Source organism: Apteryx rowi, unplaced genomic scaffold (assembly GCF_003343035.1).
Source record: "Apteryx rowi isolate R43461 unplaced genomic scaffold, aptRow1 scaffold_87, whole genome shotgun sequence".
In the NCBI taxonomy this organism is placed as follows: domain Eukaryota; kingdom Metazoa; phylum Chordata; class Aves; order Apterygiformes; family Apterygidae; genus Apteryx; species Apteryx rowi.
Window position 1 is genome coordinate 1,140,951 of NW_020451171.1, and position 288,358 is coordinate 1,429,308.

General features: G+C 38.1%; 2 protein-coding genes across 2 annotated transcripts; both read right to left on the reverse strand.

The window, feature by feature from the left end:
• Positions 1 to 15,688: 15,688 nt before the first annotated feature.
• Positions 15,689 to 196,688, reverse strand: RIT2 (Ras like without CAAX 2). The gene is made up of 5 exons (XM_026090665.1): positions 196,435 to 196,688; positions 139,476 to 139,532; positions 118,741 to 118,814; positions 98,323 to 98,514; positions 15,689 to 15,916 (listed from the first exon to the last, which is right to left on the reverse strand). Exons 1-5 carry the CDS (start codon positions 196,535 to 196,537, stop codon positions 15,689 to 15,691), a joined length of 654 nt encoding a protein of 217 aa, XP_025946450.1. The 5' UTR covers positions 196,538 to 196,688.
• Positions 196,689 to 267,101: 70,413 nt separating this feature from the next.
• On the reverse strand, positions 267,102 to 276,189 carry SYT4 (synaptotagmin 4). Its single transcript, XM_026090664.1, has 4 exons — positions 276,156 to 276,189; positions 272,507 to 273,321; positions 270,862 to 270,982; positions 267,102 to 267,747 (listed from the first exon to the last, which is right to left on the reverse strand). The coding sequence occupies exons 1-4, from the start codon at positions 276,187 to 276,189 to the stop codon at positions 267,440 to 267,442; spliced, it is 1,278 nt and encodes a 425-aa protein (XP_025946449.1). The 3' UTR covers positions 267,102 to 267,439.
• Positions 276,190 to 288,358: the final 12,169 nt, after the last annotated feature.

Sequence of the window (288,358 nt, forward strand, 5' to 3'; positions counted from 1 at the left end):
TTTACCTGAAATTATCATAGTAATGAAAGTCCCAGTTTCTCAGCTGAGGGAAGAAGTATAGCGTTTATGCCCAGCAAGATTTAAGCCTTTGTATTATGTTGGGTTTTTTCTCAGCATGTTTAGAAGATCACAAAAACCAGAATCACCTTGGCAACATTATTTCTACTGTTCCAGTGAGATAATGGTTTTATGTAACTGTTAGCACTGGTCAGTCTCTTAATTGCAGCAGAGACCTAATAAAAATGAAGCAAATTTTTATAGCAAACAGCAGCATACTTCTGAGGAATTACTAATCTTCATCTGCAGATCTAACTGTTTATACTGTTTTGTTTAGAAGGATGCTCATCCAGATAACGCATTTTTAAACTTTGACAGAAACCATGTAATAGAAACAAAACACTGCAAATCAAGGCATGAGAAACAGAGGGTAACAATACCCCACTTCTAACACGAAATTGAGGRGATGTGCGTGCATCTAAATTCATACACCAAAATCTCTGCCCGACTTCTTAGTTGCAGGAGAGTCCAAAAACGTCTAATTTGTAGTAAAGTTCATAGCTGTGTTAATTCAGTACATGCCCAGACTTCTAAGATGCCAAATGTCAGAGGCCATTTCAGATGCATAAATTCGGGTCTATGGATGGATGAACTCTCTGTCTTCCAGCCTGAGAATCCTGAATTCATTCGTGCAGTATGATACTGTTTCCACAGCAGAGGTGGAGAAGGCTTGTTTTCTGGTTAGCTGCTTACAGAAAGAAGTAAGAAAATGCTTTTGAAGTCTGCAGGCTGACAGGAGCCCAGAACTGAGGTTGAGAGGCCGCTATTTGGACTAATTATAATGTGCACTAATTATTTAGAGTATTGAGTAAAGAATGATCTTCACCTAGTGTCCTAATCTGCTTTTCTGGCTACCTTTAAAGAGAAAATAAGCTCTTCTAGATACCTAAGTAGAGAGGAATGCACCAGTCTGAGAGGTGTCTAACTGAGATTTTCAAGTAGTACCAGATCGTGAAATAAACAGGATCTCATCCACTACCCTTGAACATTGATTTCTGTTGGCTAACTCAATTATTTATCAGTGCTGGACTGTAAATCCTGTTGTTCATCTCCCAAAGCTCCTTCTACTTTGCATAAAGAATTTAGAAGCCCACTTTGGACATCTCATTTAGGAGACTGGGAGTAAAACCTTGTCATATGAGATCTGGTTTGTTCCAAATAATGCCTTCAACCTTTGGTTATATGTACCCCTTTTGCTGTTGTTTTATTACTTTATTTTTTGTTAGATAGCTGCTATTTTTCCCACAACAAGAAAATTCAGAATAGACGTTTTTTGCTACAGCCTCTTTTGTGGATTCACCTCCTTTGTCCTCTTGAGCTTTCTTCCTTCATTTCTATAACTGGGCACTGAGAAATAACACGTAATTGAGCCTAACAAGGTAATCCTTTTCCTCTGAGTTCACAAAGTCAGTGTGCATACACACTGGTGACAACTGCCACAGCACTGCAAGGTTCCCATGGAGTTTATGCCTGGTCAATTAACAATGCTGAGGACTTATCTGACGCGTGTGGGTGTGCATGTGTGCTTTTTTCTAAGTTATTCATTTCCATCACCTCATAGTACTTGTAGAAACTGTGCGCCCACACATGCGTGGCCTCTTTTTTTTTTTTAGCTAGGATGCCTGAGTTACAGCAGAAAGAAGAAGAATGAAGAAGAAAGGACTGAAGCATATTTTCTGTAACAAATTTCCTTTCTGTGATAAAACTAAAATATTTTGTGAAATGGTATCTCATTTGGTTGTAAAATTTAAATTAAAAAGCCATATTGTAATTTAGGTTCTCATATTCATTAGCAAAACTACAGATGCCATCAAGCAATGCAGAAATATATTAATGTGCATTTTGGAAAAAAAAAAAAAACAACTATCATCTGCTGTAAGTAGGAGGCTCCTAAAGATATTTTCAAGCAGCAACAAACAGAATTTCTATGCATATTCTCTTTCTCATAGTGTTTATCAAAATATCTTGTGCTCTTGGAGAAAAGATAGCGGGATATGTTGGCCTTCATCTGATTCAGTAGAGAAGTGCATCTGTCTTTCTGTGATTAGCAGGAGTTCCCATGAATTTTAGGTTAGCATTCTCATTATAACTAACTCAACTCATCTTGTCAAAAAATTTAACAGAAAAATTTCATTACTGCTGGATCCATTCGACTGCCCCCATACAGAGTGATGCCCCCCCATACAGAGACTGTTTTGAACAGAAGCTATGAATTGGAAAAAACAAACAAAAAAACAAACAAAAAACAAAAAACACATTTTGACCCTCTTCAGCTTTATCACTTCCTTTTTCCTTCAATATATGAAGCTGAAAATGCAACTGCCCCAGTGGAAGATCCGTTATAAACTCAGTCAGTTACACTCCAGATATCATAGTTGAAGAATAGTGTGTGATAATAGCTGTGCTGTCCTCCTGGACAATTTATAAAAATGTAAGATATGTAATATTACCAATGGAAAAGAACCAGCTTCATAATTAGCTTCCACATTTCTCTTGCATTTCAGATTGTCGTTTTACTATACTTTGAGCCAAATTTCTAACAAGCCTAATTAAAGCAGATAATTATTTGTAGAAAAAAAATACAGTTCCTTCTTCTTTGTTAATGTTTTAGCACATTTGCCAAGCACAGAATTGCTTAGGGCCTGAGGCTGCGTTTCTGAGAAGGTTGGAGTTAATCAAGTTAAAACTGCTGTAGACCTGCCCTCCTCCTTGTCCTGCCAGATTTTGGGTGTTAAACAGGCAGAAAATTCATCATTTTGCTGTCGTCGTTTTGCTGGGTGACATTTCTGCTCCGCAGGCTCAGCTGTTGTGGTTCACCGAGGGGGTCACTGAACATTGGTTCTGGCACGAAGCAGGAGGCAGCACCGTTGCCTTAAGCCCTACCTGGTCATGTAGGAGCACGGGGAACGTGACTGCCAGAGAGAAAGACTGTCAGGACAAAGCCCTTATATTAATATGTAGGCAGGTTCTTCTCCTACTTCCTAGAGATCATCTCAGATTAAAAAAATAAAGAAATAGGAAAGAGAAAACAAAGGAAAGGAAAAAAATAAAAGTTTTTTTTTTCCCAAAACTTTTAAGTTCTGATGGTTTTTTTTTAAGTTTGTCATGAAAACTCCCCTCAAGGAAACAAAAAAACAATTCTTCAGTGTTTAMTAAATAAGAGTTGAACTGAAAACAAGCAAAACACAGAAAACATGCCTTTTAATAATCATAATCGTTATTTACTGTCAAGAAGTTACAGATTTGTAGTTATTGTATTCATTTTATGTATCAGTAAGCTGAGATGTATGTATTTTTTATATAAAATTTATTCTCTTGAATTCCTGTACTACAGATATCCCAAATAATGCATACTACAGCTATGTTTAAACAGAGGAAAGCCTCAGTGAATATGGTATAGCCAGAGAAAGCCTCCAGGAAAAGAATTTACTGCTCTTAAAAAATAATTTAAAAACCCTCTCCTTTTTCACCAAGGATTCCCTAGTTGAAATGGTTTTCAACTCATCAAGAGTTGATTAAACCTGAATATTCTAGGTTAATTTCTATTTTCCCAAAGAAGTCTAGATTTTTTTGAAAAAATCTTTTTGCTGTGTTCTGAGACTTTCATGTTTTTTATATATATATATATATATATATATATATATATAAAATATATATTATCAGGAGGAGGAGTTCCCATTAAGGTGGCCTTATTGGGCTGTGGGCTTGTCCTCTATGAAAAGTGATCAATCCAATGAATTTCCTGATCATTTTATAACTGACCTTGAAAAAGCACTAGAAAATATGTTTCAGGGAAGGTTTTGGAAACATCCCTACACTGTAGATTGTATGACCTGAACAGGTGATGTCTCATTTTCAATTTCTGTGTTCAGATGAGGAAAATAGGACTAATGTAAAGTAAATGTAACTGGAAAAAGCCTGTAAAGTTACCTAGAGCTGATGTGGAACAGGACAAGCTTCTTTAAAGTTCAAACTCCGTTCAAGCAAATGAGTAATTGTTTTAAACATAAGCATTTTTCTCCATTGATTTTTTTTTTTTTTTAATGAGCTTGCTCAATGGATTGGTTCTTTTAGGCTCAGTAGCACTCATTTTCACTGTAAACCCAAAGGTTGCTCATATTTCTTTCTCATGGCCCATAGAAGCTGAATTTCTGTCACATCTCAGAACAGCTGCCACAATTCTCTGGAACTTGTTTTTATATTTACAAGGCAACAAAACACACATAAACATCTTTGACATAGTCTAGTGTTGAAAATATGCCAGTAATAATCTTGCTGGCTGCACTGGTCCTGCTCTACTTTTCTGTATCACACACACTACTCAGAATTGTTTCAAGCAGCTGCCGAGACAAATGTGGAACAGTTTAGCTCCCCTCGTGGCAGGATATTGCAGACTTTTCATTAGTGATTACTTGTGTTGCAGAAGAGCATGAGAAGCAGTGTGTCCCAGAGTCCCAGAGTCCCAGAGTCTTTATAGCAGAATTTGGGGGTGTAAAGTTTAACTGCAGCTGAGAAGAATTTTTCAKAGAAAATTAGTAGTCATCTTAAGATAGCAGTCATCTTAAGGCACCAAATTTTCACTACAAAACATCAGTGTTTGGAATTCTGCTTTTGCATACTCCTACAGGAATCAGTATCTTGACTCAGTCAAACACCAGCATGCTCCAATAGCAACTGAAGCATTTGCTACTTTACAAAATAGGTCCAGCAGATACAGAACAAGATCTAGGGCAGTTTGCATTCACAGCGTAGGAAGCCTACACCAAAATTTCCCAGAAAGCCCTTCCCAACGCTCTGAGCATACCTGACATGCACAGGGTACTACAGTCAGTCGCAGGAGGTTGTGGCTATGCCTATAGCAGTAAGTTAAAGAGGGCCAAGACATGTGCCCAAGCTTGGTGCAGAGTTACCTATATAGTGGTATGTATATGTGCATATATAGTGAGGTGTGTATATATATSAGCATATTTGTAAAATGTATATATCTAATATATCTCAGAGTACTGAGGGWGGTACCTCGCTCTGTTTTCATTCAGGCCAAACACGACTTGCCACAGTCAATATCTTGGCACATCTTGGACATTGCTACAGGCCAGGAATCATTCCCAATAGGTCATTTGCAGTGAGACATCTTTTTATGAAGGGATGGGTGAAAGGTAAGTTTTATGGCTGTCAGTCATGTTGTGACATTTCTCCTCGAGGACGAGGACGAGGGATGTCCCTTGAGCGCTTAGGTTCTAATAGCGTGCTTCACTGGCGCAGCACTTGCTCTGACTGGCAGCGACGTGGATTCACAGTCCTGGCTCAGCCCAAGGTGTTCAAACCACAATATCAACATCCCCTAAGAGTCCCTTAACCCCTGGACAGATGAGTGGGATAAGTGTGTCTCTCACAACAGACTCTTTCTCTTTGGTCTTTTATACTGGGGGACTCCCAGCCAGTGAATCCCATTCTTAGGTGCTTTTCTCTTCATATTCGGTACATAGGAAATTTATGTTTAAACTCTAAGCTGTGAATTCATCCTGAATCAGACTGTTAACTCTTCAGGGCACTCATGTTCAACACAGCCTGTTAAATCCCTTTCTGAATCTGGACCTGTGTTACTAGGTAACACAAATTCAGTGTCAGTCCGTGGAACAGCTGTATACTGCCATCCTCAAACTCACACTTCCAGAATGACAGAACATCTGATGAGAAAATAGTGTTTACAGTAATAGTCAAATTCTCATTTTGCTTTTGCARTTGAAACAAATGAGAGTAAGCCTTCTTTTAAAGTTTTGTTTTGTTTCCCAAATTCTCATGAATAGCCAGCACCTCTTTAAAAGAAAAAAAAAACTTCCCTACTTCAAATATGCAATTGTTCAGCCAAAACTGAAGAARCTTGCCCTGGATACACAATTCAAAAAACCCAATTCCAAAACAAGGGGCATGGTTAGGTTAGTCAAGAAACTCTAGTGACATTTKAGATGACCCAGGGCTTCCTGCAGGGCTTCCAGCTGCAGCTACAGAAGGGCAAGGGTGTCTCATGTTGTGTCATATCCCTGACACGTGGATGCTGCAAATGCCTTAAGATCTCTCAAATGGCAATAAAAGCCTATTTTTAGGCAGTAGAATCAAGCCCTAACAGTCTGAACACTGCTTTCTATAGATATTGTCCAAAGAAAGGCTGAGAATTTGCCTTAATGACACTGATAAAACRTCCTTTCTATCATTGGAAAAGAAAGAAAATCGTTCCTGATCCTCCAGGTTTCTGAAGAAGGTCTTATGCAGCATAGCCTGGAGTTACCTTCTTATCTGAAAGAGGTAAAACAGTCTGGCAGATTCTTCTCAAATGGTGGAAGTAATTCCCTAAGAATTCACRAAAGAAGAAACATTGCCTCTACCTTGAAATTTTGGAGTCCTAGCCAGTGGATGTTGTGGATGTAAAAGTTTACAGACCCAAAGGAAGAGTTCCACTACAAGTTCATGAAAGAGAAATCCATTGAAGAGTGTTGAATTCACAGAAAGAACTTCTGACTCAGGAAGTTTCTAGTGACTGGTGTCTGAGAGAGCGTATATATTCATAATACATTTTAATCCTCTTTCCYAGCATTCTGCTTTGGCCTCAGTTGTAAGCAGGATRTCTGGTTGGCCACAGTATAGCAGATGGTATGTTCTTCTATATTGTAAATCTGTAATTAAAATAAAGCAATGCAAAATATACCAAAACAAGACTCTGCTGAGAGTGTTTCCTTCTGCAAGAAGAAGGAAACTCGGTGTATGTGCTAGTCATGTTACCTAAGTCATTACAAGTGATTACACTGAGAAATGTAACCAAAAAACCACCACAAAGAACAAATTGTCAGTTGAACAGAATAAAGTAGATTCTTATCCCTTTCTACTTACAGTTTTCTAAAGATAAATTCAATTTGTTTCTGGGTAGATAATACTCATACTCCTTTCAAGTCCAGTCAATGTTTTGTAATCAGCAGCGCAGCAACCCCCTGTAGAAATGTGAAAGCTGGAGAGAGAAATGATCTATTAAGCCAGGATATTTCTTAGTAGGACATGAAAAAGTGCTTTATCTTGTCTAAATATAGATGACCTAAATGTAAAGGCCTTTACCAGTTCCCTTGGAAGTCTTCTCTGCCATCAAATATGTCTCACCCATTGGAGGTTAGCCAAATATTGAACCTGTATTTAATTCTGATTTCTTTCGGTTATTACTGATTAATGTGTCTCCCCAAAGCCTTCCTAGCAGCCTTCTCTTTCTCTCTCTCTTTCTCTCTCTCTTCATATGGCCTACTTTTATTACATAGATTGGAATTTCTGACTAATACAAGTCATATAAGCACTTCACCAAGTACTGATAGCCTGCTCATACTTACTGTAAATTATTACAAGCCCAAACACCACCCCTTGCACAAATTTAGTACTTCTTTTATGTAAATATGGCCACATAAAAGTTATGCATCTAATTTAAGATAATTTTCTTAGCTTTCTCTGTCATCATTGTAGTGAAAATGAGAGTGTTCTAGGGTGTATGTTTAGGAAAACAGTAACTGAAAGAGGCCRAGTGAGTGAGGCAAACAGAAAAGACAAACTGTAGGTGTTAGCTGTAATGCTATCAAGAATACAGTCTCTCTTTATTTTTTTCTCCCACGGCACACAGGTGTGGACGAGAAAAATGCTTTTGTTTTTTTCACCCTTGTTTTCCTTCAGATACAGGCTACAAGGTAGATGGCGACAAATGAAATTCTGGGGCTTGAAAACAGTGTGTGTGCGTATGATTATGTGCATCTCTGAGATTATTTAGTATATATGTGTATTTTCTAACAACAAAGCAGTCAGATAGTGCCTGCCCTGCTTTATAAGACGAAAACAATATGTATACCTCCAAAGATGTAAAAAGCATTTTCTTTAAAACTCCAGCATTTTGACATTTTTTGCAGAAAAAAACTGTCARGAAGACCTGTCATTCTCCTGCTGTTTGATCAGCACGGCTGAGGAATGGTTTAGGAAGCTACATCTGCCTCTCAGATGTATTTTCCAGAAATGATTGTGTGAGTGTTCCTGCTCACATYCCTCCCTAGGAGGGAAGGCCTAAAGGCAAACTGCAGATCATAACCTGTCTCCTAGGGATGGATGAAACCAGGGGAATTTCTYGTCCAGGCTCCATTTCTGTTTGCTTCTGCCTCTAAAGTGAGACACACTGCTAGCCATGGGCCCAACAGCAGGCTTGCTAAGGCAGAGCCTGCAGCTTAACAGTCAGTATCAGCACAGCTTTATTGGTGAAGCATATGGCAATGAATGAGTATCAGGCTGCAGTTTATGTATGGTATCTGGAAGATGTTGCTCAGGGAGGACAGTATGCATTAATGTCAGGCTGAAGATCATCACAGACATTAATGGATCAGTGAAATTATTGACACTGATATACTTCCTTAGTATACTGAGAGTTTTTAACAGTGGTCTTCAGATCTATTCTTGATTCACAGTATCTGACATGAGGTGAACAGTCTGCAAACCGGCCAGAACGGCTTACCCATTAAAAATGAAGACCYTTTTGCATCACAMTGTGTCTTTTCCTTTCCTGTTCATTTGAATCACTGTGATTGYTGATAAGGACTTTTATCAGTCAGTGGCAAGTGGATTGAAAAGTCTCTATCAGGTGAAAGAACTGATGTGGTACTGACTGTTCTCAAATTTCTCAGCAGTCCCTGGAGGTCTGTCCTGGCTCAGATGTTTTATCATGGCAATATTTTACAGCTTCTATAAGTTAAGTCTTTCTGAAGTTTAYTGTTGGCAGGTATAGCATATTCTCCTAGGCTTTGTGGTTTCATCTATTTTTCTTCTCATCTTTCATCCACATCATGATAATCAACTCYGCACAGGTCGAAGAACTCTTCAAAGTACTCCTTTGAACATCTGCCTCCTTAAAGACATCCCTGCTGTATTCTCTGATAACTTGGATCTCATCCAGTTTTGCTAGATAAAGACTTAGGAGTATTTGGTGAACTCCTTATTAACTAAACAGGAGAGCAAAAACCAGGTTCCTACATTTTTCATTAACATCTGGTCTGAGAACAGTGGGAGGGAAAAAGCCAGCAGCGAATGTTCTGCATGCACTGGTTGCAAACTGGTAGCTGCTCTCCCAGATGAAGCCACATATTTGAAGTACCATTTAAAATCTTCAGCAGGGAGTTATCATTCCATCATTTATGTTAGTTATGAGGCATATAAATGAGGTTTTGCTACTCTCCTTCCAAAATACAGAGCTGAGCATCCCACTTTTTCACCAACTGTTCAATTGAAACCAGCTGCTTTCGGTTTCTAAAGCATACATAGCACTGGGAGTCGGCAGACACCACAGAGAGATTTGTTCTCATAAGTATCCAAAGACACTTCAGTGAAGGGACAACTTATTCCATAGTCAGATTCTCATTAGAAACCTGATGTATTTTCCAGTGAAGGAAATGCAAACTTTCCATTGACTTCACTGAGTTTTGGTATTGTTTCTTCCTGCTTAATTTCCCATTATGTGCCCTGTTCTCCATCATTTTGTTACTAAAATGTGTTCCCAAACTAACTGGCATCTTCACTGCAGTAGTAATTTCTCTGACCTTTTCCCTTCACTTTACAGATCAACCAAATTTCATCATCCTGAGGATGAGGCAAAGTTTTCAGGGACAGAAACCTCAGTTTCTGCTATATGATTGAAGGATATTCATCACCATGAGAGTGAATGTGTAATTCTTTTCTGGAGATGGATGTGAATCAACTGTAAGATTTTCCATTGCCTTCAGAAGAGCTGCCCACTTACACTGGCTGAGTACCTTAAGTGTTCAAGCTTACTCATTCAATGTCCTAGAAAAAGGCATCTGTGATTAGTCAGCAGTGTCTAGAATTGGAGGCAAAGACAGTCTGCAGGAACCCTCAGCTTCTTATTCAGAAAGCTGAGTGACTTTGCAAAACTTTATCATAAAAGATATTGTGTGTGACATCTGTGTGATATTGCTCATTCTGCTTAGTAAGTACATTAAATTAATGGAAAGTTTATGACAGAGGAGAAGATGCAGTGTTCTTAGTATGCCAAAAGCACCCGAGACCATCGTTTACACTGCTGTGAGTTATGCAGTAGAACAACTGAAATAAAAGGGAAAAGGGTGAGTCTATCTGGATGGAACTTAAGAGAGAGGGGTCAGCCTTGGTGTTTTGGGGTTGCAGAGAAACTAATGGAAGAAACACCGAAAGACTGTCCAGGAATCTTAACCAGGGTGGAATGCTGAAGGGGACCAAATAAAGTCTTCACACAACCATAACTTAAAAAAACAGTCTTGAATCTACTAGGCATTCCCTACCACCTCCGTCCTTAATAACTCTTTCCAGGACAAGGAATCCAAATTATCTTCTTTGCAGAATGCAGTGAAGCAGAGAAATATAAGACTTTTGTTCACTGAATTTAATAGACCTGAAATAGAGTGCCTTTATCTTCTATTAATTATAATTAAAATATACAGGTAAAACAATATTGTTTTCTTTTATACAAAAGTAGTTAAAGTAATGAATTAATTATTAATACAAAAGACCTGCTTTGCTTTACCCTCCTAATATTGTTCTTTACTTGGAATATTGTTCCAACTGCAACCATGAAAAATAATGCTTCTTTTGAGCTTGGTCATGCAGTTGTTGAAACAGTTGTAAGGCTAAAAGCACTGTGAAAAATATGATGCATGACAAAGTGCTAGAATGGGAAAATCTCATTGTCACATTAATTATCTATTGACAGAAGATATACAGTAGGTGATGCAATGGCTTTGGATGTTCTTGTCTTTATTACCTCTTGGGGGAAGAGTTCAGATCATGAAATGAGTTTGGTGCTCTCAAGTGGACATTTGTCCTCATCACAAAACAACCTCATAATTCAGAGCGATGTAACAAAATTGGAGAGCTCAAATTGAGGAGGCTTAGAACTAGGAGCATCAGGGAGTTATAAATCAGCCTAGAGGTTCAGGGCAATGCCTCTTGGGGTGACTTTCACAGCATCTGTGAGACAATGCCATCCCCATTACAAATCACTTTACCAAGCAGACATCCTAAGGAGTTCCACATCTGAAGGGACAGATCACGTTAGAAACTGTGCTAAATGAGAGATTGATCAGAACCAGTCTAAGATTCTGCTTTGTTCAAATGCTGTCTAATCTTATGAGAACAGAGATTTTAATACTGAATTAAAGCCACATTCTGCAATTTTGCTTTTCCTCTGCTAATTTATAGGGATGTTTCACAGAGTCATGAACAAAGAGTAGTGTGGATGATGCACAGTTGTATACAAATAAGAGTCCCTTAGGGGGAATGTCTAAATATGGCTATATTTGATTGCGTTATATCAGCATAATTGTCTATGACAGACATCCATCTCTCAACTGCTAGTACAAATTCAGGCAAAAAATGGTGAATTCCTATGTCAGACTGTAAATTTTGAATGGCTTATATGAAATGAATTGGTGGTCTTTAGTTTGATTTTTAACAGATTGGGGTCATCCTCTTAGCATCACCTGTTGAGGCGGTTGCAGCAAGTGCCTTTGTTTGCTGTCTCTACGAGCCAAGAAGGCCCACTGTCAGCTGTTTTGCTTACAATGATATCACAGCCTGATTCACAGAGATTGTAAAATTCTTTATTTTCAATTTGGGAGAAGGTGTTGGCAGAGTCATAGAGTGTTATCCATCACTGTGGGACACTAAATTCTGTAGAGGGCCATCTTTTGATTCTTGTCTGTGTTCTGTCTGCCAAGATCCAAGGAAGGGTGAAATGTCTAAGAAAGGATCAGAGTGAGAGCTATATAGAAACATGTGACAAACATCAGGCAAATTCCCTCTTTGAGTTCTAGCTATGCATTTTTACAACTCATTCTCCAAATAGAAATTTTTTCATGTAAATAAATGATTTATGATCATTTGTAAAGACATCAGACTGTTATAGACCATAGTTCATGAACTAACAATGCAAGGGAACATGGAAAGTTTCTGTGCTTAAGGTCTAGGACCTATATGTAGAACATGTGAAAAAGGAAAACTTAAATACTGTGAATATTCCACCTTGAGTTACAGCTTTCCCCAATTGCTTCACAGCCAGATACAACGTGTGAGCTGCCAAAACTGAGAAGAAGGGTAATTAACTGCCATATATTATGTATTTGCAAAAGACACCATGGATATATTTGCAAAGAGGTATTATTTTGTTTTATTTATTAGTTGGCTTTAATTATACTCACAGAAGAAGCTGAATTATAGCCCAACTGCAACACAGTCAGACAGTGGAGTAAGTTATAGCTGCCACCTTCATGGTATTGTAGGCAACATAGCAAAGTGAAATGATCTGCCTCCTTCTTGAAATTTTCCAGACATGATTAGGAAAGACGGGGGACTAGTCAGAGATGGAAAAGTCTTTAGACACAGAGCTGCTGATTTTTAATTCTGTCAGCTAGGTTCGACAGCTAAATACAACCTTCTCCTGTGATGGAATCATAATGATTAATTAGGTAAAGCAGCTGCACCAAGCCTCTTTTTCAGGTATGACTTATGTTATCCTCACTGACTATAACCTCCATAAGCTCTGCTCAATTAACTGAGGTTAAGTATTATAGATTATTGAGGAATTGCGTGATGGTAAATCAGAATGACATTGCCATTTTAAAAATAAAGGATGGTAGGTGTTTCAGAGACAAGATTCAGTGCCAAGCAATCTATAGCATCATTCTCTACTCTGCCACAGATATGAGGTAGACAAATCATTAATGATGAGATTTATCACACCTGAACTTAGCCATCAAAAAATTAGGACTGAAACCAAGCTGCTCATTAATTAGCAACATATAGTCATTGAAAAGAGGCAGCCATTTCAGGGGGTGATTCATCCCATGCTAAGATAGTACCCGATCTAGATGAGACAAATCACCAACCAGAGGAACCCCTTTCTCCTTATTGACCAAAGAGGGGCTCTTAATGGCTAGATGTCATACTTAGGCTTCATATGACTGAAATGGAGTGAGATAAATCCAGGCCTTTCTGCCCTATACCTATTCAGATGCCTGAAAATCCTGACTGAAGCTCAGTGATGTAGAAGTGCCTCAGAAGGTCTGATGCCTCATTCTTTTTGAAGTGCCTAACCTACTACCAAATACCTGGCACGTATGGGCTAGCTGTGGAGATAGCCAGAACCTGGAGACTTAGTGGGCACAGTACACCTAAAAGTCTGACTGCTATTTTAAACGTACCAAGGGATGTACCTGAGCACAGGAACTTCAACACCTATACTGTTAAATTGCTAAGATGATCCCTAGCATGGTTTTAGACTATATCAGCTAGCACTTTCCTAAACAGTTCCTGAGCATGGTGCAGAACTTGACATACTCCAAGGACCATTTGCAACAGGTAGCTTGTCTGTGGTAATCCTGTTCTGCAGAGTAAGAAAGYTTAATAGTGTGGAGAGGTGTTGCTCTGTGCTAGATGACTTTAATGTCAGGTAACAGTCCAAGGCATGTTTAATTTATTAATTCACGTAAGACATAATTTTGGACTCTATCTACACTCTCTTTTGCAACTTTTCCTGCATTGCAAACTGACCAGAAGCAAGGTACCCCTAAAACTACAAAGCACAGGGTTGATATAATAAGCTGCTCAGTAGTGCAGGTGAAATGACATACTAGTTAAAACTAAATGGTTTTCAGCTGGCTTAAAGTTTAGGCATCTGCCTGAAAAAAGACCAATGAGCATCCCTCAAGGTTTCTCAAGCTACTTATTTCTATGGTCTCTTATGCATGGAGTGACACCTGCATTCCCCTCTATTCGGTGTGCAGTATTGGGATAGTCACAGATGTTTCCTCTTCTTATTTACTGTCTCGTAGCTGCCATCTGTTCAGTGCAGCCTCCTGTTGTCTCTGCACTGATACTTACCTCRTAAACTCTTTGGGCAAGCACATCTCTTTGTCTGTAGGAAACTTGACCTAAAATTTATGTGGCAATACAGGTAAAATAATAATAGTAATTATAATAGTATAAATACTCTTCAGCTGTTGGAGGCAGCAAACAAAAAAATCACCAAAAATCCTTATTTGTGTTTGTATTCCTCAGAAATAATCTTTCCAAAGTAGAAATACAGCCACATATGATTTAACCATATACAGGAATGTAGTAGTTTTGATGGAAAATTTTTGACAAATCAAAAAATTTCAGTGAAGTTTTTTTGAGAGGAAGAGGGGTAAATGSAGAACAAAATACCAGATTGTAATGAGCTGGAATTCCTCACAAAACTGTACCTTTTTTATACTTGACAAAACAAAATATATTGGCTTCCTCCCACCCCCAGCTCTCCAAAATATAATTCATTGTTCAAATCCTACAAAATACCTAGAAGAAAAGTGAAAAAAAAGAAGAAAATTTAGTAGGGAACATATATATTTCTCTAATGAAGCCAGTTTTAACCTCAGGAGAAACACAAATGACACTGATTGCTAGTACAGTTTCATGGAAGTCATGATCTTTATTCTTTGACACAATGTGTGCATGTTTTAATTGTAAAATTTATAAATAAAGTCAATATTAAAAGGAGAAGTCTGTTAAAAAAAAAAAGTCAATGAGGCTATATTCTACTTCATGCCATCTTTAAAAAGGAATTTTTAAAGACCTGTCCAACTGATTGATAAAATGATTCACTTGGATGGTCAAGGACTGTGAAAGAAATGGTTTCTGGCCTGATGCAATTCAGTAGTAAGTAGAGGGCTGGTTGCTACATCGCAGATGTTATTACATGGTGGGACAGAGCTGCACTGTTCTAGCGGGAGCTCTGGGAGGTATCAGATGGACAACGCCTTTGTGCACTCCTTAGTGGGCAGTGGGAATGTGGCCGATGTCCGTAGGATAATGCACCTCCGTAGCTCGCCAGTTCTGATAAGTAATAAGCTGAGGAGACAGAGCCATAGCCCTGCACCCTTCCGGACAGCTAGCAATGCTTGACTTGTGCTGTCCTTGCCAAGCCTTCATGCTAAAGGAAAGCAGACAATGAGGATGAGCCTCTACAGGATCAAAATTGGGAGCCCCTGGTGTTCCCTCTGAGCCCAGTTCTCACGTGCGCACACACACACACACATACATATATATAACAGCTGAGCACAGTCTAACCCTAAATCTACATATGAATGCAAAGCTGAAAGTCAAATTCTAAAGTCCTTAAATTGTCAAAATTTCCAGTGAAATCAATAGTATTCATTCCTGGGATGGTGAAATGATCCATGCATGACAGAGAGGAGGCAATAAGTGCATCCCTTATTCTAGAGCTGGTGAAAGCTGCTTCTGCCCTGGATGCTGGCTTAACTCCTAGCATTTGAAGACCAGCCAGGGACTACAGGGAAAACACAATATTTTCTCCACTCAGATATGGAGAGAAGGGATGAGAGGGTATGCTAAGTAACTTTATAATACAGAGGAGCGACAGGGCAACCATGAATTGGGCCTTCAAGGAGCTATTTCTGCATGAGGGCTGACGGAAAAGAACTCCAGGACCTGGTCTGGAAGATGCTGTCAATGCTGCCTTTTTGAACTGTTGCAGGTTACTATGGTCAGCTCCTGAGGGGTGGCTCACAGGAAAATGCCATCAAGTTGTACTTTCCCTTTTCTTCTTCAGCGACCCTTTCAGTTTCCGCCATAGACTATCCTTCCTCTTCATCTTCTTCTCCGCCATGGGCAGTGAGGACTCTTTCCTTCGGATTTCCCTCACTAGTCCATGGAAGACATCATCAATGTAGAAGCGGAGGGCAGCTGAAGTCTCAAAAAAGGAGCAGGAGTATTCTCTGGCTAAACTCATTCCTTCTTCAGTCGAGACCTGCAAGGGAAAAAAGGTCCATAAATATCAGCTAATGCTTGAACCAACAGGGCACCATTACAGCATGTGTAATTTGACTTTCTGGCTACCACTGGAGTGCCACTCTTGGGGCATGTCACCAGCCTTTAATTTAACAGGCAGATATTCTAACAATACCACATAGACAAGATCCATGAGCGAAAAGATCAGTCTGAATCCAAGAGATGCTTGAAAGACGTACACTGACAGTATTCATGCATTCGACTGTATCTCTCTAATTCTGATGCACTGAATTTTCCAAGCATTTCCTTTCCTTAGTGCAGTAATGATATGAGGTTTGGAAATGCTAATACCTTTATTGTATAGATTGGAACTGATGGCCAAAAAGACTTCAGTAGAATTATGGTCCTGGAAAAGCCCTATTTACCATTCACCTAATCCTGTAAGCAACTTGACTCTTTAAACATAGCAACTTTCATGCCTKTAAGATTTTTCGGGTACATGAATTTCCGAGTAGGCTTTGAAGTGTTTTGGTCTTGACAGGCCTGTAATCCTATCGCTTAGCTCATGCCTGAGCTGCGCAAAGATCCAAAATCTACTTGTTTTTCAGCTCATCTTTCTTAAGTGGCCTAATGTACTCACTATTCTCAGAGAACATCCAGGAAATGTTTCCTTGTTTTCTGAGGAAATTTAAAGGAAGGAATTACTATGAATCTAGAGGGAACTGAGGCAGCTCTCTTTAATTTGCCTAGATTTTGAAACAGGTATGTTATTCCTAAAGTTTCCTCATTTGCTACCTCTTGGTGGTTGATCCATCAGTCTGCTAACCCTAAGAAGGGTGCTCAGTATGCTGATTACCGTGTGGCTTAAATAGAGTTTAGATGCTTATCCTAAAGAGTAATGATTGCCTCCCACTTCAGGGATTTTTTGCACATCAGAASCTCACYCAATAAGAAGTAGCAAGTCTACAGMAAAACACTGAGTGAACCCTATAAGCGTCGAAATTTCAGGCTAGCTTCCCAGCCAGTAGAATATGCTTTCTTCTTCATATTTGAATATAAAACTCTACGGATGAAATGTAAGATGTGTATTCAAATTCAAAGTTGGAAATTCCAGCCTTTGTTTTTATTAGTATTTGAATGTCATGATTATTCAAGTAACATTCAAACCATATGGATAATAAGATGAAAAAGCTGCGTGAGGTCCCTGTCAAGAGCAACCTAAATCTTMGGTTGTGAGAAGTCTCAGTTGATACTGCCTACTGCAAAACTAATCTTGCTCTTATTCCTAGCTTCATGCAGTCAGTGTGCCATTTAAATTTATTAGAGATATAAACCCTAATGTTTCAAGATATAAACAAACTCTGTCGTGCCTACCATGAGGAAGAAAATGTTCACTATGATCAGATTATGACCTCACATTATTGTATTTTTTGTGTCTACCTGTAAAGCCAGACACAGTGGGAAACAGGTTTTTGGATGAAGCAGAACATCAGTCTGTTCCAGCCTGGAAATACGTCCGCACCTGCTATGTACCTACATAACACAGACCACAGAATTTCGCCCCAGCACCTTTGCACTGAGTCACAAACTTTGCAACATTAGTAGGATCATTCCTCTACGTTACAGCTTTAATCTTAATTTAATTAAGAATATTGTAAGGGTAAGCACTGAGGTTGTATGCCAACCTGAATAATACTCACTGACACAATGAAAGATTGTTATCGTTTTCCAACTGCTATAATTGCCAACCTTTAGCAAAAGGAGATGGGTAGCAATATGGTCCTTGTTTTTCTCTGGGCAGCTGTGTAAGCAAAATGTGTGATTCAATATGTCTATTGGGTACCACTGAGAAATTGATTGCCCGGATAGAAGACTATTTTAGTCTATTCTGGACTTTTTAATCATTTTTTCCTGTTGCTATACCTTGTTTTAGCTGAAGGAGGATTTTTTGTTTTATTTTATTTTGTTAAAGATACTGCAGTTCTGAGCAAACCATTATGCAGAGCTGCAGTTTCAGTGAAGATTTTATACATTCATTACCTAAAAGAAAAAAAAATCCACATAAATTGAAGCATCCTTATATTAAAAGGATGGTAAGGTTGCAAATACAATCAGAGTGCAAGCACAGCACTACTCAGATATCAGAAATTGCCGTTCCCTTTGCTCCGTGGTTTTCCAGTCTTTGTCCCTCTATTCCTCTTTCTTGTCTTTTCAAGGATCAAAATTACATTTTCTCCCACCTGCAAGGAAGAACAATTGCAGGGAAAACATGCTAAGCTCCATAATGAAAGACAGCTACTAAAAGCTGWAAGACCTGCAGCATTCTCAGGAGAAATAAGTAGTGCAGAAAAACTTGTTCCCATCCTCTATGAGGCTGGTGTCAAAGGCTTCTAACTTAGCCAAATTTGGCTGGCTTTCTATAAAGGTGTTTCCAGATTTTCCTGCCAAACTATGGAGTCAACATGAAAGTCATTAATATAAATAGTTAATTCACAAAGCAAAGTAATTCAGCATGAGGAGGACRCCTGACACAAACAATTTCAGGCCATTTAGTCAAAGTTTTTTAGCTTCAAGGCTGAAAACAGGCTTTTCTGAAGTGCAATGCTGTCGTAATTATAGCTAGTGCTTCCAGCACCACTGAAGATGCAGGTGTAGTCATTTAATCTGTTTGCTGAAGAAACTGTAAGTATAGAGACCTGTCTAGAGGAAAAATACACATTTTGCTTTCAGTTTGTAATTTGGCCAAGAAGCTAGATGCTTATGGAATTAGAAACATGGGATAAAGCCCTTGATGAGGTCACTGACGTTCCACATAATTCTAGGGATTTATGTTGTTCTCATCTTATTGCCAGAAGAGAAACTCTATCATAGAAATCCAGCCCAGATCTGCACAGCTCAGACACTTGTTGACAAACTGCAGCTTCCACAGAAAGATATGATCTGTCAGCGTGACACGGACAGAGAGGTCAGGGAGTGAGGTCATTCTATTGAATATATATCTGGGAAGTATAGCTTTATATATCATCTTTAGTGTAACCCCCTGTGATTGAATCTGGCATTGTTTCCCCAAGTATAATTCTGGTTATATTGATTCCAATTTAGCTCATTCYTTCACTGGTAAACCTTAAAAAGAGAATGAAGGAGGAAGGCTGGGGTAGTGAAGATGATGAAAGATGAAGAGTAAAGGGATGGCACAAGCTTTTTGTGTCTGWTGCAACCTTCGTTTGAAAACTGCAGGAGCCTATGGGGCTTTGGATCAGGCCTTATAGAAGCARAGCTTTGAAGAACGCCATGTAACTGAAGAGCAAGATCCCCTGAAGGACAYGTCAGTGAAGTGGGCAGTGGAGCCTCATGAGCAGGACTTGCGAGCCCTGGAGGAACAGTCTTCTCACATCGTTTTTGCAAAGTGTATGGTTCTGAGAGTCCAGTTTGGTGTGTGYGAATTGAGAGGGAAGGTACACCAGTTATAGCATTTGAACTGCGCATAGCACATAGGAACATAGGCTGAATTTATTTTTTTTTCATCTCTGGATAGTTCAGAGCAGCGAGAATGCAGCTTTGGAATGAAGCAAAACTTCATAAAGAYGGGAAGTATTCACTGGCTGCAAACAGCATTTTACAGCATTAAGATTCTGTTTGTGGCTTTTGCAAACCTCCCTTGGAAAATTACAAGTGAGATTAACTGCAAYGCTGACAGCCTGTGAAAGCAGTGATGGATGAGCTGCCATCTTTAAGACAGCCAGCTCCCCRCTAAGGTCAGCTCCTGCACAACCAAAAGGACAGCGCAAAGCCACAGGGGTTGGATACTGGGTGGGTAGGCACTGGCAATCACTGGCCCCCATATGCAGAACATAAAAATATCTGGACCTGAGAAGAGAAGCACAAGCAACTACACAGATCAATAGTCTMTCTGTGCCCTTGGACTGTCATTAGCTGGAAAATCTCCATCAGGATCAGCCTATTTTCTGTTTAGCTTTGTCTCTCCTTTGGTCAAGGCAGCAGCAGAAGCATCTTAAAGTAGATTTCATTCAGAGAGCCTGTATTAGCAGAATCAGCAGAATCACCTTGGGTGAGCCAGTGCTGGTCATCATGCAGGAAAGCGATGCTTTTCCATGTGTGCATCTCACCCTGCAACACTGGGAATGAGTGCTGTCTGCCTGACATGGCTTTTGCAGCTGTCCACCAGTGATGAGGAGCTCCAGGTCGCCATGGAGAGGTCTAGAGACTGCAGGTGGAGTACTAATGGTYGCAAGGATTCACCTCCATATTAGTTACATAGAGTTCTGTCCTGGCAGCCCTCATTTGCTTTGCGATGGACACAGAGTGGTAATTTAAGACCTAAAAGCTTCTTTCTGAGAATGGTTGCTCTGGGAGACATAGGGTCTTGCTCACAAATCAGAGACAGGACGGGATACAAGTCACTCAACACAGTGCTCGTCTAATCTCATTGAGGCTAATAGGAGGAATTCCAGTGGATTTTGATCAAGTGCTGCATAGACAGTATTTCTGATGGGCAATAATTTATATGAGCTGTAAAAGATTTAGGAACTTTTTATAAACATAGGGAGGGAAGTAACCTCAACAGGCCCCATTTGTACCATAGCAACTAAAAGGGGAGTACGAGAAGCCATGAGTACTCTGAATGATGTTTAAGAAAGATCCCTGTCCCCTCCCTTCACCTCTGGATGTCGGAGCCATATGAGAATTGTTCTGTATCCCAGCAGGCCCCCATTCTGGAAAACAAGCAGCTGAATAGCAGGTTATGTATCAGAGACAGGCAGAAATTCCAGAAGAATCCATACAAAAGTCCATGTCCATTCCCATCACAATGCATTTCTTTAGCATATTGGAACAAACATAATAAGCTTTTTGGTATAGAAGCTCAAAACTGGTAACAGGCCACAGGAAAAGAGCTCGAGAGATCAAAGGTATTGACAATATCCTGGGTCTGCAATAAGAGAAAATTTGCAAGGGAGAAAGAGAAAAATAATCTGATAGTTCTAGAAAGTGAACCTCACCCTGTACTATGAAAGGGAGCAAAAATTGGGTACTGCCTCTCTGACACGCATGACAATTTGTTATTAATTTCAGCTCTGAGTTTATGCCTAAGGCACCCCCACCTAGCACCTGCAAGGTTTCTCAGTACTGGTGAGCAACAATCAGGATTGATCAATTTTTACTAGTCTTAGTTCCTCACTGTCTAAGGCACCAGGAAAATATAGGTGGTCCCTGACCTACCCAGTGATCTGAACGGGGAAAAGCTCTGTAGTTTGATAGGTAGGAYTGGGTCTAGTGGAGCTTGAGCTGAACTTTCCTATGTTGCCACTTTCCTTTCCTCGAGTCAAGCACTTTGACTGTAGGTATTTGATTCCTGTTTTAAGAAACATTCAGCCCAATCCACTAACCCCAAAGCACATCTATTATACCTGTGTCATTTCTGACAGTTGTTTATTTTTTCCTCAAACAAGTGTTGCRTCAACAGACATGGTGGCAGAGACTTTGTACAGGCTGGTTTAGGGGTCTTTCCAAGTGTGAAATACTATTGTTCAGGTCAAAGCTGAAATACTTGGATATTCCAGCAGTAGCTGGGGTTTGAAAACCTGAGTAGAACCAGATAGAAAAGAAAAATCAATCTTTCTGTCTTCTCAAGACAAGCAGCACTGTTGTTATTTGTTCACATAATATTTGTCATGGAATATTTTCTGAAAAAGGAAAAAATGCTCCAAGCCCTTTTGCCCTTCTGCTCTTTTTTTCAGATATTTACATTTATAAACTGTCTATCATATCCTTGCCACTGAACAATGACATTCCTGAAAGTAGGGGAAAAAAAAGATCAAGTGGAAATCAATTCAGGCTGAACGAAATGTTGAAGATTAGGCTTTGTGAGTAACCAGTATTTCCTCTTTGTGGCCAAACATTCAATATGACTATGTTTCAGATCTAAAAAATGCATATTACTAAAGTAAAACAAAAATACTGGGGATTGGTTAAATACTCCAGTTTTCATTCCCTCAACCCAAGCATTCTATTTTGTGTCAGGATTTTTAATTTCATTTCAAAGTGAATTATTGTTTGAAAATATTATGTTGAAACTTCTTCTGCAAATGTAAAAATTAAGCATTTTAACCTTTACATATGATCAAATTCACAAATGTATAAACTGCAATTGCCAATTTCTTTTGGSCAAAGTTCCACTAGAATTCACAACTAGTTTTACCTGACAAAAAAACAGCATCTTTCCCTCAACAAAACACGTGCACATCATTTTTTCTCAGTCCTTGGGGAAGTAGACACCTCTTTTCAACAGTCTGAGCAGTAAATGAGTAACCTGCTGCAGAAATGTGAGAGGAGAATTTCATGTCAACACCATTACTCTTAAATCCATTTGGAAGTCTTCAGAAATAATTAGTTGAGCAAACCTCACTCTGACTTCATGGCAGGCAATGCTGCATGCTCAGCTTTGCTGATTTTCTAGATTACAAGGCTAGATGAGATAAAAGCTGCCATACAATTAATCATTATTGTGAGTGTATTGCAATTAGTCCAGTTCCTCCTCCTCCCTCCCCAGAGTTACATGAAAGATGGTGTCTCATAAGACTGCCCATGTTTGCCTTCCTACCTTGCCACTCTGTGATCCTTTTTACTGATTTCACACTTCAGAATTATTAGTGGTCAGAACGGGATATAGCACGAATGACCATTAACCACTGGATCCCCAGGTGAAGTGGAAGTTTGAGGGTAGGGAGGACTAGCAGACTGAACCAAGGAGAAGATGTGGTCTTGCTGTGTGAACTTATGCCCTGACGGACATCCAGATGGCATCCAAGTGGCACAGGGCMCAACACCGATGCGTCTCATGCCCTCAGCTGTTCTAACCTCTGGCAGTGCTTCTGCTCAGATATTCCTTCCCTTCTCTTTCTTTAACTGGCCTCTGCATATGAACAGGAATGAATCCATCTGGAAAACTCAGCTTTAGTAGTGCAGAAAATAATAGGATTGTCTGGGAGTTCTGCAATATGCTTTGGGACTTATTTTTAGGAGATGGAGGATGGAGAGTGTGGATTGTAAAACTAGTTTGCACATTTTTTTAAGGAAAACTGTATAATAGTCTCAACAAAAATTAAATTTCTAGTCAAAACCAGAGAGACTCATCTATCACAAATTATCTGCATCCCACCTGGTTAGTCACTAAGTTGGGACATGAAACACTAAGTTTAGACTTCCTGTTCTGAACCAGGAATAACCATAGTTTCATTTGATCCAAATGAACTGCAAATTGCTGAGGGCTGGGAAAATAATCTGATGAAACATCAGTGATCGTTTGTTCTTATACTTTTCCTTATTGGCCACTGTTAGATCAGACTGACATTTTTTCTGACCTGTTATGGTCATTGTTAATGTTCTTATATAAAGACTTTAAGCTACTATTAGCTATTTCATTATATGAATCTCTCTCACACTTTGTCGTAAAAAAATTTTCTAGATCCTATGTTGATTCTCACTTGCGTTATTTCTTGAAATTGTTAATGTATGTTTTGGGATGGAGATTCTTTTATGGCCCAGCACAAATGATGCATAAATGGAAGGTAGATTTCTGCCTACAAGAAATCCATTCCCTCCCTTTTGGCCTGTTTTTCCACATTTTGGATCCACAAAGTCATTGTAATGTGGGAGTTCTGCCTACAGGTAATTTAGTTCTTGCTTTGTTGCAACATTCTTGCTAATGTTCTTTTGAGTAAAGAGAAAAATTCTCCATGTGGTTACCTAGACAGGCATGAAACAAGCAAAACACATGAAGCTCCCAGGTCTAGTGTTTGCACCTTCTAATAATGTTACTTCCTTATTTCACAGATTTAATGTTAAATAATTAGAACAGCCTCTTATTGCATGTAAATATCACTAATGAGTCAGGGTGCTACTGCAGGTTAGGCTCTAAAGTTGTTCTTCTCTACTACAGACTGTATTCTTTTGGCTTTATCTTGTGAAAGGCAAGATTGATGAGTGAGATGAGATAACTTTATACCAGGAAATGTTTCTAGAAATGGCCTGAGGACACGACTGAATTGGATACTCAAAGCCACATGATCTTGCATCAGTCAGACATTGCTCTGGGTCTAATTTGAAGAGAATCTCTGAGTGTTAAATCTTTAGCATCAGTCTTCAAGATGAACAAGTAAGGGTCAATTGCTCAAAGCAGTTTTTCAAAGATCTGACAATTTTCTAAATTGTCCATCATCTTTAAAGGTACTCTGATTGCAACGCTCAGCAGAAGATAGAGATGGTCATAAGATGGTTGCAAAAAGAGGACATTTCTACATCAGTTCAGGTTGTGAACATTCACAAGAGAAGACCTGTGCTTTCTGTAGGGAAAAAAAATCAAGGAATTAACTGTGGTTTTAAGTTCACAAGAGAGGAAAATTGTTTCAAATTTTTCTCATCAACAAAGAATTTCTTAATTATCATCTGCTAAGAACAGATGGTTATCAAAAGATTTTCACGTAAAGGAAGCTGCAAATGTTGCTTATTTAGACTTTTCAGGCTTTTTTTTAAGTAAATGCTAAGTTAGAAGTGTTGAACTCTTACTTATTATAACACTGAAAGTGATGTCTACTGCTTTGGGGGCACAAAGTATAGCCAGCTCCCAATATTTTTATCTGCCTATAGACTACATAGGCCATTTTCATTTATGTGTTAGATATTCAGGTTTCACTAGTCACTTGAATTCAGCTCTTGATTATGATGGAGATGCTAAGCAGACTGAGTACTGAATAAATCTCTATAAAAACATAATTTCCTATAAAAATCGCTCTGTCATTATATTAGTACTACTCTGAAGACAGGATAAGTACTGCCTCCAGCAGCAACGTTTTGTTCAGAGCGCTCCAATGACAAGGCAAGGTAAGAAAACAGAGCAGAAGCCAATGAGGAAGGCAGGGCAGGGTGCTGGTTGTAGCACGCTGTTTTCAGCATTGTCTACTGAAGATCGGGGAATGTGGCTCTCAAAACTCGAAGGAGATGAGAGCAAAGTCTGGAGAGCCAAACAGAAAATGAGGGAAAGGCAGAGGCAGCTGTATCTCTATTTGGGTGTGTTTGTGCATACAATCACAAAGGAGAAATGTAAATGAAAAAGAAACAAACAAAGAAAAATATTAGTGATTCACACCCTTGAATTTGTATAATCTTTTGAACTAACATATCCAAACCGTGTGCTCAGTTAAATGTGTCATTTTAAGACATATTATTAGACGAGTGGAACTACCTAAGTGCCGAAAGTTCCCTTTATGCTTAAATATCTTGTTGAATGTGGTTTCCAACACTGGACTAAAAGGGTCACAGAGATATCTGTTCCAAATGCAGCAGATAGCGTTGTGTGTCCTGACACCACATATTGCTTCGCACTGTGTGGAGTGCAATACACATATATTCTGGTGTACAGTTTTCATGTCTAAACATACTCCCAGCCACAGCTTCCAAGCAGACAGAGAACATTATGCTAAGTTCCTGGCAATGAAAAGAAATTCACAACAAATCTCTCCCTTCCCCCTCCACCTCCATGCAATTCTCATCTGTTGTGATTTGGGGATTCTGTCTAGTCTGCTGAAGTGGGTCTTCTACAGAAAGGAGACAGGAAAGGAATTTATAATGGATTTACAGAGATTTGGACTGCAATGGAATAACCTTTTCTTTTTTTTTTTTTAGAAGTCATTTGCTGAAGTCAGAAAGCATTGCAAATGTATGAGGTATCAAACTGCCATCATGCACTAGTTCCAGAGCAATGTTTCATCTTTCCACCGACTACTTGGGTTGCTTTTCAAAGTGAAAGTTGCTCAGTGCAATGATAGGAGGAGGTTGTTTCAGGAAACAAGTTTTGTTGTTGTTGTTGTTGTCTTTTCCTGAAATGTGTAATTTAATTTTGAGGTTTCAGTAATTTTGGAGTTTATTGGGAAGGCTTGTCAGACCATCTTATTAAGGAGAACACTTGTACAGTATCTTTATTAAACTAATGGAATTGATCTTCCCCCTGTCAGTATCAGTACAGGCAGAATATTACACTTTTGCAGAATATGAATTGACTGGAGAAAATTCATGTGCTGCTACTTAGTTCCTTTTTTATATGCTGAAAAGAGAGCTCATGGGTGAGCAAAGCGTCTTTTGTTGGTCACAGGAACACTGAAAAAGTGTCTCATGACACAGGAACCTTAAAATGGACATGACAGCTGCATAAAGAGCATCTACTTAGCTCCACTCATGGTCCCAGGAAGATGTGATCTGCCAGCATGGAAGATGCATAATAAAATACTGAGTCTGAAGAACTGCATATGAAGTGGACAACAATGAGAAATCAATGTGCTGAAGGAAGAAAATAATTAAAAAATCTTAAATGGCCAGTGGGTAGGAAGAGCTGTAAGAATGCGTTTAACTAATTAGACATAACAAGCACTCATACTGGCTGCTAACCCAACTCAAATTACCTCACTTTTACTGCAGGCTAAGAACATGCACTTGGACAGTTACCGTGGTAACTTGTTCATTTATCCGTGGTTAGCTTGTCCTATTGGCAAGCTCCCCATTCAGCAGGCAGGGTTTTTGGATATCCCTTCTGTATTTGCTGCCTCTGTGCTTCGATTTGTATTTGGAAGTCCAAACACTTCTAAGCGTGTGTGTGTGTGGCAGCTGGCAGAATCTTAACTTTGTTGAATACTTTCTTGAGTACATCCCCAAGATATCTGAGAGACTTTACCCGTCTAGGATTAATCGGCTTTTTTTCCCCAGAATCTTAATTTTGGACTAAGAAACCTAAAGGGTCAGCTGGGCTGCTAGCCCAAGTAGTTCATGTTTATTGCCACAGAGAAAAGGAAACAGTGGAGGGACAAGAAGAGAGAATAGAAAAGCGAAGATGGAAGGACAGTGCTGGGGAGGAAGCACAGATTACACCTGTATTACGCTAGCTTGGGAGTATAATGAGAAATAGACTCTTAAAAACCAGAATGGCAGAAAGTCCATGCTAGAAGTGTCTGTTTAACCTCAATCCACGATGCATCCATCCAGTTATGCACATATTTTTATGTATATCTATGTATAAAAGACACTCTATTAATACACCCTGGGAGCCCTAATCACAGTCACAGCTGATGAACTCATATTCTTATCCAGCGTAACAGGCTTTTTATTCCTCCGCTGACAGAGATGTAGCACAATTTACCTAGAGGCGTGTGTGAACATGCATATACACGCACACATGCTTTCGCTTACAAATGCTGCTGGGATCAGCCCAAGCCTCTCCAATAAACCTGGCAGAAAAGGTTGGCCTTACAGTGAAATTTGGCTGTGGATGCTGACAGAACACTGCTCTAAAAAGTCCCTTTGATATCAGGCGGCATTCAGCATCAGCTCCTCTGCGGATTACAGCTGTTTTCTGACATTTATTTATTTCCTGTGTTTTAGTCAGCTGGCTAGTTCAAACCTGAAGTCTGGCCAGACTCTGGAGAAGGCATTGAAAAGCACTGAAAAGAGAGCGCGTGTACTGCAGACGCCGCAAGCCAGAGTGCCCTCCTGCCTCTTCTGGGGACTTTGCAGAAAATCCGAGAGGAAAAGCGATGGGTCATAACGTGGAGTACAGCAAGCCAGGTAAACTGCTGCTTCTCTTTCCTCCCAGACAGAAAAGATGGAAAATAAAGGACAGAAAACACGTAACAATTTACGATTAATACACAAATAATACTAAAGGGGAAATAACTGACACGTAAATTATTCTGGGAGTGGGGGAGAAAGAAAGATAAAGCTTTTCAGGAGTGACCTAGTCTGGCTGATGAACATTAACAATATCTAATCACTGATAGTCAGGGCAGCTGCTAGGTAAATGTAGAACTGTTAGAGATCACCATGCACGCCTGGATGAGCATAATTATGGTTCAGACTACAGGCAGAGTGAAAATGTAACATCTTTACTCAACCATATAGGTATAACAGCACAACACAGGCACYCAATATGTCATTTGACTTCACTGAGGAAGTTCGCTTACAGTTTCCTAATGGCTATTTTTTCAAAATACGTAAATAAGTCTAGGTTTAGGGGAATAAAATCRCTGGCACTCAAGCAACAGCTGGTAAAAAAACAGTAACTGCTTGAAGCCTTAACAGTTGCTGTCACTAGCAATGCAGGACATGGTATCGCCCCATTATTTTTTTACYCTTAGAAATAAAATGGGTGTTACTAAATGCCATGAAATGTTTAGAAAGTGCCAATTGCCTGTGGTAAAGTTTTGTTATACTCGATGTAAGGAATACTCATAAGAGGACAGGTATGATATCTGTGAGTCAAGCCCAGAGAGAAAATAATGTGAATCCCATTTCACACAGAAGAGACAGTTACTGTGGTTAACACCGCATATACTGTTAAAAAAAAAATTCTGTAGAGAAATCAGAGAATCATAGTATAATTTGGTTGGAAGAGACCTCTAGATGTCATCCAGTCTAAACTCCTGCTCAAAGCAGGTCCAGCTAGACCAGATTGCTCAGAGCCTCGACCAGTCATGTTCAGTCATGTTTTGGACATCTCCCAAGGATGGAAATCCCACAGCCTCTCTCAGCCGCTGTTCCAGTGTTTGACCACCCTCATGGTGAAATGTTCCTCGTATGAAATCAGATTTTCCTGTGTTGCAGCTTATATCTTTTGTGTCTCACCCCTTCATTGTGCATCTCAGACGAATCTGGCTCTGTCTTCACTCTGCCTATTAGGTGGTTGAAGACAGCAAGATCCCCTTTCTTCTGATTGAAAAACCCCAGCTTTTTCAATCCCTCCTTGTATGTTTTGTGCTCCAGCTCTCAGACCAACTTGGTAGACTTCTGCTGTCTACTGGAGATTCACTCCAGTACGTCAAGGTATTTCTTGTACTTGGGAGCCCTACACAGACAGAGTACCCCAGATGTGGTCTCACAAGTGCTGAATAAAAGGGAAGGATCACTTCCCTGGACCTGCTGGCTACACTCTTACTAACACAGTCTGGGTGCAGTTGGCCTTCTTCACTGCAAGGGCGCATTGCTGGCACATGGTCAACTTGTCTACCCTGGTCCTTTTCTGCAAAGCTGCTTTCTCTCCAGTAGTGCCCTACTGGTACTGTTGCATGAAGTTATCTTTCCTAGGTGCAGATTTATTATTTACTTTTGTTAAACTTCATGATGTTCCTGGTAGAACATTTCTCCAGCCAAACAATGTCCCCTGGGTGTATACACTACCTTCCAGTGTACCAACCACACTGCTCAGTTTGGTACCATTCATGAACTTGATGAGGGTACTGTCTGCCCCACCGAGCAGGTTGTTAATAAAGATATTAACAATGTTGCCTCAGTATCAACCCTGGGGAAATGCTACTAGTAATTTGCTGCCAGTTGCAGTCTATGCTGCTCACTGCAACCTTCTGAGCCTGGTGGCCCACCTTGTAGTCCACCTATCCAAACCACATCTCATCTGTTTGTTTGGCTAGAAGGATCCTATGAGAGACCATGTTGAAAACCCTGTTACGGTAAAGTGTATCCACTTCGCTCCACTCATCCACGGAGTTTGTCATCTCCTCAGAGGAGGCAATCAGTTTGGTCAGGCATGATATGCCCTTGCTAGCTTTTTCCAGGCACCTCCTTGTCCTTCGTGTGCCTGCATGTGGCTTCCAGGAGGATTTGCTTAATAAATATATCAACTATGTTTGCAGGGAAACTGGGACTGAAAACATATATGGACATAATTGTTTTAGTTTTAAACTAGCTAGCTCAAGTATTGGTATTTAAAAATACAGAGATGATCATAGACTGTACAGTGCTATCCAGGAACTTGAGTGTGTACCCACTCTCTGAGCCCCCTGCCACCTCAGCCTCACTGAAGCTGTCATTCAAGGYTGCTCAAGGAATAGTTACATGCAGATGTAATAGCTGAGTTGAGATAAACATAACAAGAGATTGCCCTATCCCATCTACATAAAGACAAAAATTACCAGTGGGAATGGAAGTTTTTGATAGTTATAGATTTTGGGTAACAATTTAAATTTTCCACCTGGTGGATTTCTGCTTTGTTTTTTTCTTTTGTTATTAATCTTTTATTTTTTAATAGATTGATTAGATACTTCCAATCTTTTTTCTTGTCCCAATTGATATTTTATTAAAAAAACAAAAAACAAAACCAAGGTAGACCACATGTTTTCAAGGAGGGCAAAACATAACCTCATGGCCCGAGACAACAAAAAAGACAGTAGAAGTATTCAATTCTCTTGCCATATGGGCAAGGTTAAACAAATAAGCCAAAATTACTGCGGTAAATAGAAACATTCCTATTACGTCTCAGTTCAGGCTCTAAAGAAACAGTTTGGTAACAAGCAGTCATCCATCTCTGAACAGGTGGTATGTCTGAGTATACAAAATAAAAAATAAAGACGGAGGGAGTCAGTGAAGGAAGGGAACAGCTTAGACCACAGATGGCTTAAAATGATCCAAAAGCATATTTGTTTTTAATCCAGAATGACAGTACCTTTCATAGGCAGCTCTGGACACAGAAACCTATGTATGAAAAAGGTGGTTTGCTATTGCTTTCCTACGTAGATTTGACATTTACAGCAATGGTTTCATTTCTTTGATGTCTCTAGTGAAAGATAAACTGTTTTGATCTATATCCAGTATTCAATATTGCTTTCATTCTGGAACATATGCTGAACTTTGCACTCCGTAATCTGATGGTGGGGCACACTGCAGGCTGCAGAAAAGCTGTACCTACGGGATGAGTAAATACCTTAAATGAAAATTACGCTATAGCTCATCCACACTAGGATTTAACAGTTTTCAATTTCTTTAGTCTTCTAGGGATTAAGTGTCTGATGTTGCCTCACTTTCTGTTCTGTTACTAGTGTTCTGTGCATTCGTAAGTCATGTAGTCCTGTGAAATCAATAGGGTTGCTCACAGACAATACAAACGTTTAACTTTGCCCGTCAGTTGTAATAGTTTTCTTGTCTTATGTAATGATCTCTGCCCTTTCAACTTGCTTGGGAACAACCAAACCAGAAGTGAGCTGAGCTGGGCGTTAGCAGGTTGAGTGCATTAACAGGAGAATATGAGGCACACGTCACAGCGACATTCCCTCTGCTTAAGCGTCCCGGCTCTTCGCATGCGCAAATGAATAGGTTTGAAGAGTTGCAACTAGAATGGCATGCAGCCACACTTAAAACATTAACTTTGTGCAATTTATCACTATTTTTGTTCCCCAGCGCAAAGAGTCAAGTGAAATATGCCAAATATGGCATCTCCTTCTACCTCCTTCTCTCCCTCTTTGCTAATTAAAAGTTCAGATGTTATAGAAGTTTATTCCAAAGCCTAAAAAAAATCCGAAGACAAAACAAAGTACAAGATGAATAAAAATAAAGAAGAAAAATTAATTACTGAAGATAACAACCTCAGGATTTTAGAGGTAATCCTATTCATAGAACTTGATTCATTTTTTTGACTGATTAGGACTGGTGGTCATGGACTTATGAAAAACTGTATTTAGAATTTTATTTTAACACTCATTAATATAATCCAGAAAACAATGAAGATGCAATACTTTATCTGTCAAATCAACTGATATAACTGAAAAAAAACATGGAAAAGCTTTAAGCTATACAGTCTGTTCTTCGGATCTAAATCGGAAGCTGCAAATTTCAAGTTAAGTTGATTAGGAGCAATTGCTTTGATTTTAACTTAATGAAATTAATTATTCACACACTCTAGAGAAATAGATACCCTAGCACCTGTGGAGGATGTTCACAAGAATGACACAGATCTTTAAGAGATCCTTGTCATCATTTCAGTACTTCAGTTTTTCTGGCAAACATATTAGGTAGCTCCATTCAAAAACAGAAGAGATGAGAAGCTTGTGCCCCACTTCATTCCTACTAAAAGTTTGTCCTGGAACCTCTGCACTGTGACAACTGGGAACCATCTCCTAACTTCCAGAAAAAATGTCATCTTTGTCAGTTAATACCCATTTGACGTTACCCTCTCACTATTCTTTATGTTAAATCAGTCTTCCCCACAATTCTTTATATCCCTTTGCCTCTTATCGATATATATACAGTGCTTTTATCACTTTGCTTTCATTTACCTAGGCTAAAGAAAAGAAGCTCTTATTAATCTCCTGTGGTAGGACTATCCTGACACACATTATCAGCACCTCTTCCAATCTGAGTTTGTCATCGTCATGCATAAGTAACCACAACTAATCTTAGTTGAGATTTCACCTGTATCTTTTATAATGCCTTTGATGCTTCCACGTCTCTCTTGCATATATCACTCCAAATACCTCTTGAAATGACATTTCCTTGGGGAAAACTGCACTAACTCCATGGTTTATAATCACCCTGTAAGTGGTGGATATATTCAAGACTTTCCTTCCTGCCTTCCAGCTGATGTGTTACAGCAAACAGTCTTGCTGTTAGTCCTTAAGGGCATGGCCTTGCACTTTTTACAATTACATTTAATTCCACTTCAATCACTCCTCTGGGTCATGCAGCTTTTCCTCTACAATAATCCTGTCTCTTCTGGATAGAAAATGCTCCCACTTTGTGTTATCAGCAAATTTTGTTAGTACACTCCTGCATTTTTATGCGTAGGTCATTAATGAAGATGGTAAAGATCAGCAAACAGAAGGGTAATATGTAAAATTTGTTAGGGGGTAGATCCAGTTCCAACTAGTGAGGTCCGAATCAAACTCTTCCTTTCTGAAGTGTTATTTAAATTTARGCATGTGTGTGTGTGGATGTGTGTGCAATCCAGCTGTCACAATTTTTTTGCCAGTAAATCACACATCTCTGTTGGCCCATCTCAGCTAACCCATCTGTTATGGTTATACAGAATACAGTGGAAAAAAAGGCTGATTTATGAAACGCTGGATGATTGTTCCTATTTTTATTAATGTGCGATTATGACTTCACGAGCACAATGAATTGAAAGCAGTCCGGTGGCGCTCCGTTCTGTTTGAAAATACCGAGTTGACAGACACTAAACGCTCCATGGAAATGAGCCATGAAGCTGTGCTTCTCCAGGCACCCCACTCGGCGAATGGTCTTTTGTGCAGCTCCTAGCACGATGGGGGGGCCCCGGTTCATGRCCTGYGCTGGGAGGTGGCRCAGTTATAATTCTAATAATCCAGCRCCTTGAGGTTTCTATATGAATTAGCTGCACAGACTTGCTTCTAAGTGCCATTTTTTGGAGACGGGGAGAGAGCAGATGGGGATTTGTACAGGCCAAACTGTTGGAAGCCAGAGATAAGGAGGAAAAAAAAGCAAAAAAGCAAAAAAAAAAAAAAAGAAAAAAAGCAAAAAAAAAAAAAAGCTGTGAAAGACAACCCTTTCGTTTGTTTGCTTTGCATTGCCACCTGCCAACCTCAGACCTTCTGATCTCCTCTCAGTGAACCGTAGAGGCAGCAGTTGGAAAGATCAGATATACGCTCGGGGCAAGCTGTCAGAAACTACTTTGTCACATTCCCCAACACTAAAACACGCAAAAATAAAATCTGTGTTTAAAACTGTAACTGTCCCATATATAGGAGAACTACTCTTCTAACACAGAAAAAGCACTGAACACAGCTCCTGCCCTGACTTTTTTTTTTTTTAACATCAGTAAAATATTAGCATTTATTTTTTATCTCCCTTAAGCATCTGTACCTTGTTTGCTTGCCTGTGGCAACACAGTTGTAATGTTATTCTCAAGAGAGTATGCTGAATTCCATTATACAACAGGTGAAATAAGAAACGGCTGAACAAAACAACACATAAATCCAACAGTTATTATTTAAGTCATTTAAGGATATTATTTGTCTATGTTATGTCACAGTATCAGCCTTAATTGGGCCACTACTAGGCTTTATTTTGCTTTTTTTAAGAGATGASACACATGAATGGTAAAACATTTTTTTAAGTTAAAAAGAACTTAAAAAGAACTGTATATTTAAGGATGCACAGGATGTGACGGAAAAGACAACAAGAATTTGTGAGTAAATTTGTAACTCTTTTATTCTATAATACTTCTGTATACCACATCTAAAAAGCTATATACTGTGTCTCCTTTTTAGCTCACAGCTTTCTGCCGATATCAAATAAGTGTTATATCAACATGCTCTATGGTATAGTCTCATAATATGTGCCAACCCTAAAGGTAAGTATAAAAGCATATTTGGATAATGAGGAATAGACTGGAGGAAATAAAATATTTTCCATCCGTATTGTCGCCTTTGCTATAATTAATAACCTTACCCCACAGAAAAGCATAGTATAACATCATACCCGTTCACTGGTAGAATTAAGCATGGAACCCCCATTTCTTCTGGAGCATTTTCTTGTTATTCAAAGCTAGTTTCACACAGGTGACACACAGGAATAAGCTTGGCATCCCGTCTGAGACTGTACCGTGAAACCATCGCACATATTGACAGACTTTGGCAGACGCGGCAGTTTTTGCTGGAAAGAAGCTAGGCATTACACTAAGGCCGGGACTGGACTGCACTGGCAAGGCTATATATGCTGGGGAGTTTGCACAGCAGTTCTCCAAACTGCTCCTGATTACAGATGTTTCAGCGAGTTTCACTACTTCCATGAGGCCTAAATTTACTCATATCTTTTGAAAGGTAAATTTTAAAAGGATTAAGTAATTACTAGGCAATATAATCTGTTTGGCGCTCCTCGCTATATGATGCTTTTCCACGATGCTCAGAGATTCATAAATGTACCGACTGACCAGTCTGCCTAACAGAGTCTCAGTAATATAATTTCTTTCATTTTGTGCTAGAAACTAGCATGTTGTATAGATAATTATCAAGTCTAGCCATCCGTCAGAATAATATGGCTTGTGAATAATGTAGCTTAACTCAGCTCTGTGAGGACCACAACGTCCACTCACTATTAAAGTAAAATTTAACATACATTTTGAGCGTGTATCTTCCTTTTCCTTTTCTCTCCATGTCTTGTTGATACTTTCAAAACTGACTATCTATTTGGGGTATAGACATTGTTTGGCGTATGACTGGAGAATCACTGACAGATCCTAATTTTCAAAAGTCAGGTTCTATATTTTTTTCTGAATAGCAGATGCTTTTTAAAATATTCCACAAAAGAATCACCCCAAATCTACCGCTTTTTTCTTTCATTTACTCATCAGTGACTTTGCTCTACTCCCTCTGGAACTGCATTATTGACCTGTAAGAGTTAGAGCCAGGCCAATAAGAAGTGCTTTTGAAAATCAAGCCACATATCACACATATATCATCATCAGAGTCACTTTGAAATCAATGACAGTCATCAGTCACCCAAAGAAAACCTAATCAACCAAACAAAGGTTAAAAAGACTCTCACTCATATCTGGCCAGTTCCATGTGGGGTCATGCATGTTCCAAAAAATTAAAAATAATAGAGGTAATTAGGTAACAGTAGTATCTCAAGTCTTTTACCAGAAAAGATTTCATCTTTACTGTATTTTCTTTTTATTTTGTGCTGTCTCTGTGGTGCATTCTACTGTAGAGTGTTTTGATCTGCCTAGTTCCCCCCACCCCATCTTTTCAGATATACAGAGGTTTGGAGCACAAGAAAAGAAAAAAGAGTATATTGAAGAAATGGATTTGTATTTCCAAGGTAAAGTAGATCGTCTTTGGAGCTGGTGAGTTCTGCTAACGCAGACAAGTCACCCCCTATCTCCCGTTGTAATTGTGCTTATCAGATAGAGCAGTCATCAAAAGGTGTTTTATGTACCATTGTGCTTATATAAAGCAAGCTCCTCCTTTGTCACTGGACGCAATCCGCAATCATCCATTTTATATAACTAGTCTGAGTAAGTTCCTTCACAATCTGTAGATCTGCTTTTTCAGACTTGCAGATATCTCTATTAAAGCAAAAGCCTCTCTCTCCCACAAAGGCAAATGTGGTGAATTTTAACCTCTGTCCCTGTGCTTGCAGCAATAACTAATAGTACCAAGAAGTAGCTCTTTCTATTGCCACACCTTCCGCAGTTTTGGACTCTTTAAGCCTCAGATTGCACCTATTTATTTATAATGGCTACCTCTATTCAGAGATGAAGAAACAAAGGTACCAGTAGGCATATAATCTACGTTGGCATTTTTCTCACTACCACAGTCTTGAATGTGCTCATAATATATAGAACACACTTTTGGGTAGAAGAGTTAATTGCATTTTATAGATTTACAGATTTTAAGGGACAATTAACTCAACTAATCTGACCTCCTTCAGAGTAATATAGACTACAGTGTTTCATTTGGTTTCTCCTCTGCTTGTCTCAGTACTTCGTATTAAAAGGCATCAACAAAGGAAAGTATCCAATTTTGGTGGGAAGGCAAACGAGCGGGAGAAGCTGTGCTTCTGTGGCAGCAGGTTGCAGTGGTGAAGCACTGCTGGAAATGCTGAGCCTCCTTTCTAATATGAATGTGCTTTAACTATAATTGAATGTAGCTCCCAGCCGTTGCTGCTTGTATCTGTGCTGGATACAGTAAACATTAGTACTGCTGTTGCCCCCATCTCTGTTCCCCCTGGGGTATTTAAGCTCTGCAATCAAGTCACCTCTCAACCTTCTTTTTAATAAGGCAAACAGATTGAGCTCTTTAAGTCTCTCATAGTAATGTGTGTCCTGCAGGCCTCAGCTCTGGGATGATATATATTTTATGAGATGAAAAAAAATTCAGTTTTTTGACCCTTTCTAGTTCAATAGCAGGATGATACAAAAGCTGTTCTAGGAGTCAAAAAACAGGGAGTTAATAGTATTGGAAAACTGGAATTGAAGACAACTGGATCCTAAAACAAAACAGAATTTGAAAATGGGTGGATTTTTTATTACAGTAGTGTCTAGAGACTCTAGCCAATGTTGGGCTAGATTTGATACTCCATATTCAGACACAGCCTGGAAATTGGTGGACTCAGGCTACAGAGGCCAAAGAAAAGAGAGGTGACCTGGAAAAAGACACAAAGAGGTGAAGTGTCTTGCTTAACTCACAGAAGATGTCTAAAAGAGAGCTGAGAATAAATTGTAGCTTTCCTGACTCCTTGTGGATTACATTGCCTCTTCCACTTCCCTTTTACTTTAAATTAATTTATGAATGTGTACTAGGAACACTGGTGCCTGAGATCTACTTCTTGTGCACCAAAACTTCTCAGGGAGCATGCTAACTATCAAACAGCACAGACACTTATGGACTTGGTGCCTGAGTCCGTTTTTTGGCCGTAGCCATAAATGTCAGAAGAGATCTTGGCCTGATCTCCCCGCCATTAGTTTATCCATGACAAGCTGTCCCTGGCAAAGTGGTGCCACCCAAACTTCGCTCCAAATGGAGATACCTATGATACAGACCTACTCACTCTAGGATCTCCCTATAGTTAGTAGACACAGCGTTAAACCACCCTGCAGAGGTGCCTTCCCTGATTGTGACGGGGCCGAGAAACAGAATGCTGCCCAGCCCCAATTATGTAATTACGAGTGAAATGAATTAGTGTCTAAGTGTGACGTGTGCTGTGGAACAGCTTGGCTTGTTATGGAAGATATTTGGGTTGATTTTCTTTAGTTTGTCACTATCCTTGTTGCTCAGTACTGCTGTCAGGGAACAGAGGACAAAGGAGAGCTCGAGGCTCTGGGATGGTAAGTGGTGATGTTCAAACTGGCTTGACATCCATGTACAGGTTCACTGCAGGTTTCTCAGAGCAATTCCTAAAAGATCTCTGCCTTCCCCCCACTCTCCTGAGAGACCTACCACTACTATTATTATTACTATTATTATAATTACTATTACTGTTATTATTATTACTAATTTACTGTAGTTAAAAGCAGGGAGGCAGTAAAAATGAGGTATGTCCCACCATTCCCTGTTCAGTTCTGTGGACTTAGAAGTAGATACTTCTGTGGACTTTGTTCGGCAAAACAGAGTGCAAAGGCACTTAAAAGACACAGCCTCGCTTCACGTCTACAGCGTTTTCCCTCACTCCTCTGGTACACTATATCAGCTGTTTCCCCTGCTTGATATGGCCTTCTTACAACGTACTTCTGTCTTATACTCACCCTCTCATGTAAAAGCAGGTGCTGAAGGCTTAAGGATGTACATTTTACAAGTATACTGGATTTGATGGCTGCTCTAAGAGATCCATTTAACATATGAGACTGAGCAACTCTAGTAAAAACCAATATCCAATAAAGCTGATAGAATTATTATTTGTTGCACTTTTATTATGGGAAAATGCTTCACAATGTGCGATATACCCTGATTCATATCCTGTCATTTATCAAGAGACATCTTGTTATTATACCTTGTTAACCAGAGAAGAAACCCTTTTTTCAACATTATGAGGAGTAAAACATGATAAATAATAATGGGAGAAATAACTGTCAAGCAATTTACAGATGATATGTTGTGAAAATACAGCACCTTGACGGTTCCTCCTAGGAAGACATATACTGCAGTGATACCGTGATTCAGGAGGTGCTTTGCTTGTTGCAGATAAAATGAATGTGGATGGACAAACACCAGCTTAAAGCTCAAGTTCAAGTTGAATGAGTTTAATGTCAAACTTGGCATTAAAATGCTGTGCTAGGTATCCAAGACAAGGCAGACAAAGAGATGACTCAGGAGGTAGCTATGGTAGCATTGCGCTGGATGGAGCTGGATGGATGTAACGTAAATATTTCTGAATTCCTCCCTAATATGCAGAAGCTGCTCCAGCCTGCCCTCAGATCCCAATGCCTTCTCAGTGATGCTTACCCAGTCCCTCAGGGTTTGCACAGTGTTTGGAAAGCAATATTAAAGCTGTTTTCTTCAGCATCAGAAAAAAAGGATTTGCTTGTCCCCACATTACAGGAATTTTAAACTGTTCATCCCTACTTTTACATTACATTAATTTCTCTAAGACATACAGTGACCGAGAGTGAGAACCTTATTCTGGAAACCTAACCAAATTATCCAACATTTTTTATTAGGTAAATAATGAGAAATAGTGAAGAAAAGCATTAGAATAAATGAAACATATGAGGAATGTCAAGGTAGATGTAGATTCAGGCTCTGCTTTAGATTATCTGGAAAATTATACAGGTATTGGAAGTCTTAAAGAGGTTATTTAAATATAACCTCTGACATATTCTAAGAATTCTGCAAACCTGTCTTTATTAAAAATGCAATCTGCTGGCATTTTTCAAACATGCATGCATACACACACGTACTTCTATAAGCATTTCTCTTTTGTTTTGGGGAGGGAGGGGAGAGAAAGGGAGAAAAAATGGAAAGCAAGGTAATGAAAAGCTGTGAAAAATTAACTAAACAGAAAGCAGTTTGGAGTTTACGGAAATGTTGGAGGTTCTGGTTTGTATCTTTTGATTGGTTCTACCTTATCCAAAATGGATATGAAATATAGCTTTTCTTCTATCCTGTAGAACGGTAATTTTCAAACCAGACTGAAGATAACCTGAGTTCCCAAAGCACTTCCAGTCCTCCCTTCCAAGCCTGACAATTCACCCTTGCAAGAAAATAGTGTCCCCCAAAAGGGCAATAGTAAAATTAGAATCTTACTAGAGACTTGGGACCAGTCTGGGATGTAATACTATTGCCCCAATTCTCTTATTTGCAGGATAACAGTGAACTAATAAAATACTATCCATATTGTCTTCCAGACTGCAATACAGCGGAAGGGAGAGAAACTCAGCATGAGTATCACCATAGACTTGTTTGAATGTAAGATTTCACATAGCTTTGACTACTTGTAATTTAATATGTTGAGTAAAAAATATCTAGATAGTAATGAATGAAACAAACAAAACCCCCTCTTCCACCTTACGAATACTCAACCTCATATTTAAGTGTTTTAAATTTAATTGGTGCAACATTGTTACATTACATTGTTTTCCTTTTTCTTTCTTTCTTTCTGAAGATTTTTCTGAAGATCTCATTTCCATATTTCCATCTTACATATGAGAGGTTTTTTGTCTGCTTTAGAGTTGGCCACAGAATGAACCTCAGATCTGTATTTTTTGAGGTAAGGAACATTCAGCTAGGGACCCAAAATTGAGAACATTCTTGATTCAGAATACAAATTGAATACAAAGGTCTGATTTCATCCCATGAAATTTAAGCACTTAACTATCTCAATGCCATAATCATCTCTTGATCCCTGTACAGTTAACAAAGAGGTAACAGTCAGCACACCTAAGATCTGAGTTGCTCTTTGGAGGACCAAAGCTTCCTCTTTAGTGCTGAGGAAGTCACAATGACTTCATCCTAAACTACCTATGGTATTTCAATTATCTAAAAAATTGGATGACCAGATCTAGGCTGAAGACAGAGGACTTCTCATTTTTATTTGTATCTTTATGAACACACATGAATATAGCCATGGTCACGAGACTATACTGTGAAATTTGGACCCATATGTTATTCATCCTTTGGATTGTTATTGTTAATCCCAAATATCAGACAGTACATACTGACACTGTTCTATGGACTTTGGGAAATAAATGATGATGGATTTAAAGTGGTTCCAGATGAGTTTCTTAACCTTCATTTGTATGAAAACATCACCTTCTAAGGTTTGTCTCTAATTCTGTTACAACATTGCTGAAAACCTTGTGAGTAGGTATTTGCATTTCATTTACAAGTGATATATTCAGCAGTAAGAAATAGAAATTTTGAGTCACCAAGAAAAATTGCATGATCTAAATAAAAATATCTTCTTCTAGATCAGAGATAAGTGGCTATAAATTTTTAAGGTCATTATCTCAGAAAGGGAATTTTTAGGTTTCCAGTCTGATTTCTGGATTAGGATATTTAAACTAAATGAGGAAACCTTTGCATTGACGTCTGATTTGAGTTTTATATAATAGTAATTTGTTTTTCAGTCTAATCAGATGGAAAAGGAAGGGAGGGGAAGATGAAAGCTCTTTAAAAGGATACAGCTAGGGAGATTCTATACTCTGTAATATTTTTAATGTCTTTATATCTAATCAGTCAAGAAATTTATATCATAACCTACGTAGCCATATGACTTTCTTTGCCTTTACAGCTCCAGTCCTTCCCTTTCATTTATTGCTATCACTCGCTATACTTCATCTAACACCTACTCTATAGGAAAAAGAAGACAGAATATATCTATGTGAAAAATCTAACATATTTGTAGGGGCTAACTAAGTAATGGGAGAAATTAAAATAATACATGTAACAGTCTTGACCTGGATCAGAATATACTAGACTGGAAGCTTATTACAAATGTCCTTTCTTCTCCATTTTACTGGGGAATTTACTAAATGAAACAAGCATTAAACTTGATTCGAGCTTCCAGATCTGTTCTCCTGATGACTGTGGGATGTGACAAACTTTTATGGTGCCTCTGTTCTACATCTGTACAATAGGAATAATATGTCTTTCTTGTCCATTTGTGGCTACATTCCATCTATAAGTCTGTTCATATTTATGCTTGTACCACACTCGTGTATAACTTTGGTGTATATCAGAACTGATATTAATTTTCAAGTTCTTCAAGATATGGGCTGTGTTGTAGTAAAAGCATGTATAGTACCTAAACTTGATTGAGTTTCCACATAGTTATTAGAATAAAGATTTGGCATGGGTTTTATATAAGAATATAATAATATTTTTTTATCCCATCATCTCTGCAATATCATTCTAAACTAAAGTAGACTGGAATTACAGTATCATCTGGAGTGATGAAGGAAGATTATCAAGGTTGTTCTCTCAAAAAAATGCACTGACCATTGGAAAATTACCTTTCTCCTACCTTTATCTCCATCTGAACTTATTATTTATATATCTGAATCTGAACAAGTTCCACTTAAGCATGGGCCAAAGCATTTTGGCTGTGAGGATGGTCAAATACTGGAAGAGGTTGCACAGAGAAGTTGTGAAGTCTCCTTCCTTGGAGATATTCAAAACTGGACTGGACGTGGCCCTGAACAACCTGCTCTAGTTGACCCTGCTTTGAAAAGAGGGGTTGGACTTGACGATCTCCAGAGGTCCCTTCCAACCTCAACTGTTCTGTTTTTCAGTGATTCTATGATTCAGCAATTGTATGAATAAAATAAAATTACATTTTATTAAATTAGCCACACATTCAGAAAATAATATATTTTCTAGTAGTTCATTATACTACTCTGTTTAGAAAAACAAATTCAACATACCTAAAATAGCAAGTTGTCTTGAAGGTAATTTCCCAAAGGACAAACTCCTACAGAACATCTTTATTCCAGCTGAGAAAAACTTGCTTCAACTATATTTGGACATACAGAACTTAAGTGGTTTATCAACAGTGGCAGAATGAGCAACGAGATTCAAGACTCCTAGACTACAGTGCTTCTCATATTCTGAGTTTTTTTTTGTTTGGGGTTGGGTTTTTTTTTTCCCACCATGTAAATCTGCTTTGAATCTGAACACAAAAGGGAAGCATATACAGAACTAGAGGCAAGTGGGCTTACACAGTACATATTTCGATAAAGAGAGCCCTTCAGGTCTCAAGGTAGACTTGAAAACAAACTCCCAGAGGACAAGGATCATAAAGAACATCATATTAAAGCGCTGCATCAGAAATTTACAGTCTCTGGTATTATTCATAATCTGTGTAGAATGTAAAATTAGGAGTGGGCCACTTGCAAAGAAGAGAATTAATTTAGTGTGAACAAAGAGATGGATGTTTTGGGGTTCACAACATAAGACGAAATCTCCCATTAATCTTGTTAATTTATTGCAGTAGTAAGTATCATGCATCTCAGTTCATTTCTACAGAGATTATTGGGATGTATGTCTTTGACTTACTCTGTTTAATTTGCCTGTATAAAACAAAGCAATGGTTCAGATATAAACAGCAAGTAAAACACGGCAGTGGTCCAAATATAGAAATTACATGAGGTAACAAGAGCTGAAGAACTATATCCTGATTTTCAGCAACATACATGCAACATCTCAGAGTAAATCCTGGTGACATCAACTCAGGTAACAGGACAAGACACAAAACTTTGTCCCTCAAATTAAAGATTTCCATTTCAAAGATCTTGTGTGAATATGATTATTGACAATGTGTAACACAACAGTGAAGAGGAACGTCCCGTTTCACAGTTTGAGTTTTCTACCTGTGCAAGGCACTATACACACAAAGTGAATGGATGGCCCCTGCCCCTGAGAACTCACACTTTAAGTGATACCAAATAGAATGAAATAGAAAAATGAAGAAAGGAAATTAAGAAAATGCTGTACTAAGTGTAAACAAGACGCTGACATTTTCGAAGATCTACTGCATAAGCTTCCTTGTTCTTTTTATTGTTATCATTGAGTGGAAAAATACTGAGATGAACACAGAAAGTTTATTAAATAAGAATATCTTCTATGTTATTGCTTTTCTCTTAGATAATCCATTTCCCTGTGTGCTTTGTGCAAATAATGGCACCATTTATCCTACCCAGGTCAATTTTGAAGCCTATTTTCTCTTATGTATCACTTTTGAGCTCCCTCTCTAAATCTCTCTTTACCCTTTATTTTACATAAATGAGGGATTTACATTAGCTCAGAACTCAGCAGCACTGTTCACTAGTAACACAACTTTTCTCATCATTCATTTTTCATGAAGCAAAGTAAAAGTGCCAGGATATTACAAAAACGGTTTCAAACTTCAATTTTTCAAATTACCAATGTTTAATATTTTAAATATTTATAAAGTACCTGGTACTGTATGAGCTATATATAGGGGAAAAAAAATCAACTAACACAACTAACAGTCTGTCAACTATGTTTAGAACCATATGAAGAAAATATATAGTTAAATAAATTAGAAGAACGTTTTCCCCTTTTATAAAAATGTCAATACGTATTTTGGTCAATAAAACATGCATTCAAAGAGGAAAATATTTAGTTGTTGAACTATATTTTTTGCTTATGAATTCCCTCCTACTATATTTTCTGTTCACCTGAGAGTTTTACACTGTTGGTATCACTGGTCAATTTGGCACTATGGTGGCACTGGAGGTTGTATATTCATGGGGGAGATGCCCATGGTATTTTCACCTTTATTGTGCCTGAGATATGAAGCTTGCTGATGGAGGGTACAAACGTAAATGATCTGGTTCTGAATGTGAATTTCAAGTCTCAAGGTGCATTTGCACTTCTTTTTGTTGCTAGTTCAGTGATCACTGCAGTTTCATGCAGGGAAAATACAGCCCCAGTGACTTCTTATCAAAGTTAATAGCGCTTACTGCCCTTCTATCACCATGTCTCTCGCATTTCTTTTATTTTTACTGCTGCTCTTTTTATTCTTCTGCATGTTTCAAACTTTTCTTTACCTGCATCCACTCCTGAGCTTTATAGCCCTTCTTTCTCTTATATTCTATCCCATTCTTTCCACTCTGTGAGACCCCTAATTCCTTTTTCTAATGTTTTCTACTTACTGCTGACTACCACCAGTCACATTATTCAGTGCAATGTAAGTGTTTGATGCATGCAGCCCTTCTCCTGCTTTTCTGTTTGTAAACCCACCCTGAGCAGAGCCATCATTTCTCATTGCTCACCAGCAATCTGGAGCCATCAATTTGCAAGGTAAGGTTTGTTCCTGAATTGTTCACCTCAGCAATTACTTACTTTGAATTCAGGGAATGTAAATCCTAATTCACAGGGAAGAAAACTGAGTTCCAGAAGGAGAAGTTTTGGGGCCTTTGAGCTAGGATTCTGGTTCTGAGGTCTTTTTGTGGGGTTGAGGGAACTTAAGTTTTTGCTGTTGCTGTTTGTGTTTCTCCTCATTCAAAGCAGTTTGGCCGAACCATTATTTTTAACCCTGAATCTTGGTAAAGACAAGGTACAGGTCATTTTATTTTTCAGCAGTGTCAGGAGAGTTAGCAGTACATGTTTTTATGAGGTTTCCATTGACTAGCTGTGAGAAAATAAAAATTCCTATTTCATTAGGATTTAATATTTTTAAAACTTTTTTTTCTTTTTGACATGAAAAGCACACCCATCATTAACAATTGAACACCTCAAAGCCACAGGAATGTATCAACCTGCAACTCAAAGCACCATCTAATGTGAGCAGCTCACGTAACAGAAACAATCTAAAATTATGGCCACATTGCTGTTAAGTAATTGGATGTCAAGAAAAATCTGTTTAGGGAACATGTAGATATGGTGAAGAAAAAACTACTTCCGATTAACAACATCAGCTTTCCTCTGTTTTCTCTCCATTTTCATAGGACACATTGTGAGAGAAAAGGACATACTAAAATAAACAAACAAATGAGTAAATTAATAAATAATCTGTCAAAAAATGGAATCTTACCAAAATAACTAAAAAAGCCTTTAAATTTGATCCTAGTAAAACAGTATTATTTTGTTGCATGACTAGCAATGCTCACCTTAAGCAGCTGAAGTCAGGAGGCTGCTGCATACCCAGAGCATGCCCAGTTATTTGCCCTATAAAATGTAAACTCCTGTCTAATGGCTTAAAATAAGTTTTGTTATTGTGACAAATTTTGAGTCATTTGTGGTGGGATTCTTCTCATTGCATGTTAACCTCTCTAATGGGGATCTCTACATCAGAAGTAGTCTTACAAGACTCCCTCTCTACTAAGAGACACAAATACGCATTTCTAGGATGTGTCTAGGTCAATAAAAGGATGTGTAGCACTGCTCCCTTCTCGCCAGTAAACTACTTCAGAAATTCACCCCAGCCTTCTGTCCCTTGAAGGTACATGGTACGTGATTTGTGATGCTTTGCCATATGGAAATTTTGATACGTAGCCCAATGAATCAGGACTATTGATCATACCTATTACAAGCAGAGGTAAATCATCACCCCGCTTCTCCTTTCTGCATCTTTGTTTGTATACTGCCAGTCCCTTATGCATTGCATTGCTCTCAGAATTCAAGTTTATATGCTTCTTTAGGTACTCCAATATTTTTTTCAGAAATGTTTTTTCCAGACTATTTTCCCCTCAAGTCCTCTTTTGCAGCTAGGTCTTCCATAGCTTTGCATTTAGATGCAAATTCATGATGCTTGAATAAGGCTGTTTTCCAAATAGCCTAGATGGAAACAACAAAAAAACCCCAAAAAACCCAAAACCTATTCTCAGCATTATTCACTATTCCACCAAACTTTCACTTTGGAATTGAAGTTCAAATGTTTAAGTTTAGGTTGTAGGTTCAAGCTGCTCCTCAGCTTCAGGGGTTCATGTCTACATCTCTTACAAGCCCTGATCACCATACCATAGGCAGTCCAAGAGGACAAGTGTACTGTGCCTCCATTTGAGCACTCCTCAGCAACAAAAAAATGCCAGACAGAAGTAGGTAGCAAGTATGCATCTAAATTTGCATGTTCAGGATCCAAAGGGGAATTTTTGGTTTTTGACACCATCCTGAAGATTATATTAAATCAGACAAAAATGAAACAGAAATAATCCTATAGGAATGGATCCCTGGTGTAAGTCTGCTGAATTTCACAAAGAAGAGGACCTCCTTGGTATGGGATCCCAGAAGAAATTCCCCTCTCCTCACTTGCACCTTTACTTCCACTAAGCAAAATTCCCTTTGGTATACAGGAGAGATATACTTCCATATGAACCCTGCAGTTAAAACAAATATATTGTTGCATAGATTTGGATGAGACTAAGCAGAAGTGAGGTTAATTTTCTGCTCTATATCAAACCTAAAATACTCTGTGTGGGTGGTAAATAAAAATAAGAAATATTTTTCATGTGTATCTACATATACATATTTAAGTATTTAGTAGAACAATCAGATGTGTCTTGACAGAAAAAAAAAAAGATTTTAGTTTTACAATACTATCAGGCTTCTCTGATGAACTTCTAATGTAATCTAGGAAAGACATGTTCATTAGAGTCTCATTACTTGGCTGGGTAATTGCTGTTCGTATCAGAAACACAAATCACGAGAAAGGCTTATTAAAACAACCTATTAAAAATCTCAGACAGACAGACTGCTCTACAGTATCTGTCACTAAGTCATGTAAATAGTACCAAGGAAATTACAAAATTGGAAAGCCTTGTTAAGGTTATTTTGTCTTTCTGCTTGTAAGAACAGGAATTTTTTTTTCCACTGTTGTCTGTTTATGAATACCTTATCATGTCTAGTGTGCACTGATTCAAAAATAGAATATCTATCATTTCCTATGGCAGATAATTTCATATACGAATAGATTTTAATGCTAGGAACTTTATTCTTGCTATTCAGGCTCTCTTTTCCTCAGTTTCATCCTCCCACTTATTAACCCTTTTTATCTTTACCTATCTGTATGCTTTAAGCTGATCATCACCACAGCTAATCATTACAATCAGCTGCCCGTGCACCTACCAAAACAATTCTCCTTCCTTATCCTCCTAGGTACATGGATAACAACCATAGGTCTGATTCAGCAAAGCAGATAAACACTGACTTAATATTAAGGAGATAGATACTTTCAACTGCCCCTCATCATCAAAGTACTAAAGCAAGTGCTATATGTCAGCTCACTCAGTAATCATATAATGCAGTTGTCCATCCCACCCAGCGTTCCTGCCCGCTGCCCATCCTGCACCCTGATGTTTTCGTGGCACTTGCGAAATCCAGAGAACATGGGAGAGACTTTTCTCCTCTTTTTCCTTTATAGAAATGGTCTAGTGTACAATGGCAACATTTCTAAGGAATGTAATGAATTTGTGGTCAAACTTATAAATACACCACTGTTGACAGCATTTTAATGTTTCATCAGTCACATACCGAGATTGTGTGGAAGGGCACATTTGCTAAATACTTGATGAAGGTCACCAAGACAAAGGCAGCGTTACATTTCCAGGAATGTTAAAATTAATAAGAGAAAGTTGTAGGGTTTTTTTTCTTCTGTTTCCTAAAAGTTCCTATGGCGTACCCTAGGGAATGTATACAAAGACAGCTGTACAGAACTCAGTTCATGCTATTACTTTAGGAAGGAACACATTATTATTTTAATTTCTGGACATTTTAATGCAATTTAAAACCACTGAGATAATATATACTCTTTGCAATTTCAGGATAAAAGGTTTACATGGCATTATGTTTATTGTAAGTCTAGAGGCAGAATTTTATTAACGCACTGTTACTGTCCTGATGAAAAAGATATATATAATAAAAATAAAGATATATATAATTTTCTTTATAATCTAAAATTAACCTTTTTCTTCTATCAAACAAAATACTTTTCTGTTATTTAAATATCAGACCTTTTCATTTGCTAATAGCATTCAATATTTGTACATAAATCATTTTAATAATAACTATAACAGATTATAATCCCATCAGTAAAATCAACAGTGAGACTGATTTCAGTTACTGCAGAATAAGGCTAAGAACCTCAACATGTGACCAAGAAAACAAATTAAAAGATACAAATTGATATCCTTAAGTTATTGCTTATATTTCTGTATCTCTGTAGCTTTATGTTCCCCTTTCCCAGTCTCTGACCACCTGTTATGTATGATTTTATGTATATAATCCAAAGAATTTTACAAAGAACATGCTTATGTAAAAACTGACCACTAATAAAATGCTTGTTTCTCATATATTCATTTTTGTATATAACTATATATAATATCACATCACTTTTTCCATGCAATTTTAATTGTGCCCATCTATCTGCTCAATCTTATTATAGAAATCAGAAATACTTTCTTAGCTAGATCTTCCAGATTCTTACTAATTATACTGGACTTTATATTAATAATGCCTGTACTGTTGTACAATCAGTCTTCCTGTAGTATTACCTCCTTACCGCATGTGGGGATGCATAGAAAGAGGCTCTCTAGCTAGTGGAGAGGAAGAGAAGAAAGATAATCTCCTCCGTCATCTCTAATCCTTTGATCTTCTCTCCCTTAGTCCATGCAAAGCAAAGGGAGAGGCTTCTGCCAATGATTTTTATCTTGCATGAAGAAAAAAACCCACCCAGGAAAATTTCATTCCGTTCATTTTGATCCCTCTGTCTGCCCTCATTCAACAGCGAGCGAGCTAAGAAGGGGACGGTGCCTGGCAGATTCACCAGCACCCTTGACAGACATGTACTTCTGCTTTTGAGGAGAGTCCAGATTGGTCTCAAGGGTTAAGGAAAATATGGGCCAAGTCATGGGGAAGTCTGGCTGTAGGAGGGAGACATAGTTCTCCTGGAGAAACCTCTCTATTGATGAGAAAATACAAATCTAGCAGTGAACTTTTCTTCCTCAGTTCCAAGCTCAGACAAGGATCTAAGCACTGACAAGCCAGGTCCACTCCTAATAAGGAAAGGCACTTGAAAGGTATCACCGCCAAAGATATCCAAAATATTAGGAAGGATGAATGCTCTGTGGCACGCCATGGATCTGCCTTGGGTAGCTTATGAAGGAAGTTCATCTGAATTGCTCTGTATCTGTACCTGGATGTAGAGTTAAAAAAAAGCTATCTGCAAATTGTTGTTCAGTAGATAGACATTAAATTTCACCACAAATGGTATTTTGAAAAAATTATTTGACTAACTTGAGCAGTTACTGTATATAGTGCCCATGGTTGAAATTAAAAAGAGACAAATTGAAATGAAAAGCTGACTCGTAGCCAAAGCTGAAGGGATGCTGCTGATACCATCTGCTAGTACAGCCCACAGGAACCAGGAAACCACAGAATTAGCTTTATGTGAGGAATTAAGTTTCATCTGCTTTTTAGGGAAGATTAACATGAGCCTCTTGTCCAATTGCAACATTAGCACCCATTTAACTTTTCTTCAGATTTTGTCTAGGTGTGATTTTAGATCGCTAGTGAAAAGTATAAATGCTTTATTTGAATGACACAAGCTTTGCTGGTTTGAAAAATGGGGTGGAATCATAGTCATAACTGGTTTTCTTGTGCATTTTCCAGATGTACTACTGATGATCCAGTCCTAGGATACCAAGAAATATATATAAATATATATGTATATATTTTTGCAGACCTAAATGCTGCTCTTTCTCTAGCTAGAAGAGCATCCTTACATGGAGAGACGCCTTGAGTATTTTGAAGTTTGTTACTTTTGAGAATGAAGGAGTGGAAAGTTTTGAGTTTTTTTTGTCCTAACCCAAATTTTCTATTTAGATATTTGATTCACTGATAAATTAAAACATTGAAAAGAGGAATTTAAAAATTACTTGATAGACTATAGTGAAATAAGAACTAAAAACCAAAACACTTTCGATAACTCTTGCTTTCTGCTATATGAGAAAATGTCACAACTCTGAGCATCGGGGGTTCAGATGTGGCACAGGGCGCCTGCTGCAGATGGAATAACAGCATTCTGGGAGGGGACAGAAAACAACCTCAAATATTCTTGGAGCCTAGCAGAACATTAATATAAAGAGGATGCGATATAAATAAAACAAAGATAGCTCTAGCCATATCTGTGAAATGAGTGGGAGAAGTGATTAGAAGAGAATTTTTCACTAGAGTTATTATCGAAGATGTAAAATTAACCATGCTTGGGCAGAATACTTCCGACTAAATACCTGATGTCGAGCCTGAACCCTAAATCAGCTGGTCTTCTTTCTCGATGCAATGAGAATTTTTCCTGAGGAAGACCAAGGTTACTTCCATTTCACCTTAGGCACTGCAATGAATTTAGGACAACATGAAATCTACAGTTGTTTGTTTCTCTTCACTGACTCTAAGGGAAGCGTGGGAAGACTCAAAGGAGTATATAAATATATATGTGTATATAGTGACTCTAGGCATTTAAGTCAAAGGCTCAGTGATCTCCTAAGCCAGTGGAAAGAGTGAGGCTCCTCCAGAAGGTCAGTCAGAGAAGCGGAGTGCAGCAATCTGAATCACGTTCTGCAAGGGCAGGTGATTCAGAGACGATTTGGAGACAGTAAGGAGATGACTGGTCTAGGCCGGAGCCTGAGTGAGGGGCAAAGTCGGCTGCTGTTCTTGGCCTTAACGCTACGGAAAAGCTTCTGCACAGTTTGACTCCAGAGATGTGCAGGGTACAGAGAGAGAGTTATAACATTCAACACTGAGTTTTATGTTTTTCTAACTGTGTTAATATCATGCAGTTACCAAAAAAAGTAACTGCCACAAGGTAAAGTGAGAGCTAGGCTTTTTATACCAGTCATTGCCAGACGCCGGCTTCTCAGCTAAATGTGATTTCCTGCTAGTCCCACAGCTGATTTTGCTAACTGCAATACCGGTATAGATGCTCTTTCCTTACAGGGAGAGGACCTAAGGCTCATTTTGTTATTCCGTTTCTCTTTTGTTTGCTTTTATCTAAAAAATTTAAATCCTTAAACCTAACCTTATTTCTCAGCGTACTGGTGAAATAGGTGTGTGTGTGCGCGTGCGTGTGCATATGGGTATATGAAGGGTTTCAAAAATCACATTTCAGGGGGTTTTCCATCAGGAAGTGTCCTGAGCCTTCATGGAATATGGAATGAAAAAGCCACATTCCCTCTGTGGTGCTCATCTCTCTTGACCTGGATGTAGAAACCCTAGTAGTGTTGGTATGGGAGAAAATAGTTTTCAGTGAAGAACGTAATTATTATTTGTAGAATCACTTTCTGCTTATCTGATAAATTTGCACATAGAAATCCCATCAGGAGTTAATACATTTTTACACAAGGGCTCTATTCCCTGTGCTCTAAATTTAGAGCAAACTAGGACAGGTACTGAAGGAGAATAGTTTCTCTAAAGGAAATGAGGACTGAAAGAAAGGGTTATGTCAAGCATGGGATAAATTCAGGGCTCCAGCCAGTCAGTTGCCAAATTTTGTAGGCTATGAATTAACCAGCCCAGCAGAGCTCTTTCTGCTTATTCTCAGTGTGAACGGATCTGTAGCAATAAGAAGCCGGCTCCTGATTTCCATGCTCTATGAGAACGACTACATTTCTAGCAGCCACTAACCCCATGATCCATCCCTACCAAAAACCTGCACTGCCAGTGATTTTGTTCTCACTGCCCAGCATCAGGTCAAGATTTTGTTCTTATCCATGAAGCAGTTTTACTCACTATATGACCTTTAGGATTAGGATCTTTGTGTTCTTTTACAGACAATAGGTTGCCTTCAACTTATTTATTAATAGAATTTACATCACAATGACTAAGACTCCTGCTGAAACAAACTCTTTGTATTCTAAATTATTTCTGATGCATCCAGTTTCTGGGCTTCCATTAAACAAGAAATGACTCTTGTAAATGAAACTATTTACCATGCCAATTACTAACATTATGATATCTTATTTCAGATTATGTTAATCAGAGAAAATGTAACCTTGAGTGGTATTCTCTGGGCTGGAAATCTAATTGTAATGGTAGCCAGAAAATTCTTATTTCTTTTCCTTTTGAACCTATTCTAGAAGCTGCATAAAATCATATAACAATCTAAGCATTAAGCAGGGAGATAATAACTGACATTTCAGATCTACTAATACATAGTTATAAATCAGATAATTTTATATCTCAGCAGATTTATTAATCTGAAAAATCCATTTGAAGCAGTGGGATTTTAATAATGATATTCATATTAAATTACATTCTGAGGCTAACCTCTTCCTAACACTACTTTAAATCTTTTTTTCTTTTTTTTTTAATAAGTGGGAAAGCTACACAAAGAAAAAATTTGAAAAAAAACAAATCCCTAAGAACATCACATAACTCCAATGTTGCCATTTTTATGAATAGGGTACACCCTTGTTTCACCATGCTGTCTGTGCTATTTTAGGTGCAGGAAATATTTGGAACGGATACTTCCCATCACACTGTGCAAATGCCAGGCATGAAATATTGGTTCAATTTAAGCCAGTGGGACTCTTTTCACTGACTTCAATGGGGCTAGGATTTCTCCCCATGAATTTACAGTATCTTCTTGTTTTGACTTCATACATAGCCACGAGCAAGGGGTGATGTATGAGTAGCATCTAGCCAGGAGTAGCCCTAGGAAGTACCATAACACATCTAAATCATAACATCTTTCCTATTTCTTCTCTGCTTTCAGGGGCTGTAATTTTCTGCTCATCTACAACAACACTAAATTGCTTTACCCTTCCTACACAGCCTTTTAGCCACTCAAATTCTCTACATTGAACAGGGGAGTTATAGACCAGTTTGGAACTTGTTCCCTGCCTATTCCTCATATGTGTTTTTTTGCTCTCTGGGAAAGGGATAAGTGAGCTCTACTTCCTTTACACTAAAAAGAAATAAAAGAAATTCCTACTGTTTCTCAGTGAATGTCATAACGGGACACATCGCCTGATCAGAGTCTCCTCCCACAAGATTAGAAACATGATCCTTTACCATCAAACAAAGACTATGTTTCACGTAAAAGTAAAAATATTTTGTTGTTTATTTTTTGCCAAAACTTTTTAATCTTTCATGCAGTCCCTTTTTTTTCTTTTTTTTCTTTTCTCCAGAAATTTTTTATAGGAATAGGGAAATAATATGAGATAAGAGCATTTCTAATCAAACTTTGGGTTTAAGTGATTATACTACATTTTGTATTTCATATTTTCTGTAAAAAAATATTGCTGAAATCAGTCAGACTGACAGCCCTAGAACCGAAGCTATAGGATCAGTAAAATACTGAGACTGGTCTTAAAGTTTTCTTGTATTTTCTCTCCTATGTGTTTCTTGACAAATGTTCAGTGTATAGATACTGATATCAAGCAGCTATTTGCCTAAGTAATAGTCATGTAGAACTTGGTAAAAAAATATATATATGAAGAATGAAAAATCTTCAAGCCAAATGAAGAATTGGGCCAAAATATTCAAGAAGCATTCTTCCACATGTGGATCTCTTCCTCCTACTGTCAAACGATTTTCAAAATCTAAGGAAACAATGCGTTCTTAACAGCCTAATTATCCTGATGTCATTTCCTACAGAAAAGCAAACAAACAAAACTAACCTTTCATCGATTTAGAAAATGTCACCAAGACTGAAAGGCCAGTAGTCTTTTAGGTACCCTTACCTTTGTGGATCTGTATGTGACTCTTGTTTCTAAAGCAAATTAATGAAAATACTTCATATGATAGGAACCTGCTTCAAAAGAGAGTAGGAATTCTTATTCTCCTAGAGGATTTTTTCTCCCTGATAGACTGTCAAAGCTGAAAAATTACCAGCTTCAGAATACCAGGATTCTAATTTAGTATCTGCATCTAAGCTGGGTCATAAGGATCAATAATATCTAATGCAGCTCACAAACACATGACAATGTTTGTCTCATTTTAATCCTTTGCTTCTGAAACCTTTCCAACCTCGATGACTCCTACAGAAGGTGACAGTGGGTAATGCTTACTCTACATTCACGTGTTCTGTTCAATATTGTGTTGTAACAGCCAAAGCCATACTGAAGAGAAATATTTTATTCAGGGCTGAAGGGAGGTAGCTTATTTTAATGGCATATTTATTGAGCACATTGGTCTGAAGAGCAAAGGCATAATTTGAAGCCAATGCTGCAGTTATTCAAGTTACATCCAATAGGGAAGAACTAGTTAGAAAAGCAGCAGATTGTGAAGACCGACACAGTACTTCAAACACCAGGGAAGTCTCAAAGTTATTGTACTAAAAACAGACCTAGCATTCCTCAGGCTGTTTTTGATGGCACTGTCTTATTACATGTTCTGATATGTAGAATTACATTGATAATAAAGCCCTCCACTGTTTTCTAATGGCATGTGAATAGCTAAGAAGGAATAAACTACTTCTTCCACTGTGTCTGTTGTTCCCTGGGTCTTATGGAAATGCTCCTTTCATTGTGGATGAGTGAGAGATGGGCATCTCTGTGTGAATTAAGCACTTAACATGATCAGATTTTTAAAAAAAATTCTGTAAGCTTGTCCATGCTTTTTTAGGTATTTTAAAATACCTAATACTCTTTGAAAAATCTCCCTTCTGGAAGCCTGCATCTTGTTGTATGACAATTTTTTATAGATGGTGCTTAAGCATTTAGGTCACTTCAGTGTTCTTGCAAATATCAATCATGGCTACCAAAGCAACCATGGTCCAGTAATATAATTCACAGCTGAGCCACTGGAATATAGCCCCGGGCTTCATAACAATGACCACATCATTATAAATGCCATTTGACAGCTATCTTACAAATTGGAACATGCTCTTTTCATAATACTTACCAAATCTTCCCTAGGTTCTGTCTCCTCCCCTACCTGAATGGGAGTAAATTTATGAGCTGAATTTTTTTGTACCATAAAATAAAGTTACAATAAGGGATGCTGAAAGACAAAAAAAAGAGAAAAAGTTCTCAAAAAAATCCACTTTGTACATTGGGGTGTTGCCATTTCTTTGCGTCTAGTGAAACACTAAGGCCTGATGGATATGTTTAATACTTTGTCCACTTAGATACGCACCTCTGTATTGAACAGCAGCTAGCTGATGCCATAGTGGATGCAGTGCATCTGAAAAAACAGTCTTGACATGTTTGACATAAATTAGTCATATAAAAGGCATCATTGCTAAACTGTCTGAACATAAAACAAAGTTCACTTAATATTGCTGAATGAGCTGGTCAGGCAAGAGTCCTCTAGCTGTCCTTATTCCATCAGTAAATGCAAGTAGAAAAAGAATTATGGGGAGAGACCAGGCAAAATTTAATATGCTTTTCAGCTGAGCAGAACTTAGGGGACCCAGTATAGGGTTTGACCCTTCGTTTTTGAAGGTCCTCAAAATCAATGGTCATTTTGGCCATGGAGTTATCAGATTCTTCATTGCTTAACTACATCAAACTCATAGTTAAGGCTGAATAGATATTTTTCCTAAGTAAAATCTAGGGTTTGGGGAGCATGGTCAAGATAATCTGGTAGAAAATCATAAAATGAACAAGACTCCATTTGAAAATTGCAGTTGAAGACAAAGTGAAAGGGTCAGAGCAGCTGAATCAGTTCAGTTGAAAAAAAGGGGGTTAAGTGAATATTTTGAAACTACATCACAAATCAGATAATGTCTCTCAACTCTAGCCACCTGGAATTTAGGAACCAATGCTCAACTGGTTGTCAACTGGTTCCTTTTATACTCAAGAGAGAGACAGACACTCCTTGGTCATGCACACCACCTACGCTGATTTTCTACTTTTGCATGCGTTGAATTGCTCTCTGATGGTGTTTATCTCCGTTGATTAAGAAAGGGCCCACAAAAACAAATTAGTTTAGAAACTTATTTTCAGACTTTGTTAGTGAAATGGGATGAATCCCACCCCAAGCATTTTAAAATTACTTTCTTAATATGACAAAAGTGCAAAACAATTTACTAATGAAGGACAATGCAGTGAGACTGATAAATCACTCTGGAAATTTGTGGAGTTAGCCAGCGTCATGGGCTGATCTTTTCAAAGCCACTTAGAGAGCTGAGACACATTCCACTTTGTAGCTCAGTCTAATGCCAAGTTCCTAACTGCTGACCTTAGCCACATCTGCTGATTCTCAGCTCCTTTCAAAAATTGTTACAGCCAGGATGTCAGCTGACATCATATGGAAACACAACAACTGGAAAACATTTTCAGTGTGATAAAATCTGGCTTATTTTATAGATGACATTTCCTTCTACTGAGTAGCTCTCTGACACCATGCACTTACTTATTCCTCTCTTCCCTATTTCTACTTTCCTTTTACTTAAGTTTCTAAAGTTTCTGCCTTTTTTTTTTTTCAGGAATAATATTATCACTTTCATTAGAGCTCATCAAGTGCTGAAACTAAAGTAGCAGCATCTTACTATTACGCAAAATGTAAAGGTCTGATTCTACCACACCACAATGAACAATATTACTTCTGGCCCATGCATTTGACATCAGGAATTGTTTTATTATCTGAAAAATATCCCATAGGCATGTTTGATTTGTTTTTGCAGAAGATTGTTATGTAACAACAGACAAGGCATATTCAGATAGCTAATGAAAAGAGTCATACACTAATTTTGTTCTTTTTTGAAATAACAAGGCACAAATCAACTCTGGTCTGGAAACGATGCAGCTGTGGGCAAAGTTTCAAGTTAATGTGCTCTCTCTAGAGGAATTTGGTTTTACTTTACCAGCTAAAATCGTCTGTCTGTATCTAGATCTGTAGCTATCATCTCAGGGGATCAGAAATGTGGCCCTTCATGCATAACTGTATCATGGTACAACTGTATCTTAAGATACATGAAGAGGGCAAATTGAATGGTACAGTTTTATTTAGGGCTACAATGGTTGAGCTATATGAACCCCTGCGCTAGCAAACAATTTAAAAAAATGAATCATGATTTGTTTTGCTTTGTTTTGTACATAGTACCAGCAATCAATACCTGAAGTGGTTTTCATCGCTTTTATAAGAGACATTTTGGCCTTCTCAAGAAACGCATTCTCATATGATTTGTCATGTCCAAAAGATTCACAAAAGGCATGACATGGCCTTAAAGGACAAATTAGGAAGAACTCAGTTTGACTGACAAGATGAAAGCAGCTTTTGTCTGCCTGACCCATGTCAACTACAGACAATGAGCCAATGTAAAGGTCAGTGTGAACAACAGCCATTGGGAATTTAAGATTTCCAAAGCTGAAGTAGTAATGCCAGTAGCTCTGAAGTCTGCAAAGCCTGAAACAAAGAAGTACTTTCTGAAACTCATTCTACAGATAGCAAAAACTCTAATGTCTAATATGTTTGAACACACTTTTTGCAGACTTTGCATCTCTACTGATGCATCTCTACTTTGCATTTTTACTTTGCATCTCAAACTTTTCTGCAAGACTTTGCATCTCTAATTGCCTCTTAGATCAAAGAAAATTTACTAACAAAATTATTTGCTTCATTTTCCTCTATATGCCAGAGGATTATACATATATATTAATATCTTATACAATGGATAATTTTAAATGTGTGCCTCCTAATTTGTAGACGTGGATTCTATGTTCCCACAAACACATTCAAACTGCTTAGTCTTTCATTGCATTACCAATAGGATTGCTATGAATTGCCTGGAGAAGTTGATAGTTAGCATCCCATTTGTTTCAGAATTTATGTGAACATATTCATAGCTTAGTGTTAGACAAAAAGCAATCCAGAGAAGAAAAAAGTATAATACATTTTATGCAAAAAAGCATTGTGGGGGGATTCAAGGAGTTTTGGGAGACTTTTCAGATATCTATGTGCCATAAGGTGTGAAACCAATAAAAGCTTCCTGTATTTATGTGGGCATGAAAATTGACTTAAACACAAAAGCATTTAAAAAAGCAAAATGTTAGATAATAAGCATTGCTGCCAACAGTGTGTTTTTCCTCCAAAATTGTCTGCTTGAATGTAACCCAGGTTTGTTGCAATTTGATGACTGAATCAACTTTATTACAGCTCATTATTACTTCTGTGGCTATGGCATCCCCAAGACAACCTAAATGAGCATCAGACCCCTATTGTGCTAAGTTCTGTTGAAGTGCATTGGAAGATATGACCTCTGCCTGGAAGAATTCAAGATTCAATTCAAGACATAACAAAAGCATGACAAACAATAGCCCCATCTCACAGTTTCACCTCTACTTCTTTGCTTGCAGAGAACAGTAATTCATTGTGGACCTACACTTCAATAGTAAATTAATACTCCCACTCTGTGCTGGCTCAGCTACTGTGACTGCAAAATCAGAATTAAACTTCTGACCAATGTTTTCAAATGTACTTCCATCCTACTCACACTCAAGTAGCTGCTACAAGAAGGTAAATTCATTACGCATTCCAGAGAGGAGTTCCAATCTGAGTTACAGTCTACCAGCGTCCCAAAGGGAAAAGAATAAAAACAGTCTTTCTGAGGATGTTGCATTTCTTATACTAATTATTTCCACTTTAGATTTTACCCACAAAAATGTACATCATATTCTTGCAGACTAGCACATAGTAACAACAGAAATAAATATTCTTTAGACAACTGATAAATCTGAAGGTTCTTCGCAGCTTGTAAACAACTTAAATATTGCATGGCATATAAAAAGGCACAAAAAGGAAATCAATTCCAAAACTGAAAATGAGAAAAACAAAATCCCAATAAACTAAATTAACAAAAATCAAGAAGGGCAAGTTTGTACCAGTGACCTTCACTGACCTCCATTAGAGGGTAATTACTACACAATCAATAGTCCTTACGCATAACTACGGACACAAATGGTCAATGGGAAGTGATAAAAGAACAGTGATCAATAAACATTACAGTCTGGTATATAATTGTCCAAGAAGTGGAGGGAAAACATACTACTTTTGACTTCTTTGAAAGCCCATATGTTAATAAGGATTCACCAAAGTTTGGGATTTGAGCAATTTCCATTATATACTAGATCATCATTCCTTTTAAAATCCTTCCTGAGCAATTAAGTGAGTTAAATGACCTGGTTACAACACAGTTGCTTCATGATTAGGTTCAGCGTAGCTCCATTTTGTTGGTATAGGGATAGCAATGTTCCCGAATAACCCCTATAAATCCTGCAGGGTACTGTTGAAAATAAACATGCCCCATTTAGCTGTTTGAGGTCAGAATCAGATCCAAGTATTGTTTCTTTGCCAGGACAACAGACAGGCAAGACCCTAAGCTTCAACACTTTTGCTGAGTTACTGGACCTTCTGTTGGTGATGGACACAAAATTTTACAGGCCTAAACCAAAGTGTACTGAAATATCTGATGGAGGGGAGGAAGCAATTCGTATACTGAGTCCAAGTGATCTTGAATCAGGCCCTTGATGAAGGTCCAAAGTAAAAAATAATTTATAATCTTTCTCTGATCACTACCAGAAAATCAATCATGAGCAGTTCTTAAGATTTGTATCTTATATTTCAGCAAATGTTTCTGATTTTTAATTTTTCAGTCTAATGTAGTATTAACATTCATCACCAGGAGACAGCAGCCAGTCAACTGTATAATATAAAACACATGTTTACTGCAGCTTCATACATATACACTCCTCCTTCTGCAGTCAGAGAGTACTATTAAAATTATCCCTGGGACATAGTTTCTACAGACAGCACATGAATTTTTATACAGGAAATGTTTAACTATTCCTTGTGATCCTAGCCAGGAACGCCCAACAGTGTAGTCAATTAGAATCAAAAATATAAAAATGAAAATATGTAAAAGAACTATGATTTCAGTAATTTAAAATTGGATTAGGAAGTCCCTCCCCACAAACAGAAAGACAATAAGCTTACCATTCTAGAAATATGGTCCTCCATCTGATAGTTATTCCTAAGACCAGTTCATGTACACCGTCTTGAAAGGAGTTTAGATGATTTCAAATCAGATACACTGCTTTAAATCAAGAGAACGTGCAACTTCCTGACTCCCTCAAAAACTCGTTTTTAGAAGAATTTGTACCTATTCTAACATTACTGCTAATATTACCACAAATACTCATACAAATCAAATTCTAATTCTGTTCCTAATACTGCTTTTAGATCTCATCCCTTGGATGCCCAGAGCATATTACCCTGATTATTTAGTGATGCCAGTCCGTAGCCACATTACATATTCTTTGTTGAAGTTGGTGAGTGTTGGCCTACAAGCGTGGTTCCAAGAACTTCATCAGGATTAGTTGCATGAGTAGGTGCTATGGAATAAGGACTATAGTGTTCCAACATCGAACGAAACAAAACAAAGTTACTTTCCTTCTCCCATCTTTTTCTGTCCATTTTTCACTAAATGGTAAGATTGGTCAGCGTGGATAAATTTGGATTTTAGAACGTGACTGTACCTGTGATGGCTGTTCCCCCACCCTTCTGCCCTCCCATGATTAATTTGCTATTACAAATAGTCAGGTTACATCTGGACATGAAGCTCAGAATGTCACCAGCCTCTGAATCATTTTACCCTGGGGTACTGATATCGTCTGCTCCACCATTACCCACATTATCTAAATTGCTTGAACATGTTTATGCACAGTTAATGGATTGTATTGTAAGGAATAATGTTTTGACTAGACATAAATCTAGTTTTAGACCTTCTCATTCCATGATAAATGTGTTAATAGCCTTTACATATGATTTGTTTATATCTCCACACACTGGCAGGCAGTATTGTAGGAGACTGATAATATCTTTATAACATTAGATTTAGATGATTGCGGCTTTTGATTAAAATACATTAAACTTTCTGCACATGCTATTCACTTGTTTGGGATTGATTAAAGAGATTATGATGCTCTTTCTTGTGTGGGGCTGCCTGTCTAATTACTGGTCCTTCTCCTTGCACCAACCATTTTATCATACTGATTGACTACACTTTATGGACCTCAGTTCTGTGACTTTTACTTAATAAAGTAGAACTTACTCCTGCAAAGCCAGATAAAAACTAGCAACGGTCTGTATGAAAGTAACATACACATTTTATGTCTTTCAAGTAGCCCATGAAAGGACCTGTGACTCTTTAAGAAGTACTCCTCTTTGCTCTCTACTTACCCCAAAGGTAAACAGTCCTTCTAGTGCCTGCAAGATTTCCCCAGCACATTAACACAGTTCTGCCAATGGAGAGGACCTCTCCATTCTTCAGGTAAACCACTTACAGAGTAACAGGGACATATCTGCATGAGCCATAACAGTTGGCCTCAGGGCCAGAGAACAGGCCACAGGCCATTTTTTCCCCTGATATAGCTATGTTCTTTACCTTTCACTGTGGAAGCTTCTGCTTCCAGCACTGAAGCCCTCTGTCCATTCCCTGGCATTAGATTAAAGCCTGGGCTCCGCTGTCCTATGTATCTTTCCTTCACTCTGCACTTCACATGTACACTTCACATGGTGGAGCAGAAGCCCTGATCTCTTGCAGTTTCTCTGAGAGACAAGGAGCAGATGCATGTCTAATTTGCCGACTCGCAAAGCTGTGTTAAGATGATGTTACCTATCCTCTCTCACACGTTGGCAGATGCTATAAAAATAGCAAAGTTCCAGATGTTTGCTGAGGAGCCAAGGCGGCTTTGAGCTTCTTTGCTGGCACTAGCTAGTGTAGTGTGCTTCCATTACACTTCTGGCTGTGCAGCTTTACAGGGCCTTCATTTGTATTGGGACTGCATTCCTCCCTTCTGTCCTGTGGCTTGGTTATTAGCAACATATAATAGATATTTATGACTTATTTGTATTTTAAGTTGATAGACTTAATATAATGGCTGATATTATCACTACTACCAGAGAGAAGAGGTTATCTGTAATATGGTAATTATCTGTAATGTGTGAGGTGCTCCTTGAACATTCATAACGCAAAGTCAAATCTCCCTTCCTCACTCCCCCAAAATTCAATATAATAGGCCTTGCTGTAGATGAATGATAGGGGGAGAAACAATATATACAGACTGTTAAAATGTACTATCTGCTTTCTGCTGCCCCTCTTTCACAGTTATTGTAATTGGATAATATTCTGGGAAGTATTCTGATGGTAGGAGAAAAGTAGAAGGTGATGGTCCTCCTGACATATGATCTTATCAGAAAATCATCAAATGCCAACACATTTCTCCCCAGCAGTAATACCCCCTGTCCTTGTTAACATTTTCAACACAGAGGCAAAGGACCAAATACCTTGCAGAGAAACAACATCCTGGAGGTCAGAACTGAAGCAAGGTGAGAGCAATTACTTTTACAATGCAAATGTTCTGAGTATGCTAAGCACTTCTGCAACTACAGCTTGGAGCATTAGCTTATCTTCCTTTAATTTCACAAGACTTCTGCACAGGGACAACATTGTTTGATCATAATGTGCACTTAAATATGATTGAGCTTTGTTTCTTCTGTTGAAAAGAGCCATCTCCGACTTTCTATGCAAAGAAATATTTCAGTGAATTCATGTGTACCACCTTCCCTGCTCAGGAGCAGTCAGTCAGTCAAGGAACACTATATTGAAAGAGGTTAAATGTCCTCAGCACACTGTCATAATTCACCAAATATATCTGGCAATAAAATCCCGTGATAACTCACTTTTCATGACAAACCTTGTAATGAGAAGTGAAAATGGGACAAATTCATCTATTCACTTGACATAGATTGTAACCAGAAAGAGGAAAACTAGCCCAGAATTAACCCATTCTTGTAATGATCACACAGCTGAAAAATGATGTTTCTCCTTGGCTATATTCTTAAGTGGTGGTTCTCAACTTTATTTACCTCCTTTCCTCTAACATACGTCTCTGGCAGCCTGACTAGGGAGCAATAATTATAGATGAATAAAAGCAAAGAAACATTTGATAGCTATCTCATGCCTATTTCTACAGAAGAGTAGAGCAATCCAGACCTCCAGTGAATTTAGCTGGATAACTGAACCACTACTATCTAATAGCTACTCCCCTGTTTTAGAAATCTGACTTGTTTTTCTTTTATAATTTTTAACTTCTTAATCCCAGATATGCTCAACTGCCACAAGCAGATAACTCCTCTCCCTTTTCTGGAAACACTATAGGTACAGAACACATGATCACACTTCATGATAAACTGCAAAGTAATAAGAAAATAAAGGGAATTAATTAGTCCCATCACCAAAAAGGTGGTGCCACAATCCAAGAGTCTATACCCAGATTCCAAGTTTAATAGAGTTTTACTCCTTGAGTAGATGGTGGGACTAATAAAAGTGGGGAATCAATGGACGAGTAAGGCAAATTCTCTGTATATTTGCAAAAAGCAAAGTAAGGTACTGTTGAAATAAGGCCAATTCTGAAAACTCTGCTCTACTGAGTACCCATGAGGGATCTGAAATGACTAAAGGGATTTATGCACCTGGATCCTTGTAAATTAGAGGCCTAAATACCTTAGACATCTCAGAGGAATAGAGTAGAGTAGTAGAAGAATAGAGTAGAATAGTAGAATAGAGAATAGAGTAGAATAGTAGTAGAATAGCTTATCACCAAAATAAGGGGGTGGAGGGATGGCTCAACTATATAAAATAATGTGAAAGCAGATAGGTTTAAAATATTAAGATCACGGCATCACTGACACATTCTGAAAAACTACATCGTGTAGAATCAAAGTGACCTCTGCCCATCTTGTCACACCACATCAGCCTGTTTTTTGTTACGATGTCTGTTGACAGCACGTTACGTGATGAAGCATGACATAATATGGAGGACAATATGAAATGAAAAGGTAACCTTTTGTGACATGCATTGCATTAAAACACCAATAAAACAAGTAACCGATAACATTTCGATCTTCTTGGAGGATTAGAATGAAAGCCTCTCGTTCTTCTCTGGAAAAGTTTGTTTACGGATTTGAATTAAAATGACCTTTCGAGTAAAAAGACTAGTATCCTATTATTTTGAATGAAAGTTAGATCCTCTTACATTGAGGATGATTTTCCTTCACAATATATGTCATTCTGTTCTGTTGTATGGTGTCAGTAGCAACATCTATTCCCCTGCTAGCCCCTTTTCAGAAGGGAATAGAAGTGATTTCGTATCTAGTGTGATATGCATAAGAAATTTCCGAAGTAAAACCAGAGTAAAAAGACTTCCACTCTCCAGAGACTTGGAGTTCTCACAGGAACAAAGCAATCCCCTCTCCCCTTCACTGTTGAGTTTAACAGGAGTGTCCTTAGCTGGGAAAGAGTATGGACATAGGAAAATAAAAGAGGAAAGGAAGATGGTAGAGGGAGTAAGACAGAATAAAGGACAGGAAGAAAATGACAAAGTGGGAATAAGGAGAAAAAAAAAGAGACCAAAATTTGCTAATGAGAATGATGAAGGATGATGAAGGGATATATAATGGAGATTTTGGAAACCATGGAGAAATAAGCTTGGAAATAGACAATTTGAAGGAAAGAAGATATACATCTGAAATGAAAGCACTGATGTGAAAAAGGAAGCTGGAAAAAGAGGAGGAATTAGAAAGACTGGAATATTCAAAAGAGAAAAGAACTCTTAGGGTATGCAGCCTCGAGGGAGGCCCTCTGCTAATATTTCAGCTATTACTTACACTTCATCACATCTCTGTAACAGAAAGTAATACATTATTTTTAATTTCTGTGTTTCTTGACTCTGAAACAGAACACTGAGATGGAGTAATCGGGAATGCGATTTTACATTTCTTACTACATCTTTTTTGACAAAGTCTACCAGAAACTGCTTTGTTTTTTTCTTCATAGAGCATTTCTTCCAGATAGATGCAGCTAACTACCTGGTATTTATAACCTTACGCTTCATACATTATTATTTAGCTTATCAACTAGACTATATATTTGTCATGTTTTCTCTTTCTGAGAAACTTAGAATGCACATTTTTTCATACTTCTTAACTTGCCCTAAAAAGGTATGCATCAACATTCCTGGAAAGGTGGATCCTTTGCTGAGGCAATGATACTGCTTCTGGGATCCAAACCATCTTTGTATTTCTTGTTTGCACAATCAAGCTTATCTCATGTTAGTGCTGTTAGTGCTTTGGCACTATTTGAGCCATATGATAGAGATTTATAAAAATATGGATTGCAGGAACAAGATGAATGGAGAATGATTTTTCACTTTCCTAATATGAGAACTAGAATAAAAATGAAATTGTCAAGTTCAAAAGACAAACAAACAGAAAACAACAAAAAAAACCCAAGATACTTATTTTCATAAGTTACAATTCTGTGGCAGAACTGAAGCTCAAATGTTAAAAAGTTTACATTAGCCTAAAAAGAGATTGAGTACATTTCTAGAAGAAAAATTCATGAAAGACTAGCAAATAAATAAAAAACCCCCTCCACCTCTGGCTCAAGAAGCTTTTGGGCCAGCAAATGCTGGGGGCTTGGTGAGTATCCTGAAAAAAGGGTCACTATTTATTTTCCTTACCTCCTTTTGGGCACTGTTGGAGGCAGAAGGCTGGATGAGCATGGTCTGCCTCAAAGGCTACATTACCGCGACTTGGTAGCGGGGAGGAGTGCCCTTTCTCTGTGGCTAACATTGCTTAGGATGCAGGAAAGACACATCCCTTCCTTGCAATGCAAAAACAGCCGTCTTAGGTCCTAGGAGTTAGCTCCCGAGCTGGAAACAGTCTGGCTGTATCATCAAGATTTTGAGCAGCGTCTAATTAAGCAAGACAGATCGCTACTTTGAACAGTGCCTTCCAGAAGCAACTAAACCACTTCTGGCCTCCAAATTATCTCTGTATTTCTCATTTCCACAATTTTGCTTATTTTATGTTAGCTCTGGGATCTCTGTATTACACCGTGTAGAGATATATACAGTATCCTTGTTACGACAATTTTTTTTTGAATTTTTCTACCACTGCTTAAAAAAAGACATTAAATGAAGAAGGAATTCATTTAAAAGTACATATCTCTATATTTTAAATTATATGTACACTTAACATTATTTTGTATATATTCCTCTTCAGACAACTTTCCAAGCTGTATTAACTAAAAGAAGCAATCATACATCTAAAACATTTTTCATCTGTTCATTCCTATTTACACTATCAATCAAACTACTTATCAAATCAAGAATAGATCCCTTTTATGTCAACAAAATTGATGTTATGCTTTTTTAAATAGACAATAGATTCTTTGAAAATTGTTTTCTTTTAAGGTTCAATTTTAGGTGATAGATTAATTTATCTGATATTTTTTCTTCTCCTGTTTTGAAAGTCTTCTTTTTATTAATTAATTAGTATTTATTTATTTATTAAAATGAAATAGGTAGGCATGAGCTAAAAGTCATCCTTCCTCCCATTTTAGGAATTAGCTGCCATTTGGAAATATATTCACTTACACTTCATGGATTCTTTAATTCATAGTAAAGGGAGGAAAGACATGCTGTTAAATTATAATGAACTTGGCACTGTCATTTGACAAGCTATAACTGTAATTTTATAATTATATTTTTGTTTTGTAAAGCAATCTTCTCTAGATGCACAAAAAGTGATGGTAAAAAGTATAAGTATCAGCCACTAAAAAAAATATATGATCAAGAAGTAGAGCACACTTTTGCTGAGGCTCTTGCTTAGAGCAAGGCTCCTTTATTTTTCATTTCAAAGCAAAACCATGTGGACTATTATAACCTTTCACTTTGAAGAAAAAAGAAATTGTTCCCAGTAGGAGAAGAAGAAAGAACATATTTATTCTCTATGAGTTCTATGCCTCCACCTTCAGCAATTTTTAAAAGGTATCCTGTGTTCTTTGGTAGATCTTCCCTCTTCCTTCCCCCAAGAAGTCTGTTTTTGCAGTTGTGCAAGTAAAGAATCGGTAGCTCTTTCTTAGTGCGCACAGATCCATTCAGATGGCTGAGAAGTTCCTAATTATGTTTTTACAAAATAAACTGAATTAAAAGCATCTAGAAGGAAACAAAGCCACGGTGAATGACAGAACTGGAAAAGAGCCAGTCAATCCAACATGTATTAGTGAAACAGCATTGCAATAGTATCTACTGGCCCCAACCCAAGCACAGGGTTTTTATTACCCTAGGCCCTTAGCATGCACGTAATATGCTAAGCTATGTAAGCTTTTTCAGTCCTTATTAAGTTGTTTTCTTGTGGTGAAATAAAGAATTATTATATGTACTTCTTTCTTAAGTTGTGAGAGAAGGGATATAGCAAGAATACTGCCCTTTGTTTTTCTTTCTCTTCTTTTCCTCCATATTACAATAATGAAGCAAAATCATTCCTGGCATCAACCTGAAAAAAGACAGGATTGATGGGGTAGGGATATACAGGCCTTGTGAGCATAGAGATTTTTGAAAACATAATTTAGTTCTGAGGCTCCCGTTCTGCACCATTAAGAATCGGTGCTTGGGTGGCATTATCTAATCAATGTCCCTCTCCAGATCGTAATTAGTGTTATAACTGAAGGAAGCAAACTCAAGTCATCATAAAACTCAATCATCCAAGCTCTCATTTTTGTAAAGCCACAAAATAGATGGTTCTATTTTTCTTCCACATAAAGATTTAAGATGAAACTTTGGTAAGAGACTTTAGGCACTGTCAGCAGCTCATTTTAATCTTTTAAAAGAGCCATTTATTTTTGTACTTTTAAAAAATTAAGTGACGGTGAAAGTTTTCAGACGGACAAGCCTGAAGAATGAAATACTAGCAGCTGGTTCTCCTCTCTCTGGAATTGTCCTTAGTCGGTAGTAGCCCCACTGAAGTCAGTGCAAAGACTCCCAAGTCATTCGGAGGAAAGAACCAGGCCCTTCGTTTTTTGCATCGGTATAACACAACCAGCGACTTTTTGCTCTTGCTTTCTCAGGTCACTGGTTTTCTCTTTCTGCTGAGGTAGTGACGGGCTTTCACAACTTTGCTGTTTACCAACCTCTTCATTTACGAGTTCCTGGCCTTTTAGATTCTCTGAGGACAAGTAGACTTTCAAGGATGATTTCTATAAGGCAAAGGACTCTCCATTAAAGTTTTAATGGTACCATCATCCCATTTCATATTGGTTAATAAAGCATTGTCAAATTCTTTTCTGCAGGATTATAGATTTGCATTAACTCAAAGTGTCCTATTCTAATTTTGTTAATTGTCCCTTCCTCCGTGCAAATTCTTTTTAATGATTTGGTATACATTTTCCCTTTTTTTTTTTACCCCTCTGTTGCTACAGTTCCATACAGACCCAGGTATTATACCTACTATGGCATATACAGCTAAAAGCTTACCAAAATATATGAGCTCTCATCCTCATGTCCACTGATATCAGAAGAAATGTTCCCAGTTACTGCAAGGGTTGATGAACAAAAATGTACTATTAAAAAAAGCCTATACATATATTAAAGCCTTATGGAAGGATATAGGTATCAGTCTAAACCTGGGATGGCAGAAATCTATCCATCAGCTAATTGAAATATGTTTCATAGATCAGTCAGACAACAAAACAACAAATATGAATATGGTATAATTACCTGATTGCTACAACATATTTGAGCTTGACTGTGAAGCTATTTACTACCAGACACAGGGTACGATGAAAGTCAGTGGAAGTCTTTGCATTTACTTTGATGAGCTTTTTGTCAAATTCATAATATTTACAGTGCTTGAAATTACAAGATTCAGTCATAACTATAGCTGGTCAGAATATATGGCTTTGTTTCCAAATAAATTTTCAATTTTTTTGTAAACACTATTCACAGAAAATCCAACTTCTTATCAAAGTAATACAAATGGAATTCTTTTCACTTTTTGGTGTATAATTTTTCAATAAAATATAAGTATTCTGAGAGGAAATGAACACTTATAAAAGTTTAGTTGAAATTCCAGTTAATGTGAAAATATCCAGTCAAGCAGAAATATTCTGACCATACCTGATTGCTGTAATCGGCAGCAAACTAGCAAATAAACATATTGGCAGGACTAGGCCCCAGAGGAACTATTAGCAACCAAGGGAACATTTGTTACAGGGTTAGATAGCTTTTAAAATGATCTCTGAGCTTTTTCACTAATTCCCTGGCCTCTATCACATGAATAGACCATGCTTCTTCCCAACCCAACTGTGTTTTTCTGGCAGTCTTTCTCTGCAGATGCCCTTTGTCTTAAAACACCTGCAGTTACAAAGGGATCCGGCTACGTGCCTGCGTAGGTGCACGGCTAACAGGAGTGGTTAATAGGATTTTCAATTTGCTTTTCAATTTTCCCTTTTTCCACCTTATGAATCTAAATAATTGAAAAAGTTTTGTGAATTACAAATACCATCGAAACTCCTACACACAATAATCATTTAATTATTCAAGCCTTTCTACTCTTATCATTGATGTAGTAATTGGAATTTCTTTTGCATTGTGTAGGCTCTGATTATATTCCTAAGAGAAGGAAAATCTCTTTATTTTATATTTTTTCTGTTCTTTACCATTATTCTTTTTTCAAATAGAAGAGTGGTTGGAATCTTGCTGAAGTTTTTGGAATAACTAACCCATATTATTATCTGGAAGGCTAAATCTCCAGCCATTCATCAGAAGAATGGCTATTTAGAAATACGGTAGTAGAAATGTGGTTTCTGCCTATTTTCTGAGGATCAGGGAATGCAGTGTCATGGTTTTTTTTGCTGTACTAGCAAGTCTTCTACAGTTGCCAAAGGTTGTCTACAAACGATAAAGAGTGAGAACAGGCTAGATGCTATCCTCTGGATCAGCAGACAGAAGATTGTCAGTAAATGTGGGTACTTCCTAGGAGGGTGTGCTTTCACACCTCTCTGTAGATGCATTTTCTTTTTCCCTTGACTCCATAGGAGGCACTAGAGAAATCTGGAACATGTGAACAAGTCTAGACAAAGAGGTGCTCAAAAGATACATCTGCAATGCACAAAGGGTTATTCTGAAAAACACCGGCTGTATGCTACCCTGGTGAGCTCCCTGAACTGACATCTTAATTAGCTACTTGTATTTATGTACAGCTATCTTCCGTTAATACTGGAGCCCTGTAACATTGTGATCAATGAAGCAAAAATTGATTGCAAAATGAGTAAGACACGGAAAAGGGTATAGACCTGAGAGAGACGGTAATGTGCTAATTTAGTTACTGTTACACAGGAATACGATCACCACTGACTGTTAATGGAGGAGAATGCAAGGATCTACCCCTTGCCAAGGATCACAGAAAGCAGCGACTATTCTGTCGCAAAAACAAGAAGCAGTAGAGTTGCATCACCATGGTCTCTGCCTGATTTAGTCAACTCATCTGTTGCTAACTGAGCAACGTGCCTTGCAAAACCCAAGTGGCCTACGTCAGCACAGCGTTCCACTGAGTCCATGGATTGAATTTGTGCACTCCTAGAGCTCTCCTCCCTGTGTTTCAGTGTACAGCGCAACCTATCCAGTGTGTTCGGGAAGGTAATAATAATTGGAACAAACAATATGCACAGTGACTACCTGAAGCGGATAATCTTCCTAAGCAAGACTACCTAACTGAACATCGGTATTTTTTAAAAATGTGTTGTTTTGCGAGATACAATAACTTTAAGAGTTGAACTACACAGGATTTCTATGAGGAAAGGAAAAAAAAAAACTTAAAAATGAAACCCAACCTATATGTTTGATTGATAAGAAATAAAATTATATTTGACATTTAAAAAAAGAAAGTATCCAACTGAGGGGTGAATATATTAAAAACATGTAGAGCATCATAAGATTCTATTCATTTGTGAAATCAAAACTGTAATGTAAATATAAGGAAATTGCTTTTCTAGAACCATATATTATGGTCTTGATCTCCCACTGGTCTTGGAGGAAAACCCTTGTTGGGCAAACTGTGGGTGCACAAACAAAAACCCCCAAAGATTTATATAATTAAATGTGTCATGGAAATAATAAGAATAATGAAATAACACGGCCTAGATACCAGTGTAGATGATTCCCAACTGAAAATTTAATCATGACTCTACACAGTTCCTATTTCTGTACTTTTTTGTGTTCACAAATTTTATATTTGAGACTGCAGTAGACCCAGCTTTATCAGACACCAGTAAAAGCTCCTAAAACTTGGGAACTGTCAGTAAAAACTCACAAGACTTAGGTGAGATTGAAGTACAGGTCTTCCACTTCCCACATTTGTGTCTACCCACTAATGTTTTATGAAGAAGGTGAATGCCTACCTGTTCTGTTACAAAAATGCAAATAAAAAAACCCAGAGTGTTGTGAACTGTAAAATAATTGCTCACTGTGGAACAAAACTAGCCACAAATGTTTGCAAAATGAAGATCCTGAAACAATCAGGAGGAGGGAAAAAAACTCTTTTCCCTGTCTTAGGTGATTTGAGCAGAAAACTCAATTACACATGGAGCAGGGTCAAACTTGGAGACCAGTTATTTTTTCCTTTCAAGTTCATGTGTGAAGAACACAACTTCAAAGAAAATATAGAATTAGGCCAGATACTGTACTACAGCATTCTCTGCCTGGGAAAAACTGATGGTAACAAATTATAAATCAACATAACCCCAGTCTCATCTCTGAATTATTGAGCAGGAAACTAAAACCTTTGAGAGGCTTAAATAATCTATCACTTGCTAAGCTTTCATTAGAAAATTAGCTCATGATATGTAATGATCTTTCCTATACATTTTAATTCCTTTTAACTGTTTAAATAGAATTTGAGTAATAGCTTCTTAATGTTCACTGCAGAAGGTAACTAAATCTTTAATGGATTCCTGGTGCAACCAGTTTAATATTGTAATTTAATTGAGGTTTAGGCAAAAAAACATAAAAAAAAGGAAACAGAGAAAATATATCTTTCTTTAATATGTAGAATATCTACTACAATTTGTTTTCCAAAACAAAAAACATTTCTGAAGGCACCTGTGTTTTCTAGATCCTCAGATAACGTAGCTGTAGTAAAACCATTTTGTGAATTTCTCATTCAAAATGTTCTACTTTCTTAAATACACTAGTTGAAGTCAGACTATTATTCTTGTAAGTGTATAGAGCTTTCTCCCTTGACTCTTCTTCCTAAAGTACAGACACCATGTTTGTTATCCTTTGGTCTTCCAGTAAATCTATATTTTAATATATTTACTAAAAGTCTTTTGAACTAGACTTGCAATTCCATCTTCTATTTCATTCAGAATTCTAGGATGTGCATTGCCCGATTCTTCTGATTTAAGTATAAACTTTTAAGACTCACTTCCACCCTGACTGTGGCAATTTTCACTTCCGTACCATCACATATCTTGCCACTGCTCATTTTCAGCACAGCTCCTTGAAAACATAAACAAGCTATTAGTTTAACTTTGGGCTGCTTTATATCAGTCACAGCCTCTGAATGACCGATCTGATTTCTTCCTTTCACATTCTCTCCTTTTATCTTGAATTAGTATTTTTTACTGTTTGCTTTAATTTCTTTTTTCAAGATCTTAAAAAAAAAAAAAAAAAAAGCCTTCTGGCAATTTTCCCTCTATTTATTTGTTTCTTGGCCTCTTCTCACTGATTCCTGAATAGATTCTCATTTCTGAATTAGTTTTTATTTATGAGTGACTCTTCCTTCTCCCCATCCCCACTGCCTTCACTCATTTTTGAACATCTGGCTTGAAGAAATTCCAAGCTTTTCCCACATCTTTTAGCCAACTAGGTTTGTTGTGTAGCTCCCTCAGAAAACAATGTTGCGGTAGTTTTGAAAAACCTGGTACATCTGTATGTTGGGGGCAAAGCCTTGCAGAAACAGTACAGATCCAGAAGCAGTATGCTTATATTAGTTTCTCACTGGTGCAGACACGCACCTCTTTTCCTACCATTCACCCAATTAGGTTTTCAAGAATATCTCTAGCGGTAGCTAAATCTCAAGGTTCAGTCTACCCAAGAGCTAAGTGACGACCCACCGAGTGTACAATCAACTCTAACGGCTGCCGTTCAAAGACTTGACAGCCCATCTCACACACTAAATTTGACAGATCAGACTACCTGTTAAACAAACCTGTGTGATTTCTGATTGACCATACATGCTGATCATTGGAGAAATCAGTTTTGTAAAGGGACAGACAGGTTTTTATAGCTGAAATTCACGTTCCTACTTCATGTTTATGATGCAGTAATTTTGGCGTGAAGTCATCTGTCATTATGCTCTGATCGGTACGGGATGTGTTGCACATCTTTCTTGTATCAGGATTACATTAGACCTGGTTCCTAGCATGTGGCATTAGCTTATCAGAGGAGTTCAAAATCTCTGGTATTATCTCCAAGGTGCTTAGTGGCCTAGATTTAGAATATCTGAAATATTATCTGAAATGCCTGAATAAGGGCTCTGGTTCTCAGAAGCGATAGGGATTTTTCTTAAAACTAACTCTAGGAATAATTTTTGTTAGGATCTAAGACTGACAGAAATCTCTTGTTTCATTCCAAAATCAAGATGCTTTTTCTTTGAATTACATTTTCTAAGATAAATATATAGCAGAATGTATTAAAAAATCAAATAAAACAAAAGTTTGCCAAAACAAAACACTTAGCTGATCATATATCACTTCTCCTATGGCAAGAATGAGCCACATGTGACAGATGGTGAACATTTTGCTTATTGTACTCCAGGAAACCACTCAGACAATGTACCAGTGAGAGTCATACAAATATGTACTTGAATGGAATGAAATTAAATATTACTTAGTTAGTACATAAACTCATGATTATTGAAGAATTTGTATTGCTTCAGATACAGCTATTCTGAGGCTCATCCAAGGCTCAGAGTATATTCTGGTAACAGGGAGGTTGAAACACCACTGATATCTCCATAGCTTTACTTTAGTTGCAAATGCTGTAAAAGACAATTTTCATTTTGGTAAGAATGTCTCATTTGAGACTTTAGGTTGGATGAAATCTTTAAAAAATGCATTCATTTAAGGTCACTCTAAAGCATTTATTCACCTCCATCCACTGAATAAAGAAACATAATCATTATTTGCACAACTATGTCACAAACAGTTCAGAGAAGAGAAAACTGTTGCTTGGAAGGGAGGTTTTCACTGGCTAAATCTTCTTCTTATTAGAAGTCCATGCAAACCTCAGAAAGTTCAAGGATCACTTTAAAAATTAACAGATAAATCTAAAGTTTCTTCTACTTGATGTATAAGTTTTCCTAGTTCTATTATTCAGCTTTGTCACTGGGATTTAGAAAGTTTTCAACATATTTTTTAAGTCCTTGTGATTCCCAAATGTTAGACTTAATACAAGTATACACTATTACTATTAGTACTATTATCCATATCTATGGAACTGTTCCTAAAAAACTACTTCTACCTCCAGCTGATGCTTGACTCTGCAAGAAAATCTTACAGGAAAAAATTAATGAATAGCATTTTCCTAACTGTCCTTCTTAAACTATAGGCGCACATGGTAGGAACACAGCCACAAAGATTTCCACTTTGCCATATTATTATTTCTGATCCCATTTAACAGATGGCTTCTGTATACCATTCAGAGCCTCCCTAATTCATCTCTGTCTATTATGGATGCCCTTGATTAAACACCTATTGTGTTGTGTTCTTACAACTGCTTTGTATAAACACACCACACACACACAATCTAAAAATACAAATACAAAAACCACAAGGAAGAAAATAACACTTTCTACCTGTAGACTCTGACAGATAGGCTGCTGTGAATTTCATTTTCACTGGGGTTTTATATGGACATAACCTAGCTTTTAAGAATAGTTAAGATAGATGAGATTTTCAACTGCTATAAACCATAATAATCTCACATCTGAGCTAGTCATCTTGACTCTATTTTCCCCTTATCAGTGAAAAGAAAGCAACATTCTCAAACGTGGTTCTTTTAGAGATCCCCTTTAGGATGTCATTCGTCATGTTCCAGAATTCTACATTTTAGGTTTACAAAGCTAGGAGAGATGAGTCCCAGTCTTAAATGATGCCAATGGATGCCAGTTTAAGATCTGACCCTATGAGCAGAACGTAGGGGATATGTCTACTCAGGTAGACCTCAGCTTCCTTCTGTATTCATCTCCAGATGCACATAGTGAAGGAAGAATAAGGATTCACCTGGAAGCTAACTAGAGATGTTAACAGAGTGGGACATAGTGTCATATTGATGAAACTATACGACTTCCAGACAAGAGCTTTTGTCTAGCTATCTTGTAGCCAAAGTGAGCTGGGTCACTTTGAAACTGCACATTTAGACATGTTCTGTTTATTATCATTCAAGAGAAGAGAGGGGGGATCTTTGCTACTAATAATTTCATAAACGGTAGACAACCCACTGCTTAGTGCACACACACAGAGCTACATATCTTTAGCTGATTACATCCTTACAGTTTATCATTTTGATAGAGTGTATATAAGAGAGTGGTCTGGGGTGCAAGACAGGAAAAGAGTAAATAGCAGATCCAGACCTCTCATGTTGAAAACCTGATGGTTTTCTGCAACTGTAATAAAACCAAATGACTCCTTGCTACCAATTTCTTTATCGGAGCTCTATAATATTAATGACACTACCCTGAATTGAATTTTACATGACAAAGTGCTAGTTCTACCTGAGTGAAAAACCCTTAACATGCAGTATTGACTTCAGAATTTGCTTTATTTTTGCATATTTGTTTTGTTTTCTTTTTTGAAATGATATTAAAAGTGACCCTCCTTGTAGAGAAAATCCTGTCTTCCTGTGAGCCTATGTTAAACACAAAGTGCCTGAAGGTCTAATGGGTTATCTTATTATATCTTTTAAGATAGTTGCAAAACAATGGAATTGTGCAGCCAGAGTTATTAGTTATTAATTCAGATCTGTTTCCAAATTCCATTTCTGCTGTCTTAAAAAAAACCCAAATGCCAGAATTGACATTATTAATCCAGAGAGACAGAAATCTCAGTAACTGTCTTAAAAAAAAAAAAAAAAGTATTGATGCTGTCTGTATTGTGTTAATCAATAAGACAGAAGTGTGATTATGACAGTAACTCGGAAAAAAAAGAAGAAAAATTCCTTCTGGATGATTTTTCATAGTTCCAGAGACAAACAAGCAAAACTATGCCTAACTCTCACAGTATTTGCTAGGATACTTGGCTCACTTCATAGGTACATGCAATGAAAATATACCCACCACTATATACAACAGAAATTATAACTTCTTGGCAAAGATTTTCATTCAAACATAGACAAATATGGCCATAAAAAAAAGGAAACAATCCTAGACATTACAAATGTGGAAAGTGAAACCATAAAACAAATATATTCTATACAGATCTGGTTAGTATTCAACCAAATGCCCCAAGCACACAGTCTAAATGACTGCTTATTGCGCTTATAATGAACTACTTGTACTGTTTACATTCTACCATATTAAATATGCTTGAGAATAGAAGAAAGAAAGATGACCTGACTTCAGATGATTAAGGCCTCTTCCAAGCTTCACTAGCCCTTATGAAACCCAACTGAGATCCTGCTGGTTATGAAGTGCTCTGAGGGTTCTCCTCACCTCCAACACTTGTATATTAGAAGTTTTCATGAATTGAATGCTAAGATGCTAAGAGAATGTACCCTAATTTTACATTCTTTAAAGAACTAGAGAACACCAAAAACTGATCAGAAAGTTGGGATTGGCATATTCCTCTTTGGAATCTGGTCTTACCCATAACCTGATGCAAGGTAAGGCAGAAAATCTCCATTCAGTCTCTCTGGAAGAGCAAGTCTCTTTGGTCTAATTTTTCTCGGGTTTCCTATTAGATCATTTCACATATCATACAAAAGATTCATTTTAAATGCTGATGAAACTACAGCGTACTATTAGAAGATAGAGCAAGCCTGATCTTGTTCTTCTTTATGTGTGTGAACACATAAATTACATAGTGATTTTGTCTCCACTAAGTTCTGTAGTGTTAATACATTGATTATTGCTCTCATCTATGCCAGAGAGAATCTGAAATACCATCACTGAATTCTGCCATGTCGCTATTAGGACCCTGAGTACACCTCCCATCCTTGCTGGCTGTTTGGCTGCTGGATGCAGGGCCAGCTTAGAAAGTGGTGCAGGCATCTAGCCTTGAGGAGCGCTCTTCCAGAAAGCTCTGATAGCCCTGCCCAAGCTGTGTTGCAGCTGTGTGGTGGCCATGGCCATGCATGGCTGTGTACCCTGTTGATCCAGACCGTGACCTGCAGACTTGAATTGCTGGCTTGACCTGCCTCATCCCTATGGACTTGCCTGAGGATCTCTAGACTGTGGCTGACCCTGGTTACTGTCACTGGACCTGATCCTCCCCCTGATTTACTGACTTGCCATTCTGGCTTGACCTCAGACTTGCTTCTTCACCACAGACTTGTTTGAAGATTTGGGCTCTTGGCTGACCCTGGTTCCTGTCACGGGATCTGCTCTGCTCACCTCACCTGGGTGTTGTGGGACTGCACTGTGTCAGTGAGGCCACTGCCTCCAGCGGCCTTGTTATCACGCTCAGCTCCCGGCTCCCCTGCCCTTACAGAGCAGCTGGCCCATCCTGCTCTCTGGCAGTTACACTAGTAACTTGCCCAGTGCTGTTTTTTAAACAGAAGTCACTGATGTACCTAACGGTCTTTCATTTACTTCAATAACAAGAATTTGTTCATGGGTGAATACCTTCCTTGCTTGTAGAAAACTTATTAGCTGGATACTCATCAGCTTAGAAAATGGGGGGAATTGGCTGGTAATCTCCATAGTGAGGCTTCTTAAAATGAGACAGGAGCTGAGTAGGACAGCAGGTCCCTAGGTCCCAGCAGTAGAGGCATGCACGTCTGCTTCTGCTTCAGCTCCTGCTTATAGGTCTCTTAATGGGGAAATAAACAAGGAGCAGAACCAGAAACTTGTGAGTGATGCAATCCATTAAGCAGCATGAATTGCAAATTATGATGAGCTAGTATTCTTCATAACAGTCTTGGAGGAAAATTGATGAACAATCTCTAAAATAAACTGCATTCTTATCTTTATGGAGATTCTGAATAATAAAGAGATTCATGCAAGGAAAAGCTTGTTCACTGATAAATTACAATGAGAAAGAGGGATAAATTTGCTGAAAATTCTGCTGTTGATAAAAACTGTTTGAGAATATTATTTGTTGTGAAGATGATATATGAAACAGAAATTTACATACCGGATTAAAGCAACATCTTAAATATGAAGATAGTCTATCAGTTGCTACAGAGAATGGGGTAGGGACTTCCACAGAATGGTTCTGAAAGAACATTTCCTTGGCAAAATTTTTACCTAGCTCTACTGGTTTGGTTACTAAATCTGTATGACTCTTAGGACATATAACACTTCTGAAAGTCAGACATCTCCCTGGTCCCAAGCTAACATTCCCCTGGATGTATTTCTTATCCATACATAAATTAAATTAAATTTAATTTAATTTAATTTATTATCCATTTCATTGCCTCTGTTTGTTCTAGTTCCAAAATTATATGCCAGAAAGAGAACAAAGTCTACTTCGTGGCCCAGGTTCTCTGTATCTGGAAGCCAGGTGCAGGGCACTTGTGGCAAGGGGTAGTCCAGATGTTCTCACCTGGAGAGCATTATGAAGGAAGCTTCATACTAATTAATACCTTTGAGTTTTCCAACGCATGATTTTGGCATACAACAGTGATGCATCAAGTGGCTGGTCCTTTTGCCTCCTCTCAATCTTGTGATATTCCTACAGGAAGATGGATTATATAAGATGCAATCTTAAGTGCCTGAAGTGTCTAAAGGTCTCTAAGTCTGAACCAGTCAGGCACCTTTTATAATCAGCAGGAAGAAATAGTCAGTGTCAGACAGTTACTTACCACACCTCTAGAAAAGATCCTAAAATAGGGCAGGTGATTATCTCATCTCACAAAACTTCTGTGAAGAATCTCTTTAACAATAGACAAATGGGTGAGCAGATCACATCTTAGAGCAGATGAGGGGAATCCTACCCAGTGAGGGTCTACTTCTGAGGGTCCCCTCACATTGCAGGTGGTGACGTGCTAGGGGTAGCAAACCCCACCTCTTCGCCCACGATTCTTCAGCATGCCCTGAAATTTTGCTGAAGTTCCCAGCCGAGAATAAGCTTGCATTCAAACAGCTTGTGCGTGAAGCAAGTTTGCGTTCAAGAGCGGCATCCAATTTGTGCTCAGACTATAACTATATCCATCCACTGATTCTCTGTGGTAATTACTAGTTCCATGGGGATCATTTTTTCAGTCATGTTCTTGCCTTCTGAGATACATGGAACACAAATTTGCTTAACATTACTTCTACCATAAAACCTAAATAAATGCAGGGACTTTGTGTCATTGCTTCTCACAATCTAGTAACATATTTCATCTTGATTTAGAAGTAAGAAATAACTACTTCTTTGAGGGGTTTGTTCTTTTACTGAAAATAAATGACCATACTATTTCATGGAAGCGCAATAACAATGTAACAGCTAATATTCATCCATACTAAAACTACTCCAGCCTAAATGATTTTGGTTTCAGCCAATCATCTTTGTGCTATTAGCCATAGGATAATTAGAATACAACCAGTCTTAGTATTATAATTACTTGCAGCTTAATTCTCACTTTGACCTGATATTGCACACCACTATGGCTCATTACACTTGTTTTATTAACACAGTGTACCAAAAACTATGTTAACATTCTTGCTAGCTACAACATAATCTTCTGGTTCACCCCCACACAAAATAGCTTCCATTAAAGGTGAAATAATAATAATAAAAATATCACAGTAAAACTTAAATGCTTAGTTAGCCTCTGCTTTCCAAGAATCACAACAATTTACATAATCATCTAGACATTTTTCACTGAATATTTCTAGCCAGTTCTGTGTAGAAAACTGTATTTCTATACGCTTCTGCAACATTCAAAGATGCTGTATTGTATGACAGCAGGAATTGAAATAAAATGAGTTCATAAAATCAGTGATGCCAATGTATTAGTAGTTTGTCCTCAATATCTTGGTATAATGGTTATCAAAAGTACATTATTCTTTCTTATTAAAATCTATTTATATGCTCCTAATTATCATTAAAATGTTATTTTGTCTTCAGCACAACAAATTAATCTTCTTTTCTATTAAAAAGAAATCATCTGATTTTTTTCCAAGCTCTGCCTATTAATGATGCTTCTGTGAAGCAAACACAAGAGAAAGCTCAAAGTAAAAGAATTAAAAGGAAAAATAAAACGAAGAACTAGAAACTTGTCAATAGAAATTAAAGACAAGGTTAATCAGTTTCCACATTAATGCTCTGTTGTTGTCGAAGGCTTTTAAAGTGTATCTTTTCCAGTGAAACACCCCCAGCTATTTACTGATTCTTAATGAAATTTATGAGAGTGCAGGCCACAAGAACAAAGTTTGTGGATCAGTCTAGGAAAAAACCACACGATTCATGTGCCTGCCTAAAATAGGACTTGGGCAGAAGATGGGTGACAAACTCCAAAACAAGGGATCTAAAAGACCATATTTTAGTTATTACTGACATCTTCTGATTTGGTTTCAAAGGGTAACTTTTGTTCTGGTAACTCAGACAGACATTTAGGAAAGAATTAAGGTATACACCTTACCATTTAGGCACAAACTAATAGTCTAAAATCAGGAAAGCCACTCAGAAAAACCTTGCTTAATCTGCCAATGATACCTAATGCTTGGGGCAAGGCTATTTTAGGAATCTGGAGTTGCATGAATGGCATACATAGAAAGAAACTTATTTTTGTTGAACTGACTTGTGTAGATTCCTGAGTTCTTCCAAAATGTATGGGACTCAGAAACAAGATTACTAGGTGTAATTCTCACAAGAGATGCAAAATATTAGTTCATTCAAAGGAAGCCCATTCACTCCTTGAGATTTTTGGAGAAGGAGACAAGATTACGAAACAGCTATGTTATCATAGATACCTCGTTTACATCGACTGGAAGACCTTCCTGCTATAGACACCACAAAAACACTTCACAGAAATCAGACACTGATCTGAGAGTACACAGTCTCAGTATGGCATTAAATTCATAGCTCATTTAAATTCCAGGCTACTAGATTAGACTTATTTTTAAGGCCTAAGTCATGAATCTTGACCGGATTGCCAGCTCTTAGTTCAAGAGAGGCTGTAACATGAAAAATGGTGAGATACAGTACATTACAGTACATGACAGTACATCTCGTGAATACTTGCAATTATTTAGTATGACTAGCAACCTTAGAAAATCATATTGGATTTGAATAAGCAAATAAAAGCTGCAATACGTATCTGGAGTTTATCAGATATAAAGTTTACAGGATGGTAAATATTAGGAAAATGAAACAGCATGGAGAGATAAGAGGATAGACTGACACAGTAGAATGAGCTTCTGAACTTTGACTAATATTAATGTTTATTCAGCAAAAGTAGTCTGCTTTTAAAACCGCAGTATTTCACACCAGAATAATATGGCGACTGAAACAATATAGGATCTTCCTGAAAAACTGAATGCAGTGACATTGTTTGCAGCTTTTGGAAATGAGAGTGAAATGGCAGTTGACAGCTGTCCCTAACATGACTCTGTAGTCAAAGGTGCAGCTCAAAGGAAATGAAATGGCATTTTTATCTTTTTAATTTTATAACTATATGCAGCTCACTCTGCAGTATGATACTAATAATCCAGTTCTGCTGACCTTGTTCTTTATTTCTCAGCACATGACTGAAGGAGCAGTAGTGCTGTAGCAAATAACTGGAGTAATTTCTGACTTACTGAGGCTACATATTAAAGTATACTGAAGCCAGAGGAAAGATCTACACGAATTTCCTTGTCTTTGGAGAAGGCCCTATACAAAGTAGCAATATTAAAAATAGAGACTATGCAGTTTACTAAAAGGAGAGACAAAGCATATCAAGAAATTGCTCGTCCTTATTTCTAGCTGTACATGACAGCCAAGTATTTCAAATTCTGGAAAGTGTAACCTTGAACTTGCAAGGTTTTCAGTTCAATAATGTTGGTTCAGAAAGTTCAATCAATTCTCAATATGCAACAAAAATCAAGGATTTTTACTCAAAGTAAACACAGATCTCATCTTTTAAGAACCCTCCCCATCACTAAACACTGAGTTTCAAGGGCAATCTTATCAAGGGTCTTCTTGTTGGGAGGAAGGTGAATGTTAATCTGACAGCACAGGAAGTATGCTTAATTTTTCCTTCCTGATATGTCAAATAATTGAGATAATAGTTCTATCTGTGAATCTAGTATTTTCCCCACATTGCTATAAACGTCTTAGTTCTATGCTACAGAAAACGAACACTTTTCATGTTTTCTTGTATTAGCCCTTGGATTCCAATTCACCCCTCACTATCTTAGACAAATGGGGTCACACAGATCCTTTGCCTTCTATTTGATGAGTCTTAATTATTTATTTTCTGTCATTCAAGTTTATGGCTATGCAATAAAAGACAGGTTTAATGGGCCAGTAGTCCAGGATGGGAAATCATCCAGCTAGCGAAGCATTGAGGACATCAAATTAGTGGCACTGCTGATCAGTTTTTTCCCCAGCTTGACATCTGTTTGCAAACTCTCACAGCCAAAATTATTCTGAAAGGCAATGTCAGCCTTAGGCTTTGGAGCTTGCCTCCACAGATGCATCAGTGACTCTCTCCACCCCTTACTACTTGTTATTTTCTGCTGTGAAATGACACAAAGTATATAATCATGCACAAGGGAGACAATATTATTTGGTGTTTTGATCTGATGATTAGAAGTCAGGATTCCTGGGCTTTATCTCTGACACCATTCCTGATTCCCTTGTGACTTTTATACTACGTGCATATTTAACAGGTCTATTTAATTAGAGAACACAATCACACACGTAAGAAAAGTTTCTGGAAACCTCTAGTTTGAATTGAAATAGCTGTCAGTATGTGATGATTCTTTGGTTTTCCTTTCCAGAAACTATTCTAGTAAATGTGACTACTGTTAGGAATATCCCTGCACTCAAAGAGAAAATAAAAGAATATTAAAAGAATATTAAAGAATATGAAAAGATTCATAGACTTTAAAAAGGAAGGGACTCTGGCGGTCATCTGTTCTGGACTGCTATATAGCACATACTAAATAGCTTTACCCAGTGATTTCTGCTTTAAGCTAGCATTTTCTTGGAAAACCAAGTATCTTAGAAAAAGAAATAAGAAAAAATAAAGAGTCTTGGAGGAAAGCAAGTGATACGCATTATTAGCAGTGATTACCATATAACAACAATGATTATTTAATAATTATATAATGATCACAATATAAGTACAGTGATTATCCTATATTAACATGCTAATATTGTTGTACATCTGAATGTGCAATATGTGAGTGTATGCAAATGTAAATATTAATGTAAATGAATGTTTTCGTAAGACCTGTGTTTGCCCGATCAAACTGAGTGTTATATATTCTCTATATATGCTACAGCAGAAGACCAGCCACGCTCGATCAGCCCGCAGTTCCATCTCGCCCACTGCGCTATGATCAGCAGCAGCAACTTGCTTAGGGATAGGTCTATCCCTCTAGGCCAAGCACAGAGAATACTTCTCCCRGCATATCCATGCAGCTTCTGGGAATCTAAGGCTTAGGCACTTCTTGAGCTAGAGATTTCATGTTTTTCTTTAATATCCCTTGGATGGCTGGCAGAATTACCTTTCTGATCCACCAAAAAACCTCTTACATTTATAACTCCTGCAGCAATGATTTCCATTGCTTAATTATGCACTGTGCAGGAAAGTACCTTCATTTTTTTATCATTAACTTGCTTAATCAGATTATGATTTAATTCTTACCAGTTCCTATATTGTGAGAAGCAGTGAATATTCTTTGTCTATTCATCTTTCCCATGCTACTTTCTTGCCATGTCAAAATTCTCCCTGTTCCAGACTGAAGCATCACAATTTATTTGATATAGCCACATATGGAAGCTGTTCAGTAACCCCGATTATCTTTGTCTACCTACTTTTATACTTTTGAATGGACACCGCTACCCCTCACAGTATTTAAGCAATGCTTAATGACATGTTGTTATGTTCTCCTGTTCTTTATTCCTTTGCTAATATTTCAGTTTTCTTTCTTGACTCCTACGAAGCATTGAGCTGATAGCTTCATCAATCTCTCTATAATAATCCTAAAATCTCCTTCTTCATTGCTGATAGCTTTTTTACAGACCCTTGCCATGTATTTATGGACATGGTTCTCCCTTTACTACTTTCTAATCTTCAGCACTGAATTTCATCCTTCATCTTATCATTCAGCCTTTAAATACATTAAGAATTACTTATATCTCATCACAGTCAACTTTCATTTTTTACTAACGCAGCTAAAATAGTTAAATACCATCAAAAATGTTTCCCCGTATTGTCCAAATTACTAACAGGTATATTTAAGTCAGGAATATCTGTATCTATATGGAGTTACACTATCTCTGTTCATTGTCGATCATTTATTCTTGCTTTTGTTTCCTATCCTTTTGACACTAACAAATGGCAGGCCTTATTCAATCTTGTTTTTGTTATTCACAGTAAAACTTAGTTTGCTTAAAGCCTTACGTAAAGGATCTTGTTAAAGGCTCTTTGAAAATTTAAGGAAAATGGAACAACTGGAACCCTCTTCCCTGCATGCTTGTTGACTTCACCAAAGAACTCTTAAACATTTGTGAGGCCTGAGTAACCTCTGTGAAAACCACGATGACTTTGGCCTTTAAAGTCATGTTTATTCATGTGCTTGTTATTTCTGTTCTTTCTCATACTACCAAGCAATTTGCTCAACAAAGTCAGATTTACTGGTCTGTAGCTCCCGGGACTGTTGTGCAGTATGCTCTAAAAACTAGCATCATATTTGCCATTTTCCATTCCTCTGGTACTAATGCCATTTTAACCACAGTTAATGGTTCAACAGTTTTGTACTCAAATACTTTTAGAACTCTTGGGTGACTATCATCTGTTCCTGATGGTTTGTTACCATTTATATTTTCAGTTTGCTCTGAAGCTTCTCATTTCTCCTATTTTTATAAGCTATCCTAGTTCTGAAATTAGAACTATTAGAGAAATTCCAAAAACTGCAGTCCCAATTTTAAATTTTGGGGAGCGTTATGTTCAGACTGAAAACCTTCTGTAAGCATCACTCTTATTCTGATAAAAATAATGAGCTAAATTTAATGTCATAGTCCCATTTCTCAGTTTTAGGTACCCGCATTTCAATCACTCAAAGTCACCTCATCATTTTCAGTCTTCTGGGGTTGTTCAGAATACAAATCACAAAATCTGTTCATTTTGCTATATTAGTCATCAAGATAAAACCACAGATATGGAAGCAGGCAAAGGCAGAATGTTATTGATTTTATTCAGATCTCAGAAAGAATTTCAATGGGAATCATACTCAGAGGAAGAAAGACATGATATAGCTGCAGTTGATACTCTCATCAATATAGAAAAATGAAGATGTCCTAAATTATCAATCTATTTTCAATCACCATCTAGACAAATAAAGCCATATAGTGAAAAAGCAGAAGGCTTTATCTATTTTAATGGATAATGGCATTGAGGAGTTTCTTAGTAATAGCTTACTAGTTAATTTAATGTATTATATATTTTTTATTATTACTATGTGTTAATTTTCTCTTAATATCAGTGTCTTTATATAACTATTTTCTGCCAGAGATTTCAATACTATGAAGATTTCTAGTGCTTCTCTTTTTGCTTTTTGAAGGAAAATAGCCATTCTAACCCTATTTTACTTTAATGAAACACACTTCATGAGAAAAGCAGACACTCTATTCACAAGATTAAGGAACTTGCTAATTAATAAATAAAGAAGACTTCTATAGTGCTGTATAACTTCAGCATACCATTAAGCCTTTAATTTAAGTGTGCAGGAGGAATAAAAAATTCCTATCAGAATTATCCTATAGTTTTTTTTTATGAAATTTTATATTAATTATCATCTCTTTCCCTTATGGCCATTTTACATGTGCTCCATAAAAAGCAATTATTTTTTCTTTTATGAACAGTCCATATTGAAAATGTCAGGCAATCAAGACAAAAATAAAATTATTTTGCTGTGCTATGGTTCCAAAATGAGTAAAAGAGAGATCTTCCTTTTTTTTTTTTTTTTTTGGTGGTAAATTTAAATGGCATGAATGGCGTTAGGTTGACAGCCCTGGAGACTGAAACACACTTTGTGTCCACCTAACAGTGGTATAGACAGTGTAAGCCTCTCCAGCTGTTCTAAAAAACTAATTGCACCTCCGCTATAAAGAACATTGGCATAGATGGAAATTCAGTTCTTGTAAGTGTTAATTCCCACCTCCATCCCATCGCTAAGACTGCCAGGAAAGATTTTTAGAATCAAGTGTAATGGCACTTTTATCACTGTCCTGTCTAAACATGGCTTCATACTGCAGATGCCACTGAGGTCAAAGGACAGAATCCGACGGACACCACTAGATTTGTGAACAAATTCCATGGACACCTTTCATTACGGAATAAACCTTACACACAATTCTCTGATACTGCTTCCCTCCAGTAAAACAGAAAAGACTGAAACACATGCTTCCAGATAGGAAAAGCAACAAAGAATTAATTGAGGCCCATGAGCCCTCCCCACCTTTGGCTTCCACCTCCTCAAAGGCTCAAGTGTTTATCAAATGGTGTGCAAAACCCTAGCAAGAGGGAAGACACCAGCTGTGTTAGTAAAATGCTCTTTGTGTCAAAATTCAGAATGATAGTAGTGTTAGATACTTTTAAAGTCTTATACAGCAACTATTCATGGGCTCAAGAAAGTTTTTCTTTGCATCCACCGCTGTGTCTGACCTGATGTCTCAGGTGTTTGACACCACCATGTCCTGTCTGATGTTTCCGGACTTCCAGGCTTCAGTCTCATTGACCACAAAAAGTGTTGCTGACCCATCTATGATCTCTAGAACTTTCCCATTCCCTTTTTTTCTGATAGGTCTCAGTGATTCTCACAATTGCAGACTCTCAGAATTAAACTACGTTCAAGTTCTCTCCCCCTCCTGTTTGAATATCAGAATGCAGAAAGGGACAACTTGCATCACCAATCATCTTGCAGTCACAGACAATCATCAGTGAAATCACCAAATTCACTTCAGGAGGGAGAGAAAATGGGATTCAAAGGGAATATAACCTCCCCCTTAGCATCTCTTCTGCAGTGGGGAAAGTAGCTAAACAGCTCTGTAGCCCAAATCAACAGACAGATGCCACTGAGTCTGCAGAATACTCAATACCCATTTCACCCCAAGGAAAGTACAGATCATCTCCTCTATCCCCTCTTCCAAATTCCTGCTCTTTCACCTTCTCTTCTGACTCCAGCAAGCACACAACAACCTGAAAACCCTTCCCAACATATATTTAACATTTTTCATGAAATACAGAAAAACTGCACAATTTCCTTCATATGAGATGCTAAGAAGGAGAGCAGAAGAAATCAAGACCACCACCTGAATTCCACATTCCTGTATCAGTATGGAATTTATTAAGTGAAAATGCCCAGATAATTCTGAGAATATGGCCATATATCTCAGCCTGAAATCAGTGTAAGTCTTGTGTTTGACTTCAGTGGGAGATAGATCAGGATTTCTGTGACAATATCTCTTATATGGTTTGACACAATCAATAACGTACAATGATTGGAAGGTGATTAGATTTGGTCTGTAGTTTTAGTGTGCTAGGACTCAGAATGTCTGGGATAATATTATTTGGATTTCAGAGGAAAAAAACCTCATGTTTCATGCATTTGCCAGATTCAAAAATTCCAAGAAATCGTGGGCTGTAGAAGTGAATGGAAAAAAAAGAGCAAATATTACATTTTTAACAATAGTGAAAAAAAAAGATTGTATGAGTCACAGCTAGAAAAGGAATAGAAGAATTGTCCCATGGTTTCAGTAATGACAAGCATCATTAAATGTAAAGACACTGTCTTCCCCACTACCTCAGAGGAGATGTAAAACAAATTCAAAACTTCAGTGACTAACTATATATGACAGGAACACCCAAAGGGTGCCCTGTGGTGCTGGCGCATATCCTATACTGAGCACATTGTTGATGCTAGATTATAATGTTAAAACACACATAAACATATACGTGAGCGCGTATAAAAACCTGCACATTTCTGACAGTGTTAGTAGCAGACAATTAAAAAAACTGACAAGTCATATTATTTTTCTCCTTATTAATCTTTTGGTTTGTAGTATGTGGTAAAAATGAGACAGAGATAGAAACAGAGAGAGAGACTATTCCCCGAGCAATAGATGAAATAAATGCAGTAATGATGCAAAGAATCCCAAGCCTTTCTTATCTTTGAAATAACAGGAATTTGATGGGGATACACACTGTTCCATCATCCATTTAATCAAGATATTAAACATTGTCAACCCCTATACTGACCTCCAAGAAACATCACTCACAACCTGCCACCAGCTGGACACTGAATTGCTGACTGGTACTCTGTGAGCCTGGTGCTCCCACTAATTTTCCAGTTGTCTTGTAGTCAACCCATCCAGCCCATACCTTCCTGAACTCAAAAATCAGATTGGCTGCACATTCATGCCACCCCAGTCCTCCCCTGGGCATGTGAGGAATGAAACGTTTCATCTGAGTGGGTTCATTCATTCTCTGACAACATACATTAAAATAAATCATGCCACAGTAACTACCTTTTCTCACACTGCATCCTATTCCTTTTTCAAGACACAAAACTTGTGCTGTGCTCTAAAGGGATGTCCTGACAATTAATTTCAAACAAACAAAATATTAGCTACCCTAACTACCAGACTGGGTCTGGGCTTCTGATCAATATATACTGCATGCTTAATGCTGTTAATGACTTTAACACAGAAACCTGAATTCTGACATTTTATAGACATTTGACATCTTGAGTTGCAACTGTAGTAACATGTTTTTAATGTCATTTTATCACAGGCAATTTCCTGGATCTTCTTGAATTAGCTATGTCATATCAAACTATTTAGACAGAAATTTAGAAGTTAATAGTACACATAGATTCTGTACTGTAAAATTTGGATACTGTATGACTGAGAAATTGGAGGTTTCTGGTATGATATGGAATGCATAGAAATAGATGGACAGATTGGATAGAGAGAGATATTTGCCACTTCCTTTTCTTTTTCAGATTTGTTTTTTTGAGAAAGGGTTTTGGGGTTGTTTTTTTATTTGCCTGTCATGACTGCACAGCTTAAACAATATCACAGTGTGTGAAGTTAACATGCAGCTATTCTTAGACAAGCTGTTAGATCTGGTTAAAAACAAATGCTTCTAATTTACCAATTTATCTGAAAAAAAGCAAGTCAATAAGACAAGAATACAAACAAGTCTTTAAAAAAAAAAGATAATTAAACTGATTAATCCTCTTTTCTTTAAAGGCTAGGTCATGCTGTTATTATTTGTGACACCATCATGAGCTGTAATTAAATTCTGGCAAAATTTCTTCTCTTAAGTAATTTGAGCTACTGCTGCAAAAACACACAGGAAACTATCCTTGCTACCAGAAATTCATGTTTTTTTTAAATAAACAATGCACTCAGAAAATGTTGCCTCTTATATGAATCTGCTACTTTGCCAAGGGACTTTCATTTTTACAAAGTTGCTCATTACTGTCTCAGTTTCAGGACAGCATCTTTGCTCAAGTACAGATTAACTTGAGGAACATGCATTAGTCCCACTCTAATTAAGTGTATGCTTAAATAGTTTCCCGAACTGGAACTGTAGTGAATAATATTTAAGAGTTAGGCTGAAATCTTGATTTGACTCATGTAAAAATAGCAGCATGTGTATTAAAAAGATACCTTCCCAGTGCATGCCATTCTATTTCACCTATATGTGCCTCTGTGGAGAAAATGAGAGGATAAATCTTGAGAGATGGGAGGTCATATTGCTTCAGGCATGGATGGTGGAAAGGTAAAACCATCCACCAATTAGTACTGCCTGATGTGGTATGTTCATGCCTTTTCCCATTCAGCATCAAGATCAGGCTGATGCCTGGCCTGTGCACAATGTGCAAGAGGAAGATTCACAGACAGGATAATCAAGACCGCAGCAAATGAACTGAAATAGAATAGAATGCAATTTTGCAATCAGATGCATGAAGCACTGTCCCCAGAGTAGGACAGGAACCAGAGTGTGAGTCATAGACAGCTCCTTCCTTCCAGCTTTCTCTGCTGGTGAAAAATGAGCTATGGAAGTCCTTCAGGGATAATTAGCTTCCTCACAAATTTTGCTTTCCAGCACAGGAATCTGTACAGGCTTCTAACTAGCCATCAAAAAAATGATTCCACTGTGGATTTACTTGCAAGCTGTACCTCTTTGTGTGGTCACTGTATAACCAATGGGTTTCCCTCTGAGAGCGCTGAGGTATCCGATAGCATCCTGAACTTATGAACAAGTCCTGCACCAGGCTGTTTTGCAGTAGGCTTGTGGAGGTAGTTTTCCAATTGCACTTGCATACTTCAGTTAGGAAGAAAGATTCCTCTAGCAGAGTTGAAATTAATGAAAAATAAAAAGAACAATAAAGTCTTCAGAACAATTAGCCTCCATATTTACAAACCAAACAGACAAGTCCAAGAGTCCAAATTTCACCTTGAGGTGCAATCTAGATGAAGAAGACAAGTGGTGAGAGGATCTCTCTGCAGCTTCACACCTCTCCTCCAACAGGTTCTCCCACAGGAGCCAAAACATGGCCACACAAAGTAAGGATTTGGTACATGTGGAGGACAAAATCTCTGAGGAGGATAATGAAGTAAAAGCAGTATGAAGTACTGGGAAACTTTTAAAAATAAAAGGTGTGTTGCTGTTTAATATCCCCAGACAACATCTGACCTTGCAGCACCATCCTTAGTATAGATCTCTCACTAAAAGTGTTGTCCTGCTTTGGTTACAACCAGTTAGTTGCCTGTTTTTATCTCTGGCTATCCAGTCCTACTACTCAGCCTTCCTGCTATAAAAGCTTTTTTCTGCAGCTCAGCTATTGCTACTCTGCTGTTTCTTCTTTTATGGAGCAGCTTATTATCCGCATCTTAGCCCCCTTCAAATGTCTTCTCCTCTGTGTTGAAAGGATTACAGGGCGTACTGGATGTTTCACTAGAGGTTAACACAATTACGAATCCAGAAATGAGCCAACAGTTTCATTACAACTGTCTGTGTGCCTGATTGCATTCACTGCATCCTGGGTAATATAATCACATATTTCTTTCTGAAATATAAAAGCATTGTAATGACAAAGAGGTAAACTATGTATAAATGAATATTTGCTAGAGAAAAGAAAGTTAATAATAATAGAATTTCCTTGAAAGAAACTATAACTGCCAAATTGATTTCTACAATTGTTTTGGCATAGAAAAGCATACACATTTGGGGGGAATGAATTTTAATACTGAAAGATTTTATTTAAATGATATAAGGAAGATTTCTCAGGATGGTGAAGGGTATGAAAGAAATCTTGACATAATAAAAATCAGTTAAAAATAAATAGAAATTAGAGGTGCAGAGGAACATGACAGAATCCAGATACATATTTTTGGTAATGTAATGTAAGAAAGTGATTATCAAAGGTTTGACAGTTTTCTAAGATAATAAAGTATCATGATAACTTCAGTGGTTTTAGTTCCAAATATTCAGACAACTGTCAAAGCTCCATCAAAACAGCAAAAATGGCTTACATTATTCAGAACTTGAAGAGCAAAGGAAGAATATGATGTTATGTCATATGGGAAAGGCAATATGTAGGCAAGCGAATGTTAGTGATGACGGCAGCTCCTTTCAAATGCAACTCATTTTCAGCATGCATTCATCCTAGCAAAATGGAACTGCATGAATGTCCATGGAAAATGAACAGTCAAGGTGACATCAAGATGGATGAATGAATTCATCTAAAAATTCAACCCAACATTTATAAATCACACAAAGAGCTTTGAAGAATTTGCTTTATTCTGCCATATTCTTCTCTGGCTTGTTTCTTATTAAAGATGCTGTTAGGCTTTTTGTAGTCATTGTTATTTAGGGTAACTCTACCTGCATGCAGTTGAAATATAGTAAGATCACAGCTCACTGATCTTTGAAAGGGATCACCACCTAATAAGAATGACTATTAATTAGATTTTACTCAATTAAAAAACAAAGGCAAGCTGAATGTGTTTTAAGTCTAGTCTGCAGATAGCAGCAACAATAACAACAAAACAAATCAGTAAGTTAAGAGTCTCAATGAAAGGATGATCACGAACAATTTTGTTAGGCTTCCTCTCACCTAAACATTGCTGTATAAAGGCAAAGAACCTAGTCGTCATTGTCTTCCTCTACAGTCAACAGAGAGAAAGGCATCTTCAGGGGCATATTCATCTCATTTTATGATATATGTCTAAGATAAGTGATAGTTCCTATCTTCCTCCATTGACTACATAGAGAATCTGGTCAACCCATTTGGTCTCATCGCTTCTACATGACTAAAGGTAACTCAAATGTAGACCATTCTTTGTCAGTAAATAACAGAAAATGCAGATCTCCTGACTTGCAGCTAGAAAGTTGAGAAGAAACAATGAAAGCTTTCACTCTGTGTAGCGCACTGGCCTGACAAATGAAAATCAAGAGTCCTCAGTAGACACACTCTTCCACCCAAATGTCTTTAAGAGAAAACAGAATTGCTTGTGGTGAAGAACATTTACAAATCTGAGAGATTAGTTTTTATCCTGAAAGCGAAGGGATTCATCCTGATACTACCATAAGAAGTTCAGAATACTGCAATTACATGGTTAATATGAACAAAAGAGAGTTTAGCAAACAGTGTTTCATAGTCATGTACCAGAAAATGTAAATAAAATAAAATAAAATAAAACATAATATAATATTCTGTAAGTATTTTCAGTGTCTCAGCCAGGCACCAGAAGGTATGGACTGGCAATGTTTGAAATATACTGAACAGTTATTTGTGTAAAAAACAAAAACAAAACAAGTGAAAAAAAGGAACATTAGCTGTCTCAGACTCAACAAATATTTCAAGGTTTTAGAAGCCAGCATGAAAAATCGAGCAATTGTCAAAGCGAGAAGTCTAAAAGTTGATAGTGACAGTATCTGATAGCCAGTCAGCCCACCTTGAACAAATTCCACAGTAAAACCTTACCTAAGTGAGAACGTTCTACAGGCAGCTGGCTCAGATCCTGAGAATGTATTTAGCCACTGCAATCCTGATTTGAAAATTATATTATGTCTTAATAAAACCTAGAATGTGAATATAATGAAACCCCTGTAATTAACTAGCACTCCAAATAAGACACTGTTCCATGTTAAAGAAAGATTTCATAAGTTCCTACTGAAGGAGGGAGGGGAAGGAAAGAAGGAAGAAGGAAAGGAAATGATTTCAAAAGCACTGGTCCTGCTCAGATAAATGCTTGACAGCTCAGGTGTGGAATGGTAAACAAGTGCATATTTCTCTTCAGGACCAAGACTGTACTGACAAAACTAACAATTTTGATGACAGCCTTCCCAGAGAGGCCAAGAGCTGAATGAAGCGTGAGCTGCCCTCATAACCTTAGACTCGATGGATATCAACCTGTTATCTATATATTCCAGTGAGCCCACACTATATTCTTTTGGAGTCCAAGAAAAGTGTATAGGGAAAACTGTTTCACAAAGACTATGCAATTTCTATATAGGTAGAATTTCCAAAGGGGTTCTAAAGTCCACATGAAAAATTTGAAAAAGCTGCTAGAAAGTATCTATTCTTTCCAGCTCAGAGCTACAGCACATCGTTCGAAAAAGCTTATGTAGCTCCCCACTGAATTGCTGAACGTGATATATTGGAACGGTCAGTGGACAAAGGCTTCTGGATAATTTTTTTCAAACAGTCCTTCAACAGTGAGGCAGGTTTTTATTTAAAAAAATTTTCAACTAAAAATTGAAATTCAGATTTAGCAGGGCATGAGTTCAAATGGGACCAGTTGTTTATTGTAATTTTTAAAGATTAATATGTTTTAATTGTATAAACTAAATATTTATCCATTATATAGCTTTTAAACCTCATCAGGAACTAGATTCTCGTCTGGGTTAAAGTGACAAAGCTTAGCTGAAGTGGAAGTATTGCACTTTGTAAGCTGGTCCTAAATGTTTCTTATATTTTAATGACACTTAAAACATATATAGAGCCTATCTATATTAATTCAATGACTTTAATGTAAGAAGGCACTGAAATTAGATTGGTATCTAATCAGGCACTTAGTGCTCTATTTTTTACATCAAAGAGCTTTGGGATAAAATACATGAAATACTTAAAAGGTCCTTAGAGCAAGGACTAAAACACAAGGACTGAACACAGATGAATGCCTTAGCCACTCATGTGCATTTACTATGCAAAATGGAAAAAGGTCAGAAAGGACTGGATGCAGCTGTAGTACGAATGGGTGGAAGAGAATGGAGGGTGGAGGGAAGCTTGCCAAACTGGATATACAAATCAAGATAATGACTTATGAATCTGTTTTTCCCCACAGTTGCTGCATTGTTTCAGAGAAAACAGAAAGTGTTTCTTCCTTAGGCTGATACACGTAAAAAACATTTTAGGAAGGAGCACAGATAAAGCTATTTCTCAAGACACACAAAAATGACAGGTGTACTTAAAGACAACAATAATTTCTCTGAAGCCATCAGAAAATAAAAATATTATTTAAAAAAAAAGCTTATCATTTGGGGGTTTTAGTAGTGTTTCTCTTTACACAAAATTTTAATTGCAGATTAGTTTAATTCTTGTAGCCCCATTGATAGATTTGAGGCAGGCGACATACATCATTAATTGTATTGTGCAGGGGTTCACATTTCAAACCAGACTTTTGTCTACCAAGCTCCTGCAGCCTGTCTGATTGTTGTGGAATTGTCACTAAATGGAAATGATGTCAGGGAATATTGAACCTAATGTTATGTTTCCAAATACTATGAATAATATTACAGTAGCTTTAATGAATTTCATAGAAAAATATGTCTTTAAACAAAGCAATAATATTAGTCCTGGTGCCCTGGCCCAATTCCAGTGCGGTTAATTGCATTCTGCTTACCTGCTATTTCTCGGTAGTTTTAATTGGATATATTTGTGTACCTTACTGTTTGTTGGAGCTGTACATTGACATGTTGATGCTGTACATTGTCAACTCATTGCTGTCTGTCACCCCAGAGTCAGCTGTCCTCCATTCCTGACTGCCAGAGCACTATTAATCAAGCCATGACCACAGTACATGACCTTGAAAAGATTTCTTTCCCTCTCCCTTCCCCCAGTTCATCAAGTTACTTCTGTATTGCTTAACATAGCAGGTGAGCATCGATACAGCTTATCGCGCTGTTTGTTAAACAGACAGTGCTCACTCAGGTCCCAGCCATGACAAAACGTGCTGCTGGAGGCCATTAGCGTGTGCTTAAACCCGGGTACGGAGAGGACTGCCCACACATTAGCGTTTCAGCTTGGCCCAGAGGGGCCCTTTGGAGAAAATCTCCTAATCATCTCCACTTCCCGTGCTTTGCTTTGAATTGTGGAGTGGTCTCTGAGATTGTGACCTGCACTTCGGATGAAACTGAAGTGGAAGATATGCTCCAGGAGCAGATCTTATACTCTTCAGCACCAGCTGAGCATGCAGTCAGTGGTCCTGGAGCAGAGCTAGTCCAAAGTGAAAAAAAAAGTTCAAAAGTTCTGAAATATGGACATCAGGTCCTCCGAATAAACTGTTTTACTCTACAGCTTGACTCTTGTTAGTTCACATTACTTGCTTATGCAGACATAGTCATATTCAAATGCTTTATTCAAATCAGCCAGTTTGAATTGTACCATCTTACTAGTCTTTGATGTAAGGGTGTTCCATGGCTCAAAATCTGGCTGGCAAATCATTTGAGAAAGATGTTCTAACACTGCAGTGTTTGTTGACAGTTGCAGAACGGTTATGGAAGAAAAGGTTCTGAAGACCTAATTCCTGGCTCTTTGAAGGATTTTAAACTAATTAGGACCTTGATTTGGGATTGCCTTCATACACGTTTAGGCAGGATCTTTAGTGACAACAATGTATAACAGCTTTATGTACATCTGTCATATCTCAAAGATATCATTTCTACTATCATTACCAAAAGCTTCCCTATGCCCTTTACTCTTGAGGGTCATTTGTGATATTCAATTCAGACATTCATGCACATCAGTTTTCCTGTTTGGAATACCAGACAAGACCATTAAGGAGTATGTAAAACATTTAAATCAGGCATGCACTTTTGTTTCAACTATCCCTTGAAGCACACAGATAAAATATTTGAATGACTCTTTATAAGATAGATAATTGATAGTGAGTAAAGCCTTTTTTACTCTGAGATATACAAAATTACTCCTGTTGTAGCTGTTGCTTTTCCCAAGCCAAAGATGTAATATTTTAACAGATGGCTCCAAAACTTCAAAGCTTAACTGATGAGCCCTATAGTTCACAGTGTTTATAGCAGAAGGGGCTCAATATGAGATTTTTCTTGGCCTAGTACAGGCATAAGCAACCACTGAAACACTCAGATCTAAATCTTAAGTCTCCTGGAGTAAACAGAGATTTGGATGTCCAAGATTAATTCAGTCCCAGAACTTTAAAAGTTTTGAATCCAGAAGACTAACTAACGAGAAATGATTATGTCAGAGATTTGCATATTTTGCCTACTATCTGCATTGACAGTGATTAAAATATAAATGCCCAATAAAACACGAGATCAGAAAATGATCCTGCCAAAGATAACTGGAAGAGAGCCTTCATATCACCTAATGAATATAAATACAGTGTTGCTGGAAACCTGGTCTATAGATAACAGTGGATAAAACAATCATACTCAGTTCCTCTTGGTACCAGGTGCAAGGCTCTGTTCTCTCAGCAGAACAAATGCATCCACATCCCTCCCCCCATCTGGTATATAAAGTATGTCAGGAGCTACACGTATTGTGCTGAATGTTGCACATGATGCTGTTTTTTAAGATCTCAAGCTAAGTGTTAAACTACAATTGGATTGCCACCATTAAGGTTTTGTCACAGTTTGATTTAGGGAGAAAGTCAATGGTCTGGAAACAGACGTGAAATTCTTTAAATGTACTTCATCAGGTCTTCAAAACTGATTTCAGGCTTAACACTGCCTTGGATTATCTTAAGGCAAAAGGAAGAAGACAAATAAAAGGGGAGAAGAGTGACAGGGTAAGTGGTAAAAGAGAGATAAGATCATGTGAACACAGATGCTAATGAAATGAAAAATACCACTTTATTAAGCTGTTACGTATGTCTGAACGGAAGGCAAGTCAGTCATTTGAAAGCAACTTTCATGTTTATAAAGAGCCTTTTAGACTTCCATGTAGAAACTCTTTTTTCCCCATTCAAAGTATTTGCTTAAGATTAAGGACATTTTCCATCTTGCATTAGCTCACAGCCAAGCCATTTCTAAGATGATCTCTCTCTCATTCACTGTCTTGCACCCATACATACACACACACACGGAGGAAGGGGAGAAGAAGCAATGGGAAAGGTGAGAAGTTTACTCCAAACTCCAAGAGCCACAGTCAATGTCCTCATAGTCAAAGAAATCTATTGCTATACGGGTGGTGGCAGCTGGAGTCTTGTATACAAATCAAAGTGAACTTGTCTTGCGTGTCCCCTTCTTACGTGAATATTCTAATAACACAACCACTGGCTTCTCAGGCAAAGATAATCTTTTATGTATTTATTTATCTTAAACTAGAATTGGTTTCAGTCTGGCTTGAGAAAACTTTAATTGAACATTGTACATTGATAGAAAAATATCTGGCTTTAATGGAACTTGCAAATAAAACTTTTTTTATCACTAAAATCCTGGCTGAATCTATTTCTACACTTAATAGATAAATAACATCCGAAGAAAATAGTGGGATTCATTTACAAGTAAAAAGCAAAAACATCTGGATGATTGGCCAAGACTACTTTAAGATCTATGTTATCTGAATGAAATGTACTGCTAAGGCCTTATTTATTACCGATCCTAGTGTGTTGCTCTTTGATTAAACCTCATTTTGTGCTACTAATTCTCAGTAGTACTGCACAACACATGCTACAGAAATCCCTGAGGTAGCCAAGGAAAAATGAACCCAAAACCACAGAGAAGTCGCTTACCTGTCTGAACTCTTCAAGATCTATTTTGTTTCCCACCAGCACCAAGGGGATGTCATAGGTGTGCCGGACACGATAAATGAGTTCCTTAAACTCAGCAGCTTCTTGAAAAGATTGGCGGTCTGTGATGGAATAGCAGATAATGAAGCCTTCTCCGCCTCGCATATATTGGTCCCTCATGGCTGTGAATTCTGCCTGTGGAATAAGAACATGCACAGCAATTTGGCAGGCGAAATTATCCATCTGTAAATAGTGGACTTACTGAAAACTTTCCCCATCCCCCAAATAATTTCACATTGCTTGCTTTAATGTTTTAAATATTGCTTGCTGACACTCGTGCATTCTTGGGGCTCATCATCCTGGATAATACACCACTAGGATTTCTCTTAGGACATTTTCTCCTTTTTCCCCTCAGGGGAACTCTGTCCTCTAAGAATATCAACTTCCTGTAGTGGTTCCTGCATATAGCAAACGCTGTCTCACGTATTTCTTGAGCCTTCTACAGCACTTCTGGTACACACAGGTGACTTGCAATTCAGTGGATACTAACAAGTGTAAAAGAAGAGCTACACTGCTGTCTAGGGATAGGAGACAGGTACAAAGTCCTTATATGCACTTGATTCAAAAGCCCAGTAATATCAAAAAGACATTCACTGACTCCCACCAGCTTTGGAATAGTGCCTAGAAAAATAGGAACGTAATCTGCAAAAGAAATCTGCTCTTTTAAATGTTTCCAGAGAAGCTGGGGTTTTCAATTCAGTGTGGGATAATACCATTAAAATGAAATGAATAATTTTGAATGAAGTGAGAATTACCCCCAAATTTCTACTCCTGCATTTTTATTTATTTGTGTATGTATTTATTTTCAGAGCAACATTTTTGGTTAACATTACATTTTTTAAAAGGTATTTAAAGAATACCACATTCTAGAAAATCAAGTTTTACTTTTAAAAAAACTAGTCTCAGATACTGTGGCTTGAGAATATGTTTTAAAGCCAGTTTCTTTTTCAAGTTTGTTTGCTCTTCTTGATCACAGCCCAGAATAACCCAATGCCATGGCAACGGTCGGTCAGAATCAGAATTCTCCTGACAGAATCAGTTCTCCAGAGATATTAAGATGCAGGAAGGTCTGATAAAACAAGGAATACACATATCAACATTGGACCATTCCTATGAGCAGCAGCATACAATATCAAGTCCTGAAATTTTTACTCTGTTGAAAATTTAGCCTAGGATTTTTTAAAACAGTTTAAGGTTATATATATATATATAGCCTCAATTCTTACTGAAAATTGAAGGGAAATGGATCACTCGTGCTCTTTTAAAAGTCTCAGCCTTAAATCTCTCTCTATAGTCACTCATGTTGATTGATAATACTTGCTGTGAATAGACTTTCGTGTTGACCATTATCATTTATTCATGATGTATCTTTTACCCAAGGGCGTTCTTATATATCATTCAAAATATTTCACCTGCTATGGGAAAAAGTTCATAGACTAAGCTCCAAAACAGCAGACTAATAGGCAATTTAAGGGTAAGATTCTGCTTTAAGACTTACTCAGAATTTCAAAATGTCTAAGCTAACACCACCGGCATCCCAGGAGAGTTTATTAACTACTGACCTACATGATAGTGCGGGTTAGGCCATGCTCTGCCCCACCCCGTTGAAACTGGATGTGTAAGAAGTGGGGTAGCGGTGGGGGGAAACACAGAATGCATGAGACAAGAAGGACGCTACAGTCTGTTGGTTAGGGAAAGAAAATGAACGGAGAGCTGGTCTTTGCTCTCAGGTCTTTGCCTGCCATTTACATTAGATAGCCACTGGATTAAACAAAGCAATACCAAACCAGAGACCAGACCCAAAGTCTCCCAGACATCAGCAGAAAGTGTTAATGACTAAGCACAGAGACATACTCTCTCTTGCTTAATTACCCCCGGATCCTAGGCTTTCCTGCTGGAACAGGGGTTTCTCCACCTATTCCCCGATTTTATTTGCTATTTGCATCCCTCACCTGGAACTATTCTGTGCCCTGATTAGAAGGACACTCTCCTCTGTTGTGGGAGCTGAACAAGGCCAGGATCCCCTCAGGCTGGAGAGACAATGGAAACCTCAGCTGCAGTTAAGCTTGCAGATTAAGGCGCATTGATTTAGCTCCTGTGTGCAGTTGTAGGCTGGTATCTAAGCTCCTGTTATATTTAATGTAAAACTAGTCAATACAATTAACAGACTACAGATTGCTTCTACTGCTGAAAAACAGTTACGTATTTGAGGGTGAGCTGAGCATTTAGACGACTAAATTAAGCCTCTAGCTCTCATGTAGACACTTAAAAGTAGATATTTTGGTCTGGAACTTAAATCCCAGACCAGATGTCCCCTCTTTCTGGGTTAGGGCTTTCATAAGTCAACTGCTATAACATTGTATTATTATCTTGCTCAGCTTTTCACAAAAGATGAGCCCTGCTCAGTGAGCTGATCCACCTCTAGGAAGTGCTCTTAACTTCACACATTCATTTATAGCCCTAAAGGGCAAACAAGGAAGGAATTTAGACATATATTCACAGAATCACAGAATCACAGAATGGTTGAGGTTGGAAGGGACCTCTGGAGATCATCTAGTCCAACCCCTGCTCATTCCTGTTTAAGCACTAACTCTAAGCCACTTGCTGCACCATGCAGACTCCCAGGATCACTCCCCAGGAATGCTTAATGGCTTTGCTTTACTGCCAGAGGATTCTGGGTTCCTAGTTTTATGCACTGTGAATCATTCCAAAGGGACAAAGTGCTCCACTTTTCGCCACCGACATTCTTGAGTTGGAGTCACCTATGTAGGTGTTCTGGTTCATACCGGGGCATAATTATGACTGCATGGATATGAATCAATTTACTTCTGCAATTTTTTTTATTATGACATGTTATTTCAGTTGATGTATTAGACTAAACAGCCAAAATACTTTAGTGTCATGCTTGCAGTGATCCATTTTTGCATGCACTAATTATTATATGCAAAGTGGACTGGGGACACCCACATGTATTTTTTTGTTGTGAACCGAATTAGTCATTTTCTTTCTTATTTTTTCATCTTGATTTTCACCTAATAGTTTTTTCCCCTTGGCATGATGGCTCATTATAGAGTCAAGGTTAAATACAAGAGAACCAGAGGAAATACAAAAATAAAAACACTGAACAATCTCCAAAACCTTTGGGTCCATCCTGAGCCCTTTCTTAGATTTCTCAAATACTCCTTTTCTCTGTTTACCAAGAACTCCAACATAATAATATATATTGAGAAAAAGAATAAATACAATTCCCAATAAACATAATATAACCCTTGCAATAATATATTTATATTATACACACAAAACAGAGGATTAAGATGTAATTAAATATCTTTGATCAATTTTTAGTTCAAGTCCTATTCCAGATTTCACAGCTTACAAGTATCTCTACAGCAAGCAGAACCAAAACATAAATCCATGTTCACCTGGATTTTGTGGAAATTCAGAGGTAGCTGGAGATGGAACCAAAGGTTTTGGAAGTTGTTCAGTGTTTTTACTTTTGTTTTTCCCCTGGTTCTCTTCTAAAATAAGCAACTATGTATCTGTGCAACTGGCACACTAATATCTTCTTCAATCTTCTCCTGCTATTATTCTGGCTTTTTTTTTGTTAATTATTCAGGAATGGTACTAGATGCCATTTGTTACTAATAGGAGAAAAAACTGAAACATTCCCGTGTCAGTAAATGCCAGAGGCAATAGACAGGAGGAAATCACACCTCCTCAAAGTGAAATCAATTCTAAGAATTAAAGTGAAGATTTGTCATGCTTGTAACACTTTGCAGCTTGACATCAGTCTATAATATTCTCTTGTGTATTATGACTAAGACTTAACTGAAAAGTGTGATAAGAAACTTTTTGAAACAAAATCATCTTTCTACTGCTGTACTTCCGAACAAGAAGCAAATTTTGATCGAAATAGAATAAAACTTTTTTCAAAGTTGAAAGAAGGCAGGATAACTTTTTTTTCTTTTTCTAATATAATTGATTGCAGAAAAGTTGATACTAATCCTCGTATGACAATATGTAAGTCAACGTGTTGTTAAAGAAAGTTAGCAAGAAAATCTCCCTGTGATTATTTCGTTCCTAAATGGATGTGACTTTTGCCTTTTTCCAGCCATCTCATCTGATCTTTCCAAGAAGATAGTGGCCTCACAATGACATCAAGCAGCTCCCTCAACATGCTCGGATGCATCCCATCCAGCTACATCAAACTGCGTTCACGGAGCTTAACTAACTTCTTCCCAAACAACTCCCACCCCTGCCCAAGGGTAGTACATCTCTTCCTCAAATTTTCCTGCTAGGCATGAAGATGTGGGAAGTCTAGTATCAAAACCTGCCAGTAAAGGCTGGGCTAAAGAAGGTCCTGCGTGTGTTAGTCCTTTCTGTCATGAGGCCACCCAATCCTTTCTGCAGCAGGCCCACATTTCTCCTGTTCTTCCTTTAGTTACCAGGGTACCTTTGGAAACCCATTTGGTTGCCTTTCACATTTCTCAAAAGTTTCAACTCCAGCAATGCTTTGGCCTGTTCATCCCATCTGTTCATGCCCAAGAAATACTTCTATATTCCTCTTTGGGAACCTGTCCCTGCTTGTTCAGCCAAACTGATCTCCTGTCAATGCCCCCTTTTCATCTTAGATTTTAGGAGAATAACTTAGTGAGGAAGAAAATAGTTATACCCTGATTTATCTCTGTCATCCTGGTTTATCCTCTTTTATCCTGCTTTTCATAAAGAGCAAGATGTATATTTTTTAATTAGCTTTTAAGTGCATTTTGTTTTCATATAAATAGAAAAACTTTTGTCCAGCTCAGAATAGCAATTGTTATGAAGTAACTTCTTCCACATCACCATTTTACACCAGCAGAACTAATGGAAGCCAAGTCTCCTGCATCCCAGTCTTACACATTAGGTAATAGGCAGCCTTGTCAGCACCTAAAGGATAAGAGAAGAAGGGGGGAAGGGAAGAAATAGTAATAAAAAAGGACACAGGCAATGTACAGGGGGTCACAGCACGTTTCTCTTTTCCACGTATGGTGGTATGCTTGAGGAGGAGACGTGGTGCAGTGCTTCGGCGCGCAGTGCTTGCCTGCACTCCTCAGAAGTGCGGTGTTTAGAAATTTAAAGATGCAGCACCTCAGAAACAAAGGTGTCATGGTTTTCCAAACTACACACGCGCTCCGCACGTTTTGATGTCTGTTCTTTTTCTACGATCTTGGCTTGTATCTCTGGAAGAGGTCAGAGCCTCCCCGGGGAGGCCATCCTCACAGTTTGAGAAATGCCACTTTCTCTATCTTCTTGTCTTATGTTCTGCTTGACTTTAGAACCGGGAATCTGCTAACAGATGTTCTTAATCAAAGCTGTCTCCCTGATTACCACAGGGGTCATTCTTATTATGAAGGTTTTTTTTTTTTTTACATTTCTAGTGAACACCGGGGGGGGGTTCTTGGAAGCAGGCAGGATATTGTTCGTCTATGACAATGAACAAACAAGGATAAAATGAACCAAAAGGACACAGGAAGGAACGTGGAAAAATAAATCCTTCAAAAAGCGAGAGAATCAAAACTATAAGCCATATATCATAAAAGAAGTATGTCAAAACATACTGATATACTGGTTTTATTCAGAAATTTGTTTGCAAGTTGAAAATTTCTTCAGTCTCAGGAAAGATTTTGCCAATATGGTCAAAAATTAATTTTTAGCAGCAAATGCTTTTTCAAAGCCAAAGTGCAACCCTCCCTTATCTCTGTGTTAATAAACTCCATTAACAAACATCACAGCTGACTTCACTGGAATTACATATCATTCATCTGTCACAGTTTGTTAATAAACTGTGCTTTTCTTTTACTTTCTGAAACAGATTTAGCTACGGAAAGTTTATAACAATGACTGAGAAGTGTTGTGATATTTATTTGCTATTTTATTACTTTTTTATCATCTTTTTGTGTGTAAAAGCAAGTAGCTTTTAGAAGCTTTTTAAAGTTTCTTTGTAAAATCAAGTAGCAAGAAAACTGCAGCAGTTACGTTCAGAATAAGAAAGCTTCCAGAAGGAAGTTGCATGGATATTACATCTTAGAATAAATCTCCACCATTCAGCTACAAATATAGACACGAAGGATGGGACTTTTTTCATCTGACTTCTGCCACTGAGCAGGTGACACCTATTCTACATCAGGCTTCAAGTTTCTCTCTGCAGTCAACAGAGATGAGCAACTCCAGGGAGTGATTCATTCCATCCTGAGAGAAGTCTTTAAGACATCAGGGATGCCTTTCCCTCTTACCTCCCTCTCTATCTCAGCTGTACATAACTAGCACAGACTAAATGCCTATCCCACACTCAGAGGCCTGCAATATGGGCCACAGCCCCCACTCAGTCATATCCCTCATGCATTTGGATAATAAGATTTATCTTCCTGTTCATTTTGAAGTTTTCATTTGCTTCTGCAAGGCTGCTGCGTTTCCAATGGAATTCTTAAGGTCAGGAAGAAAAAACACCCAGCACCTAAATGCAATGGATGATTTTTCCCCTCACAGCACGCATCATTGGGAGATGCTATTCCTCAGCATGGGATAAGGTACATTAGGAGATAACAAATACATATCAAAGTTTCAAACCTGCTACCTTTGCCTGCACAACCCTACTATGCACCAGCTGTAGGTTACCAGTGAGGACAGAACAGAAAACAAAAAAAACACTGAATGATATCAGCATCCTATCACTTCACTTCTCCTGCTTCCCTCCTTTTCCCAGTCATCCTTTGCAAACAACATGGACAAAAGGGATTGTACAGCAAAAGGTAGAGAAAGAAGTTTGCAGCAGGTGGTACTAGGCCACCTCTGCCAGCCAAAACCATCTGCCACATCACTGAGAGGAAGGAGGAGAGCTGCGGACAGCTCAGATACAGACTAAAGAAAATGCCAGGGCTCTGACTTAAATATTGGAAGGCAGAGATTGATTCTTCCTTGCACTAAATCTCTACACTCTTCTGGCGGTACATCAAACACCCTCTCAGGATCCCTTTTGCCTGCTCTAGTAATGATCCAGAAACAGTTCAAAATGGGATTAGTATAAATGAGAATTAGCCCACAAGCCTGCAGTAAAAGTATATTATTATTATTATAATCAGTCCCTTGATTAATGATCAGTCAGTCTCTCATGCCTTATAATTACAGGAGGAAATCCTGTTATAAAACAGCAATATCCTTTTTCTTCTTTGAATTTGTACTGGGGACAAAATGCACATCACAGAAGATGGGAACAGTACAAAGATAGCATGAAAGATGCAGTCCATGTTCCTAGCAGACTAATGTCTTTCTGAACTTAATCTGACAGCCTTCCAAGGCAATATTATGAACGCCACATTATGCAAAATCAGTAGCCTCTCCTTAACTCTGGGAATGTACAACAAATAAAAAGCTGAGATAGATATTGAAATTAATCCATAATTTGGAGGGCAACCGACAGCAACATCAACCCTGCTGAACTCAGTGCCTATTTATTTGGCCACTTCTCCACTTGTTTAAACTACTTTATTTATCTGGAGAGGGAAACAGACAGGAAGAAGGAGAATATTTATGACAGGCAATCTGAGCTGGAAGACATAGGTATGATTTTCAGTTTTGTGACAAACAGTAGCATCAGTTCTTAGCTGCTACTTTCCAGGGTTTTCTGTGGGTGAGTGCACACTCTGGAAACTGAAGAGAGAAGCTCACCCAGGTAGACCAAATGAAAGGGACTCTTCAACACCTCAAGACCTGGCCTATGGGGAAGAAGACTCCAAGCTAAGCACATCGGCTGAATGGATGGTCAGCAAGTTTAAAAACAAGGTAAGACTCAAACTGAACGTGCAATGCGAACATAGTTTTATTTTCCTAATTTTGCAAAATTTTGGCTGAAAATTTCATAAATTTCCATCTCCTATTCTTCTCCCACACTTACCTTCTTCAGCATCAGTTTGCTCCCTCTAAAAAAAGGTCTTCAGTCCCAGACAGGAGTTGGTATTACACTAGACCTCAATTCATGTTTATTTCTGAAGAAGACTAATAGATTTGCCTAGAAAGAGATAGATTCCTTCACGCTGGGTAATACATCTTTAATCTCTGAGTGTTGGAGAGACTTTATAAACCTTTGAAGTTGTGAATATAAAGAATGAATTAATAAAAAAAAAGGTCTTTATTTCTTATCTAAGTTACTCTACCAGGTTCATTCATGTGGGCATTAGCCTCAACTTCATTCAGATGTGTCTGAGACTTTGATTTGGTAAGTGAAAATTTTCACCCTGTCTAAAAGCCACTAGAGTTTGTGATGTTAGTTCGATACTGACTTCTTTAAACCAGTGTGAGAAATCTGTTTCTATCACTTGTGAATTCATGCCCTTTTCTAAATGAGGGCTTGAAGGTTCACATTCCTCTTTGCTTTCCAGTCATGATACTTCTTCCCACCATATCTGGTATTGCTCCCATTCACAGACACTTCAGGATTAAGTCTTATGAAAGGCAGGTGGAGATGTCCCTTCACACCCTGAACACTGAGGGATCGCTACTGCACAGTCCCACTGGCTAGCAGCACAACATTTTGTATTCAGTTGCTGTCCTGTAGTCACACGCCACTCTGCTTTCACTAGTGCTCTGTTAGTCACAGAATCTAAACATCTTAGCTGGGTTACAAAGTAAGATTGAACCCCGTCAGCCTAGTAGGAAAAAATAAGTAAAGGAAAAGCAAATAAAGAAGAAAAGACAAATCAGAAATACTTTCCAATAAAATAACACAGAACTTTGAAAAATAACATCACAGAGCAACCCTTCTCTCCCACTAAAGACCTACTAAATAACCTGCTCTGGCACTCAGACCCTTTCTCTAGAAGTAGCTTCTCTTCATTGATGTTCCCACTCTAATTGCCCTCCTGCCCTCAGGTGATAATGTGCTTGCCAGTTTGCTGCACCTGTGCTATGAGCAGAGCTTTATTAATCCTGCTTTTCTAAAGATGGCAAACAGCTTGTCATATCCAGTAATGAAAATATACAGTCCATCACTGGGGGTTGATATTGACTTTCCATTCACCCCAAAATATGGATGAAATCACCATATCAGCTCTCCACAATGCCAGTATAAATGCCTCAGTGCTACAGTCCCTAACTCAGAGAACTGTCTTTTTCTTTCATATTAATGCTAATGGCATCTTCCTTAGGGATAAACACCTTAGTAATTTTCTCTTAAATGCATGCACTGAAGCAATCTTCATCGTTAACTATCTCTAAAACCCCCAACTGCATTTAGTTTATCGTGCCCCGTAAAACACTTTTTCCCCCCTCCTCATTGGTATGCAAGAAAGAATGAAGCCGATTTTCACCTTTTATCACAAATGCATCATAAATGGTAAAGGGAGAGAATTAATAGCTCGGTAATTACATTTTAGTAAACAGCAGGGAAAAAAAAGACAACAACCCACCAGTGAAGAGGTAATGACTGCAGCTGCAAGCAAGGGCTCACCAGGGATTCCAACAAGCTCTTGTCAGCTTACATGGGGATTGCTGACTTGCCATCTTTCCCGGCGAGGCTTGTGGAGCCTTGCAGAGGTAAAGCAGGAGACTATGGAGTCAGACATGCCATTGCTCCGACAAATGACTGCAAATGGTATTCTGGCTTGCATATATATTCTCTCATGATGACTTCCATAACAAGTTTGCTTACCTTAAAAATTTCACAGCATAGGTACTTTCTCTCCCTTCCCTTTTGCCCTACTCATCACCAGAGATACAATCTGAATGAAGAATCAAGCAAAGCAAAGCAAGCTGTGTGGTGGCTTCTTATTAGACTTTTGTAGCATTTAATCAATTGTGGACTCATTCTCACCACTGAAATTTAGCTCAGTGTTTATCTGAAGGATGTGATCCCCGGGGACTACATAAATCACCACCAATATGAATGCAAAACAGTTATGTTGTAGTTGCATTGATTTTGTATTGGTCACAGGATTACAGTCCGGTATGACTCTGTGACTGAAAAGGCCTGAGTTGTCATGTCCCTATGACTTAAAGATTTATTCCAGTACAAAGGAGATCCTACTATTCTATTTTCCTTGCATTTGCACTAATGTTTCCAGTACAAGTGAGCTGGCTAGGCAGAATTAAGTGCACAAGAATATTCCCTGGATTGGCATCTATAGGTGTCCAACAGAACACTACTCTCAGTGACCTTCTGGGGACTTGTGGAGACAGAGCCCTAGCTGGAATAGCAGGAATGTGTGCCACCTCAACTGTGCACAGCTCACAAAATGTGCCTAAGGTACCTTCATATGCAGTGTAGTTATCCTCCACCAAGAGATGTTCCTGCCTCGTACTAGCATATAGGATAAATCTCACTAAACTCCAGATATTTACAATATAGTTGCCCATATCTTATTTAGTTGCCTCAACTCCCTTCATAGTCAATGAAAAGAAACAAGCCCAGAAAGGTGTCTGAATTATTTTAAATATTTATGTTAGACTGAGAGGAAATATGCCATCGAAACACCTCTTTCTTTTCAGCAATTATAAAAACAATTTAAATGATCAGTTTAGATGTAAAAGTCCACATTTTGGATAGCTTAAGTTAGATAAGGGTGGTCCCTCTTGGGACTACCAAAACATACATCAACAGCTGTGATGTGTATCCCATACCCCTACACTTACTGTATGTATGGCATGGCACGGCACTTTGACAAAGCCATGGCAGTTGTGACTTGCACATCCTCTCATTTATAATCATTAGAACTTGCCACCAAAAAATGACTTGGGACAGAGGAAGTGTCATCTTGAAGAAATATACCTTGAAGCACACTTTGGGACAGTTTTCAAGTCCTGCTTGAAAAGTGGGACATGGAGATAATATCAAGTAGAGGCCAAAATAACAAAGAGAGTTACCAGGTGTAGTAACTCCCTCCCTGAAGTGAGAAAGAAATAGTAGAAATTGTAGAAACAACATGTTTGGGAATATTCTCAGCAGGGACACACATAAGGTCCCTAATTTCACCCTATCATCTTGTACCTGAAGAGGTAGAGCTATAATACAGAAAGAGGATGGCATGCAGGTCTCCACTCCCCTGGATGCTCTTCCAGTCTGGGGACAGGGCTTCAACTCCCATAGGAAAGAGAATAGGTTTGAGATGAGATGACAGGAAGGGGAAGAAGATAAGGCATAGGCAAGGAAACTAATGAAGCAAGAGAATGCAAGGTGATAGTACCTGACCCTAGAGTTTGGTAGTAGTTCTACTGGATGCTAAGCAGCATTTTCTGGGAAAACATTAGGCCAAATTAGGCCAATGGGCAGAATGCAACATGCCTTGGATTCAATACAGTGAAATTGCTGTGTTCTTTTTCTTCTTCTTCTTTTCTTTTTTTCTAATGAACGGGTAAGAAACTTCAGTGGGAACAATTTTTCTCTAACAATGCAAATTAATATTTAACTTTTTATGCAGCTGATCATCATTCAACATACACTGAAGATTTCATCCATATCCATTACCAAGCTATCTAGGTTTCAGAGTAAATCAGGGGCAGTTTAACTGGAGATAATTCACTTATAGTGAGGTTAATAAGATGAAATTCCATTTTCAGAACCACAGCCTGCGTTTCTGCCTGTAAAACAGGATAATGGTTTTCATTTCTTCAGAAAAGAGCTGTGAGGATAAAGACCACGGTCCAAAACTGTAGTCATGAGGTATCTAGCTTAGATCAATAGATCCTGAAAGATGCTGAGTAGCTCCTGAGAGATGCCAAGACTGTCCTATACAAGGACATACCTTGCCTACAATTTTGCAAGCGGAGTTTGACTTCTTCAGCTTGCTTCAAGGTGTAAGTCAAATGTCATATTGTAACTAAGACAGGAGATCTGATTTCTTACGCAGGCGCAGCCAATGTATCTACTGATGAGCTTTTGTTTTTTGTCTTTTTAAAAGGAAAGATTGCTCCCTGGCATGGTTTGTTTCACATCATCCTGCTGTTCTGGTAATGACATGGAACTCCTGTGGCAACAATTTATTCTCCTCAGCCATTAGGCACAAAACAAAAGCAGGCACAAAAATCTAAGCAAACTGAGGAAGCAAGAAAAATACACATCTGAAACATATCCAGTTCCCCCCCCCCAAAAAAAACCCACAAAAGTGTTCCATAATTTCATTAATTATATTCTTGAATTTCAACTTCCTCTTCTATGGACCTAGATAGCTGCAACAGTGTTCTTAAAGTTACAAAGGACAGGTGACAAGCAATGAAGTTCAAACGGAAACATTTACCAAGGTTTTTATTTATTTATGTATTTATTTATTTTGGAGATGCACTTCCAGGTTCTGGAGTAGGTACTGGAACTTCAACGGTGAAAGACAGCTTTTGTTTTTAGGCTTTTCCACAACCCCTGCTAGTGTGAAGTGAAAACAATATCTTTAAAAAGCCTTTTCCTGCCAGATTTCTAATGCAATTTTGCATTTCAAAGTTTTGGATGATTCAGATAAAAACTGAACAGGCAACTTTTTGCTCTTCTCCTTTCTTCATTTTGTCTGGAGATACCATCACTCAATGTATTGGTGTAGCATCCAACAGCTTGAATAGCTTGAAACACAAACAAGTTTTGTTGAGTTATGGTTGTTTGGTCTAACCCACTTTTCCACTTCTACCAATCCAAAGCCTGAGAACATCCCCCTCAGCAAAAGGCTCCTCTCTTGGTCTTCTGTTACTGTCAAGTCAAATGGCACCAGGTGGTGCTGTTACACATACTTGTTTCCTTAGCCTGCAAGCCAAGTTTTTAGTTCTGGAAATGTCTTTTTAATGTGACTTTTGTGAAAATTGCTACAGGTAGAAAGCAATTTTCTGTTCACTGGAATCACTGGTCCATGTAGAGCTCCTTCATAATAAGTGGCTTTTGATGGGCAAAACTTTGTAAAATGGGATTCCCTATGGGATTATCTAGGACAGTCACATATGTATAAAGAAATCAGGACACACTTAGAGCATGCCCAATGTCTCCTGGAAGCAGACTTCCAAGGGCTTCAGTGTCATTTAACAGTGAGAAGAAAAAGTATAAAATATGGTTTGTATTGTCACAAGAAAAGGCAAGTTTACATAATCCTATAGTCTTGTGGAGGACCTGGATAAGTTTAATCATATGGGATTTGCTTATAAATGTAGTCTCAGTACACTGTACACAAGAATACAATAGAAAACAGCAAATACTACATGGAAAGATGTGGAAAGAAAAAAAAATTGCTACTTTTATCAGTATTTGTAGCACAGTATTTTCTTCTTTAAAAATGCTGTTATTGTATTAAAAAAATATAAACCAAACCCTTCCAGCGATATCACTAGATATTTATCTACTTTTGGGAAAAAAAAGTTACTAGATAAAGAGAGAGAGACAGATTTCAAGAAAAAAAGAAGAATTTGTTGAAAAAGAAAGGGCAAGAATGGAAAGTCTTCTCCCATTTGCAATATGGAACCACTTGCATTGACTTTTCTGCAGAGGAATGGGAAGTGAGGGGCAGGAAATCAGTACCTCCAGACTCAATAAACCCTGACGTCCACCCTAAATAAATACTCCTTACAACAGGTTATTACACCTCTTTGAGAGAAAGATAAATGCAGGACTAGAAATACTTACTGATTCATCCTTTATTACACCATGATTCATTCATTGACAGGGACAGGACAGGAAATTGGGAATCTTAGTTGCTAGTTGCCTGTTCTTGCTAAACTAATAAACTCCCTTTTCACAGTCTATGCCCAGATCTTTTCCCACTGAAGCCAAAGTATATTTTGCCAAGAATTTGAAGGAAATTGGAGTCAGATTTGCAATTTAATCTGTGATATATTGGAACATTTTTTTTGCTCAATATCTCTGCCAAATAAATATTTCTTCAAAATCTGCCCTTCCCCAAATGAAACGATCTGGTCATGGGAGTGATTTTAGCTCCCCCTATAAAGAAAAGAACAGCTTGACTTGAGAAGCAATCAACCAAGTTTTCAGCACTATGATTTGACTTTCTGAACGTCATCATCAGCCTGTGAAACAAAAAAATATAAAGAAAATAAAATTAATGTTCTTCACCTAATACACTGTATTAATGTTTGCTATTGAGTTCACCACTACTGTGCCTTAAAAATAAAATGGATTTCATTTACTCACTACAGTACATAGCAGAAAGTGGACTAAAATTATTTTCCTCTTAAAAGTACAAGCTGTAAAGGCCCATTAAAATATAATTACTACCAAAAAGGCATTTTACATTTCCTTGAGATAAGCTGCAGTAGCTTAGTCTGAAATTTGACTTCCATTGATTCAGGATTACAGAGCAGCATGTTTAGATAATAAGCAGAAGGATCTCAGATAACAGCCTGAGTGAGTCATCGGACTATAGTGTTTAGTCTGAGAAAGTGTGTTTATCTGAAGGGCTCTTGGGACTAATATGGTTCCTCTTCAAAGCTTGAAGCAGGGGGCAAAAATCATAGTCCTGGAGGTTGGCAAGATAAACATGTCCCGTGATTTGCTAGCAATTTGAGAGATGGATTTCACTACAGAGCACACTGCTGTTGTCAGGTTGAAAGCATCTGCCTGAAAATGAATTCATGTGCACACAGCTCCAAACAAAGGAAAATCTCCCTGAAATGACATGCCATCACATTTTAAGACCAATTTTTCAAGTCTCTGACTCACACTTGGGAAATATACTGGTGCACTAAGTTTATCATAAAAAGCTCACATTTTAACAAGCAAAAATTGATGCAATAATCTTGAAATGTACTATCACTGACAGGTACACAAATCCATTTTTCTGTGTATTTGCCTGCTTTATGTCTGAAAACAAGTTTGCCTTTCTACATTGGGTCACATCAGATTGTTTTTCAGTGAAGGAAATTGTGTCTGATGCTCTTTTAAAGTTTGGCTTAAGGTCTAAATACGGAGGTTGGGTAATGAGTCATAAGGAGCAAACCTGTGGCAAGAATAAAAGCTCCTGTGTCAGTCAACAGTTTATAAATACAGCAGAAAAGATAACTGCTGTGTACGTTCCACAAGAAGGAATTCAAACTGGGCTCCAGAAGTAACAACATATTTTTAAGCTAGAAGAGAGAATGAGAAAGCGTAAATGAGTGAACAGAAGGTTTCTATAACTCTGTGTGGAGGCTTTTTGCGCATGGTTGGAGCAGTTGGGGGTTGTCAGTCTCTGATCACAATTGTGAAGGGAACTGAACGACGAATAAAAGGCTTGAGGTCTGAATGTCCTTTCATTTGTACCCCCAGGTATTCTGCAAGTCAAACAATTTATACTACTTTAAATCAATTATGTGTATAAGCAGATGAGGTTTATGACTTATTGAAGAAGGTAAACCTCCAGAATACCCTCCCTCTCCCCCCAGGTCTTAAGGGAGAGAGAGAAGCACATGGGTGAGTTTCAAGGGAGAATTACTCAAGAAATGTCCCAAGAACAAGGTCGAACAAGACAGTTTGAGCTGTTTTTACAGTTTAATAGTTTGCATTTGCAGATTTCAGTTAAAGTTTTGATGTTTATTCCATATGCCCAATTTCGGTCTACAGGATCAAAAAAAAAAAAAAAAAAAAAAAAAAACCCTCCTAAAACTCAGTCTCGCATTTGCGCTCTGTTTTTTTTTCGTTTTGTTTTATTTTGTTCTCAAATGTAGATGCACAAAGAAAACTTCTGGTTTAATTACACTTAGGACGGGATTCTGTTCTCTAAACATGGGTATCTAGTGTAATGTTACATTCTCTAGCATATCTCACCTAGCTTCAGTCTGCCCTTCCAGAAGGTCATGGGTCTCCCATTGATTCTTTGGCATATTTAAGCAAATCTTCAGATATCTTAGCATTTAAGCAAATCCTAAGCAAAGCTTCAGATATTAACATTTCTGAAGTGGAATTGGATACCTATGTTTAGGCTGCTGAATTCCACCTTTAATTACAATAAAAGGTTGCTAGATTTGTGTACCACTATTTCCATTTTCTCCCTTGATATTTTCATTTTAGTGAAAATTCCACTTCAATTTTTGCCTCAGTGTTCTAGGAAAACAGATGTACAAATATTTGTATTTACTGCTTAATGTAAAGTAAGAACAAATCAAACTTTAAGACATTAGTTATAAGATAATCATACATCTTGGCCTGAAGAAGATAGAACAAGTCATACAGCACAGAGTCACCACAAGTGATTTTCAGGGAAGAAGTATGGAAAAAAGAGTCAAAGGCATCAATGACAGCTTCTTCTAGCGGCAAATATGAGGCGAAGTATAGATGTCGTCTTCTAGATTCAGTTGTGCCACTGAATAAGAAAACTAACATGAATTCTTGAAATTCTTATTTTGCCTAAAGTTGATTACAGAGAGCTCAGACAGGCTACCTTGCTGGCAGGTCTAGTGCATGGTGAAAAGCAGTGCTAGTGAGTTCAGTGAGCAATAACTACTTACACGAGCCACAGCTACCCTCAGAGTGTGCCTCTCATTGTATCTTCAATGAAAAAAAGATATCATAGGGACATACGAGGATAACCAGCGATGTAGAAAAGACATATCTGGAAATCATGGAATATCAAGCTGCCTCCTGTGAGGAGAAATCTGTCATATTTAACACTGTCTATATGTATGTAAGAGAAGTGGAATATCAACAACTCTTATGGTTCATTCATGTTTTTGTTTTTAACTTTGTTTGAACGATTTTTAACTTCCAAAAGCTGAGAACCAAAAAAGTATTTCTGAAGTCGCATCTACGCTTTTGATGCTCCGAACTATACCTACCAATTAAAATATTGAAGACTTGTATCCAGTTTCAGATATGAAATCAGATGTGGATTTTCCAGTCTGGACTTGGCAATAACAGAATTATATTAAGTAGTAACAAATCACAACATCTGGTCAGTGTTTGAGTGTTCAGTTAGTGCATATGCACAGCAGGGAAAGGAGAATAATATTTGGTGAAACATATTCTATAGAACAGTGACTAAATATATTAAGTTCAGTTGGTTTCTCTGTTGACTTCTTGTGTTTCCCAAATAGGGGAGAATTACAATTTTAGCTCCTTGATCTTCTAAAAAGATTAAAATCATGATACAAAGTTGATGATGAAGTATTTACGACTGTGAGGACACCCAGAGAAAAATGAGATTTCCACTAGATGATTTAGAACTTGTAACACCATCTCTGACCTTACATGAAACCCACAGAGGTTATCACAGAGCACACCATCATGAGCATAACTAGATGCTTTGGTTTCTTTTTGAAGTCACAGGAGGGTTTCAGTTTAAACTTGAGTGAAAGTAACATTAAGCCCTCTGTGAGGAAACAGGCTATTTTAGCTGCTGACTTCAATGAGATTTGGATTAGGCCTTGATTTCTTTTGGAGTTGTGTAGTGAAGACAGAGAGGCAGCAAATTCAAAAAGCCTAACAAGCATTTGCAAAGAAAATCAGCTAAATCCAGGATGTTTAGAGTTTCTGAAAAATAGGTGCCTAGGAAACTGGGAAGAGCTTCCTTCCTAGAACACCTATACTCTGAGACATTTTCTTTGATAATAGTCCAGAACCGGAAGTAAAGGGAAATTTAAGGCAGAGATTTTCTCGTATCAGTTCAACCTGGAGCTTGAAGCAGTATAGCTATACCCATGCTGTACAATGTTGTGGGCTGATATATCTACAGAGTATGGTGCTACTGGCACGGGCATCTGCTTTCGCCAAAAACTCTGCATCACATTTCATTATGCTGCCATTTACATGCTCTAGACCTCTAATATTATAGACATTTTGGTCCCTTCTTGAAACAAAACTTAAATAAAACTCTCCATCCTTTCCCAACTGTTCTTATCACCAGCTTTCACTGTATACATTCTTCTGATTTTCTCTACTTGCTTTACAGCTGGCAGTTCTGATAAAAATCATAATATTGGCAATACATTCCCCCCCAAAAATCTCAAAATAGGGTTTGGGTGAAGTTGTTTAATACGATCAAAATTCAGAAAGAAAAAATGTACTGTGTAAAGATGAGCCTTGCTTAATCTGGGAAGCTTAATATTTTCAGCTACTTATCAAAAGGTCAGTGCACAGGGACACTTTTTCTCTTCCTAATCTGAATCTGAAAAATCTTTCAAAGGGGTTGGCCATTTACCTCCAATTTTTTTCTCAGTTTAAAAGAAGCTGGCAGAAAATCAAATGTCCTCCCTCCCCCCCCCTAAAAAAAAATACTAATTCTAATGAAAAGAAGGGGTGATTTGACTTTTTTTGGAGGAGAAGGAAATTTTGATCATCTGGTTCTATCTTTTTTTTCAACAGCACAAACCTTAATGTTTCTAGTAACAAAAATACCTGGAAAAAATCAAAGTCGAAGGAATGATTCCTCTTGTTTTTTACAACATGCTACCTCCCCAGCTCAACCTATTACCTCTGTAGTTCAAAATATGAGCACATTATCCGTTTTTGGTTCATTCATCATCCATTCTTTGCTTTCATTTTAAGCTGGTTTGTTTCCTTTGTGTATATGGTATTTGCATGACAGCTGCAAATTTGGCACCAGATAGTTCATGTCTGCACAGCTCTATGAGTGGGAGCACAATGTAAGGAGGTCTGTACCTTCTGTACCCTCCATGAAATGAAAGCTAGAATTCCAGTTTCTATGGTTGGTAGAGAATAAATCCTACACTCTCTCAGAGTCTTCAGGGAAATAAAACACCAGCAAATTGGGAAGGCACTTATGAGGATGAGGAAATCCTCTAGAGCATTTCGCTCCTCTTTCCATTAGCAAATAGCTGAGTAGATAAATTATGATTCATCATTACTCTTGATCTCTGGATAAAGAAGTATTTAACTTTTTAGCATTTTAGCAATTCTACAAAATCAGACTATAGTGAATTAAGCAGTAGAATAAGTGGACCTAGATGGTGAATTATAATAAAGGATAACAAAGAAGGTTCCTAAACATACAGAGCTTTACGAGAGTAATTAGCTAGAAATATAATTCCCCTAGTAATTGCATACTAATGACAACATACAGCTGAAGTTACTAGGCTCAGATTTCCTGAGTCAGCAAAGACCTTCTCCATCAAAAATACACCTATTTTCAGCCATGTTAATCAGTAGCAACTGTGGTGTTCCTTCCTCCCCTCCCTGTCAAATCATGGCCGAAGCTATCATAGGACTATTATGCATAAGAAACTTTTGGGTCTGTTTTAATAATAAATTCTAGGCCAATTGAATTCATCGCTTTGGAGTGTTGCCTTAGCTTAGATTTTCTGGAGAATCAAACACTTTCAGAGGAGACTCAGAAGCAAGTCCCCGGTTAACTGCTGGGACTATATAATTTTGGGTCATGGAAGAATAATTCAGGGAATCTTTTGATTCCTGAAACTGTGTTGAGTTCACTTTGAAATTGGCCTATACTTCATTCACAAGTAAAACTCATGCAAACCACAATCCCTCTGAACTACATTTGACCTTATATAACTTGATGCTGTTCCAATTCCTGGCAGGTGATTGCATTTCCCACCATTTGCAGTGTCCAGCTTAGGTGCACTCAGGTATTTGAGAAGCCTAGATCAAGGCTTCCAGGCTTTTATTTCTTAAATAATTTTTTTAAGGACCTATGGTACTTGTTGACTGACTCGTTCTTGTACAAGGTGCACATAAACTATGAAAAGAGTGATCTCATAAAAGTATCAAAGCCTTCAAAGAGAACCTGATGCACACCTCAGAAAAAGATCAACCTGCTGCAACATTTTGATTAAATGATAAAGAAGTTTTAAGAGGGAAAGGAAATAAATTGAATCAGTGAAGGAACTCTTGCATTTAATTCCTTCCTTTGCCTTACTATAAACAAAATATGTAGTTCCTTGACTGACGTCCATACACACATATATACACGTCATATGTATACTGTATGTTGCTTTTGGCAGTAAGACCTCTTCTTATGGGTGAACATTTGATGATAAAATGTAATGCAGGAAGAAGAATGGCAACAAAATACTCTATCTATAAGTACACCAGGATATTCCAGTAATAACAAAAGAACAAAAAACTTTTAAGACAAATGAACAACAGCATTCATTCATTCCATGATTGTGACAGATGTTTCTGCATACAAGAGAAAAAGAAACAAATAATTTTTCACCTACTACTTGATTAATCTTGTCTATCTCTTCTGGTCAGATTTTGAAGTTATATTATACCACTGAAGCACTCCTTTAAACTTCTCCTTTGTTAATTCCTCAATGTTATTCTGCCACTGCTCCCTTTGTGTTTGAATAGGAAAGCTTGTTTCTAGCCCTGTGACCTATCTATCTGAGGTTAAGATCTTTGTTTTTATCTGTTTTTATCTCTGGTAGAAAGGTTTACATTGGAAAACTACTCACCTGTCCAGCAGTGTCTAGAATGTCCAAATAAGCTGGTTCATCATCAATTCGGACTTGAGTTTTATAGGCATCCTCTGAAAAACACAGTGCAGTATTGCTAAGCATAGGAGTGGCTCAGAGGGTTGAAAATGAAACAGCTTCGCTAGTGTGGAGTAGGTTTTTCAAAAAGCTCGCCAGTCTGACCTAACTTTGCTTTCTTTCCAGTCAAAGAGACACTTTTTGAAATCCTACCAACACTGAAAAGCGTAAGCAGAAGGGAAGTCATCTAGTCTTCTCTGTGCCACAGCCTCAAATATTAAAGCAGTAAATTTGCCTCTGTTTAAAGGATAGCACAGACTATAGGTGCTGCTTAACTCGCAAAGCTTCAGGAGTCTTGCGCTTGTTTATGCACCAGAGTGGTTTTTACTTACCTCAATCACACTTCCACAGAGGCTTTCAAGCAAATACTCCAGTTCTGAGCTAAACATTGTTCAAGTTACTGGGGAAATCTCCCTTTGGCTGAGGGGGGCTTCTGTGTCAGATTTTCAGAGCAATTAATTAGGCCTCGGTATATCTCTGCAGAGTATGCAAATGGATTTTTTTTTAAATAAATTCTGTAATCAGTGTCCTCACACTCCTAAGAGCTGGAGGGGGAGTGGAGGGATAAGCTGTGCTTGGTGGACCATTCCCTTAGCTCATGATTTTGTCAAGCTAAATTTGGAAGGAGAAAAACAAAAAAGGTGAACTAATATTTGCATAAACTATTTTCCTCACATTTCTATTTCATTCCCCTCTCAATATTTGTATTTCCTTCCTAAGGTTAAATGGAGCTTAGATACCAGGCCATGTTTATACTCAAAACAGTCTAAAAATTATCCGTGTTTAATTAAACAATAATGCAAAGCAGTTTCAACGGTCTGGGTGACTGGTATTACGCTTTGGCTGTGCAGTGAGGCATGAAGTGGAGACAAGTGCATTTAATGCATCTGAGAAGTGTCATTAATCAGCATGAGCATATGGCTGGGCCCGTCCGATAGCTCAATCCTGTAAGCACCAACTATCAGAGAACCATCAGGACTAGGCTCTTGACGATATTATACTGCAGCTAGTAGGAATTATGAGGATATTCAAATTTGTCCACACATATGTTGCATTACATGACACATCACAAAAGCATGTAAAAACCTCATTTGCATCTACAGAAAAGGCAAAATAAAGCATTCAGATGTGAAGAATTCTGGACGGCCTTAACTCTGCCCACTTCTGCATACTCAGTAGCAGCCTATCTTTAATAATATAATCACATACAGTAAATTCCATGGATCCCCTGCTTCTTTTAGGCTTCAGTTCAGTAAATTACTTTGACGCATGCCATGCTTTAAACAAATACCTAATCCCATTGATATTAGGATGACCCAGAGGCTTAATTAAATGTGGGGTACACTGTCTTGCTGAGCAGGTCCAGAGCATTCCAACCAGCATATGTTTCAGTCAATGTATCTCTTTCTTGGGATTCTTGGAGAGGAAACCCAGTGCCAAAGAGGGACTGTATATAGTGAATTAGGTTATTGACAGTTTAAGCAATCTATTATGACAAGATAATGTTCCATGTAGTAGAACTGTTACCTTTTAACCAAAAGTGAAAATCAAAATATATGAAAATATGCTAAATCAAATACTGGTATTTCCTTCACTTAAATATTATTAATGCTATGAAGTATTACTAAATGTCTTGACATGCAGATGGATGCCCATTTGCATTACGTTCATGTATATATAATTAACACACAACTCACATAAATATAGCTCACACTTGCTTGGCTCTGCAGCTGGATACCTTAAAGCTAATATGCTGTGGTCCTATTTCTCTCTTCACTTAGACCAATATAAGTTTTAATACAGTAGCTTCAAAGGAGTTACTGCAGAGGGACATTTGCATAACTAAATACAGAACTTGGGCAAAAATGAAGCTGGAATCTAGAGAATTCCTGTCTTATTTGCTAAGCAAATGAATTAGGAGTCCAGGGTTAGTAACTAAAAGATTCAATGGCCTCTGTGATAACAAGTCATAGCTTTCAGTAAGTAAATGGGCAGGTATCTAAATGTCTAATTCCCTGCTGATCTACTCCAGGTGTACCCTGACACCATGTCACTGGAATCAGTAAAGTTTTAACTGTGAAAAGTTGGAGCAAGGCTATAAGACTGTGTTTACCGCCCTTTTCCTTTGCAAAGATAGCACTGAACATGCAAAACTATGTGTCATTTTTATTTATCTTGTTGTGTTAAAATACTGGCCCCAAAACACTTTATGAAGGTGTGCCAGAATCATGACCCCATTTTCATTCTTAAAATATGCTAACTTTTTTCTTTTTGGTGAAACATACTCCATTGAACATTGACCAAACACATTAACTTAAATGATTTTCTAGGCAATTGTGTTTGGAACATGATTTTTATTTGTGGGATTTGTCTTTGCCCCAAGAACTGTAGAGATGAAACAGGAAGGAGATATGACTTTCATTTGTAATATTATCTCTGTATATGTGCAAAAAGCAGGATATGACAGAGAATTTAGAAAAGCTAAAAAGTATCCTCAACTGGGATGTGCTAAGCAGGGGTATCCTCGACCTGTATTTGAATGGGAAAAAAAATGGGAGACTGAACATTCACTTTTCTTATGGCAATCACTTAAGAGGATGCTCAGATTTATCAGGAGAAGTACTATACGCAGCCCACACCTCCTACGAGAGTGCTGATCACCGCAAGGCTCTCCCAGCCATGACCTGTCAGCTTGTTAAGACTCAAACACAACCAGCCTCAGACTTTTGGGAGGCACTGACTATCTTTCCATTTACTCTGTATTTGCTGATGCCCTGGCCTATTAGGACAATTAATATTTCCAGTGCAGGAGGTAGAAGAAAGATGCCTAAATTTAAAATCTTGATTTCATCTCATACCATATGGACCTAGAAGACCAGCTAAGAGGTAAAACGCTATACTGACTAGGTTTTGGTCTACAATTAAGTGCTTTAAACTGAGATTTCATCTCAGGAAGTAATGGAGGTAGAGCTGAGTAAGGGATTATCTAGAAAAACATTTTTATCTGACTTAGCTGGACTATGGGAAGAAGGAACAAATGTGATAAACAAGAACATCCTGGGGATGTCTGTATGTTGATTCCAGTACTTTAGATCCCTTGGACCCAGGCAATGTATTTCTGTTTCATCAGTAACTATAATGCTGCTAATCAGAAACCATGGAGTCTATCCTAAAGGACTTCAAAAGGGACTACAATGTGGCTAGTCTTCTACAGTCCAGGCAACATAGTGCGCATTATGGTCACACTAAAGGAACTGAGAAACTTTGAATTAAGATCAGAGAGGAACATGTTGTTTACATGTAGACAGAGAAGAGCAGATGTGAAGATGTCCCACTGAAATGCCATGGGAATGTGTTTGAAACAAAACAGGAAAGTCATCATCAGGAGCACTAGCAGGCCTACTGTCTAATGTGCTCTCTTTAAAAACTATTCATGGTATTACAAATGCTCTCTGCTATATTTATACTATTTACAATGTATGAGTTCATTGCATTTTCTTTCATTTAATTAATTTACATAATTCTCCCTGTAAAATTAACAGGGAAGCTGTTCAACCACGTGTTTCTGGATTTTACATCCTACAGCTATAAGGAGCGATCTTTCTAAAATTTATTAAAACTCTGGCTGGAGTTTCAGCAAGCATTAAGATGAGGCACAAAAAAAAGAAGAGAATAATAATTAGCCCTCTCTATTTCTTAACATTAAATTCACTATTAGTCTCCTATGAATCTAGTAGTAAGGTCCCAGACTCAGGTTTAGCTAAAATGCAGCAGATGATAGGATATTGTAAGAAACAGTCAAGGATGGAGCTTATTGACACTGTTGTGAGGTGTAAGAGTGATTCAAACACAGACTGCAAAAATGAGCACCTAGTAGGTATCAGAGAGAAAAAGGAAATAAAGCTCCTGAATCATTACAGGCTGTATAATAAATAGCTGACTTCCAAGCTGTGTGGTTAAAATATCTGACAAAAGTTATTTTTTATGGGAAATTATTCTCTTTTATATATATATAAATAAGTGCTTTCTTAAGAATTTCATTTTCTACAAAAATTTTCAACTTAAAATGAAAACGGGTAAAATTTTCAGCTTAAAAACTATACTATTTGGCTTGATCGATTACTGAGCATTTTCTATTTTCCAAAGGGAAAAACAACAAATGGAACCCCAATTGTTTTCTGATTGGCTCCAACTCTTTTTTATTATTAATTCTCTCCTGCTTTAATGAATATCTCATTTAAACCAAGATGAAATGTATTTTTCAAGCATGTTTTCTTAATTGTACTACTGTCCTTTGCAGTATTATATTTCAAAATGAATTACTGAAAAGAAATTTTTATTTGCCCTTTTTTGTAAAATGAATACATTTTCTTTCTTCATTTTTCCTTTGTAAGGACATCTTTCTGAAGACATAAGAACAATAATTAATGCAAGCTGGTGCTGCTATCAATTATCTTAGCACTGGTGAAGCAAGATTCATAAAAAATATATCAAACAGCTTTTTCAGCTATGAGCAGGTAACCGCTTCACGACAAATAGACTTGGATGGTGTACAACTTAAAGGGGAGCTGGAACGGACTTTTCATCCGCATAAGAGACGTGTTGCAGTCCTGGAAATCTAGGTCAGTCGCCTCTTTCTTCCATTAGTTAATTTTGCTTATATTCCTTCCAATTAAATATTCTCTCTTCTTCTCTCTCGTGCACACTATTAACTGCACTCAAAAACAATCAGATTCTCTCACATAAAGATGAGCCAAAATATGTTTTATGTGGCTAAGGAGGTGCCAATCCAGCAGAAGGAAGTCCAGGCTCAGCCAGTCACACCTGGAGTTCTGCCTCTTGCTGCTCTTGTGTGCCAAAGACGCAGCAGGAGACACAGCTCTTGGTGTGCTTAGATTATCTGCTACATATGCATTTTAATTCAGAGATGCTTTTGAATGTAGGACTGATCATGAATCTGGTTGTTTCTAGTTAAAACAAGGATTTTTTAAGTAAGAAGAGAATGGATGGGCAGAGACTTAATTGTCTGAGATAAAAATTTGCATGTCACAGGAATTGCCCATCAAAATATATTGGTCTTATGATTTCCCTTCAAATATAATTATTTTCCTGGAGTATGCCTGTTTTTTAATTTGGGTAAGCATTGCTATCAGCATTCTGCAGACAAGGACGACAAGTCACAGAGGTTGCCTTCCTATGAGCTATGCACACATGATAAGCAATGAATGGCCACAGCAGAACTGACATATTTGATTACCTTGCACCCTGTAAATACTCACATAGATAGGACTATCCTTAAAAATAAGGCAAGTGGCAAAATTAGGAATGTACGTATCATATCAGACTAGTAGTCACAATACTTAAATAAATATTCTATTTCCAATTCTGCATATTGTTGCATAATTCTTTATTATACTAGCAATTAGGAATACTTCAGGCTATTCTTTCCAGTACTGGCTGCTTTTTATTTCTCAGCACTGAACTGCTTTTGCCCCTGTGCTGCTATTTTTTTAGCTTTGTCAGATCTTTCAGATTTTGTTCAGTTTTGTGTTATCAGCAAAAGTTGCCCGCTCTTGTTTATAATAGACAACATCATTCCAGGCAGAAGAATCTTGCTAATGGTTTACAGAACACTGAAAAGATGACCACTGCCTTCCAAAACCCACAGATGGAAGCCGCTTCTTCAGTAACCACACACACTTTGGGCATCTCTGCTATTGTCTACATTTCAATGAAAGAGAAGCAGAAAATTGATGGAGCATTCAATGAAGTTAGTACCTCTCTCTTAGGCTTATTCTTACAAAAAGAATATAGTGTAGGCCTTGGGAAAATTAAAACAATATAAGAGAAAACAAAGCATTAGTCAAGTTAAGTGCTTATTATAAAAGGAATTCATACATTTATTCATTAAACAGAGTTACATGATGAGAAACACAGCACTTTATTTCAGTTTTCATTTTAGCATTCAAATTAGCATAAACATATTTTCAGATAGGATATTAAACCAAGGTCTTGGCCACATATGTCTTCAGAAAAGATTCTGTAATGTTGTTTTCAAATGACCTTGCCAAATTCAAATGCGTATTACTGCTATGCTCTCCAGCTCTCCTCACTAATCTCAATTGAAGATGCAGTTCTCCATTTCCTTTATTTAGCCCTTGTTCAGCATTTATGACATGTTCTTAAATAACTACCATGTTCCATTTTAGACGTTCCTGTATTTCCAGTGGTACTTAAAAGCAAATCCTTGAGTGTTCATAAAATACTTTACTATTTTAAGGAGTAAAGATGCAAATAGAAATATCTTAAGATATTTCTATTCTGTTAAGTCTGAAAACAGAAGAGTAGAATACCTCAAAATTTTTAGTCAATTTTGACCTCCTAAAATAAGCAGTGCTAATATCTTCAGTGGAGAGCAGAAGCACAGCCAGACTATGCCCAGGGTCTCAATGAATTTATGCCCTTAATCCTGCTACTGCCAATGAGCAACAGTGCCTAAATACCTTGAGGAACAGGACCTAAATTACTTGTAAAGCATCCAGAATTATTGCAGCACAGTAAAGGTTTGAGTTTAGGCCCAGTGAGTCCCGTGCATTCTGACTATTTACTATTACTACTTTTTAACTGAGCCATCTTCATTTTCATACTGTGGTCCCACTCCTTTCCTAACTTAGGCTCCAGCTGTCATTGACTGTACTCTATCTGTGTCTGGTTTCAATAATAAAACTAAAGGCTTCTTCAGCCTAATGGGCATTCTGTTTGGTTCTCACCTCACTGCAGTGCTTCTCTTTTAATGCCATTATGTATCTGTCTCAAAACAGCTGCTCTCAAATTAAGTTTCTCCCTCTTATTGGGCTGCTTAATGTTTCAGATCTGTGTATTGCAGGGCAAGACTGAAAACACACAGCTGCTCAAGGAGCCTGATTGATTTTCAGCATCGGGTACTAATGCCACAGCTTTTTCAGTGACCTGAAATGCACCCAGTGCCTTCCAAACTGGGAAATGCGCTATCCATTGCACTTTCTGTCTTCCTTTTTTTTTGCAGTCATGTCTATAGACATGTGCAAGAATCTCTTCTTCAATGTCAGCTTGCAGTTTCATTACTGTGGTACCCTTTCATTCTCTGCAGAAAAGCAGGGGAAGCACAAGCAACTTAATCTCACTTAGTCTGTGGTAGGCACAAAGAGAAGCATTATTTGCCCTCTAAAAGTTGTGTGTGAACAGAAATCTGAGTGAATTGGAATCTAAGTCAGAACTGGTTTCTGGCTCCTTATCATCATGCTGTTTACTAACAAACCTGCTGGAAAATGAGACAACAATGACTTCGCACTTCCAGCTAACAACAGTCTGGGTCACTTTCAAGAAGCACCAAAATTAAGAGTTAATTTATGGCACAAAAAGTTGCATGGGAGAGGTTTCCATCTACAAGTCCTCATCAAGAGGGAGACAAAACACAATGTCAGATAGAAAATTCAAGGTGAGATCAACTCTGGGGCAAATAAGGTTAAGCATGTGTGACCTAAGTGGCCAGCAAGGTGAACTGACTGCTATATTCTGCAGTTGTACAGCACCTCGCACAAAGTCAGATTTCTCTGTTATGAGGACTCAAAAGTTTTTGCACAGTGCAAATACATTATAACAACTGTATATATGCAATAACACTTTCAATCTGGGTTTATGGTAGCATAGAAACCAAGCAAACCCACCCACCATTTATAACAATACCAACGACAAGATCCACCTTTTCCACTGCTACTTGTCCTTGGTAAAGTGAACACTTTCACAATATTGACTTGGATATAACAATCATTTATTTTACTTCAGTTCAGACTCAAATATTCTGATGCAACAAGTCAACAAATCCTTTAATTGTGAGCACTAGTATTTATGGGGGTGCCTTACTATAGTGAGGTTAGACATATATGCTTATATATAACGTGTCTGTATGTGTGTGTGTTATGTATATATTTATCTACACATGCAAACACAGAGAAGCATAAAGGTTTGAGAGTATCCGAATGTGTAAGATGACAATATGATAAATTAATCCATATGTGGAGTATCAAAAATGTATAAAACTATTTATCTAGTCCTGAAAAGACTTAGGGTCAGGAGCTGACTGAAAAAAAAAATTTCCAATACAGATGTCTTCTGCTATGGAAACATAGGCTATTTTATACTAGTAGTATATATTATTTTTTTACTATTTAAAATATTTTGTTTTCCAGTTGAAGGTTTTTTTCCTTAAAGTTCATGATGGGAAAAAGATCAGTTATTAGTAAAAGCAAAATACAAGAGCCCATGAAAAGCAAAATCATAAGAGTTACAGTCAAGCTCTAACTACAATTCATATAATCAAGATGAAGTCTAGAAAACAAGGTGTCCCCCTTCCTTCTTTCCCATAGACATATGTATGGAGAAGCTGTTTGCTTTACGACATACCAACATACTGTGAAATACAGGATTCCCTTGGAAGTGGAGTAGGCCACCCGCTATTAATAACAAGAGGCTTCTGACAGAGATGCTGAGGTACAGCAGAGATTTGCCCAGAAGACTGACAAAGCCTCTTTGAATAATTTGGCCCAATGTAGTCACTACAAGTATTGATACAAATACTGTTTTCAACAAAGCCCCCATTTATGATTTTAATTTGCAAACATCTACAAAAATGAATAAATTTATATAAATAACTATAAAGGCTATGACTTGCTGCCCAGAAAACTCACTCCACACTCCATCAGACCTTGGATTATAATCCTTTAAGCAGGCTAAATTTTGCTTGTAAATTGACCTGTCTATGTGAATAAGACTATTTATTTGAGTCATAAATATTTTTTTCAGAACCAGTTCTATACAAGAAAATATGATTCCTTACAAACGTTAATATTTTTGCAAATCAGGTCTAAAGATAACTCAGGCAAACTGTTGCTGTAGCACTTGCTTTTCTGTTAGAAACCACTTACAATATAGATAATACTACTAATATTTAATAAAGGCATATCATTACTTTCTCTGCTTCCAGGAAAATGTCATTTACTTCAAAGAAGTACATGAACAAAGTGAACAAAGTACTCCTGTTTAATCAAAACATGATAATTAACAGGAGTCCGAGTATCCTTATCTTGGGGAACAAGAATAGCAGGTAGCAATTTCACTACTCTTTCAAGTCTGTGATTGTGCTACCTAGTGGGAGGATCTGACAGCTACGAATTCACTTCTTGTCATTTCAGGGGGAGTAATTAACAAGTTGACTACATCTGCGTGGCTATTAGCTTGGATGGAGCCTTGGATTTAGTAAGATGTAGAAGGCTGCCGGCTTCTATGAAAGAAAGGTTAATGGGGACATTTGTCCTGTGACGAAAAATTTTGAACAGAACTAGATAAATCATCCACCTCTAGGATATCAAACCATGAATGTCTCCTCCAAATTCATAAATCATTTTAGGAGGTATTTTTACAAATCATAATATACAGAGAATAGAAAATCAAGTCTTCCCTGGTGATCCTATTTAAGGGGATGCAAGCTTCACTTCAGTTCAGCTTCTTTTAAGTTCATGATCCCAATCATTTTTGTCATGATTGTATGTGCATTCTGATACCTCTTAAAGAATCAGAGGGCTAAAGGCACAAATGAGTTAGGTGTTCACTCCAACCTCAGTCATCTAGTTCACAGGATCTTTGAATCTTCTCCTCAGTTGCCACGTAGTTTTGAATAGGATAGGATGAATTCTGCCCAGCTTTAGCTCTAAGAACCTAAGCTATTCATCTGACCTATTTAAGGTGTATTTTTTGGTTTGAGATGAATCATACTCTAGAATGTCTGTACATTTATACAGTGAATTAGAGACCCAAGTGTGACTTCACTGAGGATTATAGTTCTGTATAAACACATAAACTCACCTGCCTTAAACTCACCAGCCAGATCGATATTTTGCTCACACTTAAGCTATAGACTAAGAGCTAAATTCTCCAGATTACATGAGTGGCTTGATCCAATGCAACTCTGTATATTAGACTCTACTAAAAGCCCTACAGCAGCTTATAACCTAAGAAGAGCTATTGTCACAGTTTTCTACAATCGGTCAGTGTTTGGTGTATCAGTGTAGGCCTGAAGGAAGGCCTGAGAGTTCACCTCCAAGAAAAAGTTCTTCTGTGACAAGAAGAAGTACTCTTGAACAATTTTTGCCACTCCAGTTTAACAGATTAATTAATTAAAGACTTGGTGAATCAGAGTGGGTGAAGGGGAGGATTTTTGCATTGAGTCAAAGCAAAAACATCAGTTGCTGAGATACAGGTCTTCAGCCTGTTTCCCTTCCTGTATGCAGCTGATCTGAAAAAAAATACCACAGTCTATTTTGTGTGGAACAGCCAAAAAAATTTTAATAAAGATTTCTGTCCTTTACTAACTCTTTCTAGATTCTGAATATGACCAATACCATTACAAAGGGATTCTAATTTAGTTGTTTCCTTATTACTAGCAGTAGCAGTAGCAGTAGTAGTAGTAGTAGTAGAGAATATACCTCAGAATTGCTTTGATTTTGTCACAGTTAAGAGAAAGGTTTTTTTCTCCTCCCTAGACTTTAACCTGGCTAACCAGTGCTTAAGAACAGCAACTACCATAGAACACTGTCATAAACAGGTTTTGGTTATTTTCTTCTCTCTGTGTTTAGCAGATACACCATTAAACTATAAGGTATCTGGGAGGAATACAGTGGCAATATATCATGCTTTGATCCTCCACTGACACTTTTTTCATTGGAGAAGAGAAGATAGCCAAGGCAGGAAAGTATCTTAATTCTAACACAAAGAGAGTTAAGGGAGGTTGGATGATAATAAGTAAGAATCATTAATAGTTAAGAGGTAGGGGTGCTTTCTTCCATGTGACCATGCAGCATATGTCTCTCATGGCACCACACAGCAGAAAGAGTTTTCTTGCCTGTTTGAGCCATGGCAGGCAGATGTTGAACAGAAGTTTTTGGGAAGTATAGGGGTCATTCATCCACCTGCTTGCCTTCTGAAACAGGGGGGAAAGGAACATCAGATCACTGGCTAGAGTATCAATTAATGTCATTTATAGTAGGTAAAGGCTCTAAATGAGAATATAAAGAGTAAAGCCATAGCAGATAAACAGTCCTTCTAATCCATTTTCCTGTTTTGGAGAGTGATCAATAGTCCAAGAAAGCCCATTCAGTGACTCTTGCCTGGTACACTCTCTCTGCTTCCAGTTACTTGCACCTCAAGGGCCCTTCTCAGCCAGAAGCAGAATCTTTGTTTTAAATTGCCCTTGATGGATTTCTTTCCTCCAATAGTTTCCTAAATGGTTTTTGAATCCATTTATACTTTTGGCACAGATAATTATCCCTATTCTCTTTGAGAACAGAGATCAGCTTGGGAAAGGATTTTGGCTCAGAGGTTGGTGTCAGAGTGAAAAGTGGGGTGAGATGGTTGACTCAGTTTCCACAGCTTGCCTCTCCCAAAAGGAAAAGGTCTCTTTTCTCCTCTTTTATTTTCACTTATCCTCACATTCCCCCAATTTGTGGTTTTGTGCCATCTCCTGTGCCACTTCTGGAGCTTGCTGAACTGTTTACTAAACTGATTCAACTCACTAACTTGGTAGACAACTATTTTGTTTTGGGGTGGTTTAGTTTTCTTCTGGACTAGTGTTGAACCAGCTCAGAAAGGGGTCCAGTGTAGCCAATAAGGCTGGGAGAAGGGGAGAGGGGTGAGGGACTTCCTCCTTTTCTGCAGGAATGAGTTGTTAGATTTGGTTCACCTCATCTTGTAATAACAAAATCAGTTGTGAGCCTCCAAAGTCTGTTAAGATGTGATAGCTCATGCATCCTTCCTTGTTCGTGGTTCAGGATAAAGAAATAAGTTATCTCTATACGGTGTCTCCTCTACATAGTATTTCCCTGCCTGAGAAGTCATAGCATATTGCAGATACTCATAGGTGAAGCTACTGCCTGGTAGCACTGTGGTTGAAGTGCATCTGCCAACACAGCTGCTGCTTCATGCTTTCTAAGGGCATGAGTGATGGACACAGACAGGGAACTGCATTTCCAAGGTTAGACCGCAGGCCTAAATGCTAGCGAAGGATTTCTGATTAACCTCCCACCTCTGAGCAGGTGTATTGGTGAAATGATAAGGGGAAAATGACAGGTGTAGGAACAGCTCTCTGGGCCATCCACTCCAGCCTTCACTAGAAAGACACAGACTGCATTTGCCTGTCTGCTATAGTTTATATCTGAGGTATTAGCACAGGAAAATTACTTGATTAAGCACTGTTTCCTGAGCCTCTGAAAATGCTAAGTGACAAGTAGCTGTCACCTGCTGTAAACAGCTTTCCAATAATTGTATGATGAGTTGCATTTGTAAGAAAATATGTGACAAAAAAGTAGCAGACTTTAAGTGTGTGCCCAGGATTTTAGATGTGATTCATCTTGAGTAAGCACCTAGAAATTTAATTGGTTGCTTTGGTTATTTCTTCCATGAAGTCTGCAAACTGTTTAGGTCTGAATAATTGGTGTATCAAGGAAAAGTCCTGAAAAAGAAAGTTTAACAGCAGAGCTATAGATCATGTATCTAAGTAACACAGTATATTTAGAATGGCTCTGGACTGTTTCATTAATGGGGAAAACAGTGACGTTCTCAAGAGAGGAAGGAACAAAGAATCAAAGATCACCTTGAACTGAGAAAGCATATAGCTGAAACTGTTATGTTGAGAGATGATCCAACTATCATTAATYTGTTCTTTAAAGTGAAACTACCACCTTTTCAACTATTTCTTTCTGAGGGAAATGGGAGTTTTTTTGGGTTTTTGTTTTTTTAAATCTAATTGTTTCCACTACAGAAAGAAAGATCTGCTAGGATTTTCCAGTCTCCATGTTCCATGGCTTCAAATACTTTGTTTCCCATCATGGAAGATGTTATAACGGTATTAAGCAGAGAGCTGATAATTTCACTGCCTTGTTGTAGTCTAAACTAATGGAACAGCTTACAAGCTTCTTGCATTCCTACTTTCTTTGATGCTACTCCTTTCTTTTCTATTTATGTTTTTCTTCAGCCTTCCAATGGGAGCACACATGGTGCCAGAAACATGCCAATATTCTCCTTTCTTTGCCCACCATAACAAGGATTCTGAATGACTCCCTCATCTTGTGTTTTCCTCCCTTCACTGACAGACATCTATCTGGACATTCATACAGATACCATCAAGATCTGTGAAGACTCCTGTTCTGATCATCTACCATGGAAAGGTCTGTGCTTCAGATTCAGGTATCAAACTTTAGACAGCTACAAAACAGGTGTCTACATGTGAGGTAGGTATCTAAGATCCCCTTATACCTAACGTAAATATAGGTTGTATTCAGTGGCCCACACAGATGACTTGCTATTTGATATGCTCTAAGGTATCTTGTCTGGTTTTTAGTATCTAGATTAGAAGGGTATGCATCCTCCATAGGTCTTGTGTCATATCATATCCACAGGGGGCCAGATGATATGACACAAGACCTATGGGAGACCTACAGCTTGGTGGATCAGGAATTTAAACCCAGGCAGGACAACACAGGGAATATCCAATGGCTCTAGAAGCCTGTGATAGGGGGACTGAGTCAGGACCTCAAGCTCCATTACCAAGTCTCCCTAAATCCAACATAAGAGGATCCTAGATACACAGCTCACATGTAGACATTTTAATTTAGGTGTCTGAATCTGGAGCTCAGTCCCAGCCTAGTAGACATAATCTCTGCTTCCCCATCTTCCTCTATATAACTCAAAGTGCTTTCTACAGCTGGTATTAATTCCTTGATATGACATATGATGCAGATGATAGCAACAGATACAAAAATGAAAACTTAATAATACAACACAAGTTTACGAATATCATTCAAATGTATTTCTCCATTTCCCATTTTATATGATGATAAATACGGAACACAAATGTGGGTAATTTAGATAGGTCTACAAAATCAGTCTGAAAACCCTCAGAGACAGTCTCTGGAGACAAACTGCAGATCATTTTTAGGAGCTGTTTATCCAGTCTCAGATAAGGCTAATAAATGTATGGAGAATGATCAATGAAAAGTGGTCACCATTGGTTAGCTCTAGTTTATCTGAAACTTGTAAAATAAAAAATAATTCTTGACTTCAAATTCAGTTTGAATGTGTGAAATCTTGTTCAGTCCAGCACAAATATATTACCTTTTATGGGAAAATGAAAATGAGAATGAAATTAGGGATGGAATATAAACATACACATTTTAGACAATAGTAGAAATGATCTAAAAAACTTTATATGTACCCTAAAAAGGAATCTGAACAGTACTTTTTTGGTAAGAGGCTTCTCTCCTGATCTTGTAGATGTGTCCCACCTTTGTCTTCTTTCACTGTGTCATTATTAATGGCATCTTAATTCCCTTGTTTTGTTCTCTTCATTATAGTACCCGGACAACAAGTATAATATTCCTTGTTATACAGACATTTTTGGGATATATTATATAAGCTTAGAATACTTTCAGTCACATTTTATTTTTTTTCTTAAATTCACCCACACATTTCCATCATCTTATTAACGATGAGTTCAAATGTGTTTTATTTAATGCACTGGTGAATGCATTACTACATTAGGAAATCTCATGGAAATTCATGTGCTTAATGCTAAAGTGCCTCCCATCCCACACCCATTTCAATTAAAGTGTGACATTGACACAGCCTTAATGCCCTCAACTGCTCATTTGACACAATCTCATGCAGTGATATCTCACCAAAACAGGAAGCTGCTTTCACATCTCGTTTGCATTATGTATTCATTTTAAGATTAGTCACATGGCTAATGAGCATCTTGGAGGCTGTCCAGTTTGCCACACTATGTCATGCTTCCTTTCCTGCCACTCTACTTGCATTAACTCCCTGTGATATTGCCAAAGAGTGTAAATTGCTTTTATCCATTTGTTCCAGAAAATAAGCACAGTCACTGCCATTTGGAAATTGTTCCCATTGTTGATTGCAATTAAATATTAAATGTGAGCTGAAATCATTTCATTTTCATGAAGTGCTAACCTCTGAAATTTTGCCCACATATGTTCTGTCCAATACTAAAAGAATTTTTCCCCTTCCCCTGCCCGTTTACTTACAAAAATAATATGTTCCTGTCTTGAAAGTCTGAACTGGAATGGCTGTAGCAAGCCCAAAATACAGAAATTATTCCTGCTTTATCCAGAAGTGGAATTAAATTCAAAGTGACAATATTAAAATTAACACTTCAGTTATCCTTTAACTTCTCAGCAGCTTTGTTGTTAGCAGATTTACTCAATATTCTAAATAAATATATAAACACCTATTCATATATGTAAGTGTATGCATATTTATTTATATTTGTATATAATGTCAAGCAATCTGAGTTTCTCAAGAACTTATCAGCTTTTCCAAACGATGACAATCAGCTAAGACAAAGAGAGGTTTCATACACCAGAAGGGACCATTTACTGTGATCATTTATTCTGACAGGGTCACTAATCAGAGGACTTCGCTGAATGAATTCCCATTGCAACAAAAATGCACCGCTCAGAAAAACAGAGAACAAACAGCAGCCTCTTCCCTCAAAAAACCACTCGTACTAGTCTCTAAAAATCTCCAGTGTTGGACTGTCCATCACAACATTCAATAAGTTGTTCAAAGGTATAATTACTCCCTCTATAAATGATAAACACAGGAGTCTGCAATTCAGGTGGGAGAAAAACATGTAGATGATTCTACATCTATTTTCATAGCTCTTTTAGGATCAAAATTAGCATGTTTGAAATGTGTATATGTATTTGAAAAATACTACAAATCTATGAGCATATACTTACAATATCTTATAATGTAGTGATTGAAATACCCTGTCAAAAAATATTCTGCATTATCTCACATTAGTAGCAACTTTCTAAGATCAGCAAGATCCCCAGTAACATTTCAAAAATGTCAATGGATAATAGGAAGATGTTGTAAGCACAAAGAATCATTATATTCTAATTGAATATTTCCACTATATTGCTAGAGATATGAGTCACTGTAGAAAAACAAAAAACTAATGTGTAAGCAAAATGATCTCTAACCGTATAGAAAAGGAATGAAAAGGAAAATCCCTATTCCTAGGGTCTATGACAAAAAAGGGAAAAATAATGCCTCTGGATTTTTAATGATACATGATCATTGCTGCACAATTTTCAGAATAAGCTCTTCAGTGTGTTTGGAGGGAAGCAGAAATGGGATGGTGAAGAACATTTGGCAGCATATTAAAATGATATGACTTGTTTGTACCTCTGGTCAGTAACAGTAAAAAGTTTTCACCATAGCCTCGTGTTGGAATAGGTAAAACACAGCAACATATTCTCATCTTTAGACTGTCCTTAAAGCCCATTGTCTTACCAGTTTACGGATGAAGTATACTTTCCTAAAATGAGGAAAAACATCTTTTAATGGAAGTCAATTGCCCAAGTGTATGTTTGTATGGAGCCAGGAGTAGGTCAGGACATAAAATGTGTCCTTTATACCAAAAAAAAAATAACATGAAAGCATTGTTTAGAATTAACAAGATTTGGACTTTTATGAAATAAAACCAGTTGGTAGTCATTTATTTTTAAGCCCAAGCAAAAACTATTACAATTTCAACTATTAGTTTCCTAGTTCCAGGTTTTCTATGTGATCCTAATAATCACAAACTGATCATGCAAGAGGGTTTTGTGGCACTTTTGTATGGGCTGAACCTGGTTTGGTTTTGCTTTTCACCTAGAATATCAACCAAATTAGATCAGTCCTGTCCTCATGTACCTTGGGAATCATTCATTGTTCCATCTTCTTTAACTAGATGCAAGGATAGTTCACAAGAATCTAGAGATGAAAAAACAGCTGAAATTATTATTCCACTCCCATGTCAATGCTTAAGGTGGAGAGCGAAAAGTTCAACTGGACCGTAGGCTTATAATAATATATACCGAAAAATGTTTGTATAACAAGGAACATTTTACTTGTTTTCAGGGTGCTGTAAGAGGTCAGAAAGAGGAAAAACCAAGGGGAAAGAGGACAAAACAAGGGGAAAGTTAAATGTTTAAAATAGTTAAATGGACAGCAAAAAGTTAAATGTTTATAGTTATTTAGTCGTCACAGGGGTTATTGAAGTTTTTCTTCTAAATTTTAAAGTGATTAGCCTCTTGGATTTGAAAGACAATAATGTCACCTCCAATTACCTTCCCTTCCCCTCTCCTCCTCCTAGATCTATTAGTATATCGCTTAGGAAAATCCCCATCACAGTGGAGGGAGTTATAATATCCTTTCTGTCAGGACTAACCCACTTAAGTCCAGGCTAAATTTGCATGGACAAGCACAAGATTACTGCTACAGCATTCTCACCCCATCCCCGAACACAGAGAATTGTGTAGCTAGTGCAAGAACATTAAGGAAAAACATGCAGGAATTTATTAGATTCTTATGCCCATGTAAAGCAAAGGAAATAACAGACTGTACCCGAAAGCTTAACTGGAGCATAGTAGACTCAGCAGGTTGGTTAATATTTGAAATCTGTGGAATATTCTTCTGTCACATAATATAATATTTTTGTTATTTCCATAGAATATCACCTTCTCAGTGACATTCACAGAAACTGCTGTGGCTTAAAATGCCTTAGAATACCACAGGCAGGCAGAAAATGGTATTTTCAAAGAAGTATGCATCTGAGGGCAGTATGTCCAGAAAAGTTTAGGACAGCTCATGAGTTCCAGAACCAGGATACAAATTGCTGCGAAATTAAACAGGGGCCTAAAATGTATGACACAGAAGAAAGGCAATATATGGATTTTTAGAGAGGTCAGTGATCTCAGACATAGCTGAAAATCTATGTTCACTTTTGTGCTTTGCCATTCTGCTGGAAAAGGGGAGGGTGTATCATGAAAAGGTTCATTTCATACATGGCCCGGTTTTATTTTCTTTCCTCAACAACTACTACTGGGTTACTGCCTTGGCCCTGGATACGCTAATTCTGGGTCACCATTTTTTCTGCCAACCCAGAAAATTCTCTAGAACTGTAATATCTTAGTAGACGTGGAAAATACCTACAGTATGCCTCCCTGTTGATGTACAAAAACCAGTGAGATGAATCCTACAATTTGAGACCCATATCTCAAAAGTACTAATGGCACTTTCAATCATATAAACTTTTTCAGGGTACTGAGATTTTTAAATGTATTTGTTATTACATTTCATACAACAATGATTCTTTCTATTTGTTTTTTGTCCAATTTTGAGTGGTCATACCAGAAATACATCCAACAGGAAACATATGTAGTTATAGCACAAGATTATACCCTGCTGTTTAGCACATATTTGAAAGCATGAATAGAAAATAAGCCTGTGTCAGGATGTCCTCGGCATGTTCTGAGAGACAAAAGTGCTGAATGGATAAAACTCACAGTCCTACTTCCAGCTCTGCCCCTGGCAAGCTGTGTGAATTTGAATTCAAAATTTCACGTCTCTTTTCCTAGCTCCCTCTCTCCTTTCCTATTTAGAGTGTTGGTTTTACCGGGTGGAAGCTGCCTTTTACTCAAGGAGACCTTCATCCTGATTAGGTCCTCTAGGCATTCCTGTAGTGTGTACTTATAATGCATCATAAGCTTTCTTTCTCTTTATGATTATTTATTATTCATACTGTGGTAGTGTCTAGAGACCAATAAGTTAAGATTCTGACAAGATACACTATATGGATAAATATAGATGGCAGGTGGATAGTTAATAATAAAGAGGGGTGTATGTACATAACTTAATGGTGTCAGTAACTACTAATTCTCTTCTCCTCTTTTCCAGTTACATGTGATTAGATTTTTTTTCCTGAGTGCAACAAATGAATTGGTTGCAACGTCCTTACAGTTTTGTCTTCTTTAGAGTTGGTACATTTAATTTTATTTTATGATTTTTGCAATGATTATAAAATTCCTACATGTGTGAATAGTTTATAAATAGATTTTTTTCCTTCATTAAAAATCACCGGTCACCAGGAGCTAATATCCAGGGAATGTGGAATACTATAGAGATGACAAATTAAAAGAAATACTACCATTGGCTGATCTACTTAGGCATGCAGTAATTTTGTAGAGGTTATACCATTCTTGACATCCACAATATGGAAGCTAAGTATATAACAGGTATTACAAATATTGGACGGATATTTTCAAGGTAACCATTCTCTCTCTCAGACTGGGGAGGTGAAACACACTTCTAATGTATGTGATATACTTTATGCAAAGCCTAACCCATTATCTTCCTTGAGTGAATGGTGAATGGTTAAATTCTTCAAGACTCTCTTGTCCACCTCCTTCATCAAATATATCATATATGGCATCTACATTTTTCAGGTCATGGGCAAACCATCTCAAGCTCTGTAAAAATGAGTCATATTCTTTCCTTTTTTATTACCTCTTATCTGGGCTTTTCCTTTTTTTTTAATTTAATGGACACAGAAATTATATTTTTATTGGAAATTATCATTTTGTGAGCTTTATTGTATACATTTTAATGTTTCAATTAAATCAGTGTAAATGATCCAAATAAAAATGTATGGTAATGACATTAGGGGTTTGCTGAGAAAACTGATCTTGGATTTACCTGAGACTGATGATTTTTGAGAATTCTTGAGTTACAGAGAGAAGATCAAGAGAAATCCTTCCTCAAAAGCACCTTAGCTAGCTTTCTTAAAGAGCTGTAGAGACTATCATACGCCCAAACACTCCACACAAGCCACCTCCTTAGTTTAGTTGTTACAGGACTCAGATGCCTGTACATCCAAAGGAAGTTGGTTAGAATATTAATAGATAATGTTCAATACAATAGGAATCCAGGACTGTTCAAGGCATTAAAATTACTTAGTTTTTTACCCCGTTAATATCTTCCAAATTCGTACCTCATTTAAAAGAAGGAAAAACATTTGATTTTTTTTTTAAATGAAATATAGTTTTGCCACAGCCACTAACTTATAAATAGAAATATAGTTCAGTCAATCTGAATTCATCCTAGATTTCTCTTCCAGCTCACTTTCCCATTGTACTTCAGCAACACAGTCATTAGGCAGTGGTTGGTGTTGAAGAAGATGATTTTCAATGCGTTCCAAATGCATGCAAATATTTCTAATTATTTAAGGTTATAACGCCACTAAATCCAGGGGAGTTAGTGGAGTACGTGATCCTAGAGCACAACTCTAGTATATTAAATTCAGTAGTCCCTCTTATTTTTTTCTGAAACATGTCAACTAAGAGTTTAAAAATGGAAACCAGTATGAAAATAACAAAACTCCACCTACCCCCTTCCAGACTGGTCAGTTTTTACCTTGTTTAAATATACTGTGTTGAAAGACTGTTCTCCCTCTTGTGAGGTTTTTGTTTTCTTTTCTATGACTAAAATTACATAGCCAGTATTAGTTATAGAGCATGAAGCCAAAAATCTGTTGTTAAAAGAGATCTCCTACAAAGCATTTCAGGAGCAGATGACTCTGGTATGATCATGACACAGTCTAATTGTCATCAGACAAACAAGGTTTAATCTAAAGTTTACAAATCTTGCTTCTAACCCCAAAGTATCTCAAATAGGCAGAAAGACTGAAAGGAATGAAGGACAGAATAATCTTTACTCACCTATAGTTGGATCATGATAGTCAGGGAACCGATGGCTTATGAACTGCATTGTCATTGCTGGAGAGGAGAAAGAAAGAGAAAGGGAAGGAAAAAAGAGTGGTGTTACTGCCTTTAAATGACAACAAGAAAAAGAACAAGCAGAGAATTCATTCATCGAAATATCAGCCTAGAAAGTGAGTCAAAAGTCTGTTTCATGTCTACAACTGCAAGGATGCAGTTGTATTACAATGATAACTAAGCACAGATAAATAGAAAAAATATAAATTAAACATTTATTTTGTAATTTGTCTTAATTTTTTTCTTTTTTAAAACTGCATTTATCAATTTCTATATTACAATGTTACATCTTTTTAACCCTTGGTAAAAACTGTTAACCCATTAGAGTCTCTAGAGGAAAATCTAAACTAAACTAAACTAAAATTTTTCTAGTATTTCCCCAGTTACATCATAGTCCAGCCTAACTAACCTTAATTAGGTACTCCAGCTGATATCTGCACAAAACAATCATAATTGTGAATCACATCTTTATTATGCTGAGTAATATAATACACTAGGATAAAAAAAATCAAGATTCAGAACCTCTTTTAGTATATAAAAATTATATGGGGTCAGTGAACTGTCTTTGTGGTGATTATGGAACAGACTTTTCTGATGACAACTATTAAAGTTTTCACTATAGCTGCCAAACCAATGTACAAGTACACAAATAAAGAAACAAATCAGGATAGTCTGATCTGATGTAAAAAGAGGGAGTTTTATTTATTTTCTTGACAAATGGAAATTCCTAAAGATGTCATTCCCATAACTTCTAACAAAAGCATTGGAAATGAAGCGTTACAATCACAAAATTCCTTAGCAATAACAAAAACTTACTAAGCAGTGAGTAGTTAAAAGGTGGAGCCAGGGTCTAGGAAATGTAGGTTCATTCATACAGCGAATTTGAAATTTTTGTAAGCCCCAACATTTTATCTTAATAATATACCCCAAACACCATGTACTGGGATGAAGTTAGGTGAATAATCACAAGGTCAAAGTCACTATCCCTAATTAAAGCTGTTCTAATTGCTATACGATATTTAAATGATTGAGAAGTTACTGGAATTTGAAAGAAATGGATGAACTTGACCATCTCACACTATCTCACAACCTAGCTGAGTCCTCTTACTACTTTATACAAATGAAAGAGGACGACAGTCTAGGTTGCTGTATTAGTCGAGCTGGCTGGGCTCTCCTTCCAGAAGCCTATGATGAAGGTTCATCTCTTCACAGGCTTGCACCATTTGAACCAGGGGGGCCCTGGAAGGGAAATGCCAATTTATGTAAAAGCCAGAAGCATTCATATTCTGTCCAACAACAAGGGTCCTGAATGCCATCCAAAGTTCGGGGACCTTGAATAACCAAGAAGGTAGGCTGGGGTATTCAATGCTTTGCTTAGATCACAGTAGTACATCCGTTATCAGAACAACATGGGATGTTCTGCTCTCTCTGATGTTTTGTTCGAATACTAATCTCAGCTCAGTTGAAAAGCACAAGTATCTCCCTAACGCCGAGAGCTGTGAGGAAAAGAACTTGAAAATGTGAAATGGGTGAATTCTAATCACTCAGAAACCAGAAGTAAAATAAGAACCTAACATATATTTTAAAAGATACCGCTTGATTTTAAGCCAAATTCCTGATTTTTAAAGGGATATAACTTATGTTTTTTTAATGTCTGTATTAAATTTTCAATACAGATGCTACGTGGCCGCTTGTAAAAAAAAAAAAAAAAGTAACCCAATCCCACCTGAATTATAACTATCTGTCCTAACACAATAAACCATACATGGGATTTTGTCTTATATCTCGAATATCTCAGACACCTTGAATAGCAGAAGTTATGAACAAAAACCTCCACATTTTGAAAATTCTGTGCAGAAATTTATCCATTTTTTAAAAATGGCATTTTTTTGTTTAGTATTGTCCTTTTATTTTAAAGAATCATGGGGTTAACTAAATAGTTTTATAAAAAGACACAGACAAGGAGTATTAAACATTTATTGCCATGTTAATAAATTATTGCATCTTTAGTGTAGACAAATATAAATGTTAAGGAGCAGCATTATAAATTCATAGTAACTCAGAGAGGATAACTGTAGAAAAAGCTCATTCAGCCTATACATATTACAGGTGAATAAATCTATGTGCAGTGACATTGACATTTTCTATATTATCTGTTGTCAGATGCGTTACTTTTAAGTGTTAATTATGTTTGGACACTTCCATTTCCAGGACATCTTTTTTTTTTTAATCATGACAGATTTTTAGGCACCTCCATCTGAGAACTGTTTATTGGCTTCTGAAGAATAAACTGACGCCTAATGTGATTTGCCTAGTTTGTTCTGAGACACAGAGGCAGCTAGAAGAGACGCTGTTCATATGGTTTATGCCTACACATTTGGAGCTTTCTGAGGGCCTGCACTGCAAATGAATTCCATTTGTTTCACTACCTGCTGCTGGTTCTTGCCAAGCTTCTTCAAAGCAAACCACTCACTCTCTGATCTGATTTTGTTTCCTTTTGGAGCAATGCCTGCATCACAAAATCTGCTTTCACAGCTGAAACTGGAATTCTCAGAGGAGACCCAGAACTCATGGTAAACACTCTTCCTCTTTCCTGAGATGGCCCCGAGTCAATACATCATTTCTATCCTCATAAAATCCACAGGATCTAAAAGGACAGAAATGATTCAGAAGCACTGTACTGACTTTTTACTGTAACGTGCAAAAGGTTAGCCACTGGGACTGGTATAACTTCCATCTTCCAGAACAAAATGTGCACAGCAACCTAGGTTGCACACAGTGATCAGAATCTGAATCTGAAGAGGAATTTAGGTCTTGAAACGACAAGTGCAATAATACTGATTTCTATATGCTTGACCGCAAAGAGCTGAATTGGCTCTGTATAAAATGAATCTGGAGAGGTACAGAATTGGAGAATGGTTTTCACAGAAGCACTAAACATGATGAAATGAAAACCTCTTACAGTCAGCTGGCTAGGGAAACAGTAAATAGAGAGCTCCATTTTACATGCATTTTGTCCCACAGCTGCTTGAATAACAATCCTTTGAGAGGGTTTGGCCCCCAGACCTTCTCCTAACCACCACGGTAGGGTGGTTTTGATGTTCTTTGGTGTTTGGTGTTCTTTGGTGCTTGTCATCTTTTGCAGGGTGTTAGTACCCTCTCCGGTAAGCAGGTTATATAGTTTTGCTTTCTGAGATAGAAGGAACTGAAGTTTCCTTTTTGAGTGGATTTTTTAAATCTTTGAACTATAATGTAAGATGAGGAAATTGGAGTATAATGGGAATTGCAACCCATCTTCCCCTGTGTGTTCTTTACAACAAAAAGTAGCAGCTTCCACAGCATTTTCTGTAAAACCCTATTGAACATTAATTAATGCAGCAAGCATTTTCAGAACAGACATAATAGGCCAAACTTCCTAAAGGAAAGGAACATCTTGATTTTGGCTTCTAACAACAAACCTAGTAACAGTGGGTGGGAGGATGAGGAAGCCTCAAAGCATCTGGTCTGATGCAATTCATCTGATCAGTTGTGTCCAGATTTACAAGACATTCCACAGATTGGGCTGCCAGACATGCAGAAATTAGTTCGTAAGTTCTAAATGATGGTCAGAAGTTGGCAGAACACTTCCCAGACCAAAATGGGCTCATTCACTGCTGGCATAACCCACGCAACTCAGCAAGAGCCTAGGGAATTAGACCTGCTTGTACCGAATCTGTCTGGACTCCCCAGCAGGTCAGCTGCCTCAACTGAAATACATGGGTTTCTTCAGCGGTACTAACATCAGCTCCAAAGACTTTTTCCAGAATGAAATAATTTTGGAAACTAATAGGAAAATGGTATGAGTATTTCATGCTGCTTTATGAAAATACTCTCCTTGGTCCCTTCTTTTTTCCTTATCCATCATTCTTTTTTCCATTCAAATTAACATGCACATTTAACAAATCCAAACCATCATCAGACATTGCTGTAACCATTTTCTCTTGGAAATCCAAATAATTAACAATGCTCCAAAATTTTACAGATGTATAAATTAGGGGCCTTTAAGCCTGATTTATGCCACACACAAAGCACTGTATCAAAATGTGGGTTCAAGGCAGTATATTAAAACAGAATAGATGGATAAGACCTCTATTTGAATAAATACATATACATGCAAAAATGGAGTCTGTTAAAAAATGCTTATTGTAAAAAAAAACCCTCCCTTTTAATCCACAGCAGATATTGTGAAACATTTTGAATTGCAAGTTGCCTGAAAATTTTTAATGAATATTTTATAACGCTGTGAAGATCATTCCATTTAAATGGGACATGTACGTCACGTGGCAGCTACAATAAGTAAAAGGATCATTGTTTCAGATGAATAGCATATTCTTTATACCCTTCTGTGGCTAAGTAAATGCAGATTGCCTCAGATGAATAAATGTAAGTCTGATATGCATCAGTAACTATGTAACTTTAAAGTTCTCTTGTGTTTTCAAACTAAAAAGAGGGGCTCAGATCCCAAATTTCCATTTTATTTGCTTCCAATTATGCTTATCCAATGTTCATAAACTAAAACCCATAATTAAATGTCAATTACTTCCCCTACTACTGTTATATTACTATACTTACAAGTAATCTGTGTATATGTGATACCTCTGTTGGTACTGAATTATATATAAGTATTTTCTATGAATAATAAACTTATTCTTACAAGCTAATTTCTATATAATACCTACTCTCTTTGTAATAATATTTTCTTTACCTCACAGTATGAAATGTTATGCTTAGAAACAGGCTAAGGTTACATTATTTATTCTAAAACATCCTTTTGACCACTGCCACAATATTAAAGTTCATGTAAAAGGGGGGTATCAGCTTTTTAAAATCTGTGTTTGTGAGGACACATAGAAAAAATGCTGCTTCAATATCCACAATTCTGCGAGCCGGTATAGTAGAATCCTGCTGTCCTTCTAATTTGTCTTAAATTTGAATTGTACCGATAATTTCCGAGGTTGTCCTATACCTGTTTTTCAAGACACCACAACAGACTGCAAGCCTACACAATCGTCTTTATAGGAATAGCATTCGTGATGTGAACATCTCATCTTGAGCTTCCTCCACCTCCTTGTTCACCCAAGACCTTTCACATACTCATATTCTCCCCATGGTACTGTGTACCATCCTGATTTAATCCATGTCTAAAAAGACCCTTTCCCTCATCCTACAATCCTACAATCTAAATATCTAAGAAAATGATCACAGTAGCTGCAACTTGGAATTTTTTTTTTATTTCCATACAGTTGATTCACTTTAGTTTCTGAAATAGATAAACTATCCCAGTGGATCTTTAGCTTAGCTTTCATAAACCAGTGAGGTTTTGATGATACCAGTGCAGAAGGGGGCTTAGAAATGATCTATAACGAAAAAATCAGTGGCCTTTCAGATTAGTTCATCAAGTTCATGAGAAAAGAAGAACGCATATAGATATTGTCAGCATAGAGAAGGTGGGAAACAAACTACAGAGTCTAAAAACAGTACAGCAGAACATGATAACAAAGTATGCACCATAGGAAGAGATTTGGTCACAGAAATGAAAAAGTTATAAATATGCCAAAAGTTTCAGACATCCTTGCCTCTATCAATTTGTAAAATTAAATCACCTTTTAGAAACATGACCAGGGCATGTTAAACATGTCTGATTTTATTCTTTTGTTAAGTTATTTGCATATAACTAAATATGTAAAAATGTTACAATCAAAGTTTGACTATTTCAGCAACTAGACAAACATTTTCTTATGACTGTTTTATCTATGAAACACCGGAGAGTTTGAACAGTTCTCATCTTTCTCATGGTTTCAACTCCACACAATCTCAGGTAATCATTTTTTCAAATGTTCACAGTTGAATATTGGAACCTTGACTTCTGTTTCATTGGCTTGGAAAAACAACAAATGTCATTATAACTAACCTTTTTTGGAGTTCATTCCTGAATTTTAAGATTGAATTGTCAGGTAAGAAGTCATTTGCAATCATTCTTCTGTCCATTGAATCTTATCAAATAGACTTTGCAATAACAACGTGCAAACACATTCATGACGAACAGCAAAGGCAAAAAGTATTTTTTGCAAAATTGTATCTAGTTGAATTGTATTAACAGAGCAAATCTGAATGGCTGGAGACACTAACAATGCTGGAATAAGTTAGAAAAAATTAGAAACAAATAAGAGAAAAGAAGAATTCTAAATAGTTATTCTGAGAATTATTTCATGTATGTACAGTTTCTGCAAGTATAATAAATAGTAAAGGACAGTAAGGACAACAAAGAAAAAGAAGAGCAATTAAAGTTAAAGGACAATTTTGGTGTAAAAATAAATGGGAGAAGCTAGCTAAGAACAAATTAAGGCTAGAAATTAGAAAAGATTTCTAGCCACCAGGTAAGTAGTTTTCTGAAACAGACTTCAAACATGGATGCAAGAGGCAAGAAACCTATTCGGTTTTAAGGTGCTCCATAAGTTAAAGGATGCCTGGTATCAGTGACACAGAAGGTTCTTCTGGAGACTTTTGTACCATATTCTCAATTTCAGGTGGGAAAATATTAATTTAATGTATGATATTTTAATATAGATAGCATCTTCAACCAGGCCTTCAACTAAAATCAGCAATGGAAGTGAGCGGTTGCTTTCCTAAGATACTATGTGCTTTTGATCTCAAACATTCATAAAAAGCCTCTTGCTCTTTAGGGAGAAGTTTAAAGAAGGGAGAAGGGAAAACATTGTTTATGTTTATGATATACTTATGTAGGAGAAAAAGAATCTAAGAGGGTTTCATGGACAATTCACATAGTCAAAGCCATATCATCTACACCTTTTATTGCTTTAAAGAAAATATTTTGCATTTTTGAGGTACTGCACTGTGTCTTTTTTATTATCATTTACTATCAAGTCTTACAGAATAGCAGACATCTCTATCAGATGATGGCTTTCCAGGTCACAAAGGACAACCGGATTTAAGGAAATGGTAAGGATATTTCCTCTTTTTTTGTTTTTTAATATAAGGATGTTGCATTTGGCTCACGGTACATTTTAAAATAAATGACAGCAATAGTCATCTGAACCAAAACAAAAGGAGTCAGAATGACGAATTAATGTTGTTACATTCAAGTGCTTCACACCACTGTGAACCAAAACTGCTGCAGGACACCTAACATGTCAAAGGGAATACAAGTGGTTTGACATGGGTGGAGACAAGACAGTCCTAACCAGCAGCCTTCCACAATGAGATGTAACTGGATTAGATGGGGACTAAAACCCTTATCTGGAAGAACATACGAGTATGTGAAAAACTCACATTGGAACCAGTGGGATTACCCATTTCACATTGTTTAGGTATATGTTGTGTTAGATGTGGGCCTAGAATATCTTATAGTAGTTGAAGGTTATGCTACCAGAAGAATCCCTGAGGGGTACTTATTTGGGAGATAAAGATGAATGAGAAGAGCAGAAATGGATAATGGGGGGTATTACAGAGGTTTATGAAATTGTAATTGTACAGGAAAGTTAAATAGAGCATGATTATTTAATCTCTCACAGTACAAGGCATAGTGAGCATTATATTATCAATTAAATAAATATCTACCAATATATATATTTTTTCACATGGAGTATAGCTAAATCCTGGAAATTATTGTCTGTGACATGATAAATGGTAAAGGGTGTTGTTGGATTAAAAATGATTCTAAAAATTCTTGGAAAAAAAATTGTTCTAATATACTCAAAGATTTCACCCCAAGTTTAAGTAGCCCTTATCTGCAAATAGCTGGAGGATGTGAAGATGCTTAAGCAGAAGTTTTAATGTATTTTATTTTGTTCATACATTCTTCTCAAGACATCTACTATGGGCTACATCTAGTTTCTGTGACAGGATACCAACCTAAAGGCACCTTTGTTCTGACCCAGTACAGCCATAACATTTACATTGTTATATTCTGCAAGAGAAATAGGATGAGAGCTTTACTGCACAGATTCATGAAGAACTACTGCAATTATTATTAATTTTTTAGGTATACAATGTATTATTTATTGAGCATTGGCTGTGAAATGAAGGCAAGCTAATTTTACTTCTCTGTGTTAAATTCACTCTGGTATACTAGAAAAATACAGAAGCTTGCCACACAATGATCTACTGCGTACACCAACCTGCCAACGTAACATGGCTTTTACACTGCTTTTTTCTAAAGTAACAGGAGTTTTGGACAGCTGCTTAAGCTAAAGTCCATAGCAAGCAGAGTGTCAGAGAAAACCAAGATATCATCATGAGACAGTTAGCTGGTACCATATCATTTTATGATGAGAACACACTGACTAACAACCGGATTCGCATCAGTGACAACAGACAACAGCCCTTGCAGAACCAAGTGCTTCCTGGTGCTCCACTGATATCATCCAGATTCACAGTGTTGCCTCCAAATGAGAAGTTCTGCATCCCGTTATCTATAGATGCAGCGTCATTGTTAAACAAAATCACGCCCTCACTTAAGAGATGGGGACACACACATACCCAGGACTTAGCTACCAATTTATCCAATATTAGCATTCTAGAAGTTAGGTTTCTTAGAAATTGTTTCCAGGTAATAATCCTCTCACTTCTTGATATTTACTTTTTCACTGATCCTCATGAAATGTTTGACTCCAAATGCACTTTGTAATTCAGTAACCTTAGGTGACTAGATACAGAGGAAGTCACGTTTGCTGCACATTTTTTATATAACAATGTAATACAAGCTAATGCAATTATTGTTGCTACGAAAAAGAAAATGTGCTTCTTTACTATTTATTATCCATGTGCAAGTAAAAACACAAAGTTAAAAGGTGTTCGCTGTAATGAATCCATTTAGGGTACAAATTATGACTGCTTCTTGGGAACTGGAATAACTCACCCTTTTAACCGTAGAACTGCAGACAAGTACTTAGCAGTAACTGTATGGTTACATACAACAAAGGCGGCAGAGGAGAATGACAGTCAGAACTGTACCTGGTGCACCCCTCCTGGTCCCTGAGGGACCTGCGATGGACACTGATTTGAGATGAATCTGCCTAGAGCTTTCTGTCCAGGGAAAGCCTAAAATCTTTTAAGTTATATGTCAGGTGTTTTTAGACTGAAAAAACCTAGGATACTTAAATTTTAAATAGAGAAAACTCAGAGTTACTAGTACAGCCAGAAAAGAAAGAGGAAGCTCTTCCCTGTCCACTGAATTTATAGAGACAGATCCTTCTGCTTTGAGCTGGTTGATGTTAACCAGTGACTTTATGAGTTGCAGAAAGCACTGCACAGGCTTCTGTGGCCTCCAGAAAATTATTTTCCAGGTCTGCCCATCTCCTACTTGCTCCTCATAGAAATCCCTCCTTAAGCTGGTGGCTGTCAGTTCTGACTCTCACTGTATCGTATCCTATTTGCTATCCGGTGCCCACACTTTCTTGCCAGGAAAGCTGTGATCTTTCTCTCGCTCCAGAGGGTCCCAGCTGACCCCTGACTCCCTTGTTAAAAAAGCAAAACACTCTTTAAATTATTATATTAAAAGTAAGTCTCAAGAGAAAAAAAAAATCAAACCAAAAAAGAACATTTATAATGCTTGGTCTAGGAGAGCTGGTTTTGTTGTTTGGACTGCAGAGCAAGAAGAAGTCTTGTTCACATGTATATTCTGTGCCCTTTACCACTGTAAAGGGAGAGCAAACTATAATCAAAATATGTGGAAGTGGAGCTGGTGGTAATAATGTAAGGCAGGGAACAGCTGCCCTTGGAGAATTTTTGGTTTTAAATTTTTTCCTCTTTTGTATCAGAAGGAAAGCAAAGACTTGATGCAGAATTTTGGTATTGGGGCAATATCTGCTCCCAGGGTAAAAGCCAAGAATTAGACAGCAGGTAAGGAGAAATAGAATAAAGAGATAAACAAACAAACAAAAAGTTATTCTGTCTTGGGAGCCACCTAGAATGAACGAGGAGAAACTACTAACCTCTGAGTGTGTCTCAAATTGCTCTTTCTCACAAGCATTAGGTGTAAAGCCATGAGTTCTCACTATTTCCCTTCGAAGTGTGATCAGTGGAACAAAGACAAATACTTAAGCTTCCTCCAGTAGGGACTGAAGGAGAGAAAGAGAGAAATTGAAAAAAAAATTCATCCTAACTTGAGAAACTTTCAGGAAACCTTTGGCAAAAGTACTCTCACTGCAAAAAAGTTCCCTGTCTTCTGAATCAGCAACTTCTAGTGAAAAACAGTTCTGCTAAAAATTTCTGCTTAGCATTAATATCTACATCCAAACTCAGGTCCTGTGCAATACAGGTAGGCAGAATGCACTGCATTGCAAAATTCATGTTAAAAATATAGTTCAATGTTTAAGGATACAGGGGAGCAGACAAAACTTGTATTTATTCCCTGTGTAACAGACATCATCATAATGTGATACAAATTAACAATAATGACAAGGTAGATCGCTACCACTTAAGCACCATTTCCTCCATAATATATCCCTGACCCCAACCTAAAAGGTCTCCCACAAAAAAATACTGAACCTTCACTACCCTGCTTAGCTTATGAGATTTGACAAGATGCATTAATAAACAGAAATTACTTCTGGCAAATGCTATTAGTGCATTCTCCCCCTGTGTTTCTTCCATTCGGTTAAAAACAGTGAGAAAACTTTGTGTGTCTTCTACTGTGCTTCAGCTAGAAAATCCTATGGTACCTTAAGCCCTCTGTTAGTGAGCAATCCAAAATGTAATGACGTAAAAAGGTTTTAAACCAGAATCTAGTTTAATGTGATTTTTAAAACATATTTTTTCAGAGAAATATAGAGCAGATCCTCAGCTGTTACAGATAGACACACTTCCATTAAAGTCAATGGATAAATCTCCTAAATTTATAAAGGAAGTACAAAAGACACAAGAAAAAATAGGTTAGTTCTTTAGACAGGAATGCCCTGGCTTGCAGCTACCAGAGTCTCAGGTATTATTAGCTCACTATAAAAGAGACTTTATAAAAGGATAAAGCTATCTCATTCCATGGAAAGAAACCTCTCAGCACCAGCATATATTTCTCTTCCTTTTTTTAACCGCTGACATATTTCTATATAATGATAACTTGAGATGCTCTGACTTGGTTTACTGCTGTTTCAGGTAGTGCTAAATTGACATTGTTTGCAGGTTTCCTAATGTAAACTGGTGGTTAGCTCCTGTGATACCTTCCATGTGAAATTACACCCCATACGTCAAGCGGTGATGAATCGGCAGTGACAGCAGCTGCATTTTCTTGCGAGTGGGAGTGTAGTCGCTGTTCTGTAATGTGGCACCCACTTTTCTGTATTTCAAACCTACGGCCTGGAAAATTGATGACACTTCAAAGAGGAAGATACAACCCTTCCATTTAACCCCACATCGAAGTTATATTCGTGGTAAAAACAGTCCACATTTTATTTTTATTTTTACCAATGCTAGGGTTTCTGGAAATATCATTTACCATAAAATGAATGTCAGAGAATAACATCCAGATGCTCAGATAATATTAGCATGTAATTCCCTTTCTCTTACCAGGGTTTAGGGGCATATTTGTCCTCGCTGATCTGAACCATGACCATCTGTATCCCTCTCTCAAAAAGTCAGATCTGTTTTTTAAAGGCATTGATGATTAAAACAATGAACTTGTTTCCTGCCGCTAAATGAACTTTCATGGAAATATAAATATTTCATGGAGATACAATTTATTTGGATGGAATTCAGGAGAGAAAACTAAACCAAACAACAGTAAACTTGTTGTTTTGATTGATGGCATCAGAATTATTCAAAATAAAGCACTGACTTCTTGATTTAACTGTTAGAAATTTTATAGAATATTACCTATATTTTACATGATTTAGATATATTCTTTCACCACTTTCATGATCTTAAAATATCACTTTCATGATCTTTATTTCCTGTGAAAGCTTAAATGCTGTTTTTTTATTTCAACTTAAAATGTAGACAAATTTCCAGATTTAAGATTAGAAATCCTATGATCCATTCTTTTAAAGCCCGAGAAAATTTTTCCAGTGACAAAAAGAGTGTATAAATCATATATAAAGTAAATACCCTAAGAGAGAAACAGGTATTTCTGAAGATATTTCTGAAGATATTTCTGAAGATAGTTATAAAGCCAAAGAATTGTCACCAGGAAACTGCTAAAATCCCTTTCCAAATCCAAATTAGTCAAAGACATTTGATTATTACCAAAACACTGTCCCCAACAATTTATTTCTGATTCATATATTTAAATTTATATTTATCTCAGTGGAGATAACTATCACACAATTTGTATTATATGAGCTGAAAAGTATTCTTCACTATAGACATGACTTTGAATTGAACATATTTTCTCGTCAGATCTCAGTGATGTTTTTCTCTCACCTAATTAGACAACACTTCACAATGAAGTCAAATCTGGCACATTATCATTAATCCCAAAATGAGTTCTTAATGCCTTTTTTATTGTATCAGGAGAAATTTCATAGGATTAGGAGGATTTTCATAGGATGAGTCTGGCTCTTCACGTGTTTACTTCCCTCCTGACATCCCCTTCGAGCTTCCCCCAAGTAATTATGAATTGTTATCCAAAAAGCAAATCAAACAGTTGAGGAAGTCTTGAATTGGTGATAAGCAGCTATTTTCACTGGGAACAAGGAGCTCTGTTTTGCTCGTAGCACCATTCTAGAACAGCATTAGGCCAGGAAAGTGAAAATCAAGAAGGTAACAATATTGATAAGAAACTGTTGAAATAAGACTCCAAAGTTCTGGGACCATCCTTTTTCATTATAAATCAACTCCTGGATTTATCAGTCTTATCTAATACTCTTACACTTGTATTAAAATACAAAATTCAGCTGCAATGCTGTAAATGCATGAGGAAGAAAACCTATCGATTTACACCTTGGCTATATGAAATAGTCCTTTAGTAAAACACATAAACAGCCCTCAGGGCAGCTAGGGGAATACAGGTATTCCACTCTCTGAGGGCCTTTGCCTTAAGCACTAACTGGGTGATACTCACAATCTCTCCTGGTCTAGTAGATCCTGAATTCATCTTCTCAGAGTGGCAGGATTTAACGCAAGGTCATTGCAAGAGGGGCATCCATCCCAAGTGAGGTGCCACAAGCTGGGAAAGCAGAAACACAGCAATCGGAAGCTGCTATTGCGCTGAGCTCGCTCACTTCAGACCAGGAGCCAGGGAAGCAGCAAGGAGGTGATAGTTATTAAATCCCTCAGTGCTGCCATAGTCAAAGAGGTGGCAGGGAAGAGAGATGGGGATCTTCTTAGTGGTGGGGTGAGAGAGGAAGAAAGAGTCTGCTTGCGATAAGCAAAGAAGAATCCTGCGTCTGGTGTTTGCTTCAGCTGCACACAGTGGCCTCGCTCCAGTAGTGGTGGTAGCAAGTCTCCATCCCCTCATTTGTGAGAAGGTGTTAGGAAACTCTCTAGGAGAAGACGGAGCAGGAGGCATGATTCACTGGGGTAGAAGTATGAACTGAATACGCTTCCTACATGAGCTCTCTAACTAGCTAGCAGTTAAGTGAAGGTGGAAACCTTTGCCAAGTGTATGTCAGAACAGACAAGCAGCCCTTGTTTCTTCTTTCAGAAGGAAGCATCTGTCATTTGGAGGTGGATCTAGAGTGTAAATCCAAGAGGACAGAATCTCCCTGACCCTAAGCACAAGACTGTTTTCCAGAAACATCGTGTCCCCAGAGTTTTGCATTGGCAAACTCCAAACAGCTACAGGTTTTGTGTGCTGACTTCAGGTGGCTCCTAGCCCAGAATGCTGCTTTTCTAATTCCTCTGTAAGAAACCAGACTCTTCCTGGTATGTGCTTCACAGAGCATTCTGGATATTGCTCAGAGACAAGACGCCTGAGATGCCCTACACATTCAGCTGTTAGGATCTGACTTCTGCAAATTTTAGACACACTGGAATGAGCATCCTACAGGTCTAAACATTGGCTTTAACTACATTTTAAGGACATGGAAAGGAATAAGGTAAAGAATCACCTAGCGTCTTCAGATGCTTAAGCTGATCTGAAAGAATAGAGCTTCTTGATCTAAGGCAACTTATATACTGTAGACAAAACAATGGGAAATGCTGAGCTATCTTATAGGATAGTAATGGCCCTGGGTTTTCTGTTACTTTTACTTCACAAACACTTTATAGCCACTCTAAAGCTACTGAAGAAGGATTATGTGATCATGTGAATCCGGGGAGAGGTGTTTCTAGTTTTTTGTTCCGCTATTAGCTCTTTGTCCTTTGACTATATCCTTTCTGCCTCAGTTTTCACATCTGCAAAAAACAACGCAACTGCAATATGTACTCCCCACAGAGAGCTCTGAGATTTACAGGATTGCTGCATAAGATCTCACTATGAATGTATTCTTTAACTGTTCATGTAAAATCAAGTTAGAAAAAACTGTAAAATTTGAAAGAGAATTAACGAGTCCCTTCAACATGAAGTTCTCCAGAAGAAAACAGGAAGGAGGCATGAGATCAAAGATCTTATGCTACAAATATGAGTCACTAGCCGAAGTGTTCAGTGCAGATGAAGAGACTACACTGTATTTAAAAGGATGAAAAAATTCATAGTACCCTTCCCACAGTACATTCCCAACAGGAAGTTTACACCCGACAAAAGGGCATTCGTGCTGCCTTACACATGTACACGGTACATTATGATGATATATTGACAAGGGGGACAACTGGAAGACGTTTGGGGGTGAAAGGTAGCACTCCGGGCAGTAAAAGAGGTGATTTATTATAGCATTAATGCGATGCTGTAAAGGTCAGAAAGCTACAAAACACATACACAAAAGTTCTAGAGGGCTGGTTATATTTTCACGGAGAAAATCTTCATTAGCTTATTCAGGTTTGTACCTTCAGTGTAAATAGCAAATGTTAAGGTTAGCAACGCAGAAGGAATTTACAATGTTCCTTCTCCCTAGCTGGAAGGGGATGGCTCATGACTCAAGGACCAGCTTCAAAATATTCAGGCTCCCTGGAATGGGCTGAGTCCCAGTCTTTTATCCTTCTGGGGTAAATTTACTTTCGTGTAGTCTGTAATGCACTTTCTGCCCTTGATGTTCTTGTCACCTATTCTGGTGTATTAGAGGATCTAGCTGTCTTAGAGGTTTATGCTGTATGTGTCACCTTAGCCTGATGGATGCACAAAAGCTGTATTTTGTGACCCTAGACCTTTCCATGCAAAAGCAATAGCAGGAAAAAACAAACAAACAAACAAAAAACACAGAGTGGATTAAAGGAATCTCAAAAACTTCCTTCATATTAAGGTCAAAATTCTGCTACGGATTTCTGGAGCTTTATTGGGAAGAGGATATATTGGGACGGGAGTGAGGATTAAAAAATTTATTTTTTTATTATTTTTTTAACTGAAAGATCTTTTTTAAAACAGAAAGATTTTCTTATCCAGGCCAGAAAAGACCTGGATATATTTAGCCATTTCTGGATTTTCCTGATTACTCTAGAAGGCTGTTCCATAATTAGATCTTCTTTCATGCCAGGGTTAGGATCTATACTTCATCTGCTTCATTACAGAACTGGATCTACGTTGTCCCAGTCCGTGCAGTACTTCTTACACTGAAATTTGGCCTTGGTGGAGCAGTGGCATCATCACTGAGTCCCCTGAAGATCAGCACTGGGGCTTCTCAGCTTTGGGAGCTGACTCTGCTGCGAATCAGCAGAGGCACCTGTGCAAAACCCAATACTCTCATGACTACCTAAAGCACAAAGCAAGCACACGGCTTTAGCTTATAGGAACTGGAACTGTGTTTCCTTATGTATGCTAACAAGGCTTTGGGAGGACTTTTAAGGGTTCAGTGAAGGAGAGGGTATTCCCAACAGCCTGATGACACAGTGCCATGCTGATTCAGAAATGAGTCAACACTTACTGTAAAACAGGAGAATCAGGCCTTTTTTGAAGGTACTTGCAGTGATATAACTGTGACAGAATGACTCATCTGTCATCAGCATTTTAGTCAGCAAAGTCTTTGGCTCAATGGCAAGTATTTATAACTAGAAAATAACAGGATGACATAAAAATGAAGTAAGCAGAAAAAGATGATGTTAAGCCTATCCTATAAGATCTACATAGGAGGTCATTACTTCTCTAACCCTAAACACCATTCTAATACTAGTATCTGTCCAAGTCCAGCCCACTGTACAATGTGCTTTACGCACTTCTGTTTGCTCCTGACTCAGCGAGGATATGAGCTTGCTACAGCACTCACCTAAGCACACAGAGATGAACAATCTCTGCCATTTCTTTGTGAAAATAACATTTTCCTGTGTAGCATTTCACTTAGTACAGGTTTTATTTTAGTTTTAAATGGCATGCATGTTATAGCTTCTGACCTTTTCCTTTGAGAGATCCTTCCATGCTGCTCTTGCAGGACATGAACCAACATCCACTGAAATCAATGGAAAGTGTTTAATTTGACTTTTACTTCCACAGTGCTCTTCCTGCCATGTTCTTGAGTAGAAGCACTGGTCGAATAAAATACTACTAAATATCTTTCAAAGGAAATTAAAATGGGTGAAATCATGATTCCATTGAAATTAGCAGCAAATCTTTGACTTCATTGGGGCTGGAATTTCACTAAATTATATTAATGTATGACTCTGTGGTTATTTGCCTTTACTGTAAAAAACACATACATTCACTACCCACACATTTTCCTTTGGTGCAAATATATTTTCACACCTTGATATTCTGATGATTTTCTAAAGGGAAAAAAATCGAAAAAATACCTACAAAACACAATGTTATTTTTTCAGTTTTAGTAAAAACAGAATCAACTAGTGATCTTTATATAAATACATGCATATATACATATATAAACTGAGAAATGTCTTTTCTTGCAAAGAAAGACATATAAACATCCAGGTCTACTACACAGCTATCTGTGGGAAGTTCCTTTAATGAAAGTATCCAAAATTTGGATGAACTGAAGAGAGAAAGGGGAAAGTCTGAAATATAATAACATCTTTTGTTGGAGGTTTTAAAATCCATTTTGAACTTTGCCATCCAACTACATCTCAGATAAGTTCATAAAGGCTTCTCTATGGGGTCAGACCAAAGGTCTGTCTAGTTTAGCACCTTATCACCAACAGAAAGCAGCAGGAGGGTATAAGAAAACCAGCAGGAATAAAGCGATCTTTTCTGGCACATACTTTCCTACTGCTCATGTTCAATGGTTTAGGCACTTTCTAGACTAGACATCACATCTGCACCTAGATTTTATACGTGGACTATTGAGTTGTATCTGGAAGTTCCTTTGGACCAACAGTCCATGAGGATATCTCTGAATTAGACAACCATAGTTACAGTCAGCTAAGACAAAAAAGAAAAAGCAAATTATACAGGATCTTCAAATGAATACCTATGCATGCATTAAACCCAAGCAAATTCATAGTATGCATGTTGTGTTAAGATTATTTGCTGGCAGCATACACATAGGTTGATTTCACTTAATGACTAAACCAGAGCTGATAATGGAATTCAGGAGACCTTGATTCTCAGCCAGATTTTTAATCAATTAATCACCTTTTTCCTCAGAAGTTCTCTAACAGTGAGGCAGTAATATATTAATATAAAGACCATTTTTTGCTAAAAGTTAAAAAGTAAAAGAAAAGATATCTACAAAACGACTTCACCTTCCAGTTTCTCATCAGAGTGATCTAAACCATTAGACGGTTCATCAAAAAAGAGCTGAGGAACTACAAGTCTTATGAGTGACTCTGAGATTTTCACTTTTCTTCTGTAGCCTTCATTTTTCTCAAGTGTAAAATGGGCGCAGTGATTGCTCTTCTTTGTAACCTGAGCTACAGGTTACAGTTACAGCTGTACTATATAAAAAGCTATATGAAAGCTAAATGCTACAGAAAGGCCAAATGATATTTTTTTAATTCATACAACTGGTCTGTGTTTATGTTTAAAACATATGCGTTTATGTTTAATATTTTCCTTGTCAGAGAAAATTATATTAGGTGAAATCCTGACTCCACTAAAGCCAGGAGCTGTGCATATGAATATATCTCATTTTGTAAATAACAGTGCTCCCTTTCCTTCCCTTTTCAGAAGGATTTCAGAAGGATTCTGGTATTTCTCCTTACTCAATGAAATATTTGAACAATATGTTCATTTAAATGTTTTTTCAGTAATTTTTAAAGTTGATAAAGATATCTAGACAGCAGACAGAAAAATCCAAGAAAGCAGAAATAATGTAAAAATAGAACACAGTATAAGTGAATTAAACAAAATTAGGGTTATCAATCGTATATGTATATGAAAATGTATATGCTTTATGATACATTTTCATTGTGACTTTTGATCATATTTGTTTTTGACAGCTCTGGTAAAACCAAAACTGGAGCACATGCTTCACTTTTAAGACAATGAGGCTATTTGTGTGTTTAAAGATAAATATATACTCATGTGAATTGCCAAATTTGGCCATAATCTGCTAATTTGCCAAATTCAGCAATCTGCAATGAGTTTCTCTATTAGCATTTTGAATTAGCAAAGGTACACTGTTGAAAATTAAATCAAATCAAATGAGAAACCGTTCTTCATAGATCAAAATATTTAGAGAAACTAAGCATCAGAGAAACTAAATGTTTTGAAAATAAATATTAGAATATATTAAATATATTTCTGTATTTTTTATTTTATATATTTAATATATTTCTGTTTAGAGAAACAAAGTATTCAGAGGAACTAAATATTAAAATACCCTGCCAGCCCCGTAAATCATCCTGATAAATGTTTAATATGGTGGCACTTAGAAAATGACCTTTGAAAACAGTGGCACTTCGAAAAGGATCAACATAAAACTGAGAGTTTTTTTATTTAGTTTATTATAGCATGAACAAGCTGGAGAAAATAAATCATGGAACCGAACAGAATTTCTTAAAATCCCCAATCAAGACTACACGTTATATCTCAGGAAGACTGACATATAGGATGGGCTTTGAATCAGTGTGCGGAGGCCGATGGTCCTTCAGGGCATTACTTTGAAGAACTAAATCCAGCACGCTATAAAAAAAGACAAGTGTGTCTCCTCACGTACAGGGCTCCTTTTCCCCTGCGTCGAAAACGAGCGCCTGCACAGCCACGTGGAGGACAGTTTTGCCTTCCTGGCAGTTTGAGCACTCCGAACAAAACAACTTTGCTTTTGTTTCCGTGACAGAGGTTAGACAAACAGAAGGTCTGACTAACCAAAGGGAGATAAATAATCCAGGGAGTGTGAAGAGGAAGAAAGCTTTATTATTGGTTTAAAGACTCCTAGAGCACAGTTTATAGGGAGGCCAAGTAACAAATAGCAAACAACATGAAATGTTTATGCATGTCTCTGGAATCCAGTTACTCTTCTCTGTCTTTCCGTCTTCCCCGAATTTACTGTTCTAATCAACAGACCTATTTTCTGCCCTCTTGGATACTACTACCCCCCTTATGGGTTGAAGTAAATCACAAATAGCTCTAGCCCTTGGCTTCACCAATATGAAACACTATATACAAAATGAGTTACTGCAAATAAGGCAAGGGCTAGTGCCGTAAAACTGTCACCTTTACCTCCAGGATTTTCTTTCCTAATAGACCTACACACTTTCTTGTTATCACCCACGGTAATTTTTTTAAAAACGCTGAAGTTGCTATTAGTCAGGTACAAAATCATTTAGGGACTGCAAGGAAAGGCATGTTTCCTTAACGGCAGGATAGACAATAACTGTCTGGAATTTTGGAGCGATTTCTGACGGAGAGAGTCTGATTCTGCACTTCTTGGTGTCGATAAAGCTTCTGAATTCAGCTGGAGAGGATCTGACCAAAACCTTTAGTCAGTACTCGTAGGTCATCGGGATGCAGGAGCAATTGTATTCAAAGCTCCACCTGGGGATTCACCTAGATGGGAGTATCTCTGCTGCTACTGCTCCTGGTTTTTAAATTGAAGCTCAGCTCAAATTTACTAGCTATATAAATAACAGTAAAATTAACCAAACCTGTATAGAGTACAGTTTAATATGCACAGCCCAACAGTTTGAGGCTGACATTAGATTTAGTAATGAGGAAATCTCATGATTTTTGAGGTTTAGCTGCAAAAAATAACCAAAAGTTCAACAACAATATATTGAAGCCTTATGAAGAACCTATTCTATCCAGTTTAAATGTTCAGATCTTACTTTAGCGGATGATTCAGTTTAGCTTATGTCCTTATGTTTTTTTTCTCTGACTTTTTTTTAATATTTCAGGTCACTCTGAAATTCATGTTTATCTTAAGGTGGCACTCTGCAATTCTAGCCTCTACCTTTAGATAGATATCTGTGTTCAATTCCTAGATCTGAATGACTTTCAACTTCGGTTTCTCTCTTTTGGTCTCTGATGTTCACTGAAGTCACCAGGAATCTTTAAAGTGATCATGGGGTTATATCCACAGTCCGAAAGTGAACACTTGTTTCAGCAGCTTAGATGCACATGCTTGAGAATGCACGCTTTTTTTTTCCTTAAGTAGAATTAATATCCTAAAGGTGCACCTGGAGCTGCCAGGTTTTGCTTGGAGAACTTACAACAGATAATGGCACATCCAGAAAAGATGCAGAGACATATATTCAGTATTGAAACTTTATTTACATGCGCCCTCTGAGCAGAAGTGACTTTACAGTAACCCTCTGAAGCTCAGAGCACTGACAAAAACTGAGAAGCATCATCTGGCCCAGCACAACTGGCTGGACCCCTTCTGGGAAGAGACAATTTACAGACCAACTCAAGAGAGAAACTTCATCCTCTCATTATAAGTGACCTATTCAGAAGATGCACAGAAAGAAACCTTGTAAAATGCATTGACTCATGAATTAAAAAACAAGTAAGAAACGCTCATCTTCCTGTGTCTTCTACACTAATCTTTGCATTAACCCAAACTGATTACTCAAAAATCTTTTCAGACTTCTTCTAAACATGACTAGACTACTTCAAAATTTTATGACTCCTTTTATTCAAGGATCTCACCACAACTCATTTTCCCTTCAACAACATCCCATTCCATGAATATTACTTAAGTCTTGTTTAATGCCTCAGAGAAGTCATACACGAGCTTTGTCCTGGCCATCAACATGGAGTTCAGTTTCAACCACTTATCTGGGAATAAGCACAATCTCATAATTCCTCCACAAAAGAGTTATTTTTACTCCAATTTTACCAACATAATGCTGAAGCATCATGAAATAAATGTCTGGATATGCAAGGAAGATAATGAGTAGGAGAAAGCTCAGATTTCTTATCCCCAACCATAATTTCACACTTGCTAGAAGTTCGCATGGAACTTCATGGTGACAGGAGTCCGAGTTTCAGTTTCACAACATCAGAATGTCACTTATTTTAACCACTGTTGAAATGTTCCATACTATGTGTATGGAACATTGTATATTACTAAATTATACAGAAGTAATATTTTTTGTCTTGGGTCTATCCTTTATATATATTCAAGAAAAGTAGACAAGAATGGGGATTCCTTTTGCTATCTGAAGTTCTTCAGCACTAATCATATGGTTTAATTTGCAATGGATGCTGCAAAAATCTAAAATGATGAATACTGAATAAGTAGCATCACGCAACAACAAATCATACTTTTCCTACCTGCCCAGTTTTGCACTGCATACAGAAATGTTAGCCCCAGAGTGAAAAAGGGTGCTTATCATAAGTAATTTAATCGTATGCTCTGGCCCCTTTGTAAAGGTAGCTCCAAAGAGTTCATATGGCCCAAATGGTAATAAATACACACACACACACAAACACACACGCACTTAAAGAGACACACAGCATGTATACATGCGCGCTCCAGAGGCACAGACTATTTACTTTTGCACTGCCATAATGCCCCATCTGAGCGACTAGCTATTGAAAGGAGATGTAAGCTAGAGTATTCAGTGCAGCCCAAAGGGGACAGAATGGGGCCCATTACCATGTGACTAAGAGAAGAAAAACTTGTCCGTCTTCAAATCCGATATTACTACAGAAATCCATATTGTCTCCCTCAAGAGGATAAAGATGGTTGCGGAGCTTAAAACAGCATTGATGAGACATCACACACGGACAAGCATGTCTTCCTTTAAGATTCTGTAGGACATACACAAATTGTACACTAACAGTAATAACAATAAGTGCATTACAGTTTGCTAACGCAACTCACTCTATAGGAAAGCTTTTCTTTTCCTTAAAAAGGCACTCTACATCTCACATGCCAGCAGTTTCATCTACTTATTGCATTTTCTGATAAAGAAGACATGATTTTATAAAAAATATTAGGAGAAATGAAAAATGATGAAGTTGCCTTTTATGATAAATGAAATTGAAACATTTTACTTTATTTGATCATCTGGGAAAGTGTAAAATTTACATTTTAACTTATTGCAGAATATAAATTTATATGGGAAATAGATTGATTACTGAAAACTAAAGAAGATATCTTGCAGGATAATGAAAATACTAGAATTTCCAGTGAACAAGATCACCATCAATCTTCTTTTACTCACAATATTTACATACCTCCCAGAGAAGTCTGTATTTTTGGGTAGAATATATGGATTCAACACAGAATTTCTTGTAATACACATGAAATCAAATCTGCAGTTACAATATCATCTACTGACATGAAATAGCCTCTGAATAGTCCACAGGCTGCCATTTGTTCATTTATGAGGTCCTTTGAAGTCATACTTCCCAGCTGCTTCATAAAACAAATGAAAAAAGTCCCAGGATAACCATATTTTGAATTTCAGCTAAACATATTTTTACCATTTTGCTAGCCTTGGAACAATGGCGTACCACTTATATTTCAGTCCCAGCAAGAAAGCAGGTAGGTTGTCTGTAATTGTGTCTGGTTTTAACGGTCTTTACAGTCATATCTACAGAGCTATATACATCAGCAAGTAAAAAATAAGGTACATTTTTGCAGTCTGAAATTATGACAGAACTTGCCACAGTAGCTTGTTACTAGTTAATAATACAGGCCTTCTAAGTCAACAAGATTTATTTTCATTGAGTGCCGTGTCAAGGTAGTAACTGCTATAAACAATGACAGATGTGCAGTGATTTCGTAGTTTGTGTACCATTAAGTTTATTCATCAACAACTTTATTTTGTAGGAAGCATGCTGGCAGTCTCTGGTGAGTTTATAATACAAGACCAATGGGCAAAACAGATTTTCTCATACTTAAAAGAGACAAAGAAAACTCTCTGATTTGCCATACACAACAGCTTATCAAAACATTACCTGGAGAAGGACATATCAGCACAGCTGAAGATGGTTCATCATTAGCTATAAACCTTTGCTGTATGTTTCAGAACATAATATCCACTTTGGTTATGTGGTTATGGTTACAAGCTATGAACTGCTTGTTACTAAATATACTCGAATTTCTGCTTTTAATATATCTAGAATGAGCATGATTGCTTAAGAATTACTGCTGCAGTGACATATACGGAAAAATAACTCTAAAGATAGTCTTTGCAGACGTCACAAAATAGAAGATGCCATAGTTAGCGTGTAAAAGCAAGGCTGACGTCATACTTTCACACTAGGAGACTGCCAAGCAACAGCAAAACATCACAACCTGAAAACGTCACCTTTTCAGTTAAAGGAGCAGTAGTTTATAGATATCGGACAGTTTTCTCATCTTAAGAAAAAATGGAACAGCATTGTAAAGGAAACTTATTACTAAAGAATACTTGTATGGGAACTTAGCTCATAGGAGCTGTAACTGATGCTTTAATACATTATGAAAAATGTACCATCCATTATGATTTTATTAGTTGTTGGGTATTTTTTGTAGTTGTTGGGTTTTCCTAGCAAAGCTGGGATAGGTTTACTACATTTCCTTCGCCTCCATATTTCCATTTCTTGAGATACTTTTGTCTGAACTTGGTACCAACTTTTCAGGCTGAGTTTTGAGAATACTTAAGCCATTTGTGTTTATTGAAACAATATATCCAAGAGTAAAAATCATGCTGCACATAATATTGCATTTTTGACCATTGTTTTCTGGGTTTCTCCCAACAATGATACGAAGGGGAAGATACCTTTGACTAATCTTTGACAGCATCCAAGGCATCCATTTGGACTCCTCACGGAGTCAAGAGAAACAAGCACTTCTAATATATGACATCTCTTATTTTCACTGAACAAATGATAAAACAGATCTGCTGTATCATATCCTAGAACTCCTATTCTCTCCTTTGGATGTAACGGCTGTTAGACTTAGGTGTAAACACCTATATGGTACACATTTAAAGTTAAGTCAATCTCACAGGGAAAAATTCTGTGCAAAGAGCCACACATCCCTTTCCTTTGAATTCTTAACATTTTCAGTATTCCCACAACATCAGCCTAAGAGATTACCTGACAACAAAAGCTATGCGGCTGCTGAAGTATCACCAGTGCTTACTATGCTTAGCATTAGAGTCTTGTCGTTGCCTTTTTCCTCCATCTGCTTGCTATACCTTGTCTATTATTTAGATACTATTTATTTGACATACTTTTGCAGGCAGAGTTCCTTGCACAACACAGCCCTAATCCTACCTAGGAATTACTCCAATGCAAAATTATCATCAACAACAGTCAGGACAAAAATAGTGACACTATTTTGAGGAAAACCAGATAGATTTCATGCGACTACGGTGCAGATGAACCTGCAAGAACTAGAATGACTGCTTTTCACACTGTACTTAATAGGCTGATTATAGAAGGTCTGTCTTAGATACAATTTCTTGTAAAAATAATGTAGATATTTAGCTTTAGAGAGACTTTTTCTTATCGGGGAAACTGGAGAGGAGAAAAAAGTCTATATGAAACCACTGATATGGATTGAGAAGGGTTATTAGGTTCCTATACTATGACTGAGGGCGTAGTGTTAATAGGTGTTTAAGGAGAGAAATTCTTCCTTTTATTTCTACCGCATATTTGCTACAAAATAGTGAGACAACTATTGTCAGCACTGGGAGAGTTGTTTAAGCTGGAAAGGACAAAGACAGTTAAAACTGAAAAGAACAGTGGTGGAGCAAATGGGTAACAAGATGGCCAATACAAAAATGAAGTTTTAAAAATATATATTATATTTTATATATATATATATATGTATGTATGTATGTATATAATATATATATATATATAGTGCCTCATTTTTATTGAAATTATTAAATGATTTGTTCTCCAATTACCAGCCCTAAGCAACATTGGGGTAAACCTGTAGTACGAATTCAAAATTGGATGAATTCTGGACAAATTCTGCATCTTTGCAAGGCCTAATCCTGGAAAGAGTCTTTGATATAGGGATTATTCAGCAAAACTGCTAAAGGATCTCATTATGGAAGCCACAGTCAATCACGTATTCAAGAAACTGACTTCAGCACGATTTAGGAATACACTTAGAGTTGAATGTGTGCTTAAGTCAGAGTCAATTCTAAAGCATGGAGAATTTCAGCCCACAGGAAAGTTTATAAAACAGTTTTGAACCACTGAAAACAGAATCAGAGCAGACAAAATTTTAGGACATATATACTGAAAATTACAGTCCAGCCTTTTCAGGGTGAGTCAGTAAAATAAAAAAGTTTTTTTCTTTCTAAACATTTTTTTTTCCATTGCTGCAACATTTCCAACTAATGTGCACTTTTTTTTGTAGATGACAAATCTTTTCTTACCTCTCATTACTAAAAGATGACATTTTATTCAGCATAACATGTGAATTAAATAACAAGACACAATTTTAGCAAGAATACAGGCATCATCAGCACAGACAGCACTGTTCCTCTTGAGGCCTTTACAGAAGATAGGTACATGATCCTCAGAGTGATTGCTTTCCTCCTTCAGTTCATTCACTCTCACTTTAATGCTAAAACACATTTCAACAAGGTACTCACTGATTTCAGAAAACTATATTTCTGCACGCCACTTTAGGATGTTTTTCTTTTAAATATAATCATAATATGGGTGCTTATAAGATTAACGTTTCATACTTAAACAAAAATTTTCACACTAAAGCCTCTCCAAACACACTACAGACCACAACATTACACATTCATGCATATCCTGTCACGTTGCTGGTTTGCTGGCCACTTTATCAAGGAACCTGAGTATTCAGACTCTAAATGGGGAGGTTTAGCCTAATATTAGTATGAACTACTTTCTGGAGTATACAGAACTCTGTATGCCTGATGGGTTTAGCTAATCCATACCACCAAGCAGCTTAACATTTCACTGGATATAGCTGGACTGGTGTTTGCTGGTAATTCAAGCAATATATGAGGCTCTTCTAATGCTGTGAGGTAAATGGACTGGGGCATATGCAGAGCAGAAATATGATTTTGCTCATAGGTACCAGTGATAGCTTTTCAGTGGGCTCCACAAACAGGACAGTGAAATCTCTATTTTTCTCTGTCTGTTACTTCCATGAGAGTGCGTGTGTGTGTTCTTCATATAATCTTCTTCTAAATTTATTAACATTTTCTTTCCAGGAAAGAAATGAGACCCTAATCTGAAAGATGGCTTCTTGACTAGAGTTTCAAAAACAAGGAAAAAGTACTACTTTTTCTTCTTCAAGGAGCTCACAACCTGAGAATAAGATGACACAGAACAAGTGCATAGTAAGAAACAAAGTAGGTGGAAACACTGAAGAAATAACAGATTTTCTTAATGCATACAATACTATATCATACATCTGGAAGTGGATATGTATCAGTTTTATACACACAAATTCATGCAAGATCTTGAGGCCATAAACCTCATTGTGGAAATCATGTCCCAAACTCAGCTTTGTTTTTAAGAACATAAGTGGTAAATAAATGATAAAATATATAACAATATGGTAAGTCTTTTGATGAATATCTCAATATTAAAAATAGCAATACAAGATGACATATGCCAATGCTGGTTCATTTTGCCCTCCATCATTACTCTGTCATGATGTAGCACATCAATCAATAGAGAAAAGATATATAGGACCATTTTACAGGTGATCAGATTGATCCGATATTGATTGGCATACATCGAATTGTTGACCAAGTTATGTCTGATGGCTAAGCATTTGTCTGACTGTCATTTTTATTGTGTATGCTGCTGATGTGATTGAATCACAGGGTTATCTGAATTACAGGGAATGCAGTGTGCTGTACTCTGAGGAAAAAACAATGCTGAAAAACTAAGTAACGAAAGGACAAAACACGGAAAATTTCACACATGCAAATATAGATGGCATGTCTTAGGTAAGTGCGTATTCTCAAAACATGCCACTTTTCTCAGTGATGCTCAGAAGTCCTAAGCAAAGTTTTTTTCTTATTTAACATAGTCTTTTTGTCATTATATAGTAAGAACTTTTCCTGTCAAACAAAGAGACTGTAAAGCCTGAAGGTTTTGGGCACTAAATGAAATAAAAAGCCACACAGTAAAGAGAGGATTTGTATGCACTAGAAAGAGAAAGCTGGTAATGTGAGGGAGGGCACAGAGAGAAGATTTAGAGTCCACCTTCCTTCCATTTACCCTGAGGAAAGTCCAGAGCTCTTGCAGTATAAGCAGCAAAGTGTAGGAAGAAAATTAAGAAATTAGAGTTACACAGTCCAAATGCAGACCAGCATATACAATGGTTACTATTTGCTAGCAAGCACCTGGCTGTTTTGGAAAAGGTTACAACAGAGAAAGTAGTTGGCTGTTAGTTTGGGCTGGCAGCACCTGCACGACGCTTAGGAATAGCCGAGCTGAGCACTGCACATAGCTGTGATTTCTTCCCTCCCCGCTCCCAAGACCGAATGAATTTCCCCAACCAAATGGACAAAAGAAATACTTTTCTTCTGTGCTTTGAAAAGGAATTGTACTCTGTAAGTTGATCCACTTTACATTTTCCACTCAGGAATGCTTCACTACCTGATTATAGTTTGTCCCTGTCTTAGCATATGATTAGTCTGAGTTGGTCATACTCCTTCAGAATATCTCAAAAGGAAGATGGTGTGAAAGATTCATGGACCTATAGAACAAAAATAATTCATAATTTTGCGAATTATTCCTGTGATCCTTCTAGGTTTTGATCTTTTTATTAAAAACGACATGACCATTTTCTTTACCAGACGTGATAGACAACATCAAAGAAGTAAAATCTTCAGCCCCACTGAGCCAAACAAGCTGAGGATAATTGCATAATTGTAGATGGCCAAGACTTCAAAATGTTAGGGACGACAGATAGCTCCATTTTGGGAAACACATCATAAGATAACTAAAAAAGGCCAATTTTTGGAAGATAATGAAAAAATTGTTTATGAGAGTGATAGGTTAAATGACTGAAAGCAGAGACATTTTAACTTATTTGCAGTATCTGAACATTTTAACCATGTACAAATCTTCCAGAAATGAGTCAGCTAAGCCAGTTTATTTAAGCTATATTTTATCTTTAAAAAATTAACATATTTCATGTTTAATGTACGTGTGAGTTTTAAAGGATCATTTTGAAGACTACTGTAATCCCAGATCTTTCCTAAAAGCCTACTGTGAAGATAGGCAACATCTTTCTGTTGAGAGCCATAATATCCATAGACAAGTTTTCCTACATTTCACTTTACTTTGTTTCCCACAAGATAACTGAGTGGCATTTTTCTTTCTCAGTGCATGTGAAGAATCTTCATTGTAGGAGGTATATCCAAGGGGAAGAATAGATGGACAACAACACACACTGGCAGGGACAAACCAGATTCCTGAAGTTGCTCAGGGCTTTGTCCTGTCAGGTCTGGAAAACCTCTGAGGACAGAAATTCTACAGCCTTTTTGGATAGCAAGTTCCAGTGCTTCACAGTGATTTTTTTTTCCCTTGTGATAAGTTGGAGTTTCCCCTGTTTTGACTTATCGCCTCTTGTCCTCCCGCCATGCACCTTCATCTTCTCAATAACCCCTTCTTAAGTATAGGAAGGCTGCTATTGAAAGTATATTCCTACTTGCAGTACCTTTCTGCTGCCTAAGGTAAAATGTTTTGTTCAAAGACACATTTGGGTTTATAGACTCTTCTTTACATCCGGAAACTCTCACCTCTTCTTGAACAAATTGCTTCAACAAGCAGTTTTCCATGTTCTTGTATGTTTGCACATGACAAATCCAAAAGAATTGCTAACAAATTCCCTTTACATTTAAAGCAGAGGTTGTTGCTCTTAAGTTTTTACTATTTAAAGAAGAATCATAAAATAATTTAGATTGGAAGGCACCTCTGGAGGTCTTTCATGCAATACCCTGCTCAAAGCAGGGATGGCTTCAAAGCTATGTAAGATTGCTCAGGCATTTCCACAAATACAGATTCCTCAGCCTCTGGGGGAAACATTTATCAGGACTGATCCCCTACCACAGTGAAGAGTTTATTCCATATGTCCAGCTGGAATTCCCTTGAAAAACTTGTGATTGCTGCTTCTTGTCCTTTTGCTGTTCCGTTCTGAAAGCTCCATCTTCCCTGTAACCCTTCTTTAAATAGAAGACTGTAATTATATCCCCCTTATCCTTCATGTCCTCAGGATAAACTAGCAATGTCCCCTCAGTTTCTCCTCATAAGTCTTGTACATCAGTCTCTGACCATCTTCGTGGCCCTCCACTGGACTCAGTCTAGGTTGTTCTCCTGTACTAGGGAGGCCTAAAAATGGACAGAGTGCTTCAGATTCAGCCTCTTGAATATCAAATAGAGGAAAATGTTTTCTGCCCTCAAATTGCTGGCCTCAGTCTTGCTAATGCAACCCAGTATGCAATTAACCTTCATTCCTGCTAGTGCACTGGTGACTTATATTCAGCTTGTCCACCACAATGCCCAGCTGCTTTCCTGCAAAGCTGATTTCCAGCCAGTTAGTGCCCAGCCTGTCCCAGTGCATAGAACTATCTCCATCTCAGGTACAGGACTTTGGATTTGCCATTGTTCATTTCACGAGGCTGCCGTTGGTCCACTCTTCCAGCTTGCTGCCGTCCCTCTGAATGGCAGCGATACCCTCCAGTGTTATCAACCACTCCCTCCAATTTGGTGTCATCCAGAAACTTGCTGAGGGTATATTCTATCCCATCCCCCCAGGTTACTGATGAAGATATTAAGCAGAATCACTCCCAGTAGCAAACCCTGAGGAATGACACTTTTAACAGGCAGCAATTAGATTTCAAACTATTGACCACTACCCTTTGCATCTGATAGCCCAGTCAGTCAGTTTTTCACCTACCTTGTGGTTCATTCAGTCAGTCCAGATTTCAGCAGTTTGAGTACAAGAATGCTCTGGGAGAGCATGAAAAAAACTTTGCTCAAGGAGATCAGATACTCTGCTTTTCCCTGTCCACACAGACACTCAGCTCATGAAGAAGGCAATCAGGTTGAACAGGAATGATTTGCCCTTGGTAAATTCTTGCTGGCTATTCTTATCTTTCATGGGCCTGGAAATAGCATCAGTGAGGATTTTCTCTATTATCTTCCCTCTTAGAGGTAATTCACTCACATTTCAGCAGGATATTTTTATACAGCACATGAGATAAGTGTTTAGCTCAGTTTGGTTTCAATTATACAAAGAGTGAGCAATCAGCATTGTAAAACTTTTGAATCATAACTGTGAATCTAATTCACAGTCTGTAGGAAACAACAAAAGTCTTTCCAAGAATTACATTTGAGATTCAACCAACACATGAATTTGGGAAAATATTAAACATAAAAAAACCCAAGGATTTGAGGAAACAGATACCAACAAGCTCGTAACTGAATGTTACAGATTACTTATGATTTAGCTGGCAATTACTGGTATGAAAACTCATGCTGTATCTTTATTACTGGAGACATATCTGTAAAATTCCAGTTTGCCATACTCATATTAACAGCAGTAGTTAGCTCCTACACAGTACAGTTTATTGCTACATGTTAATATCCTTTGTGTGCAGCATTGTATAATTATGCCTATTTTACAGATGACTGATTACAAATCAGGCAGTCCAGTTCCCGAGCATTATTCTTAAATCTTACCGATGTGTTCTGTTAACAAATATTACACAATTATTTAAGAAAAATTCCTGTGATAATTAATTTGTTGTTATACAGAGTTTAGTTGAATAAGAAAATTAGAGAAATAATTATTCTGAAAAAGTAAAAAGACCAGTCAATGTTGCCACTTGAAGATACTCATTGTTGTACATCTTCACCAAAAAATACAAACTTAGGACATTTCAGAAGAAAAGTATCATTAAAAAGAGATATGAATAATTTAGGTGCTTGAAGACCACAGAAGTTGTGCAGACAGGCACTGCTTCATTAGATCTGTATACAAAAAACACATCACTGAAGTCTTCAGCACCAAATGACTACAGCCTGCAAAGCTACTTTCAGACACAAGCAGCTTAGAGGCATCCATGGTTACGCTCTAGGCCAAAAGGTCCCAGATACTAGAGTCATAGGGTTAATGAGCTCTGTGCTGGTTATTCATGCCAGAAGCTAATACATCTCTGTCAGCAAGCTGAATTTTCAATGAGAAGATGAAATAAGCAGTCGAAAGTGCAATATCACCCTCTCACCTCCTGAACATCTAAAAAATGTTTTCATTTTCATAATGAAAAATTCAAGTTTTAAAGCAGGGCTGATCAAGAGCTGGACTAGATCTCCTGCCATACTACTAAAATGTTTGTCAAAAACACAAATGCATCGTGCATAAAGCAATTAGCAAATCCTTGACTTTTACAGGAATCATTTTGATCTGTTATAAATTTGAATCAAAGGAAGAGAAGGCAACCCTAGCATATCTGATTAGGGAGAAAAGGATAAGTCATAAGAAAGAAAAGTTACTTTACCCTGGTTTCAAGGGCTGGTGGCTGACAGTTAATGTAGTTTTAGTTTAGCTCTAGCTTGTTCATCAAAGCACTCTAATCTGCTAACTCTCTACAGAATGGTTAAGTGGCATTCACTCCAACAGAGGGATGAAATCAGCTGAAAATAACAATTGCTCCTGGCTCACACAGAGCAGATTTATTTCCAACAGGATGAGCTGGGCCTGAGAGTACAGTAAGAGCTATCACTGGCCATTTTATTTATATGAAACATGATTCCGTTTTTTACTTATTACTACTTGATAAATACTTCAGTGATTAGCTAGTGCTTCCCTTACATTGCAACATCCTAGATAAAGTAATCATGCTAAAATCAGTTGCCAAATACTCCTTCACTTAATACTCTGAATAACAGAGATGGAAGTTAGAAAACCAGAAATTTATCTTGACTTTATTTCCATTTATTGTGTTGAGTACCTTACAGTAGGAACCTTCTTGCTTTCTGTCACCCACAGTTGGACAACTATCACTATTTTTAACTGCACAGTTGCATTATTACTCAGCTTAGACACTGAGCTGATTTTAGAGAGATTTAGACTGTCCCACTGTTTTAACTGATAGGCTGATGCCCTGTCCCAAACCCTTCCCTAATTTAGGACTAGATCTTCGTCCAATGGTTAGTTCTCAATACTCATGTACAACCTATGTATGAACATATATTCATAGGTAGATCAGCCAGAATGTATCTAAAAGAGCATGAAGGTTCTGATGTTTATTCCTGTAGAGCTTCCACTGAGTATAAACTTAGGTAAGCATAATCAGCTTGATTCTCAGAGAGTTTAGGCCTGAATGACACTTTAAGTGGCAGCGTCCAAAATGTCAGCCTGTAAAACCCAATCTCAATGGCTTTCAACATATCTGTTCAAACATTTCTGTTTACGGACCATCTCAGAAGTACCTGAGAATATGAAATTCATTCATATCTATGTCCTTTGGGACTCATAGACTCAATATTCCTCCAAGACTACCCCAGCAAAGGACACACTCGGGAAGGATTTTACATGTTATGCTTTACTGACACATGACATCCATAATAGTAAGAATGTAGCACTGCCCTTTTATAAACTTAATTGCAAGGTCCTTTGAAATCAAGGGAGTCTATCTGCTGATTTCAAATTACTTGAATCAGACCCCTTAAGCAGAAAAGTCAATGGTAGGCATTATGTCTGCCTGAGGAAAAATGTCTCCTGGGATTCTTCATTTGGGTGCCTATCTATTGCTTCAAAATGGGATGAAGGCACAATTTATGCTTGGTTTACGCTGAAGAAGTATTCAACAAACATTTCTGTGGGGATATATTGAAACACACAAAATTCTGATTAACCCAATTATTTCTGCTAGGACAGTCTTGTTACTCCCCTAATAACCCTGACATTTCTGGGGGTGAATTCTTTATCAAGTATTCAGATTGTGTCTTTATATATGTTATATATCAGAACCTAATACTTTGAAGCTGTCTCCTGAAGAATGGTCCAATATATAGAGAACTAGACTGGGACTGAGGAGATCTATGTTGAATACTTCCTTTCAGCAGAATCTTTTCTTCCTCATTCCTTATTGGGTTTCCATACATATGAATAGGAATCAATTATTAAAGATTGCAAATAAATGAATATAAATGTGTCTTAAATAGAAAAGGCACTGAAAGCATCATCTCTGAGCTATTTTTCATCCCTACCATTTTTGTTGTCAGTCTCTGTCTTTCTCCCTGTATTTCTGTTTTAATGCAAGTTAATAAAACATGTTCATATGAAAGAACAAAGCTTTCAGTAAATTGGTCTCCTGTTTGCTTATTTTAAACAAACCTATGCAATTTATCCAACTTTTTGCTTTTAGTACTCACTCTGATTTCACTCCTCATAATTATATTATACTATAACTACCAGTATATCAAAAATAGAATGTGGATGATATCATATATGATGTGTTATATTTATATGCTGCTAAGGTGAAACATTTTCCCAACACTTTGGTAAACATCTATATTCTTCATTAAAAAAATCTGTTTAAGAAGACAAAGGAAAAAGAATACTGAATACTAAATAACCTTTTCAGGGCAACGAAGGAGCTCAACAAACTACATCAGAAAGGTTTAAATGCTGTTATGAACACACGAGGCTAGCTAGTCTTTAGAAAGATGATTTAAAAAAGAGAACAAATATTAGAATTTAATTCAATTTGTCCATTGAAATCTTCTTTAAATCCCTATTTAATTTTTGTCTCCATGTAATTGCTAGCTATTCTTTATTATGTTAATAATAGAGCTGACTCCCCAGGGTTTTATCCAGATATGAGGATAGCCACTGATTTGAGTATTACTGCTTCAGTTTGTCACCCTGGAGAGGAGTATTAAACATAGGTCATACATTCCTCCGCCCAGCAGAGTGCCTGCACAGAAGTCTCTTAAGTGCTTAAGTCAGAAGGACAGTATATCGTTGTACTTGTATCTGGAAGCAGCATCTTCTGCTCCTAATGGACACGTGCCAAGAACAATTGCTCCCTCCTCATTACGGCCCAGAGCGATTCATTTGCTGGGTGAATACTGAGAAATCCTAGCTCTTGCATTTTCAACCTATGGCTATGCTCAACTTTGTTCTGTACTCTTCTATGTTTCTTCAAAACAACATCCTATCCTGACATCTCTGTTTTCCACTCCTTTTTCTCCCACCATTAGGTACCCAAGCCAAACCTTGGAAAAGGAAAGGAAAAACATTTCAACTTCTTGCAAAGCCTAAGACTGCAGTTTGACCATCTCTCCTAAACTGCAGAGAACTGACAGTGTACTCTTCTGGGTGTGGAAGCTACACTTTAAAGTGCTGGCAGACAATTTAAAAGATATGCATTTAATGAGACACAGATAAGTATTCCTGTGCAATATCTACTCTAAGAGTATATAAGATAATGTCTCACAGTAAGACATTATCCAAAGCCTATTGATGCCCACAGGGATTTTTCCACTGATTTTCCGGTTTTGAGTATGGGCACAACATCCCTGTTCAAGGAGTCTATAAACCCGATCTCTAGACACCACAAAATATGCCTAAGTTGAGCTCACATTTCAGTCCTTTCCTAAATAGGAAGAGACTTCTGAATCAGGACCTAAAACCTAAAGTATTAAATGGACTTTATCATGTTATTCTTCAAAAGAAGAATTCTCAGTGACTGAATAGTAATTTTCCTCTGCTGTAGTATTTTAAAGCTGGAAAAAAATTGACTCCTTTTACTTCAGGTGAACTTTAAAGAGTAGATGTACCAAGCTGAGTTTCTTCAACATTTTTGTATGACTCAGAAAGAAAGAAAAGAGTCTTTTGAAGACCACTGAATTTCACATAAACCTGAAACTCATTTCCTATCTGGCTCCATCATACAAAGGATAATAACAAAAACTAGTAATATTTCTGCTATATTTTTATCACTGCAAAGAAAAAAAAAAAGAACTGAGGACTGATTAAGATTAATTGACAAATCTACAGATTAGTAAAATTTATGGCACAGCTAAATATGGAGAAGGTGGGCATTAGGTTTTAGTTCATGGCCTAGGGAAGTCAACATGAATCTTACCCCTAATTTCAACTGGCTTTGGATAAGATTGACACGTTGGCCACAACTTTATGTAGCAGAAAGGGCAATCAGCCATCTCAAACATTCAGTCAGACTGATCTGGCCATTCACTGGATATTTAGAATAACAGTCTCCTTTTCAATATATTTTTTAACACTGAATGTCATATTATTGATTCTTTACATTATTACTTTAAAAGAATTACCCTCAAAGTTTGTTTCTTTTTTCTCTTCCTCAGAAAGTCTGATATTCTCAAGTGGATAATAAGACAGGTGCACAGTGTATTTTTATGCATTTTGCAATTACTGAATTGATTTTTGCAAAGACCTATTTTTCAAACAACTGTGCAAACAGTTTTGAAATGTACACCATTTATCAGAGATTGGTTTTTAGTTTATTTTTATATATTCCAAGAGATTGAGGGTAGCAATCTCTATCTCATAAAGGGACCTTCTTGACCCTAATGTTCTCCACATGTTTTGTAGCTGTAGGCAATTGAATAGGATTTAGAATAGAATTCATGTGCTTTGATTCTGGAGGCTTGCAAAGACTAGGTGGCTTGCACCATCCTTCCTTGGAGTCTTTTAGGAGATCATGTTTAACAGCACACACACACCTGATCTCATTCAGGCCATCTTTTTGCTAAGTAGCTTTATCAGGTGATAAGGGGCAAGAAGAAATACTGATATCCTTCTTCTCAGTATTACTTCCAGTTCAGAGGGCCTCAGTTTTTCCAGGTTTCTTCTTGAGCTCTGGCTATACACTGAAGGGCAGGGGCTGATATGGTTAGTCAGGACAAGATATGGAAAACAAGAAAGTGAAATCCCTATGATTGGTCCAATAGCTACTGCAGGGCAACAAATTGAGCCTTGAATTGCTCCTTAAATCCATTTCTTTTTAATTACTTATTTATTTTTGAGATGGGGTCTAGTGGAGGAATAGAAACTGAATTCTTGACCCTATAGGGAGATCCCAAATTGTTTTGAATGTCAATTTTAAAACACTTGTTTTCAGGGGCTCTCCAAAGTATTGCATGATGTTTTCCTGAACCAGCTGACTATGGTGCCTGGATGCTATAAAGTGAAGAAAAAAATCTGGATGAGACATCTTGGTTGTAGTGACTATTGGGCATGGAACTGTCTGTACTAATGTATCAAGAAATGAAGGAAAGGTATCACTGGAGATGATGAAGAATGGGAAAGCAAGAGGAACTACATTGACAGTGCTGATCTATCTTTGAGAATTCAAATAGACCAAACTTACCTGCTTGGACAGATCTTCAAGCATAGGTCAGTAGCGAATCTGAATCTATATGGCTCATTTTGTTGGCATGGTTAAGGATATTTCTTTTTGGAGCCAAACATGTGGAAGAAAGTGACAGAGGTAACATCATATCCATCTGCTTTTGAAAATCTAGCCTCCTGGTGAAGTATCCATTTATATCTGGATTAACTAAATATGGATTCCCAAACAAGACAGTCCAAAGCCTGTGAAATTTTACTGAGATACTGCCCATGCCAATTATAGCACTGGTCAGCTAGAATTGTAATTGATATGTAGCACCACTAATGGAACTGCATAAATTCATGCCAGTTCCGGAGCTGCCACGATAAGAACATATGTAAGGCACATGTATGGATCAATTATTTCCAAGAAATGTTTCTCCTAGGACTTACAGAAAATTTGATGTTTGTGTGCAGAACTGCTCATGTTTTTCATTCAAAAATATATGTGAAGAAAATAACCAAAGGATGTTATTTCTTACAAAGCATGAGAGATGTAGTATGAGATAAAAAGTATGAGGCAAAAAAACCATGACATGGACCATCCTATACTGCATACTCACACCAGCATCATAATAKGACACAACTTTTGAAATGTAAAGAGAAAATGCCTCTTCCTTGCACAGTAGAAAAAAACCTGACAAGATTTATCTGTTTAACCTAAATATATTGAGGCAGAAAGAAGCCTGGACAAAAAAGTGGAGTAGTCAGAGTCTAGGAGCAAGCAGGTGCAGGGATTGGGCTCCCTTACCACAGATACGCACTACATGTTCAGCTTTGACACATGCACTAGTTATTTACTCATATTGCACCAGATGACTCCACCACTTGTTTTCAGGAAAGTAATTTGTTCAACTCAATTACTATACTCAGACACTAGATATTTTAAATTACATATCATCTGTCTGTTATGCAAAGTTCTCACTTCATTTGTCTCTTTGATTGTTTCAGACGCCACTTCGTCTTACAGGAGATAACATAAAAGCATCAGACGGCATTTATCAAATATCATAATTTCTAGGCCTGATGATGTGCAAATTGGACTCCCATTCTGACAGAGAAAAGGTGATCTTGGGGTTAAGACTCTGTCCTGTGACTTTGGAGCTATACATTCTTTTCTTTGGCTGCTTGTACAGTTTTCATCTGAGATTCTCAAAACTATCTATGGTCATAACACCACTGCAGTTTTTTTAGTTGAAAACTCTGGTGAAAAAGCTGCAATTGCAAGTTTAGATAGAAGTGAACCTTACAGAAACAAGCTGCTTGCAGAAGGCCAAATTTTAATGCTGATGATGAGTAGGTATCATAATAAATAAAGGTACAGAGACACCAATGCAGGCTGAAATTTGTCTATGTTAGCTAAATGGTTTAAAACAGGAAGTTTCCTTAAAAAGCAAATTGTTGTTCAGAATACAGGTCTATAGCTCTTTCTGGAAATTTAGTACTTCGTATTAAGTGATACTTAGTGTCAGGGCAGAATTATCCTTTGTACAAGCCCCCTCCCTTAGCCCAATTACTTTTTGTCATTATTTAGATAATTCGGCTCTGTAACACATTATCTGTATTTTTGCATGGAAGAATGGAGACATGGAATTATACTTGCTGTCTCTGTAGAAATACCAGAATTGTTATACGTGTATGCATTCTGCTCTCCAGAGAAAGTAATTGGCTTGAATCCAAAGGGAAAGAAATACCATAAACTACAAACTATTTGTTGTCGTGGGATGCATTTTTCACGCCCTTGGATTGCTGACCGTGATGAATCAAGTGGCACAGAACAAAAGATCAATCAGGAGCAAGTGCCAGTGAAAGAGAGAAGCACAGCAGCCAGAGCGATGCCGATGTCAGAAGATATGTCTGCTCCATGAAGCACTGACTCATCTTTCACCCAACTTTCTAAATATGGTGACACCTTTTTGAAGACGCTGACTCTACATGCTTCAGCAAAACTATGAATATCACGTACTTAGCTGGTAAGAATTCTTTGCCCAAACATAAGCAAAGCAAAGCCCTGCATCCTTTCAGTTACCTTCAACTCTACCCACATTTATTGAAAAATTAGCTACCGTGTGATTTGAAATATTTCTTCTGGACATGTAGTCTGTGATGAGGCTTCTCACTACAGAGATCCTTAGAGAAATTTGCAGTAATAGCAACTTTGTAAAGCCCTTTGTAAAGCACTCTACAAAAATTTAAGGTACTAAGAGCAGACAAGAGTAGCACTCTATAAATAATAACTGATTCACACATTTATCATATGTAGAAGCTAAAATGTTTCAGCTGGAAAATGGATGAAAAAATAAAGATTTCAGAAAACCAGCAATTGCTTACAGTTTTCCTCACTGAAAATAAAAAAAATCAGAAATCAAAGCTGCATTAAGAAAAGTGTAACACAACAGGCATACAAGAGGAAGTTTCACCTCTTGAGCATGTGAAAGCTACTGTATTGATCACTGCTGGTATTAAACTAGGGTATTCCAAAGCTAAATTCATGAGTTTGCACGAGCTAAAAGAAACAAACTGTTTAGACTGGGGACTGCAATAGTCTCACATATGCAGTGGATTAAGGTCTGAGGAAGACACCTGCAACACTAATCACTGGACTACACATTTTCAATTTAAAGGGGAGCTTTAAACATTTAGACAAGTGACATAGTATAGATGATAGGCTCTGAATTGAAACTGCTGTTACTTCCCAGAAGAGACATGTAGAATTCATTTAGGTTCATATTCCCCCTCCCAGAGATAACAGACTCCCAGAAAGAGGAATGAAATTTTGCATCATTTTTACCACTTCCTTGTCCTCTTAGGTAGCACGTTGGATCACATACAGTCAGTATTAAGTTTTCCCGAAGAAAAAAAAGTGCAAAATACAGTATGCCCCCATCTTTTGAAATAAGAATTTGAAATATTACCTGTTTTATTATCAGCAACATTCAAGGAAATTAGAAATACCTTATAGATGGTTTTAACAGAGGAAAAATATCTTCAAACCAAATTTAAGTGGAATAATCATATGTATCTTATATAAAAAGAGCAAATATTCATAAATTCTGCAGTAATATGAGCTAGTACTGAAGTCCAAAATTTATCATCTTTAAAAACTCTCCACATCAGTTACTGCTTACCCTACAGAAATCCAAATTCTGTTTTTTCTCACCTGTCCTTGTCAACTAGCTACTAGGATCCCGAATGTAGTCAGTCATCGAGGCATCTTTCATACAACAAAAAGCAATATGTACTCTAGGATTGTTTATCTCTCTCTGTTTACTATAGTGGGAGCCTACACATCTAGACTCAGATAACATTTTCAGAAGCTAAAATTAAGCAAGATGATGGTACCTAAATTTCTCCCCACAGAGTTTCCTGGATGCTTGTTTCCGGGAATTCCCAGGGCTAGCTCGGGTCTTTTACATTTAAGCCTATCAAAGTTTAAAATAAACTATCATTTATCTTTCAGAGTTCCAATTTGGGAAAAATTCTCAGTGAACAAGAAAAATACTGGGCCCCACCCAAAATATGACCAAGAAAAAGCTGGCTGTGTTTCCCCATAAATTCAATAGTTGGAGCAAGTAGGGATTCATGGTCCCTCTTCCGTTTGAGAAGATACACAGTGATTTCACTGATTGCTTAGTTTACCAGAACATATTATAGATTCTCTTTCCTTTCATCGTTACGTCTGGTTGTGACATCTTTACAGAAGTTATCTTACTGTTTAGCATATTATCTTATTGAGATAGTATGGACTCTAAAGAAATTGCTGGATAAAGTTCAAAGAACTATGCTGCACATGATGACCCCTTGTGGTTTGAGTATCTATTAAGGTATATTATTAAATAGCTTTAAAAGAATATTCTCCATTTTAAGGTCAAAAAGCTCATTACAAAGGAAGGCAAATATCTCTGCTTTCATTTTAGGGATGGGAAAGAGAAACAGTGAGATGAGGTGATTCCCTTATAGACATGTGCAAAAGCACCAGCACTTTGATTCCTGATTCTCATTTTCCTTCTATACCAGACCACAAAACATAGTATAAAATGTGAAAATTATAAAAAGGGCTCAGACTTTGCGTTCTAATGCAAGTTTTTGCATTAGATAACCAGCGGCAGAGTGGCCCCATGTGCCAGTGTGAGGGAATAGAACACTCAGACCAGAAAGGCGTTATAGATATTTACATTTACTCATGTATTATGCTTGCAATATCTTTCAGATTTCTTCCAGCACGTACACTAGCTGCTATACAACAATACCAATAAATTTGATTGTTAAACATCATGCAGCTAGGGCAAATTCAAATTTATACTTTTTTATTTATAAGTAAAAGATGAGGTCATTATTTATGAATTCAAAAACTGAAAATTAAATTTCAGCCTCAGACTTATGGCTGCCAGGGAAACACTAGTTTACCCAAACTTTGTGTGCCTTTTTAGTGTCCAAAAACTAACCAATATATACATAGAGATTTTAAAAATAAGTATGAACTGAAACATCTATTGGGTTGCAATACAGGATTACGCAGCCTTAAACTATACTCATAAACACCGCATTAGATCAGATGAAATAGAGGGTAAAAGAGGTTTGTTTTTGTTTTTGTTTTCTTTTAATTGTATTTATGTCTATCAAATTAACTTTACTGAAAGGAGGAGGAACAAAACCTCACCTGTCTTAAATCACTGTTTTGCCATTGGCACTTCAGTCAATTTTGTCCACTGAGTACTTTGAAGCTGCTACTGGCTTTGATAAGACTGTGCTAATAATCTCTGGAAATCGCCGCTCAAAACTGGCCACTCTCTGCTGCACAGGAGATAAAAAGATTTGCCAAGAATCCTGATGAAGCCAAGAAACTACTGTGCTTTGGAAATACCACCTGGGCATTGATAATCCCAGCCCGTATCAGAGATGATCACAACTGCAGTGTGGAGGTAGCACTGCTGCGCTATCAGATTCCTGCTACTAGCGTCTATCCTGTATGGCACTGAAATTGCAGGCTGATGCTGACCCATTCTGTTGTCTCAGCCATGCTGCACTGTGGCTGATTTCTGCATATGGTTGATATTGGCTCAGAGTTATTGAGCTGTAACAGACCAGCTGAACTGAATAGTCTTTGACTTCAAAAGATGTTTGGCTTCCCAGAGCACCTTCCCAATGTTGTGCTGTGGGGAGATCTCCGAGACCGAGAATTGAAGTTGTGGTGCAGAAGCCTGCAATACTGGTTGGTGCTGACCTGCAGCGTGGGCTTCACAAGACTCCCTCCAGGAAAGACAGTTCAAAATTTAAATCTCCTTGGAACTATAGGTACTTCAGCAGTGGCAGAGAATGGCAGGGATACTGATCCATCTTTTGCCGATAATGATACAACAGTGCTATAAATATAGCATTCCTCTATTCAACTGCAAAGAAGTAGCAAGCCATAAACTTTCTCTTGTGTGAGAACACCTTCAAGAATTGCCAGCGCCAACCTTACAACTCGGCTGGATTCAACCCTGGTACTCCCCAGTAACATGTGGGACAGCTGGACTGGCACTTTTTAGATATTTCTAATCTGTTGTGTGCGCCCTGCAGAGATGGCCTGCAGTAAACTGTAAATCCTATATGTTCGAGGTGTATGTAGAAATGCCTTCGGACCCTGAGACATCCGTCTGTAGTTAGATTCTACCTCAGATGCTTCTAAGAAAAGTGAGGAAGCAAAGTAACAAAGGACAGTTTTTCAACAGCCAAATTAATTAACAAGAAGAAAAGAGAAAGGAAAAGATGATGGTCCCCACTGGCTTTGTGGCCCCCAGCGACAACTCAACAAAACACGAGAACATGGCAGTACCAGCACGTAGTTAAAATATGATATAAACATGGTGTCACAGACACAAACTACAAATAGCAATTAAATCTCCCTTCAGTCTCTGTGAGGCTATAAACAAATTGCTTACCCAGAGATTTATGTTCTAAGCTTTAGAAAGTTTTTTGTAACCCAGAGTGACATTTATCATGTCAAGTATTCCCTTCCATAATGTATCAAACTAAATACACACCTGAAGTTCTTTGTCCTTCAAATCCTGTTATAACATCTGCTGGACTCGGGACTATTTGATACTTGTCCCAACCCTACAGAAATTATCGGAGCAATTCCTACCTCCTCCTTGCTCTCTGTTCCACCCCATTTAATCATGTATTGCCTTAACTATTTTAACACAGGTATTTGAGAGGGTAGGGTGGAAAACAGGGGTCAAGGCAGTCTGTGCTCATCTCAAAGAGATGGTCAGGAACAAATGCATGTTTCTTTCCTCCGCTGCATGATTTTTCCCAGTTTCTCTCTCCTCCCCATCCACTCCTGTATGAGTGGCTTCCCCATTAAGATGTGTTCATTTGGATGGAAGTCTCAGGATCAGAAAAAAGAGCTGTGCTCTTTCTGCTCTACTGCTAAGGTCAAGCAAAGAGTCTGCATTAAGCTGCCAGTTTTCTTTGTCATATGTGAGACAGCACAGAATACAAATTGCATTTCAGCTCTTATAAACTCCACAATACTGGCAATAATCATTGAGCTGAACAGATACGACAGAGAAGATGCTGATGGAACAAATAAGGCCCATCCTATCTTGGTTTTCTAATGGTAACATAAACAAATATGTATTTGGTTATCAGTTTAACTAGAGATGGCTCTGAAGACAGGAGGCTCAGCTAATAGGTAAATTTTTAACACTGTGCCATTATCAGAGAGTCATCATATGCTAAATGTCTTGAAATTAAAATAAATATAGAAATAAATTATATAAAAAATTTAAAGTGGGAACAGAAAAATTATTTCACAACAGTTTGTCAATCTAAGCCCTTCAACACTGCCATATTCCTGATAAAATATTTTATTAACAGAAAATACACTTAAAGTAAGTTTATGAGAAAGATAAAAAGGATTATGAAAAATAGCATGGACTTCACACACTGCACTAACAGAAACAGGTGGTGTTTTACATTTACCACATCCCTCATAAATTCTACCATATGCTTAAACTGAGAATCTGCAGGAAAAAAGAGAGAAAAGTGGGAGGAAGGAAGGAATTAGAACTCCGAAGCAAGTGCGAATAATTCTACCATGAATCACTTAATGATTTTTTATCAACAGGTTATACACTAAATATGGAAAGACTTATTCAGGGTATTTGTCCATTGCACTGAACTGGAGCCAGGGAAGCCTTTGATCCCCTCGGGAATGTTCATCATAATGCAGGTTGTTCAGTGTTCTAGGTACCTCGGTCATTATCTGAGAGATCACCTCTACTGTAGCCTATCTAATGTGTTCTCACTCCAGATTCTGCTATTTGTTGTGGATAGATTAACATCAGTGCTGCAAAAGATTTTTCCAAGAGTTCCAATCCTATAAAGTATTCACTGCCTGCAATTTGTATCAACCCCACTGGAGACACTCAGAGTCAGAAAAGGAATAGTTAAAAATTCCTTGGAACAACAATTCCAATTTCTGCATTTTTTGCTGCTTATAGGGCAAAAAGAAATACGCTTAATTCAGAAACCTGTTAACTACTTTGAGGCTATGCCACCCTAAAGCAACTCAGCAACCCAAATCACTTTAACTAATATTTGAAACTTAAAATACTAATACTCATCCAGCAGGGACAGTGATGCTTTAGAAACAAACAATACAGAGTTACAAACTAGTTTGATCCCTAGTTCTTTTTAAGTAGATGACACTGAGGAATGAAAGCTTTCAATCACCAGATAATTCTGTTCTTTAAATATATTGTCACTGTCAATCAGTAGAAAGTGGTTATCTCACTGGATTTGGCAGAGCTTTCTGCGATTCTTCTTTGAATAACATGTCAGGGGCTAATAACTTTTTTTACATTAAAGAGTGAAAATGTGTGTTACTTTACACTTAAATAAATCTTATTTAAATATGTTTCAGAGAAATGCATATATAGAAATGTTTATAGTCCCTGGCACTTCATTTTGATTCCTCCTCCTCCAGCCATTTCTCCACATTTGAATACAAGGGAGGTAGTTGTTTGTTTATAGACAACTTCTGAAGCAAAATAAAAGCTAAGGGAATGAGAGTGAACATAACAACCGAGTCACTAAAAGAAAACATATAAAGAAATGCATGCATTTTTGCTTTGCATCTTGACATTTTTCCCAGACTGGGGAAAAACAGAACCTATTTTTATTTCCCAGTATGGAGTGAAATATATCTCTATTACCACTGTGATGCATTATTTTATCTGAAGGTTTGGGGTGCAGAAGGATTTAATTCTTCAAAGAACAGAGAAGAGTGACAAATGCTGGGCCTCCCACCGATTGCAGAAGATGCTGGGTATTGCTAGGGTCGGGGCCCACAAACTCCTCTCAGTTCTGGGGCTCGTAACAACAACACACAGGAGAAGCACTGCTGTAGCACCCCATAAATTCATGTTAAAGTTAGACTTACACAGCCTTATCTATGCCTGGGGCAAGTTGTTTCACAGCACCTGAAGGGCTGGAAAAAAAGGGCCGTGACAGGAAGATTTGTGCTGATGCCTCTCCAGCTTCCTATCCTGGAAAGCCAGTGAGTGAGAAACACGGGATAAGAAGTCACAGCAGCAGGAGAGAAACGCACTAACGTGACCCCTGTATACTCCTTGGCCACCAGCACCTGCAGGAGATGTCGGGGTATAACTGTGGGCCAGCAGCATCTAATGGGACAAGCACAATAAAAAAAGAGAGCCTGAAACCAGTACTCTTTGTGGGATAATTACTCCCTTCTCCTATCCCATTACTCCTTTACCATTTTTACTCATTTTTGTCCTGTAGTCTGTCTTCTTAACCTTCTTCCTCTGCCCTTTTTCCTAAGTTCTTTTTCTTCATTTTTAGCTGTTCACTTCTGTTTCATTCCCCCTTCCCACTGCTGAGCTTTTCTTCTGCATCTTCCGTTTTCCTTTTTTTTCCAACCACTTCTCCACCCTCGAATATCCCAGCTGATTGTCATTTTGAGCCTGTTTTCTGAAGAAGTGGAGACTTATGTGAATGTACTGCTTGCTGTTACGTCAGACATCTAACTTTTTAAAATCTCGGTCAAATTTCATACAGGAGAGATTTCAAAAATGGTACTTTGACTCAACTTTCATAAAAACAGATCAGTAAAGAAAGTTCCCACTGAGACAGAGATTATGATGCAAATTCATAGCTATTATTAGAAACCGTAGAATTCACAAAAGCAACTACTGTAAATGAAAGGAAGCCAGGAAAATATGCTTCTGCAGCTTATGGGACCACCTGATCATTAAGCTAGGTTGCTCTTTCTTCTCCTCTGTTCCCAGTAGGGAAGGAAAATGTCTCCAGAGCAGAAGTGCAACTGTAAGGAGACCTCATAAAGCACAGGAACGCATTCTTTGGCTGTACGGAGAAGCAATCTACAACATCAGATGTTGTAAGAAGACGACCTCTGGCAGACTCTTGGGCCTTTTGTGTGAATGACCAAATGTCCACCTCAGGAGACTCAAATATGATTACTTCCCTGGGCAGAAAATGCCTAATGATTACCTTCCAGTCAAGTTGAGAGAGAAAGAAACATCATTTCTATTTAAGACAGTTCAAAACAAAAGCTTAGAGAAGGAAAGGGGAAACTTTAGATCCTGCCTCACATTCTGCATGATTTAAGAAACTACTCTGGTGACTTAAAATAATCAAGGATCTGACAACATTTGCTTTTGGTCTTGAACATTCTGAGTAAAAATCTGAAATGATGGTACCTATTTTTCAGACTTCTAAAGAGAAGTTTCTATGAAGATGTTGCAGATTCTAATCAGCAGGCAGAATTTCAGTATGATATAACAAGCTGTTATCCAACTGGTAGGCTAGTAATGAAAAGCTCTTAAAGAAATCACAAGATCTGACAGAGAATATGAATTTCAGCTAGGTTTCCTTTATTTTACACATCTGCAAATAGACAAGGCAGAATTACAAAACTGCACAGCATTTCAAAAATATTGCAAGGAAAGAAGTTAAGTGACAGCTTTTCTTATAACTGTAGTCAATGTAAGCTAAGGCAGAACCAGGTGTATCAGTCTCTCAGCTGTTTGATTACAGCTTTTACTGAACAAAACCTTATGAGAGTCATTGTTTAAAATTTAAAAATATTTGTGGGTCCAACTTTTCATCCCCTTTAATAAGTACTTTAGTTCTCATTTTTTACCTGAATGAAAAGATGAAAGAGAAAGCACTGATTTACAATAGGTAACAGAGTTGAACAAATACATCTTTTGGAAGCCAGCATCACAATAGCCCAACTTGGCAATTCCTAAGATATTCTTTTACACAAATTTGATTTTCTTTTCTCCGCTTCTTTTGAGTAGTCTCCTGACAACTTGAAACAAAAAGGTTTTAGCCAGTATCTCTAGTGGGATCTGATTCATGGGTGGGTAATCTGTTAGCAAATGGCTTTAGCTTGCAGCAAAGTGTCTTCCCAAGACAGCAAGACCTGCGAAACTGAGACCCTGTACTGCGCATTCAATAACATTCAATACCTGTCAGTGGAGCTTTGTGAGTATGATGAGTCTTCTAGCTTCTCTTCATATTGGAAAGGAAAAAATCAGAAAGGCTTGCAGGCATAAAGGCAGACTAATTAAAGTCAATGAACAAATTAAAAGTGCAAAAGGATTAGCAGAGGAATGGAGGGACTTTAAATGGAAGACACGGAAGGAGAAGAGATGAAAGCAGCAACAGCAAAAACAAAAAAAAACAAAAAAAACTTTCCTAATTGTGCTTTGAAGAGTGTCCCTAATGGATTTCATCTCATCCAAATTCTAGCAGATAGCATGTGTCGAATGCTGCAGATGGCTCAGCTCAGCAGCAGGGATGGCTTGGAATGGAAACATAGTTCCTGTGGCTGCCTCAACAGATTGTTTACAGGAAAGATACCGACAATGCCCAGCGATTGTCATGAAACAGTACTTGTTCCCTCATTTGCGACTTAGATCTGGGCATTTCACATGGCAGATTTGTGTGTGGTTGAAGCTGAGAAGGTCCTTGATAGTTCAATTCCTGTTGTCAGGGAACAGCCTAAAAGGTTTCCTATCTCTTAATAGCAATCAGTATGAATGGGAAAAGCAGAGCACTGTAATTCTCACTGAAATGTTCATTGTATAAGTGAAACCCTCTTGGAATAAATCTGTGTGTGAAAAGCAGATTCATTAATATAATCTTCCATGTGTTATAATCACTTGACATCACAGTTCATACGGAAGATGTTTAGATGGAGATCCTGAATCTGTGAATAACAATCCCAACAACAGAACAACAGAAGTAGAGCACAGCAAACAAGTCTAGCCTTGAGAGCGGCCTTAGGATGTCTCTTAAGCAGTTTGAACATAAAGTAAGATGCTGGTCATACATACTAGTAGCTTTAGTAGTGCTACTACTAATTGTAGCAGCTTAGTAATAGTAGCTTAGTAAGGATGCCTCAGCCAAAAGTCCTGATGATTTTGAGTGCATTTGAAGCACAACAGCATTCCTTCTCCTCTATAAGAGAGATTGAAGATGGTAAACACTTCTTTGTTCACATGTACTTGCCCATCATGGTCAATCTCTAGGATGTATCGTTCTATCTTAACTTAGCATATAATAATTAAACTAATACAACTTTCACCAACCTCTTCCTTTCAAAGACTATTCAAAAATCTACTCTATTGTGCTTTTAAGCACATATTTTAGGACATATACTGCTCTTAGTAACCAAAGGAAGTGAGTGCCTGAAGATCTCATCCATATTTAGCTCTACAGGAATTCTACATTCTAATTCTGCAACATATCTAATACTTATCTACCTATCTTCTACATATCTAATTGTACAACAATTCTAAATTCTAAGTTTAATTTTATCACTTAACTCATTACTCTCCATCAGAAATTCTGGTCTCTCTCCTCCTCAGATTCCTGCAAACAGGTCTTCTTTTCTTGATATTTATAACCTTCATATATCATAGGTTTTCCTGTCCCATATCCGCACTGTCTTGGTGCTCTTTGATATTCAGGATTTGATTTGCCAAAGTGGCATAGACATGGACCAGCTCACTTGCTAGCCTTATCCAAGTAGGTCTTCATCATCCAGATGTTATGGTGGGAGAAGCTGAATAGACTAACCATTCACATTACAGCTGCATCCAGTCCTATTTACATTAAACCACTTTACACATGTGCAAGCTACACAATACAGGAACAAGGCCTAGGGGTTAACAGAGCTATTGGAATGTCGTCATAGTCATTTGTGATCATAAATCATATTGCCACAGCCCTTTAATCATCTCTGTTGGCCTTCTCTGAACTTTCTCCTGTTTATCAGACTGTTTCTGGTATTGAAGGAACTAGAACTGCAGACATTCTCAGTAACCAGTTGGTACTCACATGCAGAAACCATCCTATTAAATATAAGAGCCATAATTGAATCCTCCATCCCTCTGGTCTTTGGATTATGTGAATCGGCAAAATAATGAAAACCTATTTAGCTTATTTTCCCAAGGCAAATAATTCTGACCACAAGGTTTGCCCATAGTCAAGAAAATTAATGAATGTGTTTAATCCTGCCAAGTGGATAACCAACACAGTAAAGACAAACAAGGAGTATCAGAGACGTACAGAATGATTTGAATCATCTGCTTCAATGGTCACAACCTAGCAAAATACTTCCAAAACATGATAATGCATATGGAAATGCAGAATTCAGGTTATCACTAGAGATGTGGTAGTACAGGTGGCAGTGCTGGGGGAAAGAGTAAAAGACTGAAGGGTTGCTGTAGATATTTCCCTTTACCTGATTTCTGTTAATTACACTTGAACAAAAAGAGCCGATGGTATTCCTAGAGGAACAGAAAAGGACTACATTAAGTAGAAACCAGCAAGCAATCTTGCTTCTAGTAAGACCACTAATAGAACAGCATGTCGGGTTTAGGATTTCACATTTAGAAACTGATGTGGAAATACTATGGTGCTCAAATTAAGCTTACAAAATGGTCTGAGCAGGAAAATAAGCCTCGTCAAGTGATGTTTCAGATGCTCAGTCTGTTGAAGAGAAGGCCAAGGGGTGACCTGATCATTGTCTGAAGGTACTGACATAGAGAAAAGTAAGAGAATAGGGAGCTTTTCAAACTTGTTAACAAAGGAATGACAAGATAAAATGGCTAGAAGTTAAAATTACCCCAAATCAAGCTTGAAATAAATGCAATATCTTATCCTTCTGAATTTAAACATCAGAACAGTTTGCTATTGAAGATCAGAGATATATTGGTACTTCACATCTGCAAATTCTCCAGTGCCTAGTCCAGTTTATGCAAAAAACTCTGAAAGCTGCAGATTCCCAGGGATGCGCTTGTCTGGCTTTAGTGGGCCTTCTGTACAACCCTTTTATTTGTGGAAAAAATACAGCCTACTCCACCACCACTCTCATTAAAAAATTTGTAACTCTTCCTTACAATGACTGTAATTCCCAGTTTACACCATCTCAGCCACAATGGACTTTTCTTTTCAGTGGGATGAGGACGTGTGTATTTATTAATGCATACGCTAGTGTCCCAATTTCGACTCAAGTTAGGAAAGATGGGAATTTGGTGCAGCCATAGGAGAAGCAGCACAAAATTAGACACCAAAAACTATACTTACACTGACTTTGCAAGGAGAAAAAAAAACAGTTCATTTTAACTGTAACTCACAGCATGACTAAACGCTCAAGGGGCTGCCATTTTTCACCTTAACTCATACTGAGCAATAACTTAATCTTCCAGGTTCCTCCTGGATATCAGTTTGACTCAGAAGACAACAGAAGGTCAGACTCTTTCCCTTGATCATTTACTAGGCATTTAGGGAAACACAGCAGGACCTAACCAAGAGCGTACCGGGCACCAGACTGTGATAATATTTCCCTTGCTCTCTGTTGTTCTGACTGGCAATACATTTGTGAGTTACATATTTGATGGTTCCACAAAGTCTGCCCCACACTGGAGATCACAGATAAGACTTTGCCCAGGTGTTAACTATTTGTGCAGGAAGCAGAGAAATATCCCTTAAGAAATTCTCTGTTTCCCATCCCTCACTATCTGATATCAGTAGCTCAGTAGGGATACTGCATGGCTGTACCTGACCATGATAAAAACTACAGCTCCAAACACAGCTCACCCAATCCTAAAATCTCATGTCCATCAAATGATGGAAATCTTTGATCTCTCATCCTGTTGCCAACCATCCCCTGGCATATGCTGGCTCTGATGTGTTTCATATCCTTCTTTGAGTATAACCCAGAAGAAAACTTTGCATTTCCTTTTTCTTTAGGGGAGAAGGAATTTTCTCATGGGATGGTGAATTGAGTCAGCTCATGGAGGATGTCATAAGCAATTGAGGAAGCTGAATAGCGACATCACTCTGTCTGTGATCACTGCAATTAGATTTCTCAAGGTTTATTATAAAGCTTAAAGGAATTGCTTCAATCCAAAGCTGGTAGAGCCAAAATTCAGTTGCAGCCTAAGCTCAAGTTAGTTGACATTTCATGACTATGATGCCAGTATGTTCTCCCAGCAGGTAAGTCAAGGAAAATGTGCTGGGTGGGGAAAAGATAGAAGATTTTTGTGATGAGCAAGAATTTGTGTGCTTTTCACAAAAGCACCCATAGACAGCCAGTTGCTTTCCACTTAGAAAAGTTAGTCACTGCCAAAGTTGATAATATACTAATGCAAAACTGGCTAAAAAGCATGAGTGACCTTGCATGCTGGTCTGTGGAGGACAGAGCTGCCTCTTATTTATCACATGAAAGATTTATCACAACTGTAATATCATTTAAAGTATATTGTATATCATATGTACATTGAAAAGCATCAATGACAAGGTTCTTTAATTGCATCAAAGATCATTTTGATCCAGGATACTTGAAAAACAGATATTAATTTAGAAAGGAAGTTACTGTGCTATGTCCTATGGTCTCATGAACAGACCCACAATAATTTATGCTTATGTGAAAGGATAAAACCAGTACAAGTACAATACATTATCTATAGACTAATATTGGATAGAAATTGGACAAGGAAATATTTAATTAAAGTAGGGAAGTTGTGGCATAGCCTTGTGGTCTAAGTGGTAGGGGAGAAAAGAAAGAAAGGAAAAAAAAACCGAGAAACTGGTTGATCAATTTATGAAGTTTGTTCTAGAACACTGAGCTTTGCAATGGTAGAAGACCAAGAGCAACAGACCCAAATGGTCCTTCCCAATCTGAGCTCTTTTGAAGCAAGAGGAATCTCTAGCTCTGCTCTTCATCCTTTTCCAGTATAGCCTAGATCATACCAGCTTATCTCCAAAGGATGAAGAAACAGCAAGACTGTTCCAGTTCTCCAGGATGCTCTTCATGGTGTAAGAACTAACTTTGCTATCTCTGTTTACCTGGGACTCTTAATATGGGGACATACTTGAAACTGATAAGCACTGAACGTGGTCTATTTATACAGGAAAAGCAAAACTGGCCCCAAAAAGGCAGTTGATCACGTAAACAAAAGAAAACTGAGGATTAATCCAATTTTTAGTACCTAAGTTCCTGCTACACAAAAAAAGGAGTGATGTTTTCATACATTTTGGTACCAATTTTGTAGACAAGATCCTGAAATTAACGGGATGAGTCACTCATAAAATAGGGCATTTTTGCAACACGAGCAAAAAAATGAAGGAAATGAATGGGAGAAGCCAGCCACCTCTATTCAGATCAGCTTGAGAAATACACTTCTTTACCCTCTTCCTAAAATACCCCTGAGAAAACGATTTTCTTAATTCCTTCTTCTTTCCCCTCCCCTTTCTTTTTAAATTGAAGCCTGGAAAAATATATCTAAAATTTATATTAAAAATATCTATTAAAACTAAAAGAAATATGCTTTAAAAAATCTTGGGGTAATTGTTTGACAAACCCTTCAAATCTTTTAAGTGGCAACAAATAAACTGGCAATCAATTTGAGAAATAAATCTTGGGAAAAGGCACACTTTCTCTAAGGAAAAAATAATTTTCTAAGAAAAAATTTGTTATTTTTGATTTTTTTTAATAATTCCTCTTCTCATCTGAAATGCAACTTTCTTAGGACAGGTAGCATGAAGTTCATTTTGCATCTGTGCTCTACCTCTTCTATGGATAAACATCTAATTACAGTTCTCAGCAGTAACAATAGATCTTCTTTACCCATAAATGAATTAACTTTAAATGGTATTAGAAAGAAAACAGAACATCATTTTCATTCAGCAAAGAAGAGGAAAGTACAGTTAGATTATGAAGCAATCTGATGTGCATTTGAAAGATGCCTAGGTAATAATAAATCCTCGTGAGACAGAGGTTTTCCATTTTATCCACGTGTCCAAGTACATCAATTTGTTTGTTCTTTTGGGTAGTCATTGCACAACCTCCTCAGTTAATTATTGCTAATGTTTTGCAGAGTGTGTTGTAATTAATTATTGTTATTAGTGTAATTAGTGTTGCTAAATATAACCCAGCAATGAACGGCCTCAGGATTTAGAGGCTCTTTTGTGTATATTTTTTGTCATAGTGAAAAACAGAGCTAAGCCCAGTGGTTTGTGCTGCACTGTTTGGCTAGAGACGATGAAAGTCTAGGTTCACTGCCCAGAGACAGAGCTCTGAAGGTACTTGCAAGCAAAACTTGCTCAAAACCACAAAGATTCTTAGATGTCAGTCAACGTGGGGTAGGTCTGAACACTACTGAACTGACCTGAGATTTGTCAACAAAGTAGAGAAGACCTAATGTCAAAATCCTTTTTTTTTTTTAAGATTAAAGATATATATAAAGTACAGTATTAGAGATGCATAGTTTTACTATAGATTATAATCAAATGAAAGTCAGTGGAAAATTTACTTTTTGTTCCAAGTGGTCTTAAATGTTTATTTTTAATTTAATTTAATTTTATTTAATTTTATTTTATTTTATTTTTATTCCTGGTTAGATCCTTACTTCAGTCTTATCTTGCATCAAAGCTATGGCAAAGTGCTTGATGTCAGCCACAACCCACACAGAGTAATAAATTAGCATATTGCTCTGAAAACCAAAATAGTTCTATTTTCAGAACTCTTTGAAGGGATAACTCATTCTAGGGAATCTATAATCTATAATTACATGATACAGAAATCATTTTCCCAGGCAATTTACATACAGCTTTGTACATTTTAATTAAACAGCACTATTACCTATTTGTTCAGAAGCATGGGTTTTTTCCCTTCTGCAAAATAAAGGCAGAGATTTTTTTTGCGGAACCAAGTTTAAAATGGGAGGACCCTTAAGCCACAATTCTTAAATCATTTTGCAGTTTACACATCATTATTCTGAGTATTCTGAGTGTGGTGGGTATCGAATGTGGATGTCCTCAGTGTATCTTCTGATTATCAATTCTTGTGAAACTTCTACTACACTGAATAGCCCCATAACATGAGGCTGACTGTCCTCCTGGGTTATCTGCCATCTTGGAATATGGAACGCAAGGAACAAGTCCGAAACCCCAAAGCAAGTATTTAATAAATATCGAGGTCAAAAGAACTTCCATTCTTGGTGTTCCCTTTCTTATTCCCTCCTCTCTCCACTCTTCACATACAATCAGCACCCTCAGCCCTGTTAAAACGAGTGTGCAGTTTTCAATGCAAAGACCTCAAGACATATGGTACAAACTGCCACAGGGAGAGAGCAGAAGAGAGCAGGAAACAGAAGAACATATTGCCCAGGGGATCCCAAGAAGTGAACTACATCCAGGCTAAACCTTCCAACAATTCTGCCATTTGGTTCTTAAGGAAAATTCTTCCCAAACATGAATTATTTAATACTGAGCAAAAGGAGACCCTGAAAGGCTTTCATCCAAAAGGGGCTTCCCACTCAGCAGCTTAGCTCCAGCGCTTACTGCTTTCCTCATGCCTTAGAGAAAGGGAGGGAGAAGGAAGGAGAAGAAAGCCAGGGTATTATCAATATATCATCCTGCATTTCATGTATCTGCCAAACTCTTTGTTGAAAATTAAACTATTTTTTATCTCTCATCCCTATTCTACCCTGACCTTGTTTTTATGGTTAGACTTGTAATTTCCTGGACAGAGTGAATATTGATCATTAGAGGAAAGGAGAGTTCATCTTGGAAAAGGACAGTAGTCATCCAGGCCTTTTTCTGTTTTTAATCCTGTTTAAATTAGACCTGCCTAAACAATAGTCAAAATGAATTTATGATTTATAAAATGACATTAATTCTTCCTTATTCCTATTCAAATCCTATTATTTGGACCATCTTACGATTCTACTGAAATATTTCAAGTCAAAACCACATTGGAAGCTCACAGTCAGTAAATGATGAATTGTCCACCCCATTTCTTCTACTTTCTTGCTAGTCAATTGTGCTTTTTTTCACCTAGTTTATCACAGAAGCTTTTAATTAATCCCACTGTATGTCATAACTATTCACATCATGCCATTTTATTTCTCCAGACCACACAGACATCCAGGTCTTCTTGAACAACGATCTGGTCTTTCTCAGCTTTGGAGATGTACCGTTACATTGCATAACCTACAGCTTTGAAGGTTTTATTCACACAGAATGATCAGCTAAGGTTTTCTGAGCAAGGAGATATGAATAAACTTCATTTGTGCTTTAAAACTCTTAAATGGAAACTCTAAAGTTTCTTCAATGTGTACATAAAATTTGTCCCTTGTGATTCAATTATCCTATGAATATAGCATAGTTTGTAGTGTCTTTTTTTTCATTGAATAAGCCTTCAAAATGACATATTTCTTGCAAGAATATGTTTCGAAAAAATTGCTGCCATCTTTTGGATGCACTCAGGAAAAAAAAAAGCAAGACAAGTGACATTTTGCTGAAAGTTCCAGCTGACACATCCTGGATATCTGCTTTACCATAGATAAGTTAATTTGAAATTGCAGAAAGTTACTCTAAGCTAACCAATATTTTCTTCTCCCTCATTTTTTATAGTGATCATTGCATAACATCTGTGCAAATATTGTTTGCTTGGTAAGATGATACTGAAAGGAAATAGCTTTCACTGAAAGACATGGTCCTGAACCTGAAGCCAAACATAACAAGAAAACAGAGATTATGAATACAGAGGGGAAACTATATCTACTCTCAATACTTACAATTTTGTATCTATACTTAGTCTTGTTGTTGGAATAGGAAACAAAACTTGTTTGAGCTATACATTTACCACAGTTTAGTGTCACAGTTTATTTATCCTGCCTGACCTGAAACTTATTTGGAACCTAGGCTGATGTATTAGACTACTTTCTTTTCTTCTTTTTCTTTTTTCTTTTTTAATTTCCAGAAGATGTAATTATAGGTTTGTTGTGTGGCCAGCTCAATATACTGGCTACTGAGACAGACACTGCAGGCTCAGCAAAGTCTTTTTGAGAACAGGGAATGCTAGTGTCAGTGAGAATAAATCAAAAGGTGATAGTATCTGGGAAAAAGAAAACACTGTCCAGAGAAAATAATAACTCCTCTGAAGAGATACCATTGTCAGACAATAGAGTATCTTGCCAGCGCTGGACAGCGATATTAAAATATGCTGCAAATCTACCTTATCGCCTGGGGTGAGACTCAGATATGCATCCTATAACTGTCCAGACAGTAGGGGAGACTAACACCAGCTGAGCCATACTGACACTCAGCAAAAAAGTCAAGAAAAGACGTGGGGAAGAACACACAACCCCTGTAGGCATCCTCCTCACTTTGCACTTCAGAGCTGACTTTGCAGGTAGTTTCATCTCTGTCTGGACAGAAGGACTGGCAGGCCAAGTTATATTCACACTATCCAGCAAACTGTCACCCCTCACAAAGTGTTACGGTGACATGACTGCTGGCAGAACCAAGCACTACACTAACAGCAGCAAGCCGACTACTCTTTCCTCATAGCCAACAGAGCCAAGGTTGGTTTTGCAAAAAAAAACCAAAATACAAAAACAAAACCCCCAAAAGGCTTATAACATTTCACTCTGTTACAAATTAAGCTGACTCACTGCCCCAGTCACCAATTAGAGGCTCTTTTATCCAAGCCATGTGCAACAGACAGAGGAATGAAACCTCTCACCAAACCATTCTTGTTCTCTGAACTTTACACTCCCAGTTCACCCTTTCTCCCCCAAAATGTTGTTGCTGAAACTTACCGCTTTTGCCAACTCCCCCTGCTCCTAGCATCACCACCTTGTACTCTCTGGAGCCTGCTGAAGAATTGCTGGAGGAGCTGATCATTTCATTTTCTAGCTCCATCTTGCACGAGGCAATAGAAGAGAGCAGAAGGGAAGAAAAAAGCAACTGACAGGTGCTTGCTCTGATCTTAAACAACTATAAAAGCTGTGTTAAAAAAAAAAAGCGTAAAGGAAAGGTATAATACAAGAGGTACGAATTATCAGCCTCACACTCGCTGCTGTGCCTGTGTTAGCTGGAGAAGGTCTCATAGCAACCACTTTAACAGCTTCCAATAAAAATCTTTCTCTGCCCCCTCCCAGCTCTGTATCATTCTCTGTGTTTCTCTTCCTGGACAGAAGCAGTTTTGTGAGGCTCAGGAGCCCTGGTACCTCTGGGTGTTGCTGTGTCATTGGAATCAAATTGAGCAGAGCCTCCGGAAAAAGATCACGTTTCTTAATTATGATGCTTGTTATTCCATGTAGCACTTGCTTGAATTTTAAACAATAATAAAAAACTACCAGATAACCTCCTTGCCACCTTGGAGCTAACTATTTATCATATGTCCATCAAGTTTGCTACATTTACATTTAATACAAGTAAAAGCAAAATGAGGAACAACTTTAAGAAGTCTTTGCTTTTCATGAAGCTGACTGCTAAGTAGAGAAGTTTTCTAAGGTTAGGCTTGTTCCCAAATCAATTCTCTTTTAGTGTAGTTTGTATCAATTATTCCAAGAAATAAACCAAGTATTTTAGATTTTTTTTTCTTACAGAATTTTAGAAGGGGATTGGGTGTGAAGAGAGGGGGGAAAAGAATAATCCATCCAAGAAATATCAGTGTAAGCAGAGAAGAAAAAATGTTTTGCTGTAAGTATTTCATAACATCAAGTGACTTATCTAACCAACTTGGTCAGTCCAAGTAAAAAACAAATGAATAAAGCAAAAAGTTTGTGAACAACATTCAGTATGAAAATGCATCAGAAATATCCAGTGAAAACGTACAACAAAAGATCACCGCTCTTCATTGATTTTTCAAGAAGTCCTTTACCTGATGTAGTATCTTTAAGGAATGTGATAATTAAAAAGATACTTGTTCAGCTTTAACTGTTATTCAATATTTTTGCAGACCAAAAAGCATCGACTGCAAAAGTGGCAGAAAGCAAAAGCTTGCTCTCCTCGGAAAAGTGCTGGCCTTTCGCAAAACATACGCAACCATTAGGGAGACAGGGAAACGGAGGCAGAAGTGACTGGTAATCAGGCTTGGGAGCCACATACCTCTCAGGATTGTCGTCTTTCCACTCCTCCAAATATTTCATGGAGTGTAAACATATGGCATTACACAGGAATCCAGATTTAAAAGCAGAAAGTGAAAGAAACTAAGCAAAAATCATAGCCTTATTAAGGACATGATTTAAAGAAAATGAGAAAGGGAAGGAAAAGGTGTAGAAAAGTACCTGTATGAAAAGCAGTTCATTGGACTAGGAAAATACATGATTAAAGAGAAGAGCAGTATAGGTATGTTTATAAAATTATAACTGGAATGGAGAAGCTAAAGAAAGCATGAATACTTATTCTCTCTCCTAATAAAAAGATTAGGAAACATCAGATGAAATAGCCAGATGCCAGGTTCAACACCAAACAAAGCACTTCTTATGAGAGCCATGACTGACTTTAGGAACTCCTTGCCCCTTCATGTTTTGGACAGTAGAAATTAACTTACAGTCAAAAAGAATTTAAATACAGAAAAACAAACAAACAAAAATCCCTTGTTAAATGGATTGCTAAATACGCAGTCACTATCTCTTGCGCAAGAAGTGCCTAAGCCTCACATCAACAGATTCGGGGAAAATACTGAAGAAAAGTATCACAGTCTGTTCACCGTTGGGCTATACAGTAAAAGAGGGCAGAGGGAAAGCGTTCTGGGCACTCCCCAGAATAAGGATCTGCTGCTGTTGACCTTCAAGATTTCTGTAATAACCATGCTCTGAGGAGCTTTGTACTGTCATGTCTGGGTGCCTATATTGATACCTGGAGGTGAACCTTGGGATTCAGGAGGATTTATTCTTCAGAGACTAAAATAGGACTTCAACAGGAAATTCTGAAGGTAGTAATGTGATGCCTAAATATTGAACTCCAGCAGTAAGAGTCAGGTAGGTCAGTAAATCCCTGTTGTAATTAGAATCCCATTTTCGTTAAAATCACCTTCAAGTGCTCAGTATTGACATATTAGATTAGATTAATAATGCTACCTAAAACCATTCCTTGGAGCAAGGGTTTTCCCGGTGATCTCCCATCAACATAGCAACCTCCTCCTCAGGAGCTTTTATTCCAAAAGCTGGCAGCAACTCTTGGCTGACATTAAAAAAAGTCATGAAAGTGGGTGGTTGCGTGGGTGACTCAAAAGACAGCCTAAGTAAAATATTCCAAAAAATGTTGTTGAAAATTATGTTTATATAATAGATTAAAATCAATTTTTTTCCTGCTGTTAATGTTTGCCAGAGAAAAGGGATCAAGTCAATTTTTTTGTTTGTTTGTTTGGAGCTGGAAAGTGGGAAGGAATATGTGGAAATAGAAGAGGCTACAAAAGAGAATTACTTTAGAGCAGGGAGAGAAGAATAAGAGAAGCAAGTAGAAAGCCATTCATTTCCTTATCTTTCAAGCTAATCTAGAAAAATGAAGGCAGCATTTGTATGTCCAGAAGAGTGGAATTAAATATTTTTATCTATAGTTTGGGGATTAATCATTTAAATACCTTTTTTAAAGACAAACATTCATATTTATTAAACAGTTAAATAAGTCATGATATAACCACTTGGATGAATACACGCTCCTGATTATCCCACTTTCACAGGGACTTGTCCTAAGCCTAGAGAGGAGATGCTGCATTCCCACTCATAATGCAGAATTTGTTCTGTTTGTCATCATAGCTTCCTATTGACAAACAGCTTGTTCGCCCTAATTTCATTCATTTTAGTAGTGGAGGACGAGTATTTTAGTTTCATTCTCGTTTACGATAACATTAATTAGTGCTCCTTCTCCCATCTAAGCAGAAAAGTACAAGGTTTTGCTTTCAGTCTGCTGTCAAAAAAATTAATACTAAGATAATTTGAAATGACTCATCTTGAAACTCTGACACGATAGGAAAAAAATCACCAGTGCAACATTTTATGGAAGCATTTATAGGAGCAAACAATACAAAATACAACAGTAGATCCTAAGATACTAGAGCTTTTACAGTGGGTGGTTCATTCTGCATCAAATTCCAATCCTCTTTCTTATTTCTTTTTTTCCTGTTTCAAGGGTACATTCATCATGATGCAAATCCATAGAAAACTGTCCCCCAGCAAACAAGAGCAGCTACAAAAGTGGGAAATAAGCTTGGGGTATTCATTTGTAATGAATCATTTATTTAACAAATTTGGATGCTATTGCTGTTTATATGTTGTTTATGAACATATAGCCAGTTTTCTGATTTTTTTTTAAATTTTTTTAATGTGTTATTCAAAATCACTTTATAAAAAAATAGTTCACTGAAAGCATTCAATATTCAAAATCTGGGAACTGCTTTGTTTGAATTCATATTGTGACTGTTAATATTGAAATAGATCTTAGATATATAGAAGCAGATGCTCAGATCTTTGGGCAGGCCTAGGTTTTAAGCAGAAGACAACATATAGATAGGTATGTGAGAAGAGAAGCAGATGAGCTTTTTCTGAAGAGAACACCATTAGAAAAAACATTCCATTCATCCTGCATCCCCATTTGCCCTGGGGGTGTTGAATAAAATAATGAGATGTTAATACAACATGTAAATGCTCTGAAATTGTTTCCTAGAGCACTTTATGTTGACGAGATTTTATCAATTAACCTGGATAAATATTCTTGTCATTAAGGAGAGAGCTCATGAGTTTAAAAACTTGAATAGCAAGCAAAATGCAAATCTTGACTGATTTGTGCTCCAGTAAGTGAAGGGTTTAAAGGCATCTGAACCATTTAATAAAAAGGGAATATGCATGAGCCCACTGGGGGCCATTCCATTACGGAAACACTGACCACTCTTTTGTCCCTCCTGTTTACATATTAGGCATAGCAGAGAGGAAATATAAAAAGCATCCTTTGTAAAAAGGCAAATAAGCCCACCTTGCTGAAGTGCTGAAGTGCTGCTACGACAAGAAAGAGTGCTAATGCAGAAATTGCTGCACAGCACTGGAGCACTGATGAAATTTACTCCTGAGAAATGCTGCATTTGGCACGCTAACCTACCTCGATCAGTTCTGAGTGAAGCCAGAATGATAGAGTAATTGCTAGGGGACTTCAAAAATTTTAAGCTTAAATTTTACATTACCAGATTTAACATATTCATTCTTAAATATGCCAGGCACCTCTGAATTATATTGCTAAGGGACCTCCAACACACTGCAGGAGAAGCTCTGCATTTTTGTAATTCAGATTTCTACCAGAAGTACCCAGTGGCTCAACAACCCATCTGCCACAGACATTCAGACTTCCTTAGGTAATCCCCATCATTTTTCTGTTCTCCAAATTACTTACCTGTAGAATGAGTCACTGTGTCACAGATCCCTCACTATGCTTGACAGGACTCTTGACAACCTCCCACCTTGAAACCAGCTCTTTAGCTCAAGCTGTTAAGACATATGCCTTTTGTTCTGAAGTTCTTATTTCTATCCCTAGTGTCAGACAACATATTGTCCCCTGCCTCTGCTGCAGTGCATTTCAATCTAAGCTTTATTAGCATGTGGAATGGCAATAGCAAATGAAAGGAGAAGAGACATAACATTGACTACTAATAGAAAATGTGAAACGACTTCAGAGCGCACCAAGTAACAGAACAGATAAACATTGCGCTTCCAGTCTTGTAGTCAAGGAGGGGAGGTTTGTCTATGAGTTCAAAGAAACATCTTCTCCTTGCTTATCACAGGTCAAACAATGCAACTAAGAGTACACATAGATTTTAGAAATAGGGGCAGTTCATCACATTCTTGAGAAAATTCAAGTAGTGTAACTTCAAAGAGTCCTTCCAAGTGACTGCTCTTTAACTTCTTGAATAGAAACACTGAAGGTCACATCCTAGAGTATGTCAATGGAAAAAGCCATTTTCTCTCAGTTTCCAATAAGGTTTCACAAATGATTTATGATCTTACCATCAAGAAGTACTAATGATTGCAGGTCATTTATGGATTTCTGTTGAATTTTAATTATGTTCATAGATAAGACTTTTATATTTTTAAATGCAACACTAATATTCAGAATGTGCAAATCTTAAAGATCTTAGAGTCTTAATTTCACATAAACATGTTCTCTGTGAGCATGAATATATATTTATTCTAAATCCATTCATCTCCCAGTGACTCTGCCAAAAAAGAAAATGATAAGCACAAATATAATACGAACTGTTACAAAACTAGGGTTAGATGAGCTCAGAGGAAGTCATCTTGTTCATCCCTGTCCCACCCCAGAAATCCACCTTAAGAATTTGAAAAATGCTATTTAACCTTATTTTAAAGTCTTCCAGTGAGAGAAACTACACAGATTTTTTTTAAATACTGAAATGAATTGTCTCACTACCCTATTAGGAAGTTCTTTGAAACACAAATGTCCAGTAAGACTATCACTGCTTATCCTACCTGCTACAGCTATTATGAAAAGGCACAGTGAACAAACACACTGAACACATATTTAAACAGTGAACTAGCGAATGCAAACGAACACAATGAATATAGAGAACAGTGAATGTTGTTCTTCCAGGCCTTCCGGTCTCTTTTTATTCATTCATACTTACTTGTTTTCGCCAGCAGAGCAAGTCTGCCAATCCTCCTTCATAGGTCATTTATTAACCTCTCATTTTTGTTGTGTTCCCACAGACTCTCCACTGCATAACCGTTTTGAAGTGTGCTTCCTAAATCTGGCCACATTATTGTTTCAAGTCTTATGCAATATGGATTTAATGCTACTAGTACATTTCAAACTTAGAATAATTACAATAAACACAGGCAATCAAAAATGAAAGATGTCAAATTTTCAGTATTGTCTAATCTGCTCTTGAATGCTCTCAGTGACATATCACAATCCACTGGGATTGTGCCAGTTTCCTACTTTTAGCTTTTTGCTACTCTTTTCTTTCTTCAAGTAATCCCTGTCATATTGGTTTCTGAAAAGAGAAGATTGTTTCATTTTGATTGTCACCTTGAGGGAGTTTATGGATCATCGAAATGCTTGCATCTCTCGAGTCTTTGCACTTAAAAAGAAAAAAAGTTTCCTTAATCTTTGTCATATGCTTTATACTGCAGTCATTGTTAGACTTTTAGTTGGCCATCATTGCTTTTTCACAGCAGAGACATATCACAAAACACCACAATCTCCCTCTATATGTATTTATTTATATGCAAATTCTCCTCTAGACATGTATCCAAGAACAGTGGCAGAGAGGTTTGGGATTTTCTTTTTACTTTCTACAGTCGCATCATGGCAGTAGATCTTAATTAGTTCACAATTGTCTTTCTCAGCCTTGAGATATTCCATATGGCTCACCTGTCACTGAATGGACAGAGCTTGTTTATTTTCCCAACGTGCATTTAGATTAAATCACATATCATCATAACTTTCCCATTGTTCTCCTTTCTCTAGGCTAGTTCACTATTCAGTTCTCATGTATGTTTTTTCTGTCCACTTGAATTCAACACTGCCAGAAAATTTGCTCATGTTTCCCTCCATAAATTGTACCAGGACATTGACAAAAAGACAGTATATTGTCATAGGAGTCTACAGCACTTTTCTCCTCACTTGGACATCACACCAACAACTCATTCAAAAGGCATGAATACATCCTGTTTGGAGCTACAAATTACCTAGACATAGTTGATATAAGCAGAATAATAGTTTTCAAGAGCATTTTTACTTGTTTAGTGTGCATCCATTTTCCCAAAAATTGGAAAAGGCAATTTTTCATTAAGCTTACTTTTTAAAAAATCATTCAAAGTCCAAAATCACTCCATTGTCTTGTTAAAGTATCTCGTGAGATACTGCTGATATTCTATTACAGATACTGCTGATGATATTCTAGTGTCAGGAGCATGGGCAGCTGTTTTCATTTAATGTTTCCATATTTTTCCAGTTTGAGTTCAATAGTCTTCCTGGACACTGGATGTAAAGAAGGGAATTAATGCTTTAATTTGTCAAAAAGTTGTTTATTATTCACCTGGCTTTCAGGGTTTAAAAGTTCCTTTTAAATAGGAACATGTTTAATTTCAAGCATGTGAATGATACCAACGAATCAAGGCCTAGAGATGTCAAATGGTGTATCTTTGGGAGAAAAAAAAGAAACAACAACCAAATTGCAACAGACATGCAGTGTAATCTTGAATCCGATCTCCTATTACTCATTCAGATGCTTTTTACTTTGTTGTCCCTACGTACTAATCCTACAGCAATTAGCTGCAGCTTCATCAGGGAACTACCAAACAGATGAATTTGAATTTTTCTGTCCTAGACTTTCCTAGGATCATGGATGAGATAGTTCTCATCTAAAAATCAAACTGTTTATTGGTATTATGTTGGTGGAACTTGTGCAGTTCTTGAAATCTGTTGCAATTAATAATAATCTCTTAAATGCATAATTAAGCTGAATAACTTTACTGACAATGAGGAAGAATAGAGTCAGTTCCATTAAAATATCAATGAAAGGTGACTGCCCCAAATTCAGACTTTTGGTTAGCTAAATCTGCCACTGGAGATATTGTTTTCTATGTTGAATAAAGGAAGATTTAGGGAGTTTATAGTAACTGAGGCTTGGATTCGGTTACCTAATGGGCTGAATAATGGGTTATAAGAAATGACACAAAAATGAATATAGATACACTTATTTTCAGAAGCAGTAGTGCAATCCTCTTTTGACTAAAAGTTTTTCTTAACATTCAGTTCATATCTGTTCTGGAATTCTCATGATCCTACCTATTTTGATAGTTTCCAGTCTACTTAAATAGACATGGAAAAGTAATGGTGAAAACAGTAGGAATCCTGCATGAAAAATATAACTATATTTTACAAATCTGAGGTGAATTCTTACATTTAAGCTCTAACAAGTGAATTATGAGCTTCATAAGTATGTAAACCCATTTATTTGAAAAGTTCTTATGGAGTTATACTGTGAAAGATAAGAAATACTAGACTTATGACTTTCACCGAGATTCCAACCTACTTCTAACAAAGACACTAGACACTGCAGCCTGTCAGTAGTCACTGTGTTAATCAGTTTAAAGATACTATTCCTACAAAATGTTGTAAAATCATTAGGCTTGTATGTTAGGAAGAGCTAATCTAACTTGTGTATACCATGAAAAGCAAAGCAGTGCAGTAATTTTATGTTGTTAATTAACCACTAGCGAAAAAATCTTTCACTGTAGGCTTCATTATATAACAAATTGTTAAACTTTAAAAAGCTCAGCTTAAGCAAAAAATCTCATTCAGAACACTGGTCCAAAATCAGAACCCCAATCCTTTACATTGGAAATGCTTAGTGTCCCTTACTGAAGTCAAATTTAGTTAATATTTCTGCAAAGACAAGATTGTATAATAGGTGACCAATTCATCTTCTATTTCCAAGCTTTCAGATCAGTTTTATGTAGGTTTTCCACCATCTTATAATGGCAGAAATTTCTATGTTAGTTCTCCTGCTTGGAAAAATGGATTTATATGCCTCTTTTCAACTGATAATGCTCATAAAGCAACTTGAGTTGGATGAAAGGTTGCCCTAGTATTGAATTCACCTGAAAAATCTCTGAGGAGGAGAAAAGCACAATATTGCATCATAAATAACAAGAGTATGCAGTGCATACTAGCCATTGATAGTCTGATTTTTCCTGATACAGATGACAGAGAAGCCAACAAGGAGAGGCGCTCTGCTGGACTTCATACTTACGAACAACAAAGGGCTGGCTGGGGATGTGAAGGCTGGGGGCAGCACTGGCTGCAGCAGCCACAAGATGGTGGAGTTCAGGATCCTGAGATGAGGGAGCATGGCAAAAAGCCAGATCACAACCCTGGACTTCAGGAGAACAGACTTTGGCCTCTTCAGGTATCTGCTTGGAAGAATCCCACAGGATGGGGCCCTAGAGGGAAAGGGGTCCAAGAAAGCTGGTTCATATTCAAGGATCACCTCCTCCAAGCTCAAGAACGGGCTACCCCAATGAGCAGGAGGTCAAGCAAAGGTGGCAGGAGGGCTGCATGGATGAACGAGGAGCTCCTGGCAAAACTCAGACATCAAAAGGAAGTATACAGAAAGTGGAAGCAGGGACAGGTAACCTGGGAGGAACACAGGCACATTGTCTGAGCATGCAGGGATGGGGCGAGAAAAGCCAAAGCCCATCTGGAGTTTAAACCAGTGAGGGATGTCAAGACCAACGAGAAGGGCTTCCATATGTACATTGGTAGCAAAAGGAAGACAAGGGGAAATGTGGTCCTACTGCTGAATGGGGCAGGAGCCGTGGTGACAAAAGACATGAAAAAGGGTGAGGTACTGCATGCCTTCTTTGTTTCAGTCTTTAGTGGTAAGACTAGCCCTCAGGAATCCTAGGCCCCAGAGACCAGGGGGAAAGTCTGGAGAAAGGAAGACTTTTCCTTGGTGGAAGAGCATCAGTTAGGGAGCACTTAAGCAAACTGAACATACACAAGTCCATGGGTCCTGAAGTGATGCACCCACAAGAGCTGAGGGAGCTGGTCAATGTCATCACAAGGCCACTCTCAATCATCTTTGAAAGGTCATGGTGACTGGGAGAGGTGTCTGAGGACTGGAAGAAAGCAAATGTCATTCCAATCTTCAAAGAGGACAAGGAGGAGGACCCAGGGAACTACAGGCCAGTCAGCCTCACCTCAGTCCCTGGGAAGATGATGGAGCAACTAATCCACGATACCATTTCCAGGCACATGAAGGACAAGAAGGTGATCAGGAGTAGTCAGCATGGATTCACCAAGGGGAAATCAGGCTTAACCAATCTGACAGTCTTCTACAATGGAATGACTGGTTGGGTAGATGAGAGGAGAGCAGTGGATGCTGTCTACTTTGACTTCAGTAAGGCTTTCAGCACTGTCTCCCATAACATCCTCACAGGCAAACTGATGAAGTACAGGCTAGATGAGCAGTGAGGTGGATTGAAATCTGGCTGAATGACCAAGCTTAGAAGGCTGTGATCAGTGGTGTAAAGTCTAATTGGAGGATAGTAACTAGCAGTGTCCCCCGAAGAGTCAATACTGGGTCTGGTACTGTTCAACTTATTCATCAAGGACCTGGATGATGGAGCAGAGTGCACCCTCAGCAAGTTTGCTGATGATACAAAACTGGGAGGAGTGGCCGATACACCAGAAAGCTGTGCTGCCATTCAGAGAGACCTGGACAGGCTGGAGAGGTGGGCAGAGAGGAACCTCATGAAGTTTAACAGAGGGAGTGCAAGGTCCTGCACTTGGGGAGGAATAACCCCATGCAACAGTACAGATTGGGGAGTGACCAGCTAGAAAGCAGCTCTGCGGAGAAGGACCTGGGGTCCTGGTGGACAACAAGTTGGCCATGAGCCAGCAATGTGCCCTTGCAGCAAAGGCAGACAGTGGCATCCTAAGCTGCCAGCAGGTTGAGGGAGGTGATCCTTCCCCTCTACTCAGCCCTAGTGAGGCCACATCTGGAGTGCTATGTTCAATTCTGGGCTCCCCAGTACAAGAGAGATATGGATCTGCTGGAATGAATCCAGCGAAGGGCTACAAAGATGATTAAGGTACTGGAGCATCTCTCAAGAGGAAAAGCTGAGAGAGTTGAGGTTGTTTAGCCTGCAGAAAAGAAGACTGAGGGGTGATCTTATCAGTGCGTTTCAATATCTGAAGAGAGGGTGTAAAGAAGGCAGAGCCAGACTCTTCTCAGTGGTGCCCAGTAGTAGGACACAAGGCAACAGCACAAACAGAAACACAGGAAGTTCTGTCTGAATATAAGAAAAAACTTTTTTACTGTGAGGGTGACTAAGCACTAGAACAGGTTGTCCAGAGAGGCTGCAGAGTGTCCTCCTTGGAGATATTCAGCAACTGTCTGGACATGGTCCTGGGCAAACTGCTGTAGGTGACCCAGCTTAAGGAGGGGGGTTGGACCAGAGGATCTCTAAAGGTCTTTTCCAACCTCAACCACTCTGTAATTCTGTGATTCTGTGAGACTGCTAGAATTCCTGTCATACTCTAAGTACTGGTGTGGTTTTCATTGCTCTGTCAAGAAAAGAAAGCTCTTTGTGATCTGGAGGAAGAGGGATAAAGAAATGAAACAGGTCTGAAAATTAGAAAACTGAAATGATTGAGGGGTTAAATTCACAAACTGATCACTTCCTTGCAGCTATCACCAGCATACTGAGATCACCAAAAGTAGATTCTTTGGGTATCCAGAAACACAAATCTCCCTCTGCTCTGCAAAGACAATATTTAAATTAAGTGTTCAGTGGTATTATTCTAAAATTAGTAAAAATATAGCCTGACAGGAGGGAAAAAAAGTTTGACTTAACACTGTTTCATGTCATTACCAAAGCTCGGGGAAATGACAATCAAAGAAAAGCAGCTATTTGTGACTACATTATTTTTAAAAAAGAAATAAGACAGTAAAGAGTGGTTAGCTAGATAAAATCTTTCATATCTCAGTGAAGCACTTTTAACAAAGACTGCATAATAAAATATTTTCTTCTCCTAGGAGGACAGATTTCTTTGGACAAGGAAAACATATTTTTCATAAATTCTGTATTGGGGAAAATCTCAAAAGGCCACAGTTAACAAAGCTTGTAAATGGACTAAGAGGGTTTTAGGAAAGCTGAAACCCTTAAGTTTGCCTTACTTTTACTTTAAAAGCATATAATCAAGTAGAAGTCTCCAGGTAGACAAGTTGCTGACAGAAGCTAATTTTACACTGAAAATTAAGTCCCATTATTTCTTTATGTTTAACAAAGTTAACTTATGTCACTTTTCCAGAAGTACACAGTCTAACTCTAAAGAGCCTGGCATTTCACAGAGGCTGTTAGTACTTCAGTTATAGCCATTCAGAAATACAGTCACTTTAAGAAAGAAAATATATCTTATCCATCAGTGGTGCTTTCCCAATTCATCTTTACTTAGTGATGGAGAAGTCTCATGGCTAGGGCTGTAGAAGAATTCCTTTAAGCAACTGAGCTCATACCTTGAGATGAAAAACCATATGTCTGTGTACAAAATAAATACATCTTATGTATTAAATTCATCCTGGTGACAGGTGATATTCTAATGTTAACAAACATATCTGCCTTCCAACTTCCACCTCATCATGTCCCCAAATGACACTTTTTCCTTATGATGTTTTTGAAAATTGGAATCAAATGTATACATACACATGTACAAACACATACATAATGACACATACATGCAGGGTATAATGTAAAAGGGAGTATTTTAAAACAGGACTTAGAAAACTACCCTGCAACATTATTTCCAGGCATGCATTCAACTGATGTTAAGTTGTATTATTTTCTTACTGGCTATGTTGGTCCAGGGCTCCAAGAGGTGAGAATGTTATCATTTGGAAGCCATTTAATTTGCTGCCTGTGAGAACAAAGTAGTAACAACAAACGTCCTGCTTGATTTTCCCATGAACAAAACTTGAATGGGAGCCACACCTGCTTGGGTCTCAAGTCCCAGATGCTTTTCATTTCCATATGATCAAGTCCAGAGTTCTGACACAAAAGCCCTAAGGATCTGAGCCCCTGGACTCAGGTTCAGAGAGAAATAGCGACTTTTCTTTGTGAAACAGTTTGTGATACATTTTGCTGTCTGCAGGCATGCTCATGTGCCCAGAAGACATAGCCAGTTATTCATGCTAGAGGGCTAAACTGAAAAATTTATTCTCCTTAGTTTTACCGCAGCTGTTTGTTGTAGAGATACCTTGACAGTATAACAAAAGAAAAAGGCTGAGACAAAAATGGATCATTAATGGGAAGGAACACACAAATACCATGTTAGACAAAGTCTAACATAGAGATCAGAGGAATTTATGTTCTTCCTATTAAATACAGACTGTGAAGGATTCTTGAATACTGGAATCCAGCCAAGTCCCTAACACAATTCAGATGAAAGACACACCTTTTCCAGGGACTTGACCGGATTTCAAGAATCCTTCCGTAGCTCAGTACTGTCTCAGGACAATCCTGGTAATATCCTCATCTTACAAATATGAGGTTTGCTAATCTATGTGCACAGAGCTGCACTTCTATTTTGTATGTATACCCCTCCAATCTCTGGGAAAGAAGCTTACAAAATTTAATTTGAAAATCTAAACCTAATTCTTATTTAGGCTATTTTTCAAGATGTCCTTTACTTCCATGTGTTTTTATTATAATTTAAGGTCTGTTTCAAATCAACCCAAACATCTTTTTCTGTAAAGATCTTTCGGCTCCTCATGTTCATACTTTCATTTACACTTAAACGACTTCAAAGACTTGTGCATTCTAACAGTATTAGAATGAACTGCCTTTTCTCTCCCATTATACCTTTTCTTTCTGCATTGTGTTGCTTAAATTCATATCAAAACTGTCTTCTTCCTTGAGCAGTAACTATTTTATAATCACATTGCTTACTGTTTTAGTAAATAATATACTAAGTACCTCAATAACAATACAATAACTCAAGCTATCATCTAAAGGCCCAGTCTTAGATCAATACCGCCAAATAGTGTCCTTTGGCATCTTAACCACTGGAGGAGAAGCTTTCATAAAACTATTGAAATAACTATATTTCATGTAACTATTCATATAACTATTGTTTCTCTACCATAACTATTCTCTACAACATTAAAATTCCTTATTCTCCAGAAAGCTTATGTGATACATTAACTTCAGCAGGAAAATCTATAAAATTGTGTAAGTTTAAACTGGAAGGTTTTCTTCTCTTTCCTTTCTTCCTTTTTTAGAGAGAAGTTGAGAAGGTAACCACTTTTATGACTAAGCTGATAGCTCTGTTAACACATTACTCCTTTTGATTACCCTGAAAAGAGATTATCCTCTACCCTGAAAGAGAACATTCTCATCCTTTATTAAATCAGCCTCTCTTTTAAGATAAAGAGCACAGCTATGTCTTACCTTCTTACATAAAGGAATAGACATTCTGCTCTTTTAGAAGACAGTCTAGTTTCCAGTTTGCCTGGAGTAAATGGTGTCTAGATTTATCATGCACCTCATTAAATACAGTTAAATTCTCCTATTAAATATCACTTATTGTGAAATACTGACTCGGAAAAAAATTAAGTGTTAGCGCAAAAGAAATAGAAAGGGAAAGCAAAATACCATGATAAGGATTCATTGACTGTAAAGATGGATTTGAGATACTGTAAATACACTTGCAGGTAAGAAAGATTATTTCTTTGCCATATTTAACAGTCATGGTAATTGCTACATAACTAGTGACATAGCTTAGTAATTCCTTAATTATCTTTGACATCTTTTTCATTCAGTAATTAGTAATGTAAATGCATCTGATCCTCCAGAAAGCATCACTGACAATAACTCTATCGCCTTAATCCACTAAAGAGTCAAAATAAGTTTGATTAGGATTTTTATGTTGTCTATCTACACTCCCAGTATTGCAGAATCATCATTAAAATTTTCTCAACACAAACTTTGTCTTTTTGTTCATTTTTGCAAAACAGAATAGTCACAATTTATGTCTTATTTTGTAACAATCTTTTCTCTCCCACCTATTCCATGTTTTTCATTGATTTCTACAAAAAATCCTAAGGAAAACTTCTCTGACGCACGTTTTGTAGAGTCTATACTTAGCTCCAGAGGATCTTTGTTTAATACTATTGGAGCATATTGCTTACACCTGCTGAATGTTGAATGTTCAGTTTTCTAGCTATTTTTTTTTCTATTTGTGCTCAACTACAGTGTTCATTTCCATGCACAAATGACAGGGTTACCTGATTTAAATCTTTCTATAAATCCCATTCATACAATCAGGTGCTACACAACTTCTTCTTCTCATGTATATGTAATAGTGATTAATCTGGCAGGTACGGGCCATGAACTATGCTGAAGAATCCTCCAATTGCAACAGAAATACACTATAATGAGTCCCATAAAAATCACAAAGTCTGACATTGGAAGGACATTGGGAATATTGAGATTCAGGTGTCTGGAGAGCAAGGGTGAACATTACCATACATTTGCCTAAGTCTGCAAACTATTCTTGTCTTGCTGCAATTTGCACAGTATATCAATTAATTGTGGGTTATCCTTATAGGATAAGGGTGAGTGTAATCAGTCAAATTTAATTGACAGCCCATTGGAACTTAAGGAGATTTGATTTTCTAGAGTTCTGAATCTTTGGAAATCTCAAATTAAAGGCAGACAATTAAGACTGATACTGTCAAAGCTTTTCCAATTAATCACAATTTGTTTACCAATGCACTTCACAACACAGTGATTGCCTTGCATCCTGTTGTACCAAAGACAGCAATGTCAAATACAAGTTTTCTAATCACATTTTATTTTTAGATGGGCTTCTATTTTCTTTCTTAAACCAGTGACAGTATGGGCAGTTCCTTGTGACTTGCTTGCTTTTTTCATTCATGCACGAACCTTCAGCTATTAACGTTTTCTTGTTTAATGTACTTATATTTTCTGTGAAAACTGTACATAATCATTATAAAATTTCTTTCACATATCCTTCTGGTGTGCTATTTACAGAAACTTATCCTGTTCATGCCTAAAATTATATCTTTATTTAATCTACTATCCTGTTATTTGTTTGCATAGGATTCACTGAACCCTGTATTAGAAGTATATTTAATTCGCCTGTTAGCTGTTGCTTCCCCCACTCTTTGGGCAGGATTAGACCAATGCACCTAAATTTCAGCAATTAAAAATATACATTCTCTTTCTTTTTCCTGGGCTCTGGCTTTAGTTTATGTGAAGAAGCACCCCAGACTGAGTAAAATGGAAGTGGTATGAGTCACGCAGGTCTTCAAACTATCTGGGCTCTAATTCCTCTCCTTGAAATTCATGACTAGTAATGGAGGTCTGGCTGACAAATTAATATCCTCCAGGATAATCACCGACAGCATCACATTGCTTTCCTCAAAATCATTCTTAATCACAAGAGACTTTTGAACTGATGTTGTCTCAGTGTATGCTTACATATCCCTAGTGGGGAAAATGAGGATGATGGGTCCTCTAGGTAAGTATGAAAGTATGAAAGCTAGACAAAGGTTTTCTGAGAAAGCATCGTACATCTGAGAATGATCATTTCTCAGAAGTCCTTTTTTTTTTTTTTAATTCAAATCAAGTAAGTCTGTATTTATAGTCATCAAGTTTGAATGAGACTTTGTTACTAGCATCTTGCTGCCCTAGGTTTCTCTTTTTTTCTCCTTGGCAGTCTTTTTGGAATGGAGAGTAGGGTAAAGAGGCTCAAAGGCTCAACCTAGAAAACTTCTTTCAAAGTATCAAAGTCATTTTTAAGTCTTCTGCTCTAGCCTCCACCCTTCTTCCCCATTTTGCTGTCAAAAGGGGCACATACTTTGTTCACTTTGCAGTTTCACATCATCCCAGGCCCTTGCAGGTATGCTGCTTTAGTACAGCATATCATGACACTGCTAGGCTTCCAGTACCCCCAGATTTTGGAGCAATCTAAAAGGTGCTGTGCTTCAGATCAACAGTCAGGGCTTCATTAACCCAAGGCAAAGCAGTTCCTGATCTCATATTCCAACAAACTGCTTAACAGAGACAACTTTACAAAGAACAAGGAGCAACTGTTTTAGTTGTCAAACTGAACCTTCTGGAGAAACAAAGTGCCAGGCCTCCAACTAGTATGATTCTGCATACCTTCATTAGCATGATTAATTTATTAACTGCAAGAATTAATGCTAATTGTTGATGTTTGCAGGATCACGGCCTTACATACTGCCTTATTAAAAAAAAAAAAATCCAATGAATAAGTCATCCTAAGTGATAGAGTGAAGACAGAGCGGCAGGTTGATCTCCAGCAAGATGGTAAGGTCATAAGATCTGCACAACCTGTGCAAAACCAACAACAGCTGAGACTGGCACAAGAGACAGGTTTCGATCAGAGCCAATCCCTAATCTGGATGGAGAAGATATGCCTTCATAAATATTATGTCACCCAGTTTTGACAACAAGCATACCCCAGAGCCCCATGAAGTTGACTTTTTCCAGTGACATTACTGGTCCGAAAATGGACAAGAAGCACATCTGAATTTACCAAACAGTGCTTACATGATTTTTCTATTTGGGTCTACAACTTTTAGCTTTGTGAAGTGTTTGTCTTTTGCTTTTATGCTTCCTCTGTAATTGGTTCCTCTGTATTTTCAGCCGGAAAAACTTTGCCTCTGCTCTTGCTGCCCTTGTCACCAAGTGTAGTTTTTTTGACCTTAGCCACCACAGTAGAACAAAGCAGACAGACTCGGGAGACATGTCTGGGATTTTTATAGTCTGGTCTTACCTTGCTTACCATGAAGTCAGTGATAAACATGGTACTGCACTGGTTCTGATCCCACCTGAACTAATCTTTTTTATCGTGGACTTTATGGTGTCCAACTGTGAAAGACTTTAAAGGTTAATCTAGATTAGCATGTTAGTTTGGACTAGGAGTGTGCTTTTGAAGTAAATCATCTGATTGCCATCACTAACCACGCTTTGGATCCTATCATGGTGCGATCTAGGAGTGTGCAGATGACATTAATTTTGCATTACACTAAGCAATGAAGATGTGCAGATGCACCACAGGCAGTAGGGGCAATTCATTCTGCAGGATCAGAATACAGCCAGTCTGAAGCATCTTCCCCTGAAATGTGTCCAGGGGGGATGTTAGGTTCTTAGCACCAGGTGATTCACTCTACAGATCCACTCTCCTGGGTTACATGCTTGCTACTAGAATTACTGCCTTAGTGTGACTCTGGCAGACAGCAAGCAAGCAAAGCAGTCAGAAGCAAAGAAAGCGGGGAAAGACAGGGAAATGTCATGAGTATTGTTACAGTAATTACCTAATAATTCTTTTTTTTCCTCACCACAAACTTTGGATCATCCAATTAGTTCATAAACTTCAAAGAACTAGCAGAAGCAGATATTCAACCAAGCTGGAAAAAGTGATGAGATAAAACTGGATCTGGGTAGGGGGAGGCTGTTTTGGATCCAATATAGCTTTAAAAGTGCTTTATGAAGTACTGAAAATGGTATACAGTTAATTCTATCTGCAATATTTTAATATTCTGCAGAAACAGGAAAAATATAGTAATTTGCAAATAATTTTTTCATGTAATATTGGCTTGAAACACAAAGTTTTGAGAAAAATCTCTTCCTGCAGAAAGGACAGCAGAAAACTGCAAAGTGTCTGATACCATCAAATGACAAATAAAAGCATCATTGTTTACATTTTGTTTCTAAAAAAGCTTTAGCACTAGGTGTCTCATTTTCCTTGTTGAGCTGAAAGGGAGGGCACCTTTCCACTTCACAAAAATATTGTATGGCCTATTTCAGTAATGGCATTTATGATGTACTTTGAGACAAAACCAATGGAAACAAATTGGTAGCAGAGAGTACTATAGTAATTCCTACAGAATTTTGGTCTCTAGGATGTGGAGAATCACACAGGTTTTTCTTAACCCTTTTCTTGATTTCTGGCTGCTTGACAGAGTGCTATAAGTCCTAGAGGAGCACTATATATTAGTAAAACCTTCAGACCAAAAAAATCTACCCCAGGAAACCACTCAGAAAAGCTCTGAGAAATCTGGAGGACTTTCAAGGTAGTGTGAAGCCACATTTACCATCATTTTCCTTTAATCTTGTTCTGAGATAAGACCAGCCAAACCAATACATGCCACTAATTATTACAAGAGGAAAATATTAACACTTCACAATCATGTTCTCCTCAAGAAAATATACCTTAGTGTCCACAAACAGTTAGTTCCAAATTTATAGCATGTTTATTTCAAATACTTAAAAACTCCTAATAAGGACAGGCAGACATGTTCATAAATCATAAGCCTATATAGTACATTCAAAGTCTGAAGCTGTTTTAAGGATTTCTAGCAAACAGGTGTCCCTGGAATTACCTGAAGTGCTCAGGGACCCAAAAACACGAAAACATGACAGGTATAGATTTCAAACTGGAGTTTCATTTTACATCTGACACTGGAGGCTATGCACTAGAGCTGAACAGTATCCACAGAGCAGTCAGAGCATATGGCCTAACATAATGTATGACAAATCCTGATTTTAAATAACATCCCTTGAAGGCTGAAAAGAGTGCCCTATAGCAACACTCCTGTAATGTTTCACTGACAACTCTGGTTGAGCATACAAGTCTACATTTATGTCTATTAATCAAAGAACAGTACTAGTAATACTAACCAGAATTTGCAAAGGACTTTGGGTGCTATCTGCAGAAGAAACGCTATGGTAAAGTAACTGGTGTTTCTTAGCACTGGTGTTTCTTAGCTTGCTGCAGTGGGAATGGTAACAGCCCCTCCAATAAAGATTTCAGAACCACAATTCCAGCTTTACCTGGAAAGAATACTGGCATTCTGGCTCATTAAGGAGAATACAGAGAAAGAGACAAAGAAAGAGAAAGAATGGAAGTATTTATTCCATAGCTAAAAATCCAGATTACCTAAATGCTATTCAGTTGCGTATATGTAAGAAAATCAATATCCAACACCACCTAATCCCAGGGCCACTGGAAAATAATTACTTCCCTGGCCTGTTTAGAAGTTTCCCAAACTGTTAATCGAGGCCAGAAACACTGTAGTCAGGATGACAAGGCAACTTGAAAACTCCACACTTTTGTTTTGCTCCAGGTATATCTCTTCAGTATCTCCATTCAGGCAGCATGCTTATAGTGGACCTAAGATGCACCAGAAGAAGTGATTTCTTTTTAAAAATGCCATTATAGCTTCAACTGGTTTTGTTCAAAAACAGAGCCTCCTTTTTTCCATTACAGTTCTGAACCTCTTTGAAATCACATTTCCCATTGCAGAGTAGAAGGCCTTTACTTCCAGTCCATAAGCAATGCAGGGAAAAGAGAGGTATGGGACACTTCTGTTTAACAATGTCAGCACTCTGCACCATCAAGAGCGCAAGAGAAAAAGAACGAGAAGTGTATTCCAGCTCAGCACTTAGGAACTTAATCATACAACTCACCTCTTCCAGGGGAACACATTAACCCACTGAACATTGGCTGCTATGAGTCAGGACAGATTCCATTTGCTCTACTGCAACTTTGCCACTGTGCAGAAAAACAGGATTGATAGGGCAGAATTCCATGAGCACAGATCCGACCTAGTTGTTGGGTCACTAGACCAAGGGTGAGCCCCGGATTCCAGAAACCAGCTCAAGCATTCATGTATTGTTATTAATATTAGAAGTTGTAGTATTTTACTGGGAACTGGCAGACCCAGGAAGAGAATGCGTCTGCTTTCAGAACGGGATAATACTTCAACCAGCTGCCACCTAACCTTGGCAGCATGTAAATCTCACAGAATTCATCCCCATTTCAGCTGACCTCCAAAGCTTCACCCAGCAATTAAACTTTATTTACACAAGATATTTCCTTAACTTTTGTGGGATTCATCGCCGCTCCTGACATGATATTCTACTGGGTTTACATAAATACAGCTACAGACTCGTGCCTTTCCACCTGCATTGCATCAAAAATCACATGTACACTCACTATAACCATTTCAGGTAATGATAAGGATACTGCACTCCTTAAATGATCTCCGTACCAGGCTTCCCCCTCCTCATTCCCCCCTCCCCTGCGATAACTTAGAATTGTCAGGAAGTCTGGTTTTTTTATTATCACTGGTGACATGGATATGAATGATGCTGATGTGATAAGCTGGACATCAGTTTCAGCACCATTATTTCCTTGTGTAGAGAATATGCATTAAATAACATGATGATAGAAGACATAAAATGTGATGTACACTTGTAACAAAAAATCCTTCAGTGACTGGCATTCAAGCACAATAAATGAATTCCACTTAACCAGCTGAAAGCAAGCATTCCTTCCATCATGAAGGAAACAGGCATCAAATGACTCTTGAATCTCTGTAGTCATATAAGAAAATGAGTTCCCAGAAAGTTGCATTCTTTCCTTTCATTAAACACAATGGCAAAAATAAAGGGAATAAAGAGTTCAGGGACTGACTATTCCTCATCTAACTATTCATGGTGTTGGTACAGGAAGCTCCTCAATTCAGGTCTCAGCTCAAGCTCAGAACAGCAAAAATCATGACATCCCAAATTATTAGTTGTCTTTCAAAGTCTAGGTCAGTGTTCACCCTTGTGCCTTCCAGTTCTTCCTATGAATCATTTTTCAGTAGCATCAGACGAAAACAACAAAAAGCCACCATGCAGTTCAGCAGACACTTAGGCAGTAAATTCTTACTACAGCTCTGAGCAAATAACAGAAACATGACGTGTTCTTCTCCCATCTCCTACTCAGATCCAAATCAGCTCAGCTAGTGAGTTAGTATCTTAGTGTATCAGATTCTTGCCTGGCTGTCCACACTGTACAGCCACCACAATCTAAAGTTACTAGAATACGCAGAAAGACTCACAGGAGAGGTACCTCTCCTCTTCTTCCTCTCAGTTCCACTGACATGCTCTTACTATGCTCTTCTGGGGTTTCACACCTAACTGTCTGAATGTAGTACTTTTCCTTTTTTCTCTCCAGCTGTTGACTTTTGCCATTCTTAGGATCTGATTTCCTCTTGTCACATGATTTCCTTTCCTTATGTCTCTTTACATCACCTTTGGTATAGGTGGTTTCAGATATACAGCAAGTTATCTGCTTTTTGTTTATTTTCTCCCATTCATTTAAATACTTCACTTTGTCTCAGCTGGGCCAGTTTATACCTACTCCCCATTTGTCCTCTTTCTCAATGCCTGTTTATTCCATCATGTCTAAAACTAAGGTTCAAATAGCCTAAAAAAAGTTGCAGGTATATTCCTCCACATCCCTCAAAGTGCAAATCCTATTTTAGCTGTATCACTATGTTTAAAAAATTGCATATGGTAAAGAATGGAGACAGGGGAATGATCACTACAAAATACTCCCTTCAGTGCTACACAAGATATTCCAGTATCTTCAGATTATCCATCCAAAAATCTAAATAAAAGAAATGGAAGACAAAAGGCTTTGCAGAATCTACAAGAGGGAAATCACTATTATTTTTATGACTAATATACACTTGACTAATTTCCTTGTAGAGGTATATCTACAGGAAGAGTTGAATGTAGAAAGAAGAGAGTTGCCTAAAAGATAAGGATAAAACATACCTTGTATAGGGTGAAGCAGGGAGTTTACTATGAGAGTTGCAGAGGGGCTTAGATTCAAAAGGTACAAATAAAGAAAAATGTTACATAACAAAAAAGAACAATTTGCACACAAAGCAAGTAATGGCAGTTATTGCCCAGGAGACATGACTTGTACTAAATGTTAGTGTGAATGGATCTTTCCGTTCTCCTGCAAATCCATAACCCTAATTAATACAGATTAAAACCCTAGCAGAATCTTGACTGTGCACTTGTAAACCAACACCGCAAGATCTTACAGTTCCTGACAAACAAGCTTATTTTCTTTATGGCAGCTTCATTTATAAGCAATAAATGCACAGATTCAGGAGCCTAATTTCATTCAGGGGCAAGACATTTAATTTCATAGTCTCTCTTTCCAGCAAAAACAAGGGAAGCAGAGATAGTAATGGTGACAATTAATAGAGGACACTGTGGCTGCTTATATTTTTGTATCAGACTCTACAACAGAATCTAGAACTCCTGTTGGCCTAGGAACTGGGAGTCTTGAGCTCTTGGAGTCTTCCTAAACTTGAGAGGATTCAAACTGATCCCCCAAGGTATAGACTAGTATGACAGTTTGAGAAGAAGTAGCCTCCTCCCCCACAAGTACAACTGTGCAATATATGTGATGGATGGAGAGAGGAAATAGTTGTTTACCAGTGGTTAAGACACTCGAAGGGAAAGAGGCCTCTGTTCTGTTCCAGTCCCAAGGTTAGTTTTAAGGTGGGGCCTAGTGTTTCCAGCTGCAGCATGGTTGCTGCTTGGATGCTAGTACCCTGAAACACAATTTTGGAAATAGGAACATGAGACAGGATTTCTCTGATCTAACTTCGTACTGTAGGAGACCATACATAACTCATATGCAGATGTTTGCAGTTAATAAAAGAAAACATGCCCTTATGTCTCATTTTAAGATTCTCAGTCATTTTTTTGGCTCTTTCTCCTTGTCTCTGAACGCAGCTTTTGCAGATGGAGTTCAATACATCTGCAGTGGTTAATTCTTAATCTTATCTGAGAATTCATTCAGTGTTAACCCCAGGCACTCACTAGGAATGTCCCTCACTTTCAAATTGCTTTTTGCTATTTCAGTTCAGCCTCTGGCTGTTTCAGTCAGAAGGAACAAATCTGTAAGAGTTACAAATGCTGGGGGAAAAAAAACATAAACTATATTTATATACCAATGACCTTACATTTAATTTGTCAAACAGACCTGGTGTCATTAACCTGGCAATAATTGATCAGTGAAAAATATACCAGCCAAATGTACTGTTAGATGTTCAAGGGTTCAGCACTGGGGCAGCTGACTTTTTTAAACACTGAATTACCATTCACAAAGCTACAGAGGTGGTGCTGGATGCAATCATGATATACCCAGGAGAACCATACAAGCATGGCAACTCCTTTGCCATGAACTTCTTTGGACGACGGTTATAGAGACATTTTTTCTCACTATCTTACTACTAACCCTCCCAACAAATCCTCCCATGAACTGTAAAGAATTGGTATACTGTAGTAAGAATCAGAACCCATCAAACATTTGCAAGAACACGGTATTTCTGTGCAAGTTTTTGTTATGGAAAACAGAGTGAAAAACAGTTTAAAAAATGCACAAAGATTTTTTTCCTAGAACAACAGCAATAACAAAAAAAATTAACGCTCAGAAACGAGAACAGAATTTCTCTCATTCAAATATGAATTCCACATCCTCATAAATATGTAACATTTGTTCACTTTCTTATTGTCTAATGGAAAATGTAGGAGTTTCTTATAACCCACTGTTTAATCTGTAGAATTTAGTTGCCTTATATACCACATTTGTTACTCTTGAATACCTATCATTACTTTTACACAGGCCTAGGAAACACCCTTTGATTAATAGAATCCTTCCTCACATGTCAAGGAAGAGCACTTGTCACTTTTGCTTTTAAACTTGCTAATCTTTCTTTCCCTATTAAAGTACCTGTGTGGCTGTCTTGTAATGGATTTTGCAGGGATGCTGCCTAGAAAAGATGCGCTTCTCATTAGGGCCCTATTCACTGCCCAGTGAAATCAAGGGTTTTTTTTATTTTCCATCAGCTTCAGAAGGCTCTGGATAAGAAGTGCATTTTCAAAGCATGGTTTGGGGATATATGGAAATCCTATTGACTCTGTTAGGATTCATATGACTAAGACCCATATACACTGATTTGAACACTTAGGCCTAAGTCATTGATTTTTTTGCAGGCTTGGTTTATAAACTGCTGTAGGGTTTCAGCCCCCCATGTCAAGCCTTATCCCTGAGTATTAGCATATTTTTCTGTCCTTTGCTAAAACAAATAGATTTTTCAGACTACCCAGCTGCTTAGAATTAAATCTATGATCCCTCATGGACTTTAGCTTGCTATAGATTTTCTTAAAAACGCCAAAAACCTCCTTTGCTCTGAAGAGATGAGCTTAGGCAAGATAACCTTTTCTTAGCAGAAGCACTTGTATTTGCTGAACCTCAGTTCTGAATCATTTGTAAACTGCACTTAGGAAACCCCAGGTGGTTTTAGTTCATTCTGGACAGCAGACAGAAAATATCCCATTTCCTCTCAACTGTATAAGAATTACTATAGTTTGAAATGAACAATAACCTTATATTTATTTCTTGTTTATGAGCTTCTGTAGATAAGCTATGTCCCATACAGTATCACAAAAAGCCCTGTTTCACCTATGTTCAGTTCATAAAACAGAGTTTCATAACTCTGAAATCTGGTCAGTTTTAGATTAAGAAAGATCTTCATAGTTGTGACTTTAGTATTTTGGGGAAGCATCCTCATTGCACAGGTATCCTCTCCACAGAGATGCTAATAATGATGCAAACCGACAAGAGAACAATTCTATATATAAATAACAAAGAAGGGACTTAATCCAACAGCAGTGAATGCTGCAAACGAAACATAGTCCATCCATCCTGGACATTACAACCCTGAAAACTACAACACTGAGGGAAAGTCTTGTTCAATCATAGGCAAATTTATATTAAACACAAAGCTACTGGTCACTGAAATACAAATTTGAAAAAGATTACACAGGATTCCAGTACTTCATTAGGTTAACACATCTACCTCTGAGAAATGCCAAGAAATAGGTCTGTGTGAACAATCAATTTTTTTTAGTTTGGTGGCTAAATCCCCAGAAATAATAAAAGGTACCACTGAAAAGAAAGTACTTCTGTACAAATAGGGGAATTTTGTTCATAACTGGAAATATTTTCTGAGTGGCTGAAGCTAATTCTTTTTCTATAAAAATAGAAACAGCAATGTACATTAGCCAGCTGAACCAGAAGCAAAATGTGCCCCAAAGCCATGCATTCAGCATAGTTAACACCTTTATAATAACATTATATGAATTTATAACATAATCAGCACATCTAGCATTACACATTAGACATCCAGGAGCCATTTTCTTGGGCTTTTTATTATTGAGGTCATCATTTAGCTTTGCTTTAAAACAGATATTTGACAAAGCTGAAGTATACATTGCTTTTGGTACCTGTTGGAGATGCAAGCAAAAGCCTTACAAAGTGCTGAAGTGCATTATTGATAACACTGGCAAACAAGACTGGTATATAAAGTTATTCTAAGCATAACAGGCTGGTCAAAGAGCAGGTCAAAGAGTGTTTTTAATTTCTTTAAAAACTATATAAAAATCCAGCAAAAAGCAAGATTATCGAAAGAAAAAGTGCCAAAGCGTGACTTTAACCTTGCATTATTTTTCTTGTATTCATTTTTCATTAAACAACTATGAATAATGTATACTCTAATATGTATATGTTCATTCCATATTTTGTGGGGGGAGGTGTCTCCAAGCTTCAATGAGATTTACAAAAAAAAGGTCTTAAAGCTTCTATTTAAAGTGAACTTGGTATCAAAACCTTAACAATACTACTGCTACAAATTGGGGGGGGGGAGGGGGAAAAGGTCCTATTTTACTTTAGAGGACCACTGATGAATCACATAACTGTATTAACTTTTATAAAATGGATCCAAGCAACTAGCACTTTATGCTATACTTTGTAATTAGAAAATACATTACATTGATTGAACGCAGATAATCAACCCTCATTCCATGTCATAAAAAAATTCTGCTTCAGAAGTTAGCTAATTTGCAATGTGATCATAAGACTCATAAAAAGATACTATTTTGACAAGGGGCACTTCTACAGAACTTAATTAACTAATATCCAATATGAATTTAGTATTTTAAGAATTTTTTCTTTAATAACTACACTATTTAAATACAGAGAGAGAAAGTAATGTCTGGTTTTAAGTCATGTAAACAATAGTCTTAGGCACAAAGTAATTTTATCCTAGACTTAAAAATCCACTTACAGTGAGATGCAAAAACAGCCACTGCTACTACTTGAACCCAAAAGACAATTATCATCATCTAGTTAAAAATAAATAAATAAATAATCTGAATGCTGAACTAAATTATGGTATTTTATATTGCTGTCGAAAAACTGTTTACTATGGGTTCTGGCATAGCATCAATGGAAATAAATAGAAAGACAAAGGGCTTCTGAGGAAAACAAGTCTAACTGGGTTAAGCTATGAAGGCAGACAGGTGGCTTTTGACAACTGGTGAAAATGTCTGTCTTCCAGTCTCCAAAAGCCTTGATCTTCTGTGGATTATTTAAAGTTGATCCCAGACACAGAGAAAGACAACTGTAAGCTTTGACCAGCACTGCTATCAAGACATCTTGTTCAGATTATCTTCTCATCTTTCTGCATGAAGAACTTGGTGAGGTTAATGGATGAACTTTAACGGACTTCAGTGGTTCATGATCAGATCTAGCTACAACATATAACAGTGAGGATGAGTGATAACAAAAAGACAGACCGTATTGTTACAGGCTGAATACAATAACCAAAAGAAGCAGGGTTTGTTTTTGTTTTTTGTTAACTTTTGTTTTTCTATTTAACTTCTGCAATCATTTAGAAATAGTTTCTCTCCTAAGCATTTTTTTTCACCTTCATATTTGCCAGTTGGATCAATCTAACAAGACCAAATTAGCAAATTAAGGTTATCTTTGTAAGAACCCCCTGCTACCACTCTATTTCTATTGATTAGAAGTATACCTAGTAGATACTGATGGCTATTAATTTGCGATTCTAAGGTAGAATGACAGTTATTTCAAGCAACAGAAGTAAAATTGGCAAATTATTATCTACCATAAATAGAGTAACCTTGGAAAGTTGTAGAGCCATAAAATGCACATCACAAAGACAACTCTCTGGATGAAAAAGGATCTGGTATTAACGAGCAACAGAGAGCCATCAGTCTTCCTGATAGATGGACATAGATTAATCTGCTGTTCAGTGGTTCATAGCAAATCATGGAATGTCTACCCTTCTCTACACTAAAAATGCTACTCCCTTTACTTGTCAGCTTTTTCTCTCAAACATAGATTAATCTCTTCCTTCTTTTGGTGGTAAACTCACTCTATCTTTGCTGAACTGTAATAACTGCCTCCTAGTTTTATTCTATTATACCTTGTACTAAAAATTTTCATCGAACAGGACACTGTTGGTTTATTCTGCAGTTTATTTTAAAAGAATTATTTTAAGAAAGCAGGGGTTGGTCTTACTGTAATTTGAAAAGAAACAAGGACATCTGCATTTTTTCAATGGTTCTCATACATACTTTTTTAAAAAATACCTTCTCCAGTTTATTTGGCTATGCAACTTACATCTTCTCTGCATCGTGTCAGTCAGATCCTGATTAGTAGCGGTAAAACTATGGAATACAACTGAAAACTGTCTTCTCTCAGTTTTATCTTGGGCTCTGTACAATACTGCCAATTTGGAATTGCCACTACTCTAGAGGATTCACTGATTTTCCACTGACAATTAAACCTGAACTCTTGAGAATGAATCCATATTATTTCCTTGTCATATAACATTACTAAAAATTAATTTTCAATGAGCTAAATTTGGTTTTTATTTCTGTCTATTTAACCCTCCTGTTTTACTGGCCATTCTAAATGATATATACGCTACAAAACTGTTTTGAATAGTTTTTCATAGAACTGTGTGATCACTAATGAACTTCCCTTGTCAAGATGCAAGAAGAAATTTTATTCATGCCTTATTCCAGCAGCTGTTATTATCTGTTGACACCTACTTAGTTTTTGGCATGCTTCTTTCCCTATTGCAATCCTAATGCTAAAAATGTTCCTTATGTATTAACCAGATACATGAAATCTACCTGAATGGTTAATGCATAACATGTGACACCGATCTAATGTCTCTATCTCAAACACGATTTGTGCCTAAGCAAAACCACCACCTTTTGTAAAGACAGGGTCAAATCATCTAACATTTTATTTATGTTTACTACCTAAAAAGGGAGTAACACATTAGCAAACAGTGACATTTATTGTAATTTACAGCCTGCATATGGGAACATATGGACCAAAGTGAGAATCAACTTTTCTTCAAAATTTGTAGGATTTTTTTCAATTAAAAACTGGGTTTTAACCTTTTTTTAAAAAGGGGAAAGATATCTATCTTCCAAGTACACTTTAATATTTAGTGTAAAAAAACAACTCCAAAAGTGAACAGTTTTAGGTATGAGGTGATATATCCATCGAAAGGAAAAAGGAAAAAGGAAGGTGGAGGGGGGAATTATAAAAACATTGCAGAAAACGATTTTCTGTACTGGCTTCCAAGTTAGTAGCATCAAAATACTGAAGGATTTTCCTATGATAATGTCAAAAGCAAGCACAGTTTGCTTTACTCTTTGCTTTTGAAAGTACACTATGGTTTCTGTGGCAATATGCAGGTCGAATAATCATCTTGCACCATTACTCTTTCAGTTATTTCTTCTCTTTCTTTGCCTGTTTTAAGAAATTCTGAGAAAGCCCATCTCCTCTGTGCATAGAGTTCTACTATGCCTGATAATTGTCTCTGTTTCATAATTTTAACTCTTCAATTTCCTATCATCCCCTAAGGATAACTACGGTAATAATAGCTTACTATGGTGTAATTTAAGTGTAAGATACAATAAACTACACAAAAGGATATTAAGTTTTTGGTACTTCAATAGTCCTTATGAACACTTGAAATCAGAGAAATGCCCAGCTGAAGCTGAGATATCTGTGAACATGCAATATCAGCAGACTGAACAGCATTTACGGCACTTACTGAAGAATTTATAAAGTGATCTGGCACTCAAACTGTCCAGTCCTGTCACAGACTTCCTGCACAGCATCTTAATCTCACTGCTTCGTCTCTCCAACAGTAAGTGTAGCACTTTTAGATGTCACATCCACAAAACAAAAATGATGGCCTTTTCCAAATGTATATTTGACCTTTAATCAAGCCCAGAATCATTTGATGTTTGTTATATGACTGCCTGGGATGTTAAGCCTCAGTCTCATGCTATCCTATTGACGTGATAATGTGGCTACGCTCAAAGTCAGGTAATGTTGAAATGTAAAAATAAGGACCTTATCAGCATTTATACAGAATTGCATTCTGTAATAGAATTAATAATGTTAATTTGGACAAAAGAGCCAGAAGAGCATTAGAGGTTTCTTGAAGATAATTTGTAAGAAGTAGGGAAAAAGGATGGAATGATAGAAAACAGAATGCTGAAAAAATTATAGGTCAGGGAGAACAGCGGAATTGTTCTTTACCTGTTCTATTCATTGTACAATGAATAATTTGTATGATTTGAAAGCACATGGTAGAAAACCACTTATAACTATCAACTCTTTCTGTTTTGCTTTATTATTAGATGAAGCCAAAAGAGCTTTGTCCCCCGTCCCCCCCCCCCGCCAGTAAATACTGAAACCTAAGAAAACACCATGAGAAGGGGGGAACCTGTTAATTTTCAATTGTTAAATAAAAATAAGATGAATTTTTTTCTTGAATTAAAAAAGGAAATTTGTCAAAAATTTCTGTATTAATCTACCATGTCCGATTATCACGTTAGAGAGCACTCAGTTACGAGAAGCTATGAGTTCCATACAGTTCTCATCAGGCCCTTAGAGCCTTATAATGCCTTTCACATTATATTCCTATGCATAATATTCTGATAACCATTTCTTTGCTGTATAGCCCTATAGCAAATCAGAGTGAAAAACAGTTTAAAGCTGTATCACCATGTCTCAGGAAAGCTCCATCAAAATTTTATTGTCTCCTATTCTTGTAATTCAAATCACTATATTCAGTATGATGGACTCCCAGCATGGTCATTTTAAGCATTCGGTGAGTAATTTCTCAAAGCATCAGAACAGAAATACCTGTTAAAATATTTATAGAACTTTACTGCCTTACTGATAGAGGCAAGATTCATATTGTAACTGTTAATACAACAGCGGATTTAACAGAGCAGGGTTTCAGTTTAGAGAGTCTTGCAATGCTTTCTTACAATGATTTGAATGACTTTCTGTGTTATTTATAATCTGAAAGTAAAATATGCTTCACACTGATAACGCAATTAGAACTCTAACAGCTAAGGATTTTGCCAATAACTTAAACCCCAGAAACAATCCTTTTCCAGCCTTTATTGCCAATGCTCATGAATGGACTACTCTTTGCTCACATGGCTAACAACCCTATTAAGGATTACAAAATTCTGACTGTTGCACTAAACTACTCCTGACATCAACCTCTGGAGCAGCAAATAACCTCAGATTTGCCAAACTCTCTAGACCTGCAAACTTTTTCAGGAATCACTTTGTCACATATATGCTTGTGGATGACAAATAATTTGGAAATACATGGTAACTTTCCTTTGAATAGCAGTACCTGAAAGCCAGGAATTCCAGAAATCCCTGTCAGTCCAATACTCTGCATTCTTAGAAACATCAGTGTATGTAAGAGAAATCTGCTTGTCATTTTCACCAACAAAAATAGTCTCAACTATTGATCCCTTACTTTGTTATTTTTTATATTACAGATTTTCCTTCTTCTTCTTACCTGTTAAGACTTGCATCAAGATGTAAGGAGATACAAGGCTACCTTCTAGCCAGGCAGTCCCAAGCTCGTCTTGGTGCACGGGGCTCTTTCTGCCCCTGGTGCAGGACTTCACATTTGACTCTGTTGAAATCCATGAGGTTGCTGTGGGCCCACTCCTCCAGCCTGCTGAAATCTCTCTGACTGGCAGCCCTAGCCTTGATAAACCTGCCGAGGGCATATTCCATCCTATCATCCAGGTGATAGACCTTAAACAGCATTTGTCCCAGTACTGATCCTGAGGAACGTCACTCCTAACTGACAGCCAGTTAACAGTCTGAACCACTGGCAATTACCCTTTAAGTCTGACAATCCAGACAGTTTTTCATCCACCTTATGGTTCTCCATCCAGTCCATATCTCCTCAGCTTGACTAGTGAGACACCATGGGAGACTGTTAGAAGCCTTGACAAGTCAAACCTCTTTCATCTCTTGTCCACATAGCCTGTCACTTCAAAACAAAAGACAATCAGGTTGGTCTAGCATAATTTAATGGTAAAACACGCTGGCTGTTCTGAGTATCTTTACTGTCCTTCATGTGCCTGGAAATGGGCTGGAAAATTGATCCCAGGGACAGAGATGAGACTGACCAACCTCTAGGTGTCTGAATCCTTCTTCTTGCCTTTTTGGGATATGGGTGTAACACTTGCCTTTTTCAAATGCCACAGACCTCCCTCAGTTACCATAACTCTTCCAGATGACCCAGAACAGCCTCACGATGACATAAGGCAGGTCCTTCAACCCATCCTATCTGGTCTTAAGGACTTACGCTTGTCCAGGTTAACTAAGTCATCTTGATCCTCCTCTACTGTGGGTAGTATCTCTCTCCCCCAAATTTCGCGACTATACAAATAGACTTGGGAAGCCTTGGAGGAGACCATGCTAACAAGACTGAGGCAAAAAAGACACTGAGTACCTCAGCAATGTCCTTCATCACTAAATCACACTGCCCAATTCAGCACTGAACTCCTGGTCCTCCTTTTTGCTGTCAACACCCATCTAGAAGCCCTTCCTTTTTTGCCCTGCATATACTTCTCCCATTTCAACTCCTGCCAAGCTTTGGTTTTCCTTAATTCCATCCCTGCATTTCTGGACGATGCTTATGTATTCCATTTTGGTTGCCCATCCCTTCTTTCACTTCCTTGATGCTTTTTTGTGTTTGACCTCATTCCAGAATTCCCTGTTCGGACAAGCTGGCTTCTTGTCACCCTATTTACCTGCAGTTCAAGATGGGTAGTTCTTGGGCTTTGAAATGATTGTCCTTGACAATCAGCCAACTCTTCTGGGTCCTGCTGTCCTTCAGAACAGCTTCCCTAAGAATCCTGTCTACCAGTTCACTTAGCAAGCTTAGGTCTGCTTCCCTGAATTCCTGGGTCCTTAGTCAACGACTCAGCTTCCTCACTTTTCTCAAGTTTTTACACTCTTCTCTGCCTTGGTCACTGCAGACAAGGTTGCCACTTTCACATCCCTGATCAATTCTTTCTTATTTATGAGTAGTAGAACAGATCTGGCTCCACTGGTTCACTGGACTTCTGTACCTGTGAGAAAAGGCAAGAGTTTGGGCAAGTGTGGTTGCAACCTGGTTGCTTGTGTATCCAGTATCTTCTTCAGTCTTCAATCTCTTCTCTGTGTCTATAGGTTGATGTTATCACTGTCATCACACAATTCCTAAACTTTTTTCCTATAGCCTATTAAGTCCTCTTTTCTGTCCCACAGAAACCCATTCAAGAAGTAATTCAGGTGTTTCTGGACTGCAGTTTAAAATGCCTACAAATCCTTTTGTGCATTCTACGTTTTATATAATGGCTACCTTCAGTTTTATAAACTTCCAAAACAACCGTTACTATTTCATATATTGTCACTATCTACATCTTGGCTGACACTACTCTGCTTATTTTCTGCTGCCAAACTTCAAGCAGATGGCTCCAAAATGCACAGGCTCTTTAAGTTTTTTTCCTCAGTACTCATTTTGCTCTGTGTTGTGGTTCTATTCAGGTACAGCAGCTTCCATAATGATTATTTTTATCTGTTTCATTATCCTACCCTTTGCTATCATTTAAACTGCACCAGTGACTTATCAGCACAGAAACTCAATGCATTTAAATCCTTTTAGATTGGTTTGTTCTATAGTTATATTTAAATTCTGTGTCCACAGAAGCATTTTTGAAATGCTAACCTTATCGGCAAGATAAACAAAGCTCAACTTCTTGGCTCTCCACGCTCTGAATGCTTCCCTGTTTATGGCTTCTTTCCTACCCTGAAGTTGTTATTCATTGGCAGAAGATACAGATATGAATCCTGTCAGTGACATTGTTGCACTGCAATCCAGAAGTGAAAACAGAAAACTATGCCATATATTCTTGACAGGATGAACTATTATCACAACCTGTGATAATATACACATAATTCCTTGGAATTTACCCATAATAACTAAGGCAGAACATAAAACTGCTGAAAAGAGAGGTTGTGCACTAAACTGTTACATGGAAAGGGATGGGTTAAAGAGAACCATCATTTTTGGGAGATATTTTGGAAGTGTTTCTTCTGACACATCATGTTATGATGTTACACATCTTTTGGCATTAGTCACATCATCACTTCTCACATGGAGAAACATGTTTGACACAACACAATGTGACATGTCCAAAGTAATACATCATCTGTAAAAGACTCGTAGGTGCTGTCTGATCTCAGAACTACAGCTTCTTCCTTTTGGTTTAGAAGACCTGTTTTTCCTGCACCTTTTCCCTTCTGAGATTCCCTTCTGAACTATCAGTTCAGAAATAGTTCCCTGAATGTCTCCCAGATTACCCAGAACTGAGCAGGATAGTTTGAAAGTATTCACTGCATCAATGGCAGACAATTGTGTGTAAGAGGGATAGAAAGTGGGTTTTGTTTTTCTGTTTATTTTGTATGGCAGCTGTATTTTTTAGTTTTTGGATGATCCCAGTATGAACACTCCTTCCATCTCAAGACCTGCAACTTGAAATTACAGCTGAAGGCTGAGAACATTTGGTAGTTGTATTCATTTTTTCCACTGAATAAAAGGGCATAAAAATGATATGTTCAATTCCAGTCTCTGATATTCCATGGCTGAAGTTAGAGCTTGTCTTATTCTGGAGATTAAATCATGACATTTCTTGCAATAACAGAGGCAGAAAGAAAACAAAACTTAGTAAATCTGCAGAGCAATGGCTGATCCTCTACTAAAAGTTAATTTTTTTCAAAAGAGGAACCAAGTTCCACAGTCCAATCAGCATAGATTACGATGTTGAAAAGGTAAAGTCCTCACCAAAAATCTAGGTACGAAGCTTCATAGAAAATCCGTAATGCAAAGCATCTATAACTACCTGAAGCATCCTCATTTCTTGGCCTGACAGGAATACAGTGTAAAATGCAACACCTCACCACAGCCCTCCCATGAAGTTGGAGATTCCTGCTCTGTACTCTACAGAATGATTTTTGTTACGAATAACCCATATAAAAGTCATCAAAAGCAGCAAACACTTCCTGGTGTGATAGCATTTATCTGAAGACGCAAGGGCAAGCTGACTCTTTGATATTAACACTGAATGGACAATATTTCCATTTGTAAATTCATATGTTCACTATACTGGATAAGATTCAATTCATCTAGGAACAATAAATCCTTAAGTTTCAGAATACAACTAAAACAGCTCCACTCTAGCGCAGTATATGAAAACACAGCTGCTGCTATTATTATTTTCTGAGGTATTTTAAATTGGTATTATGAAAGAAAATGCAGAGACAGCATTTGCTGTCATCGCATTCTGGAGTATAATGCAGCAAGCTAGTATTTTCTTAAGTGCCTAGACTTCAAGGGAAAACGATGCTGAAGGCAAGCAAGAGAGAAAAATATCAAGGAAGAAGAAAGGCATACAGCTTGGGGGAAAAATCATAGAATTGTAAAAAGGGTTGAGAATCTGCTCTTTTTTTGTACCAGCTTTATTTTGGACTTACTCCAGTTTTATAGTAATATGCATTAGAATCATATCCAAGAGCCTGATTTTAAAGTGGAATACTTAAAATCAAAACAGCCTCATCCTTGCCAGTTTGTGCCCCGAGGCTTGTAGGTGGCTGTGTGGGTATAAGTGGCCGTAACAGGCAGAGAGATTTCAGAAAACATGTTTCTGTATTGCAAAGAGTGATTAATTCTTATTGAGTAGATGCTACCTCACTTAGCCTGATAATATTGTGTTTCTTGGTTGCTAGGAAGAGGGAGGAAAAAGGCTATTAAAAACAAGCAAGCACCCATCTTGGTAACTCAAGATATGGTCCCACTTTATGAAATTACACTGACATCCTCTTCTGCAATAAAGAAAAAACAATGCCTTTTCCAATCCATGTAATAATATTGATTTTCTTCCTTTCTTACGTAGAGCTGGCTCTTCAAAATTGTAGCAGCAGAGTATTACTCATCTCAACCAGCTATAGAGCTTAATCACTTGGAATGGACCCAAATCATATAAAACACACCCAGTTTATTCACCTAAAACACCAGGCAACTCTGGAACATCTTGAAATAAAAAAAAAGATATACAGTCACACCAAATAATTTCTTGAACTATTATCTGCGTGTTAGAATCTCTTTAGTTCCTAGGCTGTCCTCCAAACTGTGCAACTGAGAGTATTATCTTTTTCTTCCTCTTTACATCACCTTTAAGAGAGCCAACCAAAAGCTTCATGCCCCAGCTCATGCCCAGGCAACCCTTACTGCCCTGATATTTATGGTCACCTTTTTTTCCTGTGCAGCAAGAGTTTCCTAAACACAGAAGCATGACTTCAAAATGCTCCTTTCCTTCTCTCCCCTCCCCCCCAAAGCACTCATACAGTATTTCTATCCAGATCTAGTAACAGAAAGTTCAGTTTCCAGAGAAACTGTTTTGCCAAATCTAAAATGGCCTTGAAGGGCCTTGCCTCAGGCACATGGATGGCCTCAGAAAGATTTGCAGCATTTTCTCAGCTTTAGAACAGTCTTTCAATTGCAACAGACACAGTTAAAGTCATTCTTGAGATTTCTGAAGTACTATGGGCCAGGATCACAGTCTTCCTTCCTTAGGTCATCATATTCTGATGGTCCCTCACACGCTAGCTAGCCTTCTAGGCAACCCACTGAGATCACATCGGGATGATTCAATGCCCTCTGTACGGAAGTCATTTTAACAGGCCAGTTTGGCAATGGAGCCTAACTTCATCCACCAGATAATATATTCGGCCTGCCAAACTGGGCAGATCCCAGCTCTACCCTCACTTCCCCATCTCGGTCAAACATTTATCAGCCAGGGTCACTTGTATCAGGGCTACTAGTTGCACAGCCATTCAGCAGGGAATAGGACCACACAGCACTGACTGACTCCAAGGAGAGCTTGACTTTTCAACTCTCCACTTGACAGGCAAACTATAGAGAGCAATTCTTGGGAATTCTTTTATAGTTGAAAGTGGGGAGAAGAAAGCTTGGGTTACTGCAGTCAGAAGAGGAAATAGGTCTTGGGGAGGAAGGAATACTGTGTAGTGGAAGAGAAGAGTGATTTGGGGGTCTGCCAGATAGTGTAGAGAGTACTGAACAGGAAGAAGCCAAAGGAGCATTGATGTCAAGAACACCTTAAGCAACACGAGGGTATTAAATAGGATTCTTCTGACAATTCCTACCCTTCTCCCACTGAAGTTATAATACAAGCGCAATCATTGCTCAGCCCTACAATTTTGCAGTCCCTGCCAATCAGCAGTGACTGCTTAGGCATAGAGGTTGGCAGTCAGTGGGTGTAGAGTACTGGTGGATATGTCAGATAAACAAGTCACTACTGATCAGCTGCTTCGCTGTGGCTGTGCTGGTTACAGTAGGTTAACTTCTCTCTGAGGGAAAGTGCCTTAGATAGCTGCATGGGCAGCTTAAAGCTCAAAAATAGGTATGAGCTGGTACCTTACACTGGTACACTGTGCGATGAGCTGTAGTTTTAATATAGGGGGTGGCCTCTACACTGTGGAGTGCTTCCTTATTCCAATGACAGGGTGGGCACCTGTATCAGCATGAGCTATGGATACCTCAAACTTTCTTTCCCCTCCCCTGTCATTTCTCTTGTTCCCAGGCCAGAGTGTGGCATGTCCTTAACAGGAGATTGCCTGGTAGATTTTAAAGTTGTGATTCCAGCCTGCTTAAAATCTTGAGATTATTTTTAATGAAACATTTGGGACTTGTGTCTTAAACAGAAGAGAGTGTACTTAAGATGTTTTTCAAGTTCTTCTCTGCAAGCAGAGGGGCTATAAATGTACCCTGAAATAATAATACGAAATAAAATGCTGTTGTGATTTGTGAGAAGACCTTTATCTCAAGCAATGGAACTCCATGAACAAAATACCAAGTTGCACAAAACTTACTATAATTTCCTAGGAACTGCTAGAATGTTAGGGATGTTGAAGCTCATTTCAAAAATAATCAGATACACCTATTTCTCAGTATTATGATTCTTTTAAGGATAAACCAAAGCATACTAAGCAGATAAATGCAAAGAAGGTAACCAACTTCACTTGAAATTCTTCATAATTAGAGGATAGTTCCCCTTTGATTTTGGTAGACTTTGAGTTGGGCCTCAGAAGAGAACTGTAGTCTACAGAAGCAGTACAATGAGGATACACGAAAATAACATTTGTTTCTTAATAATATCTCAAAATACAAGTAAATTTGCTGTCTGCTTGGGTTTTTCTATTGCAAAAGAACATTTCTAAGGATTTCACCTTTCTTAGCATATCAGATTTGACATTTCCCATTAAAATGTTGTGAATTTTCATGTTACAAAAATCAAACTGATTTCAATTTTCAGAAGCACTTTGTGTTCTAAGATTTATATCAAAATCTTTCACTGATGTGAACAGAATTATTTTATCAATGCATAAGGGTATTATAATTTTGCATCTTAAGGACTCCTTTGAAACTTCAGTGCCATACTTTGATGAAGATTTGTGCAGTATGGCTGCCATGCAAAAGAGATATAGGTAATATAGAGGTAAAGCAAGAACCCTAACTCATTTGCTGTATACTTTAGCAAGTCATAAAAATTTGTGGCAAACACATGGAGAAAATGTATTATTCAACAACTGTTGTGGTTTATACTTTTATCCAACACTGAAGTTTGGAAGATAAGAGTTCAGTGTTGAAATCCTGTCAGGCAAAGCAGGGTTGGTTGTTTTTTTTTAACTACTTAAATGAATAATTTAGTCTCTAAAGCTAGTGAAAAGAGAAGCTGCGATCTTTTGCAGAAATGATGAGCCTCCGTCTTGTTCCCTCACTTCTCTGAAGTAAGTTTTCAAAAGTAATGGATCGGGTTCCTGCATCTTGAGGAGAGTTCTACGTTTAGAATATATACCATTACAGTTCAGAGTAATTCATCTGTCTCTCAGAGAACATGTGTAGATTTAAGACACATTCTTATGCCCATTGTTTCCTTAGTGAATAGGTGAAACAGCCCACACTCAGCATCCATTATTGTGTGGTGCACCCTGATACACAGAACTTTCTTGTCAATTGTATAAAAAGCATAGATGTAGTTTCAGATCTGCAATTCAACTTAAAAATCGTGAATCTAGTCTTAAATTATAATATTTTTACAGCACAAGTAGAAACAGAAACCTGAACCTTCTGATCTTATTTGGGGCCATGAAAATCACATTCTCCTCTTCCAACAAGACAGCTCTTTTCCTTAGCCTCTGGCTTTTCATTTTATCTCTTCCTAAGCATGAGGAAGATCACAAGCAATAATTAATCAGAAGCACATACCTGAATCTGAATACTCAAATTTACTGCCAATCTCAGTAAGGCTCCAGTGGATCCTTATCACTTTCTATTTTTCTGACAGATCTCTCTGAGCAATATGAACAGCTGTGGAGCAGTTTTAGCCTAAGAGCACCAGGTACCTGAACAACTAAAATCTGTGTATGGAAAGGAGTTAAAATATGGATATCATCTCAAAATGGGAAAGCTCTTATCATTGTCTCAACTCTTCAAGAATCTATTATAATAACTCACACTGACTTCTGAGATGCCTACCTGATTAAAGAAGAGCTGAAGAGTTGAAGTCTTCCCAGCTGCTAAGCTCAGCCACAAAGTCACTGATGACTTCAACAGATGGTCCTGCTTTTAGGCCATTGAGAACTTTATGAGCCATTTATCCTCCTTCAGGCAACTCATCATCTGAAATAAGGAACAGAATGATGTACTAACGTGTTTTGTTACAAAATGCTCTGGGACATGTCTTTCCTGAGTGGCATCCAAACACCCTCAACTTGAACAGAATTACTGTAGTCTAAAAAAATTAGCAAAGTAAAAAAAAATAAAGAAAAAGTAACAGTGAAATGGTTTGAACAGTAATGCAGATACAGTGAAAGCAACTGTGCTCTTGTCTGAAGTAAAGTCAAGTTTGGATAGTTTTTATGGAAGGAACTTTATTGATGCTGTGAGGGAGCCCAACTCTCCTTTTCTACTCTCCTTTTGTTCAATTTCATAGCCACAACAGGACTATTGAGTAAACACCTTACTTCAAAAGTAGTCACTGGGATTGAGCATAACTACAGTTCTTGTCTGGAGTCAAGAGAGAATCATGGCAGAATTTTCAATGAAATTTTTCATAGCATAATTTTTTTGCTGACACAAGACAAAGTTAATGAGAAGAAGAACAAACTCTCTAATAGCGTTTATACTTTATTATGATAAATACTCCTTTGTGAAGCACTTTTTTTTTTTTTTTTTTGCTTTCTTTCTTAAAAAAAGCTCTGTTAAAGGCACCATCTCTTTAGGCCAGTAATATTTGAACATGTCGTATAAAAACAGTGCATGCTCTAGAAAAATCTGTGATAATATCTGGTCTCGGTTCTACAAAGGAGTTCAGTGGGGTTTTCCGGGCAGGACATTTTAATGAATAAGACTGTGTTCTTCCAACATGTACCTTAGTATTCATGCATGATAAGTCTCGCCAGTGCATAGAAAAGAGGCCTCCCTGTGTTCTGGGACCATAAGAAGTATAGAGCTGTGCCTGAATTAACACTTCTAAAGGGGTTACTAAAAGAGAAGCAAGAGAAGGGGGCACAATCTTATTTTTAATTAGTTCACTCATTATTTACCATTATCGTTACTACTATTTCATATTGTGGTAAGGTTATACACACTCTTGCCATTCTAGCTACTTGGGCAAACAGGCAATAAAAAAATAGTCTATAGCCTGCATAACATAAGCATTTTATTCTCTATTTCAAATCAGGTCTTAATTCATCCTTTCTAGTTGTAAAGAAATTATTCTTCAAGAAGTGTGTTGCAAACTTAGAGAGCTGTACCGCAGAATCTAACTTCTTTTCTGCTCTGTTCTTCTGTATTTTTCAGGTACTCTAGAACTCAGTATTATTTTAGTTTAGGATGACTGTCCTGGAATCTTACTGAAAAAAACACATCCTGTACATGTCCAATTCTACATCATCAGTACTTTTGTTGTGCTTAACATTACAGCCTCTGCTGAACCCACAGCCCTAGCTATTCGTAGATATAGAGGCATTTACAACTCTTTGTTGTAAATTTGTTGGCATTTACAACTCAATGGAAAAACTTTTTGTGAATTTCTGTGAAACAACAAGAGCTTGTTAGTTGTTGGCAAAATAGCTTATTTTTAAGGCTATACTGAAGTTGCAGGTCAGCATTTCAAGTCTGTATTTTCATAAATAATTTATTTCCTATTATTGAGCATTTATGAAAAAAGAAAGAAAAAAGAAAGCAACAGGCATAGCAACATGTTCCAGTCTTGGATAAAAAAAATCCCAAATATTATTCTCTTTCTCTAGAGTATTTTTGTAATAGTGTAACCCTAATCAAATTTGCTATGGGGTTTCTGACAAGCTATTTATTGCTTAATTCTTTTTTTCTTTCTGCAACAATAAAATTTTTATTCTAAACATTTGCTATTGAATAATAGCAGCCTGCTGTGAGATCATTCCCACTGATTGAAGGCTGATTATTTTCATACTGCAGCTGTCACTAGGTATTCCACATTCTTAAATTCTACTATTAGAGAGGAATCACAGATCCATTTCTGACTTTAGATCATGGCATTTTGGTGACTGTGAGCCTGCTGAGCTAATTTCCTACAGAAAGGAAGTGGGAGCTCAGCTTAATATAAAAAGAATTTGTCTAACAGCATTTAAAGGGTAGATGAAGGTTATACTTACTTTCCTACCATTGTAGGGATTTTGTAATCCAGATTTCCTTGTGGGATCAGACCCTTGGAGAGAGGGGGACAGATCTATTGCTTTATTATTTCACTGAAAGCCCAGTGTCATTCCATTTAGTTCATTTGACAAGACAACATTTAGTAGGTCTTGCATCCTGTTCTTATACATTCTTGTCTTCAATTGTCCTTCCTGTACTTGATTAGCTTTGTAAACATTCTTGTATTAAAATGATCACTAAAAACCACCTCCTAAGGAAATTTAAATTGTTGTTTCTAATCACTGTACATAAGTACACTGACATATCTCAGCAGGTTACCAGGTGTGTCATCAGATTTCATGTTGTTATAGCTGCTTCACTAAAGAATTTCTCTTTCAGTTTAGGAATACAACCTATAAATCCCCATAGAGGAGGGGGAAAAAGTGCTTTTATGAAATGAGTGTGTTTCAACTCTGTAGGAAGGCGGCAATATACCTCTTTAAAGGGGTAATGACCTGACAGTCCATTTTAGGCATGATAACTAGATGTATACACACTATGAAAAAGAATCAGAGAAGTTGTAAAGCATACACTAAGTTTTGTGGAGGCTAAAATAAAGTTTGGGGCCACAAGTTTATATTATTTAAATCATTTCAGTTGCAATTATCTGTTTAAAACTTCTGACACTCTAACCTCCTTTGAGAGGGAACATTGTCTTCAAATCCCAAAGGAGGATGAAAAGAGATGGATCTTTTTGTAAAGAGATTAGTTCAGTTGATTTTGTGAGGACCACTGAAGTTTGCCTAACATGGAAGGTATCTCAACAGCTTGCCCAGAAATCTTCACCCCGTGGTTGGTAAGCAATAATCGAGTCAGTCACCCACAAGAAACTTCCATGGTTCCTGCTTTACTCAGTAACCCAGGTCAATTCCTTCTACATCCCCTTCTCCACTTCCCTTTCCACTTTCATCTCATCACAGAGCAAGCTGGATAAAAAAACAGAAGTGCAAATAGTACAGGGAGGTAACCAGCCTAGACAGTTCCCGATAGCACAATGTATCTCCTGATTTGATTCTGTAGTTTCAGATTCTTAAACTCAGATTTGGAAGTGAACTATCAGGAAAGTTGCAATGAAAGAGCATTAGATGCTCATGAGAAAGTGTTTTATCCATTGGGTCACTTTTGTCCCCATTTCCACTCTGACAAATACTGCAACAGAACTGTGTATTGCCATTAACATTGGTACATACAGGAGCACTGACCAACTCTCCTCCTTGCTATGAACATGTTCACAATATGCTGCTCTTCTGCTTAATGTCTAAGTTTGGTAAGTGAGAAGACTTTAGTTTGCTATGTTCAGCTTTAAGAAGCATCAAGGTTCATATCAAGACTATGAAATTGTAGCCTGAAGCCTGCAAGTTTCAGAAAGTTGTGAGCAACTGAGTACACAAAGCTGTAATGGAAATGTTCATAAACTATAACTACACCTGTTGCTGGCTCTCCACCTATAATGCCTAAGTGGAAAAAGAGAAAGATGTCTTCTATTTCTTCCTTTTAAAGAGTTACCACAGATACTAAGATCACATAGGCAATTAACAGAGATTTAAAAATTCACCTAGAAAATCAAAACAAGACCAAAACCACCTGAACATATGAATAGACTTGAATTATCACAGAATCACAGAATAGTTGAGGTTGGAAGGGACCTCTGGAGATCATCTAGTCCAACACCCCTGCTCAAGCAGGGTCACCTAGAGCACGTTGCACAGGATTGCGTCCAGGTGGGTTTTGAATATCTCCAGAGAAGGAGACTCCACAACCTCTCGGGGCAACCTGTTCCAGTGCTCTGTCACCCACACAGTGAAGAAGTTTTTCCTCATGTTCAGATGGAACTGTCTGTGTTTCAGTTTGTGCCCTTTGCCTCGCGTCCTGTCACTGGGCACCACTGAAAAGAGTCTGGCTCCATCCTCTTGACACCCTCCCTTTAGATATTTGTATACATTAATAAGATCCCCCCTTAGTCTTCTCTTCTCCAGGCTAAACAGGCCCAGCTCTCTCAGTCTTCCCTCATAAGAGAGATGCTTCAGTCCCCTAATCATCTTAGTAGCCCTCCGCTGCACTCTCTCCAGTAGTGCCACGTCCCTCTTGTACTGGGGAGCCCAGAACTGGACACAGTACTCCAGATGTGGCCTCACCAGGGCTGAGCAGAGGGGGAGGATCACCTCCCTCGACCTGCTGGCAACACTCTTCCTGATGCACCCCAGGATACCATTGGCCTTCTTGGCCACGAGGGCACGTTGCTGCCTCATGCTTAACTTGGTGTCCACCAGCACTCCCAGCTCCTTCTCAGCAGAGCTGCTTTCCAGAAGGTCAACTCCCAGCCTGTACTGTGCATGGGGTTGTTCCTCCCCAGGTGCAGGACCCTGCACTTCCCTTTGTTGAACTTCATGAGGTTCCTCTCCGCCCACCTCTCCAGCCTGTCCAGGTCTCTCTGAATGGCAGCACAACCCTCTGGTGTATCAGACACTCCTCCCAGTTTTGTATCATCAGCAAACTTGCTGAGGGTGCACTCTGTCCCTTCCTCCAGGTCGTTGATGAAGAAGTTGAACAAGACTGGACCCAGTACTGACCCCTGGGGGACACCGCTAGCTACAGGCCTCCAACTAGACTCTGCGCCACTRATCACAACCCTCTGAGCTCTGCCATTCAGCCAGTTCTCAATCCACCTCACTGTCCACTCATCTAGCCCACACTTCCTGAGCTTGTCTATGAGGATGTTATGGGAGACAGTGTCGAAAGCCTTGCTGAAGTCAAGGTAGAAAACATCCACTGCTCTCCCCTTATTCACCCAGCCAGTCATTCCAGCAGAGAAGGCCATCAGATTGGTTAAGCATGATTTGCCCTTGGTGAAGCCATGATGACGACTCCTGATCACCTTCTTGGTCTCCAGCATGAGCTGCTCCATCACCTTTCCAGGGATGCAGGTGAGGCTGACTGGCCTGTAGTTCCCTGGATCCTCCTTCTTGCCCTTTTGGAAGACTGGGGTGACACTGGCTTTCTTCCAGTCTTCAGGCACCTCTCCTGCTCTCCATGAACTTTCAAAGATGATGGAGAGTGGCTTAGCAAGAACGTCCGCCAGCTCCCTCAGCACTCGTGGGTGCATCTCATCGGGGCCCATGGATTTGTGGGTGTCAAGTTTGCTTAAATGATCTCTAACCCACTCCTCCTCCACCAMGGGARAGTCTTCCTTYCTCCAGACTTTCTCTCTTGCCTCCAGGGTCTGGGGTTCCTGAGGGCTGGCCTSAGCAGTAAAGACTGAAGCAAAGAAGGCATTCAGTAACTCTGCCTTCTCTGCATCCTTTGTCACCAGGGCACCCACCCCATTCAGCAAAGGSCCCACRTTTTCCCTAGTCTTCCTCTTGCTACTGATGTATTTGAAGAAGCCCTTCTTGTTGTCCTTGACATCTCTTGCCAGATTTAATTCCAAAGGGGCCTTAGCCTTCCTCGTCTCATCCCTGCATATTCTGACAACATTCCTATATTCCTCCCAAGTGGCCTGTCCCCCTTTCCACTTTCTGTATACTTCCTTCTTCTGGTTGAGTTTTGCCAGGAGCTCCTTGCTCATSCATGCAGGTCTCCTGCCTCCTTTGCTTGACTTCCTACTCATAAGGATGCTCCAATCTTGAGCTTGGAGGAGGTGATGCTTGAATATTAACCAGCTCCCTTGGACCCCCCCTTCCTTCTAGGGCCATAACCCATGGGATTCCTCCAAGCAGGTCCCTGAAGACGCCAAAGTTTGCTCTCCTGAAGTCCAGGGTTGCGATCCTAATTAGTGCCCTGCCTCCTCCTCGCAGGATCCACCATCTCATGGTCACTGCAGCCAAGGCTGCCACCAGCCTTCACATCTCCATCCAGTCCTTCTTCGTCTGTTAGTACAAGGTCCAGCAGCACACCTCTCCTTGCTGGTTCCTCCACCACCTGTGTCAAGAAGTTGTCACCAATGCTCTTCAGGAACCTCCGGGACTGTTTGAGCCTATATGTCTTGCCTCTCCAGCAGATATCAGGGTGGTTGAAGTCCCCCATGAGAACCAGGGCCTGCAACCGTGAGGCTACTTCCAGCTGTCTGTAGAAGGCCTCATCGACTTCCTCWTCCTSATCAGGTGGCCTGTAGTAAACACCCACAACAGTGTCACCCATGCTAGCCTGCCCTTTAATCCTTACCCATAAGCTCTCAACTCGCTCTTCATCCACTGCTAGGAAGAGCTCGATACATTCCAGTTGCTCTCTCACATAAAGAGCGGCTCCACCACCTCGCTTTCCTGGCCTGTCTTTCCTAAAAAGCATGTAGCCATCCATGACAGCACTCCAGTCATGCGAGCTATCCTACCATGTCTCTGTAACTGCAATGAGATCATGTCCCTGCGACCGCACACAGATCTCTAGTTCTTCCTGTTTGTTCCCCATGCTGCGTGCATTGGTGTACAGGCATTTCAGAGAGGTGATCGAGCCTGCAGGTTTCCCAGGAAGGATACAAGAGGATCCTCCATAGCCACATCCCATACGCACTTCCCCGGCTGCATGCACCCACTGGAGGCAAACCGACTTGAGTCACTTTTTGCCAACTACCCTGTCTCTGTAACTCTCCCCTTTCCCCATCTTTCCTAGTTTAAAGCCCTCCTTACCAGGCTGGCCAACCTGTTGGCAAAGACACACGTGCCCCACTTAGTGAGGTGGATCCCATCTCTCCCCAGCAGTTGATCTTCAAACAGGGTCCCATGGTCATAGAAACCAAAACCCTGTGGCCAACACCAGCGGCGCAGCCAGTTGTTAACTTGGAAAATCCCTCTCCTCCTCCTCCCATCCATCCCCCTCACTGGCAGGATTGAGGAGAAAATGACCTGGGCTCCCAGACCCTTGACCACCATTCCCAGAGCTCTGAAATCCTGTTTGATGGTTTCCAATTTGCCCTTGGTATCATTAGTGCCCACATGGAAAAGCAGCAGAAGGTAATAGTCTGATGAGTGGACAAGCCTTGGCAGTCTTTCCATGACATCTTGTATTCAAGCCCCTGGCAGGCAACAAACCTGTCTAAATAAGAGGTCAGGTTGGCAGATAGGTGCCTCCATCCCTGCAGCAGGGAGTCACCCACAACAATCACTCATTGCTTCTTCTGGGTGTTCCCGCAAGGCACAGGGTCTGTTTTCCCAGTTGCTTCCCTTGAAGCCATGCCCAGCTCCTCCTCATCCTAGAAGGCACTAAACCTGCTCCTTAATTGCAAGTCTTCAGGAAGAGTAGGAGCCTTTCTCCTCCTACAAGAAGTGACCAGTTTCCAGCCTTCTTCTACAGTGTTATGTACCATTTAACACAGCACAGAGCCCTCTGGCAACTCCACTGCTGTGGGGGGTTGGGACCCCTGCAGCTGTATGGTCTCCGAGAATACCGTCTCCTCTCATCCTCTCAGATGCTACGCAGCCTACCAACTTCCTCCTGTAACTCCCTTACCTGATGACACAACTCATCAACAGTGGCACACCTTCTGCAGGAGAGCTGACTGTCAGCCCAGGCCTCACAGAGAGGCCCCAAGCACTCCCTGTAGCCTGAGACCTATAGAGCAACTCCAGCAGCTACTGGGGGATGTGCTCTGCAGCATGTCATGACCATACCTGAAGAAGCATACACTGCTGGGATTGGATACAAAGGTCCCTTCTTGCACCCTTCTGCACAAACTGCTACTTCTGCTCACTGCACTCTGGGCCTGGCTCTTACATAGGCCTTGCCCTAGCACTGACTCACAGGGTGCTTGACCCGCCCTAATCAAGGGCCACCTGGATCAAAGGCTCCAACTCCCTCTGATCAGGGACAACCAAGAGAGCTCATCAGTGGCAGCTACACCTAGCTAGAGCTTCTCCCAGGAGAAGTTAAGGCCTCCTGCAGTTGTCCTTGCCTAGCTCCCCTTTCCTGTTCACAGCAATCACCTTCTAGTTCCTTGGGGGTCCCCAGAAAGCCCCCACAACTTCCAACAAGGTCCTCAAAAGTTCTAACCAGAGCCCAGACACTGCTGCGCAAACTGCTGCATCTGTTCACTGCCTCTGTTAGTTGTGCTCCTGAAGCAACAGCTACATTTCAGAAGCCTTGTAGTTCTGCAGACTCAACCAACCACACTGAATAGATCTCACAGAAGCTTAGACACTTAGAACACATGAAGACATCTAAATGGAATCTCTGAGGAGGATCCCATCTTACGTATTGAAAATCAGCACTTAAAGAATGTCTCACATAAAAAGAATTCATTTGGGTTTAGGTCTAATCAACTTAAGATTCTGCTGAAAGAGCTTAGGATAAAAGGCTACAATCAAAATATTCACCCCTTCTTAAACTGCAGTTCAAGAACTGAAGTTCAAAAACTTTCCAGGAGAGGTGCAAATGCTGTAAAGCAAATTTAAGATTTTAGGAAACAGACTTGCTGTACTTACCTGTCTTTCATATTTGACATTGTCCATTGCCCCCGAAGACCTATCAGCTACATATTGAAAACCACTGAACTGCTAAAGTTGGCACTGGATTTTATCTGTTAAAACCTATATCCTATGACCAGTGGCTCTCAGTCATTTCTTTGTGAATTTTTCCTTTGACTTCTAAACAAGAGGCTTTTCAGGGCAGTCTCTGCTTCTATAATGGATTTTATACAGTGTCTAGAAAATAGGATCCTTTCGAGGCTATAAGATAGTCCCATAATCTTTTTTCATTACCTCTTTATTGGATTCAATGGTAAAAAAGAAAGATAAAAGGCCAGATCTGGATTTGATCACTCTTTCAAAAGAGTGTATTTCAGAATACACTGAAAAGCTGCACCAAACACAACAATTAGCTTTGCAACACAACTAATTGTTCTGTAGGGAACATTAGATTTCATAAATCACTCAGATGATTTCCAAACCATTAAAGACTTTTTCACTTATGGCATACATATCCTTGCTTTTGCTCTGTTCAGGATGCTCTTCCTCACCTTTAAAAAAAAAAATAAGAAAACAAAAAGCACAAAAAGCATTCAGTGAGAAAAGTTAAGTTTCAGTATAAATTCTTGCCCATTAGGAAAAGACTTGAGTTTAGTGAACTGGGCATTTTAGCATGATAGGGAATAACAGAAGAGGCAGGAGAGTTTAAAACAGTGAATGTTGATCTATTTTTGTGCATAGCAGGGAAATGGAGAAGTTTTCTCTGCATGGGTTCCTCTTGTAGCTGACGTGAGACAGAAGGGAAAAAAAGAAGACTATGACCTACTTCTTTGTACAGAAGATATAAGAATTCTGTAGCTGCTTTTTGAACACTAAGTGTCTTCCTGGTAAACAAAATTGATTATTGCAATGAGGTAGACAAGGCTGCAGTGGGAGTTTCTTTAAGAGAACTACTCAGTGAAGACTCAACTTTCTTTTACTGTCTCAACCAAAATAATCAGTCTGCACTGAAATGAGAATTAAAGGGAATTGAGCGTCACAAAGAAATAATCAGATGTACTTTGTTCTAGTGAAAAATGAGGTATGACTGGTCTGAAAGAACTTGGTCTATTAATTATTTTTATAGTGAAGACAAGGATCTGACTAGGAAACTGCTGGAAGCTCTGACCCACTGTTTCCTCCAAAGGTGTACTGATACTGTGCAATTTAACTCACAATAAGACGCACTTTCACAAACTTTAATGCAGCTGGGCAGATTATCTGAAGCAGGTAAATAATATTACATTACCTAGACAATATCTCAGCCAATGCACTGAAAAATTCTGCATCACTTTTCTGATGTCTTTGTGGAGTCAATAAGCAAACTAGCTGAGAACAGCAACAAAGAAAGTGTCTCAGTCACATCACAGGATTTGTAGCAGTTTACTTATTCAGAAGGTTACAGTGGAACTGTTTAGAACTCGTATGGTAACAGCATAGCATTTAGCTACAAGGGACACATTTGCTTATCCCTTTTTCCCCGTCAGTGATCTAGGACTGTAGCTTTCAGCAAAGTTCTTTATTTGCAAACATTAAAACAATTCAGAAATCCTCTACCGAAACGCCTTTTGCTTTTGTTAATCTATACAAGTAGAGAGGATGGCATTAGGCCAAACACATTAGCCATAATGTGTTAGTTTAATGCCAGGCACAATTTAAGCCTTTATATGGTTTAGTTCAGCTTAACACAAACACAGAGCTCCTCTTTCCAGTTCCAATGATTTGTTTGGCTGTTACACAGACGAACATTATAGCTCTGTGAGGGTTAAAACCAAAAATGTTAATCTTATATTAATTAAAAGAGGAAATATTCTCTTTATACCCTTTGCAACCTTGAAACTTGTCTCTACCCTTAAAAAGACGCAAAATGATTCCACTTGTTTCAGTTAGCTAGGCAGAACTGCCTCCTTGTTATTGGTGTTTTTTTAACCCCAGAATGTAAGATAATGGGATGTTTGATCACTAGGAAATTAGAGTCTATGCAGAGAGTTATGTACATGTTTTCTCTCTCCAAGTTATAAGTTTTTGAAAGATAAGAACTTTTCCAAATCTTTATTTTTCTTTTGTACACCGGCAGCTTTTTTTTTTTTTAACAGATGATTCTTAGGATTGGCATGGATGAATAAATCAGATCATTACACAAACACCTGCCTGAGCATATAAGTATTAGCTTCTGATCTTGCAGTAAAGAATCTAGCAATCAGATTATACAGACTTCCAGATTCCCCTCTAAAGGTCATTCTACTATTTGTACCGGTTTTGTCTCTCCCTAGAGAGACTACTGAGTTTTTTCTCAGAGTACCCTCATGTTTCTATCTTTTGTTACAGTCTGGTGATTACTAGCAATGGAATGATATTGGCATGGATTTTTTTGTTAGGCCTGTATGTAAAGTCAAGACTTAGATTCCTGATCTAGTTACATAAATCCTTCTTGGCTGTCATCTCCTGTAGTAAGTTTTTTGCATGTCAGATTGCCACTACCATAAAGCCACTGTGAACCCACTGTTTTTAATGGATTTGTATAAGCTCAGCAAATTCAAATTTCATGATTTGATTACTGACATGTCTTTTACTGCCAATGCATTTGTAGCATTAACAGAAATTTCAAGCACTAATGACTTTTCTGTGTCATTTCAGAGAGCAGTTTCTCCAGCCAAATTATATTTAATTACATCTCCTTTGATCTTTTTTGGAACTTAAGGCTGGAAAGCTGTTCCAGGGTCACTGAATACCATCTTCCATCACAGACAATCATATCCTATATGGCTTCTCCTACTTGTTCAGTCTGTTGCCTGTATTTTGTTTATCACAAATAAATGATTCTACTCATTTTAAGATGCAAATTCTCACATTCTACAATTCTTCTACAACGTCCCTTAACTATATTTTTTATATTTTTTGCAAAAATCACTGGTATCATTCCTATCTTTCTACTGAATTAACTAACAGTTACGTGGTTTGATTTCCTTCTGAAGGATTCATGTAGCTGTGATGACATTTGCTTCAAATATCACTTTTATCTTTTCAGTCATCTCTTCTGTCAGAATACCAGGCTAAATGGAGCTGTTTTTCTAGTTTATTCCCTCATTTCTGAGGTGAAAAAACTGGAACTGTTCTTAAAAACAATGTAACTTGCAATATTGTCTTCTCATCATCATTCCAAGTGTCTTTTATAGTGCCGTCCCTAACTGTCTTTCGAATACCTAATTCTAGAAAATAAAAGTAATACTTTTTTAAAATATTATCAATATCTATTTTGTAAAGCCAGAAAAATGTGGTTTTCTATTTAATTAAAATATCGTGTGTTATTTCCCACACTGAATGGGACTCAGTAGTGTATCTGTCCTGCAAATGATCAAGATGATTCACCCAGGATATAAAAGTGAACCAGATTCTGTCTTATTCTTCTGATGCCTTATGTAGACACCTAGTCTAAACTATTCTGTCTGATGTTTGTGGCTTGGTTATAGCTTTCCTTTTCTAAGCAGGGGGTAGAATGAATTAGCTTGTAAAGAGAACTTCATTTCCAAATTGGCATTGGTTAGTCTCATGTGATTACTGGGAACACTTCAAACATACAGAGACTCTTATAAACTCAGGCAGAGAGCCAGCAGAGGAAGTTGAGAAGTTTGTAAGTTCATTTTTATATTGTATTAGTGTTTAAGTGATAATGAGATGCAGGGAAGGGAAGGGTAAATGTAGCAGGATCATGAATGTTTTCACTTTCAGAGCTCATAAAAAAATGGAAGGTTTCCTACAGCTTTTGTCTCTAATTTCAAACAACTTTCAGGTTAACAACTGCCTAATGTGTTATTCTTTCTAAGGATCTGTCCTGATGATTTTAAGGCAAAGCAGAGCCTGTACATCTGTGTTGAACTTGAATGATGCTGCCTTTCATTGAATCAGGGCTAATAAAGTTTTAAATTGTGACAGACGGAGAGACCAAGGCAAACCATTATGTTGCTTATTTTCCTCTACAGTGCAATTCTTTCCTTCTTTTCAGCTCACGTTATCAAATCTATAAGCGTGGCAATCAAGAATGTCTGCATTTTACTCCTTGTATTAAACTGAATCGGTGACGGAATTTTGTATATTGTATCAACACCAGAAACATTGATGCAGCAATTTTGGAATCTAGTGTTTTATCGTAAGTACAGCATAGCCCTCTGTAAGAAATGTTTCTTTCTGGCAGTGTGTTTATGGCATACAGTATATTGTGAAAGCCCAAGACCGAGCAACCAAACAATGGTCTTTCATTTTGGACTCTAAATAAATGTAGAACACGCCTGACAATCTAAGAGTACCACCTCAAAAACCTGCAGTAATGTTTTCAGATATCCATCTGGCACAGCTCTGTTGGCTTCTATTCATCTACTTCATGATACACTGCTACAAATCTATGTATCTTACTGCTTTATTAGATGGAGGAAAGTTGCTTGACAATATCATGTCAAGTCCTATCTTACACTTCTTGAGGTGCTGAGCCCTATCTTCATCACTGTGTTACAGGGCTGGACAGAGAGACAACAACGACATCTCTTTGTTAAGCCACTGGGCTGCAAGGAGTCAAAGGCCCATGTTCAGCAATACCTGCAAATTCTGCAGAATACCTTATGTCTCAGTTGCTTTTCTCTGTAAGGGGAAACTGTAATATGAGAAAAAATTAGGATTCTTAACCATGACAGCAAAACAAACTTGTGTTCAGAGACACAAATAAATAGCAGTGTTCCAGTCCTGAACTCTGCAAGAGTTCTCTGTGTTGCCCCTAGGTAACACAACCTTCAAAAGACCAGTCCATAGAGGAATGGGCCTGTAATCCCCTTAAAAACCTAAACTTATCCCCAAAATTCTCTTTTCCTGTTATGATTACGTACAGGAAAGTAGATAAGGAGGCATATAATTTGGATGCTGTTCTCTCCCCTTCCAGATCACAGTGCATTAATATGGAGAAATGCTCTCACAAATGTTCTGGAAGCTAGAACGTTCCTCCAGGCTCATTCATATCTACATAGCCAGTAGCAGAAGACTAAAAGGGAATATAAATTGGGTATAGGTTGGAACTGATCTGTCTCACTTATGCATCTTAGAGAACATGATTCCTAGCAACAAAGCTGGTCAGAAAATAGAACTTCTGTTTTACAAGAACAAACAATAATCCAAAATTGTTATCCTTTTAAATTGGAACATCAACCAAATTTTCAAATCTTCTTCGCCTCTGCTCCATTGTTGAGACAAATAAATAGAAAAAGTCATTTTATTCACAAGCATTGAAACAACTTGTTTATATAATTTCAAAATGATATAAAGTATATTTCCCATTTAATGTGGAATATAAATATAATACTGAAAGTGTTATAAAAACTTACTAAATGAACTAAAACAATGAACCTGGCGTCAAACACCAATACTTTGTCAAACAAATGATGCTGACCTTGACAAAGCAAATAGTTTCAATGTTATCAACAAGGAGAAAATTAAAAGTAATTTCTCTTGATTTCTGAAAATGTCACTAGAACAAATTACATTTCTCCAAAATTGCTTTTTTCCTGACATAACTTCATTATTATTTGTTTTGGCTAGCTTCAAATGTGAATTCTGGTATAATTCAGCTTTTCAAGTAAAGCCCATCTAGTAGGGCCCTGCTTCCCGGTCTCCTACACAGCACAATGCTAAGCAAAAATCTCTTCCCTTCTCTGACCTCACTCATCAGACGGAGTTGGTTGGCAAATCTCTCAACAAAGAAGACCTCCAAAGCTCTGCAGAAGGTATGGAGTCAACATCATAGGACCTCCTCTGTCATGTCTGCTGGATATGTTCCCTGTTACTTGATACTACTGCACTGTCCCATTTATCAGAGAAGATATTTAATTTTCATCATCATAATGACATGCTGTTTTGTTCCTTCTAGCTCTTATTATTGAAATCATGTAGTCGTTTGAGACCTAAGTGAGTGAAAAACAATTGTTACAAATTTTCCCAAAGGAGAAAGAACTGGTAGCGCGAAGTATGTCCACTTCATCACTAGCATCTGTGTTTCTATACTGGTGAAAGTGTTTGCTCTCGACAGCCCCATCTCATATTTTCTTTCCCTAAGCACCCACTTCTTCTGCAATATATTAAACTAGCTGAACATGTGGTCTGACTGAGCATGAGTGACACTATGTACGCTTAGGTGACAAACCCAGATAGGAGCATGGTATCCATGCAGCCAGGCAAGATACTGGATCACTCTGCAATGGGCTTGTTGCAATAGGCAGGGGTTAATGGCCCCCCATTTGCATTCTGACATTTACATGGCTGCTTTAGAAGGAATTACCTTTCATCAGGTTTCCTCGTTTTAAAGCAACTCCTGCATTCTTATGCAAGCAGGAATTAGGAATTAAGGCTGTCCAGTGTGGTTCCAAAAGAGGCTCTGTGAAATATAATTTTTAGGTGCTTTTGATTAAAAGGGAGGACAAAATGATGGGTATGAAGAACAATGGGGTAATATAGCATGAAGATTATAGAACATGTTTGTTTTCAGCTCAGATAGCAGTTACCAATTCAGATAATGTATATTTCATTTTAATTTATTGCACAGAATAAAAATGGCATGAATACTATATGCCATATCATAATTCTCACATGCATTCATTCTATAAGCCAGTTTTGGCATTTTTTAATACAAAAGTACAAAAAAAATTGGAAAAGTGGTATTATAGGCCTAAATGACTTATTGTAAATATTTTAGTTATATTGCCTTCGTTCCTGTTTCATATCAATTTTATGGTCCATATTTCAGATGGGACTCATATCAAGCACTGTCTGCTTCATATAGGTGCTATATATTTTAAATTTAGGTAAAGGGCAAATTCAGTTAAGTGCTTCTGGATGAATGATGTTTTTTAATGTCATATATACATGACAAAGATATCGGCAAGGGGATTCTAAGACAGATGTTATCTTTATATAAAGTTTTAATGGCAATAATTGATGTTGGCTGACAGTATGATCATTTTGAAGATATTTCTTAGCTCTGAGCATCATAATTCTTTATATTGCCGTGTTGCAAATTGCCATTTGAGAGGGCAAAAAGCACCAGGCAAACACAAGTTCTAATCTGATTACTTTCATAGCAATTCTTAGCCATACTCATCTACATATGTTTTTGCAAGTGTTCTTTCATTGAGGTTTATGATCATTTTGAGAAGTATGTAGCATTGACACCTTCTTCAGACTGACAGCAGAGTGACCCATCCCTCCTTTTGAAAATAGTCCATTATTGTCAGCAACAAAAATAAAACAGAGCTCAGCAGAAGCATGCACAGTGGGCATGTATGAAGGTTAGGGTTCGCTCCTCAGCATCTCTACATGCCCTTTGCCCTGAGGTTTTGCATACACCCAGATGTAACCAAGAATAAAATACCAGAGATACTTGGGGTCAATACTTTTCTTAAGCCAGAAGACTTATCTCCCGTCAATTCACACTTAGACATTTATACCAACTTTCTTATGCCTCCACTAACTTCAGAAGATAAGGCATTCAGTTTTATAACATAGAAACTATAAGATCATATTATTGCTTTTGCTATTCTGGCTTCTAAAGAGTGCTATAACAAACATCAATATCATCTTATTTTATGTTCCATTCTGAACTAAGTAGTCTAAGAAAAGACATCTTTTTTTGACTTCAGTGTGAATTGAACCATTTTCTTAGCCCCCAACATTTTCAGATTGTATTCCTATTTTGCACCAAGACATTTGTGCTTCTTCTAAATCTTATTAAGTACTGTTAGGTTAAAAAAAAAAAAAAGCAGGAGTAAGAAAATCATCTACTTGAGCACTGTTCTGAGCTGTGGGTGGCCTAGGTACAACTCTGCGCTTTGAGGTAAGATATAGTCCATTGTGTTAGTTTTTGTGAAATTTTCATCAGAAAGTTCTGTGTAGTTCCAGAACAGAGTATTGAACAAAGCACAAGCAGGAAGGTGATGCATCTCTAGGTATCTAGTGGTCTCAGATATAGGTTATTGACCTGAAACTGAGGCAGACAGAGTAACAGCTTGAACCAGCATGCTTCATCTCTTAAATGCCTTAACCATTCAATTAATGCAATATACGTCAAGAAACATGATTTCTCTGCTCTGATTTAGCTGTAAATAACTCCCCATCTAAAAGGTCTATGAAAATGGATTCCTTTCTACAAACTATCCTAGTCTCAGATTGATATTTTCTGAACAGCAAAAAAAACCAGTAGAATTCCCATCCCTACATTTTCTGAGCTTCAGTTTTGATAAGAACCCTTTTCTACTCGAGTAGAAATGCTGTGTGAAGCTTGCTTCCATGGGCTGTGAACACATCCTTTTGGGACAGACGCAAGTCTAGTGAGCAGGCATATTAAGTGACAAGATTCTTCTATCCTGAATGAATGTGGATATTAAAAAATATCAATTACAACACTGCTTACAATGAAATTGGTGGGCGAAATACTGCTTCTCCATAGAGAATATTCTGTTATCATTTTTCAGGGGACAGCCATTTGGCCATTGCAAGCTGCCTTCCTCTTTTATAGTTTTAATCAGAGATGGATGAACTTTCATTCATGAAATTTCAGAGCAACTCCAGTTTTGTGGACTGGGAATTTCCACTGAGTATTGAAAGATCATTTGTATACAGATCTCCAGCTTTGTAATGTTGGCTTTAGGGAGAGAGAGAGATGGGAGAAATTTGTTGTTGAGCATGTAAAGTTACAGTAAGTGATGTATTTTTTTCATTATCCATTTCATGCATCAGCTGTAAGGTAACAGAGATCCAAGTTCCCTCAAAACTAAGAACATAGTAATAAATGGAATTCAACAAGGGTCAGACAAGGACAGTAAGTTTAGGACAAGAGACATCCAATTTTAGCTACTTAAAGGAGGTGTTAGGTTAAGACATATTGTAGCTTTAGGTAAATGCCAAGGTACCTCTCAGGGCCCTGAGGACACTAACAAGCCTTAATGGTTATAACCAGCCTCACCTGGAACCCCCACCTACACCCTCTGCCCATGGGCCCAGAGGCATCATTTAAGCTCAGGCCTGGACCTCTAGTCCCTTGTTGAGCTGTGTTATAGGTATGCCTGTTTGCAGCTCCATTACAGCCATGCCCATATCTGGCTACGGACCATGTTGATCCAGGCCCTGACCTGCAGATTGAGTTCCTGGTTTGATCTTGGATCTGTCTTGTCACTATGGACCTGCCTGGCAATCACTGAACTGTGTCTCACCCCAGTTACCATCACTGGACCTGATCCTGACCCTGATCTGCAGACTGACTTCCCAGCTTGACCTTGGACCTGCTTCATCACTATATGTTTGCCTGGTGATAACTGGGCTGTGTCTGACACTGGTTACTGTCACTGGACCTGATCCTGACTTGTGTTCCTGGCATGATTTTGGACCCACTTCAACACCAAGGACTTGCCTGATGATCTGGACCATCCCCAATTGCCATTCCTGGGTTTGCCTGCCTTGTCTTGCTTAGGTACTGTGGAACTAGATCTTGGCTGGCAAGGTCCCTGCCCTGTCAGCTCTGTTATCATGCTCAGCTCCTGACTCCTCAAGTCCTAGGGAGCAGCTGGCCCTTGCTGTTCCCTGACAGAACCTACAGATTGGATTGAGGGGCACAGTGTGTCAGATCTTGACTGATTTAAATCAGAACTGAATGATCACCTGGTGACACCTAACCTTCCCCCTTTACTAAAGGGGAGCCAGACTTGTTATTCTTTTAATGCACATATCTCAGATGCCAAGAATCCAGACCTAAGAGCCTCGAACTTTAGTTACTCTTCTACAAATGGATTAGCACACGAGGAATATAAGCTAGTTACTGATATGGTTGCAGCCAAATGACTAAGCCAGTGACTAGGCCCTCGTGTGAGGTTTAGTTAACATGAAAACTACTTGATATGATGTGAGAAACTGCTGGATGAGACAGATAATAACGTAAGAAACTGAGAAAAGTTACAAATATTGCTGTGAGGGATGGCTTGATTTTAACAAGTGGTTACAAGGGAGTTAGGTCAGGAATGGCTGATCTTCACAGAGAATTGAAGGGAAGCACTGGGGACCTTTGAGAGAGTCAAGTCCTGCAATGCCAGCAGCACCCAAGAAAAGATGTGAGTAAAATCATAAGGATGAGGTTACCTAGGTAACAGTGGTATCAGAAATACCAAATTTGGGTACAGATGAAGTAAAACTAAGACTAGTGGGGGAAAAAGTAATGGAAGTGGGTTGTTTATTTGAGTGGAGACTGGGTCAGAGAAAGGGAGATATTAGGGAACTAAAAATGAAAAACAGGTTTAGAAACAGCAAAAAGGATAATAAGGTATGTAAATGATGTAACCCAGGCTGCTGTGTGTGCATATGTACCTGCCAAGCAGCTCTGTGTTTAATTGTCAACCTGAAGAAAGGCAATAAACCAAACCCATTGTTCTGATCATATCCAGATGTCAAACCTGCTTTCCTGGTCAGAAGAACCAGGGAGGGGAAGCAAAATTGGTGTAGGGGAACATCTGAGACAGACAGAGCATCCTGGTATCACCATGTGTCACGGATGAGTGGAGTAATGCACTTCACCCATAAGAGAGAAGCAGCACTGTTTATTGTGGTAAGACAGTGACTTAAAGTTCAATCATAAATAAGAACGATTTAATGAGGTTCAATTGGCAAGGTTCACTTGGTTATTTACTGCATGGAGAACGGGGTCAGCTGCAAGTGCAAAGGAGACCCCCCCCCCCCATTGAGTCATGAGGTTCAGAAAGGACCCCCTTGCTTTCCAAACTCCTCCTGAGAGGAGCCTAGGTGCAGCTGGATCTGATCCTAGTCTCAGACTTGGTCAACAGTTTGTGTCTAAGGGATTATGTGCACAAACAATCAGAGATATAACTTAGCAAAGTTTTGTGAAGTTTGCAAAGTTTTAGCATGCTATTAATCACTTACCGAGGTTCTGTCATGGGTAAGGAATCTCTCAACCTCAAGGAGTAACCTTGAGAGGCATCCCTGCTCAAGAGGAGGTTCTGCAGGGCAGTTCGCTGCTGTGCAGGAGAGCTCAATGGGCTCTGGGCTGCCCCCTATATACTGGGGGGGAGATGACTGACTCATAGTCATATTTGCTAGATGGGTCTTAGTTGGTGTAGCGAATGACATGCAGCCCCTCTCCAGCCAATTGGTTATAGCCTGTTCCTTGTCCGTTATGCACGTTATCAACCGCTTGTATGGTACGTTTATCTCGAAAGTCCGAAAGCCATACAGCGTATTGAGTGTTAGTCAAAACTATTTTCAGTAACGCTTTCCAGTCATAGGGAGTCATCACATACGTAGTAGAAAGCACYTCTAGGAATGTGATAGTATGAGCAGATTGGACTCCGCTTTCTTTTACCAATTTTCGCAGTTCCTTGACTATCTCATAATTGAAACTCTAAGCCGGACGCTCCCCTGGTTTATAGATGACTGAGAATGCAGTAATAGTTCGGAAGTCCCCTGCTAGTAAGGCCTCTCGGCAGCACTTGTCCCATTTATCTTTCCCTTGTCCTGCCCATAGTCCCCGACCACCAGCAGGGGGGTCTACAAATCCCAGATCAAAGGAATCACCTTCATCACGTTCATTAGTTTCGGAGGGCGAGGTCAGTTTGCTAATACCCTTCTCGCCTTCCCCGTTCCCCAATTCAAGGATCAATTGGATAGGGTCCAGACCATGGGGGGATGCTGCGGCTATCGGGGCTTGCTCCCCTAGGGAGGGTGCTGAAGGTAAGGACGTATCATAAGCGGAAGGGGCAGAAGACACTCTTTTGTGTAGCCTTTAGAGTGCTCATGATTGTTCCCCAGGTAGCCAAATGCTTACAAACTGCGACATCTCCAGTCCCCACTTCCTCATATAGTTTTTGACCTACTTTTGCCCATTCGTCAAGTTGAAATGTCCCATTTACAGGGAAGTCGGGTGCATTTCTCGTAATCCAGTCCAGGAGTGTTAGTAACTTGCCTTCCGAAATGTCCCAATTCTGCCTGTCCAGAAGCCGTCTTAAAACGTCCAGGCTTTGTTTCTGTTCTAGGGATAACCTTCCCCCCATGATTCCCGACTGCTCACCTTCGTCGAGGTGATGGGCGCGTGCTGCTGATGAAGCCTGGGTCCTGGTTCAGTCTTGTTGTCCTGTTTCCGATCGTAGTCCTGTCCTGGTTCAGTCGGGTTTCGCTACCGGATCGGCATCTCCGTCTTCTTACGGCAAGTTGAGTCCCTGTTCTTATGCCGAGCTGAGTCTCTGTTCGGGCGCCATCTGTAGCGAATGATGGCACAGACTCAAGAGGTGGTGCATCTTGAGACATTTATTGTTTGTTTCAAAGCATATTTATACTAAAAAGTTAGCTGCTTCAGCGGTTTTACAGATACACTTTGCTAAGCCAATCATCATGCAGATTATGTCACAGGTAGCCAATCATTACACCGATCACGCATGCAGCGACCATGCCTTGTACTTTGCTACTTGCTTCCTAGTTGGAGAAAAGCTGTCTTGTTCTTAACCTTGGTTCCCACTGGCTTCTGCTGGTTTATCTGTACTTTCTCAGGATGTATCATTCCCAGCTGCACCAGTGTCCTTGGGTATGTTTATCTGAGGCTCCYGTTGAGACTCCTTGTCCGAGCTGGTAACAGTTCCCCCATTCCCCCTTTCCCACGACTTGCTACTTTCAACTTCCCTCCAACTTAACCCTGTCATGACCCTCCACAAGTTGGCACATGCTCAACTAGCCCCTGCCTACGTGCTGTTTACAGGGAGGTCAGGTTGAGGGGGAGAGAGCACATCAGAGGGGGGGAAAGGAGCACACCATCGCACCATGTCAGTCCAGGCCCAATGGCATCGGACTCTTCCCAATCATTTCCTAACAGTGAAGCCTTGGCAGTTCTTGGGGCAACTTTTGTACATATGAAGATGTACAATATTCAACCACTGTAGCTGTTGTTCAAAGCACATTCAGAACCAGTCATAGTGACATTTCTAGAATGTCTAGAATGATAGAATGAATCCCCATTAATTGATGTGAATCACAGCAGGCTAAAATCACAGAATCACAGAATGGTTGAGGTTGGAAGGGACCTCTGGAGATCATCTAAGTCCAACCCCCCTGCTCAAGCAGGGTCACCTAGAGCACGTTGCACAGGATCATGTCCAGGCGGCTTTTGACTATCTCCAGAGAAGGAGACTCCACAACCTTTCTGGTCAACCTGTTCCAGTGCTCTGTCACCCTTGAACCTCAGACTGTGACAAGTCGGTAGCTTAAATAGAGATATACAGTGCAGAAGTCTTCACAGGCCTTCAAAAGTCACAAGAATCTGGGACATCTTAGTGGCATCAGATCACATAGCATACTGAAATGCAGCCTGAAACATTTTGATGAAAGAGGCAACAAGAATTCCAGTGTAGAAATTGACTGACCAGCAGCTGTCCTCATTGTTGGTTAGCTCTCCATGGACAGAGATGCAAAGTTACCCACTAATCTCCCTGGAAACAAACCAAAATTTTAAAATGCATACTCTAAAGTCATTTTCAGCAGGCCATACAGTATTAAAACCATACAGACTATCACCTTCTGCACCCAAAGAGATGCAAGAAGCCAATACCAAGCTGGGGAGAAGCCTGAAACCAGACATGTCATCATTCTGGGGTAGGTGGCCAGAACAGTCTGCTATTATAGTACCACAAGTTTTACGTAAATACAATCAGCATCCATGCATTTTATTTTTATATTTAACATCCATATAGCTATTACAGTGCATCCTAACTAGTGCATCAGCAAAGTGAAGATCTTCTATCAGCTTAGCCTGTTTTTGAAGAGTCCATGCAGGGAAAGCTTTCATAACATCCACCTAAACAATTTTGGAGCATTTAATTTACTGACTAGAGCACTAACCCAGAGGCATAAAAAGTAATACTAATAGACATTTTGCTTTAATCCAGGGAGCTCCCTATACCTCCACAATAACACCAGTGTCGTTACTGTAAGCATTTCAGGTTGCCTGAAGTCCTCACATTCCCCAGTACAAACGGAACAACATTCAAGCAAATGCCAAAAATGCTGTGCAAGAAACTTTGTTTTAATGAAATATAGATGTATTGTTTTCACTGAATGAATAAGGGGGAAAAACAACTAATGTATATCAGAGGCAAGCCGTTTTTAGCTTGTTCTGAGGAAGTCTGACACTTCTACTTCCTTTCCTCTCCTGACAACATTTTACTGATGTGCTCTCTGCACACTGATTTACTTATCTATAACTTTCACTGCTGCTTAATATCACTTCTGATTTTTAGCCTGGGATAATTCTCTATTGTTATATGCCTATTTGTGATTCACATCTATTTTCTTATCCATATACATCCATTGCAACCTACAGCTCTAAGGGATTTATCTGATGAAAATGCAGTCCCCAGAGCAGCATTACAACCCTGGAGAATGGTGAAAATAATTCATAAGAAAAGTTAGTAGCTGCTACTGATGTTGTTGAGCTTTATCCTGTGCTACTGAAAAGAAAATTGAGAGTAGAATACTGTTTATTTGCCCTATAAACAGATGTACACGTGCCTTAGATGCAGATATACAGGTTTCCTTGTCCATCCATTAATGTCCAAACAGGAATTTTCATTCACACCATCCTAAAGGCAATCTCATTTGGAGAGTGTTACTGAAATGTAATCAATATTGCTATTGATATTGTGAAATACTTATTTCCTTAAAACCAGCTGTGTTTTCAGAGCCAAGTATTTTCTGACAGAAAATGACTGTAAATATTTTACATGGCTATCTCTGTGATTGTCTTCAAGACTAAATTAAATCTTGCAGTCACCATACAGCACCCTTAGCTGGTTAAAAAACTGTAAGAGTCATGACATTAACGTTGCCTTAAAATGATGCTTCCCCTCTAGTGATTTCAAAAGAAAATGGTCTAGCATGATTCTTTGGGGCATTTTGACCTTCTGTATCACAGATGGGTGGGTGGATTGGGGATTTTTTTTTTTTCTTAGAACCATAGCCTGTCCTAATGCACTGTTTCATGCAGAAGAAAGGGATCTTTTTGCAGCATTAACTTATATTGCAGACACTCTAATTTATTTTCACTGATTAATTCATAATCCAAAATGCTATGACTCAGAACTGCTACATGTGAGTACTACCTCAGTCCTATGTGCAACTGTAGCCCAAGTGAAGCTGTTTGCAATAATATTATTTATGTGTCACTCAGCTGGACCTCAAATAATTGAGGATCCCAAAATTCCTGCACATTTTACCTTGTATCAAACTCCATGCTGCATTGTCCACTAATAAGGCAAAAAATGTGTCTTTTTGCTGATTAATCACCTAAAAAGAAATCCCTTGGAGATTGCCTGAAGAGGAATAATGAGCTTGGTATTGTGAATGAAACTTCTTTCCTCAAGACAAAAGAAAAGGAGGAGGTTTTTTCCAGTTAGGCCCAGTCTGTCCTTTAACGGCCTATGGACATCTTACTCTTAGAATCATTCATTATGACAGATCCTCTTGGATCTGAAGACTGGATCACCTTCTGCTCTCTGAAAAGAAGCGGATTAAGAGTTCGAGGAATTTTGCAGTACCTGGGAGCGCTGTTGCTGCGACTGCTGCGGCTCCAGGCGCGGCGAGGGCGGCGCGGGGCGGCGCGCACCGCCGGGCGCTCCGGCGGCCTCCCAGCCTCGCGAGACGGGGCGCAGAGGCGCCGCGGGAGGGGGGAGCCTGGCCGCCGAGCGGCCGCGCTGCGGAGGCGCTCCTCAGGGAGCGGGGCCGCGGCCGTTGGCGGGGCGGTTCAAACTGGGGCCGCGGCCGTTGGCGGGGGAATTCAAACAGGCGCCGCGACCGTTAGCAGCGCCCTTCAAAGGGGGCGGGGCTGTTCAAACGGGGCCGCGGCGGTTGGCGGGGCAGTTCAAACAGGCGCCGCGACCGTTAGCAGCGCCCTTCAAAGGGGGCGGGGCCATTAGCCTGGCAGTTCGAACAGCGGCCCGGCCGCTAACCGAGCAGTTCAAACGCGGGCCGCGGCCGTTGGTGGGGCGGTTCAAACGGGGGCACAGCCGTTGAAATGGCAGTTCCAGCAGGGCCATGGACATCGGCGAGGCAGTTCAAACAGGGGCATGGCTGTTGAGGGGGCAGTGCAAAGAGCATTTTGTCCACTGTTGGGCAGTTCAAACTCAAGGCTGACTCATGACAGACACCCCAATATCTGCTGGAAGCACAATATGGCAGGGTGCAAGCAGTCCAGGAGAGTTCTGGAATGTACTGAAGATAATTTCTTGAGGCAGGTGTCTGATGAACAAACTAGGGGAAATGCTCTGTTGGATCTGTTACAACAAGGAAGAACTATTGAATGATGTCAAGGTCAAGGACAGCCTTGACTGCAGTGACCATGAGAGTGTGTAGCTTCAGATCCTGAGAGGAAGAAGAAAGATAAACAGCAGAATTACATCTCTGGGCTTCAGAGGAGGAATTTTTGGCCTGTTCAGGATCCTGTTTGGCAGGATCCTGTAGGAAGCTCCCCTGGAAGGCAAAGGGGCCCAAGAGAGGAGGCTAATCTTCCAGGACAGACTCCTTAGAGCACAAAACCAGTCCATTACAATGTGCAGAGAGTCGAGCAAGTGTGGCAGAAGGCTAGTATGGGTGAACATGGAACTCCTGACTAAGCTCCAACAGGAGCATGGGGTATTCTGATTAGATACTAGAAAAAAAAATACCATGAGGGTGGTTAAATACTGGACCAGGTTACCTGGAGAGGTTGTGGAACCTCTGGCCTTGGAAGTATTCAAGATTCATGTGGACACAGCCCTGAGAAACCTAGTCTAATTAAACCTTTTCTGAGCAGGGAATTGGACTAGATGACCTCTGGAGGTGCCTTTCAACCTAAACTGTGATTCTATGACTCTAACTTTTCTTGGTGATGTGGGCACAGTTGTCAATGACTCAGTTTCTTAAACAGTAATGACTCTCATTTAAAATCTCTACCAAAGAAAATACAAATGCTGAATGGTGATACTGAAAAGGACATTGTTTACAACAGATTTTTGGAATAAAAATTGTCTGTGGCAAGTTTGAAATACATGGGTTTCACTTAGAATACACAGAATATGGGTGAACTTTGCAAGTTGGGAAACAATGCTTTTGAAAGCTAGAAATAAGTTTTAGGGGTATTTTCAGACAAAGCATATTAAAGCTTGAAAGACTTTTCGTATTCCTGGAGAGAAATTATCATACAAATTTGTGCCTAGCTTGCATTAAGATGTAGTGGGAGGAAGCACAGATGTAATAATAGTTACTGAGAGTCACATCCTCGTTTGGTGTAAACAGGCACAATCCTATCTGGGCCAGTGGCGCTATGGAGATATGTTAGGGTAGACTTTAGCTCTCTTAATTTTAGCTGTCTAAAAGTCAAGCTTCTAATATAAAGTAAATGTCCATGCTTCTCTCTAGTCTGTGAAGAGAGATGATTAGAGTGTAATTCATCTCAAGATGACAGGTGAAACTTAACAAATCCAACTTTTGATGTCAATGCAGTTGACTTCTCCATATGAACTGGTCATCCTAGGCTCCTTTCATAGTCAGGGACAGAGACTGACACTTACAGAACATGGCTCTTCCTTTTCTAAAAAAGTTCTGAGTATATCTGAAGTGCTTATAGCTCTCTCATGATTGTAAATAAAGCCTGTGATGACTACCTCAGCTGTAGATATACAAAATAACATCTTGCATCAACCTCTTCCAAGGCTTTTCTGGACTAGGACCCTCCATTCTGTACCTATCAGATGACGGCCTGCTGAAGACAGAGGATATAAGCAAGTTTGTTATTCCTCAGGAACTCCAGTACATTCCAGATGCACAGGAGTACCCTCTATTGGTCCGCTCCTGGATGAAGGAAACCTCATACCATTTATCAGCTACACGGCAGAAACAGACAGCATACCTGATCTGTGTTTTCTATAGAAACATGAAGTAGTACAAGGATGTTTTATTCTCTTGTCATGTACAAAATACTTTAAACACACAATAGCAAAACTATTTTTTTACATATGAGATTAACTCCTCCTACTCCTCCTCTTCTTGTCTTTACTTCTTGCTGCTAAACTAGAAGACACTGTGATGATGCACCTGTAATCAGTACTCCCAAGCTGCCTCGAAGCCTCTAGGCCCAATACAGTGTTGCAACAACTACCTAGTGCTGGAATGCAGAAGATATGAAAAAGCTGGGGAAAACTGAGTAGAACATTTAAATAAAGGTCTTTGCTCAGTCATCAGCAGAACAAAGCAAATAAGCACCAGTGGCAGTTATGGCAGCTATAAGAGCACCACGTTCAGCACCTTCGCTGAGACTTCCTGAAGCAGAGAAAACAGGTAAGAAGGTGGCAGCTTATATGGAACGTATTTGAATCTTATTTGAGCAAGAGAAGTTGTGTTTACAGTAATCCATGGTTATGTATTATTATTGTGTGTGCAGCATGTTACTATTCTTGATGCCGTATAAATGCTAGGGACTTAGAGAACAGTGTTATACCTCAGGAATCAGGTTGACTGCAGAGGAGGGCATCTGCAAGGGTTTCCTTGAGGCCTGACAGTTGTTGTTTGTTGCAGCAAGTTGAGATACAAAAACTCAGGACAGTAGCCTTGAGGCTTCCCCTGAGAATCAACTGCATTATAGTCAAAAAACTAAAGGCACTCTTGATCTCTGTACTGAAGAGGAGGGTCTGAAATGTGACCCATATGAATCACCATTGTTTGAGAAGAGCTGTACAACACAGGGAAGAAAAAAGAGATGACGTGCATAGAATGGAAAAGAGCACTCTTTCACACTTGATAACTATGCCTTGGGGACAGGAGGTTTGGCAGGGAGAATATACCAGCCACCTATAGCCATGCAAGATGTTCAGTGTCATGCGTTTGGCCAGTGGATCCCATCACAGTTTTTACACATCAATTTCTGTGGCAAGGATGAGGGAGTAATATCCCATTCCAGGTAATGAGCTGTTGGCTCACAGTGGGAGTCACTGAGTGGTAAATGTGTTTTGACCCACAACTGCCTTCTTCCTTTCCCTGTCGTTAGATTCTGTGCTGGTAAAATATCCTAATAGCCTTAGAGATGAGAATAACAAAGCTACAAAGTATTTGGATATAACATTTGAAGGAATGCTATCCCTACCTTGATTTCCAGACTTGCCTTCTTCTAATCAGTAGTTGCAATTTATCCCTTCAGTGAGGAAGAGCATCCACTGTGATGCAGGTATGGGTTCCCTGAGGATAGTGTTCTGGCATCACAGAATGAATGCCAGCAGCACAGGGCCTCCACGTCCTGCAACTGCTCTTGGTCATCTGTGGCAAACAGCTAAAGATCTCCAAGATGGTCCCTGACATGACTATCAAAGGAAGTATGAGTGTTACAACTGTGACTGTGCAAGGGATAATTTTTATTTCTGGCAAACAAATGGGGAATGTCACCGGGATTCCAACAGTAATATGTGACTTGCTGTTCATTTCTTCCACATAATACTCTAGAATTCATCCTTGTTTACTTCTGTGTGTCAGTGGTCCCTGTAAGGCCCATGTAGGGCTCAGATTTTCTAATGTGGGCCATGTCTCCGGTTTTGGCCTGAGTGTATAGTACAATTCAAAGCAAATGCAGCAAGAAGCTAGGAATAAAGAACGTGTGATATGCCCAAACAGTATTTGGCGAAACAAGTCAAATCCACCTCTGTGAGGACAGGAAGATTTTGTAAGGCAAAATGTTTCTTGATAGAAGCATGAAAGAGTAGACAATGAGCACAAACAGCAACAGAAGTATCTGGAAAAGATACATTGGTGGGATAATTATTTTGGGATGGGATGAACAAAAGCAGCAGTTTATTCTTGTCTTACACACATGGCACAACATACAGAACCAGCACAAAAAAACTTACAAAACCTCGTACACCATGCTTCCTCTCGAATAGCTTCTATTAAGTTACAACATCATAACAAATCAGGTATTTAGTTACAACAGATTTCCAGACATGGATAGTCTCCCATACAGGGAGTTATTATTTTTGTAAGCTACTTAGACAAACATTATTTTTTTACATGTTTAATACAGTACAGTATCCTTAACAGAGTTCAAGATATTCACAATGAGAATTGAATACTCTATAAAACAGCAGAATTTCTCATCTTGGGACAGGTCTACATTCACTCCTGCCTGTCTGGTTTACAGATGTGTTACGAGTCTTCTTTACTCCACTTTCCAAGCTAAACATTTTTTTAAATTAAAAACAAAATTCTATTTACAATTTTTTCAATTTAATAAAAATTTCTTTGTTCCCTCTCCCCTTCCTACCCCCCACCCCCACAAACAACTGCCATTTAGCTGGTAGAAATATTAACCGTCAGGCTGCCATAGACACTTGAAAAAAATGTTGACAACATCTTGTTGGATGGCAAAATGAAAGATGGTCACAGCCCATGATTAATTCAAAACATCTTTTTTTTTCCTGCTGGATGTAAGAATTTGTGTCCAGTGAAGACAGATGACTCCTGTCATCTGTTTTTTAGAGATAATGTACTACTTATGGGCCAAGATATAAAACCTCCATTTTTTTAAGTACAAGCTGTCCTACTCCCTTTGGTGCAATCACTTGTGTATAAGTTCTTTCCTTACTAGTAAATGAAACAACTCTGCCCTTATGGTACTGGCTTAAACCCTTCCAATCTCTATTATATCGAACAGTACCTCCCCTTATCCATGCTCCCATTGATATTGCTGGGTTGATTCACAGGAAAGGTTTTATTCTGATTGCACTTCAAGCCCCACTGAAGCCTATGGTCGTCTTTCCTTTAACTTCATAGCTTTGGATTAGATCTACTTGAATGAGGCTGGCAAACTCTAGCCCTTAAGCAGTTAATCAGCGTTCTAAAGAAATAAGCGAAAAAGATTCTTCTCCTTTATACATACAATATGTGGGTTTTTTTACATTGAGCATTATCATAAAAAGCGTGTTAATGTTATTCTGAAAATGTATTTTTACAGAACTTTATAAACACTGTTTTATCAAACACATTCTCAAAAACTGGAGAAATTACCAACACAAAACCTGAAAGAGCTTCAGTAGAATTCTTCCAGTGCTATACTTGCATATTTCATATTCCAGTGTCCTTTACTGCAAACATAATTTGGCCATATGAGAACAGATAAAGTCAACAACAAAGCTCCAACAGTTTTCAATAAGACCTAGATCTGCTATTTAATGAGACTGACTAATTTAATATCCAGTGTCTCCCTTTTACTGGTATGCCTGTTCTGTTACCTTCATTCACACTGAGCAATCCCTTAATTCCCAGGTAGTCTCATTCACTTCGGTGGTATTACATGTGCAAAAAACACATATGCAAAAATACTGAAAACTGTTTTTGCACCTTTTAAATCTTTGTTATTTCCACAGCTAACATCTTTATAGTCTTCTTTACGTAAATTATAATTGAAAAGGACATAGGACTAATATTTGCAAACAGTTCCGTATCAGAAATCAGCATAGAAACTTTAGGAAGTAATTTGCTTTTAGTTGTGCTATAGTTCTGACAGCCTAAAAAAGCATCTGGTGTAACCAAGAGTAAATTTCACAGGCCTAAATGTTTTATTTTTAAACTTGTGTATGTTACACTTCATACTCCCCCAACCTGGCACAGTTTAAGAAAGTTAATACATACATATGTCACACTAACATGAAATCATGATGTTATTTTCACCACCAATTTGCAGTACAATCAGTAACAGACATTAATGCAAATGATCTAAGTGAAATGTATTTTTTCAAGTAGTTTGCCTAACATAATGTTGCATGGATTATAATGTGAGCTTGGGTTCCTATCCTGCAAAGGTTTAGGAATGCTTTAAACTTCATATGTTGGGAGTAGTGTTATTGACTGTAGTGAGATTATTCACAGTTCAGGAAGTTAAACAGCAGAATAAGATAAGAAAAGGAGGAACAACTTTCCTTTAAATATTACTAAACTGCTTAAAATATAATTGGTGAAAGACCATTGACTGTAGTGTTATGTGTGTTTCCTCATTTCAATATAAATGTTTTCTCTTGGCTAGAAATACTGAAAATATCACCCTTTTCAGAGGAAAAAATGCAAGCCATACTTAAATCCCAAATTCTAACCATATTGTGTCATGTGTAGTAACCCATAAAGGAGCCCTTTGACAAAACAATGTATGTTAACTTGCTCACTGATTTTTAGAATGTATCTACTTCAGTCACTGTAATAAAACTTCATGTTATATATATACATATTAAAAAATCCAAGTGTAAATAATTATACAGTATTTCCACACATAGAACAACTAGTTGCACATGATGTGATATGTAAAGCAAATCACTGAAAATCTTTCCAGTCTTTGGGATGATCAAAGTATAAGTAACCAAAACTTACAAATAATGATTGAATTTTCATAAGAGAAGGTTTCTGATGGAGGGGCAGAAGGAATTCTCTCCTACTTACCCTCTTTCCTAATGGTTTTTATAGAGTCAGTCCCTTCCCCCAGTAAACTTTTTTTTTTCTTAGATCCAGCAATATATATTAATGAGGTTATCTTCTGCTGTATAAGTACTAATAAGGTTTCCAGTAACTTATTCATAAAAGATAGGCTGTTCTTATTGAAGTTTAGGGCTATGTAAACTCCAGAAGAATAAGAATCTCCAATCAAATTATGTTAAAGTCTAATGAAAAATAAATTCCTTTACTTAATGTGAAAATTTAGCTACCTTCTGTTCTGATAATTCAATCCAGTCTTTACTCCAAAAAAAAGTCTTGTAGTTACAAGCCTGTAATTATACATAGCAAAGAAAGGAAACTGCTCCTTGCTTATGGAAATATATATATGTTTTTAAGTTCCAACCCCTCTCTAAGCTGCTAACCATCACACAACATATGCCATTTGGCAATTTGTCTCCTAGGATATTCACAAATTTCCTTCCAGTGCTCTCCACCTGTTCCTTCTGCTGAAGATCCCAAGGTTAACCGGCCAATGACCTCGTTCCTTGACCCCCTATCTGAATCTAAAACCAAAAATTCAATGCTGATATCATCAAGGCCCTCACAAGGAATGTCAAAGACAAACAATTCATTGAACACTGCATTGGGGGTGCATTTCTTCACATGGGTTTTCTTTTTAGAAATTCTTTTCTTGGCATGGTACAGGTTCACTTTGACATAAGGATCTGCAGTGACAAGAAAAAGAACATGCGTCAGCTATTGAATACTGTCCTTCAGAAATTCATCAGTCTAGTTAATGATAAACTTCGTAATATACCAGCATAATTGCATCACAGTGAGGAGCTATTTCAAGTTATAAAAGATGATTCATCTCTTCTAACTTTGGTGGTAACATCTCAGTCAGTCCCTTTAACTCCCTTTATAGTCACCAAAAATGTAATCAATATAATCAGTGAAGTTTAGGGCATAATTCATCTGACCAAATGCAGGTGTCTACTTCAGGATGACATTAATCCTCCCTGCTAGTCCATTAACCTGAATGATTACATCATCGCTGCATATAAAGATGGTCTGAAAGTATACCAAATTCTAATAGACTATGTCAAATATGTATAGTTACATATTTATGTGTAAAAGAAATCTACTTTTCACACTTATTCTACAAGTAAGGGATAATCATTAGGGTGAATAAGACTTACGCAAAGAAAGCCTAGGAAAGGAGAGAATAGCCCTGTGCTGAGAGGATGAATGAATGGATGTTATTCATTTCTGTTGCAGTTCTACCAAAGTCAATTAGCTTGATTGAATTGTTCCCACTAATTTTTATTGAGCAAATATAACACTTTAACTTTAAACATAGGGCTATGCTTGCTGATATGATATCTACCTGACTTTATGACTGTGCTGTACTGTTAAAGTGGGGAAGAGAAGGGAAAAGACCATATTTTTCAGCTGTGTTAATCAATTTGGAGTGTTTGTGCTTCTCAGAATTTTTTTACTGTTGCAAGATTCCTTTGCTATTATCTTCAATGATGGCTGTACTTTTTCCTTCAGAGGAATTGTGAGGCTAGAGAACACTTTAAAAATCATCTCTTTCAAGTACACTGGCACTTATTTCAGTGCAAATGTGGACCTGTTTCCAAATTCTTATGGTCCAAAGGTGCAATGCAGCCCCTCTCTACCGAAGCCGGTCAAATGAGATATTCCATGCAAACAATCAGCTAATTAATATCAGGCACAGTTGGGTATTAAAAAAAAAAGAGTGAAATTAAAACTGAATCATATTTAAAAACACTATGCCAAAATTATCCACCTGAAATGGTAAGATGATAAAAAGGGGGTTTTATTTCCTTGGACTAACAATATTTTGAAAGGAGTAAGGTATAATAGAATATATCTTCACTCTTGTACTCTATACTTGTTATAAAAAAGCTTTTAAAAGACAATATATATGTAATTAATGTGTTCATTGCATTGGAATGAATGCATGCCACACGAACATTAAAAGTATCAAAATCAATACCTATCAATGGATACATGCTGTTGTTCATTTCTGTTTAAATGACCATTTCTGACTGTTACTTCTGGCCATATAATAGATAAAGCCAGGATGTTCCTCTTGATTCTTTTAGGTCTGTTAAGACACCTTGAAACCAATGATCAATGAAACCAGTGAAGTTTTGTTGAAGTAAAAGTGGTGAATGGAATAGTCTCAGAGTGAAAAAGCTCTCATCTTCCAAAGGAGATTCAGCTAAGGAATTGTTTAGCTGGCCACACAGCGTCCCTCAAGCATAGGACCTCCATTTCACCCTCCTTCTTGTCCAGGATTTGTGTGGGGCTGAAGGGAAAGTCACAGTGGGGATAAGAACTGTCACGAATGCAATATGTTACTGACACCCAAATATCTATTGTGTCTGGACTGGCTGATGACCAGCAAATAATGAAGAACTGTCTAAATGAACTGGGTGTCCAGGTGTAGCATGACTGCCTATGACTCTTAGAAATATTTACTCCTATTATAGGTGACAAGATTGGACTGAAGGAAGCAAAAAGAGCAAGCAGAATTTATAGCTTTACTCACAAGAGAGACTGTAGAGCAAGTGTGTGGTTTGAGTGTGTTATAGGGTCTGGGGAGCTGCTGAGACTAGGAGGGCCTTTGTTTTCAAAGCAAGATATTTTCACACCAGGGTGGACCTCAGTCAGACTTAGTCTGTTGAGATCAGCTTGCTATCATGCTGTCTTCATGAAACTGCCACTGTCTGCTATTACTTTGGGGTTGACCATTGAAAGGAATTGAAAGGATGTGTGCTCACTTGTAGCGCAGTAAACTTTTGGGCTCCATTTATCTCCTTTCTCCTTGTGATATGAGAATAAAACTGAGATCAGAAGAGGGAATTCAGAGAAGCTCTGCCATGTAAACTACTAACTTTGTTTTATCAAATCCATGATTGGTTAGCCTTCTGGATAAACTACAGTATCACTTGCTATAAGAGGTAGGGAGGGTGTATTGTTGGCTGTAGCAATTATGATTCAGTGGTTACCAAAACTACTTTCTCCTGAGCTTCTTTCAAAAAAATCCTGAGAAGTGAAAGAATATAGTATCAGCAGCACATGTACTGCTGTCTATATAGTCCTCTGTTATGTACTGTTCTTTTCTGGTGCATTTGTTTTACTCTCAGGAAGTTAATATATTGTATTTAAAATTTTATTCTGTTATTATGTTATCTAGCTAAATATTAATGTGCACTTAAATGCAATTCTAGTATTGGCTTCAAAGGAAGTTCCACTGAACGCAAAATGGTTCAAGACCAGGAGAAGAGAGTGCAAAAACTGCTCCTTCATAGTGCACCACAAGCACCATTCATGATAAAGCACAGGTATCATGTTACAGCTTGCTTCCAGCACTGGGAGAGTTCACCTTTTAACGTTGCCAAATAAATGTTACTGCTCAGTGGACCAAACTCAGGACAGTAATAATAATGCCTTCCAGTAATAATAAACTGAATTTTTGTCATAAATAAAAGCTTTTAGTATCTGCCAACAACATTCCATACTTATGGCAGATGGATTCTATTCAAAACAGTGACAAAATTCAGTGGTTTCCACTGTTAACAGATGCCATGAATTTTTACCCTGTGATTGGAGATCAAATCTGTAAAATATATACCCTGGAAATTAAAGCATTGACCTAGATGTGAATAAAATGAATAGACTGCAAATAATAGAGACACCATTCCTGCATTTCTAGGCTATTTTTAATCATTGAAATACCACATTTCAGCTGTCTCTGATCTGTTTGCTTTGCATTCTTAGGGCACGTTTATTAGTAAAACCATTACCTGATAATCCTGACACATCAGATTTAGGTAGATGCCTGGCTTTTAAAACAACCACGGTTAGTGTGTTTGTTGTAGACTGATAACAGAGAGAGATCAGTAATTCTCCACGCCCAGATGATTTCTGAGGAAGTAAAAGAAAAAAAGAAAGAAGACTCTTTATGAGCAATTATATTGACGAAGCTCGAAACTGGAATTAAGAATAAGATTTTTAAAATGTCACATAATTGTATATCCTGAGCTGGTGTAAAAGGATATAATTTATGGAGCTATGCTGCTTTACATAGCAGATATTATTTCCCTCTACTGTAGTTACATAACTCTTCTTATGGTTTGCTAGTAGACTGAGCAAAAATAAATAAATAAATAAATAAATAAATTGAAAATATGGTTTAATATAGCATCATTAGTTTCAGAGATTAAAAAATAAATCCTAGATCCTGGGAAACAATCTCAGTGAAAGGAAAAGATCTTAAGCAAAACTAAATTTTGTAAAAGACACATTAAAAGTTGAATAGAGATAATTCACAAAAATCTTCAATAAAATCTTTTTAAACAGTAAGGATTCAAACTGTTACTGAAGTCTCATCCCTAACGCTCTCTAAAGGACTATAATATAAATGGAATAAAGATGAGATCAAAGACTTTCTGTATAACTATTAGATTTGAATTTGCAGAAGTAATAGACTTATTTCATAAAAAGGAAGAAGGCAGGGGAAGCAAACAGAAACAATATTTTGTATACCAGAAAACCCAATAAGATATCAACAAAATTTTGGTGACATAATTATAGTTGTAATACAGGAGCAGTAGAATTGCAAAATACCAATATTAGTTATAGATATGTTGTCTGGGAGACATTGATTTGATTTGGCAGCGTGCTTGGTCTTTGAAAACAATCATCAGATTGAAAGTCAATACACATTTCACTTCCTTGGTAGAGATTAAGAGATGTGTGTGTGATGCATGTACATTTATGTGGTTGTTGTGATTGTTGTAAAAGGTCTTTACTTTCTGAAACCAGATAAAATGATAGGAATTACTTTAGCCCAGTGAAGTCAGTATGTTTTGCCACTGACTTCAGTCAGGCTTTGGCTTCTCCCATATCTTACTATCCTTAGTAGAGCTGCAGCTTGTGTCACAATTCTTGAGAAAGAGGCAGTAACAGCACAGAAAGAAACAGTCTACTACACCAACAGTACTGTTTCTATTAGGTTCCAATACCATAACTAGAGAACACCTGTATTCTTTAAGACCCTGCTACAAAATCCATGGAGTTAAAGGTTTACATTGACTTTAATAATCTTTGAGAAAGAGTGATTTCAAACAGAAAAGGGGAGGGAGGAAAGGGAAATAATACACAAATTGAGGCCTCTTGGCCTAATGTAAATGAGTCCACTCAAACCTACTGGACCAGTTGAACTGGGAAGTAGAGTTTAGGACATTAGTAATTTCTTGTAGTATGCTCACTGTAATGTTCTTTTATTACATTTATGTAATTGCTTCCTTATACCGCCATTATGAAAGCATCTACATGATTCTTATGATTAACTTGTTCCCTTTTCTTTCTAAGGTGCTGGCAGCATTACACAAGAATGATAGCTAAAACTAGCACAATACTTTTCAAGATTAAATAAAAACATGTTACCCTAACATTTCTTTTGATGATCTCTCTGTCCATTAGCATCTTTCCTTCTGACAATTCGATTCCTGCGAGGGGAATGAGGACTTCTCCAATGACATCATCTCTGGAAAACCTGTCAAAGCTCAAGATCATAAAGTGAAGTGTTAAGTCTTGGATTTGGCTATAGGGGATCCCATAAAATGTGAAGGTCTCATCAAAAGCTGGATCTAAGGTTTTTCTCAGCACTCTGGTTTTCACCTTGTGCTTCTTCTCAGGCAGGATTGTCATTTTGATGTAGGGATCAGAAGTCATTGACTGTTCATCCATTGCTGGCAGCCCACGTGCTTCTTTGATATTCACTACAAATGCCTTTTTCTCAAAGTTGTACTCTAAGGAGAAAAAGAGAGTTCCTAGTTTGTCTTGTTTTTCTTCAGATGACAGGGATGTGGTGGATTTTAAACTATCAGGGGATACAGAATCTTTCTTTCTTTCTGCAAAGTGTTTTGGAGACAAGTTTTCAAGATCTGGAGAGCTCTGGTTCTTCGGGGTTGTTTTGGGGAAGTTGCCATTTAGATCTCTCTTCTCCAGGTCAAGATGGAGAGAATTCTTTGGCGTCACTGATTTGTTCTTTGTTTCACTTTTGTCATCTGCTCCAAACTTCTTCTTACTGTTGAGATTTTCAGGGTAAATGTCAACCCCCTTCAGAACATGGACAAACTTATATGGAGGGGTCTTATTGGATTTGGAAGATTTACGCTGGCAGCAGATCCAAGCAAAAAGGGAGACAGAGAAGACAAGGCCAAATGCACTAAAGATCCCAACCACTGTAGGAATTTCATCTGCAAATTAAATAAATAGCAACAAACACATAAGTAGCAGTGCCTTGGACTCCGTGTGATATTTAATAAAAAAATAATTTAATAAAACAAACTGATATGAGATAGTAATAGCAGCAGGGCTGGCAGACTGAAAATGCTTTGCATTATACATATTGCTCGCCACCTGCAGGCATAAACGTGCAGTCCCATACTAAGGCACACTTATGTTAGTACTTTTCCATACACAGTGTGATTGGAAGGAAAATACTATTCCTGTTCTAATAGTAATAACCATTAGTAATTGCTCGAAAATCGCTCATCCCTGTATGTGTAGTTTCTGACTTTATATGGAACAATTTTGTCTGAGTGAGTAATGCCAGCTTCGTCAGAAGACTTCAGCTTTGAGTTTATGGAGCTTTGTTAGTTAGATAAAACAGATTCTGAAATACACATTACTTATAGATCCATCATCTACTTTTCACACTGCTTCCTAGAACACTTTGTACACTCAATTAACTCATTTTTTATGGTCCGATCCTATAATTGCCTGGAGGTATCTCTTGAAAGAACAGCGTTTAAGAGGAGGTTATAACACTCAACAGTTTCAATGGGATTTTCAATACTTCGCAGGAGGATGTCTATGAAGAAAGTTTAGAATAATTATATACCAAGTGTCTTTTCCAGGTGGATGTGACATTGGGCAGACACATGTGAGTCCAAAGCTGAAAAAGCTCTTTAGTGTATCATTAATACCTACTAAGCTTTGAATCTAAGAAACTATAAATCAAAGCTATGGGAAGTTTACAGGAAGGGTCACTACTTTTTAGGAGTATATAAGAAAAACATTAGAAAATATTTTTCTTCTACATTACCATGAATCCTGTACTCGAAAGCTGCATAAAGAGACAGTGGTGCAAGTGTTACAACCTCAGCTGTCATGTGGATACGATAGTTACATAGAGAGTATCATTAGCCCTTCACAACCATGCATTGAAGGGGCAAATGAGCTCAACTAATTGGAAATCCAATTTTGCCCATAAGTAACATTACTAAGTGAGTTTAAACCTCCCACAATGTAACAATCAAAGCTAAATCCTTATTCCCTGCACCAGTGGATGACTAGTAGAATATTAATGGCATGACATTGTTTATGCATAAAGGCAATTGTGTAACAGTTCTGGTTCTCTGGCAAATAATTAGCAGATCCTTCTGGATGAGAATAATAGCACTATCCCCCTCCATGTATGACTAAAGCAGTTTCATCCAGGTAAAAGCTAGGCAAATGGACATGCTGTCACCATATCTTTGCTTTTTAGGGGGATGATTAAAAATATATGTATATATTATCAAATCAAATTAGGACATAATGTTCCAGCACATAAAGGATCAGGCTGACCTGTTAATTTCATCTAACAATAATCATGCCACTTTCCCTTTGCCTTCAGGCTGTATCATTCTACATACTTAACTGTAAGAACTCAATGAAATGATTGAAAATTATATACATAACCAAAAAGTATTTTTTTCTAAGTTAAGCACGTGGCTCTGAGTTCATGAATTCCCTGGGCTGCAGAAATTTAATTGTACATGGTAGAAACAGAGAAAACAAGAAGTAATTGAAAATTAATTGGAATACTTTAAATAGCTTTTAAGTATGATTTGCACATTTCCAATACTATTTAGTGAGGTAACATTTTGACTTTTTGTAGTAATGGAAATGATGCTATATTTTAATTCTACAGCTACTGAAAGCAGTGGTAGGATTGATTTAGTATTTACAATGTTAATTATCTTTAAATAAGTAATTAGATGAGCATGATGTCACAAATGTAGTTAGAAACATCAAGTGGGTGGGGTAGGAAAGAAGATGTAATGGTAACTCAAATGATTTCACATTTACAACTAATTATGTTACAACCTGGATTTCTTGCTGTTGTCATAAGGCAAATCAACTGGTTAGTCATTCGAGATAATGTATTAATAGGAAACACTATCTATTGATCCTGGGGTAAATTGTTACTTCAGTTACATGATGTAAATCTGGAGTCACTTCACTTAGGTCAGTGGAATGATCCTTGAATTAAAACACTGCTGAATCAAACAAAATCTTGGCTAGAGTCAATATTTGCGAAGGAGAGTACAGAAACATTTCTACTTATTGTTTTTCTGAGCAAAGCTATTTATATATATATGTATATTTTATAAATGCACATATATGACTGCTTCTGAAACTTCCTGCATCACCTACATCCAGTGGTTAGAAAAGACACAACTGAAAAGTTCATTGTTATCATTGTTATTTTCAGCGAACCCAGATTAATCAAATGCAACTGTTTAGCTAAAAAAAGTGGGATCCTGTACTTCCATATTCCTAGCAAGATCCTTGACAAGGCTACCTTTTGCTTTGACTTGCAGTTCACAAGTCTTCTCTACAATAAGAAAAAAGGAATGACAATTATTCCAAAAATGGCTTGAACAAAGATTTTCTCCGTGCCTCGGGATGTGTTTGCATCATTTAACTCTGAAGCCACATTACTTTAATGGGAGACGGAGAAAACAACCCCAAATCTCTTTGATCCACAAACGCACCCACACAGACCTTCTCATTTCTCCCAGTGCATTACAGTGGGGCAGGGGTAGGGGCTAAGGGGAGAAAGAGAGAGAGACGGGGAAGAAAGCAAATTCACCCAACTTCTGGGATCAAAGAGAACTGGGAGAAATGCGGCTCCTCCAGACACGCTGCGTGCTGGGAGGCGCTGGGGTGGCTCAGCAGGGGCTGCGTGCGGGCACTTCGCCTGGGGAGAGGCAGCAGCCCCGCGCCCGCGGGCGCTGAGTTGGGGCCGGGACGCGCTTACCGAACTGCTGGCGGCTGGCCGCGATCGGAGCCATGTTGGCGGCGTGCGCTGTCCGGGGTGCTGGAGCCGCTGCCCGGGGTGCGGGAGCCGCTGTCCGGGGTGCTGGAGCCGCTGCCCGGGGTGCGGGAGCCGCTGCCCGGGGTGCGGGAGCCGCTGCCCGGGGTGCTGGAGCCGCTGACCGGGATGCGGGAGCCGCTGCCCGGGGTGCCGAGCGCCCTGCCCGCGGTACGGGAGCCGCTGCCTGGGGTGCCGAGCGCCCTGCCCGCGGTGCCGAAAGCGCTGTCCTGCCGTCCCCCGGCTCTTCACTCGCACAGCGCCCGGACAACAGTCTTTTCCAGGGTGTTTTTTTTTTTTTAAAAAAAAAAGCAAAACAAAACCCGGAGACACGAGCGGTGGGGAAGGTGGAGGAGGAGGCTGCGAGGGGGCTGGAGGAGAGGGGGGGAGGGGAAGCTTCGGTCCTCCCCTTTGCACACTGATTTGCAACCCCCTTCCTGTTTTGGCTCTTCTGAGTAGCTCCGCTCCGAGACTGAAGACGTGGTTGAAACCCAAATTGACGCAATCCTGACGCTACAGGGCTGAAATCAGCACCTTTCCCACCTCCCATCCCCCCCTCCCCAACCACCACACCCTCCCTCTTCCCTCACATACCCCTCCCTCCCTCTTTCTGGGGATTGAACACACACTCATCGATTATTTTAACTGCCCTGCTGCAGGATGTGAGCTCCCACCCTCCATCGGACACAGACAGGGGAATGCTAATGTCTCTGATTCAAGGCACCTTGTGTAATACATGGGTGTGTCTGTTTTGCTGGGGTAGGATTTATTTATTTGTTTATTTATCTATAAGCTGGCCAGACTACAATGATGTGAAGGAGATGCCAACTCAGATGGTCCAGACACCTTGGCTCCAACTGCAAGGCACACGTTTCTCCTATGACTGACGTGATTCACTTATTGGATTTGACTCATGAAAACTCCTGACGTGTCTTCTCCCTGTCCCTCCTCCCTGCCCATTCCCCCCCCAAAAAAAAAAAACCTCTCAGTCCTCGCTTTGCAAATTGTTTTCTCTCTTCTCCTCTTGTCCTTCCTATTGGTCTGGGGAAGAGCTGAATCTGCGTAGATCCTTCTGGATCCTACCAGGTTTGCATGTCTGTCTCCTAGTCTGAACTAAGAACAGTCAGGAGTACAGGAGAAACAGAACAAAAAAGCAGTGCTGCTTTTAACTAGAACTGCTAAAACATATAAAACCCCAAGCTAAATCCTGGAGCAACAGAGCTGCAAAAGCCAGCACCTGGCATCTGACTCCTTCTGGATTCAGAAGGAATCTTAGCAGCCAAGTTTGGAGCCCAACTGCTAATTCTTCTATGTAAATGGGAAACAGGTGTTGTTTCTCTTCTAAATAACAAAATCCAGATGCCTGCATAGTCTGGCATGACCCTGCTCCATGCATGGGCCACTTGGAAGCTGGTGTGTCCTGGTCCCCTTTAAAACATGCTCTTGCTTCACAGTGAAGCCACTAAAGCATCTTGGATTTTAGCAAAAATAAAAATGGGAAGGTCAGGGAATTATGGCAAATTAGTGTCTAAATACAGCTGCGTAAAATGTCTGGTTAGTCCTGAGGGTTGAAAACCTTTTGGCTAAAATTGGTTATATTTATCTGCTTCTGTTACACCTTCAACAGCTTGACCTTGGTATGCAAATGCACAACTCTTCCATGAACAGCCATATCCATTATCCTGGTCCTGCTTGTATCCCATTCCATGTAACAGAAAAATGGAGAATAGCTTGCCACTACTGCTACTCTTACAAACACCTGGATTCCAAAGAACTCAGGTATTAGAAGCCTGCAGAAACTATTATTTGGCTCTCGTATGTGTTTTGGCAGCACAATTTGGGTTGGGATGCTTGGTTTTACATATTGGCACCAATCCAGACAAATCTGGCTCAACTTCTCTCCCCTTCTGCCAGTCCCCCCTTCCCCCAGCTCTGCAATGCATTTCCCTTTCTCCATCCAAAATCCCGCCTTGCTCGGAATGTGCATCAATGGAAAGTAATTACATTTGATTTTAGACAACCTTCCAGGTATTCAAGCCTCCAGACATGATTGAAATATACAAGATCCTTAAACAAATTTAGCGTTAAACATATTTAACTGGGGTGTCTAAACTATTGTAAGCTGTTACTGTGTCTGGACTTCAAACACAACAGACCAGGAATTAGTGTTTGTGTTATCTTGGTAGTGTATCCTGGCTGAGCTTTCTATTTAAAAGAAAAAAAAAGGACATTTTATTGGAGTGTTGTGGTGAGCCTATATATGTTGACATTTGAACCATTGTCAGTAGGTTGTGGAGCTTTTTATTTTGTTTTGTTTTGAATAAAATCCAGGAGATTCTTTGTTGATGTATATAAAATTTATGGAGCACATGGAAATATGACAATGATTGCTTTAGGTTTTATTCCCTCTAGTTTCTCAGAAGTCCCAAGGATGCATAACATAAAAAGCTCTTGCACAATTTGCATGTCATTATATAGTGCCTAGAGAGCATTTCCTTCAGCATTCAGGCTCTTTTTTTCCTGTAACAATGCTGGTGAAACTGGAAAATATGCTTCTTTTTTTTCCTAAAATTTCTAATAGTTCAATCTAGCTGATAAATCCGTTGCACTGGGTGCTGTACAAACATACAGTAGAGTTCTTCCTTTCATCTCTGTTCTGCATGTGTGTAGCTCTTTAAAGTACTATAGAAGAGGTTTCATGATACTAGTTCCCTGTCTTTAGAAACTTGGAGCCGCAAGACCGTGTATACACATAAGCACATGAAAGCTTCAGGTATGCAAATGAATGATTTTATCTCTTTGTTGCACTGATCAGTGAAATAGCAAATAACTTTTTTTACATCACTCATGAACCTCCTGTGTTTAATTACATGACTCCACTTAATGGAACAGAGTGCACATCACAGAAAATACTGAAGGAGAGGAGGAGCATTGACATGCTGGCACATCTTGAGACAGACGCACTGTTTGCTCCCTGTGTTGTGTAAGCACCATCTAGTGTACAACTTGGACCCATCAGCCTCAAAGGACTAGTATACTCACATGTAGCTAGCAGAAACACAAAGGTACATATCCAGCTCTCTGCTTCTAGATTACACTTAGGACAAGTGGCCAGAGGGAAAAAAATCATCATGTGGACCCTGTGTGTTTCTTAACTAATTAAATAACTGTCTTTTAGTTCAGTCTCACCCAACTAAATGACTCTTCTTCTTCATGGTTACACATTCTTAGCATTTCCCTCTGTCCTAAGGAAGCATCCTGGATATTTCAGCAAAACTTCACACAATTTTCACAAGACTCTAGGGCAAAAACTTGGACTAAGAACTCACTGTTCAGAGAATTTTCCCTTAATGTTCCTAGCAAACCAAATAAAATCATCTCAAATACTTTCACCTTAGAGACAGAACATCAAAAGGAGCTGGTTCACCTCTTGCCTCCCCTGAGCTGAAATGGATTGATTGTCTACCAAATATATGTATAACGTAGCTGACTATCATAAGGCCTTCTGTGGTCTAAAATCCAGATTACCGATGCACATGCATGCGCAGAGCACCCTCCTGCTACTCAGGGAAAAGGGAGGGTGGTTGCTAAGCAACAGAGTCCATACACTTCCCAAAGCAGATAGGCCTCAAAGAAGTGTATGGGGCTGGAAAAGATGGTCCCCCACCTGCACGTGAACTGTCATCATTTTTTTGGATTCAAAAGCCCATCTGTGAAGAAAACTTAATCCTTCCCCTTTAAAAAAGAAAAAAGTTATTCTAAGCAAGATTTTTTTAAAAAGTCAACCAACACTTAAAAATAAAACTCGGTGATTTATATGTATGAGGTGAAGCTGGCAAAACAGCCCTTTTCCATCTCTGTGAAATGTTTCCCTGGAGCTTAAAGACGGAGTTTCACATTTTCAAAAATAGCATCTAATTTTGGGTTCTATAGTTGCCAGGTGCCAAACTACCAACATTAATTAATACTATTCAGCACCTCTGAAATTCAAGCCCTCCAGCCATGCTTGCAAAATAAAACCTTAGCAAGAGCACAGGTTTAAGGTCCCTGATTTTGGGAAGTTTAGAGCATTCACCACTTGAAAATCAAACAACTTCAGGTTATATCTACAAAGAGATTTAGGTAGTTATGCCCTGCTTAACTTCTACTTCAGGTAGCTCTGCCTCAGTTTGCAATTACTCCATGCAAAAGGGCTAGCATCCCTACATGTCTATCTCTCAGGTTTTGGCATACACCACACAACATGTAGATGTCTAATTTCAGGTGTATAACCATAAGGACAAATTCCTCTCGACCTGGTGTTTGATTGAGTTGCCCCTGAACATGCATCTAGAGTCACTGAAAACCTTTAACTTCCACACAGGACTAGTGGATAGAACAGAGGATGAATAGAAGACCAGTACACAACCAGAGTAGTATCTGAAGGTGAGGTTGAGGTGCCTGGTAGAGTGTTTGGCTAGGTAATGTGTCTCAAACAGCAGTATACAACTTTAGTTAAGCAACTGAATGAACCCCCTAGCTCACAGACTGATGTGTAGAAAACTAAATTCATATTTTTAAAACATGGAACTGCATGATGCCACAGGGATCTGCTTTAGGGTGAGCTGAATCTATCTCTTGACTCCACTGCTGTATTGACCAGATATTCATTTTCTGTAGTAGGAACTTAGACACCTGTTGCACATATAGGCATCTGAAGTTTGTCACGTTAGCTTCAAAGCTGAACTCCATTCCTAAGGCTAGGTGAGGTGTCTAAAGTTAATGTTGCAATTACTTGTCTATAAAACAGAAAAGCAAATATTTTTCTTCCCAATAGTGACGCTATGAAATCAGTGGCTTGATGAGATTGCAACAGTCAGGACTTTTCTTCTTCCCTCTCTTCATCTACTGTGTGAAATTGCAGGGTGATCTTATAGTGAAAAAAGGAAGACAAAATACATATCATTATGTACTTAGCAAAACATTATGCAAGCTGCCCCAAATTCAGAAGGGTCAGAGATATTTCTCATTCTTCAAAGAACCTTGTTATCAGTCAAACATTCAGTGATTGCTTCCTCAATACAAACATCGAAGTTAAACTACTGAAATGGCTTCCTTCATCCCAGTTTCTAGACAACTTGCAATTAGATTTTGCAGCAAAGGCTCCAGAGCGATTTCAGTTCATGTGTACCGGCATGCACAGTCTTTCCAAAGTGTCTGAAGATCAGCTCACTGGGAGTTACAGATACATTTAAGTAATAAGATATCAAGGAGCAGACTTCAGTTTTGGAGCTAGCAGCTATTAATAATTCCTATGGCATTTCTTACCTTTTTTCTTTTAAGATTTTTTTTTCCAGGCAATTTATCGTTTCAGGTGACGCATTTATTTTGATAATAACTAGACTCTACTGGCTTTGATGTGCTACAGTTTGTGGTTGGTAGTGTTTGTGAAGTGGTAGAATTACTGTATCTGTATATATTTTACTGGCTTTGCAATCCAGGTGAGCCAAAACAGCTGTTATGCTTTCAGCCAAGACTATAGATACCCTAGGAGATGGAATAACCTTTCGTCTTGGTAGCCTCTGCCTGTTGAGGAAAAGACATCTTTATTCCCTCTTCAGCTGTAGGTTTTGATACCAACAATGGTGAAAATAGAAAACAGAATCAAAATCTTATTTGTGTCAGGAATCTATTTGCCTTTTACTTTGTGTTATCAATTAAGTGTAGCAGAAATGATGAAATTAGGGAATCAGGCTGAGAATTTAGAGCAGTATTAGGGTAGAAAGCTCAAGCTAATTCATTCAGACTGCTTTAGAAATCCCAACCTTAATTAACAGATGGACTTTTTTTATTATTTAATTAATAAACACAAGGACTAAGGACTATGCCAAAACAGGGATTTAGGTGCTTAAATCCCAACTAACTCCAGTTTTATGAGCTTTAATTTAAAATTCAAACCTTGAAATTACAGCTCAACTCATGTTTAAGATTAGGAGCATCTTAAGAAACCTTAGAACAACAATAAAAAGGAGTTTCTTGAAAAAATTTACTGTTTCTGGCCATACTCAGGAACACTTGCCTTTGTATGTAAAGTCAAGTACCTAGTTCATTTCTCTATCTTATTTCATCTTATTTCCTTCTAGGATGCCTGAGGGTGGAGCATTCCACCACAAAATTCATAACTCAGCTTCAAATCTTTCCTGTGCTCTTATTTCTTACAGGAATATCCTAACCATCATTCTATAAAGTACTTTGAAGGAAGAAATGGACCTCTCAGTCCTACTGACCCTTGTCCAAAGTGCATGGGATAATTAATGATATACTGAGTCAGAAAATAAGTATGCAATCTGACTCCCCAGGGTAGTGGTTATAGTAATCCACCAAGGATGGAGGCCTGCCCTCCTGTCTTCCTTCCAAACAGTGTTTAGTATGGTATCTATGGCAGCTTAATACTGCATATACAAGTGCCTACTTCTAGCAGAAAGTTCAGGATTTTGAGGCTCCAACAGTAGAGCAATTCTCTGAAGGTCAGACTAAAGCCTATGCACTACTGAAGGATTTACTAAGGGCAACTAATATGTTATAAACCACATTCTATGTTGAGACTGCCCTTAGTCTGGACTTTTGGGATCAAGTGGTACAATTAAGCAAGGGTATTACTATTAACCCGTGTAGAGTTTAATTGCAAAAATGCTGCAACACTTACTGTTATGACATAAACATGCACAGAGAAAAACACAAGCCTTAGGAAGCTGGAGTTGCAAGTCAGTGAGAAAGGAAGGGAGGGAAGAGATTCTGAAGAGGATTTTTTTAAGGAAAATAATTATAAAAATCCTCATCTGAAAGTAACTACTTGGTCCCAAATATTCTGCAGCTAACCGATGTCTCTATCACATGTGAAAGCTCTGACTGAAGTCCTTAAGGCTAACATGCCTCAAGTCAAGCATGCAAATTAATATTACAATGAATGGAGCTTATTCTTTAAGACCAAGTACTCCCAAAATTCATCGAAAGCCTGATCTTGCACTCTTATATATTGCAATCTACTTTGAGTGATGTATCCCCAAGACAGTATATGCTATTTGGAGAAGAGAAACACACCAAGTGAAAAATTGAAATCCAGTGTTAGTGAAATCTAAATTTTTGAAGACAGGGTGGGGCTTCTGGAGCAACCAGAGAAGTAAATGGAAACTGTAGATGAAAAACAAATACTCCATCCAGTTAAAAGCATTTATGAGAAGTACTTTCATTTAACTAAATATAGCACTAGGAATTCTGAGCCAAATTATTTCTACATCAGTACTATGAAGAGTAAAGTAGATATCTTTAAGACATCAGTATGGAGCTCTTGGTTTTTTTTCCATATTAATCTGCCAAATGAAGAAGAGTTCCATTCTTCAGTGCTATCAGAAACTGGATAATTTTTTTCCCGCTTACTTCTATGACTCTTTCTTCCCACTATAATTTGTTGATGAACTTCCTGTACATTGATGCATCAGAATGATTCACATACTAACCAGCAATATGTGGAAAAGAAGATTTTCTCTTCATTAGTTCTGCAGAATTTTCTGAAATGCAGTTTGGATGCAATCCAAAGCCTGAATTTGGACAAATTTTTATTGGAACTTAATTCAAAAGCAGAGCACAAGGAGGGAGAGAGAATGAAAGAAGGGAGGAAAAGAGATTGCTCTACTCTGTAGGACAGCAAGGATGAAAAAATTAATAATGTAGTGATGCAAGCAGTGGCTGACGAGCCAAAAGGGAAAACTACGACTACAATTCTGCTCCACTGAATTCCTACTTAATATGGTATGCATCACTTCTCAGGAGCTGGTTTTGTTAGAGATTCTAGTTCTTCAGCACATGAAGAACTCTTGATGCAGCTTTCTGTTCATGTGGATAAATTTAAAGGAGTCAACTGCCATAATGTAAAAAAAAAAAAAAGAGTCTAGCCCTTTTATATTAAAGCCAAGACAATATTTGAATTGCTGAACAGGAAAAACAAAGTTTTTTCTGTGTTCTCCCACAGGATTTTGAGGTAAGAAGGTAATAATCTCAGATGTGGAAAACATATTGTTAAAAAATGGAAACAGTGCATTTTATTTAATACAGTAAGAAATAGCAGAAAATAATCGAAATAATTCTTGTCATGCAAGTCTAATAGGTTTACATATGTTACTTTTTTTTCTTCCATTTTTGTAAGCAGCAGACAGAAAGTATGCTCCAATAAGTGTCCAATAATTCAGTGTGCCACCTGCCTTCCGTCTCTGACTCTTACTAACCTTCTGAGTAGGGAGATTTGAGTTTTCCTCAACTTTGCTGTGTTCAAGATATCAGTCCAACTAGTACTTTTTAAATTTTCCTATTAGACCAGAAGAATGAGAAGTATTCAATAGTTTACCCAGGTTTCCTGAATCATTTTCAACTGGATGTTTAGAATGAGACCGTATGTTCACTGAAGCTAGTAAGAAAACACTTTAATATCCTTTTCGGAACTTAAACAATAACTACACTAAAGACTATCAGCAAGTCTTGCAAGCTTAAGCACTCAAAATTCAGGCATGCTAGAACTCAGGTTGTATATGCACCTTATTTTATTCATCTTCTGTATATTTATACACCTTATGACACAATATCTAATTACGTCAGTCACAAACTGCATTTTCCACAGGATCTTTGGCTCGTTCAGAATGTGCAGTACTCATTTAATGAACAATTCACTGTTGTTTTTTGCTTATTGTTCCATGTATAGCCCCAGGTCTGTCTTACTGCATGCTAATCAAACTTTGTCCTTAAAAAAAAAAAAAAAGATTAATTTGCTTGAAGAATTTGCTATGGCACTCATTATTACAGTATCTTGCTGCTTCTCTAACATTACTTATTTTCTCAATGCTCCTCTAAGAAAAAACACAAGATAAAACACAAAACAAACATTCCTTGCTGCTAATAATTGCTGTCTTTCCCTTAGCTATCTTCTCACCTCTTTCCAACAGCAATCAAGAAATGTTAAATAAATGAAAAAAGGCAGCAAGACTCTCAAGACGTAAGATTGTCCGGGCTCTAATGTACATTCTTTACATGAGAGATGAGAACAGAGCAAGTACTGTATGAGCATCTACAGGATACTTGTAAAAAGAAGGCTTCTCTGAATAATTTCAGTGTAAGCATGTGCCCATGGACTGTTACTCCCAGTCAGCTCATCAGTAGTAACTGGTTGGGGATGGAATGAACTGTAGTTCCTGGGGGTGAAAAGTATGACAGGAGCGTGAGGGACGCAGAGGACTGGGACTGTGGTTATAATTTGGTCAGCTGTAGGATGTGGCAAGAACTGGGAGGATATAATTAGAAGTTTTAGTCCAGCAGACAGCCAAGGCCTCCTGCTGCTGCTGCTGCTGCTACCATTGTGACAGACTGTGACACTACTACCACCAGTGCCAGTACCACCAGCAAGCTATGCTGGAGAACTCTTGTTCGGGAGAATGGTTTTTTTTCAAAGACTGAATATATATTCTGCCTTAAGCAATCGCTGGACATAAGATATATATATATATATATATATATATATATATATATGATCAGAACCCCCAAATTCTTAATATCTTACTAAAGATTTGAATTTCTTTCAAGTAGCAAGTGCTCAGTATAAGCATGGTTTTTCAAAATTGCCTTCCTGAACTTGGGCTTCTAAATTTCATCCAAATGCCACTTCAGGAAACCAAATGTTTTGTTAAATGCCTGCCAGAAAAATTCAGGTCACAAGTCTGCCCTTATTCAGTGTGTTCCATGTGAGTCCCTTAGGACCCATATTTTCAGAGTTCTTAGCGTCATGTAGTAGTTTATGCGTTTATGAAGTACAACCCCTAGTTACTGCAGGTCTAGTTGTCATAGCTCAGCTCCACTGCATTTCAGATTTGAAGGCTTCACATCATACTCAGATGACTGAAGTGATGTGCCTGGCATCACATAAGAATGCTGTGGCAAATTCTCTAGGGCAGCAATCAACTTTCTTAATACTGAAAGTGTCCCACATTTTGTCTGATTTCCTAAGGGGACAAACCTGACATGATCACATCATTTCTATCTCCGTGACTGTGCCTTTCCATCAGCCCTCTTTCTCCAAATAACTTTTGATCCCTGTGGCAAATATCAGCCAAACTGGACAGAGGAGTAGAAATCTTAAAGATATTAACGTGCTCACAACAGAGCTGTACAAAAATACAGCCTAAGGGCTACATGCAGCTACTAAGAAGTAACACATTCTGCCTGGCTAATTCAGCTGCTGAGAGGCAGATGACCAGCGACCACATTCACAGCCCTATATGTGTCACCTCTTGCCCAATAGGCAGGCCAAAGATAAATAGAAACATGGAAAATTGGAGGCAATGGTCTAGGGAGGAAGTAGATAGTCTTTGTCATGTAGGAAACATGAGGCACAAAGGAGAGAGGAAGGCCCTGAAGGGGGTAGGGGATGAAAGTGCCACTTAGCCTTGGTAAAATGAAATCTTTAATAGACAGACATACCTTTTAGCTTGTATTGTTCTAAAAGATTGCTGAAGATCAGTGGCCAGATAGAGATAAAAGATCAAGTGAAGGTCTCAGTGAGGAAATAAGCTGGATAGTAAACTCAGCCCCTTTCAGAAATTGCAAAACTCACCTGTTTACTACTGCTATGAATGTACTAAACACAGGAGGAGGAAGGGAACAGATTTTGTGCCTTGTTACACACCAACAAATTTACACCTCAGACAGGACTTTTCTTCTGTGTGGATTCTTTGGCCACTAACAGTATGTAAAATATTCTTGAAATAATTGAAGCATTCATGGTGTCTCTTCCTTCTGTCAATTTTTTGACATGTAAGAAGGGGTGAGCTCACTTTCCAACCTTAAATTAATACAGTTAAAAAGGCAGTTAATCAGCAATTCACTGCAAACAGGACTTCATTAGGTTCTGGTGATCTCAGATGACTATTTTTTGCTTTCTGGTCCCCAAATTTGTTTACTATTCACCTTTTAACTTATTCAAAAATTGAGATTTGAGTTCTGTAAGCAACAGTCTGCTTTATTTCATGAGCCTGATACATCTCTAAGGTACATCAATTTTCTGAAATATATAGGGATCCCATGGCACATAATCCCATCAGTAAGTAGTTCCCAAGAAGAGACTGAATTAAGGTGTCTCAGACAACTTTGCCAGTAAGGCCATATCCCTGCCAAATGCATGACGTATATTAGAACACACAGCTGAGCAAAGAATGGTTGCATTTTTAGGGGTTTAACTGGGGGGGGGGGACAGACAAAACAGAACATCTATTTCTCCAGCTTGCCTAGCATAGGGGATATTTGAGCTGTTTTGTCCAGAATTTTTCAACAATATTTTAGTATAGCCTGGCTAGGTGTACACTCCATGTACACAAAGTTTTTCAGTCCACAGAGTTATGGGCTTGTAAAGTTGTGAGCAGCAGCAACTGTAAATAAGGTCTTAAACTCAGTAATGTCAGTTGAACTTTATAACGGATTGCTTAGCTGTTCTGACCAATAATATAGGCTCGTTAGGAAATCTAGAAGGCAATCCTAAAGGTTTTTTTGGATGGCAGAGCCAAAAGTAATGGACTACTAAATCAGTTCTTTAGGGAGTGTTTCAGCATTTAATATATCTTACCTTTAAGATAAGTCCTATGTTATAATGCCTTAAGGTGGCAACTTCAAAGCTATTTGGAAATCTTCTTGAGACTCTTAGGATTTTGGCCATATTTCTTCATATTTTGTGTGTTCCTCCTCTAAAAGTGTCTCTAAGACAATAATACAAAAGTGCACCACAACTAGGTGAAGACTTCTAGTCTTGTTAAATATGGTACRACATATGCTACACCTTGGGCACTTTATTGTTCCAAATGACTCATGAACATTAACCCTTACAGGACTCTACTAGCAACAGATAAACTAGAATTGACAAGCTAAGAAGGAATCACCTGGCTCAAACATATATGCCATTTTGAGACAGCCTAGAATACCTGAGACATGGATATGGACTTATGACACAAGACCTAGGAGAGAGCCCTACCCTTTTGGAGTGCAGCTGGAGGCATGTAGATAAAACCCTAGTGCATCTAAAATGACATTAAACACTTATGTTTAAGTACCCATATCATGTTAAACAATAAAGTTAAATT

Bases quoted from the DNA above. Each gene is read 5' to 3' on its own strand.
- RIT2 (XM_026090665.1), bottom strand. From the start codon at position 196,537: ATGGAGCTAGAAAATGAAATGATCAGCTCCTCCAGCAATTCTTCAGCA. The intron at 139,533-196,434 runs GTAAGTTTCAGC...TCTCCTCTCCAG, and splicing joins AGGGGGAGTTGGCAAAAGCG to CAATGACAATGCAGTTCATA. The intron at 15,917-98,322 runs GTAAGCGACTTC...TTTCCCTTGCAG, and splicing joins ATCTTGAAGAGTTCAGACAG to GTCTCGACTGAAGAAGGAAT.
- SYT4 (XM_026090664.1), bottom strand. From the start codon at position 276,189: ATGGCTCCGATCGCGGCCAGCCGCCAGCAGTTCG. The intron at 273,322-276,155 runs GTAAGCGCGTCC...TTTAATTTGCAG, and splicing joins GGCCAGCCGCCAGCAGTTCG to ATGAAATTCCTACAGTGGTT. The intron at 267,748-270,861 runs GTAATGGTTTTA...TTGTCACTGCAG, and splicing joins TGATGTGTCAGGATTATCAG to ATCCTTATGTCAAAGTGAAC.